Raw genomic sequence first — 265,201 nt, 5'->3', positions numbered from 1 at the left:
CTAAGCTCCACTCAGAAGATGGTATAGCTCAGTGGTCAGCAAACTCACTAGTCAACAGAGCCAAATATCAACAGTACAGCAACTGAAATTTCTTTTGAGAGCTGAAAACCGACTTCTGCTCATGGGTCACGAAGTTTCAATCGCACTGTACTGCGTGCCCGCACATGGTGTTTTGTGAAAGAGCCACACTCAAGGGGCCAAAGAGCCACATGTGGCTCTAGAGCCGCAGTTTGCTGACCACTGGTATAGCTAAAGATACCACATTAAGAGAACAAGATTGAAGTGAAATCATTTACCTGAATCTAGAGCCTTACTTTATTTTAGGCATCAGCATTGAGTTGCTACAATTAAAATTAACCATCTTTTTCCTCCCCTTGCATCCCAATAACACTTCCCAGAGTTGATCATGGTTAATCATGCTGTAACCTCTATCTGGTTTACCCCTTTGTCCACAGGGAAAATTTCTGAGGTGAGACTTTAAGATTTGACTCAATTATTTCCTCTGAAAAACCTTATAGCACCATGCTTAGGACTATATCTTACCTTTTTGTCTTTGCTTGTGTTCCCAGAAAGGAAGAAACGAGGGCTCACTCACATTCATTTATTTGGGGACATAATCCCAAGGAACAAGAGTTGGGGTAGAGGACTAGAAGTAAAACAGGACAAGAAGAAAATCAGGGCAGAGGTACACTACTGATCTGGTTACCTTTGTAGGCAGTGGGGGCTCTTCCCTGCTAGAGAGCTTCTGAGGGGCCAGAATTCAGAATTGTCATATTAATTCTTTTTAAAATGTATTTTTTTTATTGATTTCAGAGAAGAAGGGAGAGGGGAGAGAGAGATAGAAACATCAATAGTGGGAGAAAATCATGGATCAGTTGCTTTCTGCTTGCCCCCCACTGGGGATTGAGCCCACAACCTAGGCATGTGCCTCTGACCGGAATCAAACCTGGGACCCTTCAGTCCATAGTCAGATGCTCTATTCACTGAGCCAACCAAACTAGGACCATACTAATTCTTAGAAACCAGAGTGAGGGCTCTGCCAGTTGCTAAGTATACTCCACTTCAATTGTTCAATTGAAAACCAGGGATATAAACAAAGGTGTGTCTGTAGCTCCATTGAACCACTGTGAGAGGAACTTGAACCCTGGTTTCCCACTCTCCCTGGAGGCTATGATAGTGCTTCTTGGTATTAGTGTCAGATCAGATCCTGTATCCATCAGGTCTTGATGTTTTCCCTTTGTTAACATATAGTATCTCCATAAGCAAATATATGTTTTCCCTTTGTTAACATATAGTATCTCCATAAGCAAATATATATCCTTCTGGTGACCAATTGGGGGAATCTGAAGCATATATACTTGTGCTGGTATTGCTGGGTCTTTACACAGCCTCCTCTTCAATTGCCGGAGTTTGGGTCTGAGAACTCACTTACATCTGTAAACTGGGTGAGAGGTTGTAATTTCCCATTGAGACAGCTATCATCATCCTTCTGTTCCCCAGCTGTTGATTTTTTTTTCTGGTTATACATATAGGTCAAGTAATACTCTAGTGGATGCTCATTTAACTTATCCTGAGGAACACCATGGTTTATTCATCATTATCTCAAAATCCTGTAGGTGAAGACATTCTGGCTGCCCCTCTGGTCTTGTCACCATTAACATAATTACCATCTGACTTCTGATAATTTGGACTCAATCAAATTGGCATTAGGAAGCCCCGTTCCACAGCAGCATCTCTTACTGTCAACAACAGTGAAGAGCTACCACTGAGCTTCTCCAAGATGCGAGAGGCACCCTCATCACTTTATTTCTTTCTGCCTTGGAGATGGATGCGTCTTCTGAAAATCATGGTCAGAGGCTGGGTCCTCAGGGCTCATCCACCAGTGAACGTCTCAGTAAGGCTGATTCAGGCCAGGAGTTATCACTTCCCAACAGCAGTGGGAGTGTCTGACAGGCAAGGCCTTCCATTCCAGAATCCTTTCCTGGGTGTTTCCTGATATCAAAAATCTTATCTTGAGTTTCCCTTGAAAGGCAGTTTGAGACAAGGAGTTGGATGCAGTTGGTTTACTTTGGGAAAATATTCTAGGGGGCAGGAGTAGGAATGGTGAGTGGAAGGAAAGAAAGCCGATCCAAAGGCACATTATCAAGCTGGTCATCACTGTGGGTACCGGGAGCTTGATCCTGCTGACAGTCCTTTGAGAGTTGTGCGAATTGTGCCTCGAAATTGTCAGAATTATCTGACACAAAAGAGGAGACAGTTGATTCTTTGTCTCTTCTCTTCACTGGTAAAAGGTTGCTCCAGTAAGTGTCAACTCCCACACAGTCCCCAGCTTGTGCCTGTGCCAGAACAGCTGGATGGGCTTCGGCAGGCATCCCAGGTGCTGGTGGCAAAGAATCCCTATGCAAAAAGCAAGAGATGCTCTATGCACTTGAGGCAAGGCCATGACAGAGCATGGCTGGCTGTGGCAGCAAAGGCTGGAGCATAAAGAAGTGTGCTATGAGATATGAAGGAGTAAAAGATGTCATACACACATGCCTCTCTTATTGTGCTTATCAGACTATATCACAATATTGTGTGCCTCTCACTAATCCTAGATGCTAAGTACTTTAAAAATAGAGACATGGGACAAGCAGGGAGGCGGAGCTTGAAGATGGCGACCGAACAGTCGGACTTGTTCTGACTCTGGTCCCAGAACAGATAGAAACAGCGTCTGAGTCGCTCAGGGAATGTTGATTGGCAGCTAAGGGGCTTCGGAATTCTCTAGGAAGGTAAGGAAAGGTCCGCTGGACAGGATTTCCGACCAAGAGGCCAGCACTGCCGCGGCTGCGGCGGCTCTCCCAGCGAGCTCTCGCGGAGAGAAGGCAGCGCCATCTTACCAGGAAAGGAGGAGCATCCCTGAGGCCTGGAAAAACACGCAGCGGGGAGGTCCATCGAGCAGCTGAGAAGCCCGAATCGGCACGGGCGCGTGGAATCCGGGGAGTTCTTCGGTCACCCACGGAAAGGTCAGAGTTTGCGGGGACAGCCTAGGGGACCGGGGTCCCGCGGCCCAGGCAGCTACGGTAGCCGGGGAGCTCCAACCCCTCCCTCAGGGTAGCCGGGAGCGCGCACTACCGGCCACCGAGCGGCACCCAAAGAAGGCTGCAGCGACACCTAGTGCTGGGTTTGACGTAATCCTCCCCAGAAGCGGGACTTGTTTAAAACGCCACAGGTCACTGGACAGAGCGTTAAGAATCTCGGCTGTTTCGCCAAGGGCGGAACATCTGGACACCTTGGTGCCTGATCCCCTTCACCCCCTTGCTTCTGAATACTAGGGAAGAACTGCCCAGTTGGACATATCCGGGGAAATTGCAGGGGGAAATTGCCTTCCTGGAAACAAGGGATCTGTACCAGAAGAGATAGTCTGGGAGCCAGCTGGCACCCTGCCAGCTAGAGCCATCGAGAAAGAAGGCCAGAGCAACCAAAAAGACTGGGAGGTCAAACCAGTAACACTGACACCTAAGAGCTGAATTACAAACTGCCCCCCCCCTTTTTTTTTTTCCTTCTCTTTTCTTTTCTTTTATCTTTTAATTAATCAAAAATAAATGGACACAAATAACTAAGATATAGTCTACTTAAAATTAAGGATTACCTTACAAATCTGAGGTGCAGTGGAATGCTGGGAACTGCAAGACTTTTTGGGCCGAGATCAGGAGTGCCAAATACATTAACAGAGGAAGTGAATGACCACTACTGGACATTTTTATGCTAATTTTACTATTATTTTATTTTCATTTTTTACCTCTTTTATTTAATCTTCATTTTTTTATATCTTTTACTTAAGAAACGATTTTTTTTCCTTACTTGATTTTACCTTTTTAATTATTACATTTTTCAATCTCTATCATCACTATTACTACTGCTATTTTGCAATTTTTTTTTTTTTTCCCTCTTCAGTACCATTTTATTTTTTTTCTTTATTTTACCTTGGGAGTAACCTTCATTCTATTTTAATCTCTACTATAGCATCATTCAACCCTATCTCAACTCGACCTTTACACCATCGCTCTCTTGCTAAACTTTACCCTCTTAGTCTACGGTTTATCCTATCCCTTTCCGGCTTTAGTTTTTCCTCTATTCTTTCTGTATACCCCCTGCTAAAACTCTCACTATACTTATAGACCTATGTTCCAACCCCTGATCCAAGTGTATAAATACCAATCTCTGCACTATATTAACTAGTTAAAAAAAAAAAAAAAAGAAAGAAAGAAAAACTGTTCTCCCCTCTATCCTTTTCGCATTGTTTGTGTGAAGGTTGATTATTGTGAATTTTTAGGCTTGTTAGTGAAATTGTTATGCTTATTACTGTGTTGTTATTGTTGCTTTGTATTTTTTTTTAAAAAAATACTCTGTTTTTGTTTGTATCTTTTACTTCTGTATATCATAGCCTTACTTAATAATAGGGGATATTGTAGTTTGTATTAATCTCCAAGTATTGTTACTGGCATTAGCTGGGTTCAGTGGTTGTTCTATGGCAGTTTTCTCCACATATATATAGTTTGTTTCCCATTTCTCTTTTAGTTTGCTTCTTCTCTCTCTTTCTCTCTCTCTCTCCTTTCTTTTTTTCCCTGTTTTCCAACTTTATTTTGTCATTACTTTTTTTCCTCTTTTTCTATCTCTTTATCCCTCTTTTTTTTTTATTTTATTTACTTAATTTTTTTTAATTTTAATTTTTACTTTTTTAAATTTTTCTTTATTTTATTTTTACCTTTCTTCCTTCTCTCCTATCCCCTAAGTTGCCTTTCTCTAGTGGTCACCTTTACTAAAGGTTATTAATATTGTAAGTACATTCCTGTTAAGTGCCTCTTGTGTTGTACCAGGTAGTGTTTGTATTTTGAAATTTTAAATCAACGCAGGAGAAGGAACACCACATAACCAGACATCCTGAGAAGAGAGGCCATGGGGAGACAAAAACATAGTCCGCACATGAAAGAAAAGCAGGCATCACCAGAAAAGGAAGTAAACGAGCCCGAGGTAAGCAGCCTACCAGAGCAAGAATTCAGAATAATGATCATAGGATGGCTAAAAAGAATGGAAGAGAAATTTGACAATAACCAAGAAGAAATGAGGAAGAACCATGAGGAACTGAAGAAGAACCATGAGGAATTGAAGAAGAACCAAGAAGAAATGAAAAATGACATCGCTACCATGAAGAACTCAATAGAAAGCATCAAGAGTAGACTAGAGGAAGCAGAGGACCGCATCAGTGAGCTAGAAGATAAGATGGAAAAAAATACCCAAGTAGAGCAGCTTCTAGAAAAAAAGATTAAAAAGCAGGAGGAGAGCCTACGGGAGCTTTGGGACATTACAAAACAAAATAATATTCGAATAATAGGGGTTCCAGAAGGAAAGGAAACTGAGGTAGACATGGAAAAAGTATTTCAAGAAATAATGACAGAAAACTTTCCTGAAATAGAGAAGAAAAAACCCACACAAATCCAAGATGCTCGCAGAGTCCCAAGCAAAATGAATCCCAGAAGACAGACTCCAAGGCACATTATAATCAAATTGGCAAACAACATCGACAAAGTAAGAATCTTAAAAGCAGCCAGAGACAGAAAGTTACATACAAAGGAACCCCCATCAGACTAGCAACTGATTTCTCAACAGAAACTTACCAGGCCAGAAGGGAATGGGATGAAATATACAAAGTCATGCAAAGGAAGGGTCTGAATCCAAGAATACTGTACCCAGCAAGGCTATCAATCAAAATTGAAGGGGAAATCAGGAGCTTCACAGACAAAAAAAGACTGAAGGAATTTATCTCCACCAAACCAGTAATGCAAGAAATGCTAAAGGGTCTACTGTAAAAATAAAGAAATAGGAAGTGAAGAAGGAACACCGGTATAGAATAAAAATGGCGTCAAATGTGTACCTATCAATAATAACCTTAAATGTAAATGGATTAAATGCTCCAATCAAAAGACATAGGGTAACAGATTGGATAAGAAAACAAGACCCATACATCTGTTGTCTACAAGAAACCCACCTCAGAAAAAAAGATGCACACAGACTGAGGGTGAAGGGATGGAAAAAAGTTTTCCAGGCAAATGGAAATGAAAAAAAAGCTGGGTTAGCAATACTTATATCTGACAAATTAGATCTCAGAGTGAAGGACATAATAAGAGATAATGAAGGCCATTTCATAATACTAAAGGGAACAATCCAACAAGAAGAAATAACCCTGGTAAATATATATGCACCCAATACAGGAGCAACCAAATACATAAAAAAAACTGCTGGAGGACATTAAGAGAGAGATTAATAGCAATACAATCATAGTAGGAGATTTTAATACCCCACTGTCACCCTTCGACAAATCATCTAAACAAAAAAACAGCAAAGAAATATCGATCCTAAGTGACTCACTAGACCAGATGGAATTAATTGACATCTTCAGAACACTCCACCCCAAAGCCACAGAATATACATTCTTCTCAAGTGCACATGGGACATTCTCAAAGATAGACCACATTTTGGGTCATAGGCAAAGTCTCTTCAAATTCAAGAAGATAGAAATCATATCAAGTATCTTCTCAGACCATAATGGCATAAAACTGGAAATTAACTACAATAAAAATAATCCAAAGAAATCAAACACATGGAGACTAAACAGCACGCTATTAAACAAGGACTGGGTTACCAGAGAAATCAAGGAAGAAATTAAAAACATCCTGGAAACAAATGACAATGAAAACACAACAATCCAAAATCTATGGGACACAGCAAAAGCAGTCTTGAGAGGGAAGTTCATATCCTTACAAGCCTATTGCAAAAAACTAGAAAAAGGGGTAACAGATGATCTAACTCTACAACTCAAAGAGTTAGAAAAGGAGCAACAAGAAAAGCCCAGTGCAAGCAGAAGGAAGGAAATAACAAAAATCAGAGCACAGATAAACGACATAGAGACCAAAAAAACAATACATAAGATCAACAAAACCAAGAGCTGGTTCTTTGAAAGAATAAACAAGATAGATGAACCTCTAGCCAGGCTAACTAAGAAACAAAGAGAGAGGACCCAAATAAACAAAATCAGAAATGAAAGAGGTGAAATAACAACAGACCCCAACGAAATACAACGGATTGTTACAAAATACTACGAACAACTCTATTCCAACAAACTGAACAACCTGGAGGAAATGGACATATTCCTAGAAAAATACAAACTTCCAAAACTCGATCAGGAAGAATCTAAAAATCTCAATAGACCAGTGTCTTGGGAAGAAATTGAAACAGTCATCAGAAAGCTTCCAGCAAACAAAAGCCCAGGGCCAGATGGCTTCACAGGAGAGTTTTACCAAACATTCAAGGAAGAACTAAAACCTATCCTCCTCAGACTTTTCCAAAAAATTCAAGAGGAAGGAACACTTCCAAACTCCTTCTATGAAGCCAGCATCACCCTAATACCAAAACCAGATAAAAACAACTCAATGAAAGAGAATTACAGGCCAATATCCCTCATGAACATAGATGCCAAAATCCTCAACAAAATCCTAGCAAATCGGCTCCAGCAGAGCATCACAAAGATCATACACCATGACCAAGTAGGATTTATTCCAGGAATGCAAGGATGGTACAATATCCGCAAATCAATAAACGTGATACATCACATAAACAAATTGAAAGATAAAAATCATATAGTCATATCAATTGATGCAGAAAAAGCATTCGATAAAATCCAACACCCTTTCCTGATAAAAACTCTTAACAAAGTGGGAGTACAAGGATCATACCTCAACATAATAAAAGCTATATATGATAAACCCACAGCCAACATTATACTCAATGGGCAAAAACTAAAACCATTCCCTCTAAGAACAGGAACAAGACAGGGATGCCCACTTTCGCCACTCCTGTTTGACATAGTACTGGAAGTACTAGCCATTGCAATTAGACAAGAGGACGAAATAAAAGGCATCCAAATTGGAAAAGAAGAAGTAAAGTTATCCTTATTTGCAGATGACATGATATTGTACATAAAGAACCCAAAAGACTCCATTAAGAAACTAATTGACTTAATAAATGAATTTGGCAATGTAGCAGGATACAAAATTAATGCCAAGAAATCCATGGCATTTCTATACACCAACAGTGAAACTACAGAAACAGAGACTAAAAAAGCAATTCCATTTACCATCGCACCAAAAAAATTAAGATACCTAGGAATAAATTTAACTAAGGAAGTAAAGGATCTATATGCAGAAAATTACACGACATTGAAAAAGGAGATAGAGGATGATGTAAGGAGATGGAAGAACATACCATGTTCATGGATTGGTAGAATCAACATCATCAAAATGTCCATACTTCCTAAAGCAATCTATAGGTTCAATGCACTCCCCATTAAAATACCAAGGGCATATTTCACTGACCTAGAAAGAACTCTCCAACAGTTCATTTGGAACAATAAAAGACCCCGAATAGCCACAGCAATCCTGAGAAAGAAGGGTAAAGTAGGAGGGATCTCAATACCGGACTTCAAACTGTATTACAAAGCCACTGTTCTCAAAACAGCCTGGTACTGGCACAAGAACAGACATATAGATCAATGGAATAGAATCGAGAACCCAGATATCAACCCAAATCAATATGCTCAATTAATATTTGACAAAGGAGGAAAGAATATACAATGGAGTCAAGACAGTTTCTTCAATAAATGGTGTTGGGAAAATTGGGTAGACACATGCAAAAGAATGAAACTAGATCACCAACTTACACCATACACAAAAATAAACTCAAAATGGATACAGGACTTAAACATCAGACGGGAAACCATAAAAATACTAGAAGCATCCTCAGGCAGCAAAATCTCAGACGTATGCCAAAAGAACTTCTTCACTGATACTGCCCCTAGGGCAATGGAAGCTAAAGAGAAAATAAACAAATGGGACTACATCAAAATAAAAAGCTTTTTTACAGCAAAAGAAACCATCAACAAAACAACAAGAAAGCCCACGGTGTGGGAGAACATATTTGCAAATAACACCACTGATAAAGGTTTAATCTCTAACATCTACAGACAGCTGATACAACTAAATAAAAGGAAGATGAATGATCCAATTAAGAAATGGGCAAGGGACCTAAATAGAATATTTTCAAAAGAAGACAGAAGGAAGGCCAAAAGGCACATGAAAACATGCTCAAAGTCACTAATTATACGAGAGATGCAAATCAAAACAACAATGCGGTACCATCTCACACCTGTCAGAATGGCCAACATCAACAAATCGACAAACGACAAGTGTTGGCGAGGTTGCGGAGAAAAAGGAACCCTCGTGCACTGCTGGTGGGAATGCAGACTGGTGCAACCACTGTGGAGAACAGTGTGGAGTTTCCTCAAAAAACTGAAAATGGAACTCCCATTTGACCCAGTAATCCCACTCCTAGGAATATATCCCAAGAAACTAGAAACACCAATCAGAAAGGATATATGCACCCCTATGTTCATAGCAGCACAATCTACAATAGCCAGAATTTGGAAACAGCCTAGGTGCCCGTCAGCAGATGATTGGATCCAAAAACTATGGTACATCTACACAATGGAATACTATGCTGCCATAAAGAAGAAGGAATTCTCATCATTTGCAGCAACCTGGATGGAATTGGAGAACATCATGCTGAGTGAAATAAGCCAATCAATGAAAGAGAAACACCACATGACCTCACTCATTTGTGGATAATAAAGAGCATTATAAACTGATGAACCAAAAGATAGACATAGAGACAGTAAAGCAACAAGCAGATTGTCAAATTACAGCGGGGAGGGGAGGAGGATCTGGGGGAGATAATAAATCAACCAAAGGACTTGTATACATGCATATAAGTACAACCAATGGACATAAAACTATGGGGAGGGAGGGGATATGGGGGAGGGAGGGAGGGGGGCAAAAAAAATCATTAAAATATGTAAAAAAAAAATTAAAAAAAAAATGTAATCTGGCAATAACATGAAAGAAAAGTCAGGTTAGGGTTTTTCTTTGGGAATCATGAGAAATTTGGAGATGTGCTATCTCCTATGTTGCCACAAAAGAGAATTAATGAATAAATTAAATTTAAATTAAAAAATAAATAAATAAATAAATAAATAAATAAAGTTCAAAAAAAAAAAAAAAAAATAGAGACATGGGGTAAGTTGGCATTGTATGCCTCCTGAAGTGATTCATTGAGAAGAAAGCAATATCACTCCTTTGACATTCCTACCACAAGCCACACCGTGAATCTAATTATGAAGGAACAACTGACAAACCCAAATTGATAGTCTACAAAATTTATAGCCTGTACTCATAAAAAAAAAATGCCAATGCCATGAAAGAACAAAGAAGAACTACAAAATTGTTCCAACCTAAATAAAAACTGAAGTCAATATATGTCCCTGAATTTTGTTTTGCTATAGCAGACATTATGGGGACAAATGGCAACATTTGAATATAATCTGTATATTAGACAACAAGTTTTCATTAATATTACTTTCTTGATTTTAATCATTGTATTATCTTATATAATAAAGAGGTAATATGCAAATTAACCCTCACGCCCTCACAAATATGGCTGCCTATGACCAGGCCGGCAGGAGGGTTAGTGAGGGATGACCAAATGACTCAACAAACAGGCTGCATGGGGTGACCAGGCTGGTAAGGGGGTAGTTGGAGTGATTAGGCTGGCGGGGGGGAGGAGGCAGTGAGAGGTGACTAGGCCAGCAAGGGGGGCAGTTGGGGGTGACCAGATCAGAGGGGGACAGTAAAGGGTGACCAGGCTGGCAGTGGGGGGGGGGGGGAGGGGAGGAGGCGCGGGGAGCCAATAAGGGGTGATCAGGCCAGGACTCATAGGCAGTGAGGGACGATCAAGTAGGCAGGTGAGTGATTAGGAGCCAGTGGTCCAGGATTGTGAGAAGGATGTCTAACTGCTGGGTTTAGGCCCAATACCAGGGGGTCCCAGATTGGAGAGGGTGCAGGCTGGGCTGAGGGGATCCCCCATCCACAAATTTTATACACTGAGCCTTTAGTCTATGCTAATAAAAGCCTATGTGGTCCTCACACCCTCATGCCATACCAATCCATCATCAGGAGGCTGTGTGCACAGCGGGCGTGCCCTGGTGGGTGGGGACTTGATGCTGCACGTGTTGTGCAGAGACAGGTCCCGCAGCTCCTCGCAGTGAGGCCGGGGGCAGGACCCCTGAATCCAGCCTTCTTCTTTGGGGCAATCCATCAAGGAGCCCCGGATGGGTGGGTGGGGCCTACCTCTTTGGGAAGATTGATCTCGGTGGCTTCCACACTGTGAGAGGACACAGGCCAGGCTGGGGACCCTCTCCCCTGCCCAGAGTGCACAAATTTCATGCACCAGGCTTCTAGTGATTATATAAAAGAATGTCCCTGTTTTTTAAAAATACATGCTGAAATATTTAAGGATAACAGAACATCATGTCTGAAAGTCTCAAAGAGGAATGATAAGAAAATGTTAGTGTTTGAGGAACCTGGGGGCAGGATATGTGGAAATTCCTTGTACATTATTGCAACAAATTATGTCAAAATTAAAAAAATAACAATTTTAAACAAAAGAAATGGCCTGTACTCACAAATAAATAAATAAGAAATATATTTATTTATTTATCCATATATGCATATGTATGTATGTTTGTTTGTTTGTTTGTTTCTCAACTTCCTAGCACTGTGGTCAGCAAACTGCAGCTGGCGAACCACATGCAGCTCTTTGGCCCCTTGACTGTGGCTCTTCCACAAAATACCACGGCCTGGTCGAGTCTATTTTGAAGAAGTGGAGTTACAAGAAGTTTAAGTTTAAAAAAATTGGCTCTCAAAAGAAATTTCAATCGTTGTACTGTTGATATTTGGCTCTGTTGACTAATGAATTTGTCGACCACTGTCCTAGCAGAATGCTTGCTATCATATAGTGGATTTTCAGTAAAGTTAAAAAAATCAGGAGAGGAATGCTCTGAAACAAGCCACGAGTGGGTTTCTAGGTGATGTAGCACTTCCTTTTCCTGTGATAATAATTCAGGAAACCCTGCTTGGGACTTGAGCTCTTTCACCCTAAGCTATCATACAATTTCTAAACGAAACTATGCTTTAAAATATACTTTCATCAAATACTTAGGAAGAAGTTTTACTAATTCCCTACAATCTCTCTCGGAGGATAGAAGCAGATGGAATATTCCTAACTCATTCTTTGAGAACAGCATTACCTAAGATCTAAACCAGACAAAGATGTTACAAGAAAAGAAAACTATAGACCAATATCTCTCATGAACATAGATGAAAAAAAATTTTGACAAAATATTAGCAAATTGAACCCAATAATGTGTAAAAGGAATTATATACCATAACCAAGTAGAATTTATCCCAGGTATACAAGCTGGTTCAACATTTGAAATTTAATTAATGTAGTGTGTCACATCAACAGGCTAAAAAAGAAAAATTACATGATCACATTAATAAATGCAGAAAAATACTTGACAAAACCTATTACTCATTCATGATAAAAACTTTCAGTAACCTAAAAGTAAAGGGGCACTTTCTTAACTTGATATATTGTACTTAATGGTGAGAAATTAGAAGCGTTCCCACTAAGATCAGGAACAAGGCAGGCAACATTCTACTTCTTTTTAACATTCTACTGAAATAACTAATACCACAGGATAAGAAAAGGAAATAGAAGGTACACAGCTTGGAAAAGAAGAAATAAAACTGTCTTTGCTTAAAGATGTAGAAAGTCCAAAAGAATGAACCAAAAAACTTCCTGGTTATGGCAAGGTTCCAAAATACAAGATGAGGATTAACCAAAGAAGAAGAAGAAGAAGAAGGAGGAGGAGGAGGAGGAGGAGGAGGAGGAGGAGGAGGAGGAGGAGGAGGAGGAAGAGGAGGAGGAGGAGGAGGGGAGGGGGAGGAGGGGAGGAGGAGGAGAGAAAAAAAAGAAAAGAAAAGAAAAAAAAAAGAAAGAAAAGAAAAAAGAAAAGATGAGAAATCAAGCCGTGGGCTGGAAGAAAATATTTGCAAATGACACACTTGTCAAAGGACTGTTATCTAAAATATACAAAGAATGTTTAAGACTCAACTATGCCCTTGCTGGTTTGGCTCAGTGGAGAGAGTGTTGGTCTGCAGATTGAAGGGTCCTGGATTCGATTCTGGTTAAGAACCCATGCCTGAGTTGTAGGCTCAATCCCTAGGGGGACCGTGCAGGAGGCAGCCCATCAATAATATTCATCATGCCAAAACCGGTTTGGCTCAGTGGACAGAGCATCAGCCTGCGGACTGAAAGGTCCCAGGTTCCATTCCGGTCAAGGGCATGTACCTTGGTTGCAGGCACATCCCCAGATGCAAGAGGCAGCTGATTGATGATTCTCTCTCATCGATGTTTCTAACTCTCTATCCCTCTCTCTCCCTCTCTGTAAAAAATCAATAAAAAAAAAATTAAATAAGTAAATAAATAAATAAATAAATAAAAATAATAATTCTCATCATTGATGTTTCTTTCTTTCCCTTTCCCTTTCCTCTCTGAAATCAATAAAAATATATTTTTTAAAAAGACTCAACTATAAGAAAACAAACAACTTGATTTAAAAATAGGTCAACACAGACAATAAGGGGGTAAAGGCCTGGGGCAGGGAGTGGGTGCAGGCTAGAAGAGATCAATGGGCGATAAAAGAGGACATATGCAGTACTTTCAACAATAAAGATTCTCTTTTAAAGGCCAAAGATCTTAATGGACACGTCACCAAAAAATACATACAGATAGAGATAAGCATACAATGCTTCACATTGTATATCAGGGAAATAAAAACTAAAACAGTGAGACACTGCTACATATCTGTTAGAATGAACACAAACTGGAGCAATATGATACCAAATGTGGTCAAGGATATGGAGCAGCAGGAACTCTCATTCATTCCAAGTGGAATCACAAAATGGTATAGCTATTTTGTAAGACAGTTTATTGGCTTTTACAAAATTAAACATACTCTTATGCTATACACGATCCAGCAATTGCACCCTCTTGGTATTTACTCAGAGGAGTTGAAAACTAATATCCACACAAAAAACACCTGCACATGAATGTGTATAGCAGCTTTGTTCATAATTTCCAAAGCATGGAAGCAACCAAAATGACCTTTGGTAGATGAATGGGTAAATAAATTATAGTACATCAAGAAAATGAAGTATTATTCAGGACTAAAAAAATAAATAAGCTACCAAGCCATGAAAAGTCATGGAAGAATCTTAAATGCGTAATACTAAGTGAAGAGAGCCAATCTGGAAAGGCTACAGACTGTATGATTTCAACTACATGACGTTCTGGAAAAGACAAAACTTTGGAGGCAATAAAAGGATCAGTGGGTGTCAGGGGTTGTGCAGGTGGGGAATAGTAAGGGTGGTGAGGTAAGTATGGCTGAGGGACAAATAGGCAAAGCACGGAGGGTTTTTTTTTTTTTTTTTCGGGCATTGAAAATACACAATATGATACTGTAATGATGGATACATGGGTTAAAAAAAATTAACTTCTATGACTAAAAATCTTTTTAAGAGAAAAGGTTTATTAGTCCATTGCTAGCAACAACAAAAATTTTAAAAAATAAAAATAAAAGGAAGAGAAGGAGGAGGAAGGGGAAAGAAAGATGTAAACCATCTGAAAAAGAACTTACATTAGCTATAGTCAAAGAGGTCGGAGAAAGTTAAGCAGGGCCAACTCTAGGATAGGTGCAGAGTCTGCAAAAAGAAAAGTCTGCTCCTGTTTATTGGCTGTGAGCAGCAGTCAGAAAAGTCCACATGTAAACAAGAAGTGGAGACTCCTGGAGTTCAATGGTGCCTGGCTAAAATAATCTGCAGAAAGTGTAACCTGAAAATTACCCCGAAGTTCCAAAAGACAGAGAAGGCATGTGAGCAGTCTTTGTCAGCTGGTCTGCAGCCAAGAACAGTTCTAACAGTCTGTTCCTTTCTCTCACTTTGCAATGCTGGAATTTAATTTAGAATTTTCTCCTTATCACATATCATTATTTATTTGTAATAAATCATAGACTGTACAACACCAAAAGTCAACCCTAATGTGAACTATGAACTTTGGGTGATAATGATGTGTCAATGTAGGCTCATAAACTGTAACAAATGAACCATTCTAATGGGAGATGCTGATAATGGGGGAGGCTATGCATGTGTGGGGGAAGAGACTAAATGGAAAATCTCTCCCTCAATTTTGCTGTGAACCTAAAACTGCTTTAAAAAAATTGAAGTCTTTAAATATAAAAAATGTATATTGAATTAATGGACAATTGGGCAGCAATTAATAAAAATATAAAGATTAGATTTTTTTAGGCAAGTATAAATGAAATATGAAAGTTAAAATGTAAAAAAAATATATATACTCTGGAATTTATTAAAATGGTTATATGTGGGAAGAGAATAAAAATAGTTCAAGAAAAGAAGGAATTAGCCCAGCTAGTATGGCTCAGTGATTGAGCATCAGCCTATAAACCAGGAAGTCATGGTTCAATTCCCAATCAGGGCACATGCCCAGGTTGCAGGCTCAATCCCCAGCATATGGGCATACAGGAAGCAGCCGATCAATGATTCTCTCCCATCACTGATGTTACTATATCTCTCTCCCTCTCCTTTCCTCTCTGAAATCAATAAAAATATTTTTTAAAAGAAGAAGGAATTAGTTTAAATAAAGGAAATACAAAGAATTCTTTAAATTTTGACTTAATAATACATTTTTATTAAATGAGAAAAGAATAATAGGGATGATGTCTTATTCATGTTTATATTCCCAGCACTTAGGAAGTCGCCCAGCATATGTAGGGGATCCATAGAAAAACCTTAATCTGCTGGTGACCAGAGGGAGAGCCACTTGAGAAGGAGCTCATGCAGAGGAAAGCAGGAAGAGCCAGGGATGAGGCCCCTACCTCAAGAGTCAGCCCTGAACTCAGCGATGCTTGAAAATTGTCACTCCTCAGCTTCCTTTTACCCAAACCTGGACTAAAACAGAATTCACATGCAACCTGCACATGCAACCAAAAACTAAAACTGAAACAACTGGTTTGTCTTCTTCAGGGGTTTCCCTAAATTAGAGAGCCACTTAAATTGAATGTAAACAAAGATAAATAGGCCCTTTGCATAATCTTTGTGGGGCATTCCAATATTCCAATTCATCCTAGTACTAATGGTTTTCTCTTTGCATTTGACTACAGCTCCTGTGTTTTTCGCAGCTGCTCTAGAGATCTGGGCCAATCCCAGCTTTTTAGTTGTACACATGACATTATCATTTCGTTCCTTACCTCCTTACATAACCTCTGAAAAGCTGCTTTCTGTGCTGTTGGCATGGAGTCAACCTATCTATTATTTTTATATGCTTAACTTACAATTTTTGAGGCTATGGTAAAACCATATTGTCTGGCCTTTTAAGGAGGGTGTGAGACTGTCATGCCAAAGAATTAAGAGTGACTGTGCAAATGAAAGTCCACAGCTGCTTTGCAATGTGGGAATGGGGAGGTTCCCTGGGAAATCAAATGGACTTGAGGCAGATAGTAAGAAGCTAGGAAAATTCCTTGGAAGTAGAATGGAGAAACTGAGACAGATAACTGAACAAACTGGCCAAGCAATTTATATCCAAACTAGAGACCTGGTACATGAAATTCAGCCCAGCCTTCACCCTCTCTAATCTGGGATCCCTCTCGCAATCCAGGACTGCTGGCTCCCAACTGCTTGCCTGCCTGCCTTCCTTATTGACCCTTATTGCTTCTGTCTGCCAGACTGATCACCCCCTAACCACTCCCCTGACAGCCTGATTGATGCCTAACTGCTCCCCTGCCATTCTGTTTGCCCCTAACTGCCCTCCCCTGCAGGCCTGGTCACTCCTAATTGCCCTCCCCTGAAGGCCTGGTCCCCCACAACTGCTCTCCTCTGCAGGCCTGGGTCTCCCCCAACGGCATTCCCTTGCAGGCCTAGTCCCTCCCAATTGGCCTCCCCGTCGGCCTGATCACCCACAACTGCCCTCCCTTGCAGGCCTGGTCCCTCCCAAGTACCCTCCCCTGCTAACCATCTTGTGGTGGCCATTTTGTGTCCACATGGGAGCAGCTGACTTTGACCACATGGGGGCAGCCATCTTGTGTGCTGGAGTGATGGTAAATTTGCATATTACTCTTTTGTTAGATAGGATATAGGTCACCTCCCTAGAGAACTAGGAGGTCACGGTTCGATTCCTAGTCAGGGCACATGCCCAGGCTGTGGGCTCGATCCCTAGTGTATGGGCGTGCAAGAGGCAGCCGATCAATGATTCTCTTTCATCATTGATGTTTCTATCTCGCTCTCCCTCTCCCTTCCTCTCTGAAATCAATAAAAATTATATTTTTTAAAATCCAGCCATAAAAAGAATACAGTTTAGAGAAATTGTAATACAAATGGTTAATAAATATATGGTAAGGTGTTAAATCTCATTCATAATTAAAGAAATGTATATAAAAATAACAATGCTATAAACCAGGTTTCACTACCAGATTGGCTTGGGTCAAAAGCACATGTTCTCAGACACATATTACTGGTAAGAGCGCAGCCTGGCACCTCTTTTTTTTTTTTTTTTTTTTAATATATTTTATTGATTTTTTACAGAGAGGAAGGGAGAGAGATAGAGAGCCAGAAACGTCGATGAGAGAGAAACATCGACCAGCTGCCCTCTGCACACCCACTACCAGGGATATGCCCGCAACCAAGGTTCAATGCCTTTGACCGGAATTGAACCTGGGACCTTTCAGTCCACAGGCCGACACTCTACCACTGAGCCAAACCGGTTTCAGCAGCCTGGCACCTCTTGAGACTACATTTCCATACTACCTATCTAAATTTCAAATATATCTACCTTTTGACCCAGCAATCCCATGTCTAGAAATTTGCTTTAAATATACATCACATAAACATGCAAGAATATATATTACAAGGTTATTTATAATAGCAGTGTTTGTAATAGTGAAAAACCTAAAATCATCCTAATTGTATTTCAATAGATAAACAGTTAAGTATATGACAGTACATCAATACTATGAAATATTTATATGACATGGGCAGATTAAGTGGAGAAAGCTAATTATAAGTGTGTGTGTGTGTGTGTGTGTGTGTGTGTGTATAAGCTCATTAATAGGATTTGTGTGTGTTGGGGGGTGGGGGTTGGGGAATTGTACGTTCCTAAAGAAAAATAATGTGACTTCTACAAAGCAGGAATCAAGAGGGAAAAACAGGATTTCTTTTTTTTTTTTCTCAACTATTTTTATTTGTGCAGCATACACTACTTTTGTAATTAAAGGTATTTTTAATTCAGTCACAATTTTGTATAAACAATCCATTAAACATTACAAAACACAATTACACTCTGCTATAAAATTAAACAATAATTAAGCTTACATTCCACTATTATATCGATAGTAGGTGGTGTTTAAAAATGATAATAAATTGAAGTGTGAAAGCAGAGCAAACAAAAATGTATAAAAGTGATACTTAAAGGTTAGTCAGTTTTTATCGGGTATAGTAATAATTAATGTCGTTTTTAAACATCCGTTTAAAATCTTGCTTGGCATTGACTTGTATTGACATAACCTTCAAACACGTGGTATCTACAGAACGTGTGAAGTGCAATTAATAAGTTTTGCTTGAAAAAGTTTGTGTTTGGTTTGGTTTTTGTTGCAAAACTAGGGCTAAGAAGATGGCGGATGAAGAGCATATTCGGCACTGCATGCTTTACAAGTTCCAATTAGGAAGAAAAGCAAGTGAGGCTGCAAAAAACATCTGTAGTGCTCTTGGTCAAGATGCAGTTAGCGCCAGAAAATGCCAGCGTTGGTTTGAGAAATTTCGCGAGGGAAATTTTTTGTTAGATGACAAGAGTGGTCGAGGCCGTGTGTCCAATTTTGATCAAGAAGCTCTTCAAGCTCTTTTGGTGCAAAATCCTCAAATTACCCAACAAGAGCTTGCGACAACTTTAAATTGTTCACAAAAAACAATTTCCAATCAATTGCGTGCACTTGGCAAAGTCCAAAAGTTTGGAAAATGGGTTCCTCATGAGTTGACCGACAACAACCATAATCAGAGTCACAATTTGCAGTTCGCTCCTCTCTCGTCAAAACCGTTTGCCGTTTTTAGAGCAAATTGTTACCGGAGATGAACAATGGGTGCTGTATGTTAATTTGAAAAGGCGGCCTCAATGGTTGGACAAAAATGAGGCTCCGCAGCCCACGCCAAAACCTGACTTGCATGCGAAAAAAGTGATGTTGTGTGTTTGGTGGAATTTTAAAGGAATTCTTCATTATGAACTTTTACCATCTAACCAAACCATTACAAGTGCAGTGTATAGTGCCCAATTGGAAAGGTTAGCCCAAGCTTTAAGAGAAAAAGAACCCGCGCTGATTAATCGGAAGGGCGTAATTCTTCACCACGATAAGATAACGCACGACCGCATACTGCAAGAATCACTGCTGAAAAACTGCGCCAGTTGGAATGGGAAGTTCTCCCTCAACCTGCATATTCTCCTGATATTGCCCCTTCTGATTACCATTTGTTTCGTTCTTTGCAAAACTTTCTTCTTGGAAAAAAATTTAATAATGAAGAATGTCTCAAAAATGCATTGACCAAATTTTTTGCATCAAAATCACAAGAATTTTACGACAGAGGGATTAAAATGCTTCCTGAGCATTGGGCACAAGTAGCAGAAAACAACGGCAACTATATTGTTGATTAAATTTTGTTGTATTGTTTAAATAAATTCAATTTAAAAAAGTATTAGAAAACGACATTAATTATTACTAGACCTAATATTTTGCAGCAGGGTCAGGGTTATGTAATTCTCTCCACTTGCTATCTGTGCCTTTGAAAAAGCCACATTCTTTGAATTATGGGTAGGAGCTCTGTACTATGTATGCCTAGGAAAGCGTCATGTGTGATAGCTGGGGCAGTTCTTCTACTTTATAAGCAAGGAAATAAGGACGGTAGAACTTGCTAGAATTTTTCTATGATTAGAAGGTTGAACTAAGTGCCCCCAGGTATACTCTGGAGAGGGAATATATAACACAAAAAGAAAGTACAGGAAACACTGAGGTACTGATAAAAGTAGACCAACCTTACCCAGACCTTGCTAAGTAAACCTGGGTTTAGCAATTATTTATTAAAGTATTTTAATGTCTGTCATTTTACCAGACTAAAATCTCCTGGGGTGCAAGTAGCAAAATTATTGGCACATAGTAGATACTCATTAAATATAGATTTGAATTAAATAGATGGATCAATGAATGAATGTCCGAAACAGAAGAGAGTTGCACAAACTCCCTAAATGAGAGGGAGGAAAAAACATCCAAGTGACCTGATGAGAGTTAGTAGCAAAAAAAAAGGCAAGGGAGGAAGAGTTAGAATAGGGATCTTGTGCTGTCTCCATAGTGTAGTTAGTACACTTGGAGGCCTTATTATCTTTGGGTAACGTGGGATAATCTAGAAAAAATGTATAACTGAAGTCAGATAGCTTAAAGCTAAAATGAGGTGTGTCCAGATTTCCCCCTAATAAGGGAAATTCTGGTGCTCCTGGAAGAGGAAAACTTTGGAGAGTTCAACTCTGGTAAACTCCCTTAGAATCTGTATAAAATAATTCACACACTTGTCTGCTCGGATTCTATTATTTTATACCAATTATGACCTGTATACCATCTGCTTTTCCAAACCATTGAATCCCACTTCAGCCCCAGAGGCACTTCAGGACTTCCAGACACCATCGCGTGCCCCTAAGAATAGAGTTATTGCTGCTCTACTATTACAAGTACTAACATTCTTATCACCACCAGTACCATGACCACCATACTCACCATCATTAGCTAAGAGTGAAATCACCCACTAGTAAGTTACAACCCTAAAATATGTCAGGGATCCTGACCAATCAAGTTGGTATCTCTTTCCATTTCCCCCTTTGGGTGGGGTAACCAGGTGAATGGTGGGCTAAGAGAGGCAATATATATATATATACAATATGTATAGAGATATAACTACAAGGAATATATACATATATATAATATATATATATGTGTATGTATATATATAATATATATATGTATATATTCCTTGTAGTTATATCTCTATACCTCTATCTCTATCTCTATCTCTATCTCTATCTCTATCTCTATCTCTATTTCTATCTCTAAGTTATTAGAAATATACTAGGGAAACTTACGTTTTAGAGAAGAGCTTTGGGAACCAGATATGTTTTGTTGCTTTAGAAATTCAAATTGGGACTTAAGACCTCCAGGAATTTCTCTCTTGCTCATGCCATCTCTCATATTTACTTACTTTTACTTGGCTTCTTTCTCTCTTATAACAGATGGACTTTTTTCTTTTTCACTGGCAGAAAACGTATCGGCCATCAATCTGGGGCTTACAGAATCCCAGTTATTACTCCTAGAAAAGGATATATTTTCTCAGCTTCATTTTGAATATTTCTAGGAAAACCTCTCAGTGACTTTTCATTACTTATCCCTGGACCAATCAATATGGAGAAGAAGATAGTTTACTGTCTGAGTGGGCCTGCCTACATTGCATGTCCTCCTTTAGGCCATGGAGTAGAGTCCAATGATTGGTAGCTCCATACAAACTATATGAGATGCATAATGCAGATGATCCTCTGCTCCCAAATAAGGAGAAAAGAGGTGCTTCAGATGGTCACAAAAAAGATAGTTCCAGAATAGCTAGCTATAACCGCTTCTTACAGATGGGGAGCTAGCTAATTAAATAACTACATAGATGACAGCTACATGTGTTAGTGATCATTATATGGTCTAAATATTTGTTCTCTTTTTTTTCCAAAAGATTTACTTTTGCTATTCTCTTATGTTCAATTATTCAAATGTATTATAAAATTATTGCCATACACCAAAAAAAGAAAAAGAAAAACCTGTTGATATCTTAATTAAAATTGATGACACTATATTCAATGTCCTATAAAGTTCTTGTAGGCCTGTGGGATCGGGCAGAAACCAGCTCTCTGGCATCCCCCTCCGAGTCCTGGATTGCAAGAGGGCACAGGCCAAGCTGAGGGACCCCACTGGTGCACGATCAGGCTGCGGAGAGACACAGGAGGATGGCCAGCTGAGGAGGGACTGCAAGGGGTGGGAGGTGCTCCAGGGCATGTCCAGCCTGTCTCGCTCAGTCCCAATTGACCGGACCCTAGCAGCAAGCTAACCTACCAGTCAGAACATGTATCTCAATGGTCAGTGCATGTCCTAGTGAGCAGTTGAGCAGCCTTAGCATATCATTAGCATATTATGCTTTGTTTGGCTGAATGGCTGACTGGTCAATCGAACACTATTAGGCTTTTATTATATAGGATAGGTGGGAGATTATTAGCATAATACCTGACTCCAGAACATTATTTGATTTTAAAAATATCCTAACAAAGTAAAGGTAGGGTTGCCAAATACTGCTGCTCAGTCTGTGCACTGCACAACTCCCAGGAGCCCCATTTATGTGGACTACAATGTAAATGAGGCCCCTGGAGTTATGCAATGAAACAGTTCTGGGAGGAAGGAGCCAAAGAAATGAGAGAGTGGCTAAATTTCTCTGAATGAGAACATAAAAAAAAAAATTATTTCAAATACAAGCAAAAGCAAGGAGACAGAACTGAACCTCACATCACCCTGCTTGGTCCCAGAGGATGGCTGATTAGCCAGAGATGGGTAAGATTCCTCAGGGAAGGAACAACCTAAGACAGGCAGAGTCAAAGAGGGCCATCAGGAGAGAACTTGGGGGCCAACTGAGGTGGGGCACAGACCCTCACCCCAAAAACTTTGCAGGGGCCTGCACCCTCACCCCTGCTGAGAGAGTCTCCTGTCCCCATGGCTGCTTAACTTCCCATGCCCAGCTCAAATCGGGACCCGGATAAAAGACAAGAGACTTGGCTGACAGCAGCTGCCCTCTCACTACAAGACTTGTTTGAGTTGTCTTGTACCCATGGTGTGGGGAAGTGGGTTTTTGATATCTAAATCCAGCCTACCATCCAGAACACTCAGGGCCTTCTCAAGAAGCAAATAATCCTTTCCACTAATATTTACATGGTAAAATAAGATTGTTTTAGAGTAATAAATTTGACAGTAAAATAGTAGACAAGTTTTCAGACTAATTTAAATTGGCTAATTGAAATAAGCTAATATTCTAGAAAAATTAATTGCACTGGACAAAAAGCTGTTCTAAAGTGTTAACTAAAATTTTTGTTGGTAATTCATCTCATGATAAAATCTTACAACAGGAAAAGAACTTAAAGCAGTCATATTATAGTGCAAAAAAAAAATTAAAAGCTATCAAGACTACATTATAAATTTTTCAAAAGACTTCTAATATTTAAATCAAAAAAGGGGGAAAGTAGAGGAATATCATGTAAGGAAAAATATCCTATAAGTAAATTATATCTAGAAAATTTTTACTTTAGAAAATTAAGTTTCATTTGTAATGCTAACAGCAAGAAACCCATGAAAAACACACATGGTGTCAAAACAAGCCAGAGGAAAATTATTTGGGCAAAAATGAAAAAGGATCCCAAGTTAAATTTATAGAAAATATTCCTTTATTAACTATTGGTCAAGAATATGTTTGTATATTTTCAGAAAACAACTCCAAGACCATGTGGATTCTGGCAACAGAGAGGAATTGACAGGACTATTCCAACCATAAAGACAGAGGAGAAACAGTCCAGAGATGAAAGATGCTGACAAGCCTTGCCATAATAGCAGTCAGCAGCTGTGTATCACTGCAGGTTGCCCAGGACCAAACCAGAGAGGGTCGGACCTCCATCACCACCATTTGTCCACCATCCAGAACTGAAATATCATTGCTGACATATACACATAAGGAACTGTTCGACATTGAAATTGTATCTCAAAAGAACTGTTGGCCCAGAAAGAAACTCACTACAGACTGGTTCATATGCCTTTCAGCATAACCATTATTGCTTGTCTCATTTTCGATTCCTATAAGTATATTTCCAGTAGGACATGATCTCACTCATCTAGGGGAAATGGTGAACAACATAGACTGATGAACAAGAACAGACCCAGAGATAAGGAGCCATGGGTCAGACTGTTGGACCTCAAAGAGAGGGTGGGGATAAAAGGGAGAGGTCAACCAAGGGACTTGTGTGCATACATGTGAGCCTAACTAGTGGTCAAGGACAATAGGGGGGTAGGGGTATGAGTGGGGAGGGGTGAGGGATTGGAATGGGGGGTTTAGGACAAATATGTGACACCTTAATCAATAAAGAAATTATTTTTTAAAAATAAAATTGGAAAAAAAAAAAACAGCAAAAGTTTATTAAGAAGTCACAGAGGTAGAAAAAGTGAGCCAGCTGGGCTTCATGGGCTCAGGAAACAAATTACAGAAGCAAAAGAAGGATCCTTGGAGCTTTGAGGAGAGAGAGAGAGAGAGAGAGAGAAAGAGAGAGAGAGAGAGAGAGAGAGAGAAAGAGGGAGAGAACAAAGGTACACACCCTGAGAGAAGAAGTGGGGGAAAGGTGCTGGCATGGGCAGTATTCCAGATGACATTTTGGGATGCGGGGGGAGGGGGGGGGCTGGAAGGCAAGTGCATATAAGAGAGAGAAAGATGGAGAGAGAGAGTTGACCAATAAATTTTTTTATTTAGTTCTTGAGAGGGAAGAAAAAACAGGAAAGAGAAGAAAGGGGAAGGGAAGAGGGGTAGAAAGGGGAAGAAAAAAATGAGAAAGGTGGAAGGATAAAAATAGAAGCTCATGTAATGGTAAAGGATGAGTGATGCATGGGTGAAGTGGCCAGCGAGAAAACCTTACCAATAAGGTGAACAAGGGACGTTTTAGAACAGGAAGTTTCTACAAACAATTTCAATGGTTTGAAGTGGTTTATGCAAGCTCCTCAGGGTTCACAAGTCTAAATCTATGATAACAAATGATAAAGCATCAGGGAGATACTATTTCTTGAAAACTAACCCACCCATAGAAAATACTTAGAATTATGTCTCTTTGTATCATAAGCGTTTCTAAGAAGCATTTGAAAAAAACATAGAGTATGTGCTCACTGGTTCTTTAAAAAAAAAAAAAAAGGTCATTTTGTAAAATGCTTAAAAATCACTTTAGTTTTAGAATGTTCCCTTTTATCGCTGACATCTCAGTGTACTGTAACTTAAAATGTTTGTGTGTTGAGTGAGCAGAGCATAATCACTCACAGCAGTGATAATACTTGCTATCAATAAATTAAATGTGCTATCAATCAATATATCATGCACAGATGCACATTAATGGCTCAGAACATTAACTGTACTTTAATAGTAATATAAATAGTTTTAAAATGCAAAAATATGCTAAATAGAATATTCATTATAGGTATAGCTTCTAGCTCTTTGTTCATTTTTAAATGTGATACTCAAAGCAATAAGTCCATGATTTTAAAGATGTATACATGTATTAACTCCACACTTTTTAGAGAACCTCAGGGAGAAGGTAATTTCATATGTATAAATATGAATCAAAATTTAAAGAAAATTTAAACTAGATTATTAGTAAATTTAAACATTTCTGCATATTTTTAAAAACAACAATTTTGTGCACAGTTAAAAATTTCCTAAAACAATAGTTACATGCAAAAAATATTACCGGATTTTTCGGACCATAAGATGCTCTGGACCATAAGATGCACCAGTTTTTAGAGAAGGGAAATGAAGAAAAAAAGATTCTGAAACAAATAGTGTCCTAAAATATTTTATGTGCATTAAAACCCAACATCACAGTCATAAACACATGTAATCAACCCTGTAAAGTAAACAGCAGCATTTAGAACCATTTTAGAGCCGGGCAAGCACACAGAGACCACACAGAGCCGGGCAAGTAAAAAAACCTTTTTTTTTAAAGTATATGTGTAGGCTATATTTGGACCATAGATGCAGGGACTTTCCCCCCCCCCCCCCCCCACTTCTGGGGGGGAAAAAGTGTGTTTTATGGTCTGAAAAATACGGTAGTCACTTAACAATAAGAAACTTGAAGTGCAAAGACTGTAGGTTAAAAAAAACCTTTATACTCTCATTGCTAGCTCAGTGCCTAAAAGATAGCAGGTGCTCAATGTTTGTTAAGGAGTTTCTGGCCTAGTTCTTGGTTTAAAAAATATGCTTTCAATCTACTGAAGCTTAATTGAAGTAAACAAGTTTCCTGATTTCTCCATCAGCAAATTAACTCTATGTGCAATCACAGAATAATCATTTCATGTTATTTTCTTTTACAGGGGGCGGGGGGAGGGCAGGGAATGTCTTGGTTTCCTTTGGTAGTTTGGTTATGTTTTACTAGAGGCCCAGTGCATGAAAATTCATGCACTGGAGTGGGGGGTCACTCAGCCCAGCCTGCCCCCTCTCACAGTCCAGGAGTCCTCAAGGACAGGAGGCGACCCAGCGATCAGGCGAAGGTGACACCCCCATCACACCACTGCTGCTGCCACTGCCTGCAGCACAATCTTTGGCTGGCTCTGGTTACCTGAGCCTCAGGCTGGCCCTGGGCGGTTGGGGGGCTGAGGGAACTGGGACCACCATCTTGTGTCTGTGGGTGCCACTATCTTTGAGGGTGGGGCAGTCAATTAGCATATTCCTTTCTTATTGGCTGTGGGTGCCACCATCTTTGAGGGCAGGCCAGTCAATTAGCATATTCCCTCTTTATTAGATAGGATTACTAGTGCCAGGTTATTTATGCACTCTACCTCTAGTACTCACAAACTTCGCCAAGAAAATATTTTTGTTCTGATTTTACAGGCATGGAATCAGGCTTAGAGAGGTAAGAAACATGCAGACTATTATCTGAGCTGAGGTTTTGTCCAACTCCAGAGCTTGCCTCATTCCACCAGGCTTCTTGTGAGAGAAAATGATGGAGACCCTAAGCCCAGGCTGGTAGTGACAAAAGGGGTCCATGAGACAAAACCATCAGCCTCCCTCTCTGATGGCCTGAAATGAAAACAAGTTAACACTCTGTTATTTCTGAATTTAAATGAATATGTTACATAATTAGTATTGGGCTGCTTTTGTTTATTAAACTGTAAGGAAGGAACAAAAAGAAAAAGAAGTTAAAAAAAAAAAAAAAAGAATAAAGAAGAGTAAAACCCAGCCCTTGTAAGATTAAAACACACCTAACAGCCCTAGCCAGTTTGGCTCAGTGGATAGAGAGTTGACCTGTGGACTGAAGGGTCCCGGATTCGATTCCAATCAAGGGCATACGACCAGGTTTTGAGCTCCATCCCCAGTAGGGGGTGTGCAGGAGGCGGCTGATCCATGATTCTCTCTTATCATTGACGTTTCTATCTCTCTCTCTCCCTCTCTCTTCCTCTCTGAAATCAATAAAAATATATTATAAATAAATAAATACACACACAACAACCTAGAGAATGTCCAGGTGCTGAGTAGGAAGAGGGCAAATTTGAGAGCATTTCAGTGTATTATATTCGGAGATTGGAAAGCAGAGAGATGGGTGGTTTTAGAACGAGCTGAGTGGCTCTGAGCCATCTCTTTTCCCATTTTGCCATCTGGCCCCACCACAGGGATGTGCCTACCTCATTGGCAGGCGGTTGTGTTTGTGGGTCAGGGCATACCTCTCTTGAGCAGGCAAATGCTTAAGCATTTTTATTCCTTTTTTTTTTTTTTTCCAACCTTCATGCTGTTCCTACCTCCTGCCTCCCAACAGCACTACCAGTATTTTTTAAAGTATATTTTATTGATTTTTTATTTTTATTTATTTTTTTACAGAGAGGAAGGGAGAGGGATAGAGAGTTAGAAACATGGATGAGAGAGAAACATCTATCAGTTGCCTCCTGCACATTCCCTAATGGGTATGTGCCTGCAACCAACGAACATGCCCTTGACCGGAATCGAACCCGGGACCCTTGAGTCTGCAGTTCGACGCTCTATCCACTGAGCCAGACTGGTTAGGGCACTATCGGTATTTTTTCAGATGGAGTCCTTGAGTACCTAACTGGAAGCTGGCTACTCTGGGAGGCAGTGAGGAATCCTGCTTAAGAGCAAACGATCCCACATCAGGCTGCCACTCCTGGGTGAGCTTGGACAAGCCACTTCATTCTTCTTTGCCTCAAGTCTCCCCATCTGTAAAATGGGAATCCATTAAAAAATAATAAATATGAAGCACCTATTGTGTGCCAAGAATCATTTGACCCTCTCAGGATAGAGCAATTAACAAAGCAGAGAGTCTATTTTCCAATGGGGCCATCACACATTAACCACATATATACCTTAATGATGGGTTTTAAGTGTAATGAAGAAAAATAAAGACTGGAGTGACAGGGAGTGATGCTTTGGATAGGTAGCCAGAGAAGGCCTCCCCAAAGATGTGTGCTTCAGCAGGGACATAAAGACGCCCACAAACGAGTCAGGCCACAGATGGAAGGGACTCAGAACAGCAGGTACAGAAGCCCTGAGAGGGGCAAACAGTTTGTTCAAGCAAGTGCCCAGTGAGAGCAGCTAAGGCCCAGATCGTCTGGGCTTGTAGGCCTTGGTAAGGACTTTGAATTGATTCTAAGTGTGATTAGACATGTGTGACTTAAACTTCAGTCACAGGAAACAGAAAGGACTCTCATTATTTCACTAGAAAGAAACTTGGGTGCTTATAAACCCCATGAAAAGGTTAGAGGAGCGAGGGCTAAGCTGGTCCTCGGGAAGGAGATCCAGAACACCACCACCTCACCAGCCTCTGTCACAGCCAGGAAGGTGGCAACCAAGAGGCTACAAATGAACCGAGGATTTGGGGAGTAGATGTCATGGCCACGACTCAGGGAACAGGACAACCATCTGTTGTCATCACAACCATCTCTTAACACCTACGTCACCAACCAAAGCATCATACCTGAGACCATGCTTACCTGCTACAATAGTTAGAACAGCCAGAACAGGGCCTTCACCCCACTTCCACCTTCCTAATCTTTTGTTGCCTTAGCTGCAACAGAGTCTAAGAAACACAATTTTTAATTTTCTAGTATCTGCAGGATGAGAAAGCACTTTATAAGACCAGAATGGATGCTGGAGGCCTGTAGGAGGGTAAGGAGGAGGGGAGGGATGGGATATGATTCGTTTGACATTTTAGCAGGATCACTTTCACTGCTATGTATGGAATATACTCTAGTGGGTCCATAACAGCTAAAGGCTACAGCAGTAGTTTTGGTAGAAGATATAGGGAAAGAAAGAAGAGAGAGAGAGAGAAAGAGAGAGAGAGAGAGAGAGAGAGAGAGAGAGAGAGAGAGAGAGAGCGAGAGCGCGCGCCTTAGACTAGGGACCATAAAGGAAGAAATGATGAAATTACATATTTGTCACAAAATCATTCAATATTCCTTTCTGGAACTGTGGGTTTAAGCTCCAATGGAACTTGGTGTGTAGGCTGAACCAAGATTATTCCTTCTGCCTGGACTGGACGGAGGCCTGGATAGCTTTAGAGATAGCTCCTTTTCTAAGGCTCAGCAAAAGAGAATGAGGTCCCATGCCCAGTTTATGACACTAGCCACAGAGTTCCATGAGAGACAATGCACAGAGAAGTATACAAGTGTAAGGACATTTTTTAAACCCACAGATCTTAATAACAGTTAACCTAATTACTAAACACTGGGGACATTATTGTGAGGGATTTTCACATGTAACCTCTATTAATCTTCACAATAAACTCTAAGGAAGGGTTATTATCCTAGTTTAATGGATAAAAAAACTGAGGCATAGAGAGGTTAGATAACATGCCTAAGGCCATATAGTTAGTAAATTGCAAAAACGAAATTCAACTTAGGCTGGTTGATTCAAGACTTCCTAGCATTAAATATATTCTACCCAATTACACTCTTATTTAAGACTTTTTACCAATATTGGGGATAAGTTGTATTGGAGGGCTGGAAAAAAGGTGGGATACAGCAGTGGTTTTTGTAGGGGAGCTTTTAGGCTAACTTGGTTTGAAGTATGCCATTAGCCCTAAGAAATTATTTACAGACTCTTGTGATATTGTTAAGGTAATACTTAGCTGCTGTAACAAACTTCAAAATGTAAAAGTACAATAGAAACTTATTTCACAGGGAACTGCAGTCCAAAACAAATGTTCCTGATGGCAGATTGCTCTCCTCAGTGCCAGTCCATCTGTGGCCCTTTCATCTCCAACACATGACGATTTCCAAGGCTGCTGTGTTCATGTCTGTCCAACCAGAGGAAGGGAAAAGAGCACGGGATGGTCTGATGGACCAGTTCTGGAAGTGGTGTATGTCATTCCACCTCATATTTTATAGGCTAGGACTCAGTCACCCACTGCATCTAACTGTGAGGCAGACTGGGAAATGTTGTCCAGCTAAATGCCCACCTAGCCTGTCTGCCACAGTTGATCTCACTCATGACATGACTCCTTTCAGTTTTTCCCTCAAAAGGAAACTGAAACTTTAGTTTGGGATAACCTTGTTTCTTTCCCATGTAAAATGTACATTTAGGTCAAATAGACTAAACAGCCTCTTCCTCTTAGAACCTCACATCTTGCAGAAAGTTTTAAAGCTCTCATGTTTATAAAGATTCCTTTAATCCTTAATTAATAAAACATTTATAATCTTGTTAAGCTTATCTAATATAGTGATACCTAAAATTTTAATGCACTGATATAAGTAAATATATAAAAATTCCATTCTCACCTATGGCTATTTGCATATTAATGAAGATCAGGCATTCACAAAAATAGTAATGATTATATCTTTAAAAAAACTGATTAAAATAAAATTTTAAAAAACTGACTAGATTGTGCTTAAAATTTTAGGAATATCCCTTTATCTTCTCCAAGTTTCAAACACTCCCTGTTGTAATACACGTTTTAATTTTGTTTTCACTAAAGAATTCTGCCTCCACTTCTAATTTGTGGGTGTTTTCCCAACACCATCAAGCAATTCTCTGATACCAACAGGATGTCCTATAATTTAACTCAATTCTGACACTATCTTGCTGAGATAGTATCCGATCCCTCAGGCTAAGGGCTCAGTCCCATAAGACTGCCCCTGCCTCCACTCTGATGGCAATCACAAGTCCAGGTTGTCACCTGTGCTTCTGACCAACCAGCTATAAGTTAGAGGTTCCAATGACAAGATATAACTCAGAAACAGATAGGTAGAAGAGATACACAGGGCAAGATATGGGGAAAGGGATTGGAACTAAAAATGTACTAAAATGCCAAAACCGGTTTGGCTCAGTGGATAGAGTGTCAGCCTGCGGACTGAAAGGTCCCGGGTTCGATTCTGGTCAAGGGCATGTACCTTGGTTGCGGGCACATCACCAGTAGGGGGTGTGCAGGAGGCAGCTGATCGATGTTTCTAACTATCTCTCTCTCCCTTCCTCTCTGTAAAAAAAAAAAAAAAAAAAAATATATATATATATATATATATATATATATATATATATATATATACACACTTAAAAATAAAATAAAAAATGTACTAAAGGATCTTGAATTCAAATGGGAAATCTTCTATTCTATTAAATCCTCATTGCCATATTTATTGCATACCGGTATAATGAATTGGGTATGGGTTCTCTGCTGATGAAACACATTTGATCAGCAACTGAAAGACTTACAACATCAATCCTTTTTTTTTTCTTTCCAGCATGAATTCTCTGGTGTAATGTAAAATATGAACTAGAATCAAAGGTTTACCTGACTCATTATATTCATAATATTTTACTTTTGTATAATTTCCATAATTAAGACCTAATTTTTTTACTGAAAAATATTTCTATGCTTGTTATGTGAATGTAATTACTGTCCAGTATGAACTCTTTGATATCCAATTTGAACCAATAATAAATGAATATGAAAAGAGGCATTTGGGGGTTATGTTTGCCAGGAATACATATTGTGATGCAATATGTTTCTTGGTTCTTTTGATGCCTTGTTTAATACAGGACTAAGGAGAGGCTTTTGTATCTCTCTCTGGCATTTCAGTCCTTTCCCGGACACAGAGCTTGAAGACCAAAGCACAGGTTTGATGTCAGCCTCCACATGCATCCTGCCAGGCCGGGTGTCCTTGTGCAGGGCACATCCTGTACACTCATCCACCTGGTCTTTGCAAATCTACCAGTATGTGGACGAAGGCCTTTGAGCCTCATCCACTTCTACTACCAGAGCCAATCCAATCATTACTGAACATGCTCATAAGAACTTTGCAAAACTCAACCTCTCCCGAATAATTAAAGATATATCAATATATAATATTATATGTATATAATATGTGTGTAGGTATATATGTATAAGTATATATTGTTTTTGTTTTGTTTTTTAAAATATATTTCTTTATTGATCTCAGAGAGGAAGGGAGTAGGAGAGATAGGAACATCAATGATGAGAGAGAATCATTGATTGACTGTCTCCTGCACACCCCCGACTGGGGATCAAGCCTACAACTCAGTCATGTGCCTTTGGCTGGAATAGAACCTGGGACCTTCAGTCTGCAGGCTGATGCTCTCCACTGAGCCAAGCGGCTAGGGCTAATAGGCTTTGTTGATGCCAATACAGATAGAAATTATCATAAGATACATTGTAAAATAAGCGTGTTCAGCCCACAATTCCTAATGTCCTTGTAACACTCTCGTCTTTCATACTAATGCTTTTTAGATTCTAGGGCAGTGATCAGCAAACCCATTAGTCAACAGAGCCAAATATCAACAGTACAATGATCGAAATTTCTTTAGAGAGCCAAAAACCAACTCTGAACATGGGCCACAAAGTTTCAATCGCACTATACGTGCGCGCCCACGCGTGGTATTTTGTGGAAGAGCCACATTCAAGGGGCCAAAGAGCCACATGTGGCTCACGAGCTGCAGTTTGGGACATTGGGTAGGTTTCATAAAACATGAAATAGATAATAGGGGCAGTTACTACCTTTGAGGTTGAGAGAGAGCCCCCAAACTCCCTCACTCCCAGCCAGAACTGAGATACAGACATTGTAGGGCTGTGACTCACTGAATGGCAGAGAAGTTGCCATGACTCTCAATGGTGACACTTGCTGGAAATCTATGCTGTGTGCTGGTGAAAGCTGATGATGGGAAGACATCTCACTGAGGCACTTCTTTACAAAACTGCCCAAGAGGCTTGCCAAGGAGGGTTACAGGCTACTGGGCACTGCAGAAGCTGCCAGCCCTGTGGGAGCCAGACGCTGGAGAAACTGCAGGAATCTGGTGCCGGAGGAGCCGTGAGCAGAAGTCTTGCGTGCTGCAGGAACCTACCCACGCACACCAGAATCAGAAAGCAAAACTCTTTTCCTCCTGCTATTTCTCCATCACCCTCTATTAAAGCCCAGTGTCAGCTGGGATGAGAAAATTATTTAAAGGGCCCAGATCCATTTTTCAGAGTAGTAAAAAAATTATGCTTTGCAACTATTACAAGAAGCCATGCATCAATTAGCACACATATGTCAAATGAGTGAGAGATATAAATTTTTCTCCATTTGATCATCTCCTCTTAAATAAACAGATGATCAAACATCCAAGAGTCTTATTTCTTTCTCTTTTTGAGTTACTGCTTCTATAATGCTCTGAGAATATTCTTGCCAACATTTGCCCAATATCAGAATAATTTCCATTGATTTTACTGTTCTTTATCCCTTTGGTTTCATATGCCATTACATTTTTATCAGCTCTTTAATAAATTTAAAACTGACAAAGAGCATGGTCTTCATATATTTTCAAATTAAAAATCTATCATTTCTGGCTAGTTTTGCTAAAACATTCCAAAATGACTTTCCAAATACTGCAGTTAAAGTAACATATTCCCAACTCAATTTTTCTCAGTTGGCTTCTAAAAATGCTGATTGCCATGCCAATCCCATCTGATACTAGGGAAAATCTAACAGATCAGAAATTTTCGTGGAAAGAAAACAGTGGTTAAAATACCTCACTTTTGCTCATTTTAGAAAAATATGTATTATGTAAAAACATGTGATCATGTGAAATTATATTGCTACATAGCAGCAGAACCTGGCTATCAGTTCATTCCTTTTTCCATCATACCAAACTCTCTGGTCCACTCTGCACACTTTTCAGAAGCGGACTTTGTATATCATAACAAGCCCATATTGGGAGGCAAAAAAAAAAAGGTGATCTCAGATGTCCACACAGGCGTGCAGCCATGCTCCCCACGGCCCCTCAGCTCACGGCTTTCTTGGTGCCCTGGATCCATTCCGCACCATGTCTTGGCCCCTGCTTTTTGACTAGCCCAGGACTTGAAAATTCTTCAGAATTCAGAAGCAGGCCAGTAATGCAAATGAGAGCAGCAGCTGTTAGGAAGGGGGGGCGGGGGGCTATGAAGAAAAGGAGAGGCATTTCCCATTGAAAGGAAAATTGTTGTCCTACAGAAATACCGACCCACCATAATTGTATCTTCTGGTTTTTTAAGAGAAGGTAAAACTCTGCGTTTTATGTAAAATCTCCCAGATATTAAAAATTGGCAATTAATTAAAAACATATTTAAAATACTGTGGATTGCCAAAACCGTTGTGGCTCAGTGGATAGAGCATCAGTCTGCGGACTGAAGGGTCCCGGGTTGATTCCAGTCAAGGGCACGTACCTTGGTTGCAGGCACATCCCCAGTAGGGGGCGTGCAAGAGGCAGCTGATCAATGATTCTTTCTCATCGATGTTTCTAACTCTCTATCCCTCTTCTCTTCCTCTCTGTTAAAAATAAATAAATAAATACATAAATAAATAAATAAATAAATAAATAAATGAAATATATTTTAAAAATAAAAATAAAAAAATAAAGTAAAACACTGGATCAAATAGTTTTCTTCTGGAGTATATCAGATACCTGACACACCACACCACCAAAATTGGCCATTCTCTACCCTTCAAGTCCCATCTTCTATTCGTATCATCTTGTTTTATTATGATAATAGCACTTAGTACTACCTGACATCTATTTGTTTATTATCTGGCACATGCATTCCATGACAAAATAGCTCCATGAGTAAGGATATTTTGTGTGAGTCGTTCACTGTTATATCCCTAGCACCAAAAGAGCACCTAGCATTTATTACATTCAGTGTGTCTGTTGAATTATGAATGAATGACTTGGAATTTAATGCTTTTGAATTTGCCATCTTTATATCTTTTTCAGTAAGAGTATAGGGTATTCCCTCTGGTCCTAGGAACACTGACAGCACTTCCCCCAAGAAAACCTGACTGGGGAGGAGAAGCAAACATAATTATCTTCATTCCTACCTCAAAAAAGCCATAAGGTTTTTCATGTGAAACATTATAAATCAGGTTTTTAAAATTTACATTTCAAGTCAATTAAATATCATTAAATTTTTAATTATATTTCAATCAAGAATGTTCATGTGTTGATCAGAATTTAAGATTCAGACTAATATCTTCAGCCAAAAATATAAAAGATAACATAGAAAATATAGTGAACATAAAAATCCAAGATTGCTGTAGTCCTGTGAAAGTGGTTTTTCATTTTGTTTGTTTTGTTTTGATGTGTTGATGTCTGTGTTCTCATTATAGGGGATGAAGTTTTAAGAATGGGTTTGATGAAATGGCTTGACGTGTCTCCACATTTGCTCTCTTATATGTATTTATTGATTACTAGACCCATTCTTTTTAGAACACAGCCAGGTTGCTAGGAGAATTTGTTTTGTCTTGTCTTTTTTTTTTTTTTTTTTTTTTTTAATAGAAAACAAAAGGCTCTTTCTGTTGTCATTGGTTGGAATTTTTTTTTTTTTTTTTTAAGTTTTAAGACCAAAGATTTACATTTACTGTGATTATATTGGTCTCTTAAAAACTGAAGCCTAACTTATAGTATTATATTTTATGTGAACAGAACAGATGGATGACAGCTATCATAGGAAGGGACAATCCAAGGGTTGAGCAGTTGCAGCTATTGCTCCAGCACTGGTAGGAAGAGAATTATCCTAGATACACCAGGACTGCTTAATATTTTTTTTAATTTATATTTATTGATTTTTAGGAGAAAGAGAGAAACATCTACTTGTTGTTCCACATACTCATGTATTTATTGGTTAATTCCTATAGTACCCTGAGTGAGAATCGAACCCACAACATTGGTGTATTGAGACTATGCTCTAACCAGCTGATTTACCCAGCCAGGGCCTACGCATACTTCATTTGATATAATAATCAATCATTAAAACTATGCAACTCACTTTCTTCATTCTGATTCCCTACTAAGCAAACAATCCTCTCTGGCTTCCTACACAGGTGTATTTCCCTAAAGCACCTCTGTTTCTCAGCCCAAATTGCCCATCAGAATTACCCAGAGAACTTTTAATAAATAATGATATAGAGCCTCTCCTGAGGCCAACTGAACCATAATCTCTGAGCCCAGCATAGGTATTTTTTAAAAGATTCTAAAACATAGCCAAGGTAGAAAACCACTGGCCTAAGGAGGCAATGTACTGATCAGATTTCCCTGCTCCAAATCCTCTAGCGGAACAAAATCCCGAATCCTTACTGTAGACTGCAATGCCCTTTAGGATCTGAGCTCAGTCTGCCTCTAAGCCTGCCACCACCACACTTTCTATGCTTCTTATACTCCAACCATACTAGCTGGTTTGCATTAAAAAATCATCCAACATTTAATGGCTAAAAACAACCAACATTTATTATTAGACAGTTTCAGTAGGCCTGGAAGCCAAGCACAGCTTGGGTGGTGCCTGTGGGTTCAGATCTCTCAAGGTCAAGGCATTAATCATGATTGTAGCCTCATCTGAAGGCTCGAATGGCAGGATTTGCTTCCAAGCTCACTCACATGGACCTCTATTGGACTGAAGGTCTCACCTCCTCCTGGCTGGCTATTAATGCTGGGCTACATGGACCACTCCATGAGGCAGCTCATGGCAGCTTCTTCAACAGAGCAAGTGTATGTGAGTCCCCAAGGCCATCCCCCACTCACAGATGAGCTAGAAGCACTCATGGGAAGCACCATGTAATTGGACTCACACTGAGATTTATCAAAGTGATGTAGAAAGGATGCAGAGCCAGATCATAAAGGAAAAAAGCACCAGCAGAGTCTGGAGGAATCCATTAGCATGCTTCTTTCTGCTTCCACCCTCCCATAAGGGCTCACACAGACCACACTCTTCTCCCAGCCACAAGATTGCAGCAATGTGTGTGCAATGTTTCTGCCGAGGGAAACCCAGTAACGACTCAGTACCTGAAGATCTTATACAGGGCTGGTCACACAGGCAACCTCTGCCTCATGGTACTAAAATTCCAGACTCCAGAAAGCAGGTTTTCAGCATAAGCATTCTGTTTGCACAGCCTAGGCCAGTGGTAGGCAAACTCATTAGTCAACAGAGCCAAATATCAACTGTACAACGATTGAAATTTCTTTTGAGAGCCAAATTTTTTAAACTTAAACTTCTACTAATGCCACTTCTTCAAAATAGACCCGCCCAGGCCGTGGTATTTTGTGGAAAAGCCACATTCAAAGGGCCAAAGAGCCACATGTGGCTCACGAGCCGCAATTTGCCAACCACTGGCCTAGGCATACTGAGCCCCACTTATCATTTAAGGAGAGTTTTATGTTAGTGCCAGAAACTGTTTTCCAGCCAAGTTCCCAGAGGCCACACACAAGCCAATCTGATAAGCCAGCCCTTCTAAGGATAGCATTCTCAGGACTTCTATGTTAACTCTGCCGCACAGCAAGGAAACAAAAGAGTGGGGGCAAAAGCACCCACGATGGAAACCACCGTCTCCTCGCAACCTCATATTGACAGGGACAGTCCATCGCCTCTGCCACATTCTGTTCCGTAGAAGCTGGTTACTAAGTCTACTGCTTACTCAAGGGGAGGGGACTTCATACGGGTGTGAATACCAGTAGTGGGAGGTCACTGAGAGCCATCTCAGAGGCTGCCCCTCACACAGGCCCGCTTTTCACCCCCAAACACCCCCAGGATTATTTCTATAATACAGTACAGCCTTTACATACAGTGTCACAGTTCCCCTTTGTGGTATTTTCTGCTCCCACTTCACTCCAGTTTTAGTGTAAATTCCTCTCCCGAGGCACACACTCCTGGTTATCTTAATTTAAAATAACACATACTACCCCTTCCTAACAATTTTCATCTTCTTACCCTGCTATGTTTGTCTTTATAACAATTATCGTTATCTGTGATCTTATATTTGTTTGTGGGCATATCTATGCAAATTGCATGAGAGTGGCAATCTTGTCTGCTTCGTTCACTGTTTATACAAAGATGCAGTAACATCCAACACATAAGAAATGCTTGATCAATATGCATCAAAGAGTAAATAAGCAGAAAATCCAGACTAACCCGAAGTTATATTTCTTAGTGGAAATAAATATAGTTATACATGGGTTTGCTTCTTCAGAGTCTACCTCCAAGAGAGTTATCACCTCTGGCTAAGGTGCAAAATCTTGTTCCTAGGCCTCTGGAGCTGAGGATCAATTCTGGACCAAACTACCTCACTGCCAACCTAGAGGTTTGCCTTAGGCCCCAGCCTCACACCTGAGAATGCATCTCTGTCTCATTCATGAAGCTCTCCACAAATATGTACTCAGGATCTATCTGTGTCAGGCACTATACCACAAAACAATCCAACTGTATACAAGGGTAAGAAGAGGAAAAAGAAGAAAAAGGTAAAGGTAAAAACTATAAACAAAAAAAAAGACATCAAATACACATCTACCAACAAGTGAATCTAAAAATCAAGTGAATAAAAAATCTGAAGAGCAGCCGAAACCGGTTTGGCTCAATGGATAGAGCGTCAGCTTGGGGACTGAAGGGACCCAGGTTCGATTCTGGTCAAGGGCATGTACCTTGGTTGCGGGCATATCCCCAGTGGAGGATGTGCAAGAGGCAGCTGATCGATGACTCTCTCTCATCGATGTTTCTAGCTCTCTATCTCTCTCCCTTCCTCTCTGTACAAAATCAATAAAATATATATTTTTTTAAATCTGAAGAACAGAATGGACTGGTGACTATAATAGAATCAGGGACATAGAAAGGAAGTAGACTGACAATTCTCAGGGGGAAGGCAGTCTAAGGGGTGTGGGAAGAGATTGGACAAAAATCTTACACTTATTGCCGAAACCGTTTTGGCTCAGTGGATAGAGCGTTGGCCTGCGGACTGAAAGGTCCCAGGTTCAATTCCGGTCAGGGGCACGTACCTTGGTTGCGGGCATATCCCCAGTGGGAGGTGTGCAAGAGGCAGCTGGTCGATGTTTCTCTCTCATTGACATTTCTAACTCTCTATCCCTCTCAATTCCTCTCTGTGTAAAATCAATAAAATATATATATTTTTAAAAAGAACTTTAAAAAAAATCTTACACTTATGGATGAAGACAGTGGCAGCGGGTAAGGGCATGGGGTGGGGTGGGGAATCAGGTGGAGGGGAGCTATGGAGGGGGAAAAAGAGGAACACCTGTAATGATCTGAACAATAAAGATTTATTATATATAAATTATATATATATATATATATATATATATATATATATATATAAACAATTGAACTGTGAACAAGACACTCTCTGTCTTTAAGAAATATAAGTGGAATTTCTGATATTTATGAAGGTATTGATGGAATTCACTCACTCATTTGTTAATTCATTCCAACATTCAAGAAATAGTTGTTTAAAAAAAATAGTTATTAAGCTCTAGGCTCTACTATGAACTAACACTATGTTCTGGTCACTGAAGATACAGCAGTGAACCAAAGTCCCTGTTATCAGGAAGTTCATATTCTGGTAGGGAGACTGGCCATAAAACAATAAACAACTAATTACATAATGTAATATTGGGTAGTGTTACGGAATAAAATAAAAAAGTTCAGTTATTCTGAGGGAACTTTCATTTATATTAATACAAAAAAGATCCTGCATGAGAAACAGACCTTTCTGGGCTTACAAATAATGAGAGGGGGGAAAGACCATGGACTAGAACAGGATTGGTAAGTCCCAAATACAGCAATGACAGATGGCTAGCCCGAAAGCAAATGCCAACAGCAGCACTGCAGTGCAGGAGCCCTGGACTAGCAGCAACTTAGAGGCAAGGCTGACAAGTTTAGGCTAAATCAAGACCCCAAAAGGAAACTTGTGTGGTGCCAGGTCAGTAACACCCTTGGATCCCACCAAAACATCATAAAATTTTCTCTGAAGAAAATTACCCCCAATGTATGCCCTTATATCACTTACAATAAGTTCATCATACCCCAAATCCACCACCATGAGAGTCAGCAGAATCAGCAAACACATTAAACCCAAGGACTGTATATAGTAAATATCAGATATTAGAATGTAAAAGCCGTTTATAAAATATTGAAAAAATAAAAAAGGCATCACAAAATTGAGCAATACATAAGACTTTAAAATTTATTTGGAAAAAAACACACACACAAGTAACAAGAAACACATAATTTTGTAATAAAAAATAGAATATTGGAGGCTAGTTATGGTTATGGGAAATATTAACCATGCTCTGTTAACCATGATTTCCTTGTGTTGGTGAAAGAAAGGACATTCTGACCTGGCTAGGAGTTGACTCCCGGGACCTGGGAGTCAACCTTGGGACCATTCTCACTTAAGAACTGCCTATCATCATGGAAAGATTAACAATCTTGTTGCCTAAACAATGAAGTCCCACCCCAGCCTCCTACTCACCGGGGTCTCTGATTCCCACTTCCCCATCTAATCCTTATCCTACCCTATATAAGCCTCTGGGCAGATTTTTGTGAACGGCCTACCGCTCTCCTGCACTGCCGGCAGCACTGGAATAAACGCTCGTCTATAATCCAACCCTGTCTCTGATGAGTTGATTCAAGAAGTAACCGGCAGCCCAGACCCATTGGTTGTCTGGTTTCAATTCAATGGGCAAGAGGAGGAAACATAGATCCCACCTCTTAATGGAAAATGTTAAAGAATGTGCCACCATATTTTAAAACTATCCCAAAGAAAAAGGACTCAAGAATAGCTAAGTTGCCAAAACCGGTTTGGCTCAGCGGTAGAGCGTCGGCCTGCGGACTGAAAGGTCCCAGTTCCTGTCAGGGGCATGTACCTTGGTTGCGGGCATATCCCCAGGAGGGGGTGTGCAAGAGGCAGCTGATCGATGATCCTCTTTCATCAGTGTTTCTAACTCTCTATCCCTCTATCTTCCTCTCTGTAAAAAATCAATAAAATATTTTAAATTAAAAAAAAGAATAGCTAAGTTACTCCTAATAAAAAGAATGATAAACTGGGGAAATTTTTACTGTCAGATATGAAGATTATTATAAAATCATTAATTAAAACCATGTGATATTGTTTTATCATCAGATATCAAATTTATTATAAAACAATTAGTTAAAACACTATGATAATCATATAGCTACAGACAATTAATGGAATAAAATGAACTAGAAGCAGACCCACCCACAAGGATGGTATCGTAGTTCAGTGAGACAAGGATGAGATATTCAATGAGTAGTGCTCAGACAATTGGTGATCCGAATGGAAAACATGTTTTTGGATCACACCACACACACAAGTCCACTGCAGATTAAAAACTTCATGGGCAGAACCCATACTCTCGGAGTGTTTAAGACATTTCATAAAAATACTCTGATGGCATCTCAGTCTATTCTGCAGAAGCCCATCATCTCCATCCTCAGGTTTTCATGAGCCATTCTCACATGTTTATTATAAACTCCAACATCTTTTTGTTTTGAGACAGAATGGAGAGGCCAAACATTTTTCCAGTGCTTCATGCCCTGCTTCATCTAAGTGCCTTAAATATATTAACTAATTTAACCCTCACAAACAAGCCAAATGAGATAGTCACTGATTATCCCTATCTGACATACAGAGACATAAAGAAATTAAGGAACTTGCCCAAGGTCACAAGGATAATAATAAGCAACGGACCCAGGATTTTAATCTGAACATTCTGGCTCCAGTTTTAACAAAGGAACTAAAATTTGAACTTGGGCTGTGCTGCTCCACACACCATGTTCTTAACCTCTGTGCCGTGCTGTACTGTGCTGTGAAGACCAGAAATCACAACTCTCTTTGCTGTACTGTTGTGTTTGTGGCCAGGCCAACCCCAACTTTGGGGATGCTGCTGAGTCTCGCAGGGAGGGAGCCCTCTCTGGCACTGACGTGACAAAAGGCTCATTCTAGAAACAGACTGTGCCACCCGGCAACTGCTTCTCACAGACGTCCAGAGCTGGACCAGACCTCATTTCTGTGGTGCATATGGTTTGGCTTAAAGGTTCCAGCACCAAAATCAGAAGACAGACCTTTCTGCTCTGCCTCCTTCCTCTTCCTACCCCAAGCTCCCTGCAGAGGGCAGGGACCCAGTACGCCTCCTGCCTGTGTTCAGTCTCTCCCACTGTCGAAGCAACAGATTTGGGTGCCTGGAAGTCACGATTATGTTCTCTTAGGCACATTTAGTTCAGAGAAATAAACATTGGTTCAGTTTCTGCTGCAAGGCTGGTCCTCTGTTGGGTGTGGCACACAGGCCTTTGTACTTCCTGGATTTTACTGATCCCATAAAAATAATACCATCCTATCAGTATAAGCCCCTTCAGAAGCCTTTGTGTTTTTTTTTTGTTTTGTTTTGTTTTGTTTTACATATATTTTATTGATTTTGTACAGAGAGGAAGGGAGAGAGATAGAGAGCTAGAAACATCGATGAGAGAGAATCATCAATCAGCTGCCTCTTGCACACCCCCTACTGGGGATGTGCCCGCAACCAAGGTACATGCCCTTGATCGGAATCAAACCTGGGACCCTTCAGTCCCCAAGCCAACGCTCTATTCATTGAGCCAAACCGGTTTCGGCTCAGTGACAGCTTCTTAAGACAATCCAAGCCGGGTATAAGAACACCAGTGGGTACAAGCCTGTGGTCTGGCCTTTTTTAAAAAAAAACTAAGGCTTCTGCTGAAACCGGTTTGGCTCAATGGATAGAGAGTCGGCTTGGGGACTGAAGGGTCCCAGGTTTGATTCCGATCAGGGCATGTACCTTGGTTGCGGGCACATCCCCAGTAGGGGGTGTGCAAGAGGCAGCTGATCAATGATTCTCTCTCATTGATGTTTCTAACTCTCTATCTCTCTCCCTTCCTCTCTGTACAAAATCAATAAATTATATATTTTTTTAAATGTAAACTACATTAAAAAAAAAAAAAAAGCTGTCACTGAGAGAGCTGCCTGAAGTTTAGCATAGGAATTGTTTTGTTTTATTTATAAGTGAGATATTTGGACTTTTTAATAAGGTAAATATTCTAAATATGAACTAATCTATACTAATAAAAGCCTATGTGGTTATCATGCCCTCACACCATGACACTCTTACGCTATCATAACCCATCACCAGGGGGCTGCATGTGCAGCGGGCCCGTACAGGTGGGTGGGGCTGCGTGAGCGGTGAGGCAGGGGCGGGTAGGTGGGGATTTGATGCTGCTTCCCCAGTGGGGACTTGACCAGGAAGTGCATCGGGAGAGGGGATGGCAGCTGCCGCTGCCCAAGGTTGGCCGGAGGCTCAGGCAAGCTGCAGATGGTCCCAAGGCTCACACAATGAGGGCCAGCCCGAGGCTCAGGCAGCCTCGTGGCCAGCAGTGGCAGCAGCAAAGGGGTGATGGGGGCATCGCCTTCCCCTGATCGGCCAATAGGGAGCAGGCCTACACCATCAGTAAGACATCCTCTGAGGGCTCCCAGACTGTGAGAGGGGGAAGGGACCCTTTCCCCCCTCCCCCCCAGTGCATGAATTTTCATGCACCAGGCCTCTAATAGTTTCTATAAATTGCTTTACATTTCTTTTTTCTTTTCTTTTTTGTCAGTGAAAGGTCCTCTGCATTATCACAACCAGAAGTGACCTCCTGCTTCTCTAGCTCTGACAGCACATAGGCCCCCTGAAGCCGGTCATGCTATTTTATTGAATAAATACCCATGCACTTCTCTCACCTCCCTGCTGGACAGAATTCAGTGCTAGCATTGTTCCACCTGAGCATAATCTCCGAAAGTGGCTCCCTTACAACAAAACGCTACAGGTAAAATGTGGCTATGACAAAGGATCCCTTCTGTGTCATTCTTGCATCCCCACTTACAACAACACCGTGGCCATAATGGGCCATCCCGGGAAGTAGGTCATCACAGCTTCGGAGCAATTGTGCTGAGAAATTACTTACCATTTGCAGCTGAGTGGCACAGCCTAGGATGTTTAATCACTGAATCTGGGCTACTTTAAAGTTAAGGAAGGAGGGGTTAAGAAAAAAAGCATCCAAAACCTAGGACAGAGCAAAGTATAGGTAGCACATCCTCTCAATGTTGAACATGTTAACCGGGCCCTGCAGGGTGATTTAAGAATCTAAAGGAATTCGCCTGACTCATCAGCTAACATTGATTAAAACCCCAGATCCCATGAAGTTGAGTCTTACCTTGTAGATTTTTTCCCCCCTAATAGAAATGTAAATGATTTCCTGTCTAGTAGAAGGATTATCCCATATTAATGCCTTTATTGCCTCATAAGATATGAACCAGTTTTATATCTAACCTAACAATCTTATTCTAATACTAGAAGCCAGGTGCATGAAATTCGTGCATTAGAGGGGGGCTGTCCCCCAACCTGGCCAGTGCCCTCTCACAGTACAGGAGCCCCGCAATTGATCGCCCCAAAGAGGTAGATCCAGCCCACCCACCTGGGGGTCCTTGGTGGATTGCTCCAAAGAGGCAGGCTGGAGCTGGGGAGCCTGCCTCTGTGCCATGCAGAGCCATGGGACCCCGGCCTCACCATGGGACCTGCCTATGAACTGCACAGGCCTCGCTGTGCAGAGCCATGGGCTCCACCTCTGCGCCGTGCATGCAGCATCAAGCCCCTGCCCACCCGCACGCACACACAGCCCGTCCACCGGCGTGTGCCCGCTGCGCGCGCAGCCTCCTGGTGATTGCACTTTGCAGCATGACTGCTCACGGCGTGAGGGCATGACGACCACGTAGGCTTTTATTAATAGGTTTCTTTTTTTCTGTCTTTAAATGTCCACGAACTCAAATGCTATTTGAATCAGCTTGACCATCTTACTGATTCCTTCATTAATGGTTCCGAGTAAATCTTTCACACATCTATTCTATATATGAGAGACACGTAAAAATTTTTTTGAAAAATTATACTTTGCCCAAGCAAACTACAGAGATGGAAGGCTTTTTTTCTGACAAGAGTACTGGGTCTGATTTGAGGGGACACACTTGGACTCCCATCATTTCCCATCCAAATCCCAGGACTCTGTGTAGCTGCACTTAACCTGAGATGGCAAAGAGATCCTACCCAGCAGGCACCGTGCTGCCTAAGTAGGCCGTGCACCTGGGAGGAAAGTGAGGCTGAGGGGGCAAGAAGCAGTGAAGTAGCAGCAGCCTATAATCCCAGAGGATGGAGAAGGAAGAGGGAGGGACTTACAGGAAAAACGAAACAGAAAGAAAAAAAAAAAAATGGAGAAGAAAGAGAAAGAGGACTAAGTTGAGAAGCAAAATAAGCTTCTCAAAGCCCACAAAAACTAGGGGTGCAAATGACTGGATTTCAAGCTTTTTGCATGGAATTTTGAAAAACTCTTAGAATAGGGACAGTAAAGACTCAATATAAGGAAATATCCAGTTCACTTAAGAGAGCCACCAAAGGCAATAGGCATGAAAGAAGTGGATTCTCAAGTGTCTGTGCAATTCCTGCTTTCTCTGGTGAGGGACTCTTCATTAGTCTCTGCTTACTCACGAGTGAAAAGGGAAAGTGTCTATGAAAGAACCAACACCTCAAAGGAAATGTCCAACTAGCTTTAAAAAAAAAAAAAAAAGCTAAAATATCATACCCACCAATACAAAAGCAAACAAAACCCTACACAGTACTTCAAAGGCATTACTTAATTGCTTTAAGTTAGTAAAAGGGTGGAAATCAAACCTGAGTAAACATTTTTGTATATAGGAAGCAGTTCTAGTTCTATTTGAGAAATATGGATCGTTGATGAAATTCAGAGACCATTATCTCTTCTGCCTGTTAAAGGATTCGGTTTCTCTCTTCTGGTAAAGCCTTCAGTGCCATTCTTTATAATCATGTGGGGAGGACAGAGAAGGGAGGGCAAAACTCCAGAACAGGTGAAATTGCTTTTATTGTTCTTTGTAATCAAGAAGGGAATTGCCGAAACCGGTTTGGCTCAGTGGTAGAGCGTCGGTCTGTGGACTGAAAGGTCCCGGGTTCGATTCCGGTCAAGGGCAGCATGTACCTTGGTTGCAGGCACATCCCCGGTAGCGGCAGGTCAATGTTTCTCTCTCATCGACGTTTCTAGCTCTCTATCTCTCTCCCTTCCTCTCTGTAAAATATCAATAAAATATATTAAAAAAAAAAAGAAGAAGGGAATTGTGTATTCAGCTCCAAGTGCTGAATTTACTAATACAACGTTTTTCTTCTTCACCAGAAATAAGACAAACAATTTAAATCGTTCTTTACTTCCATTCCTTTAAGGATCATAGTTGTTGTCCCGTTAAGCTAAATGAATCACAGAATACCTCCTTGGAAAGAATGTGGGACAGAGTATAAGTGGTTACCGCCCACAGATGCTGGGCCCCAAAAGCTCACAGCTGATTGCATAGTCACTGTTTGCAATTTACTGCTGGCATCTGCTGCCATTCGGCACAATGCTTATGGCTACCCTTGGGAGTGAGAGTTGATGCTCTCTGGATAACTCACTTCTAACATCACCTACACAAGTTGAGCAATTTTTATTTGCCAGCCTGAATTCTACAACTGGTGAAAGGCTTGGATCCATGTTGTTAAACAGTTCGGATTTACTCTCACTTCTGCACCACACGGATTAGTATCAGGAACAAAAGGAAAGGCTGCTGTCAGGAGCCAGAGATCAACAGCCTTGGCTATCGAAATTGAGGACAACAGGTAATCATCTCTGCAGAGGGCTGCCTACCCCAGCACCACCCACCCAGAGGGCTCATTAGCAAGAAACAAAAAGGCTTTTCCAAATCTACTTGCTTCCTGCCTCCTGGCCTTCCTTGGCTCACCCAGCAAACGGCTTATTTTCTCTCCCTGTGCCTGGGCGCTCCCATTCCCCTGGTATAACTTTTGCTTCCTTTTTCCTTCCCACCCAACACAGGAGAGGGAGACCGGCGTTCCCTTTCCTGCCCAACAGAAACTGTCCACACTCACATCCTTCTCTTTTGCCAGCTAGCACTTACACAACACGCACACACCTCCCTAGAGCTAGAATGGCAAAGGGGACATCGCTAGGAGGCAACCAGATTACGAAAAGGGAGATGTTGCTCCTTCCTAAATCTTTTTGCACTAAGACAGTGGTCGGCAAACTCATTAGCCAACAGGGGCAAATATCCACTGTACAACGATTGAAATTTCTTTTGAGAGCCAAATTTTTAAAACTTAAACTTCTTCTAAAGCCACTTCTTCAAAATAGACTCACCCAGGCCGTGGTATTTTGTGGAAGAGCCACACTCAAGGGGCCAAAGAGTCCCATGTGGCTTGCGAGCCGCAGTTTGCTGACCAAGGCACTAAGAAACCCTCCTCTGGATGACTGTTCTGTGCCCACTTAGCAACGGCACGGACATCAGGGCTTCCAGTGAAACTTACTATATCAAGGGTAGAGCTGTGGCCTGAGGCAATGCCGGGAAATGAGCAGTTAACGTAATATGCACCTCTTCCTGGACCAGGTGTTGGAAGGTGTTTGTTCTACTCTGAACCCAAGTGGAATTCAGACACGTCAGGGCTCTGTGGGTGGGCCTACAAGGGTTGGGCTTCAAGCAGCCTACGTGCTCAAGTGAAAGAGCCCCCTGGAGAGATTCACTCCCCAAGAGGAGGGGCAGTTCTGAGTACTACCTACTCCCATTTGCTTTCAGATCCTGTCCCAAAGACCCTCGTTCCACACAGGACATGGGGATGGCTAGTGGAGAAGAACTGTTAAGTAGAAACAAAGTGTCCGTGTGAAAAAATTCAGAGAAAGGCAGCACTGTGCTGGTACGGTTCTAAAGAGTGAGGCACTTTCCATCCGAGACGGGCACAGCCAGGGCTTCCCTGTGTTCGAAGCCTCGGTGAGAAGGGTCGGTGTAGCCCACGAGGCCCGGCCAGTGGGAGTGACAACAGTGTCTCCCAGCCCGGCTCCATCTGGAGAAGGAAGCCAACATGCTCAGAGGAGAGGGCTGGGGTGAGAAGGATGAAAACAAAATGTAGAGTAACAGACCAGCCTTCTTTGGGGAACACGAGGGACATACACACCTGGGTTTGGGAAGGGCCTTTGCAGAACGCTGAGGTCCCGTATCAGCAGGTGGGAAGAAGAGCCGGTGTAGCCAGGGGGACCCTGGGTTCTTTTCCTTACGGAGGTGTAACCGAGACAGCAGACTGACCTTCCTCTTCCAGAGGACAGGAGATCCCTGTTTCACAGGGCCAGCTCCTGAAATGTGGGGGCACCAGGAGTAGCAAAACTAGCGTGTGCTGCTGCTGCTTTGGGGGAGCTGCTGACCCTGAAGACATCATGGAGAACATCGCTGGGGCTACTGATAATAATTACCACTGGAGGGATTAAACTATACTTTTTTTTTTTTTTTTTTTTTTTGCTGTGGAATATGGTTGAAATTTTGCTTTTTATTTATTTTTTAAATTTTTATTTGTATTTTTAAAATATATTTTATTGATTTTTTACAGAGAGGAAGGGAGAGAGATAGAGAGCTAGAAACACCGATGAGAGAGAAACATCGACCAGCTGCCTCTTGCACACTCCCTACCGGGGATGTGCCCGCAACCAATGTACATGTCCCTGACCGAAATCGAACCCGGGACCTTTCAGTCCACAGACCGACACTCTACCACTGAGCCAAACCGGCTTCGGCGAAATTTTGCTTTTTAAATTTGCTCTTTATGTATTTATTCCTTTGAGACTTGGTTCATCCTCAGTGTTCAGTGAGGGAGGGCATCTTCCAATAGCTCCTATCTGGGTCAATTTTCCATGCTTGTCTTTGCAGGACAGTTTGCATATTCTTAACTTTAAACATTACACTATATTGAAATAATTGTGTAAATGCCTGTCTCCTTCAGTGAGGCTATAAGTTCCTCAAGGACAGAGATCATGTCAGGCATTTAAATTATTTGAACTGAACTTTTCTTGTCTTTATCATTGTGAGAAAAAGCTGCCATCACTGCCTCCTCCACCCCCACCCCCACCCCCCAAAAAAAAAATCTCAGTTCAAAATTTTTTGCGAATATCCTATGATGGCTAAGACTGGCAGTTATCATGTAACATCTATTTCACTCATTTTCAAGAATAACAAAAACCTTAGGTGGACAGTAAGTACATTTCTCAGATCCCTTGTGTGATGAAATTTTTGTCCCTGGGATGTGAGCTAACTGTTGGCACTCCCAGTCTGTGTCAGGAAAGGGAAGAAGAGAACTTTCTTTCATCTTGCCACTTGGATCAGGGATTGGTGATGAGGCACCCTTAAAGGCAGAGCCCACCCTCTACATAAGATAGAAAAACAGGTTAAAGGAAGCCTGGGACCAATACCAAAACAGCTCTGGACTATTATGTGAGGCATAAATAAACTTTTCTCTCATTCAAATGATTGAATATATGAGGACAATCACTTTGTTTGGTTTGTGGTAGACATAAAAATATTGGCTCCATGGAACCTGCCAGTGTTCTTTCATTAGTTATCATACCTTGCTCATGTTCTTGGTACAAAGTAGTGGGAAGATGTTTAATATCAAACAATCAATAATCACATTGTTTGTAGTTAGTATGTGTGATTGGCAGGATTCTTTATACAAACTATCCTATCTAATAAAAAAGTAATATGCAAATTGACCATCACTCCAACATATAAGATGGCTGGCCCCATGTGGAAACAAGATGGCCACCAGAAGATGTCCAGTAGGGGAGAGCAGTTGGGAGGGACCCAGGACTTCAGGGGAAGGCAGGTGGGGGGTACCAGGCCTGCAGGGGAGAGCAGTTAGGGGCAAACAGGCTGGCAGGGTGGCAGTTAGGCATCAATCAGGCTGGCAGGGGAGTGGTTAGGGTGTGACCAGGCTGGCAGGCAGAAGCAGTTTGGGGCAATCAGGAAGGCAGGCAAGCAAGCGAGCAATTAGGAGCCAGCAGTCCTGGACTGAGAGGGATGTCCAACTGCCTGGTAGAATCCGGCCTAAATGGATAGTTGGACATCCCTCGAGGGTCCCAGATTGGAGAGGGTGCAGGCTGGGCTGAGGGACACACACCACTGTGCACAAATTTCGTGCACCGGGCCTCTAGTCCTATCTAATAAAATAGTAATATGCAAATTGACTGTCACTCCAAGACACAAGATCACTGCCCCCATGTGGTCAAAGGTGGCTGCCCCAATGTGGACACAAGATAGTCACCACAAGGTGGCCTACAGGGGAGGGCAGTTGTGGGAAGGTAGGGGTTACCAGGCCAGCAGAGAAGGGCAGTTGGAAGAGACCAAACCTGTAGGGGAGGGCAGGTGGGGGGACCAGGCCTGCAGCAGAGGGCAGTTGAGGGGAACCAGGCCTGCAGGGGAGGGCAGTTGAAGGGGACCAGGCCTTCAGGAGAGGGAAGTTGGATTATGAGAGGGATGTCTGATAGCCCATTTAGGGATCAGGCCTAAACAAGAAGTCAGACATCCCTCAAGGGGTCTCAGATTGGAGAGAGTATAGGCTGAGCTGAGGGACACCACCCCCATCCCCGTGCACAAATTTTGTGCACTGGGCCTCTAGTCCTATATAATAAAAGGTTAATATGCAAACTGTCCCCACAGGTGGGAGTTTGACTGACCAGGAGTTAGAAGTGCACTGGCCACCACAAGGCGGTAGATGGCGGGTGTCAGAGATACCGTGTTTCCCCGAAAATAAGACCTAGCGCATGGAAAGATAAGACATCCCCTGAAAATAAGACCTAGCGCAACTTTGGGAGAAAAAATTAATATAAGACACCGTCTTATTTTCGGGGAAACAGGGTAGCACTGGCAGCAGGCAGCAGTGGAGGTGCTGCCAGTCCCAATGGGCCCTGAATGGAGCGGGACCACGATGGGATGGTGGAGCAGGTGAGTGGGTTGTGCCAGGCCAAAACAGATGTGAGCAGGGGCTTCAATCACCCCACAGATCTGCCCTGATCACTGGCCAGGCCTAGAAACCCTACCCATGCACAAATTTTGAGCACTGGGTCTCTAGTCACATTTTTAACATTCTAAGTCCTTTTATTTGTTTATACTTGTGAGATGAGGGAAGAAGCTTTTGTATTAACTTTTGTCATTTCCGCAGCCCACTCAGCCACATAGATATCAGCTCCAAGAGGCTAATGTCAAATTTTCCATTTCCTGTCCTTATAGTGCCCTCATGTGTTAGGGTTCACATACCTCAAACCATTTCAAGATCTTTGACAAAAAATAATAAAAGGTAATCTGCATTTTATTGTTTTGGGAATTTGGATCTAAGGAGGGGAAAGGTGAGATACTCGTGCCATGTCGTCATCGAAGTCCCAGCAAGAGCCCTGTCTTGTTTGGTTTCATTTGGTTTTCTGCTTCATCTTCAGTTCCCAGCCTTATCGCCCTCTCCATCATAAGGACCTATCCTAGTGTATAAGCAATACATGTTCTTGAATATGTCTACATTCTTGTAAGATATGTGGTATTATTTTGTGTCTGTATTTATATTGTACTTTGTAATTCCAAATTATGGGAAAGAATTATATAGAGAGGACCCAGGGAGGGTTCCATTCTCCTGACCTTTAGAGTTTCACTGTTAATAGTGAGCATGTCAAAATGAAGGAAACACCCAGTGTTTCAGGAGTAAAGAGGAGTTTCCAGAGCCCTGTAGGCTTCTGGAAAGATTTCCACCCCTTCTTGCCTCACCACGATCACTCACCACAATCTGCCTATAGACAGATTAATAGAACTAATCCCACATACCTTGTGGGGCAGGCGCAGGGAGCTGTGTGTGTTCTGGCCCATATACCTTGTACCCAGTGGGCTTGGATAGGACTAAGAATCTTCATGTCGCTATGGATGTGGAGAAAAAGAAACCCTTTTTTTTTTTATATATATATATATATATATATATTCCTAAAATACCTCAGCAAAGTAAATACCACCTTCAATGCACCCTTAATGTGCAATGGTTATGAACCAAGGGCTGCAATAGGTTTATTGCTCCAATTTTTTTTATTTTATTTATTTATTTTTTAAATAAATTTTTATCGTTCATATTATTACAAATGTTCCTTCCCCCGCCCCTCCCCACCATTGCTCTCCTCCACCAGGTTCCCACCCCACCCTCTGCCCCTTCCCCACTCCCCATTGTCCTCATCCATAGGTGCACAGTTTATGTTCAGTCTCTTCCCACATCCCCCTCTCCCCTTTTGTCAGTTCACTCCCCTTCCATACCTCTGATTCTATTATATTCAACAGTTAATATTGTTCATCAGATTTTTTTTTAATTCCCTTGGTTTTTAGATTCACTTGTTGATAGTTATGTATTTGTTGTTCATAATTTTTTATCTTTATTTACTTTCTCTTCTGAAAGAACCCCCTTCAGCAATTCATATAATTCTGGTTTGGTGGTGATGAACTCCTTTAGCTTTTTTTTATTAGTGAAGCTCTTTATCTGGCCTTCGATTCTGAGTGATAGCTTTGCTGGGTAGATTATCTTTGGCTGTAGGTTCTTACTATTGACCTTGAATATTTCTTGCCATTCCCTTCTGGCCTGCATGGTTTCTGTTGAGAAGTCAGCTGACAATCGTATAGGTGCTCCTTTATAGGTAACTAACTGCTTTGCTCTTGCTGCTTTTAATATTCTCTGTCTTTTGCTCTTGGAATTTTAATTATGATTTGTCTTGGTGTGGTCCTCTTTGGATTCCTTTTGTTTGGAGTTCTGTGCGCTTCCTGAACTTGTAAGTCTATTTCTTTCACCAGGTGGGGGAAGTTTTCTGTCACTATTTTTTTCAGTATGTTTTCGATATCTTGCTCTCTCTCATCTTCTGGGACCTCCATAATTTTGATGTTGGTTTGCTTGAAGTTGTCCCAGAGGTTTCTTACATTATCTTCAATTTTCTGGATTCTCTTGCCTTCTTGCTTCTGCGGAGGAGTGTCTTCTGGCTCTTTATGTTCCAAATCTTTGACATGATTCTTGTGATCTTCCATTCTGATTTTAGGACTCTGTATAATATTTTTTATTTCAGACAATGTATTCTTTATTTCTTGTTGATCCCTTATCATTTCTTGTTGATTCCTTATTAATTCTAGTTGATCCCTTTTCATATATTCATAAGTCTTATTGACCTTTTCTAGGAAATCATTGAAAACCTTACAAGCGTAGATTTGAACTCTATATCCAGTCGCTTTTTGTCCTCCATTTCTTTCGTTTGTGATCTATTTTGTTGTCTCGGCATTTTTGCAGCTTCCCTGATGGAGCTGGATTTCGGGGTGGAGCCTACAGCCTTGGCTTCCATCAGCCCCGCCCTATGCGGCTCCTGAGTCTCAGTAATCCCCAGGGTAATTCAGTACTCGTTGCAAGCACCTCTAAGAGGAAAGGTGCCCTCGAGTTTCGCCTGCTATCAAACAGTCTAGGCTCTCCCCCAATGAGCCCAGAACTGGGGTTCAGTTCAGTTGGAAGTGGAGTTGGAGGTGGCATTCAGAGCAGTCTGGAGCCCCTGTCTCCTTCCCGCCAGGGCAGTCCCGCGGCACAGCCAACCTTCCCTTCTCCGCGTGCAATGTGCGCGCCTCCGGGACCTCCTTTCGCAGCTCCCCCGGGGTTCCGCCTTACAGCCCAGCTCCTTATGGATGAGCCTGGGTCCCCGGGGTCTGGCCTAGAACTGGGGTTCAGAGCAGTCAGAACTGGGGCCCAACACAGTTGGAGTTTTATCTCCTTCCCGCTAGGGAACGCCAGCCAGGCACTCTGCCTCCCTCCTCTCTGGTTCCGTCCTCTCCGCGCGCGCCACATGTCTCCGTACCCTGGGCTTTTCCAGCTCCTCCGTGCTTCCTTCTGGTTTTCTCCTTGCTTCTCTTTGTAGAATTTCCAGTCAGTCAACTTTCCTGTAGTTCTGGGTAATGTCCATTTTATATTTTAGTTGTATTTTATTGAAATTGTTGTGTGCGGCTGCGGCCAGGTGTTTACCTGTCAGCCATCTTGGAACAACTCCAAGAAACCCTCTTGCACTGCTGGTGGGAATGCAGACTGGCGCAGCCACTGTGGAAAACGGTATGGAGTTTCCTCAAAAAGTTAAAAATGGAACTCCCATTCAACCCAGTAATCTCACTTCTAGGACTAAATCCCAAGAAACCAGAAACACCTATCAGAAAGTATATATGCACCCCTATGTTCATAGCAGCACAATTTACAATAGCTAAGATTTGAATGCAACCGAAGTGCCTGTCAGCTGATGAGTGGATTAAAAAACTGTGGTACATCTACACAATGGAATACTCTGCTGCTATAAAAAAAGAAGGAACTTTAACCATTTGCAACAGCATGGATGGAACTGGATAGCATTATGCTAAGCACAATAAGCCAGTTGGAGAAAGATAAATAGTACATGATCTCACTCATATGTGGATTATAATGAACAACATAAACTGATGAACAAAAATAGATCCAAAGACAAGGTAACATTGAGTAGACTGTCCAATCTCAGAGAGAAGGGGGTTGTTGGGGAGTGGAGGGCAGGGGGTGGTTAGAAACCAACCAAAGGGCCCTAACTGGTTTGGCTCAGTGGATAGAGCATTGGCCTGCGGACTGAAAGGTCCTAGGTTCGATTCCTGTCAAGGACATGTACCTTGGTTGCAGGCATATCCCCAGTGGAGGGTGTGCAAGAGGCAGCTGATCGATGATTCTCTCTCATCAATGTTTCTAGCTCTCTATCCCTCTCTCTTCCCCTCTGTGAAAAAAATCAATAAAATATATTAAGAAAGAAAGAAAGAAAGAAAGAAAGAAAGAAAGAAAGAAAGAAAGAAGAAAGAAAGAAAGAAAGAAAGAAAGAAAGAAAGAAAGAAAGAAAGAAAGAAAGAAAGAAAGAAGTCATCCAAAGGATTTGTAAGCTTACATAACCAATGGGCATAGACACTGGGGCGGTGGGGCTTGTTCTGGGGGTGAGAGTGGTGGGCAGTGGGGGGTGGGGGTAGGGTGGTCAATCAGAGAAAAAGGAGTCATTGTAATACTTTATACAATTAAAAAAAAGAAGAAGAATCTTCATGTCAAGAATTTTGAAGGGGCTGGTATTTTATTCTATTTGAAAGCTAAAAGTTAACTTGACAGTTTTATGGATGTTGGGAGAAAACATGAGATTCCTGGGTTACAGCCAAAGTAACATCATTTTCATTGTACCAGTTTCCCAAAGCCTAACTCCCAAATGGGAATATATTATTTTTTATTATAATGGGGAGTTAACAAACCTGCCCTTTGTTGTTTTTACCTTCCAAACTGGCTTCCCTGAGTGTGCCTGGTGTGCTTGGTGTCCTATATGGTCCAGTAGGTCAGCCTCCCTGGTTACCTGAGGTAGACACTCTTGGTGCTCCCCTTTGTGGACTGCGTGTACAACCTTGCTGTAGTTAAGTATTGATTGTTGCTGATATCCCTGGGAGAAATTGACCTCCAGGCCAATTGAATGTATCAGTTGTGTCTACGCTGGGATACCTTCTATATATAGAATCAGACTTGTAAAATTGCAAAAACCTCTTTGCTCAACTTGGATGGGGCAGAGTCTCAGGGATGAGTTGACAGTCTTGGCTTCCCGTCAGCCCTGCCCTTGTGCGCACGTCTCAGATCTCTGCCTTCCACAGATCCCCTAAGTTTCCGCCTGACCATCCAGATTCCCCCTGCAAGAGCATGGGTGTCCCAGGGGCTCGCCTGGAATTGGGTTGGATCTCGGTATAATATTTTTAATCCCAGTGCAGTCAGGAGCTTCCAACTCCTTCTGTTGTGGAGAGGCTGTGGCAACCTTCCCAGTCAGACCTCTCTGCGCTCATTCATTCATGAGCGGGCACCTCTAGCCCCTGTCCACTCCTCCCCCGAGTCTCTCAGTCTCTGAGTCTCCCGGTGCCTTTCTCTACAGTCCAGAGCCTGGGTCCACAGGATTTCGGCCGTGGCTGGGGTTCAGTGCAGTTGGAAAGGGTTCAGTGCAGTTGGGGGCTTCCTTTCCCCTCCCGCCAGCTAAGCACTTGGCTGCCCTCCCTCTCCATGTACACGTCTCCCTACCTCAGCGCTTTGTGGCTCCAAAACTGATCCGTGAGCCTCTCTCCTTCTTTCTAGTTGTAGATTTTCCCACTCAGCCAGCTTTCCTATAGTTTTAGATTATGTCCATTCTGTCTTTTAGTTGTTGCTTAGGTGCTTACCTAGCAATTTTGGAAGTTCTTTGTGTTTTAAACAATGTGCTTTAAGACTGCACTATTTCTAGATGTACTCCTGTCAATGGATTTGCTTGCTTCATAGACATATGACTTATTCTGCTTGAGCCACAATGCCGTAAACTAGTTCAGTCTAGACCAATTACTCTGAGCCCCAAATTGGACTTTTAATTCTGCCAGATGCTATTTGACAGGAGATTCCCCAAAACTGAAAATCTTGCCAAGCATACATTATGTCTTTGTGTAATTACAGCTTTCTAGTACTCAGTATGGTATTATTAGCTCAAGCTGTAGCTCATGTAGTGTACATAATTACAGCACACTCAGCAGTGAGCGCTGCCCTACAAAGTGGTGGGGGGAGCTCCTGGAGCTATTTTTATCTATTCAATGTTAATATGCAGTTTTAACCAGGACTCCGAATTTTGAGAATATTTGATATTCACACTGCATTTGCAAGTACCTTTGAGATATCTAACATCACCCGGATATTTTAGTTATAATATCTAATGATGATTGAATATTAATTATTATTTGAACAAAACTTCAAAAAAAAAATTTTGGTCTCTTTCTGCTGAGTGCCTGGGAGAATGACAAGGGACAAGATGACACAAAAGTGTCCAAGTCATAAAAAACTGTTCTGCTGGTGGTTCTAGCTCGTTAACTTTTCCCATAATGCCTATAGGTGTCTTCACACATCAGTAAATTACACTTTCTTGTCATCATTCCATTTATATATTTTATGGCTTCAAATAACCTCTCTTTAAGAGGCACAGGAGTTAGCCCTTAAGCCACTGGTAGATGTAGGTGTGTTCTCCGGGGATCAGGGTTGTCCTGGATACCAGGAAGTAAGTCTTGGTGCTGGGCTCTGGGAGTGAGGAAGGCCTCCGTTGCCTTGGCATGTCCTTTGCTGCTATCTTCAGCTTACTGCTCCTCAGTCGCTATTACACAACTCAGCTGGCTACCTGCTTTTGCCTATGTGCTCCTCTAAAACTTACTCGCATTACAAGAAAATTTAAGGGATAACCAAATCACAGAGCACTTAACTGAAGAGCTCAATATCAATAATTAAAGAACTTTAACTTTTAAAAATGAAAATGTACTGAAGACTTTTATATTTCCTTATAGCATTGTCATAAATAACAAGAGTTAATGCTTTTGCACATTATTTCACAGTGGTAAAGCTTTTTGAATCTCAAGCAATCTCAGAGTGCAGTAGATATTCCATTTTAATCCAAAGAAATTCATTTTTAAGGAAGGAACCAGTTTTCAAACTATACATAATTTACATTTTAACAATGTACTTTTAAATATTCTGATGAAAGCGATGGCTGCTTCAATATTAAGAAAAAATGGACAAAAAATAATTTTCATTTATGCAGTTGAAACTTCATATGCTAATAGAGGCAGGAGAAATAATTTTAATTCAATAAAAGTCTTTTGGTATTATGTAAAAAGACACTAGCATAATCAGCTAATAAAGTTATAAGAGGGCTTTTATTTTGTGTGGACATTTTTAAGACTTTGCTTTGACTAATAAAACATATGCACACTTTTTTTAATGCTGACTCATACTGTAATAAGGTTCTACTTAAAACATCTTGGCATTTCCCTAGAACTGGAGACCATTATGAAACTGAATGGTAGGCTACATAAGTAAATGGGCATCTCTTGATAGGTACCAATGAAGTACAGAAATATCCGAGCTGTTTGAGACCTTGGATGCTATTTAGCACAGCAATATTTAGCTAAGGCTCAGAGAATGAACCTGACTTGTAATACTCAGACTAAAATCTGATATCAAGATTTCTGATATCTGTATCTCAAGGTAAAATCTGGTATCATCATCATGCAAGAGGCTGTTAAAAGGAAATTTTTATTTTGAGTAAACAAATCAATTAATAATTTGAAAAAATAAGTATTCCTCATGTTTATACTGACATACATCATAATAACCTAATTATCAAGACCTGCAATCCTGAAATCTTTAATAAGAATACTTGGGTGCAATATATCCACCTGAAATTTATTAGAAATCTCATATAGGAGACACATATGTTAGATGCCATGAATGATTTTAAACGTCAATAAAAGAAATTAAAAAGGGGAGGAGGAAGAAAAGAAAAAGATAATCCTACCCTCCAAAACCTTATTTTTAGCTAGAAAGAAGGTATTTCTATTTAACACTTTAAGACTCCATAACCATTTCTGTATGTCGTCTGCCTCTACCTTTGAGATGAAAAGCATTTTGAAGGCAGAGAGTATATCTTTATTCATGACTTAGCTCCCAGGATGGGTATCTTCTATTAATAGCATTTGCTCAGTAAATAAATGTTTCTTGAATTGAAATTAACTTTGTCACTGTCATGTGCATCCAAACACCAATAATAGGATGTCTATCTTTTATATACCATTTCAGATGCATTAATATACATCAATAAAGCTTTTGCATAAAGAATAAGTAATGCTATATATTTTAAAAAGTAGCTTACACAAGAGATTTTCAAAATACTTGAGGGAAAAGTACATAATGAAAATATTTCTCTTTAAAAACTATATTTTAAATATCAATATGATATTTTTCTTGAAATGAAAAAGACTGGTTTAGAAATACACTCATTGGCACTCTCACTAGTCATTTAACTGTGATCCTGTAGGTAAACTGGCAATCTCAGTTGATGAATGTTTTGATTCTGTGTGCCTTTATTAAGTTACACCCAGTTGAGAGGGTAAAATTTATAAGGTTGTTATGAAGTCTTAAAAATATAATACATGCAAAGTGCATATGTCAAGATTATCAAGGATAACAATAATCTAAGTGCTTTGCATGTACTAGTATTAACTCATTCCATCCTCATAGTAACTCTATGAGGTAAATGATACTATCATCCCCCATTTTACACATGAGAAAACAATGGTACTAAATGTTGAATAGCTTGCCAAAAGTTATACACCTACTAACTGGATTTGAATCCACATGGTCTCGCTCTACAGTCCAAGCTGATAACCACTATGCTATGCTGTACCCAGACATGGTACTATCAATTTGTTTTGTGTATATATATAGATATATCTATATATATCTATATCTATCTATATATCTATATATATCTATATCTATCTCTCTCTCTCTCTCTCTCTCTCTCTCTCTCTCTCTCCATATATATATATATATATATATATATATATATATATAAGATTTCTCACACCAAAAAGGCAGTTCAAGTTCTAGGGTTAAAAAATGGAACTGACTTCGTGAAACTAGGTTTGTTTGAGGCATATAAACTCAAACTAAGCTCACAGTTGTGTACATCACTGAACAGCCCGTAAATGTTCAATATTGAAGATCTCTGACTGTCATCCTAATTTACATTACTTCACACGCCAGTATCAAAGCCAGGAAGAGAGAGAACTTCTCACTTCTTGATTCTTATTCCTTCGTTCTAGCAGGCCTGTTGGATGAGTCAAAATCAAATGACCCTGACCCAGAGCAAAGAACTTGGGCATGCCTACTCCTACTTTGTTCTGCCTTTGAGGGAGACCAGCTATAAATATGTCTTTTTTTAGGGAGAAAGATTTGTGTATTTATTTATGAATGTGGAGGAACTAGAGCCTCTCGAGAAATTTAAAAACATTGAGGATTTGATGCTGTCCTGTAGACTCTCCATTCCAATAATTACAGGCTGTTGTTCCTTCTGATTAAGCCCCTATCGCAGTGGTCGGCAAACTCATCAGTCAACAGAGCGGCAAACTGCTGTAGATGGAATTTAGTCTTGGGGGGAAATTGGAGAAATTGAGTAAAATCAGGGATAGTATAGGCAAGAAGACTGAGGGAGACTAGAGATAGAAAGGTCACCCTGACATAAATATGTCTGCTTTACCTAAATCCCTCTACAAAACAAACAATAATCATTTCTGAGAACCTCACAATTTCATTATTAGGTTTCTCTCCTTTTGTCCTCCTGCCATATCTTGTTTGTTCCCTCAGTCCATCTGAGGGGCAGAATGAGGAAGACTAGAAGAAAGTGTGAAATGTAAATATTTCAAATAACAACAAAAGACTTTTCAGTATTCATCCCTGTCAGTTTGCCTCAGAATCAACTTGTTCTGCTTCTGTTGCTTGTTTCTTTTAATCATTAATATTATGATTGTTTGTTTCTAATCCCTGAGGACTTTTCTTCACGGTTGGTCACTGATGATGCATTTCAAGAAGAAAGCCAGAACCGCCCACTCCCACAGGCGCCTTTGATAAGTGCTAAGTGGGCTTCTCTGTCCCAAAGCAGAATCCAGAATGATGATTCACAAGCTGAGACTTAGGACTTGCTTTGTTCAAAAGAGACAAGCAAAATATTTATTTCTGTCATTTCTCTGAAGAAGTCATCTGAGTCACTCACATGCCTCTCTTGGTATTTAAAACGCTAGCATTTTTAGTAGTCACATGACAGTCAAAGGTGGATAGAGACTAATAGACATGCTAAATGAGATTTGGCCTAGGTCTATGGTTGGCAAACTGCGGCTCGCAAGCCACCATGCGACTCTTTGGCCCCTTGAGCGTGGCTCTTCCACAAAATACCACGGCCTGGTCAAGTCTATTTTGAAGAAGTGGCATTAGAAGAAGTTTAAGTTTAAAAAATTTGGCTCTCAAAAGAAATTTCAATCATTGTACTGTGGATTTTTGGCTCTGTTGACTAATGAGTTTTCTGACCACTGGCCTAGGTAATTGGCCGGAGCACTTATTAAGCCCTTGAGTCCACTACTTGCAAGTCCACTACTTAAAATTAGCAAACATTCTCTCATTTAATCCTTACAAAAACTCTATGAGGCATTAATATCTAGGATCCCTGTTTTATATGAACAAAATGAATGAGGTGAATGAGAAATTTATCCAAGGGTCTGCCCTTCATAAGTGGTAGAACTGGAGTTTAATTTGTCAGGTTCCAGAGCTCAAGTTCTTAATCCTCTGTTTTCAATTGTCAGGGAGCTTTCTCAGTAACCCAGGCAGGGCACTGGCAAAGACTGCTGAAATACTTACTTATAGCTGTGTGTTAGAGACCTCTATCCACCTGTGAAAGATGTACCCCATGCTACTTTGCCTGCTACTCTCTGTGCCTTTAAATTAAGGTGACCAGATGTCCCGCTTCTGGTGGGACAGTCCCGAATCGAACCAGGGACCTTTCAGTCTGCAGGCTGACGCTCTATACACTGAACCAAACTGGTTTCGGCCATAATAGGCTTTTTGATATCAGTTCAGAGATGTATGTAAAAGTCAGACAGATAAAGATCAAAACATCAGCTTCTGAGAGACAAAATTTGGGTCAAGAAAGATTTCAGAGGAAGTGATCCTAAGAAGTAGAGTGAGGATGTGGGAAATAGAGATAGGGAACAGAGAAAAGCCAGTAAAGAGTGTGTTAATAATGGAAGTTTCAGGGAGAGAGATCCCCCCTCCAAAGTGTCTATGAGCTCTTTCTCGTGGAGATCTTCTGAGAAACGGTGTGGAACCCACCTGATTATTGTGCAGCCAGAGAATGGGGAGGCTGGTCTCACCAGCTGAAGATGGGTGTTGACTCCTCTGCCCTCTGCGTCTGGTTCCCAGGGTAAAACTAAGAGCAGCTGAGGGGCCGGAGTAGTCCCCCCTGTGGAGAAACAAAGAGATGTAGGGACTGTCAGCAGGGTGGAAGTAGGGCAGACAGGTGGCTTAGAGGTGGCTGTTAGTATGGACTGGGGTGTGAACAGCTTCTGTCAGACGGAAGTGGAACTGAGGCGTGGAGAGTGAGCTTCCTAATACTTCAACTATGAGTTTGGCGATTTAGCTGCTCTACCACTGGCCTCCTGCACAGGGCAGGCTCTGCTCCATACCCTCACCAATGGAAGGGCGGAGCAGAAGACGCCTTGCCTGAGGCAGGTGCTTCCAAGAGAAAGAGGAAAGGGTTGAGATGGGCCTTCTCCCTGGCCAGGTGTTCACTCCTCCTGAGGAGGAATGAGGGATCCCGGGGAGAGCAGGAGGAAGGGTCAGGGTTGGCAGACACGGTCCATGTGGAAACACAAGGGCAGGAATGTGGAGAGCCCAACGGAAATCAGCATTTAGAAGCTAATACTGAAATTAAAAAACAAACAAAAACAGAAAACAGTTCTATTCACATGTTTGTTCAGAATGTCAAGGTGTGTACCCCCCAAATAGCTAAAAAATTTCTAAAGAAGTTATCTGATGGGGAATGGGAACCAGGACAAGGAGGAATAAAGTTTTTTCCACTGTAAACTTAATCATACTCTGAATATTTAATCTGCATATATGTATTATTTTTATAAAAATTTAAAGAGTAAATTTTAAAAAATATATAGCAGACCCACTGCATTGAGAGGGAAAAGGTTTTTTAAATCTGAATGGCAGAATAATGCTAATTTTTTAAAACTACACACAAACAATTGTTACTTTTATAATCAGGAAAATGCAAATACACAAAAATGTTCTAAAAAATAAATAAAGCAGAGCTGAGTTGGTCTCTGCTTTATATGTTGCTTCTACGTATTAGGTACTTACTAAATATTTGTTATTATTTCAATAATTCTAAGAAGCAACAGTGAAAATAAGTTTAAGAACACAATTCGTTATACTCTGCTAGTTCTAACACCCCTGCTTGATTGAAATCTCAGGGGAAGGAGGACATTGGGATGTAAATAATACTAGTGAGGTGCCAACATGAAATGCAAGAAACTCTGGATTTGGAGTTAAAAAAAACAAAAACAAAACTAGATTGGAGTTCTGGCTCTGCCACCCACTATGTCTGTGATGCCAGTGAAGTTCTCAGCATCGCTGAGTCTGGTTGCCCTCGACAGCAAGGGGACAATAACACCGGCCTCAGAGGATTATTGTGGAGATGAAGTGAAATGTGTGCATGCTCTGTGAACACCTTACATAAATATAGGCCCCTATTTGAACACTCTTCTGTAAGTATTAGATTTTAAAGCCGAAAAGCAAATTATACAAAACCTATTAGAAAGAAAAGTTATAAGGGAACATTTAGTAATTAAAATTTTACTATAGAATATATTTAAGATCTAGTGGAAGAGAAATATAACCATCAGTGGGTGCTGGCTAGTACCTTGGCACGCTGATAACAGTTTTACGTTTTCTACCTTACCATTTTTTTGGTGTGGTTATAAAGTAACACATGCCTACCAATAGATCCTCAAATATATCTTTCGCAAAATACCTTTTAAGGGCTATGAAACATGTCATTAATCAGCTGTGCAGTAATTTAGCATCTTCCTATTGAGATAGAGGGTTCCTAACTTTTCAGTATTATAATGAACTGGGTCCGATATGCCACTACATAAATTGTTGCATCCTAACTCGTAATGGCCTATTCACAAGCTTTGTGAGCCATTGGGCTCTCCACTCATTTTTTTGCCATTGTTACTTAGTGTCTAATATTTTGCCTGCCACACAATATCTACATCTATAAATATGTGCTGTGTGAGTGAGCAAAGAAATGAACTAATGAATACTCGTATTTCACCACAGAACCCTAGAGTATTGCAGGGGAGCCTAACATTATTTTTACTGTTTTTAGTGTTACCATAAGCCAGAGCAATAAGGAAAAGACGCCTGAGAGGAAGGTGTGAGGACATGGCAGGGAGAGAGGGCTGCAACCAGCTCCTCCTCTCCCACACACTGGCAGGCAGGCGCTATTCAGAGCTCTTTGTCTGCCTCGGCGAGGACAAAGCTTTCATCTTAATGGGATCCTCTGCTGGCAGTGCTGTAAGTATTATAGCTGTTTCAAAGCAGAAAGGGAAAAAAAGAGAAAGGAATGGCTGTAGGGGAGGGAAATCACTCTGCTCAATTTCTGCTTAATTATGAGTGAGGACTATACAAAGGGGAATCTATGGACAGAAATGCTGAATGCATCATCGACCAAGTTCTGTGCTTGAGGTTGTCAGCTGACAGCTGGATGTGGCCTGTGCTTCCAGAGGAGTGCATTGCAGCCACTCGAGGTTTTGGAGCCTTGGAGGCAGTGTGCGTATTACAGGAGTGCAACATTACAGTAGCTTCTGGTTTAAAATGGCACAAAATAAACCTTGGGTGATGGAGATATTGCCAATCTTGTTTGATATGGTGGTTACAGGAGTATATACAATTGTCAAAACTCTACAAACTGAATAGTTAAGATCTCTGCGCATTTTGTTGAATGTAAATTACACTTCAATTTAAAAATGTGTTAGTAGCACGGCAGGTGTGGCTCAGTGGTTGAGTGTCGACCCATGAACCAGGAGGCCACCAGTTGGGATTCCCTGTCAGGGCACATGGCCAGGTTGCAGGCTCGATCCCCAGGAGGGCCATGCAGGAGGCAGCCGATGGATGTTTCTATCTTTCTCTTCCTTCTTCTCTCTCTCTGATATCAATAAAGAAAAATATTAAAAAATGTATTTGGTAATAGAGTTTTTTTTTTGTGATTGCAAAAATAACACGCACTCATTCTAGAAAGTTTAGAAAATACAGGTAAGCACAAAGAAAGACAAAAATTACCAGAATTTTACTACCAGAGAAAATTTCCCTTAATATTTGGGTCATTATTTCCATTATTCCACCATTCTAGTTAGGAGACTACCCAAGAAAGCAATGTTTATTATGATATGGACGTATTCAACTAACAATCTGACCACTTATAAAATTAGTCCCCACCCAAATGTCCTCCAGCTTCCATCCCCACCCATCCTGTCAAAGGGCTGTCAGGCAACTGTTCCCTGAATGTTGGATGTAATGGGAGTTGGAAACAAAGTGGACTGTGATTTTTTTTTTTTTCAGCAACAAGAGATCTTTTATAAACTCAGTAAACATGAAGTTGGAAAATGCTGGGTCATGTAAAAGCCACTGAAAAACAAGAGTTAGACATTATGTGCATTTACCAAGAGAAAATAAACAGGGATAATGTTAAGCTCTTCAAAAGAGAATGATATCACAACATAAATTGATGAACAAAAACAGATCCAGAGACAGAGAAGCAATTGATCAGACTGTCAAACCTCAGAGGAAAGGCAGGGGAGGGAAGGAGAAGGGGAAGGGGGGAGAAATCAACCAAAGGACTTGTATACATGCATATAACCAATGGACACAGACACCATGAGGGAGAGGGGGAGGAGGGCAATGTGGGGGATAAGGACACGTAAGTAATACCTTAATCAATAAAGAAAATAAAAATTAAAGAAGAGAATGATCTCATTATCAAAGATTACAAGAAGCCCTTCAGAAAATAACAAAGCCTTCAAATTATTTTTGTTACGAAGTCAAACATATAATGGTGAAGAATGTTACATCATACTGTCACGTAATTTTGTCCAAAAGAAAGAGCTAAAATATCAACATTTTAAAAGTTAATTCTCATTCAAACACTTTAAAAACCATGTTTTTATAGCACAGCTTTTCAAATGTTAGTGTGCATTGGACTCCCCTGGAAATCTTGTTAAAATGCAGATTAAGATTCAATTAGGTTGGAGGAAGGGCTCTAGTTTCTGCTTTTCTAACGAGCTCCCAGGTATGCTGATCTGGTAAGTCTTTGAACCTGACTTTGAATAACAAAACTGTAAAATTGTAATTTAAGTCACTTGTAATGGCCTTTATTCAATACTAATTTTCCTTGAGTATTGAGAAATGTCTCCCTATCTATTGCTATTTTAACTGTTTCAGACATATGTCATAAATGGTTCTCAAATTATAAACAAGTCACTTGGAGGGCTTGTTTACACACAGATTGTTGGACCCCATCCCCAAAGTTTCATTCTTGGTAAATCGGGGGTGGGGTCTAAAAATTTGTTTTTCTAAATTCCCAGGTGATCCTAATCCTGCTGGTTTGGGGACCATACTCTGAATCACTGACTTGAATGATTACAATAACTTCCAGGGAGTTGCTTACAATACCTGTAGTGTTTGCAAAACAAAGAGGAAAATAGAAATTGTACAGATCACATGAACAACACCAAACATTTAACTATCTGAGTGTTCCTGGCATTTACTTAACTCAGTGATCCAACTCATTGCCCAAGGGTTCAACTTTACCTTGTGTGCATAAATCAGTGGGCTCCAACTGTTTTGACTGCATAATTATTTTTATTTATGATTTTCTATCATTTTTATATTATTACTTATATTTCTAGGGAGAGCAATGAGACTATATATGTTGGATTATCAATTGTTTTCTCTCACCACTAATGACAAAGATTTCCTCTAACTTTACAAATAGTGGCTCTGCCATCATTTGTTGATTGTGCTTGTATTATTGGAACAAGCAAATGTATATCCTACCCAATAAAAGAGTAATATGCAAGTTAACCATCAATCTGCTATACCCACAAGCCACAGCCCACCAGCCAATCAGAGCAAGTATGCAAATTAACCTAACCAAGATGGCTACAGCCACAGAGAGCAGGAGGGAGGCTTGAGTTTCTCAGGTAACAGAGGAAGCCAAGCTTTCCGCCTGCTCTTGCTGGCCTAAGCCTCCACTCAAGGCTACAAAGTTTCAATTATAGAAGGTAAACAAATCCAAACAGAAATGGCAGCAGAAGGCTTGGCTCTGCTCCAGGCTACAAAGTTTCAATTGTAGAAGGTAAATAAATTCCAGATACCAGGGCCTCTGCTTCGGTTACTAGGGGAAGTGGCTGGCCTGCAAACTACCACAGACCCTTCACCCAGGCCACCCCACACCCCAAGGGAACCCCCATCCTGATCCAGGACACCCTTCAGGGCAAACCAGCTGGTGCCCACCCATGCACTAGGCCTCTATCCTATCTAATAAAAGAGTAATATGCAGATTGACCATCACTACACACACACAAGATGGCTGCCCCCATGTAGTCAAAGATCCTGCCCCTATGTGGACACAAGATGGCCACCACAAGATGGCCTGCAGAGGAGGGCAGTTGAGAGAGACCAGGCCTGCAAGGCAGGGCAGTTGGAGCCGATCAACCCTGCAGGGGAGGGTAGTTAGGGATGACCAAACTGGCAGAGGAGGGAAGTTGGAAGCAAACAGGCTGGTAGGGGAGCAGTTAGACATCAATCAGTCTGGCATGGGAGTGATTAGGAGATGATCAGACTGGCAGGCAGAAGCAGTTAGGGGCAATCAGGAAGGCAGGCAGGCGAGCATTTCGGAGCCAGCAGTCCTGGATTGTGAGAGGGATGTCCAACTGCCTTTTTAGGATCCTAGTGGAATCAGGCCTAAACAAGCAGTTGGACATCCCTCAAGGGGTCCCAGTTTGGAGAAGGTGCAGGCTGGGCTGAAGGACCCCCCCCACACACACACTCATGCATGAATTTCGTGCACTGGGCCTCTAGCACACATATATTAGTATACAGTGCTCATCTCATGAAATTTCTTTGTATGGGTCATTTAAAAAATGAGAGAATTAATTAGTCAAAAGCAGATAATAGGACTTGTTAATCAACTCCTTGTATTTGTAATCAGCAAAACAATGCAATAGGCAAAAAATGAACAAATAACTGAAAGCTTCATTACAAACTCTTTTCCTCTGAGGAATATCCACTATGTATATGCAAACCTTTACTCACCACTCTTAGTATTATTGTTCTGTAGACAATGTAGTCACCTGACTGCATTCCACCCAGCACACAGGTTTGCTGCTGGCCCAGAATGATATCTTGGAACTGAGTGACAGATGCCCCAGGAGACCCGCAGCACCCCCTTCGTCCTGCCGGGCGGGCTCAGGCTTCTTCACCTCTGCTCCATAGGAAAGTGTGGTCACAAGTTCTAAAGGACCTCACAGTTAGTGAAAACCTTCACCCCTGCCTGCAAAGGAGCATCTCTTTGATTTTGATATTTTGGAACTTTCAGCTGTTACAAAGGACTGAAAACCACTGCTGTCTTTTTGGGGCCACGTTGTGGGGCATGAAAACAAAGAGGTGTGAGGCAGGAGGAAACATCCAAGGAGAGAGGAAGAGGAAAGGGCAGAGAACAACAAAAAAGCAGAGAGAGGAGCTGGGCAACCTCTCCAGGTGCCTCTCTCGGAGTACTCCCATCCCTCACAGACCCACCCCAGAACCAGAACCCACCAGGAATCAAACATCTGCCAGGATGGCATTTGTCCTGGTTCACAGGGTATGTTGGTTTCCAGGTATAAGTGGAAACCAAGTGGCTCCCTTGGCGATCCCATAGAGAAACACTGCCCCATAGAGAAACACACTAAAGCTTTGGGGCAGATGTAACTTTGTTAAAACTTTATACTAAAAGAAACATTTTTTCCCCACCTACCATCTTTTTAAAGTTCATCATTTGTATTTTGAATTTAAATTAGAATATAGTCATATGTATTAATCAAAGATCCTGGTTTCTGTGTGATATGTAAAAATGTCTTCCACTGTAAAAACTATACAATTTTTATTGGGATAGTTTTGAAATAAGAAATTGGGTCATTATTCCATTTTTAATGAGCTGAACAGATGAGCTAATAAACACCTAGACCCTTCCAGGCCTCGGAGATTAGTGGTGATTAGAGATAATTACTTTACTTCCCCCAGGAGTGTCCACAGTCATTGAAAAATATCACGAATGTAACTTAAATATAATCAATTTTCATCACATCCAGTCTTAAAGCAGTATTATACCCAAAATACAAGAGCTAACACTCAATATTATATTGCAAAGTGCCATGAACCAGGCCTAGTCTACAAGTTTTACATGTGTTTATTAATTTAATTCTTATAACAAGCTTATATCATATCCTCATCCTCATTTTACATATAAGGAAGCTGAGACAGGTAAAGATCAAGTAACCTGTCCAGTTACTCAGCCAGTGAATGTGATTTGAAAGCAGGAATTTAATGAAGGTAGCCTGGCTCCACAAGATATGCTCAGGACCACTACTAGATTTATACTGCTCCTAATAGGAGAGAAATACAAATGGAAAACAAAAGGCTTGACAAGAAATTTAAATATATATATATTATATTTCTTTAGAAAAAATGCCAAAGAAGAAATTATGTAACAGGACTAAAACTCCTAAATATCCTCCTGACTCACCTGTTTCCCAAACATCTCTTTTTTAAAATATATATATATATTTGATTTTGAGAGAGAGAGAGAGAGAGAGAAACATCTATGTGAGAGAGAAACATCAGTCAGTTGCTTCCCAGACATGCCCTGACCAGGGATCAGCATCCAACCCATAACCTTTTGGTGTATGGGCTGACACTCCAACCAACTGAGCCATCCGGCCAGAGCCTAGACATCTTTCTTATTCCAACAGCTGTTCCCCAAAAATATTCACCTTAAACACAATTCCTTCCAGAACTATTTTCCTCTGCTTTGTGTTTTCCTCTCACCTGTCCCCACACCTCTTCCATATCTATCCTGTTCTTTCACTTCCAGGACATTCGTTGTTTTTCATTTTAAAATATGGAAAATATATTAAGAAGAAGATAAGCAGTTATCCAGTTCCCATCACCTGGAATTAACTATTGTTAGCACTCTTACATATTTTTCTTCTAATATATTTTTAAAATTATTCTTTTTCCCTTCTTTGCAAAAATTATACATGTTTATTATACAAAATTCAAATGATTCAGAACAGTACAAATATGTAAAATTTTGAAATATCTTAAATTCAAAGATAACTTTTAACATTAGGTAAATATTGATGAAGTAATTTTTTAGTATATCTACAGAAAAAAATAATACATATAAATATGCTTTAATAAAATAAAAATCTTAAGACTAGTTTTATTTAAAACTATTTTAAAACTATTCAACTTATATAATAGAACAGAGTTTAATTGAAGAAAAAGATATTTTTGAAATGAAGAAATTTTGTTGGAGGGAATAGAGATTAGTGTAACCACGTGAAAAACATTAAGAGTTTCCTCATAAAGTTAAAAATGGAACCACCTTATGACCCAGTGGTAATTCCACTTCTGGTAATATATCCAAAGAAATCCAAAATACTAATTTGAAAGAATATATGTACCCCTCTGTTCATGACAGCATTATTTACAATAACCAAGATCTGGAAACAGCCCAAGTGCCCATCAGTAGATGAGTAGATAAAAAAAGCTGTGGTACACTGAGTGGCCAGATTATTATAATCTCTGCACACATAATAATCTGGCCACTCAGTGTTTATCCTATATAATAAAGGCTAATATGCAAATTGTCCCCTAAACCAGGAGTTCCACCAGGAGGCAGGCCAGCTAACTGCCCATGTCCCCTCCCCCTGGCCAGGCTGGCCGGACCCCACCCATGCACAAAATTATGCACCGGGCCTGATTATTATGCATTCAGAGATGATAATAATCTGGCTACTCAGTGTATATTTATGCAGCCATAAAAAAGGAAAGAAATCTTACTTTTTGCAATAGGGTGGATGGATTTGGTGATTATTATGCTAAGTAAAATAAGGCAGTCAGAGAAAGTCAAATACCAAATGATTCCACTTATATGTGGAATCTAATAAACAAAATAGAAATAGATTCATAGAATACAGAAAACAGATGACAGCTGTCAGAGGGTTGGGTGCTGGGTGAAAATGGTAAAGGGATTAAGCAAAAACAAAAATTCATAGACAGGAAAAAATGAAGGAATTATTGAACTTCTAATTAAATTGTTTACCACATGGCAATCATTTTTTTAATTCTCTAAGGCTAAAATAATAATTAATAATAATAATAATAATAATAATAATAATAATAATTTACTTAAGTTAAAGACCAACACTTGGAAATATTTAATGATTTTTCTTTTTTTTTTTAATCCAACTTTTAAGGTGTAAATTGTAAGTAATTCAGTGCATCCATTTCAAGTTGAAAACTGTTGACAAATGGCTCTACCCACATAAGCACTACCCTGTTCAAGAACATTTCCATTGCTCCAAACTGTCCTCTTGTGCCCCTTTGCAGTCAATCCTCTCACCACCCCCACTCCCTGTCTTAGCAATCAATGATTCAGTTTCTATCATTATAGATTAGTATTGTTTGTTCTAGAAATTCACATACTGAAACCATGCAGTATGCATTCTTTCCATCACTCAGCATGATGTTTTAGAGATTCATCCATATCATTGCCATGTATCAGGAATTTGTTTCATTTTATTGCAGAGTAGTACTCCATTGAATGATTGTACCACAATATATCCATTCCTCTCTTGGTGGACACCTGAATTATTTGTAGTTTGGGGACTATTACAAACAATGCTGCTACAAACAAGTCCCTGCTGTGAACATATGCTTTATAAATTGAATTTAAAATTTTGTATTCTCTGATACCAACTTATTTTCTGAATTTCTGAATGGAACATCCATTCACATAGTTCATTCAAATGTGACAAAAGCCTGAAGCAGAAGTCTACACTTTTCTCTATGTTACGTTTCATAATGTAAGCAGCAATATAAACTGAGCCACTTTATTTATTTATTCTTAAATATGTTTTTATTGATTTTTTTTTTTTTTTTTAGAGAGAGAGGAAGGGAAAGGGATATAGGAATAGAAGCATTGATGAGAGAAAAACATCAATTGGCTGTCTCCTGCATGTATCCCACTAGGGATTGAGCCCTGGTATGTGCCCTGAACCGATGACCTCTTGGTTCACGGGTCAATGCTCAACCACGGAGCCGCATTGATCAGGCCAGAGCCACTTTAAAATGAAGCCAGAGCTTCCCTGCTAGAGGAAATGCCTTGCGCCTTTTATGCCTCAAATTTTTGGAATGTTAAAACAGGAAAAAATAACCTTTGGACTGGGCCTAAAGTAACCATGTGCCTTGCAAAAGGACTGTTTGCAAAAATAATAAGAAAGCAGATGTTATGACTACTGGGCAGATGACTATCAGACTGAAAATGAAAAACACTATTTAGAATTAACATCACTGCATTGTGTTTTGTGCATCGATATAAATGCTTCCTTCTAGTGATCGATCTAATTGTTCCCCTTTCGTTTCTCATGATTACCCATTGCCTTTGTCTCCTAATTGGAACATTATTTGGGCTTCTGTCTGAATCAATAATTCCCAAATAGCTATTCTTATTGATCTCAAATAAATGCTTGTTTGCCTCTCAAAAAACATCTGCTTTTCTAAAATGTCCCATATGTTTTTGTAGTGAGCATCTGTTGTTTTTGTATGTCTTCTCAAGAACTTTGTTCCATGAATTCTGCCTTATTCTCCTACATCAGCTCTTTCCTCTCTCTCCAGTGGCTCATTCTATCAACATGTAAATTTTTCCCATTTAAAAAAAAAATCTTCTGCCCTGGCCTGTATGGCTCAATTGGTTGAGCATCATCCAGTGCACTCAGAGGGTGCCCATTCAATTTTTGGTCAGAGCACATGTCAGCTTGCAGTCTTGATCCCCAATAGGAATTTGTTTCATTTTATTGCAGAGTAGTACTCTGGTAGGTGGTATGCAGGAGGCAGCAGCCAATTTTTCTCTCTCTGGTTGATGTTTCTCTCTTTCTATCCCTCTCCTTTCTTCTCTCTCAAATAAATAAAAACATATTTTTAAAAAATCTTCTCTTGATATTATTCTTCTAGCTGTTGCCCTATTTCTCTGCTTTCTTCCATTGCAAAACACATAGAAACAAACTGTGCTGTTGTTATTAGTAGTAGTAGTTTTCAAATTCCTTTCTTCTCAGTTTCTCTTGAACAGACTCCAGTGGGGTTTTCTTCACCTTACACTGCTCCTGACAAGGCCTCTACATGGTTAAATCCAAATGTCAGTCCTTATTTTTACTTTATCTCTCTTCGTTTGACAGTGTTCTCCCCCTCCCCCCTTGAAGCACGTTTTTCTTTTTGCTTCCAGGTTATCTCATTCTTTTAGATTGTCTCCTGTCTCACTGGCCGATTCTTCTCAGCCTCCAGTCTCCTTTGCTGATTCTGTGTCATCATCTGTCATCTAAACATTGAAATACTCATTCTTGGAACTTTTATCTTCTGTATTCTCTCTCCTTCAATGATCTCATCCAGGCTCATAGCTTTGAATACCACTCACATACTAATAACCCTCCAGCCAAGAACTCCCACCTGAATTCCAGACTAATATATTCAACTGTTTATGACATCTCCACTTTGAGTCATAAAAGATGTCTCAAATTTAGTTGTCTAAAATGAAACTCCTATTTTTTCCTGTAAACCAGTTCCTCTCACAGTTTTCTTTATCTCAGTTAATGGCAACTGCATTCTTCCAATTCAATCATGGTGGCACTACCTTCAAAATTTAGCCAGAATCTGACCATTTTTAACCAAGTCTACTGTTATCACTTTGATCTGAACTATGAGCATCTCTATTCTGGATTATTGAACTATCACTCTTTTAAAAAAATGTTTTTATTGATTTTAGAGGGAGAGAGGAATGGAGAGGGGGAGCAAGAGAGATATGATGAGAGAGAAACATCACTTGACTGCTCCTGCATGCCCCCTATGGGGGATCGAGCCTAAAATAACGGGAGTGTACCCTCACTGAGAATTGAACAGGTGATCTCTCAGTACATGAGAGGATGCTCAACCAACTGAGCCACATTGGCCAGAGCTATTCTACTATCTCTTACCTGATATTTTCTTCCTTCATTTTAAAATGTCAACTAGATTAAGTCACTGATTTGCTCAAATTCTTCTCAACTGCTCAAATGGCCTCTCAACTCAGAGTAAAATCCAAGTCAATAGTTTATAAGACATTTTTACACTCTGACCTCATTTCCTACTGTCCTCCAGTTCACTGTGCAAGGTACAAACCCACTTATGCACCGCTGTTTCCTCTCCCTCCTTAACCAGATATCTACAGAGTTCATTCTCTAATCTTCTTCAATTCAAATGTTCTCTTCTCAGCAAGGCCTTTTCTGTTAACCCCAGATAAAATTGTAGCACTCCTCCTCCCCGACAATCTCTATTCTTCTTCCCTGCTACTTTCTTTCACAGCACATATTATATATTTCATTAATGTAGTTATTTATTATCTCTCTCTCTCACTTCAACTAAAATGCAAGGCCCAGTAGAACAAGGATTCTTATCTATTATTTACTGTTATATACCTGAAATCTACTATAAAATAGGTCTACATAGAGTAGGTACTCAGTAAATATTTGTTGGCTGAATGAATAAATGGATAAATCTTCAGTATCTCTAATTCTTGTATTAACACCTTCATTTTCCTTTGGGGAACTATTCTTTCCTTTTTAGACCATGTGGTTTGATTAGCGTTGACTTTATCTGCTCAGTTCCAGACCTAGTATGTACTTGGTATATTCCTACCCCTTTCCCTCATGCAGATCACATAGTTGGTCTAAGGAATAGGCCCATCCACAAGCCTGTCCAATGTCTCTCAAATCCCAGAGTTTTGCTGAAACTGTTGGGAAAAGTTGCTCTCTTTCTAATGTGGTCACTAACCTTGTAGGACATAAGCTCCAAGCTATTGGAAGTTATCTTGCCACTGTGAGAGGTGAACCTGTCTTGAGAACGAAGCCGGTACACGGAACACAAATAATACCAATAGGAAAACACTGATTCCTGATCACTTCATTTAAAAACCTGGATGTAACTGTGCCTGAGTCAATTTGCAATTGGATTCCTAAAAGAATACTAACAAAGTCAGACTCTTCAACTCGAATATGACATTGCCTCTTTTTTTTAATTTTATGTTCTTGTAACTTTTGTATATTTCACTAACCAGTTTTTCCTTATTAGTCAAAGGCAAATCTATAGTATAAGTTCCCTTAATTGCTTCGTCAGTCTTCTGAGTAATAAATTTATCAGACAGGCAAATAAAGAATTTTTCAAATTCTCTGCTTTTACTAAAATGGAACCTTTAATAAACATTGAAAGAGTTGCAATTCTTTCTTTGTAACTTGGCTCTGGACCAGTTTTATAAGTGAAATTAGAAAAGTGGCATCTAGGACATCTGTCTAGTTAGATAGCATATGCATACTCTTGCAATAATATCACTTAATTTTCCCCCTTTTATCCTGAATAAAATTATTTTCATTATCTCTATTCTTGGGTTTCTAGATCTCCTAGTAGGTGATCTTTATACAGTCAGGAAACATTTATTTAATATAAACTCTGTGCCTGGTACTTTTCTAGATGCTAAAAATATCAAGATGAACTTTTTTGTTAGCTAACATTATCTTGTCACATAGTAGGTATTCAGTAAACATGAGTTAGTAAATAAGTGGATACATTGATATGTAAAACTACTTGAATATTCATTGGATCTATTTCCTTTGAACAAAATTTACCTTTCTGTTGACATATTTCAGTCCACTCTAACAAGTCTTGACAGTGATGATAATAACAATGACTTCAATTTATAGAGTACTAACTAGCAATATATTGATATATAATGTTTTATTTGTATTATCATTATTAGAGTCAGTAATTTTTAGATGGGTAGGAACAAAGACTGATTCAAGCTAACTTAAATAAGAGGGACTTGTACATAGCAATAAAAGAATTGTCATATCATTCAAGAATACCCATTCATAGTTGTTATAATAGAAAGTGCAATTTTGGATTCAAGGGATTTCTGAGGACCTAACAGCAGGAATTCATAAACCTTTGGCATTATTATTCTTTATATATATATATATTTTTCTTGTTAATTCTCATTGGAGGATATTTTTCTATTGATTTTTAGAGAAAGTGGAAGGGGGGAGGAGGAGAAACGGAGAGAGAGAGAGAGTGAGAGAGAGAGAGAGAGAGAGAGAGATGTGAGAGAGACACATGGATTGCTTGCTGTCTGTACAGGGCCCTGACCAGGGCCAGGGATCAAGCCTGCAACAGAAATATGTGCCCTTGACCAGAATCAAACCCAAGCTACAGGTCGACACTCTATCCATTGAGCCAAACTAAATAATAATTAATATTATTAATTATCTTGACTGTGTGACATTCCATATGCTGGCTTCTATCTCTCATCCTTTGGCAGTTGGCCACTCCTGGTTCAAGAAGCGCATAGCCAGAGTCACAAAAGCATTAATTGACAATTGGTACTCAGTGTGGAAAAGACTGTTGACAGTGGTGGAGACTGGTGTGAACTTAAGAGAACTTAAATCTTATTTAAAAGGAACTATCAATTGCTGTCATGTGGGAATATAGATCTATTTTTGCCACAGTATCTGACTTTTCACAAGAAGCTAGAGATCCTGAATTAAATTTATTAATTGTTTTGAAGGGTAGTAACTAACTAAGCAACAAGAAAGAAAGAAAGAAAGAAAGAAAGAAAGAAAGAAAGAAGGAAAGAAGAAGGAAGGAAAGGAGAAGGAAGGAAGGAAGGAAGAAGGAAGGAAGGAGGAAGAAGAGAAGGAAAGGAAGGAAGAAGAAGAAAGAAAGAAGGAAGGAGGAAGGAAGGAAGAGAGGAAGGAAGAAGGAAGAAGGAGAAGAAAGGAAGGAAGGAAAGGAAGAGACGAAGGAAGAAAAGAAAAAGAAAGAAGAGAATAAAAGAACGACAGAAAGACAGAAAGAACAAGAAGAAATAAAGAACGAAATCAAGACAAAGAAAATAACAGTCAAGAAAACAAGACGAAAACAAAAGAGAGACGCGAAGAGAATACGAGCTCAAGAAGGACGCGACTACATAGCAAAGAAGAGAGAAGAAAAGAAAAACACTGCATGGGCAAATCTGTGCAGGCCTGTGCAGAAAAGGGTTAACATAGCACACCTACCTGCTTATTCTTAGAAAAGCCTTCTTACAAGGTTGAGCCTTGGCTGGCATCTGGAAACTTGAATTTGAGGAAAGTTCCCACCATTCCTGGAACTGATAAGAGTGACTCACTGGGCCCAAACTCTTTGTACAAACAACAGGATTTATACTGAGCACCTGCTTTCCTCCTGGGAGCCTAGAGCTTTGGTATGTACTTGGAGGAGCCTGCTTACGTAGCCAGATGAAAACCTGGTGCTGAGTCGCTAACAAGAGCTTCTCAATTGGCAGCATGTTACTATGTTGTCACTCCTTACTGCTGGGGCCATTGGGCACATCCTGTGTGCTCCAGGGGACCCGTGGAGCTTGCACCTAGTTTACCCTGGACTTTGCCCCATGTGCTTCTCCTTTTGCTTATTGACTTTGTATTCTTTGCTGTCATAAAGCATAGCCATGAATAAAACTACATGTTGAGTCCTATATTCCTCCTAGTGATCATTGAACCTGGGGTTAGTCTTAGGGACCGCTTCTCTCTCTCTCTCTCTCTCTCTCTCACACACACACACACACCGCCCCGGCACAAGGCCAAACAAAATTTATCTTTGAGCAAATCTATCCCACAGGTATTACTTTTCAACTTTTAATCTAAAAATGGTCATAGGTGGTACAAGCCTCACCCCAAAATGGGTATTGTTGCATGCCTTATTTTATTTAATCCTCACAACAGCCCTACAAAATAAACATTTTTATAATCCCATTCTATACAGGAGGAAATTGAGACTCAAAGAGCTTAAACTTGCACAAAGTCATAACATCTGCAAATAAGCAGAAGGGGCAGGGCTCAAACAGAGCGAAGTCCCACTTGATTTCTATATTATCTATATGAAATTATATTCACCCTCTCCTAATAAAATTTCAGGATTACTTTATTTTCTAGCTCGTATGCATAGCATTTACATCTCTGGAACTAAAATTATTGTTATTATTCCCCCCCACACCTTTTAGATAATTTAAGTAATATCTGCTTTTCTCTTATTCCATTCCAACCTTCCCTTTCTGTCAACCATGAATGAGCCAGCAGGGGAAGAAGGAATGGAAGGTGGAAATTGATAAGAGAAGAATAAACCCAGCAGCTTAGCAAGATTTTGTTGGCCTGGTCAAGAGTTCCCAACAATAGGGTCTGTTGTGGGTAATGCAGGATTAACCTGGGCTGGGGTCCTCATCCAAGAAGGGATGAGATAATTATTACTGCCTCCCAGACTATGGGAGTATTTGTCAGAGGGGTCGTGATAGTTATTCCAGAGGGATCAACAGGGTTTGAAGCAGAAGCTCATCCAGCATCGGAGAGACAGTGACCTAGTCTGGGTATCAGGATAAGAGGGTGAGAAATGGATAGGCAGGTTGTCAAGGCCCTAGCTGGGGTCCAGGACTGAGTTACACTGTCAGGAAAAATTAACAGGAAAACCAGGAAGTTGGGTAGAAGCTCCACAGTAAGACCTTAACTTATATATTTTTTAAAATATATATATATATTTTATTGATTTTTAGAGAGAAAAGGAGAGGGAGAAATAAAAACATCAAGGATGAGAAAGAATCACTGATTGGCTGCCTCCTGCACATCTCATACTGGGAATGGAGCCTGAAACCCAGGCGAGTACCTTGACTGGAAATCAAACTGTGACTTCCTGGTTCATAGGTTGACAGCTCAACCACTGAACCACACCAGCCACGCAAGATCTGAACTTTTAAAGTAAAAAGTTAGGAAGGCAAAATGCAGCTTAGTGGCTGAGCAAGTACTTCAGCGTTCCTCTCTAGTTCAGATCATTAGAACAGCAGGACTAATTCCAGGCTCTTACTAATAGCATTCTGGTCATCTTAGTGACTGTCCAGGACAGTGGTTCTAACCTTTCTAATGCCGAGACACTTTAATACAGTTCCTCATGTTATGGTGACCTCCCCAACCATTAAATTATTTTTGTTGCTACTTCATAACTGTAATTTTGCTACTGCTAATGAAACATAATGTAAGTATCTGTGTTTTCTTGATGGTTTTAGGCCTTACAGCAGCAGTTTTCAACCTGTGGGTCGTGAAGAAAATAATTTTATGGTTGGGAGTCTCCACAACATGAGGAACTATATTAAGGAGTTGTGGCATTAGAAAGGTTGAGAACTACTGTCTAGGAGGTAATGATAAAATTGAGTTTATAAAGCTGAAGGTCTTTATTACCTAGTAGAGGCCCAATGCATGGGATTCGTGCAAGAGTAGGCCTTTACAGCCCTGGCTGTCTCGGCCATCACAGCCCCAGCTTCATCTGGAAGGTCGTCCGGAAAGTCATCCAAATGGTCGTTCCACTATTTGGCCGTTCGGTCGATTTGCATATTATGCTTTTATTATTATAGATGTCTAGGCAGAGCTGAACACTCAAGTCCAGCCCTCTAGGATTCTAATAAGCAGTGTGTTTAAACTACAGAAATAAAAGCCCTCATCTTTTAAGATTGTTTGGGAAGTAACCCTATATAATAAAAGCCCAGCGACCAAATGGCAGAACAACCAGTTGACACTAACCACCAGGAGGCAAATGCTCAACACAGGAGCTTCCCCCTGGTGGTCAGTGCACTGCCACAATTGGAGTGCTGCTTGGCTGACCAGGATGAGCAGCTTCTCCTGCTGTGAACCCTGGGCCAACGGGCAGGAACCCAGGCTGCAATGGTCACCTTTTTTCCCCAGGCCCCTCCTCCTCACTTCCTGCCACCTCCTCTGGATGGCCTGCGGGCCATGCAGTGCCACCGCCAAGCTCACAGAACTGACCCTGAAGTCTGGGAGGCGGGTTCGTGGCCCGGGACTGAGGCCTACACCACCTCCTCTCAGTGCTATTGTCCCTGGCTCGGGCCTGGCCCTAACCCTGTTCCCTGGAGAGGCAAGTGCCCCAGCTCCACAGAAGATGCTGGACTAGGGAGCAGTGCTGCATTTTCCAGAATGGAAAGGGCAGGTCCACAGCCACTCAGCTGACCAGGATGAGCAGTGCTCCCACAGCAAGCCGATCCCTGCAGGTCATGTCCCCCACCGGTGCATGAATCTCATGCACCGGACCTCTAGTAGAAAGTAAAGACCCAGGGAATTAAAATACTTTTATGAATATTAGAGGATCAGCTAATGAAAATGAATTTGGTGATAGCAATAAGAATGGATTTGAAATGGGAAGTAGTTACAAACCTGACTGGTTCCCATTAAAGATACAAAATCCAGTGGCTAGGGCATCGACCTCTGGACTGAAGGGTCCCAGGTTCGATTCTGGTCAAGGGCACATACCCAGGTTGCCAGCTCAATCCCCAGTGTGGATTGTCTGGTGCTTGGCATACAGTGATCAACAAAACAGAAAAGTTTCTTCCCCTTCTAGAGATTATTTTCTAGTGGGAGAGATAATAAACAAGTAAATACATAAAACTGTCAGGTGGTAATAAGCCATATACAAAAATAAAAGCCGTATAAAAAGAGAGAATGAGAGAAGTGCTAGTTTAAGTAGAGTGACTAGTCAAAGGTAATACTTGACAAAAACCTTAAAGGAATGAAGAGAGTAAGCCATGCTACTGTTTGAGAGATAATGGGTTTTGAAGCTCTGAGTCTTGATTGATTCTCAAACAGGCTGTAACTAACTTATTAAAGTCAAGAAGTCACTCTCCCTACAGGACGTCCGTTATTAGGCACTGAGTACACTGGTTCCTGTGCCCTCCATCAGCCCTGCCACAGCAGGCTCTAGTTCTCCCCCATGGTTATGTTCTTGCTCATTTTGACCACAAAGCATCACAGTACTAACTGCCTCAGTGCTTTACACGACTTTCTGGAGAATGCAGCACTGTTTCAGCCAACCTTTGATGGCCATCCTAAGCCTGGCTAGGGTGGGGGAGAGGATGTGCATGTGCATACAGGGACTCTTATTCTCATCCCCATACCTCCATTAGGTGCCCAGAGAAGCCCCATAAATGAATATACAGTCTAAGTCACAGCGTACTTATAAGTAACTTTAAAATATTGTAAATCCCCAAAGTGAATTCCCTTCCTCCCACCTAACACCCCAACACACACACACACACACACACACACACACACACACACACACTCAAAGAGTGATACTCCCAGTTTGTCCAAATGGACATTCTGGCACCAGTATTGACTGGCCTCCTAGGTACAGCTCATTTAGCTCTCACTAGAGAACCTTTCCCATTGAATTTACAGTTCCCATACTGTTGCTAGCTGGATTCCTCAGGAGTCCACTCTAAGACAGAGTTAGTATGCATGAAGTTCATTACGTAGTGTCTTGGGATTAACACCTGTGGACAGAAGGAGAGGAAACGAAAGAGAGAGTAAAAAAGGGAAGGGGAGAGGAGGGGAGGTAAAAAAGAGGGGAGGGAAGGGAAGAAATGGGAGGGGGAGGGAAGGGAAGAGAGAGTAAAGAAGGGGAGGAGGAGAGGAAGGGAGGAAAGGGAGCAAAAGTGGACAGAGAGAGAAGTGAAGTTGTGATTCAGTTCCAATGACAGCCTTGGATAATACCTCAGAGAGCTCTGGAGCTGGAATGACCCTTCAGAGCCCTCCCAGGTTAGGCCAAGATAGCTAGACCTTTATGCTCCCACATTGATAAGTTATTTTGAGGAATCTCAGGCCACACAGAAAGGCTATGTGTACATGTTCTGGCCAAGGTCCCAGCCAATAGCCCACATCGTCCTGTACATTTGTGGATGAGGAAGTCTTAAGATGACTCAACCACAGTTCCACTGAAACCACAAGGGACTGGGTTTAGTGGAGTCCCATCAGCCCTAAGAACCATGAGGGGCAATAAAGACCTTGCATAATACCCTCTAGGTTTATTCATACTCTTGTGCTGTGTTACTGAGTTGGGGTCATTTGTCACACAGCTATAGAAAATTGAAACTGAAGAATTCTTCCAGGGGACTAAGACCGATTTAACGTTTTCTAGTCAGAAACTTTTAATAGTTTTGTCTTTAGATCTAACCGTCATCCCAAAGTTCCTGTCACAATTTCTCTCAAGAGATTTTTATACCTTCACAATAAAATTCTAAAAGCTGCCTTTAACCTCTCTAAGGTGGACAAGCAGGTAATATTCCTGTGGTATGTGAAATGCAGGTTTTGACCCTGAGGACACTAAAATAACAACTTACTTTCTGTTGAAAGCATCTGCACTACTCTACAGAACCAAGTAGCTGTAGTCTATTGTTTTACTTTTACCTACTCACATTTACTAGTTTATTCTGAGACTTTACTATAAGAAGTTAAAAGTTAATTACTTTAAAGAAAAAAAATCAGTGATTGATGGAAGTCATTGAAGAATTTAAACAAAAGAATAACATGTTCTGATTTATTTTTTAATTTATATATTTTTAAACAATGCTATTTCTGTTTTAGTGAAAATAGAAAAAAGAGAGATGAGTTAGGAGGCCATGGGCAGTAATCCCAAGGAAAGATAATAGACAAGAATCAATAAGATTTGATGCTGGATTAGCTATAGAAGGTAAGAAAAAGATCAAAGATGATTTCCATATTTCTGAGATGAGCAGTTGGAAGTAAAGACTGAAATAGACATGGAATTGGAGGAGATGGACAGGTGAAACATTCAAGTTTAGCCATGTTCAAGTGCATGTTCCCAGAAATGAAAATATTGAGAAAGAGTAGTCGGATAATGCCCTCTATAACCCCCAAAAGAGGTGTGTGCTGAAGGGGGGGGGGGGGGGATAAGAATACAATTCAAGTTGTAAATGTACTTCTGCATTTGTTTTTGTTTAATCAGATGTGCTTTCCTTTCCTTCACCATCTTCAAAAATTATCGTTCAACGTTGCAGAAATAATGTGCCTCAATTGTAAGGTTGCTGTGAGATGTCTGCCATCTGGTGGACAGTCATGGAGAGTATTATAAATTTACCTTGTCCAATGAATGGAAATTTTACTGTCAAGATGAATAAAAGAAATCTTTTTAATATCAATGTCTTACTAACAAACATTTACATCTTTATCAACATTTATTATTAGGAAAAATTGATTGCCATGTTTAAAATTAAGTCACATCAAAGTGTGCAGCATTGAAAAAGTTTATACAAGGAATCTTTAGTTTTATAAAGTGATAAAACTAAACATAAATATAATTTCAAAATTTGTATTTTCTGGGAACTACATCAGAGAGGATATAGTCTTTGGGCTCTTTAACAGAAAATAAATTAATATTTATTGTCTTCTCTCCCACCCTAACTCCTCCCTCCCCCCTTCCCCAGCCCCAGGGAACATCCCGTCTGTGCTGGAATTGTCTTACTGTTGTATCGCAAATCAGAGAGCTGGACAAGATGCCTTAATCAGCCAATTAGCTAGGAGTCATCTTTATTGCGCGCAGGTTCAGAGCAGATTACCTCTGTCCAATTCTTAACAAACAGGGAGGGAGTATTTCCTTTTTGTATCCTTCCAGTTCTATACAGACAGCTTGTAACCTTGAGTACATATCATATCTAACAAACACCTGTCATATCTATACAGACAATTTTTAACCTTGAGTATCACATTATATCTATACAGACACCTGTAACCTTGAGAGTATCTATACAGGCAACTGGCATCGATATCAGCATATCAGTTAGATGGCTAGCTTGCAAGGTCAGACAATTAGGTTTATTTTTCTATTCAAGCAAAAAACAAGGTTATTTTACAGTCTAAAAATAACAGAGTTGACCTACAGAATAAGAAACTATCTAAGAATAACAAAATAGTTCAAACAGCAGTTTCAAACAGAAGTTTTTCCAAAGGAGGGACAAATATGCTTCATTATACAGGCTCATGAGAACACATCTCTTCCTAAAGCTATGTTCAGTGATTTTAAGTTGATAGCTTGAAACTGGCCATTATAGAAGTATTTATACTAAAAAAAAATTTATATCAAAGTTAGTTTAGTTTTATTGTTCAGAAAACCAGTTTGCCAGTCCACCATGCACATATCTCTTCTCTCAATTCCACCCATTTTTTTAAAAAATGCATTTCATGAAATAGTTGTTTAAAAAATTATTTTACTTAAATACATATTTTGAAACTTGAGAGACAATGGAATCTTTTAGAAAAGCCCATTTGAGTTCTATGTTTTTCTTTTAGTTGGAGGAGCCCAAGTGAATTTTAAGAAGGTTATTTATTATTAAAATTATTACATAAAAGTAACATACCTCAAATTGTTGTAGTTTTAGTAGAGCTGGCATTTGGATTTCTTGAAATAATGATTGTCAGCTAACAGGTTCAAGGAATGACTATTCAGCTCTAAAATTAAGGGCCCAGAAATCTGGAATTTTATACATACTTCAATGGAGAAATATGTGCTTTGAGATTTTCCTACTCTATTTTTAGAGGGTTGGACTGGAGAAATGTACATTCTTATTACATTTGTCTGATGACTCAGAAACAGTCCCTCTGATATTTTTGAGAGCAGTGTTAGTTACAGTGCCTTTAGTTACATTGTCATAAAGAGGCCTAAACAATAAATGTGAGGAATTCATTTTTTAAAATCCAAATCTCTTGCTAAACGTCCTAGACATAAAGCTTTTGACTCAGAGGCTTTATGCTCAATTCTCTACTGTGCCATATTCTAGAACAGGATTTCCAGATTTTTATGGTTTCCATAAACCCTCAGATCAAAGAAAATGCCAGCACTCTGCTTTCTGAAGCAGGAATGAATTGGCCTGTTTCATGTCAGTTTTGAAACTGGCCATTATAGAAGTATTTATACTAAAAATATAAATATGTCAGGTGAGGTTCAATATGGCAGAGAAATTCCATTAAGGGGAGGAATTCACAGGCCTTACTAGCCTTCAGAGTGATAGTATTCTATCATTGGTGCAAGTGGATTGGGATGGGGACTCAAAGAGAAAGGGGATTTGAGTTGAATCACGTTAGGGGCAGAGGAGACAGTATTATTGAATATTATGGGTGACAACTGGAAACACATTGCTAATGTAATACATTTACAGCTAGGTAGGTTCAACTTTCACTTCCTTGAGGACAGCTATTTTTATATTTCCTACACCTAGCATAATACCTCAGAAGATATTTGTTCATATCCTTACGAAATTATACAGATAACCATGAATGCAGTTATTTATTTCACTTAATGCCTTGTTTTCCCCAGGAAACTACAAGTTCCATAAAGTCAAGAATCATATCTGTCTTATAAATACCATATCTCCAGTATTTGGAATATAGTAGGGCAGTGGTCAGCAAACCAGGGCTCTTTGGCCCCTTGAGTGTTCTAACTCCACTTCTTCAAAATAGACTCACCCAGGCCAAAAACCGACTTCTGCGCATGGGCCACAAAGTTTCAGTAGCACTGAATGTGCGTGCCTGGACGGGTATTTTGTGGAAGAGCCACACTCAAGGGGCCAAAGAGCTTCAGTTGGGAGGGGGTGGGGGGATCAGGCCTGCAGGGAAGGGCAGTTAGGTGAGACTGGGATGGCAGAGGAGGGCAGTTGGGAGGGATCAGGCCAGCAGGGGAGGGCAGTTAGGGGTGACCTGGCTGGCAAAGGAGAGCAGTTAGGGTTTACCAGACCAGCAGAGGAGGGCATTTGGGGGAGACCAGGCCTGCAGTGGAAGGAAGTTAGGGACAATTGGGCCAGCAGCGGAGCAGTCAGGCATCTACCAGGCTGGCAGGGGAGTGGTTAGGGGGTGATCAGGCTGGCAGGCAGAAGTAGTTAGGGGCATTCAGGCAGGCAGGCAATTAAGCATTTGGGAGCCAGCAGTCTTGGATTGTGAGAGAGATGTCCGATTAGAGAGGGTGCAGGCTGGGCTGAGGGACACCCCTATCCCCCATGCATGAATTTCATGCACCGGGCCTCTAGTCTCTCTATATAAAAGTCTAAGCAATCATTCAACCATTTGACTGATCATCTGGTAGCTATGATGCACAATGACTACCAGAGGCAGATGCCTTGACCAGTAGAGGAGGGAGCCTGATTCCTTACAGGATCAGCCATGGGTTAACTTGCTGCTGAGGCACTGTCAGTCCTGAATCTGCTTTACCTGAACTCTGGACCCAGAGATCAGTTTTGGCCTGATCCCTACAGGACAGACCAAGGGACCCCACTGGTACACAAATCTGGTCACCAGGCCTCTAGTTGTAAATAACACTGCAGTAAACATATGGGTGCATACATTCTTTTGAATTAGTGTTTTGTGTTTCCCCAGAAGTAGACTTGCTGGGTCATGAGGCAGTTCCATTTTTATTTTATTTTTTTGAGGAAACTCCATACTGTTTTCTGTTAGTGGCTGCACCAATCTGCAACTCATGAGGCTTCCTTTTTCTCCTCATCAACACTTATCATTTGTAGATTTGTTGATGATAGTGATTCTGACATGTGAGGTGATATCTTATTGTGGTTTTCATTTCCATTTCTCTGACAATTAGTAACTTGAGCATCTTTTCATATGTTTATTGACCATCTGTATGTCTTTTTTTTTTTTTTTTTTTTTTTTTTTTTAAATATATTTTATTGATTTTTTACAGAGAGGAAGGGAGAGAGATAGAGAGCTAGAAACATCGATGAGAGAGAAACATCGACCAGCTGCCTCTTGCACACCCACTACCGGGGATGTGCTCGCAACCAAGGTACATGCCCCTGACCGGAATCGAACCTGGGACCTTTCAGTCCACAGACCGACGCTCTAACACTGAGCCAAACCGGTTTCGGCCGTCTTTTTTTTTTTTTTGAGAAGTGTCTCTGAATAAACATTTTTCTAAAGAAGATATACTAAAGACCTACAAATACATGAAAACTTGCTCAATATCACTAGTCATTAGAGAAATGCTAATCAAAATCACCTTACAGCTATACGAGTGGTCATCATCAAAAAGAGGAGATAGATGCTGGTGAGAATATGGAGAAAAGGGCACCCTTATACACTGCTAATAAGATTATAAACTGATACAACCACTATGGATGAGAAAGCAATCTGAGAGCCAATAACCCTGCCCTTACTTGCTCCACCAGAACCATCCTCTTGGCTTCTGCAATCTTGCTTGCTTCTCGCATGATGCAGCCAACCACCCAGGCTGCCACATGTGTGGAAAGACCCCTGAATACCCAGAAGCTTATCATGTATAAAGGAAGGTGAGAACCTAGGCGTGAGGCCCAGCCTCTGGAGGGGACTGCTGAGCCAGCACCAGTGTGAATAAAACAGTTCTTTCTGAATCTCCCAGTGTGTATGGTTTGTAGCTTCCCGCCAGCCTGATTTCTGCCATGACATTTGGTTCCCTGACCAAGAAGCTGACAGCTGCCCTGGCCCTTTGAGCCACTGTTGTCACAAGCCAGTGAAGGAGGCCACTAATTTCGGTTCCCCCAACAGGAACATGCGCTGCTGGTGATGTCACTGGACTCCACCCTCTCTGGCCAGACAGTAGTCAGCAACCACTGTGCTTGAACAGACTCCAGGGAGGACAGAAAAGTCTGTCAGGACTAGGACATCAGACTGGAGTACAGGCCCGCCTCTAAGATGGAAAGGGCGTGTGATCACCTCCTGAGCAGCTTGATCACCACATAAGATAGGGGACTCCTGGGAGGAGTCGTGAACTCTGTGTGAATCTGTGCGCAATGTGTGTGTGACCATGCTCCACAGCATCAGCTATGGAGCCTGAGTGAGCCCCAACCTGAGGTTCCGTGGTGACCTCATACGGCTTAGGTTGGTGTCAGGTTGTGAGGGACCCTGTCCCTCCCAGTGAGCCTGATCCGGGTCAGGGGCTTATACTGACCTGTCAATGCTAAGAGGCACCTAATTCCCCACAAGGGGTGGTCAGGCGAATGACATGAAAGAGCCCCCCACCCTTTTGTCTCACAACACCATTCACTAGGAGGGTTTTAATTCATCATGTTGGACACCATCGTGGGTGGAGGTTCCTCAAAATCCACTGTTCTGGAATGTATGATTAAAAACTTTAAGAAAGGGTTCTCAGAAAATTATGGGGTAAAATTGACCCCTGGAAAATTGCACACCCTCTGTGAATTAGAATGGCCCACCTTTGGTGTTTGATGTTCCCATGGTCCAGACCATATTTATTTATTTATTTATTTATTTATTTATTTATTATATTTTATTGATTTTTTACAGAGAGGAAAGGAGAGGGATAGAGAGCTAGAAACATAGTTGAGAGAGAAACATCGACCAGCTGCCTCCTGCACATCCCCCATGGGGATGTGCTCTCAACCAATGCACATGCCCTTGACTGGAATCGAACCTGGGACCCTTCGATCCTTTTAGCCAAACACTCTATCCACTTAGCCAAACCAGTTTCGGCCAGACCATATTTAAAGTAGTCACTGGAAGCCCTGGCCACCTGGACCAGTTTCCTTATATAGAACAACGGTTGGAAATAGCTCAGATCAAGTTTGCCTGGGTCCGGTTCTGCATTTCTGGACAGGAACAGTGTAAGATCCTCAGGCACAAAGTGAAAGGAAGACTTCATGAAAAGTACAGCGGCCTCCCATATTATAAGGAGACTCAGAGGAAGCCATTTCACTGCTGCCACCCTATGCCCTAATGCCCCACTACCTGAGGATGGGGAACCTCACCTACCCAGTAGCCTGCCTCCATTGGTCTCACCCCCCCCTGCAGCTAGTCCACTGCCACAACCAGGGTGACCTGAGCCTGTGGGAAGACATCTTAAGTCAGCGGCCCAAGCCCAAGGACCAAGACCCCAACAGCAATGCAGATGCCCCTGCAGGAGACAAGGTGTCCACAGAGAATAGTCTCTGACAAGACCCTACAAGAGGGGGATCAGTCTTCTACTATCAACCATTCTCCACCAATGACCTCCTCAACTGGAAACATCACACACTACCATATTCCAAAAAGTCTTGAGTGATCTCCTAGAATCCATAGTTCAGACTCATCTCACCACCTGGGTTAACTGTAAACAGCTCCTCCTCACCTTGTTCAACACAGAATACTGACAAATTGTCACTAAAGCCAGGAAAGGCTAATATGCAAATTATCCCCTCAACCAGCAGGCAGGCAGGCCAACTACCCATGTCTCCTCCCCCTGGCCAGGCTGGTTGGACCCCACCTATGCACGAATTCATGCACCGGGCCTCTAATACACACACACACACACACACACACACACTGAGTGGCCAGATTACTATGCATTCAGATATCATAATAATCTTGACACTCGTGTATATTAAAAGAAGAAAAAAAAAAGAAGCCTGGGACAAATGACTACCGCCCAGTACAAGGCTTAAGGGCCATTAATGAAGCCATTATCCTGCTGCACAGTCTAACCTAGGGGTGTCGAACTCAATCAGAGAAGGGGCCAAAATCTAAAATCCAGCCTAAATCGCGGGCAGAATGGTTTACTGAACAGTCATAAACTGTCATTGTGATGGAAACACAGCGGAGTGCAGTGATGACAGCGCGGTGCGGGCCACATTGCAAGGCCTGGCGGGACGGATTTGGCCCGCGGGCCTTGTGTTTGACACATGTGGTCTAACCCATACACACTACTAGGAATCATACCTTCCAAGGCAGAATGGTTCACATGCCTAAACTTATAGGACACCTTCTGCCTCCAACTAGTGCCTAATAGCCAGCCTCTATTGGCCTTCGAATGGGAAAACCCCACCATGGGCGCAAAGGAACAATTCACTTGGACTACACTGCCTCAAGGATTCAAAAAATTTACCAACCTTGTTCAGCGAGGCATCTGACTTGACCAGGTTCCTGGGATGAGACTTAGAATGTGTCCTCCTCCAATACATAGACAGCCTCCTACTGGCTAGTCCCACTGGAGCCCAATGCTGGGAGAGAACCAGGACTTTACTCAGGCTGCTGATGGAGGCTGGATACCAGGTGTCAAAGAAAAAGGCACAAATTTGCCAAAAGGAGGTCAAATACGTAGGTTTCAGAATTACCCAAGGCAAACAAATACTTGGGGCTGAAAGAAAACTGGCAGTCTGCTCTATTCCAGTTCCCATTTTCCATCGACAAATTCAAGAGTTTCTGGGAGCTGCTGGATTCTGTCGAATACGGATTCCCGGATTTTCAGAACTGGCACAACCCTTATATGAGGCCCTAAAAGGAGAAGAAAAGGCACCCCTTGTCTGGGGCCCTGACCGAGAAGAGGCATTTACATTTACAACCATCAAGACAAAACTCACGGAGGCACCGGCTTTGGGATTCCCAGACACATCACAGGACTTCAACCTGTTCATACATGAAAACAATGGTATAGCTCTGGAGGTCCTAACCCAGGAATTTAGACCTTGGCAGAGACCGGTGGCCTACCTTTCAAAACAAATTGACCCGGTTGCAGCAGGCTGACCACCCTGCCTGAGGGCCTTAGCGGCCACCACACTACTGATCAATAAAGCAGACAAACTCAGGTTGGAACAAAACCTAAACGTCAAGGTGCCCCACTCCATCATTACCTTAATGGATTTACAAGGGCAGCACTGGGCTAACTCATGCCATATGGCCCAGTACCAAGGGCTCCTATGTGAAAACCCATGAGTAAGACTGGAAGCAGTAAAAACTCTAAGCCCTGCCACCTTCTTGCTGACAGCAGCTGTGGCCCGGGAGCATGACTGCCTGGAGGTGCTTGATGAAGTCTACTCCAGCCGGCCAGACCTGACAGATAACCACTGCATAATCCTAACCTCATTCTGTACACAGGGCAAAAGATATGCTGGGTATGCAATAGTTTTAGATTTTGAAACTTCCTGAGGGACGGTCTGCCCAAAGAGCAGAACTGTGGGCACTAGTAAGGGCATTAAAACTCAGCAAGGATAAGTGGGCCACCATATATAATGACTCACGCTACACTTTTGCCACCCTACATATAAAATGGGGCTATAGATAAGAAAAGAGGACTCCTAACTGCAGGAGGGAAAGGAATGGAAAAACAAAATGAAATCCTAAAACTGTTAGAAGTAATCTGGGAACCAAAAGAAGTAGCAGTCATCCACTGTAAGGAATACCAAAAAGGAAAAGACTCAGTGTCAGAAGGAAACCATCAGGCAGACACTGCAGCTAAACAAGATGGGTGAGAACAGGCAAACCATCCAAAATCATGCTGACCTCAAGAACTACCTACACCCCCAAAATAGACAGCTCAGAAAGAGGAATGGGTACTGCAAGAGAGAGGAAATATGACCAAAGAAGGATGGTGGATACTCCCAGACCACAGAATCTATATGCTGGAGCAACTAGCCAACTGGCTGATCCTCCAGCAATATGAACTCACCCATCTGGGGAAAACCGCTCTAGAAGTCGGTTTTCAGCCTGGGCGAGTCTATTTTGAAGAAGTGGCATTAGAACACTCAGGGGCCAAAGAGCCAAATGTGGCTCATGAGCCTCAGTTTGCCGACCACTGGTCTAGAAAGACATACAGATAATTAAAATAGTGCCCATTTTTCATTTTCCCCTTTCCATTTTATTGCAAAGAGACAATATAAAGCCAATCCAGCTATAACCACAATTTTTTCATATCTGTAAGTTCCAGTTTTTGTAAGTGCTATAAAATTAGTTCTTCTTGATTATAGCCACTTATTGTCTCACACAAGCCTTTCTTTTTTCTGACTTCTTGATTTCTTTGAATGATATCACTATTCTCCCAGGAACCGATGCTTGAAATGCTAATTATTTTTGACAACTATTTCTCCCTCACCACCACATACTGATCTTACTTCCTCATTGTTCTAAAAATGTATCTCCACCCATTTCCATTTCTATGGCCACTGCCCTAGTTCAGGCCTCCAACCTGGTCTTCTTGCCTCGACTTTTTTCTCTACTAAATTCTTTTCATCTATAGTTGCCAAGTAAATATCTACATATATAAAAGCCTAATGTGTAAATTATTCTCACGGGAGTGTGACCAGGAGACCTATCACTCGCTATGATGTGCATTGACCATCAGGGGGCGGCGTGGAACAAAGCAAGGCCCCATCTGGCAGCCGGCAGCTAAGAAAGGGAGGCCCTGTCCGGCTGCTGGAAGGAAGGCCTTGGCTGGCAGCTAGAAGGCCCTGATTGGCCCTGATCACCAGCCAGGCCTAGGGACCCTACCCATGCACAAATTTCATCCACAGGGCCTCTAGTTAAGTAAATAATGTTTTTATGACTGTACCAGCTTCACCCTATTTCCTTTACCTCTGCTCAAATATCTCTGGTAGCTCCCCATTGCTTACCAAATGAAATCCAGACACTCAACACCTTCCAGGAGATGACTCTATACTGCCTTTCTGTTATTGTCTACTATCTGCATCCTCCTGGCATTCCCCGAGAAGTTCCCCCCCCCCCTTTTTTTTTTAACTCTATAGATCTATTATTATTTCTTATACTGTACTCTGAAAAACCTACACTCTTATTTCACTTGTCCAAATCATGTCCTCCTTTAAGGCCAAAAGCCCATTATCTCTAGCAAATTAAATAGTAGATTTGCAGAAAATTCATTTTAAATTCAATGAATTTATATATCTCATTCAATTAACCAATACATGTATGAATAAAATAAAATTCTACCCTGCTTTTAGGTTGATTGCTGGCAACAAGATCAAGAATTAAAATGGCTGGGTAGTTCAGTTTGTTGGATCATATCCTATATACCAAAAGATTTGGGTTCGATGGGTTTGATTCCCAGTTTGGGCACATACCAAGGTTGCAGGTTTGGTCAGGGTGCATACAGGAGGCAACAGAATGATATTTCTCTCACACATGGATGTCTCTCTCTCTCTCTCTGTCTCTCTCTCTCTGTCTCTCTCTGTCTCTCTCCATCTCCCTCTCCCTCTTTCTCCCTCTTTCTCTTTCCCTCTTTCTCCCTCTTCCTCTCTCTCTCTCTCTCTCTCTCTCTCTCTCTCTCTCTCTCTCTCTCTCTCTCTCTGAGTCGATAAAAACATATCCTTGAGGGGAGGGTTAAAAAATTATTAAAATGGCTATGTTTCATTGGTGCCAAAATTGTTCAAATATATCTTGGGAGGAAGTAGCAGAGAATCTGAGAGTAGGGTAAAGTTAGGTTTATACCTGCATCTCCTAGTTTATTGATGTCTGATCCAAACCACAGCTTTATTGGATCAGAGTTCTGATCTCCCCCTCCCCCCTTGCTCCTTCCAGGTAGCCTCTAGAAGACAGACTGGGACAGACTGGGGCCTGGACTTAATGGCAATAGAATCTCCCAGACTAGCTGTAATGTATAGATTTGAGTGCTAAGGTCCTAGGTTTGTTCTTCTGAATCATACCCTTTCTAGTTAATAAAACTATTATTATTTTCACTATAGTTAGATGGTCTAAATTTCACAGTCTATATTATTCACTAGAATGGGAGTAGAAAGTATGGGTTGCAAAGAACAAGTGTGTTTATTCTGCTTTAGAAGAGGAAAGACAGGTGAAATACGAGATAGCTATAGAAAATGGGAAAAGCTGTATGATCTTGGTGGTGGGAAGGAAGCCCAAGAAGAGACTGGATAATGTTTAGAGGGTTTTATGAATGAGATATAATAAAGAGCCCCAAATTTAGTCTCCTGTCTGCAAGTTTCCCTGATACAAGTTGGATTAGACCTTGGCGACTACTTCAATTTGACAATTGAGCTTTTGTATGTCAGTTCAAATAGTTTGTAGTTCCCCTAATTAGTCATGCATAACTAAAGTATAGGAAGAGATGAAGGACAAGGAAAATGGAAAACATAGTTTATGTGAGAGGGAGGGCTTGACATGAAAAAGTGCAGGACTATATTATTGTTTTAGGGGAATTCAGTAGTGAAAAGGAAAAATAGTCTAGATATTTATCTTGATGGTAGGCAATAGTCCTCTCAATCAGACAAAGTTAATAAAGAAGAAGCAAATGCTGGTTTACCAAAGAGGAAAAAAGACACTGACAGCCCTGGCCAGCGTGGCTCAGTGCTTAGGATGTCAGCCCTTATAAGTTTGATTTCCAGTCAAGGTTCTATGCCCAGCCTGGTTAGGGTGTGTGGGCAAGGCAGCCAATTGATATGTCCCTCTAACATCAACTTCTCTCTCTCTCTCTCTCTCTCTCTCTCTCTCTCTCTCTCTCTCTCTCTCTCTCTCTCTCTCTCATATTCTCTCTCCTTCCCTTCCTTCCAATCTCTCAAAAAATCAATGGAAGGAATTTCCTCGGGTGAGAATTTTTTTTTTAAATATATTTTATTGATTTTTCACAGAGAGGAAGGGAGAGAGACAGAGAGCTAGAAACATCGATGAGAGAGAAACATCAACCAGCTGCCTCTTGCACACCCCCTACTGGGGATGTGCCCGCAACCAACGTACATGCCCCTGACCGGAATCGAACCTGGGACCTTCCAGTCCGCAGACCGATGCTCTACCACTGAGCCAAACCGGTTTCGGCATCCTCGGGTGAGAATTAACAACAACAAATACACCGACAAAAACAAGATAGAAATGGAAAGGAGGGATCAATATTTCTTAAGAGAAATAGACCAAACTAGGGCTGAGTTATAGGAAATTTCTAGGTGTCAAAAACGAAGTTCAGATTCTGTGGTGGTCATTAGCCGATTTGCTGTGAGATCCATTATTCCCAGCCCTTTCCTTGTTCTACTCGGAGTCACAAAACATAACCAAGTTAAACAATATTTCTCAGTATACTTTGCCAATTGGCTTCTATTTAGACGCAGCCAATAGAAAATACTGGTGGGAGATTGGAGGGGAGAATGGAAGGAGAAGCATCCTACCACTGAGAAAGAGGCTCAGTGAACCATCACATACGCACTTGGCATGACTTGGAAGGCTGCCAGTTTTGAGTGGGCTCAAAAAGATTGTCCCTGAGTACAATTACTCCTCATCTATGGACCTGTGACAATAAGAAACAAGTTACCTGCCTCTGACATGCCCAACATTTAATGGTGAGACAGATGTAGGATAATAGCTTTAGACATCCCAGATCAGAAAGAAGAATGCAGATAAAAAGGAGTCTCTTGTCCATAGCAGTCTGAAACAGAATTGAGTGAATATTGAAAGTTTCTTAATTAGGCCGAAACCGGTTTGGCTCAGTGGTAGAGCGTCGATCTGCGGACTGAAAGGTCCCGGGTTCGATTCCGGTCAGGGGCATGTACCTTGGTTGCGGGCACATCCCTGGTAGGGGGTATGCAAGAGGCAACTGGTCGATGTTTCTCTCTCATCGACATTTCTAGCTCTCTATCTCTCTCCCTTCCTCTCTGTAAAAAATCAATAACATATATTAAAAAAAAAAAAAGAAAAGAAAGAAAGTTTCTTAATTAGGTTATTTGGCTTGGGAATAATCCTCCAAGGCTCTGGGCTCTGCCCTCTCTGGGTTCTTGTTTCAGCCTCTGAGTCATCCTTCCTTTTCATGGAAGGTGGCATGTGTTTGAAGACGAGTAGGTTTATCAGCCTACTTCCTGCCCATAAAATTTGGGAGTCAACAATCTTCTTTTGTTTTGTATTCTCTCTGTCCTTCCAATTCCAAGTTGGCATTGCCTCTGCTAAAATAAATTTCTTACAAACTTTATGGGGACCTAGCTGGTTTGGCTCATTAGAAAGAGCATCAATCTGCAGATTGAAGGGTTCCAGGTCTGATTCTGATCAAGAGCACATGGCTAGGTTGCAGGCTCAATCACCGATAGAGAATGTGCAGGAGGCAGGTGATCAATGATTCTCTCTCATCATTGATGTTTCTGTCTCTCTCTCTCTCCCTCTCCCTTCCTCTCTGAAATAAATAAAAATATATTTTAAAAAAAGAACTTTGAGTCTTCTTATATTTCAATGGCATTCATTCCATTAGACAAAAAACACACAATTCACAGATTGTTTCAAAATAATTTCATCTCTATCTTTGGCTCCTGGTGAGAGCCTAAAGTTGAGGAACAACACCTTTATATTACTTAGAGGCCCAATAGTTTTAATGATAGTTTCTGAGGCATACCCTTCATCTTTTGAGAGTTTCTGAAGCATACCCTTTGTATGACTAAGCCTCCTGATCTTTTAATCTCTTTGAGGTTTTAACAAAATATTATAGAGTTACTCCCTGAGCATTTCCTCTAAAGTAGGCCCTCCTGACAATGTTCAGAAGTCATCTCCTAGTATTAGTATTTTTTACCACCTGGGGAAGATGAAGATTTTCAAAATCATTAAGTCCTGATCCCTTTGTGTTTAACAGTTCTTCCCTTAAATTGTCTCTCTTTTCTTTCATTTACCTTTAAATCAGTTGTCACCTTCAAAACTTCACTTGTTAATCTCCTTAACTATAGAACAAGTTCATTACTTACAAATTCTGCTTTCAAAATAATTACACTAAGTTTTCTGCAACTACATAACAAGGCTTCCTTTTACTCTAATCTCCACTAACCTGTTTCTCACCTCCTTCTGAGTCCTCAATAGCAGTGTCCTAGTGTCCATGTTTCCATTGATAATCTGGTTATGGTAATTCAGACTTTCTCCGTCATGCTCTTCAACATTCTTCCGGTCTCCACTGACTGCTCAGTTCCAAAACCACAGGCACATTTTTAGATATTTATCATAGCACCCTACTTCCACGTATCAAAATCTATATTGGTTTTCTATTTCTGTGTAGCAAATTCTATAAACTTAGCAGTTTAAAGCCACACACATTTATTATATCTGTTTCTATGGGTAAAAAGTCTGGGCACAGCTTGGTTGCGGTTTCCACTTTTAGGTTTCCCCGGGCTGCATTAAATGTGTCAGCTGGACTGTGTTCCCACCTGGACGCTGGACTGAAGAAGAATGTGCTTCCAAACCCTCTCAGGTTGCTGGCAGAATTAATTTCCTTGCAGTTGTAGGGACAAGAGCTTCAGAGATTTCTGCTGGCTATCTGCCCGAGGCTGTCCTCAACTTCCAGAGGCCATCTGAGCTCCTTGCCATATGTCCTCTCCACAGGCAGTTCACCATATTGCGCTTGCTTCTTCAACGCCAGCAGGAAAGTGAGACAGAACAATTCTGCTAGCAAGATGCAATCTTAGATAATGTAACATGATGATGAGAGTGATGTATCCCATCCCACAGCCATATAATGCAATGTAATTATGGGAGTAAAACCCTGTTATCTTTGCCATATTCTATTGGCTGGAAGCAATTCACAGACTCCAACTACATTCAGGGATAGGAGCTTAAAGGACATTAATACCAAAATGCAGAGATCACTGGGAGTTATCTTAGGGTCTATCTGCCAAATTCAACAATGGGGAATGGAAACTATAGTCAAGTATTTCCCTCTTCTTCACTCAGCCAGACAATTCTAAATGAATTCTAAGCAACTAATCAAAGATCTTGAAAAACAAGGCCTCATTGCCTACAGCAATGCTTAGATTGATAGATAATGTACTCTTGAATAGGCTTTGTTTCCTTCCATATTTTAGTTTCCCAGTTCTCCACTCTTATTCACTAGGATCCCATCTCCAAGTCAACTACCTGCACACAAGTTATTGTATCAGACTGTAATTTCTGGTAGGGGAAATTTAGGTTAAGATAGAAGAAGTGAATAAAACTGTATAAATGGTATGTTACAAAATAAGAGCAATGATATGCAGAAAGTTTTCTCTACAGAATTATACCCCGAATTCAACTCCCCATATAATTTCTCTAGACTACGTTTAATGAAGGGATGCTAAAACTTCATGGAAGAAAGCACACAAAAGGATTCCAAGATACAGTATCTTAACTCTCTCATTCATAAAGCCAGAACTTTAGCTGGATACCAGATTGGAGTAGGCTGGCAAGTGGAGCTCAATTAGTTTTTATTGTAGAGAGAGAACTTTATAAACTACCAACTTGACAGCTCAAAAAAAGCAACCAACATATTCAAATACAAAGGAGAAAATAATCGAAGAACATTGATCACAAAACAGCAGTTCCTTCTGTTATCTCTATCTTCATGCCACCTTCTGTTATCTCTATCTTCATGCCACGTTCACTCTACTCTGGAGAGTAACTATCATTCACTCTATTTTGGCCTAGGTATTCATCAAATCATAAAAATGACATAAGATGACTGTCAGGTCATAGGTTTAGGGCTAGGAGCAGGGATGGAATCACAAAGTAAGGAAAACCATGATACTTGGGAAAAGAGTTAGGAGGAAAACCAAGTCTGGATAGGAGAAAACTAATGGGTGCTTTAAAAAGGGCTTGAATCAGAGTCATCTAACACAGTGAGTTATAATAATCCTCACATAAAACTTCTAAAATGATTGCCTGAAGATTAGGCAATCATTTTAGAAGGCTTTTCATTTCCTTTTCTTAACATTGGGTGGGTGCTCTTTGAAATTCCTCAGACAGGTGACTACCTTTTGGTTGAGTGTATTGTAAGAACAGGCCCGGCACTGAGCTACTGTAATTGCTTGGCATTCAATTTCACAACTTCTTTATGAGGATAGATGCTATTATTATCTTTCCCCTAACTATGAGGAAACTGTTAACCTCAGTTAGTACATTGAGTAACTTGTCTAAGGTCACTCAGCTAGTAAATGATAGAACCCAAGTTCATGTCTGCTGACTCTAAAGTTAAGGGCTATAACCATAGTATCACATTGCTGCCTCAGGCTTCAAGACAAAAAATTTCAAAAACAATGTTTTCAACATTTAAAAAGAATTAAGTTTTTCCATATCTCATGTTAGTCTCTTAAAGTACAATAGTTAGCTTACAAATTATGTTCTTCTCTGGAAAATGCAAACTTATAGTGACAGAAAGCATGTCTGTGGTTACTTGAGGATAGAGAGGGCTGGGAGGGGCAGGAGGAAAGGAAATACAAAATGGCATGCAAAAACTTGAGGGAGTGATACATATTTTCATGATCTTGATTGTAGCGGTAGTTTTACCATTGTATACATATGTCAAAATTTATAAAATTATAAATTTATTCAATATAAATAATTACACTTCATATTACAGATGAGGAAGTAGTTATCAGCAAGTGAAAAAGTGTCTTGTCCAAGATTAGCCAGAGAGATGGTAGCAGAGAGACAGAATAAAATAAATTTTAAAGATTTTTGAACAAGTCATCTCCCAACCCCTTCAATTTAATGAATTATTGCCACATGGGCCAAAACCGGTTTGGCTCAATGGATAGAGCGTCGGCGTGGGGACTGAAAGGTCCCGGGTTCGATTCTGGTCAAGGGCATATACCCTGGTTGCGGGCATATCCCCAGTAGGGGGTGTGCAAAAGGCAGCTGATCGATGACTCTCGGAAATTCTTGAAAAACCTTATATGCGTAGATTTGAACTCTATATCCAGTAGCTTTTTATCCTCCATTTCTTTCATTTGTGACCTATTTCATCGTCTGGGCATTTTCACAGCTTCCTTGATGGGGCGGGGTTTCAGGGTGGAGCCTACAGCCTTGGCTTCTGCCAGCCCCGCCTATGCAGTTCCTGAGTCTCAGTAATCCCCAGGGTCCTTCAGTACTCGTTGCAAGCACCTCTGAGAGAAAGGTGCCCTCAATTTTTGCCTGCTACCAAACAGTCTAGGCTCTCCCGCAATGAGCCTGGTATTGGGGTTCAGTTCAGTTGGAAGTGGAGTTGGAGGTGGTGTTCAGAGCAGTCTGGAGTTTTTGTCTCCTTCCCGCCAGGGCAATCCCTTGGCACAGCCAACCGTCCCTTCTCTGTTCGCAATGTGCGCGCCTCCGGGACCTCCTTTCGCCGCTCCCCCCGGGGTTCCGCCTTACAGCCCAGCTCCCTCTGTGTGAGCCTGGGTTCCCGGGGTCTGGCCTAGAACTTAGGTTCAGAGCAGTAAGAACTGGGGCCCAGCACAGTTGGAGCTTTTATCTCCTTCCTGCTAGGGAACACCAGCCAGGCACTCAGCTGCCCCCTCCTCTTCAGCTCCGTCCTCTCCTTGCATTGCGTGTCTCTGTACCTTGGGCTTTTACAGCTCCTCTGCTCTTCCTTCTGGTTTTCTCCTTGCTTCTCATTGTAGAATTTCCAGTCAGTCAACTTTTCTGTAGTTCTGGGTAATGTCCATTTTATATTTTAGTTGTATTTTATTGAAATTGTTGTGTGCGGCTGCGGCTAGGTGTTTACCTGTGCAGCCATCTTGGATTCTCGATTTTTATTGATGATCGATGACTCTCATCAATGTTTCTAACTATCTCTCTCCCTTCCTCTCTGCACAAAATCAATAAAATATATATTTTTAAAAATTATTCCCACATGGTTTCAAACTGATTTAAAGAGACATAAAACATGACAGAGGATTGTGTTTAAGACAAATTCTGGATTAACTTACATATGTCAATTAAGACTAAAAATCCATTGTGAATCATTTGATAAAAAAGTTCAGTTCATTTTTTAGAAGTTTGTCATCATATGCAATCTACTTTTTAGAAATTCTACAATTGTGTGACCAACAGGGGGCAATTAAATACTTAAGAATCAGCATCTTGTACAAAAGAACAAATGAAAACTGAAGACAGCATTCTCAGTTGCATGGGAGAACTGAATTTTCTAAAATTATAATTAATGCCCAGCCACATATTCTGACAGCATTGAATTTGTGAAGACAATTAGAACACTCTCCTAAGTAGATAGATTATAAAACCACAGTCTAAGGCCTATATGTGACAGATTATTTTGGTTGGGATTTTTTTGTTTTTGTTTCTGTTTTGGACTACAAGGTTCTTTGTAAAAAATTATGCATTTTATAACCAATGAAGTTTTTAAAAAAAAAAAAATTCTTGTATTATCATATATAATAAAGAGCTAATATGCAAATGGTCATCATGCCCTCACACCTTCAGGCCCTCACACCTGAACTGCTCAGACACTCAACACTGGGGAGAGAGAAATGGGGACCAGCCAGGCACAAATGAGCTGGTGAGAGAGGAATGGGGACCAGCACGATGTGGCCCGGGAGAGGGACAAGCTACCCACCCCACAATTCCAGGCACCTGCAGCTGCAGCCTCGGTGAAGCCATTCGCCATGGTCTCCTGTGGCTGTGGCCAGCCTGGGTGAACTGGCCTGGGTCCTGGGTATATGTGGCCGGCCAGAAGGAGGGAAGCCCATGTCCTGGGTGCCTGTGACTGGACAGAGGAGGGAATCCTGGGTCCCCGGTGTGGGTCGAGGCAGAGGTAGATAGGAGCGATCAGGTCAGCAGGGGAGCAGTTAGGGGAGATCAGGCAGGGAGGCAGAGGTGGTTGGGGAGATCAGGCAGGGAGGCAGGCAGGCAAGTGGTTAGGAGCCAGCAGTCCGGGATTGTGGAAGGATGCCAGATTGCCAGTTTAGGCCCAATCCCACAGGGGTCCTGGATTGGAGAGGGTGCAGGCCGGGCTGAGGGATTCCACCCTCCCCCACCGCCCTCCCCCCAAATGAATTTTGTGCGCTGAACCTCTAGTAGAAAATATAGTATACACTGACTTTTTTTTGTAGATTATTCTAGGGTTCTGCTATTTCACTCAACATTCTAAGATCAAAGTAAATAGGGTTTGCACAGGATCTTCCTTATGCTTTACCTAAAATTTAATAAATTTTCTAACTTTCATAGAGATTAATTTTAAGGTTGTTGTATTAGTCATGGTTATCCAGGAAAAAAATAAAAAAACACATATGTATATTTCCCCCCCTTTTTCTTCAACCTCAAAATGAAGCTAATATCAAAAGCTATTGCCCTGACCAGGTGGAGCATTGTCTGTACACCAAAAAGCAGTGGATTCTATTCCCTGTCAGGGCACGTACCGAGGTATTAATAATCGGTTCTATGACTAGCCAGGCATGTATGGGAGGCAATTGATCGATGTTTCTCTCAGCAATGTTTCTTTCTTTGTCTCACACACTCGTCCTCTCTCTAAAGAGCAATAAAAATATGTCCTCAGGTGAGGATTAACAAAACAACAGCAACAACAAGCCTATTAATTCTTTGTACAAGACAGCTCCATCCTAGTTTGGATCTCATTCAGCACTTGCCTGGACTTTAGCCTTTATATCCTGTCCTCATTTAGCCTTCTAAGGAGAAACTACAATTACCTTTTTAAAAAGTAAATTTGGGCCGAAACCGGTTTGACTCAGTGTATAGAGCATTGGTCTGCGGACTGAAAGGTCCCAGGTTCGATTCCTGTCAAAGGCATGTATAATATATTGGTTGCGGGCACATCCCCAGTAGGGGGTGTGCAAGAGGCAGCTGGTCAATGTTTCTCTCTCATCAATGTTTCTAGGTCTCTATCCCTCTCCCTTCCTCTCTGTAAAAAATCAATAAAATATATTTTTAAATAAATAAATAAATAAATAAATAAATAATAAAAATAAAAAAATAAATTTGGTTAGGTCACTTACTTGCTAAAAACAAACCATTGATTTCCTGTTACACTCTCAATAAAATGTAAATCTCTAACCATGCTATGTAGCTTCCTACAGAATCTGGCCTTTATTTACTTCTTCAATTTAATTTTCAACCATGTTTATTTTACTCACCATAGCACATACCTTATTCCTAGCATAATTTGACTCTTAGAAGATTCAATAACTTCAATAACTATTAAAACATTTATGCATAGAGATGATGACTTAAGTTTTAGATAATTTGTGTTAAAATGCCTAACTGGACTTTACAAAAATTAGTGATTAAATATATGATCATGTTGCTCAGGAGAGAAAAAGAGGCTGGAGATGTGTAGAATAAAAAGAAGAACACAAGAACTATTTTTTTTTTTCTAGAAAGATGATATAGAGTTAAGAGAGAAGAGGGCTGGGTATGGGATTTGGGGACAATTACAGATATATAGAGAAAGAAAAACTTGAAAAGGAGACTGAGGAGCAGTCAGAAAGGTAGGTGGAAAACTAAGAATATGGTGACATAAAAACAAAAGAATAGAATGGAGACACACAAAGAAGTTGTCAATTGGTGATGACTGCTAAAATGAAAAGGTTGTGTGGATCTAGTGCTAAGGTACCCCTTATGAGCCATGGGCAAGATGTACAGGCAAAATAATTCATCAGGCAAAGACAGGATTTGCAGAAGTAACCAGCTAGGTAGCTGGTCTGGCAGCCACCCATGCTGAAAGATACAGGCTTGTGTTGATGATTCGGCAGCTATATGTAGGTTCAGTAGAAAATAGTGATTTTTATAAAACAACTTTTTGTTTTATAAATGTAGTACATGAATGGTAGAAATTAAATATAAGCAAAATAGGCAATAAAAGTAATTGTATTCCCTACTCACAGATTACCACTGTTAACAGCTTATTGTATATCTTTAATTTCCTCTATATATGCATATAAATACATGAATGTGTATTTCACTTTTAAAAAATACATTTTTGTTGTTGACAATATTACAGGTATCTCCCACTGAATGTTATTTTAAACCAAAGTGGTATCGTAGTCAATATGCAGTTTTGTAACCTATTTACTTTTTAAAAATGAAAAATCTCTACCTCTCCAAATCAATAAATGTCCATCTTATTTAAAAGCCAAATTCAGGTTTTCCTATTAGTTTTCAAAATAACTTTAGGAATAAAAAATAAAAAATTGTTATTTATGTTTCCTTTGCTGTAGGAATCCTATTTCAGGATAACCAAATAGTTCCAGAAAATAGAGGCAAGCTCTAATTTATCGGGGAAAGTCAGAATACAGAAGAAATGTTGGAATTAGAATGATTTTGCAATTCTCATTGAAATTATTGACTTGTGTAAGGGTTGCCAACAGGTGTTAAAGCATGTAATTTATGTTTCAAGGGAAACTAGACATCTGTAAAGTATCAATGCTACACAAATTACTTATTAGTCACATATTTATAAAGTAGGGATAAAACTAGTATATCATTAATTCCATTAACAGTCTAAACATCAGTAATTGTGCATCAAGTAAATAGCATCAAAGATGCCAAACAAAAATATACTACATTGCCAACCAGTGTGGCTAAGTGGTTGAGTGTCGACCATGAATCAAGAGGTCATTGGTTGGATTCCACCCATGTTGCAGGCTCGATCCCCAGTGGGAGACATGCAGAAGGCAGCAAATCGATTGGTCTTTCTTATCAACACTACGATATCTCTATTCCTCTCCCTCTAAAAAAAAAAAAAAATTATATATATATATATATGTGTGTGTGTGTGTGTGTGTGTGTGTGTATTATATCAACTATAAGTAGTTTAGCCCAAACTGTCTCTTTTAAAAAATATATATTTCTTTATTAATTTTAGAGAAGAAGGGAGAGGGAGAGAGAGATAGAAACATCAATGATGAGAATCATTGATCAGCTGCCTCTTGCACGCCCCCTACTGGGGATCAAGCCCGCAATCCGGGCATGTGCCATTGGCCAGAATCGAACCAGGGACCCTTCAATCCACAGGCTGACACTCTATCCACGGAGCAAAACAGTCTAGGGCTAGCCCAAAATGTTTAACACGAATCCATTAAGTCTTTACTTCTAAAATCTTTCAAAGACATTAGCTTTCAAAAAGTAATTTTTACATTTATAAAATATCATAGATGAGATAATCTGGGTTGCTAAGCAACACTATGAAGACACAAGAATAAGACATAATAAGTCAAGCAAGAGTGAATTGACTTAGATTGTTGAGTCCAAGTATTGTAAGAGGAGGTTTGGTTGGAATTCTTACTTGAATGGAAAACATAACTGAAATTGAGTCTACATTTATCTAGCTCCTAATTGCTAAAGAAGTGGCTTTCATTGTCACATCACATATGAGATCCTGATATTTGAATTGAGGGTTGTACAGGTTCTTAAATAAATCTGCTTTTATGATTCAAGGTTATGTCTATGTCTTCTATAATTCACAGAATTAGGCCAGTTCTGAAAAAGCCTTAGTGTCAATGGAAGATTGGTGGAGTGTATGTATGGTCTGTGTGTAATTTTCTTAAAACTGAGTGGAGTGAAGATACAGTTTGTAATATTGGTAGAATATAACATTCCCCAAAATAGTAATCATAATAGTTTCTATTTCTTGAGTTAATTTTAAAATTTTTAGTTACTCCTCACCTGAGGATATTTTTTCCCATTGATTTTTTAGAGAGAATGAAAAGAAGGGGTGGAAACAGAGAGAAAGACGATGTGAAAGAGATACATAGATTGATTGCCTCCTACACTTGCCCCAACCAGGCTTGGATTGAGCCTACAACTGAGGTAGATGCATTTGACCAGAATTAAACCTTCGACCCTTTAGTATGTAGGCCGACACTCCAACTACTGAGCCAAACTAGCTAGGGCTTGAGTTATTTAATTCTTATAATACTGCAAAATTAACTTTTTAGAAAACTCCACAGATGAGAAAAAGAGCATTGGTGAGGTTACATAGTTAATAAATGATAGGGGTAGAATTATAACTGATATCTGATTTTATAATTGAGCTCCGTTCCTCTATTTTACTACTTTAGTGAGTCAAATTTGTATTAACGAATCTTATAATATTGATTAAAGTGATGTTGATATTTTCTTTGGATATAATAGTTATACTAACTCATAACAGTTTCTGAATTATGACTGCTAAACTTAGTTCCTGTCAAATATTAGCACTAAAGAAATAAAACATTTACTGAACACTTAAAAAAAATATTTTCAGGTAACAGTTAGTACTATTCAAGGCAAAGCCTAAACTTTTACTTGACACTTTTTGTTACTTTTTATGAATTTGACAGTTGTGCATTTGGAATCTGTTCAAATTCTATTTGTAGCTGAATCATGTGAGTGCCAAGGAGAACAGTACATCTGCTTCTTAGACTCTAGAGTAATCTGTATTTGCAGAAAGCTTTATATAAATTTGAACATGTTAATGTGCTCAATCTGATTTATTTACCAGAGATCATGTGATATTAGCCTTTTGCAGGGATTTAGAAGTTGGAACAAATAACAGGTAGCATGAATAGCTTTTGAATTGAATATTTTTACTAAGAAAAAGCAATGACATGATAAGGAGGGAATGATTACTATATTTGGTTAAAGTTAGAAAATGACAAGCAGTTGTAGTAGAGGACATTTCCACAGACCTGACCTACAGGTAGAGAAAAGAAAGTAACATATATTGAAATTCTTTTTTTTCTAAAGCAGATGCCCAGTTATAGTTTAACGTATGTCTCTCTAACATCTGAGACATTTAAAAAAACATAATCACATAGCGTTATCATATCTAAGAAATAACTAGTGATTCCTTAATATCATGCAACATCTAGTCAGTATTAACATTTCCCTGATTGTCTCAGTGATATATTTTTATATACGTGCTTTGTTTGAATCACAATCTAAAAAAGGTCCATGCATTACATTTGGTTGATATGCCTAATGAGTCTATTTTAATCTATAGCAGTGCCCTCTTTTGTTTTCCCTTGCCTTTATTTGTTGAATAAAGGTCATTTTCTTCTAGAATTTTCCCTGGTCTTAGTTTAGATCATTATATTTAGATGGTGGACTAGTTTTGTAATAATTTAAGGAAAGATTGTTAGGATGTAAATGATGTCAGGTTGATCTATTGGTTGACAGAAAAAGGAAGTTAGTGGGAATAATCAACAATGTGGGACGACCAGGGGTAAAGTCTTTGGCCATCTCTGGAAGGAACTGACATTCAAAGATGAAGTCTTAAATATAGGCGTGCCAACTCCAGTTCATTTCCAGGAGGGTGTTAACAGGGATTAGGGTTAAAGAAAACCACTGGATGCGTCAGATGGGGAGTCTGGTCTCAGCTGTGCTTGTCAGAATTCCAGGCAGAAGTAAAGGCTCCCACAGGAATTGACTGAAAACAGCTAGGGGAGAATATCAAGAAGGCCCAGAGCAGAGGGAAGAACCAGACAGGGACGTGCTGAACAGATGTTTTTTCTGTTTGTATGTTTTGTGAGAATTTTTATGAGTTTATTTGAGCCACACTGACTACTTATGCATAGGGAAAAGTAGTCAAATGCCCCAAGAGTATGTTTTGCAGCTTCTTTTGTTCATTTCTAAACAGATGTTTTTGGAACATAAGGGTAGGTTCCCTCTTTTTCCACCTTGTCATCTCTGTTGCATCAGTGCTCTGGAGGGGTAAGACACACTAAATACCTAGATTTGGCAGAAGGCATCTAGGTAGGACCTGTCATCGTTGGGATGGGTGGTGTTAGATGGCTGCTACCTGATAATGCTGTAAGTATGCACAGCACCTTCATTCCCAGCAAATGGCAGGAATGACAGTTCTGAAACCTGTTAGTTTACAGGGTGTGGCCTCTTGCTGGTTTTTGCATTCATTTCAGGAAAGAGGTGGCATAATCTACAGATACTGAATATTTTTTTTATTTTTATTTTTTGTAAACAGGATGGGCTTTCGACTGATTAAAAACTGATAACATTAAATTGAAAGACAATGTCTATTAATTGAAAAACAATGTACAATCTGGCTTACACAAATTGAATTACTTGTGACCTCTCAGAAAGTTTATAGATGTATAAATAGGGGTTGGACAAAGCTGATTGGTAATCTATACTAGTAATATATAATCTTCTTTTGTATGTTTAAAGGTACAGACATAAAAGTCATTTGGACATTCTGCAGTAAAATTATAGATTTGATTTTATCAAGAAGTATGCTTTGAATAATCGCATATGGTTGAAGGAATTAGAGAGTAAAGCTTGGTTTAAAAAAAAAAATTGGCCCTGGCCAGTTGCTTAGCTGGCTGAGCATTGTCCCCGTGCACAGAAAACAGGGATGAGAAGGGGAGGCAACCCATTGATGTTTGTCTCTCACATCGATGTTTCTTTCTCTCTCTCTTCCCCTCTCCCTACAATCAATAAAAACATATATTTTTTAAAAGTAAGGCATTATTTCATTGCATTATAGTTACTACTTCAGAAATTTAAGGATTATTTGTTCTGTGTTCTATGTTTACCGTATTTTTCGGACCATAAGATGCACTTTTTTCCCCCCAGAAGTGGGGGGGAAAAGTCCCTGCGTCTTATGGTCCAAATATAGCCTACACATATACTTTAAAAAAAAAGTTTTTTTACTTGCCTGGCTCTGTGTGGTCTCTGTGTGCTTGCCCGGCTCTAAAATGGTTCTAAATGCTGCTGTTTACTTTACAGGGTAGATTACATGTGTTTATGACTGTGATGTTGGGTTTTAATGCACATAAAATATTTTAGGACACTATTTGTTTCAGAATCTATTTTTCTTCCTTTCCCTTCTCTAAAAACTGGTGCGTCTTATGGTCCGGAGCGTCTTATGGTCCGAAAAATACGGTACATATAATAACTATGATGAACTGATCTTTATACACTCTCATGAAATTGAAACGAAAGACACATTGACAACTGTAGTCTATGTAGCTATCAGAAAGAAACGAGGTGTTTGGTTTTTTTTAAATTTAATTTATTTGGAATTTAGGACACCTTCTGAGCTGAACTCAGGAGTCAATTCTTATCCTGAGCATAAATTTCTATTTCCAGAGATGGTGTTAAAAATCATAGTACCTAATTTTGAATAGGCAAGGTGGGTGGAAGAGTAGGCAGAGCTTTTCAATAAGACTTAATTGTCTTTTACCTGTGACTACATAATTATATAATTCATTATGATAAACTTCCATTTTTAGACTTCTATGGTCGGAATCATTTAATGCTTCATAGTTACATGAAAATTGTAAATAATTCTGCTTTTTATACTCTATATCATGATGTTCTAAATATGCACTAATTTCTTAGTCTGGTTATTAATAAATCATCTTCACTGGTACATTATGCAAATTTGAAATAAAAATGTCATTATGAAGAAATTTAAAATGCTGTACCAGTATAGTTATTTAAAGAGAGAATAGCAGTAAAATATTAATATAATTTTCCCTATATGGATAAGAAAAAAAATAAATGGAAATGTTTAGTGTTTTTGCTTGTAAAGGCATATACCAGATGGAAATAATTATACAAATGGATACAGTATTTGGTCTGATGAGGTTAAGTATAAAGTGAGAATTTTATTGGACTTATTCTGATGTTAGGCAAATGGGAAATTATTATTTTTCTTTTAATATATTATTAAAATAATTTTAACAATTCTTAATGCTTTACATAATCAATTTATATACATATTTCCACTTTCCATGCTCTTCCTTCAGTCTCAACTCAGACCTTCCATTTAGGATCATTTTATTTTTGTCTTTAGGAAGACACTTCTTTAGTGAGACTATATTAGCAGCAATGTTTCCTTTTGCTTGCCTGAAAATGCCTTTATTTTGGCCTAATTTTTAAAATATATATTTTATTGATGTTGTACAGAGAGGAAGGGAGAGAGATAGTTAGAAACATCGATGAGAGAGAAACATCGACCAGCTGCCTCTTGCACACACCCCACTGGGGATATGCCCGCAACCAAGGTACATGCCCTTGACCGGAACCGAATCCGGAACCCTTCAGTCCCCAAGCCAACGCTCTATCCATTGAGCCAAACCGGTTCCAGCATTGGCCTAATTTTTTTTTTATATGTGTTTATTTGTTTTAGAAGAGAGAAAGGGAGGAGAGAGAGAAACATTGATGTGAGAAAGAAACATGGGTTGCTGCTTCTTGCTCTCACTTGGACAGTGAGATGGAGCCTACAACCTGGGCTTGTGCCCTGACCCAGAATCAAATCGGGGACCTTTCAGTGCACAGGACGATGTTCAACCAACTGAACCACACTCATTCTTGAAATATTTTCCCACTGGGTATTGATTTTCTTTTAGCCCAGTGAAGATATTATTCGGTCTCTGGGTTCTATTATTACTGATGAAAGTTCATTGCCAGACGCTTTGAGGATGATCTGTATTTTTTCTTTGCTACTTTTAAGGTTTTATGTTTTGTTTTTGATTTTCTGTATAGTTTCATTATGAGGTATCTAAGTGGGTTTATTATTCTTTAGCTTGCTTGGGATTTGGGGATACTCCAGCCTGCAAGTTGGAGTCTTTCATCAGTCCTCAAGCTTCAATCATTATCTTGTCAAATACTGCCTCTGTCTCACATTCTATTCTTCTGGAGCTATAATTAGATTTGTTTTTGATCTCACAATACCTCCTGTGTCAATTAAAGTCTCTTTTATATTTTCATTTATTTTTATTTTTCTGTTGTGTTTGGGATTTCTTCAGCTCTATTTCCCTGTTCACTAGATTGTACTTCTGCAGTATCAAAGAGACTATTAAACTTGACTGCTGAGTTTTAAATTAAAAAATAAATAAATATATATATATATATATATATATATATATATATATATATATATAATTGAATTTTTTACAGAGAGGAAGGGAGAGGGATAGAGTTAGAAACATCAATGAGAGAGAAACATCAATCAGCTGCCTCCACACACCTCCTACTGGCGATGTGTCTGCAACCAAGGTACATGCCCTTGACGGGAATTGTACCCGGGACCTTTCAGCTCTAGCGACTGAGCCAAACCAGTTTTGGCTGTTTTAAACTTTGAAAATTTATATTTTTTAATTCTTTAAGTTCTATTTTTTCCCAAATATCTTCAGTCATTCTTTATAGTTTACTGTTCTCTGTAATATTTCCAAGCTTGTCTTTTATTTCTGTATTCATATTTTATATAATTACTTTTAGTCTGTGCCTGGTAATTTCAGTATCTGAAGTACTTTTCAATCTGTTTCTGCTGTCTTGTTTATACTGTTTCTCACTAATGATTTCTTATTATTTCTGTGCTTGCTATATTTAAAAATGTGAGCTGCTCGTTTTCCTCAGAATTTTATTTATAATCCTTCTGTAAGGCTTAAGATGAAGACGAGTTCTTCCAGAAATGATAAGCATTTGCTTCTGCCTAGGATCTGAGAGTACAATCAGTTAAAAATTGTCAGCTTAAGATGTTTTAGATTCACCCAGGCCAGTGGTTGACAAACTCATTAGTCAACAGAGCCAAATATCAGCAGTACAAGGATTGAAATTTCTTTTGAGAGCCGAAAACTGACAGGCCACAAAGTTTCAATCACACTATATGTGCATACTCACACATGGCATTTTGTGGAAGAGCCACACTCAAAGGGCCAAAAAGCCACATGTGGCTTGCGAGCCACAGTTTGCCGACCATTGACCCAGGCAATATAAATTTAAGTTCTATCTTTGTGTGGGAGCTGGATTGTGACTCCAAGTTATCAGATATGACTTTGTTTTTTCCCCTGTCCACTAAGTGTCAAGGTTTAAGATAGTTAATTTTCTTTATAGGAAGAAGGGTGTATGCTAGTAAGGGGCAAGTTTATTTCTAGCATATTTTCACTCTGAATGAATAATCTTGGAACCACAGCTTTCCGTGTGTGTGTGTGTGTGTGTGTGTGTGTGTGTGTGTGGTGATGAGTTTTGTCTCTTATAAGGCAACGAAAACCAATGGATTTGGCAAATAACTTTAGGATAAAAGGCTGCCTTTAGGCTCTGCTCTTCTAGGTTCTTCCTTCATTCCGTTTATGACTAACAATTTCTTACTTATTTCCAGTTAAGTAATATATTTAATAAGATTAAAAACAATTTTTCAGGAATTTTGTTTTCAATGTGATTCATTGACTGAGGTACCTGGGCCACAATATTGACAGAATCTGAAGCCTATCTTCTTCTTACTTTGGATATTATCCAAATTTTCCTTGAGGAAAATCATACTAAACAGAAATACTTAAAATCAATATGCAAATATTTTGCAAGCAAATCTTTAGATTTTATAGATTTATAATATATAAATATTAATTGCATGTTTATCATATATTTGGTGGATGACTTTGTAAATTACTATTATTTTATTAAATAGAAGTTTAAATATTATCATTCTATAGTGCATTTAACCTTTGAACCACCGGTCTATTGGCTCAAATTCACTTTAGGTGATTTGTGGGGTTATGCTACCAGTATGTAACAATTTCAAAGTGCTCTGTGATTTAGATCACAAATATTTATGTTTTACTCTTGTGTCATGTTAGTAGCTTCAGGTCAAGCTGCCTCAGGACTGTTCCAGGGTAAAGGACAGTTTTGGATCTACTCCACGTATTTTCTTATTCAGAGATCCTAGCTGGAGCACAGCTTTCTTACGGCAGCCAGCACAAGATTAAGAGATTGACCTGAACCTTGTACACAGATTTAAAGCTGTTAGCATGTGCCACATCCACTCCCAAACCATTGGCTAGAGAGCAAGTCACATCACCGAGAGTAATAATACAATCTACCACAGTCTTCAAAGTTGTGAATACCTTACTTATGTCAGAGGTTGTTCTCAATCTTAAGCTTCAAGAAAAATTCTCATTAGCAACCTTTGGCAATGCAAGCATCTACATGGATGCTTATGAGGCTAAACAAAAAAACAAAAATAACCTCAAGCCAAATCTCTCATTTTAGGTCAGGGTTTTAAATGCATTCTGTGAGGAAGATTATCCTGCCAGTCAGTGCTTAAACTGTTTTTGAAAAAATCCTCCTCATTTGTAGAAATTAATAATTTATTAAACACTAGGAAAAAGAGATGAATTTTTATTGGAGTTAAAATTGGATAGTTATAATTTAAAAGTTTTATTTTAAAATGTTATTCTTAAAATCACTTTAGTAATGGCAAACTGCAAGGTATCTCTTAACATAGTAATGGTTATTATTGGATATTTTTCAGTTTTTGCAGTACAAAATCACACATTATAGTTTCTCTTTTGTTGTGATTACATTGAGAATACTAGATTGATCATTTCCTGGAATGATAGATTAGATCTGAAAGTATCTGAAAAGCATATATTTTTCAACTTTAGTGCAATGATACTCATTATGTTGCAATCAGTTGTGAGATATGTCACATCATTAGCTATTCATGATAAGGAACTATTATAAGTAATAGTTAATATATACAAGATTTGTGAAATATTTACTTAACAATTGTTATCCTATATTCACTTTCACTTACTTGCATTTGATTTCTTTTTCTTGAGTATGGTGAAAGGAGTTGCAGCTAGTTTGATAAGAATTTGTATAATCTAGGGGTGTCGAACTCAATCAGAGAAGGGGCCAAAATCTAAAATCCAGCCTAAATCGCGGGCAGAATGGTTTACTGAACTGTCATTGTGATGGAAACGCAGCGGAGTGCAGTGATGACAGCGCGGTGCGGGCCACATTGCAAGGTCTGGCGGGACGGATTTGGCCCTTGGGCCTTGTGTTTGACACGTGTGGTATAATCCTACCGTGTTTCCCCAAAAATAAGACCTACTTACAGGTTTCCTTCTGAGTGAAATATAAGACATCTCCCGAAAATAAGGCCCTCCCTAGGCTAAACATGAGAGATTTGGTCCACTGATTCTAAAAGAAATGGAGTCACAAGAAATTCACCAGGAAATTCAGGAATTGGATTGTTATGATGATGTTCCAGAAGATGATGACATGATTGTCATTGAATAAATGAGTAAATTCTTGATATTGTAGGATTCACAATTTGTCTGGTTTGTGTTGACAACTACTATACTACCGTACTGTATACAGGTAATAAATTTCCTTTATTTTCATTTAACAATAAATGTGTACCATATTCTTCTTCATGGAAAATTAAGACATCCCCTGAAAATAAGACCTAGCGCATCTTTGGGAGCAAAAATTAATATAAGACACTGTCTTATTTTCAGGGAAACAGAGTAGGTGTACCATGACTATTTGTTTCAAATGAGAACATCATCCATTAGAGAAAAAGGTTGAGTATCATACCTTGAAAAACATGTAGAACAACTCCCTACTTTTATCAGAACTTGAAATGCAGAGAGTAATTTATCTAGTCACACATCTAGTTAGCTAAGACTATAACCTAGTCCTCTTTGTTTTCAGTACAGTACTTGCCATTTCAAAAAATGACCATTTTAATAGCCAGTATAAGAAAGTGGGCCTGCCAAAACCGGTTTGGATAGGGCGTCGGTCTGTGGACTAAGGGATCCCAGGTTCGATTCCGGTCAAGGGCATGTACATTGGTTGCGGGCATATCCCCAATAGGGGGTGTGCAAGAGGCAGCTGGTCGATGATTCTCTCTCATCGATGTTTCTAGCTCTCTATCCCTCTCTCTTCCTCTCTGTAAAAAAAAAAAAAAAAATCAATAAACTATATTAAAAAGAAAGAAAGAAAGAAAGAAAGAAAGAAAGAAAGTGGGGCTAAGACAGAAGAGAATTAGGCAAGGCAATTTGCCCCCCTTTTTTTAATCTTGAGTCTCACTTCCAAAGTAAAGGAAAAGTACCAGAGAACAGAGCCCTGCTGGTTTATTCTGCATATTATCTATTCTTTAGGAAGATTATTTATCAAATCTTTTTTATTGCAACTCACAATAGGAAATACAGTTTAAATCATAATATATGTTACACTCTCACTTTCCCCCATAACTAAGACAATACTTGCTCTTAGTAAACAGGCATTTACAAAGCAATGCTTGCCCTTAGTAGATAGGCATTCTGACTTTAAATTCTATTTCATTAAAAAATAAAATTGATTATTTTAGTCAGTTTGAAAAAAAACTGCTCTGGAAAATAGGAGACAGGTTTCAATTTGTTGACAAACTACAAAGTTATCTGCTTTGCTGAAATAGTATCATTTACAGAATAATACACTTATCTCATATTTATTTGAATCCTAAATACCATTTCTCAGTCTTCAAAACCTATAGAATCTTTTTCTCATTGGAACTCTAGTTCATTACAATATCTCATAGATTCTGAAACTCATTGTTTTTCACATTTTAATATCTCTGAATTCAAGATGTGTCTTTTAAAAATATCAATGGTATGGCATAATTTATCAATAGTTGGTACGTGTTTTTTTTCTTTCTTGGGTAACACAAAATAATGGTGAATCTTAAATTCCACGATTTCGTAGCATTTCTATGCAATATATTACTAATAACTATTATATATGCTTTTTTATTTCAAAGTATTCAGTTGATCAGAAAACTTTTTGATGTGTTAAGAAAATGTAGTGAGATGAAAAAACTGCTTAAGAAAAAACCTTAACAATGGGAGGAAAAATGTTACAAACGGAGTTTAGTTATTACAGAAAGCCTTTTTCATGTGTTTTCTTGTTGGCATTTGATTATGAACTTTCTGCTTTTCTACCTCCCTTATTTCTGTATTTTTTTCCTTTTTTTGCGACTAGCATTTTACTCTTTTCCTGCCATCAATAAGATTGAGGGGGAGATTTCCTCTGAAAAACCGGTTAAAAAGAAGGCCAAAGGTAAGGTACTTAAATAAAGAATTAGGCCTCACGGATGTGGCTCAGTGGTTGAGCTTGGACCTGTGAACCAGGAGGTCACGGTTGGATTCCAGGTTAGGGCACATGCCCTGCTTGTGGGCTCCATCCCCAGTGGGGGCGTGCAGGAGGCAGCCAATCAGTGCTTCTCTGTCATCATGGATGTTTCTTTCCCTCTCCCTGAAACTAATAAAAATATGTTGGTGAAAACGGAACGAATTGCCGAATATCCAAGGGCCACCAGCCTAACACGTTGTAAAACTTAATGGGCTGTACAACTGGCACCAAGGACCCTGAACATGACTAGGAAACAGAAATAAGTCTGCCGGGGCTATTTTCATCCAAGTGTGACTGACACGCGCCATCCGTTTCTTAAAAATAAAATCCTCTTAATGAACAACACAGCAAATGAAGTGCCACAATTAACTTGTTCCTAGAAATAGGAACAAGCAGTTACTGCTTTTCAAGCCAGTCACCAGGAGACCTTTCCCCCCCGCTTTTGTTTGACTAGAACTTGAGCAAGCCGCAGGCCGGGGCGGCGGGGCGGGCTGCAGAGAGCGCGGGGTCCGGGGCCCTGAGCGGGGAGCGCCCACGCGCCGCCCGCTCCGACCCGGCGGGACCCTGTGCGACCGGCCCCGCAGGCCCCGCCTCGGCACGTCCCGGGAGCGGGGCGGGCGGCGGTGGGCTCCCAGCCCGCGGCCGCCCTCGTGTGTGCGGGGGCGTGGGCGGCGATAAGGCTCGGCCGGCAGGACCAGGCGCTGCCAGCCGCCCGGGCGTGACGCCGCCGGCCCCGCGGGGCACACCTCCGGGCGCCGCCCCCGCGCGCCGTCACGTGACGCAAAGGGGCGTGGCCGCGGCCCGCGCGCGGCCTGGGCGGGACATGGACGGGGAGGGCGCTCGGCTGTGAAGATTCTCCGCGGCTCCGGGGACCCAGAGAGGCGGCGACACGGCCGATGACAACATTAGGCCGCGACGCGCTCCGGGCCGGGCGGTAGGGGTAGGGGCAGCCCCGGGCGGCTGCTGCAGCGGTAGCTTTCGCCTCGGCGGCCAACGCCACCGCTTCCCCACAGCCCGAGGCAGGTGGGGGCCCGCCCCGGCCGGAGGACCGCGGGGCCGGAGTTCCCGCTCCCCCGCCCCCCCAGCCCCCCGGAGCGGCGAGCCGGCAGCGCCTCCGCGGCGGTGAGACCCAGCCCTCGGTCTGGGCTGTCTTCCCAGCTTCCGCCGGCGACGGGGGCCGGGAGAAGTTGAGGTCCGCGTGCAGGGCCCCAAAAGAACCGGCCCGCTGGGCCCCGCCAATCCGAGCGCTCCGCACCGGTGAGTGCCGCGCGGGTCCCTGAGTTGGGGGGCGGGGGGGTTCGCACCCCTACGGACCTGCACCGCCCTGGCCTCGCGTTCTGAGCTGGGGCCGCGGGGACTGCGGGCACCCGCCCCGGGGAGTTCCTCGTGGGCGCCTTTGTCCCCTCCGGAGGGGGATTCCAGAGGCCGGCGCGGGTGGCGTGTGTGGGGCCCACGGTGGGAGCGTTTGCATCCTGACCCTGCGGGGAGGGGCGAGCCTGTGGGCCGCTCTGTGCCTGCCTTCTTCCGAAGTTTGGGGGGAGGGGGGGACGGCGGGGTCTCGGCTGGCGCCCGGTGCGGTGAAGGTGAGGCTGGGGCTTTCCGGTGCCAGCCCCGGGGAGGCGGCGGCTGTGCGGAGCCGCAGGCTGCACCGCCCTGGCACAGCCCGATGACACCGCGCCGCTCCTCCAGCCTCAGTTCCTGTGGCCTTCTGGTAAGGCAGGAGGAAGGCGAAACCGCTGCGATGCTGGTAAATGTAAAGTTTGTTTCGAAGCCCATTCCCACGAGTGGAATCCGGGTCTCAGGAGCTAGCTTGTTCACACGGAGTGTGTTTTTTGGTTCATTGAGACACCCACTCCAGACCGGCGGAGGCGAAGCAACTGTAGATGCAGATTTTCCATTCACAAAAGTCATTTAACACTTGGCGAGGTACCTCTGCGCGGGGGAACTTACCCCGTTTCATCTTATCCAAATGCTGTCTGAAATGATAGGTAACGTGGGCTCCTTACTTAAACAGATTACAAAACTTATCAGAAGACATAAGCATATTTGCTTTAAATACATCATTTCATGAATTTTTATTTATTTATTTATTTATTTATTTATTTATTTATTTATTTAATTTTTTGCCTTTCTGATGCTGGAAGACTAAGATGACATCTGTGTAGTATTAGAATGCCCTGTGTATGATAGAATTATTAGGGTTTATTAACTCGCCCAGAAAGTAAGGCTTTTTTAGGAGAGCAAGGATTGTGGTGGAGCATGGGTGGTTTGCTCCCTAGGGTTTGTGCATCCCATCAGGCACCATCTAAACTGATCATCCTCTGAGAGACTGTGGTCAATTTCTGTGCTTGCTAGAACCTGTTTTGGAATGAAATCACTGAGATCATGCTAGTTTTGTAAAACAGGTTGGAGAAGGAAGAGTAAGGGAATGCAGTTTGTCCTCTTGAAAATACAGCTAATATCAAATATCTGTTATTTTTTTATAGCAATTATGCATGGATGACTACGGTATGCTTGTTCAGAGTACTAGGAAAGGGAATAGACGAAACATAAGAACTACCTTTTAGGTCTTTAATTATGGAGGTTAAGTCCTTACGGTCAAATTCCATGTGAACCATTTGAGCTGCAATGCATTGTACACAGGTGCTTAGAAATGCCTGTTTAATTAAAAAATGATCATGGTTTATTTTTCTTTCATTGAATCATATTTATTTAATACTTATTGTATTTGATCTGTAAAAGATGCTGTATTTTTGCAGTTAGAATGTTACTACATTGTAGAGGCAATCAAATGCTTCTTTTAAAAAATACTTACTGATTTTGAAAGAGAAACAGAGATAGATAGTTCCACTTACTTATGCATTCATTGGTTGCTTCTTGAATGTGCCCTGATTGAGGATCAAACCTGCAACCTTGGCATATCAGGATGATACACTAACCAGCTGAGTTATCCAGCCAGGGCTAATCAAATCTTTCTTAGAACACATTTATGGCACTTAGGACTTTGGTAATATCCAGTTTTTTGTCTCATTTTGAATTGAAAAACCCTTAAAATATGATTTGAGAAGAAATATACAATTCTAAAGAAAACGAAAAGATACACCTAAGCCATAAAAAAAATAAGAAATATACAATTAAGGACAGATTGTAGAATTTCTTTAACTAGAGAGCGTTCTTAGTACATTTAAATTTGGTTTATCAATAATCCTCCAAGAACAGGTTACTTTTATTGAAGCATGAAGGTCAAAATAAAGAATTGATACTTGGCGTTCTAATATTATTTTAAAAAATTATTATCCTAATAGCAATACCTGAAGAATTACATTTTAATATTTATATTATTTCTAAAGCTGAACACATTGATAGTAATGATCTCTGAGCATTGGGGGATTCAGAAATGTAAGACATAGGCCCTAGCTTATGATCTACATATGATCTAATATGATCTACAAATAATTTGTAAATACAAGTTGCATAAAAAGCTTCTAAGTACTTTAATAATGAAGGTGGCTGTTTTTAAGGAGATTGATAGAGGTACTTGATTATAGCAATTGCAGTTGTGGCTGAAGTATATATAGTAGTTTCCTTGTAAATGGGACAGAGAAAGAGATATCTGGACTAACGTGAGAAGATTTCATGTCAGTATAGGGGAAACCCCTGAGAGATTTTTAGATTTCTCCTTCCTTCCACCTTGGTCCCCATCCCCTCATATATCTGCTCAAAGGTGTGAAGCTGAGGGTCTCATCTGGAAGCCCTGATAGATGGGATTTTTCCTCCTGAAAAATGTTACCAGGTTTGCAGGCTTTCTTCAGAGACCTTGTAGGGAAGGAATCCTTGCCTGTGTTATTTAACTTCGTTAATGTTGCAAACAGTGTAATATGTCCGTGATAGCAAGGACTTTGTCTATTTTGCTCATCATTGATCCTACAAATGTTTTCGAATGAAAAAATGTAGTTCCAAATACATGACTAGAGAACAAAAAGGAGTATGTGATAATGTATTCCAAAGTAGATACAAAGCTGTGAGATAATAAAGATGATATTGGCTTCCGGAGAGTGGAGCAGGTCTTTTAATCAGGGACTTTCTTGGTGGTGGTGATTCTTGAGTTAGGTCATACTGAAAGCGGTATATCTGAAGATAAGCAAGTTTCCTAAAGGGGTAGATAGCATGAACCAAAGCATTTAACTTGCAATCACAGTAGATTAAACAGTGAGTCATTTTTGGTAACGTGAAGAATTTTTCTTCTCAGAATAGAACTGTCGCCTCTCCAGATAAGATTGTCACACCTTATAAGACTTAAGGTTTTGAGTACTTGAGTTTTGAAAGTGACAGTGAAAGCAAGAGAATTAAATATAGGACCAGAAAATCTGAATTATATTTCTGATTGTATCTTATACAAACAAGTGTCCTTGGGCAAATCACTGGGCCTTAGTTTTCTCATAATTCTTATCCCATATGAATGAAATTACATAATGTATATGAAAATGCCTTACTCAGTATTTAGCACTTAGGGGAAATCAACAAACATTAAATTATTTAAAACTTTTTTTTGTCTTCAGATATTTAAAAAATATTTTGGTGTATTTAAGAAATTTAATATCTACTTGACCAAGTGTTACCGTTGTAACTAGCTTGCTGATATTAATAATAAAGGAACAAAGGGGAGGCCAGACATTATAAGTATGGTTGTCTGGGCTGGAGGCTGCAACTTTACACTACCCAGGGAACCACCATTCCATTCCCTGCAGATCACTGGGGAAAGGGATCAAACAAAGGGGAAGATTGGTGTATGCATAGTGAAGGGGCCACATAGGGAAGATGCTTGGTCTAAACTGGAACTAAGATAATTGGCTAGGGCAGTGGTCGGCAAACCTCTGCTCACAAGCCACATGCGGCTCTTTGACCCCTTGAGTTTTTAGCAAAGGCCAGCTTAGGAGTACCCTAATTAAGTTAATAACAATGTACTTAGCTATATAGTTTAAGTTAAAAAAATTTGGCTCGTAAAAGAAATTTCAGTCGTTGTACTATTGATATTTGGCTGTGTTGACTAATGAGTTTGCCAACCACTGGGCTAGAGGGTTGAAGCCAGTATAAGACTGAAAAAATTTGGGAATACATGATTCCCAGGCAAAGGAATTCTCTCTTGTTTCTCCAATTTTGCTCCTACCTCCTTGCACTCATATTCCCAACATAGCCATGTGGCCCTAGAAGCCACATGGACCATGGCCATGCCAACTCCACAAGCAATGGACTACAGCTGGGAATAGGAGCTTGACTAGTCTGATGTGCAAATATGAAGCAGAAACTCTGGGCAGCAGCTTTAATGGTAGCTCAGCTGAAGACATACCTGGACTGGTGTTGGGATGGAGGGAGATAGAGACCTTGGAAACTAAGAATTCCACAGAAATAAAACCTTTCATGCAAATAAACATCACTCATTTTCCTGTGTTTGTCTCAGAAAATTCATTGTTTCAGGGCAAAATTAGATGCTTGCTTTTCTTTCAATCAAGCATTTGCTACCTGAAATGAGAGGCTTAATTGTGTTACTTCTTAATATTAACACAAAGATTGGTAGATGCCTCATATTTTTAAAGCTTCAAGGTAGGGATATATATGGCTGAAAATCTGAGCCTTTAGGCTTTTCTTCTAAACAATCTGTTTTTAAAGAAATTGCTTTACCTATCATGCCATCTGTCTAGTCATTGTTGTGAATAAATGGGATTTTCCTGCTACTAAGAAGAAAAACTACGAAAAATATTCTCTGTATGTTTCTAGAGATCTGAGTGATTATAAACCATGAAGGATCTCTACCTGCTGTGTTTTATTTTAGAATTCAGTATTTTCTGAGCATGCTAATAGACTTCTGCATCATTTCTTATCTAAGCTCTTTGTTCCAGTAGCTGTTGGTTCTTTTATGAGTTTCAAAATTTCATTATACTTTGTGAAGTCTTTGTAGTGTTTTTACTCTATGGAGTAGTCTGTACTTTGTACTAATATTTGGAGGGGAATTTTATTATTATAGGAAGACTGAAAAGAGTCGGTCTTAAAATGATGAAGAAGCCAGTTACTCATCATCTTCCATATTCACAGAGGACTGAAGAAAAGAGGAAATGGTTTTAGAGTTTGAAGACTCTTCAGAATTAAGAGGAGAAATTTTGATTTAGGGTTGTTAAAAACTTGATAGATTCAAAGGGAGATTATTATAGTTCCCAAAAGTGTCTTAATGGGAGTGGTTGATCGTCATAATAATAGCTAATATGTTTTGACTACTATATGCTATTTTAAAAGTATTTGACATATGTCATCACATTTATTTCTCACAATGATCAGTCCAAAATCAGGCTATTTTCTTGTCCTTTTTAGGCCTCAGGTACTGAGAACTTAAGTAATAGGTAATAGAACCAGAATTTGAATTAGACTGAGTCACTGGGAGGCTCAGTAGTAGGTGGTGGAGCCTATCAAAAGGATTTGAATTTGAAGTTTAATGAGACCTTTGATTTCAGAGCCTCTTCTTTAGCCACTGAATTATGCTGCCTTACATAGATTATTTGCAGTTGTCCCTTACAACAGGTCTTGACTTTGTGATATTTGTGAGTCTGTTTTGACTATGATCTGATGAACATACACTTCGTAGTAAGATGGCATATAACTTCGATTCCTCTCCTACCCCATTTTATGTGTATTTGACTGACATCCTATTTTTTAAGTTTAAAAAGTACAGTAAGTCAAGTAATTCTTTATTATTTATTCAGTTGCCATTTTTTACTAGGAATTTCCAGGCTCTATTGGAAATAATGGTATAAGAACATGATAGATATAGTATTTTAAAGTGACTTGTTCTAATTTTTTAAATTCATACTTTAATTTTTTTTTTTAAAGAATAAGATATGCACAGAATTGGTGTGAGTGATTTTTATGCAGAGTATTTGAAGGCCACAAATATATATAATGGAAATCCTTTTTTCTTTCCATGACCAATCTAAGTTAAGTTTATTTAAGCCATCTCCTGCTGAATTTTCCACCATTAAAGTAACTTGTTTTTTGGTTGCCAAATGCCACGTATTAGCAGAAGTACTTTATCAGATTATATATTGTCTAACAAAGAAGGATAAGGTACCTGAGGAAATTATGAAATATGTGTAGGCATGTTTTGATAGGGTTGGGGAAGTGGTAGAGATGCTGTTATAATGTGGTTATTATTTAACAGGAAAAAGGAGGAAAGTGGAGGTTATGTAATATAGACATGCCATTTATGCAGCTTTGCCAAAAAGCTGCATTTATCACTGCAAGTCTGTCCCCTGCTGATTGACGGGAAAGGGACTGGACAAAGGCAGTTTAGACACATGCCCAGTAATGGTCTGAGTGAGGCGGGAAGGGGCCTCCCTGCTTGTGGGTCAGTCACATCTGGAAGCCAGTCACTGGCCAGAATGGGGGTGGCCACAGCATTTAAATTTCCAAATAAAGAAAGTTCCCTCTCATCTCTCTGGCATGCTGGGTTCCTGGCTTCCCTGTGTCAGGGGCTGTGCTCCCCTTTGCCCACATGGCTCATGGCCATGTTGGACTCCACACATGGACTAATGGACTTTAATTAGCTGGGATGCTAAACTGTACCTGACTACAACATGGAACGGAAGCTCTGGGCCCTGGCTTTACTGCACTACCAGCAGCCCCTATTTCAGGACTGGCTTGGGGGAAATGGGATATTATAATGTGAGGAATGTAACTTTACTCAAATAAAGCCTCTTTCCATATCCCATCTTCCCACAGCGGGGCGTGTGTGTGTGTGTGTGTGTGTGTGTGTGTGTGTGTGTGTGTGAGAGAGAGAGAGAGAGAGAGAGAGAGAGAGAGAAAATGCTTATTTCAGCAGTACCCCGAGAACCTCGGCCTTATTACCATGAGCAGAACAGTCCAGTCTAAGTAACATTATTATTGGGTTAGAATAATGAGGTAGGATGCATTGGATATTAGGGCATAGGTACATTGTTCAAGTGAAGAGGAAGGTGAGGAACTTCGGAAAACTAGCTATGCTTACTGTATAATTTTGCCTATTGTTTTGACTATAACATTTAAGATTAGCAATCCAGAAATGAAGAAAAACAGTGCTGTGTATCATAGGAGGGAGTTTGTACCAGTTTCTAGGTTGTTTTGCAAGTTGTGGATACTTGAGGGAGAGAACCAAGATAGTGGCGTAGGTAAACCACAACCACATCAAAATTACAGCTAAAACATATAACAATCTTCATTCAGAACCACCTGAATGCTAGCTGAATGCAAGTCCTACAACTAGAGAAGTAAAGAAGAAAAATATGTTGAGACTGGTAGTAAGGGCAGAGGGCTGGAACGGGCTGATCTGATACCCACATGTGGCATGTTTTAATGGGGAGGGATATCTCTGAGGCTTTGGTGAGGAGCAAAGGGCTTCAGAGCTGGGAAGAGAAGTGCCCATAACTTCAGGGTGTAAAAACCAGCAGGAATTGTGGCTGAGTTACATGGAGGCTGCTGGAGACTCAGGCAATCCCTCTTAAAGGGCTAACACACAAACTTACTTGGTCCTGCTCTCTCAGAGCTCCAGTGCTGGACAGCAGCATTGGAAGACCCAGGAACACACAGGGAGGAACTGGATTGTATAGCATTTGGGCAGGAACTTGGGGGTGGCTTTCTTCCAGATGGAGGTGCTCTCAGGATAGCCCTCCCACTTCCACCCCCCCAACTTTGAGCTGACTAGTGGGAATAACTGAGTTTCCATCAGCTTACCTCACACTGTTTGTTACACCCTTCTGATTCCTTGAGACCCTGCCCCATTCAACTTGCAGCCCCACCCAAGCTGTTTGCAATGGCTTTTCCATATGAATGGCCTGTCCTGGCTCAGGCTTCAGGCTTTGCTAAAATCTCTTAAACAAGCAGCAGCTGGCATCAGCATGTGCCAAACTTATCAGTAAGAGGCTCAAGACCTGTCACTACCACCAGCCTGCCTTACTTCACAATTGGGCCTCGCCTGGGCACTTCCAAGCACAATACAAATATAATAGTAGCCATTTGTAGATCACTTGATAGCTCTTGCTGGGTAGCCTCAGGCAGTGGCTGAGTTTGCATCTCTTGGGAGGCCCCAGAGCCAGTGCACCTGATGGATAGCTTAAGATCATACCAGATTACAACTCTACACATCCACAAGTGCCACACTCATGGAGCAGACTCAGTGAGCACTACAGCCCCACAGCAGCTCTTTTACTGTAGTTGCAACTGGTCCTCACAGTCAATTGGCCTGGAGGTCAGTTCCAATGATGCCAGCAGTAATCAAGGTTCAGCTACAAGACTGTGCACACAGCCCACATAGTGGTGTACCTAGAGTGCCCAGCTTAGGGGACTGAGAAGCCTGAGCCACTGGGCCCTACAGGACACCTACTACTCAAGGCCACTTTATCAATTCCAGGAGACATAGCTGCTCTACCTAATACATAGAAACAAACACAGGGAAGCAGCCAAAATGTGGAAATAAAGAAAAATGTCACAAATGAAAGAATGGAAGAAATCTCCAGAAAGAGAAATAAATGAAATTGAAGCAAGCAACTATTGGATACGGAGTTCAAAACAATGGTTTATAAGGTTGCTCAAGGATCTTAGTGAGACCTTCAAGGGACTCAAAAGAGAGCTTCAAGAGGCTTAAGTGAGACTTACAAGGATCTTAGAATTTCAAAGACATATAAAAGGACCAGTCAGAAATTAAGCATACACTAACTGAAATAAAGAATAATTCACAGGGATTTAACAGTAGAGTAGAGGATTCTGAGAATCAAATCAGCAATATGAAATATGAGGAAGCAAAAAACACCCAGTATAGAAGAGCAAAAAGAAAAAAGAATCCAAAAATATGAAGATAGGGTAAGGAGCCTCTGGGACAACTTCAAGCATATGAAATATGAGGAAGCTCAGAGAGTCCCAACCAAGAGGCATCCAAAGAGGACTACACCAAGACATGTCATAATTAAAATGCCTAAGGTTAAAACAAAGAGAGAATCTCAAAAACAGCAAGGGAAAAGCAATTAGTTACCTACAAGGGAGTACCCATATGACAGGCAGCTGATTTCTCAGCAGAAAGTTTGCAGATCAGAAGGGAGTGGCAAGAACTACTGTATTTTTCGGACCATAAGACGCACTTTTTTTCCCCCAGAAGTGGGGGGAAAAAGTCCCTGCGTCTTATGGTCCAAATATAGCCTACACATACACTTTAAAAAAAAGTTTTTTTACTTGCCCGGCTCTGTGTGGTCTCTGTGTGCTTGCCCGGCTCTAAAATGGTTCTAAATGCTGCTGTTTACTTTACAGGGTTGATTACATGTGTTTATGACTGTGATGTTGGGTTTTAATGCACATAAAATATTTTAGGACACTATTTGTTTCAGAATCTTTTTTTCTTCATTTCCCTTCTCTAAAAACTGGTGCGTCTTATGGTCCGGAGCGTCTTATGGTCCGAAAAATACGGTATTCAGAGTAATGAATAGCAAGGACCTACAACCAAGATTACCCAGCAAAACTCTCATTTAGAATTAAAGGTCAGATAAAGAGTTTTCAGACAAGAAAAAGTTCAAGGAGCTCATCACCACCAAACTACATAAGTTACATGAAATGTTGAAGGATATTCTTTAAAAAGAGGAGAAAGAGGAAGGAGGAGGGATAAAAAGTATGAACAATAAAATGGCAAGAAGTACATATTTATCAACAATTGAATTAAAACCAAAATAAATGAACAAGGAATCTAAACAGCAAAATAAACTGATGAATAAAATAGAACTATGGAAACATGGAACAGACTGATAAATCTCAGAGGGAAGGGAGGGAATGGGGAGAGATTAACCAAAAATGTTATATGTATATATGAATTATCTATGGACATAGGCAATAAGGTTATGAAGGCCTGGGTGGGTTGGGTACTGGGTGGAGGGAGGCAATGGGGAGAATAAAAGGTAACATTGTAATACTCTTAACAATAAAAGGGAAGTATGGAGAGGCAGAATAGTATAGGCTCGGGGATCCAACTGTTTAAATTCAGAACCTGTGCAGCCATTTACTAGCTCATTGCCCTATACCTAGCCCTATGTTGACATGTGGTGGCTTCAGGGGAAGAAAATGGTGTATTTAATCAGAGTGAGACCCAGCGGTGCATCCTGTGAGTTCTCCATGGTTCTTATGTGGTATGAAAGACGTCTGGAAGTCTTTACATAATCACAGTGAAGTGATTAGAAATTAGTAGGGAGCCAGCAAGTCTGTCATGAGGCTAGGGAGGGACCAAGCGAATGAAGTTGTGGGTAGAGCGGCTATGGCAGATTCAGCTCAAGGTCCAACATAGTTTGTGCTCTTTCTTGTGGAATAGTTCAAACTGGAAAGTGGTGGCTCAGCCAATGAAATAATTTCTCAATCATTTTCTCCTCTATCACCATCCTCCCTCCATTGAGGTGGGGTCATGTGACTGGATTTTGCCATTGGAATGTGAGTGGAAATATGTTGTAACTTCTGGGTTGAGGTGACTGAAAGCAGGTATTCTTCCTCTACTTTCTCTTTTTCCACCCAGAGGCCAGATGTAGAGGCTGAGGCTCTTATGAGTTGATAGAGCCATAAGGTTGAAAGGATCTAGAGTCCCTAAATTAGCATGTGGAAAAAAGCTGTGCACCAAATAGGAGCACCCACACTAGACTTTAATTTTAATGAACATTTTTAATTACATTGTGATTGAAAATTTGGAATTTGTTAGTTAGGCAGCTAATGTTGCCTTAATTATAAACATGAGTTGCATAAAAGAGGTATTTGAGGCTCTAATAGTACTAATACCAACAGGAGCTGAGGTGGGACCAAGTTAGGAGATCTACTGGATACTGTTCCAATATATATATATATGAGCATATGTTATTATGACTCTCTGAGGGCCAATAGCCAAATCTTAACAGGCTGTGAGGAACCAGAGAGCAGTCCATGTGTCTGCATTCAGACCAATCATAAAATCCTAAAGCTTTTCTCTATTCCCACAGGCTGTTGTGACTCAGTGGTTGAGTGTAACCCATGAACCAGGAGACCACAGTTCGATTCCCAGTCAGGGTACATGCCTGGGTTGTGGACTCGATCCCCAGTAAGGTGAATGCAGAAAGCAGCCTATCAATGATTCTCTCCTATCATCCCATCATTAATGTTTCTAATTCTCTTTCCCTTTTTCTCTCTGAAATCAATAAAAATCTCTCTCTCTTTCTCCTTTTCTCCCCCCCCCCCAACACACACACAAAATGAAGAGCAGAGAGAAACTACAAAAATTTTTCTTTAAAAGTCTGAAGAGTTCCCTTAGAGCAGGCTTTCTCAGCTTGAAACTGCTGACATAAGAGTAACAAGCAGATGCCAGGCTGTTGTGGCTCAGTGGTTGAGTGTAACCCATGAACCAGGAGACCACAGTTCTATTCCCAGTCAGGGCATATGCCTGGGTTGTGGACTCGATCCCCAGTAAGGTGAATGCAGAAAGCAGCCTATCAATGATTCTCTCCTATCGTCCCATCATTAATGTTTCTAATTCTCTTTCCCTTTTTCTCTCTGAAATCAATAAAAATCTCTCTTTCTCTTTTTCTCTCTCTTCCCCCCCCCCACACACACACACAATGAAGAGCAGAGAGAAACTACAAAAATTTTTCTTTAAAAGTCTGAAGAGTTCCCTTAGAGCAGGCTTTCTCAGCTTGAAACTGCTGACATAAGAGTAACAAGCAGATGCCAGGCTGTTGTGGCTCAGTGGTTGAGTGTAACCCATGAACCAGGAGACCACAATTCGATTCCCAGTCAGGGCATATGCCTGGGTTGTGGACTCGATCCCCAGTAAGGTGAATGCAGAAAGCAGCCTATCAATGATTCTCTCCTATCGTCCCATCATTAATGTTTCTAATTCTCTTTCCCTTTTTCTCTCTGAAATCAATAAAAATCTCTCTTTCTCTTTTTCTCTCCCTCCCCCCCCCACACACACACAATGAAGAGCAGAGAGAAACTACAAAAATTTTTCTTTAAAAGTCTGAAGAGTTCCCTTAGAGCAGGCTTTCTCAGCTTGAAACTGTTGACATTTTGGGCTACATATTGTTGTGAGTGGCTGGCCTGTGCATTGCAGAATGTACAGCAGCATCCTGGTTCTCATTAGATGCTAGTAGCACCTCTCGGAGTTATAGCCAAAAATGTCCCTGTATATTGCAGATATCCCCTGGGGACAAACTCACCCCTCAGAGAACCATTGCCGTAAAAACCGAGTTAACCTGAAACTTTAAACTGAAAGAAACATCTTACAGTAAAGGATTTTTTTCTCCTCTTAGGAAATGCGTGGAATTCATGGGGGAGGTTTATTTATGAATTTGAAATAAAGAAATCTATGTTGATTTTATGAAACACTAGTTTCTTTTAAATATTGATCCACACTTTTAAATGATCCATTTTGACATAAGTATTTTCCATTTTGTCTTTCGTTTCTATCCCTTCTGAACAGCTATATTTCTTATTCCCTAGATAAGTATATCTCTCTCCTGCTGTTCCACACAAATAACTCCAGCTGTCATGTCCATAGATTCTCTCTAAATGATGAAAACCAGTAAGTAGTTGGAATTAATCAGTGATACATTTTGTGGCTGTAAGACAAATTATGATTTTAATTAAATTCAGAAAATATGTGATTTTTTGGTATTCCCTAAGGTTTTTTGTTTTGTTATATTGATCAGTTTTCTTTCAGGATCATAATTTCAATATAAGAATTATCTCCAGAGTTTTATTTTTGGTAGTCATTCTTAGGTATTAAAAATCATGTTGGTTCTCATAGATCTTTTTGAATTGGCAAGCAGAAATGTCACTATGTCTTGGTTACTTACATGATAACTTAAAGATGATGATTTCTTTCATTGTGGTAATTTACACCTAGAATTCAAAATCCAGAAGCATCTAGACCAGAGTGAAATATTCAGGTATTTTTTTTTCTCTAATGTTCAAGATAGAAAGCCATTCATAATCTGTATTAAAATATATGAAGAAATGGTTTTGGGGGATTAAGAAAATCAATAATAAAATTCTTTAAGATTGTCTTAAATTAACTTGAGATCTTACATTTCAAGCTTTGATCCTTTGTAAAGAACCCTCTGCTTAAGTATAAATATAAATTTTACTTGTAGGAAACTGGGTAACTTTTGGTTTATTGTAACCAGTTACCATACTTAACAAATGAGAAACACATTCATTTTTTTTTCTAGTATCCTGATTTAAAGCCAGGTTCATATTTTCCTTAGAAAAGGATCTTTCAAGAAAACTGAAAATGTATGTTGAATCAGGTAGTAAATTAAAATATCCAATTTTAAAAACAGACAAAATCCAAGGGAGACATTTAATATATAAGACTAGATTATTACTGTATGATTGCCAGTATCATATTTGCTAACACTGTCTTTTGATGGCCTTGATTTATTGCTGTCTCAGAAACCCTCTTTAAGACCTTCTGTCACAGATAGGCTTGTACAACCTAGAATTACGAACACCAACTGATTTAGTAAACAGATGCACTGGCAAAATATGAACCTGCCAGACGTGTTGTCTTTCCTATTAAGTAAGTAACCGTGTGACCTTGGCAGCCACTTGGTCTCTGTGGGTCTTAGTAAAATGGAAAGTTTGGAATAGATAGTCTATTAGGTTCTTTTGAGGATTCCTAAAAGATGTTAGGGGCTAGAATTCCCAAAAGATAATATATAATAGTGTTATAACAGTTCTGAAATAGATGGTATTATTTCCATTTTATGGACCTACTTATTCATGTTGTACAGACTCCATGTTCAAGTAACATGCCCAGTCTAGGAGGCAAGAAAGAAGTTGAACGTTAGCCTATGTCATTTATAGCCATGTTGTTTTTAGTATACCGTACTATACTGTCTCCCAAGCCATGTTGCTATAGTAGATCACCAGATTTTATTCTTAAAACTTGTTCCATTTCTTAGTCTGTAGTTTGAATTAATTCACTTTTGCATTACATGATCTGTTATTCTGCAAAACCAGAAGTTAGGGATCAGGCCTATGAGCTGAATACAAATACAAATGTGACCAGTTTCTAAGTAAACATACTAGGATTTATATGTCTAAGAGTTAGCTTGAATTTATTTTTAGTAATGTCACTGTTATTCAAAAATACTTTTGAATGACAGCTTTGTCATTTCTTTAGTGCCTTCAGCCTCATTCTTTTTTTTTTTTTAATTTTTTGTTGAAAGTTTTACTTATGTCTCCTTTTCCTCCTATTGACTTCTCCCCACCCGCTCCTGCCCTCCAGCACATGCCCCCACCTTCCCAGCCTCATTCTTTTAATCTACATTCTATGGTGGGAAATGGCATCTTTAGAAAATGGATTTGGTATTTGGAAAGAGTGGGAAGTCATTCTGAATGGAATTTCATACATAAAATTAAGGATCAACATGAGAAATGCCATTTTAGTTAAAAAAAAAAAAAAAAGTAACCAAAGGAATAAAACCTATAGATAGCTAAGAAAATGATTAGAAAAGAGGAGTTCTAAAATTGCTTTGTGTGGTGACAACTTGAAATGGTCTCTAAAAATGACTACTCTAAATGAAGATAACCTTGTATTTGTATGTAAACTCTGTTATATTAGTTAAAATTATATCTTAAAGTAGTTATACTTGTTAGTCTGTGTTTGCCACTTAGGCCAGTGCTATGCTAATTTAGCTTGCATTTCAGAGAACAAGAATTGATGAATGAATTATCGATGTCAGGTATTCTTTTCACTTTAAAGGAGATCAGAATCTGTAGAGCATGTGTTTACATAATAATTCTTGGTTATATGCATGATATTTTAATTCTTGGTTATATTCATACTTAATATGTAATTTGTGTTTATGGTTATCCATGTTGAGATTTAATTCCAGGCAGCTACTTCATCTTATTTTCTAGTACGATCTAAAACTATTTCTGTTGCCTCAGTGTACTCTTTGATGAAGATTTACAAGTAAATTAAGTTTTAGGGCGGCAAAAATTATCTTAGGCTGCCTTATACACTTATTACTGAATGGCTTTTGAATATCAGTGCTACACTCTGGTAGTGCAGATAATCTACATATATAATGAGCCAGGGTTGTAACAACCACAGGCTCTACCGAACTCCGGGCTGAACTGCTGACCTCTCAGAGAGAGAGAAAGGCAGGGCTGATCATTAGCGGCTGTGGCTGCTGGTGAGGCCTGGAGAGAGAAGCAGGCTGCGGATCAGACCCTGATTCTCTCTCTGGGCCTCATCAGCAGTCAAGCCTCTCTTGCTCTCCTAGAGGTCAGCAGTTAAGCCTGCTCGCAGGGAGCCAAGCCTCTCTTTCTCTTCCGGCCTCTGGTGGGGACTACTGATCAGCCCCGTCTCTCTGATCAGACCCAGGTATAGGCCTGGACATGCTGACTGGCATAGAAACTGGCCAATCAGAACCAAATCTGGTCAAAACTGGTTTGGCTAGTGGATAGATCGTTGGCCTGTGGACTGAAAGGTCCCAGGTTCGACTCTGGTAAAGGACACGTACCTTGGTTGCGGGAGCACATCCCCAGTGGGGGGCGTGCAGGAGGCAATTGATCAGTATTTCTCTTTCATCGATATTTCTAACTCTTTATCCCTCTCTCTTCCTCTCTATAAAAAATCAATAAAATATATTTTAAAAAAAGAACCAAATCTGGGTGAGCTGTGAGGAGCCAATGGCTGCCTAAGAGGTGGAGCTTTTGTAGTGTCATAAAAATCGACCAATCAGAACCTAATCTGGGTGAACTATGAAGGCAGAACCTAAGGTGGGGGTTTTAAGGGCAACTGCTGTTTGTGTAAGGTGTAAGAAAGTGGTTCAATTTTTTAATGACAGGCTTGGCAGTATAGTGCATATGGTTGGCTATAAGTCTAGATATAGGGATTACACGTTTTTGTCTGCTAAAAGCATCTCCTCCTGATGAAAAAGCCCCCCCCCCCCGACCATTTAAGCAATACTATATAATCTATACTACTAAAAGGGTAATGTGTTAATTAGACTGGGTTGACCTGGCAGAGGAAGTTAGGGGGATAAGGCCAGCAGGGGATGGCAGTTGTGGGCGAGATCAGGCTTGCAGGGGAGGGCAGTGGTAGGCGAGATCAGGCTGACGGGGGAGGCCAGTTAGGGGCAATCAGGCAGGCAGAGGCAGTTAGGGGCGATCAGGCCGGCAGGGAAGAGCAGTTAGGGACAAGATCAGGCTGGCATGGGAAGGCAGTTAGGAGCAATCAGGCAGGCAGGCAGGCAGAGAGGTTAGGGGTGATTGAGCTAGCAGGGGGCAAGGTAGGGGCGATCAGGCCAGCAAGCAGAGGGTTTAGGGGTAATCAGGCAGGCAGGCAGGCAGGTGAGCCATTCGTCCCCGATTGTGAGCAGACATCCCCTGAGTGGTTCCCAGATTGGAGAGGGTGCAGGCTGGGCTAAAGAAACTTCCCCCCTCCCCCATGCACAAATTTTGTGCACTGGGCCTCTAGCAAGCAATGCTATACCTCTAGATATCTTGTTGCATAGAGGGGCTTGTGATGGGAAGATTTTATTTTATATTTTTAAGGTATTATTTTTCTTAAGTTAAACTTCCAGATGATACAGTCTGAGAAGCTACCTAATTTGTAAGTATTAATGAATGATAAAAATAAATCTCTTGTCCGCCCACACCGCTTTTTTTAAATCCTCACCTAAGAATATGTTTTTAATTTTTATTACAACATGTTTTTCTTTTAAATATCTTTGTGATATTTAGAGAGATGTGAAGAGAGACAGGGAGGGAGGGAGGGAGGGAGGGAGGGAGGGAGGGAGGGAGGGAGAGAGAGAGAGAGAGAGAGAGAGAGAGAGAGAGAGAGAGAGAGAGAGAGAGAGAGAGAGACAGAGAGAAACATTGATTGGTTGCTTTTTGTAGGCACCCTGGCCAGGGGAACAAACCGTCTACCTTTTGGTGTGTGGATGATCAAGCCACCCAGCCAGGGCTAGTCTTTTTTAAAAAATTAATTATTTAAAATATTTTAAGTTTATCTTCTCTCTTGAAAGTATTACAGATGGCCCTTTTTCCCTCCATTGGCTCCCCTCTCCCCTACTCCTGCTCCCTCCCCAGGCCTTCACTATACTATTGTCTGTCCATAGGTTATGCATATTGGCTGTCCATAGGTTATGAATATAAATTCTTTGGTTAAAATCTTTCCCCCACCCCCCTCTGAAATACATCAGTCTGTTACTTGCTTCATTGTCTCTGGATCTATTTTGTTTGTCATTTATTTTGTTTAATACAGTGGTCGGCAAACTCATTAGTCAACAGAGCCAAATATCAACAGTACAACTATTGGAATTTCTTTGAGAGCCAAATTTTTTAAACTTAAACTATATACGTAGGTACATTGTTATTAACTTAATTAGGGTACTCCTAAGCTGGCCTTTGCTAAAAACTCAAGGGGCCAAGGAGCCACATATGGCTGACCACTGGTTTAATAGATTCCACATATAAATGAGATCATGTGGTGCTTTTCTTTCTCTGACTGGCTTATTTCACCCTGCAAAATATTCTCCATGTCCCTCCGTGCTGTCTGGAAGGATAAGAGATCCTTCCTTTGTATAGTTACACAGTATTCCATTGTGTAAAAACAGTGAGGAGTTTCCTCAAAAAATAAAAAGTGGAACTTCCATTTGACCCAGTGATCCCACTTCTAGGAATATATCCTAAGAAGCCTAAAACACCATTCAGAAAAAATATATGCACCCCTGTGTTCTTAGCAGCGTTATTTACTTCTTTTTTTTTTTTTTTTTTGTAAATATATTTTATTGATTTTTTACAGAGAGGAAGAGTGAGGGATAGAGAGTTAGAAACATCGATGAGAGAAACATCGACCAGCTGCCTTCTACACACCCCCTACTGGGGATGTGCCCGCAATCAAGGTACATGGCCTTGACCGGAATCGAATCTGGGACCCTTGAGTCCGCAGGCCGACGCTCTATCCACTGAGCCAAACTGGCTTCGGCAGCAGCGTTATTTACAATAATTGATTTGAAAACAATCCAAGTGCCCATCAGTAGATGAATGGATAGTTTCTTTTTAATAATACCTTTTCTTTTGAGGTTTCAAAATAATGTTACAAGACAAATTTTTAACTCAATAGATAATTTGAATGCAAGTTACTAAGCAAGGGGCTGAAAATTCAGTGGGAGCTAGATAAACATGTGACTTCTTTGAGAAGTCATGTGGGAAAGGTGAGGAACAGAGAGTAAACTCTTAATTGTGTATGTGGGAAGAGTGAGGAACAGAGAGTAAACTGTTAATTGCACAATTCATTGTATAATCTCCATTGTGGAAAGTGCTAAGAAGAAGAAAAATGGGGTGACATAAGAATTTGCTCACCTAGTGAGGGAGAGGAGGCACGGATAAATACTTGAGCAGAGTAAAAACAATATTTCAGGCAGCACATATTGTTTAAATATCTTGGAACAGCAAACAACTTGGCTTTTGCTAGACACTGAAAGAATTCACTGTGGCTGGAGTATAAAAAAAGAGAATAATAGCATATGATGCAGTAGGCAGACTAGGTCATGCAAAGCTTGATAAACCATGTTAAAGATTTTGTTTTTTTTGCCTTAAGATTCCTTGGAATCTGTTAGAATATTTTAAAGGATCAAGAAATGATCAGGTTTAGAATGATCACTTTAGTTGCTGTGTAGAGAAAGGTTTGGAGGTGACTGGAAAAGATGGTGGGAGATCCATTAGGTGTGTTGAGATTAAGGTCCTATGGCTTTTCCAATGGAGAATTCTGTAGGCCAATGGTTCTCAAAGGGTGTGCCACCTGGAAACTTACTAATAATGCAAATTCTTAGACCTTGGAAATAAAAAAACTTTGGGGGTGGGGCTTAGAAATCTAATTTTGAATAAGTCCTCCAGATGATTCTGATGTATCCTAAAGTTTTTGAACCTCTACTTCAGGTCTTTAGATATATGGTTTTTGAATGCAGGAGAAAGTTTGTAGGCTGGTGGTATAGGTAGGCAGCAGTAACTGCATGAAGGTGGTAGTTCAAAGTAAGAGGAAGAGAAAAGACTAAGAAAGTGAAACCCTGAGATAATTTAGTCCTTGACAGAGTGAGGGGAGTTTGTGAAAGAATAAGAAAGGAATTAGACTACCAGGTTCCAGAGAGTCTTTGAATAAGGGTGTGGCAAAGTAAGTGTTAAATTTAATAGTGATGACCTTTGTGTGAGTATTTGGAGTAAAAGGAGTGAATGAAGTATAATTTCTAATTTAGGACATTCCTTGCCATTTGAACAGATATTTCATATTTAAAAACTATGAGAAATTAAAATAACCTGAGGGCAGCTAACTAGCATAAGATCCTATTAAGAACTATATAATAAAATCTCATTGTTTGGACATACTGATTCTGAAATTAGTCATTTACATAGAGGAGTGAGCTCAAGTTTAGCAATGTCTTTAACCAACTTGCAAGGAACACCATCCTATCTAATAAAAGAGAAATGCAAATTAACCATTACTTTGCTACACTCACCAGCCATGCCTACCAGCCACGACCACCAGCCAATCAGGAATGAGTAAGCAAATTAACCCAACCAAGATGTCTATGGCCACTCAGAGATCAGGAGAGGGAGGCTTGGGTTTTCCCAACGATGGAGGAAGCCAAGCTTTCTGCACACCTGGCCGGCCCAGACCTCCACTTAAGGCTACAAAGTTTCAATTATAGAAGATAAATAAATCCCAACAGAAATGGCTGCCGCCATGGAGCAAGCAAAAGGCTTGGCTCCACTCCAGGCTACAAAGTTTCGATTGTAGAAGATAAATAAATCTCAGACCAGGGCCTCCTCTTGGTCGCCAGGGGGTGTGGCCATCCTACAAATTACCACAGGCTCCTCACCTAGGCCGCCCCATGGCCCAAGGGAACTCCATTCTGATTCTGGACAACTTTCAGGGCAAACCAACTGGCCCCCTCCCATGCACCAGGCCTCTATCCTATCTAATAAAAGAGTAATATGCAAAGTTACTATCACTCCAACACACAGGATGGCTGCCCCCATGTGGTCAAAGATCCTGCCCCCATGTGGACACTACAAGATGGCCAGCAGGGGCGTGGGCAGTTGGGAGGGACCAGGCCTGAAAGGGAGGGTAGTTGGGGGCAACCAAGTCTGTAGGGGAGGGCAGTTAGGGGTGACCAGGCTGGCAGAGGAGGGAAGTTGGGGGCAAACAGGCAGGCAGGGGAACAGTTAGACATCAATCAGGCTGGCAAGAGAGTGGTTAGTGGGTGATCAGGCTGGCAGGCAGAAGTGGTTAGGGACAATCAGGCAGGCAGGTTAGTTAAAAGCCAGCAGTCCCGGATTGTGACAGGGATCTTCGATTGCTGGTTTAGGCCTGATCCCTGCATTATTTGGCCTAAAATGGCATTTGGACATCCCCCAAGGGGTTCCGGATTGGAGAGGGTGCAGGCTGGGCTGAGGGACACCCCACCTACCCGCAGTGCAGGAATTTTGTGCACCTGGTCTCTAGTTGTTAAATAAATTAAGTTTATTTATAGAAATAAAATCTTTAAATTATATTTAAAGGGACTTCTTTCACTGTCATCTCTTTAGCCATTTGAAGTTGATGTGAAAGACTTACATTCCTCATTTTAAAAATAATAAATAATCTTGCCAGGACCGGTTTGGCTCAGTGGATAGAGCATTGGCCTGCGAACTGAAAGGTCGTGGGTTTGATTTCGGTCAAGGGCATGTACCTTGGTTGCAGGCACATCCCCAGTGAGGGGTGTGCAAGAGGCAGCTGGTCGATGTTTCTCTCTCATCGACGTTTCTAACTCTCTGTCCCTCTCAATTCCTCTCTGTGTAAAATCAATAAAATATATTTTAAAAAAAAAAGTAATCTTTAGCAGTATCAGCCTTCCAAAATCTCTTTTAACAACAACAACAAAATAAAAAACAGTAGTGGATCTTAACTAGTATTTTATTATTAATCTCATTAAAACACTTTTTTTCTTAACTTATAGTTCTTAAACTACCCTGTTTCCCTGATAATAAGACAGTGTCTTATATTAATTTTTGCTCCCAAAGATGCACTAGGTCTTATTTTCAGGGGATGTCTTATTTTTCCATGAAGAAGAATACGGTACACATTTATTGTTAAATGAAAATAAAAGAAATTTATTACCTGTATACGGTACGGTAGTACGGTAGTTGTCAACACAAACCAGACAAACTGAATCCTACAGTATCAAGAATTTACTCATTTATTCAATGACAATCATGTCATCATCTTCTGGACCACCATCATAACAATCCAATTCCTGAATTTCCTGGTGAATTTCTTGTGACTCCATTTCTTTCAGAATCAGTGGACCAAATCTCTCATGTTTAGCCTAGGGAGGGCCTTATTTTTGGGGGGATGCCTTATATTTCACTCAGAAGGAAACCTGTAAGTAGGTCTTATTTTCGGAGGATGTCTTATTTTCGGGGAAACACAGTAGATACCTCCTTTTTATGTCTATATACAAGGGTGGGGAAAAGTAGGTTTACTGTTGTGAGTACATGACACACAGAGTTTATTCTCATTAATTTATTATTGTATTTATTCATATTACAACTATAAACCTACTTTTGCCCACCCCTGTATATATAGGAAAGGCTTTGAAAACTGTTTTATAGTATAAAATACTGTCTTCATGAAGAAAATTTTAAGTGAAAAATTATTTATTCTGATGATGTAACACATCAATAATTTTTTATGTTTCATAAATATTTCAGTTATTACTTTGATATGGAACATATGGGCCCAAGAAAGCAATAGTAGATAAGGTCATTCTTTAGTCTCCACATGTTCTACTATGAGCCAAGAGTATTGCTCTGATGTTACATGAAGCAGATAAAACCTTGTTTGTTAGCTGTCACTACATTACATCCTTTCTTACTAAAGGACTTGAATTAATTTAATTTGTAGCTTTGTTGTCTTCACCATAGCTACATTGCTGCTACATTGTTTAAAGGTCAGTATTATTGCCCTCTAACATTTTGTCTCCCATTGTGCATCTCATTCTCCTTATACATTTCTCTCATTCTGGAAACTAAGTTAGCTAATGTTATACTGGCTATCTTATTTATCTCTTCCTAGAGAAAATGTTGAAATGACACTTTTCTGTTCCGTATATAAACTATAGAGAGGAATTACTCTGCCAAATATGTAGAATCTTAATTTAAGGCTTAAGTTAGTTTGAATGCCATAGGAATGCTAATTCTGCATTATTTAAAAAAAAAACAAAACATTTAAATGTATACATGTAAAAACACTTTAGAATTATAAATGTTTAAGAATCCTGATCTTACATTAAGTATCATGCCATGAAATAATTCTTGTAGCTGAATAGTTCTCTTGAGATTATTTTATATCTTGATTTCCAAAATAATCACTTAGAGAGGATTCAGATTCTGGAAAATGTAAAGGGTTTCATAATTTTAGGAATGCAGTGACAGCTGCACAGCAAGTCCATATGTTGCTTAGCTATAATTATATTTTAATAATAATTTTTTTTTTTTTTGAGAAAGAGCTATGGCTAACCTCCAAGAGACTGAAGCAGATGAATGTAAGCATTTATGTTTTTTCAACAGAAAGACTGAACTTTTCCCCCACTTTAAACGTGAAGGTATTTATCTTGTGCTATAGCATCAACTGGATGAAGTAACTATAATGTAAAATTTAAATGAATATTTGCATTAGATGGGAAGATTGCCTTGGTGGTGTTTTTTACTTTTATTTTTATTATTATGCTCCCTTTTATAAACTTGCTGCCACAGGCATGCTAATTTTGACATCTCCTACACGACTTCCTTCTATCCGTTTCTGTTCTGCACATTCCCTTTACCTGCAGTACTGTCTGTCTTTTCAACCATTTTCTTTTAAAATTGGCATCTAAAATTATTTTCTTTAGGTTATTTTATGATTTACTCCATGTATCTGTTACTTATTTTTTTGCTTTTATTTTAATATTTAACATTGGTAGGTATAGATTCAACTAATCTGAGTTGTGTTTCTGTGATGTATCAGGTATAGTGTTAACTATCTCATTTAATTTTTACAGCTATCCTGTGAGTTGTTAGTCCCATTTTACAGATGGGATTAAATACATTTCTAGTTTTAACTGTGCTAGAATTTGAACTATTTTCATTATTTCAAAAACGTTTTTACTGTGTTATTCTGCCTTTGACTATTTCTGTTGTCTTTTTTGCTCTTACCACTTACCCTACGAACATTATTTAAAAAAAACCCCACAAAACACCAAACTACTTTAGTCAGATATAATTTGCATAAAGTAAATTGTACCCATTTAAATTACATAATTTGATGCATTTTGGCAAATGTATACACCTATGTGAATGTGGCCACCACAATAAAAATACAGAACATTTCCATCAGTTCCAAAATCCCTTGTGCATTTTTCCACTTAGTGTTTCTCCTTCCATACATTTTCAACTCTTTCCCAGATGACAGCTGATCTGGATTCTGCCCACTACATATTGTTTTTGTCTGTTTTGAATTTCATATAAATGGAATTTTAGAATATGTACTCTTGTCTGACAATTAAAAGGAAAAATTTAAAATTAAAACCTGGCAAGGCTACTTTAATATTGAAAAAACAAATTATTCTTTTGAGAATTTTCTTGTTCTATAGTGGGGTAATGTCAATATTTTATACTCTTAATTGCTTCTCTTCCTTATTACCTTATTGTGACTAAGATAAACAGCTACTAATGGGCTCTCATCAGTGATTTAATTTCTTTAAAATGTCTAATTAAATAGCAAGTTTAACACTGAAAGATTTTACATTCTGAATACGTAATTCAACCTACCAGAGACCTACCTGTTGGCCTGCCTAGTAGATTTTTTTTACTAATTGTCCCAGATATACCAGCTGTGAAACAGGATTTAAAGATGGGAACCTCTTCATGTCTTACCGGAGTATGTTCCAGGATGTCGGGGATGCTGTTGACTTGGTTCATTTCAAGGGTTCCCTTAAAGAAAAGACAGTTGAATATCTTGATAAGTATGTAGTCAAAGATGGAAAATTGCCTTTGCTTTTGAGTCAGATGAAGGAAGTAGGGAAAGTATTTCTTGCCACCAACAGTGACTATAAATATACAGATAAAATTATGACTTACCTGTTTGATTTCCCACATGGCCCCAAGCCTGGGAGCTCCCATCGACCATGGCTCCCATTTGACCTAATCTTGGTGGATGCATGGAAACCACTCTTTTTTGGAGAAGGCACAGTACTTTGTCAGGTGGATACCAAAACTGGCAAGCTAAAAATTGGTACCTACACAGGGCCCTTACAGCATGGTATTGTCTACTCAGGAGGTTCATCTGATATAATCTGTGATCTGTTGGGAGCCAAGGGCAAGGACATTTTGTATATTGAAGATCATATTTTTGGGGACATTTTGAAATCAAAGGAGCGACAAGGGTGACGAACTTTCTTGGTGATTCCTGAACTTGCACAGGAGCTTCATGTCTGGACTGATAAGAGTTCACTTTTTGAAGAGCTTCAGAGCTTGGATATTTTCTTGGCTGAACTCTACTAGCACCTTGACAGCAGCAGCAATGAGTGCTCAGACATTGGCTCCATCCAGAGATGTATAAAGAAAGTATCTCATGACATGGACATGTGCTATGGAATGATGGGAAGCCTGTTTCAAAGTGGCTCCCGGAAAACCCTCTTTGCCAGTCAGGTGATGTGTTATGCTGACCTCTACGCCGCATCTTTCATCAACCTGTTGTATTACCCGTTCAGCTACCTCTTCAGAGCTTCCCACTTCTTGATGCCTCATGAATCTATGGTGGAACACACCCATGTAGATATCAGTGAGATGGAGTCCCTGCTCGCCACTCGGAACCGTACTTAAGTGGATTTCAAAGATACTGACTACAAGCGGCACCAGTTGACACGGTCGATTAGTGAGATTAAACCCCCCAACCTATTCCCATCACTGCCATGATGAAGATGATGATGAAGAGGAGGAAGAGGAAGAATAAGAATGAAAACCAAAACGCTGAACACCCATTAAACCAGTTCTGGCAGGACTCACAGGAGCAGACCATGTCCCTGCTTGGGTCCTAGCGGGAGTGGGGGGGGGGGGCATTCCATTAAAGATATATCTGAAAAGTTTCTGAAGCCCTTAAGACAATTCTAATCATAGGAAGATACTGGTTTTAGTTTTGTGTGTCTACACTCTTTACAGAAGGTTTAAAATTGTAATGGAGTCTGAATTAGGAAAAAGGAAGGGTAAAATCTGGGCTGAATTGCATGAAGATGGCTCCGTTGTGGCTTGTGACCCTGTTTCCTTGTCTTGTTTCATCATCAGTCTGTTAAGTGTCTCAGGTGGAAGGAGGAAGATGATGGAAGAGGTGATCCAAAAATGCTGTTATGTTACAAATTGTGCTCTTACTCCAAAATCCATCTTTTTCAGTGCATTACATAGTATTGTATGTCAGTGGAGAAATATATTGTTTCCAGGATCAAATGTAGTCTTCTGTTTAGGTCACAGTTCCTTGTGTTCTCTGCTTGCTGTAGGGCTGATTTGAAATGGACTACAGCAGTTTCATTTTGAGGCAAAAGTTTCATCTGTTTCTATAGTTCTATGATTGATAAGCTTTTTTGTTTTTTTCTTTTCAAAAAACAATCTTCTCATCTGTGACAGATCTAAAGAAAGAATTTAGTTGAAAGAGGACAAAGGAATAGGCCCCCCAAAAGGAAAAGGAGGAACTTTCTTATATTACAGCATAACTGAGTAATTCATTGGTATGGGCTATATTGTGTAGCTTGTGCTACTGAATTCCAGCACTCTCTATCCTCTCAAGTTGAGTGCTGAGTTACATTGTCAAGCAGTAGAAGATAGAACGTGGGATCTGAAAGCCAAAATTTTACAAAAGCTGAGGGCACAATCAGTGTGAATGAATTCACTTCAGAATCCCAAAAATCACTTCTTGTCTTGAACAAGATGGATCATTACTGTATACACTAGGGAAAAAGGGATATTATCCCAGAACAATGGTGTAGACTCCTAACTTTATGCTTCATTCTTGTGTCATTGGTCAACATGGAAGGGTCAGTTAGTTCTAGAACTCAATAAAGTATAATATTTCTTAAAAAAAAAAAAAAGGCAAGTTTAAATTTAAATACAGAGTTGGGTGAAATAGGACTAATCTCATATATGGGTACTTTTTTCTTTTCCATTCTTTCATCTGCTCACACCTCCTTCCCCATTATCTCATTATCACTAATGCAATGTACAGTGCTATTGGAAAGAAGAGAGGCTTCCCGCCTTAGGGCTTATGCATATTCTCTAGTTGGGATCTGTTTCTTTCCATTCTTTCTTTAGCTAGCTACCACTCATTCTCTAGGTCTCAACTTAAAACATCACTTCATATGAGAAGCTTCCCATGACCTCATGGACTTTATATGAGGTTGTAGACCATGTGTATTTTGTGCACTTTGATTCTCTAGGAGATAGTGGGATGCTTGGCACATATCAGGCCCTTATTAATTGGTATACTAATAAACTGTCATCATGAATGTTTGGATCTAAATGGCAGAGTCAGATGGATAAACAAATTAAGAAATACAATGTACTCAGTTTAATACTAGAAGCAGTTTGAATTCACAGAGAAGGAAACAATTCTGCACAAGAGGAGAACTGGAGTCTATTTGCTCTTCTTTTCCTTTTTAGAACTAGTACGATATTAGTATCTATTTTTCAAGTTCATTCATTTAAAAACATTCGGAATATCTGTTCATGCCAAAATGTTCATAACAAAGCTTTCCAAAACAGTTAAATTATCAATATTTTGTTTCTTGTAGCCTTTTGTTTAAAGTTGTTTTCTCTGAGATGTTTTACAGGATGGTGTGTGGGAGGTAAGTGAGAGGGAAAACTGATTCTTGTTTCTGGTAGTTTTTATTAAACTAATATGCTCTTGTATATCATTTTTCTTTTTAGGTTCTTGAAGCCAGTTTTGAAATTTACCATTGTCATCTATCTGGGCAACTATAACTTGCCTTTGTTGTATATACAATTATAGAGGTATTAATTATCATTCTTAAAACAATTAGTTTAAGTGTCAGGTGGTAGAAGAATGTAAATGAATACATTAAAAATAGATAATATTTATGTTTAATGTTTTTCATAGATAGTTGATAATGTACTATTAATTTACCTTTATAATTAAAATTTCATCTATATTATGTAATTAGTATAAAATATTTTCAAGACCTCACCTAAAAATTTAAAATTATAGTGACCTCCAGAAACATCTAGAGAGCATGAAAATGATTATTTTATTAGTCTTTAAGCTTTATTTTTTTTTCTGTTTCCTTCTTTTCTCTTGACACCTTATTCTTTCATTTCTGTAATAGAATTCAATATGAAGATCCATATTATCTTTTACTTAAAATTATTTATTTTTTTATTCTCTAGAGTTTTACATATGTCTTCTTTTCCCCGATTGACACCCCTGCCCCCAGCCATTCCCACCCTGAGCAAGCCCCCCCAACCCAGTGTCTGTGTCCATTGCTTATGCTAATGTGCATGCACACAAGTCCTTTGGTTGTTCTCCAACCTCCCCCCCTTCCCAGCCATTTGTCTCTGGATCTATTCTTGTTCATCAAAATATGTTGATCGTTATATCCCATATACGAGTGACATCACGTGATATCTGTCTTTCTCTGACTGGCTTATTCCATCCATGCTGTTGCAAAGGGTAAAAGTTCATTTTTTATAGCAGCATAGTATTCCATTTTATAGATGTACCACAGTTTAATCCATTCATCTGCTGATGGGCACTTAAGTAGTTTCCAAATCTTAACTATTGTAAATTGTGCTGCTATGAACATAAGGGTGCATATATCCTTTCTGATTGGTGTTTCTGGTTTCTTGGGATATAGTCCTAGAAGTGGGATTATTGGGTCAAATGTGAGTTCAATTTTTAACTTTTTGAGGAAACACCATACTGTCTTCCACAGTGGCTGCACCGACCGGTCTGCATTCCCATCAGCAGTGCAGGTTTCTTTTTTTCCATATCCTTGCCAGCACACATGGTTTGTTGATGATAGCCATTCTAACAGGTGTGAGATGGTACCTCATTGTTGTTTTGATTTGCATCTCTTGGATGATTAGTGACTTTGAGCATGTTTTCATATGTCTTTCAGCCTTCTGTATGTCCTCTTTTGAAAAGTGTCTATTTAGGTTCTTTGCCCATTTTTTGATTGGATTATCTTTCTTTTGTTAAGTTTTATTAGTTCTCTGTAAATTTTGGAGATTAAGCTCTTATCTGAAATATCATTGGCAAATATGTTCTCCCATGCAGTGGGCTTTCTTGTTGTTTTGTTGATGGTTTCTTTTGCTGTGCAGAAACTTTTTATTTTGATGTAGTCTCATTTCTATGGCTCATGAGCCGCAGTTTGCCAAGCACGGACCTAGGAGGCCAGGGTTCCATTCCCAGTCAGGGGACATACCAGGGGCGTGCAGGAGCCATCTAGTGAATGGTTCTCTCTCATCACTGATGTTTTTATCTCTCCCTCTCTGCTCCTCTCTCTGAAATCAACAAAAATATATTAAAAAAATATTTTCCCCAGCATTTATATGTCAATATAGCCTTTTATACTTGCAGAAAAAAAAGTAGTGTTTTTACAACTTCAAGAAATGACTAGAAATCTACTGATTTGTTGAGTTATGTTAGATAGCTGTTTTAAGGAAGAATTATTAGAGAGGTTATTAGAGACTTCTGAATACCTAGGAGATCTGCTTGGAGTTTTTGTTAGTTTAAACGTTCAATAAAAAAGACCTGTGATGAAGATACTTTTTCTAAGACTTTCAAAATAAAAATAAGTATAAAAGTAATACAAGTTCATTATAAAAATTAAAAAATGCACACAAAGAATATTTTACATTTCCACCTCATGTGTCATGGTCTTCTTTACAGTTTAGTATGTCTAGAGCTATCTCATTTTTTAAAAAATATTGTATGATATTTCTATTTATGTCTGTAATCTAGTTTAAGCAAGCTCCTGCTGATGGACATTGTTTCCAGTTTTTCCATCATATTTATTACTTTCTTGGATGTGTTGATTTATATATCTTTGTGCATTTGTGAAAGTATATATATATGGAATAATCCCTAGCTTTGAAATTGTTGGATGAAAGCATTTGTATTTTAAATTGTCCCTAAAAAAAACAAAAAAAAAAAACCCACAAAAAAACACTTTAGGATTTATATTCTTATCACAAAAATGTATGAGAATACCTGTTTTCCTACATGCTCACCAATGTTGGATATTAGCACACTCTTTAGTTTTTGCTAATGTAATATCAAAATAACTAATATCTAATATTTCATTAATTTAAAGCAGATTTAAATATCTTTTTAATAAAGTTTTCAACAATCTCATGTCTTGAACCCTGTTCTTGCTATTTGTCCTCACTTGGAATATTTTCTTCTAACGTTTTTCTCTGAAACTTTACCATTTTCCAAGATACTTTAAAATCTGTGGATTTTCCCCCCCATTTTTGAATTTCTCAGTAACCTCATCCTAAAATGATTTCTCTCTTCTAACATACTTAATGCTTCATTTTCCACTTGTCACAATTTTATTACTCCTAATACATATTATTTTCTTTTTCTAGAATTTCCAGATTCACAGGATGAATAAACATTAGTGGAAAGAGAAGCATAAACCTATCTTCTTTCACTATGGAAGCAAGTTTGACAGATGGAGAACTTGATCGAATTTTGGTGAGTGGTTCAAATATAATAAGGTACTATCATCTACAGCTATGAAGTGTTTTATTTAAGTCATGATTTTATTTTAAAAATGTATTACAAACAAACTTTAAAAAAATAATACTTAAACTCCTTGTTGATGTGAAAGTTACAGATAGTCTATTATAAATCCTATTGGAGCACAACCTAATCAGTTTTCTGATTTTTTTTTTGCCCCATCTCCTCCCTTTATCCACTTTCTAGTGGTATAGTGTAAGATATACTGATATAATAGTTTATGTTTATGTTTTCCTCAAAACTTTCTGCCTTATAAGAGAATTATATTAAGTTGAGGAAATTAAGTGCCTCCAAATCTCACATCATGTGAATTTATGAGCAGGTGGAGTAAAACAGTTAATTAAGAACATTTGCCACATATATTCTTTCTATAAAAGTCTGAAGATTTAATAAACATTACAGCCTTGTGATTGTGATTAAATTGTATTCTGAAATTAAATAAGTAAGAATAGTGGTTAAGTATACCTTAACAAAAAATAAAAAATAAAATCCACCAGCAGGATATATTAAATGATGATTTGTCATTGTACAAAAAAATGTCCCATGATAATTTCATTTTCAATTCTCCTATAGCATTTTGAGAGATCCCATTAGATATTGATTTGTACGCTCTTTATTAGAAATGTTTCTGTTACGTAAAGTAAGGATGGTAACTGCATAAACTGTCAGTTTGGAAGCTGATTTGTTAGGTGGGAGATCCTTGACAAATTTGTATTGTTGGAATAATGTGAAGGTCAGATTGTCTATCTTTCACATTGCTATGGAGTTGAGAGTCACTAGTATATTGAGAGGTTTGTAAATTTTAACTTGGTGAATGTCCTTTGTTCAGACTCAAATGTAGGAACAGTCTAATGATTGACAGCAAAATGCAATTTTGCTTAACTGTATTAATTTGGTCCCAACCTTTCTTGAATTTCTGCTTCGAATTTGTTTTACTTTCTTAAGTGGTCAAAAATAGTTAAACTTTAAAATGATGACTTGTTAATAGTAAATAAAATGAACATGGAAAAAGCTTGATTTGTGAAGGTTATTGTCATGATGCTTATAAATGGAAAACTGATGGTAAGTTATTTTATTTCACTATAATTTCAGAAACAAAGTTAAAATTAAGAGTCCTGTCTTAAAACATGGTGTATACTTTTCTATAAGTAACATCTTATTTAAAGCTAATGGTCTTTCAAAGTCATTTTAGTTGAAGTATTTTAAATCTCTCAGTGATAATAAAAATGCTAGTAATAGCAACAATAGCTATTTTCTAAGTCTGTACTTTGTGAGACTATCCTCATAACAGCCATTAAAGGTAAATATTTGTTTATCCTTACTTTTGTAGGTGGGCAAATAGATCATGGAAATTTATTATTTTCCCTAAGAACTCACAGCTTAAGTGGTAGACCTATCTGTCTCTGAATACTTTGCCACGAAGGTATTCACTGTAGATATGTCTTTCTGAATAAAATTGCTTTAAATTTATTGTTACCTGTTAAAATATGTATCTAAGTAGGTAGCATTAAATTCTAAAGCTGAATACATGCACTGTATTAATGAAGTTTTAACCATTTTTATGGTAAATTCTGTTGCTTTTGAGAGGTTGGAGCAAGTTATTTTAAAAGCAATGAGAACAATTTTCTATATTTGTTCATTAAATTTCTTCAGGGAAATATTATAGCTTATTTTAGAGAGAAAACCAGTACTTTCTATATGAACTATTGATATATTCTGTACTTGAAAATAATCTTGAGATCCACTTTTGAGTTACTCATTAATGAAATGTCACCTTTGACTGTCATGGCCTAAGCCTAAGCTAGTTACTGTTTAGACTTAGGGGAAGTGAGCTAAAAACATGGGCCCTGTAGACATTTAGCTGTGAGTTAAAATCTCAGCTCCGTTGCTTAGTTATATAACCTGGGTAATTAATTAAATTCTCTGGATTTCTAGTTTCTCATTTATTAAATAAAGATAATAGTAATATCTACCTTTGAGTTGTTTTGAGTTTTAATTGAGATAATATAAAGTGCCTATTACAAATCCATATACATTGTAAATATTCAATAAAATCTATTGTTATTGTTATTGTTAATATAATAAGCATTTAATTTTAAGCCTCTCTCTAAAATGATAAATAATTAGAAGGCAGGAGAGGCAATAAATACATTGAAAAAAGCCCAAAGCTATTCAGTAATTCTGGCTTTACACTATCTCTGATTCCCAGTTTTTCTACCTAAAATATTGAGGCAAATATTCTATTTCAGTAAAAAAATATATCAGCAGGAATACGATAGGGGCCGTATGATCTAGTGAAACCAGAAAGTTCTTTGAAAATATAAAGCAGTGTGTTAGGATGAGGTGGCAGTGTTTTAAAAGTCTGATTGCATGCATTGGTTTTTAAAAATACTATTAGTAAACTTTTTTTTGCAATATATTCTTTGTGCCAAGTACTGTGACAGGGGAAGTTAATGCGGACAGATGCACAATGTAATCTTTTTGAATTATGTTTATTTTTGGGAAGACTAGGTAGAGGGACAGATAGAAAAGGCAGTAATAGCATTTACTAAGTGTTAAGTGAGGGGCATAAACAAGGCTTACGTCACAAGTTGTGAAAATTGGGCGGTTGCTATACACTGGGGTAGGTAGAGAAGCTTTCATGTGAGAACATAAACTTTGAATAGTACAGGTAATAGGGAATACAGGTAATAGAGAGAATAGCAGGAGGCAAGGCTAAGTGGAGAATTAATTGTTCAAGGTTTATTCAGAGGGAAATAAGTAGAAAAATTAACTAAGGTATATTGAAAGGGAATGGTGTTTACAGAAATAATAATCAGTGTAGCTGATACCAGGGATTTTGAACTTGGTTCTGTAGGCAATGTTACGTTATAGAATATTTCTATGTAATTGGATAAGATGAATCTGGAAGCAGTATACAAAATGATTTGGAGGAGAGCTAAATATATGAGTTACGATACCATTATAGTAGTTTTAGTGTGAAGTTGTAAAACCTTGATCTCAGTATGACTTTAGTGCCCATTCATTTAAGTTTCTTCTTCCATATGAGATTAATCTATTTTTTAAAATGTTTTACTGATTTTATTTATTTGTTTGTTTGTTTGTTTTTTAGAGGGGGGGGAAGAGGGATAGAGAGATAGAAACATCTCTGAAAGAAACATCTATCGGCTGCCTCCTGCATAACCTCCAATGGGGATCAAGCCCACAACCTATGCATGTGTCTTGACCTGGAATCGAACCATTGACCTCGGTTCATGGGTCAATGCTCAACCATTGAGCCATGCCAGACAATATTTCTAGTTTTTAAAAATGTATTCATTATTCTAGTTGCCTATAGTTCTATTTTTGAGGTAGTGTTGTTAGTCTTAGGTGGTAAATACTGAAAAATATGGATTGAATCTCTTTATTTGTGGTACTAAATATACTTCAGAACACAGTGTACATTTAATATGTCTTAAAACATTTTGCAAAAGTCCAGAATTTATATCACTTTAGAAATAAACCACTAAGAAATACCTACTTCAAGTATAGGAGTCAACTTTCTATTAATAAATTGAGGTAGACTAAAATATCCTTTTAGATAAAAAAAAATTGAATATGTTTCTTAAGGAAAGTCATTAAATCTTTGAATATTTTCTATATTATTTCTCTGACCAGAAGTAACTGCTTTATAAACTATAGTAGCGTCAAAATCTTTTATTGTATTAAAATTATTATATAAATGTTTTTAAAAATATGTGTATTTTTATTGATTTCAGAGAGGAAGGGAAAGGCAGAGAGAGATAGAAACATCAATGATAAGAGATAATCATTGATTGGCTGCCTCCATGCCTCCCACTAGGGGTTAAGCCCGCAACCCCAGCATGTGTCGTGATGGGGAATTGAACCATAACCTCCTGGCTCAACCACTGAGCCACTCCAGCTGGGCCTCCTGTTCGTTTTTAATTTTTCTTTTCAATATATTGAAGAAATAAAGTAGTCTGTCCTGGATTTTCCACAATCTGGATTTTTCTCATGGTAATTGTTTAATGTATTCTTCAGTCACTTATCTTTCTTGCAAATTGGTCAGTCGGATTAGATGCTTGCTCAGATTCAGGTTCACTTTTTTTTTTTTAAATAATACTTTATTGACAGTGTGTGTATTATCAGGAGACATAATTAGTTTGTCTCTCTTGTAATAATAACAGCCTTTGATGATCATTGCCTAGATCTGTTTATTATTATTATAATCTGTTCATTATAATAAATGAATATTATAATTGGCTTAGAAAAAAATGGGAGCTGGAGAGAATGACCGACTAGCCTCTACTTTAAAGCAAGCAAACCCACCAGCTTACATTTTGTTAGGTATTTTGTCTTTCCGTCATTTTACATTTAGCCTTCTACTGAAGGGAGACATTTAATAAAATGATAAAACAATTTGATAGGGTTGATTTTTGCTATATTAACATCTGAAAGTTACAAGTTAGTAGTCTTTAAATATTTGTAATGTTTAAACTAACCAAGTGGGAAAATATTGCTCAGTATTTCCTATTATATGAGTACCTAATTCTATCTTATATCTTCATTTTTTGGACTTGTTAGAGGTGATCTTGTTCTTCTTAGAGGCTTGAGTAATGTAAAAAAATTTGCTGGCATATGATGGAACTCTGGAACTCCTTCAGACCCTTTCATAGAATCTGTGAGGCCAAAATTATTTTTGTAGCAATATGATGGTATTTGATGTTAATTGCCTTTTTTCTCATCCTCTCATAAGTATAAAGTGCACTTTTTCAGAGCTGTATGAGATGTGATGATGCCATTTCTCTGCTGAATAATGGATGTATACTTGTGTGTTCTTGTTTTTAGATTTTGCTAGTTTAATTTTTTTCTAGGCAGTATTTTTTTCTTTATATAATAAACTTAATTTTTTAGAATAGTTTTAGTAAATTCTCACTTGACATCATTGATAAGATCTGTGACTTTAAGCAAGATGATTTATAACAACTACTTTTACCATAGGCTAATTGATACAAATGAGAGTTAAGTTCCTATAGCATCTCATCAACATTATACAGTGTTGAAGGAACCACATTAATTCAAGACCTGCTGTACAAAAAAATTGTGAACATAGTACAGAGTTGCTGTATTCCTTTTCCACAGTTTTTCCTTTTATCACCCTAGTAGCCTATATTTGATATAATTAATGACTCCATATTGAATTTTTTTATTGATTTTTTTTTTTTTTTTTTTTTTTTTTTTTTTTACAGAGAGGAAGGGAGAGGGATGAAGAGCTAGAAACATCAATGAAAGAGAAACACTGATCAGCTGCCTCCTGCACACACCCCACTGGGGATGTGCCTGAAACCGAGGTACATGCCCTTGATCTGAATCGAACCTGGGACCTTTCAGTCTGCAGACCGATGCTCTATCCATTGAGCCACATTGGCCAGGCCTTATTGAAATATTAACTGAAGTCCATACTGGACTCAGATTGCCCTAGCTGTTGCCTACTATTCTTTTTCTGTTCTAGGATCACATCTAGGGTAGCACATTATATTTAATCGGCTTGCTTCCTTAGGGCCCACTTGGCTATGATAGTTTCTCGGGATCTACTTGTTTTTGATGACCTTGATGGTGTTGAGAAGTACTGATCAGATATTTTGTACAAAGTTCCTCAATTGGAATTTGTTCGATATTTTTCTCATGATTAGCCTGTGTTTATGGTTTTGGGGAGGATATCACAAAGGTAAATACCATTTTATCACATTATCAAGAATATATACTATCAACATGACTTACTACCTTTGATATTGACCTTGATAGTGAATAATGAATAGATGAGTTAGTGAATTTCTCATATAGCAAATATAAATAGGTATAATCCATATAAATAACATCGCTTTGGAGTCCTCAGTAATTTTTAGGATTATCAAGGAATCTGGAAACCCAAACATTTTAGAATTGCTTAAATCTTCAGTCACCAACACTTAGAAGAATAATTGTTAAGAAAAGACAGACCTAGAAGGTGATGGGGATGGTATGAGGGATCGGTGACCAAGATTAAATTTTGCCTGTTTAGTAATTGAACTCAGCATTAAGACATGATCTATACCTTCAAAGGAATTATTTTGTTGTTGCTATTATTTTCTTTCTTTATGTTGACATTTAACAGATATCTGTTGAATGCTGACTTACTTTGTTTTTACTAGGTTTTAATATTTTATCTGATTCATATAATTTGCAAATATTTTTTCTCTTTCTTTTAAATCCCTACACATGCATACACAAAACCTGAGTCTTTGCTTTTGTGTATGCATGTCTAAGGGTGAGAGTTGGGATAGTCTATAGCTTTTCATATTTTTCAAGAAATGTACTCATTTTATGTAGGTTTCAAACTTAATTAAGATTTAATATATTTTATTTAAAAAACCCATTATGTCCTCTTTGGGGGTCTTCTATTTTGTGAATGTGGCATTTTTGCTTCTTACATCTCTCAAGTTTTTTTTTATATTTTTCATCTCTTTCCCCCTTGCACTTTCTTGTTGAATTCTTTTATTATTATTCCAGCTCACTAATTTATTATCGTGTCTTTTTGTTGTTGTTGAAACTTGCTGAATACTTTATTTTACTATGCTATTTTATAGCTGGTATTGCTAGCTGTTTTCTTTATGATTGCTTGGTTCTGCTTTATTTTTACAATATTTCTCCCATGTCTTTATTATGATTATTTTAAACTTAGTTCACTAATTTTTGTTTCTTCTCCCAAGATTTTCCAGTTTGTTTTCTTTCACAGCACTTGGGCTCCATAGGACATTAATTATTTTTGTTTGTGAGCTTATACTTTCTTGGAAATAATATTCTCCTGGGAATATTAACTGCCTTGTCTTATACTGTCCCAGATACAGAGACTCTTTTGTTCAACCTAGGGAATACATGTGTTAGGGTAGAGAATTTCTTGTTAAAATCATTGCTTCGTTATTCCTCATTTGCCCCTTCCACTCTTATGTTCTGTTTCTTATAAAACTTTTTGTATTTGTGCTGTGGGTCACAATTCTTTTCCAAAGGTTGCCTCCTTATTTATATTCAATTCATTTGGGGAAAGGGCGGTGGAAGGTAGTGGTCAATTTCTTCATTGGCACTTATGTGCATATTGCAACTGTACATGTGCACAGTTTAAAAACAAGTGTCTTTATAATTGTGTTTAATGCCTCTGGTTGGTTTAAAATCTTTTTCTGCCCTGGTGGTAAAGACAGGAAGGACAATGATCTGTCCATTATTACAAAGAGAAAATGGGCACAGAATGATGGCTCTCAATCTTACTTCCTACCTTCACCTCCCTTACCTTTCCTCCATCTGTGGTACTATACTCTCTCCTACTCGAAGGTTGCTCCCCATCCATTCATCACTAGGCATGGCTTTAGGGAGGGTGTTAGTTACTTATAAGTAACTCGGTTCCCATTTGCAAAAGAAATCGATTACTACTTTCTTTTTGGCTTTGTGTTCGCAGCATGAAGAATGGCTAAGGTGGTGGCTGAAAATGGACGAAGGATTCAAAAGAACAGTAGCTATATTGGGCAGTTCATTAATATAAGATCTTTGCCCACTGTGACATGCCTACAATTTAAAGGTCAAAAGTAGAACCATTAAGGTAGCTATCTCTCAAGTAAATAGATTATGCCATTTACCCAGTAGATTTCTTTTTTTGCTAAATTAGACTCGAAGAGGAAAATTGACTTTTTAAAGATTTATTATTTCTTTCAATATCCATAAATAATGCAATATTTAGTTTTTTTAAATATATGTATTAAAGATTTTTCATAAGCATTATTGCTGTTACTCCTTCATTTTAAGACATGCAGGTGCATCTTGTAAGCAGGATATAATTAAAGTCAAGACACCTACAGCTCTACCTTAAACTCTTAATTATAATTACGTGCATTAAGAATCTTAAAAAAAATTTCTTCCTACTTAAAAATAAAATAACATGGGAGTCCCATAAACCTCAGAAAGAGTTTTATGCAAAGCATTAGGGTTTTATCACGTTGGAGATACATGAAGATAAATTTGATTTAAAGTTAGAGAAAATCTTTACCTACCAACTGTGATGGGAGAGCAAGGAAGAATTTTTATCCAGACTCAAGATCACTTTAGTAGGTTTTCATTAACTTATGAGGATTTCAGAAGTACCCTATTTTAAATTTAAATATAATTTAATATAAATTTAAAGTGAAAACAGCAGCAATGGAGCAAGAGTGAGTTTGGGGGAGAGAATGAATTTTTTAGTGTGTGTATATGTATATGGATTTATATTAATGTAAGTACATGTACATACACGAATATAATGTATACATTAATATAATGTATACATATGCACACATACACATAGAATTTAATTTTGGTCAAACATTTATTGAGTTTAGCCAACTAACCTACCTTCAGTGAGTATACAGGTATGTTGCTAGTTTTTTTTACTATATTGTGTTCAGAGCAGGTTTTTAAGTCTTACAGGGAATGTTTACTGCTTTAGGGGAATTAGTAGAAAGTAAAACTAGAGGAAATGAGTAACAGCTAACATTTATTAACCCTTTGCACTCCGCTGTCCCCTCTCAGGGGACATTGGAATTCTAGCATATCATTCGGATGTCCCCTCTAAGGGGAGATTGCAGTTTGTTAGTGATTGCGGGGAATTGAGTTTCCGCCGCAAAGTAGCGTCGAGTAGCTGGTAGCCAATGTCCAGAATGGTTCGGAGTGCAAAGGGTTAAATTTCTATTATGGCCCCACCAGTTTGGTTCAGGAACCAACCAGGAGGTTGCTGGTTCGATTGCTGGTCAAGTCACATGACCTGGTTGCAGGCTCCATCCTCAGTATGGGCCATGCAGGAGGCAGCCAATTGATGATGTTCCTTTGTCATGGTTGTTTTTGGGCTACTGCATTTGTGTGGAGAGAAAACAATTTTTTGCACACTTATTATGAGCTGACCTCGGCTTGATGTCTCCCATACTTAAACAGACATGTTTTATACTTAGCCTTTTTTATATATTCCTTTAAAGTTTTTATATACATTGCCTAATGTATACTTTGAAAAGTATGTAGTACATGATTTATTTTATTTAACTCAAAGCTTTGTTCTCCTGTAACTAATTTTGACTTTTTTATCTGGGGTGAATATTTGGGCATTTAGGCACTATGTAGTTGCTGACACATGAAGAGCCGTTGCTAACTGCATTTTTATGTGGTAGATACTATGAATTATGAAGGTTGATGTTTCCATAATATTATTCGCAATCTTGTCTGTGTCTTGCTACTGAACACCATGATATACTAATCCGTCTTATGTTAGAAATAGAATAGACTGAAGAAATAGAAAACTCTAGAAGGAAAGTATTTGTTATATAGTCCTTATGTCTTTTCAATTATAGTTGACATTCAATATTATATTAGTTTTAGGTGTACAGCATCATGCTTAGACATTTATATAACTTATAAAGTGATCTCCTGATAAGTCTAGTACTCCACCTGACATCATACATAATAGTTATTAAAATATTAGAGGCCCAGTGCACGAAATTTGTGCATGGGGAAGGGGGATCCCTCAGCCCAGCCTGCACCCTCTCTAATCTGGCACTACTCCGGGGATGAGCTATACATGAGCTATCTCATAGAACTAGTTTCATACCTAACCCAGCATGATTGTTATGTGATAACATGGTTTCTGTTGGGCTGTTAATTCATAACATTTTTAGTAACCGTGGATGATTAGGTCAGATATAGAGGAGAATATTAGTAAGGTCAAAGGCCAAGATTATGGGTTTATTTATTTTTTTAGTAGACAATCACCCCCCCACCCCCGATTTCATAACCACAAACTTTACCAGCAGTCTCACCAGATGCATGACATTAGTTAAAATTGACATATTGATTGATTTTGAAATTCCCTTGTATAAGGAGGTTGATATAATCATAGCAAGAGACCACCAGTACTGAAAGAAGTATAATTTCTGTTCCATTACAAAAAACCAATGGTGAATCTGTAACAACATTATTTATAGAAAAAAGAATTATTTAAGAGAAAGGATGAGGGAATTCCTAACATTGGAATTTGGGCATATGATGATAGCTGAGACTGATAGTTGAAGAAAATATGAATATGCTTTAAGCACAACTAAGGATATTTTTAGCAATGAGCACTTTTTTATGTTGAAGTTTTAGTATAACAATTTAAAGACAGATCTCATGAAGAAATAAGAAAATTAAATTTAAGATATTTGCTTGTTTACCCAGGGAATCTTGTAGAGAGATTTCATGATTGTAGTCCATATTAGTTCTTTGTATATCTATATGAAGTGTGCAGAATGTTAAGTTTTGTAAAGTACAAAGATGAACAAGACTTGGTTTTTGCTGTAGAGAATTTAATTCATTTAGTAAACAGGACATATTGACAGGAACTCAGAATTCTTTGCTAGATATTAGGATTATAATAATGATTACATCCTTTTCATTTATGCATTTATTCATTATTTGTTGAGTGTCTACCATGTGTCAGGTTCTGTTCTAGTTTTAAGCAGTACAATAGTGAACAAAAGTTCCTACTCCAGTGAAGCTAATATTCTAGTGGAGGAAGAAAAAAATGCATAATTATATACTATGTTATGTGATGATTGTTGTGATGAAAGACAAAGCAGGGAAGAAAGAGAGTTCTGGAATAGGGGATGGATGTCGTTGTTTTCTCGGAATATCGTGGAAGTCTTCTGATGAGGAGACTTTTTAACAGAGTCCTAAATGTAGTTTTCAAGGCAGAGAAAAGAGCCAAGTGTGGAACTCACAGGTCTGTTTGGCAGACTGCTGATTGGGCTGTAAGTGTTGAGGTTTGAGGGAAAGGTGAGTGAGGGGTCCTTCCACCTCCTTAGTCAGGAAGATGGAGGTGCAGTGGGGAGTGTCCTTAGAAACATGTGGAGCTCTTCCCTGCAGTTCTGCCTGATAGAAGGATGCAGTGACAATCAGGTGGAATACCCCTTTTTATGCCTGGCTGGGATATAGTATCCCTTTGTTGTGCTTGACATGAGAAGTTAGGAAAGTCCTTAACCAAGGATGTGATATTTTACCTGGGGTAAGAAGAATAGTGTACTGGGAAGGTGATTGGGATGGCCTTAAGGGGTTGGAGCTCAGTTGAGGATAGGTGGGAAAGGAATTTGGGGAATTGTCAGGGAATAGAGCCCATTTAAAAATCAAATCAATGGACTCAAGTCAGGGAAAGCATACTGAATGAGGACAGGAGAGATTCCAGAATGCAGCCTGGGACTATCTTAAGCGAGCAGAAAGGGAAGGGAGCCAAGCAGAGAGAGGGAAAAAGAGAAAACTAAAAAAGGGAAGGGAGTTTTGGGAAAAGGAATGGCCAGTAGTGGCAAATGCTAGATAGAGAGTGGTCAATTACGTTGAACTGGGGAAAGGTAAAGTTGTGCTAGACCTGAGCTGGCCAATAGGGCAGCTATTTATGGCTAATTTACATTCAAAGTTATTAAATTAAATATTTAATCCCTCAATCTCACCTACATTTCTATAAAAGCTATATGTAGCTATATCTATTAATTAACAAAGATATACCAGTAGAATATTTTCATCATTGCAGGAAGTTCTATTTGATAGAACTGTACTAGACCATTATAATACTAGGGAAAAGTTAAATAACAGTTTAATTTTTTTATGATAACAATAGAGAAAATACTATAAGATAACTATGAATTGTAAAAACAAACAAGCTGATATTTGAAGGCCAGAGTTGAGGAAAGATGACTTTAGCTTGAAATTTGGTAGCAGAATTGGCTATTTGAGTTGAGCCATCAGGGTCAAAGAACTTTCGAGCTATCGAGCAGGAAAGCAAAAAGAAAGTAGGTACAAAATTGCAGATCACTCTAAGCAATCAATTTTCCTAGATATAATTTATATAAGTGGAGCTGTGGCGTTGCAAGGCTATTTCATATGATATCAAAACATTCTGTGGAGTGAATAATTGTAGAAAACTTAAATATTGGTGTTTGGAGCTTATTTTCTAAGTAATGGACGCTATCAATGTTTTTAAGTTAAGAAACAACATGGCTAAAGTGATAGTTGGTAAATTAACCATTTCCTTCTCCATCCTTTCTTAGTCTTTGTCATTTGTTTTACTACTAAGTAATTTTGCCTTAGGTCTACATATTGCTTTAAAAAAAATCTATAAAGCAGCTCGAGCCAGATTGGTTCAATGGATAGAGTGTCAGCCCATGGACTAAAGGGTCTTGGGTTTGATTCTGGTCAAGGGCATGAACCTTGGTTGCAGGCTCTATTCCTAGCCCCAGTTGGGGCATGTGCAGGAGGCAACCAATCAGTGTGTCTCTCACATTGATGTTTCTCTTTCTCTGTCTCTATCCTTCTCTTCCACTGGCTCTAAAATATCAATGGGAAAATATCCTCAGGTGAGGATTAACAAAAAAATTTATAAAGCAAAGTCTGGAAAGTTGTAAGTTTTAATAATTATGTATTTAAAGAGGAAAAAATTCACTTCACTGAAGTTAAATTACTTGCTAATGATAAGGCTAACTTCAAGAATGAGTAATTTTGGTAGACTGGAGATAACTTGTCAAATAAATTACTATACAATACATATAGTCTTCAATATATGGTGATTGTCTTGACAGTAGGAAACATGTCTTTATCATGTTTGTGAATTCTAGTACCTAGCATAGTAAATGAATGAGGTGAGATTGAATTCGGGAATATATATTGAAATGGACATAGATGCAAAATTGGATAAATGAGATAAATGGATCTGGCCCTACATGGTTTTAATGGGAATGTGAGAAAGATATTGTCTAGATTAAAATCATCAGAACTTAATGACTTGTTCACATGTATGGGAAATAGTTTCAGATGACTAAAAGCATTTAGAAAGATGGTACCATTGAAAAATAAGGCAGCCGAAACTGGTTTGGTTCAGTGGATAGAGCGTCAGCTTGCGGACTGAGAGGTCCCAGATTCGATTCCGGTCAAGGACAAGTACCTTGGTTGCCGGCACATCCTCAGTAGGGGGTGTGCAAGAGGCAGCTGATAGATGATTCTCTCTCATCAATGTTTCTAGCTCTCTATCCCTCTCTCTTCCTCTCTGTAAAAAACAACAACACAAAAACCACAATAAAACATATAAAAAAAGAAAAGAAAAATTAGGCAAATTGACATGGAATCTTGTTTCTTAGGAAAACTACTGAGTGCTCTTTGTTTTATAATGTTTTATAAAACAAACTTAAAGCTCTTTCTTTGTTAATAAAATTCTATAACAAAAACTTAATTTACAATAATGTCTGAACATACAGATAGCAATACTTTGTAATGAAGGTCTGAAAAAAACAGAACATTCCAGAGAAAACTTCACAGGTTAGAAGATTGACTAATTTCCTGAAGCCTCAGGATTTTTTTTTTTTAAGGATTTATTTTCCAGCGAAAGCTTAATATTGCACTCTTTTTTTTTTTTTTTTTTTTTTTTGGCTACTTCTTAAAAGATTAAGGCACCTCTTAGTTCATTTATTCAACTGTGGGTGCTGTCTAGATTCAGATTCTGTTGTATGAGATTAAATCACTCCTGAGAAAATTTGTTTCTTTTTTAGATCTTGCCATATTCAGAAGTTGCTGAAGGTGAAGAGACAGTGAGTAATACATATGGTGCTACGTTTAAAATGTTAACATTTTAATATTTTTTTTAGGATTTAAATTGGATTCTTAAAATATATTTTTATTGTATTTAATCAGATTATTTTGTCATTCTAAGGAGTAGCTAATGTAGCCTAAAAATATTAGTTTAAAAATTGTTTTTATTTTTTTCAAAATGTAAATAGGCTTAATCATTTTTACTATAAAAATAATACATAGTACTGTGGCATATTTAAACAATGTGAACTATAATAAATAAAATTCTACCTTATAAAGCTAACCACTGTTAGTATTTTGGTGACAGCTTTCCTGTGTGTTCATATTTGTATATCTTACATATGAAATTTCATATAATTGGAGTCATATCATATACACTTTTTTATAAAGTATTTTTAAAAGCCAATATATAATGTATGTTTTTCAGTCAGTGAAAAAAAAACTTTAATGGCTACATAGTATTTTATTGTATGACTATATTTTTTATTTATATTTTGCTTTAAATAGATTATTTGTTTTAGATTACTATAAATGATATTGTGATACACATATATGAACACATATTTTGACCATTTTAAATGATACTTTAGTATACATTCCTAAAAGTGGGATCAAATGTGTGATTAGGGTATTTTTTAAATAAATACCTGGCCAGTCAGATCATATTTTCTATTTAGCAGTAATAAGCTCTGATTTCCAGAAAAAATATTTCTTAAAATCTCTCCTGTAAAACTCAGGAGTAAATGTGCATGTGTATGTTTTGCAGGAAATGGCAGGAATGTGAGAAATTCAGTTATATATTGAAAGAACAAACAGATGTCAGCTGCATTATATATCCCTCACTGAAGTTTCTTACTTTAAGGGCCAAAAATAACACTAAGTAGAGCACTCTTGAAATGTTTTATATAATTCTCCTTCTGAGTTTTGGCTTCTGAGAGCCAGTTGCAGTAGGATTGCTTCTAGGAATACAGCCTGATTAGCTTTATTGGGGAAGAGATTCCACCTGCTTGAATCTTTATTTTCAAGCTGTACTCATATCAGTGCTTGATAAGCTTGTGCTTTCACTTAAGATCAAAAGATGACTTAAATCAAATCAATATATATGTTTAGGAGGTGCTGTGCTAAAGGCAATAGAATCAAGTTGCTGTATAGATCTCAGGGGATTATTTTGTTTAACAGGGTAGCCATCTGACCTGGAGAGCTCTGTACTGAGGTTTCCTAGGACACAGGGTGTGATTGATTATGAGTTTCTACCTATTCCTTTACTTTTCTTAAAGATTGCAAATTTTATGTTGATTATTCATAGCAAATACTTAAAAGTGCATTAAAGTAAAATCATATTTTTCATAATGTTCTTTTTCTGAGATTTGTAGACTAAATTCAGTATTGACTTTCATGCTTTTAATTAAAGTATGTTGGTAATACACTAGCATGTCAGTATAATTTTACTATTTTCAGCCCATACCTTCTGCCAAAATAGAGTATTTATTTATTTATATGTTAAAAAATTATCGAGGTGACTGTGGACATTGTCTAAGGCAGTGTTTCCCAAACTTCTCTCACATTCAGCCCCTCATTTCATCCAGAATAAAATCAAAAGTTGACTAGGTCCTATAAAGTCCCATACAGTCGGGCACCTATTTACTTCTTTGACTTCATTTCCTAATCCTCTCCTGTTTGTAGTGTATTTCAGCCTCTTTGGCCTTTTTACTAGTCCTCAAACACTCCAGACTTGCTTCCTTATCAATATTCTACTCTATGCTTGCTCCCCCCTCTGCCTGGAATACTCTTCCTTTCTATGGCCTAAGGTAAGTTACCTCATTTTACTCAGTAAACTCTGTAGTGGGGAAGTCTTCTTAGGACACTCTATTTAAAATTTTAACTCCCTCTTCCCTAACATTTTATGTCTGAATTTTCTTACAAATTTTTACTTGAACATTCATCTCCCCCATTAGAACATAACTGCCACAAAGATAGGATTTTTGTCTGTTTTGCTCACTAGTATATTTCTTTCTTTTTCTTTTTTTAAAATATATATTTATTGTTCAGATTATTACAGTTCCCCCCATAGCTCTCCTCTACCCAGTTCCCACCCCATACCATTCCCTTACTCCTGCCACCACCACACTGTCCTCATCCATAGGTATATAATTTTTGTCCACATCTTCCATACCCTTTTCCCCCTGAGGATTGTCAGTCCACTCCCTTTCTATGCCCCTGATTCTATTATATTTACCAGTTATTCTGTTCATCAGATTTTTTATTCACTTGATTTTTAGATTCACTTATTGATTGACATGTATTTGTTTTTCATAATTTTTATCTTTACCTTTTTCTTCTTCTTCCTCTTCATAAATGAAATGCTGAAAGGTATTCCTTTCAGCATTTCATATAATACTGGTTTGGTGATGATGGACTCCTTTAGCTTCTTGTTATCTGTGAAGCTCTTTATCTGACCTTCAGTACTGAATGAGAACTTTGCTGGGTAGAGTAATCTTGGTTGTAGGTTCTTGCTATTCATCACTGAATATTTCTTGCCACTCTCTTCTGGCTTGCATAGTTTCTGTTGAGAAATCAGCTGACAATTGTATGGGTACTCCCTTGTAGGTAACTAACTGGTTTTCTCTTGCTACTTTTAATATTCTCTCTTTGTCTTTTGCTCTTGGCATTTTAATTATGATGTGTCTTGGTGTGGTCCTCTTTGGATTCCTTTTTTTTGGGTTCTGTTCACTTCCGAGACTTGTAAGTCTATTTCTTTCACCAGATGGGGGAAGTTTTTGTCATTATTTCTTCAAATAGGTTTTCAATATCTTGCTCTCTCTCTTCTTCTGGCACCCCCATAATTTGGATGTTGGTACGCTTGAAGTTGTCCTGGCTCCTTACACTATCTTCACATTTTTGGATTCTTTTCACTTATCCAGTTGAGTGTTTTTTGCTTCTTTGTATTTCAAATCTTTGACTTGATTCTTGTGATTCTCTAGTCTGCAGTTGGATCTCTGTATATTATTGTTTATTTCAGTCGGTGTATGCTTAATTTCTAGTTGTTCCTTTTTCATATCCTTGGGGTCTCACTAAATTTATTGGCCTTTTCTAGAGAATTCTTAAAAACCTTTTAACCGTGGTTTTAAACTCTATATCCTTCATTTCTTTCATTTGCGATCTGTTTCTTTGTCTCCGCATTTTGGCTGCTTCCCTGTGTTGATAAAGTGGCTTTGTATGCTAGGTGTCCTATAAGGCTCAGTGGCTCAGCCTTCCCAGATGCCTGAGGTGGACACTCTTGGTGCATCCCTTTGTGGGCTGTGTGCACAGTCTTGTGTAGTTAAGCTTTGATTGTTGTTGGTATCATTAGGAAGAATTGACCTCCAAGCCAATTGGCTGTGAGGATCAGCTGTGTCTAAGATGGGAGAACTTTTGTGCTGGAGACACCCTTATGAGGCAAGATTTGCTTCAGTGGGGCTTTGGTGCTCAGTGAATCTGTCGCCTGAGTGTGTCCCTTAATGATCTGAGGAGTTGTAATCTGGATGGTCCCACTCTGACCACTGGGTACACTGGCTCTTGGATCTCCAAAGAGTTGCTAATTTAGCCTCTGTTGAGGCCACCCAGCAGGAGCTACAGAGAGATCTGCAGATTCCTCTTCTTTGTTTGGGGTTTGGAGGTGCCCAGATGAGGCCCAGCTGTGAGGCAATGCAAGCTGCTCTGGGGCCCTGGGCCTTCTTGCGGATGTTCTGGTCTCTCTAACTCAGTTGTAGTTTGTTAGGTAATTTTAGATTTTAAAGAACCAGGCCATTCATATGCAAAAGCCTCTATGCACAGCTTGCGTGAGATAGTTTCTCAGGGCGGAGCAAACAGCAATGGCTGACAGTTGGCCCTGCCCTAAAGGCCCCCAGGTCTCAATGTCCCTTGGTAATCACTGCAAGCACCTCTGAGAGAAAGCTGCCCTCGAGTCCTGCCCGATGCCAGACAGTCCAATTTCTTCCCGTATGAGTCTGGGTCCCCAGAATCTCACCTGGAACTGGAGTTCAGAGCAATCGGGAGCTTGTGTCTCCCACCTGATTGAAAATGACAGTGGCGTACTCTGTTGCCAGGCTTTCCCCAAGCGCGCAACTGTACCTCTGCACTTCTGCAGCTCCTCTGAGTTTCAGTGAGCTTTTCTCTTTCCTTTTAGTTGGTAGAATTTCCACTCAGTCAGCCTTCCTGTGGTTCTGGGTGATGTCCGTTTTGTCTTTTAGTTGTAGTTTTGAAGTGATTGTGCAAGGCAGCAATTTTAGGTGTTTACCTATGCCGCCATCTTGGTTTCTCTCTCACTAGTATATTTCTTGATGTCTAAACTAATACCTGTCTATATAGTAGCTATTTAGTAAATATTTATATGCTTGCATGCATCTGTGATAGTATTAGATTATGCTTATTTTAGTTATTCATTTTCTTAATCTTAAAATAATATTAGATTAAGTCAGTAGAATCAGGTTTATATGACACAAAGATGCTTTAGGATATGAAGTTGAAAGCCAGCATAATTTGAAACTAATATTCAGAAATTGCTGTGTGTATTAGGGATTATTTTATGGGAGTACACAGGCAAGGGGTACAGCTGTACAAAAGTTGAGAAATTGCTATTAATCAACAGAATTTGAGAATGTAACAGAACTGTACAATAAAAGTAAATTTAATCTTTTATCCAACATAGAAGACAAATTCAGAAACCTTCAAATGTGACCAGCCTTGTGAAATTAAACACTCCCAACCATATATAAGTGTTTAAAAAACATTGCTTTTCATTAGGAATCTCTGGTAAAACTTGGGAAACTAGTAATTATTCATATTAGTACTGGAACATTTTTTAGAAAATGTCTGAAACATTTGTAGTTTTCCAGAGCTGTCTCTCTCAATTTCTTAACTTCTTGCCGTTTCCAATGTTATATTTATTGGTATTAACATAACATCCTAAAAGTAAGTGGTATAAAATGAAAAGCATTTATTATCTTACAATTTCTGTAGGTCAGGAATCTGAGAACAGCTTTGCTAGTGGTCTCTGGCTCAAAATCTTGTTTAGTTGCATTCAAGCCACTGAGAAAGGGGCCTGCTGCAGTTTTTTTTAGAGAGGAAGAGAGAGATAGAAACATCACTGATGACAGAATCATTGATCGGCTGTCTCCTGCTTGCCCCACACTGGAGATCAAGCCCGCAACCTGGGCGTGTGCCCTTGACCAGGAATCTAATCGTGAACTCCTAGTCATAGGTCAGCAATCAACCACTGAGCCAGGCTGGGTGGGCCTGCTGCAGTCTAAAGCCTTGACTGGGTGAGTGGGAAGGGCAGGTGGGAAAGGTCAAGATGGAAAATTCACTTCAAAGCTCACTTAGTAATTGTTGACAGACCTCAGTTTCTCTGAGTTCTAGGCCTCTACAAGACTGGGCAACTGGCTTTCCCCAGTGACCTATCTAAAAGAATTAAGAGACTCCAAACAAGATGGAAGTGATAATCTTTTTACAGTCTAATCTTAGAAATGACATTCTTTCCCTTCTGCCATATTCTGTTCATTAGAAGTGATTTCTAGCAAGGAGATTATACACCAAGAAGTGGGGATCACTGTGCCAGTTTAGAAATTGCCTACCACAAATATTTTAATTCTTAACACATGCTTGATAGTTCTTCTCAAATGGTAATAAGGACTTTATCATAATTAGTTCGTTGTCACTAAAGTTGTAGGGTTGTTTTGTTGTTGTTGTTGTTGTTGTTTTCCCCTTATCCTGTGAAACTGAAATCAGTTTATTAAAAAATGCACTTAAATGGGCAACTACAGAAAAATCAATAGAGTATATGCCTCCGTTTATTTATTTTTTAAGCAGATGCCTTTAAAAGGCATTGGAAAATAATTTCAAACATTGTGAAATAACCATCACTTTAGGGAACCAACAGGGCCAAGATTTTTTCCTAGGAGACAACAGAAGCCCAAAACAAACAGCCACTATTAATTGTCATAGCCAATTAAGACTCGCTCATTCCCCTTAAATAAGGCCAAGCAGTATTGTAATTAGTGGGAATTTTTGTTTTTGTTGTTATTTTAGTTTTATTATGTTATCATACTTGGTATTTGAAATGGAGAGCTAAGGACTTTGTTCCCACTAAGGGAGACCAAAACACTTGTCTGTAGGTGATAGTGTAATGTATGTTTAAATAGTAACTGAAGGTCAGCAATCTTTTTTTCTGTTTCTTTTAGTTGATTTCAAGTTATTCTTTTAAGAATTGGGTCTTATAACTTCCTGAAGTCTAGTAACTCTAGGTGGTATAATTGATATTTAGTAATCCCTAAGGAAATTTTGTCGGACTTAATAAAATTTATTCTAATTAATATTTCTCTTTGTATTTTTGCCATTTGAGAAAATAATGGTATTACTTTGAGTAAATCTTTGTAAAAGGTCTTTGCACAATGCTTGGAATATAATTTTCCTTTCTTTTTATAGAAAAAAATAAACTGTATTACCATATAGTATTAAGTGCTTTCATGGCATGCAGAACTAATACTTAATAGTGCATGGGTGCTATATAATTTTAAACTATTTAAATTTAAGAATGAATAAATTTTGGCTGTACCTTACATTTCTAAATAATTTTTACTACTCCTAACCCATATCTTAAATTCTAATTGAAAATAGTTTTTTACTTGAGTAATTTTCAAAACAAAATTCTTGTGTGATTCATTTTTCTCTTTCTTCCTTCATTTTCCAGAATAAAACAAATATTGGATAATGCCTAAGCCAAGATCTTTTTATGTATGGAAAAGGAAATTCCTTCTGAATTGTGATTATTAGGATTGTGCATGTGCTTTCTACTTATAAACTAATGCTATTTTCCTTGTCCTTTTGTTTCACTGCTGCTTCAATCCTGATGCATTGTGCTTCTTCCTTGTTTGGATTGTATTTGTTCGCTGCTCAATTACCGTGCATTAAAAGCTTCTTGGTGATAGCAAAGATGTCCTTGGCCCACCAAGTAAGTAGCTAAAGTTCAAATGGCATTTTTGGAGACATGATAATATTTTTATGTGTACTTATAAAAGGCATGTGGTATTTTGTTTTGATTATTTAAGTATTCTACTTCTCTTTCAAGATATTGAAATATAAAGTAAAGAATATAGTCATTTAGTGCTCATCTGTTATCAGTGTTCATCTGAGATTGATAGTATTTATATATTTACATCTGGATTATCTAAGGATGGTTTATTTACTTAATTATCTAGTTCACATGTGTCAAACACAAGGCCCACGGGCCAAATCCGTTCCGCCAGGCCTTGCAATGTGGCCCGAACCGCGCTGTCATCACTGCACTCTGCTGCGTTTCCATCACAATGACAGTTTATGACTGTTCAGTAAACCATTCGGCCCGCGATTTAGGCTGGATTTTAGATTTTGGCCCCTTCTCTGATTGAGTTTGACACCCCTAATCTAGTTAATAATTTAGGACTTTTCCTCCATAGTATTTCTTTCTGTAATCATCACAAAACATAGGCTGGACATGGTCTAAAAATTCACTGTCATATGACAATGAGAAATACTGTTTTTATTTTGTCAGAATTTTTACATAATAGATAATTTGGTTATGAAATGTGTTATTTATACCTTGGTATTTCATAAGTGAAACATGTTTCATCTTAGGAATTTAGAAGGTGTTCTCCTCCCCCCCCCCCCCCCCCCCCGTTTTTTTGTGTTTGTTTTTTTTAAACTAGACACTGCTAGCATTGGGGGATACATGATGAATAAAACCTATGCTCTGCTCATAAGGATCATTAGTCTAGCAAGGAAGTTAGACCCATCTACAATAATAAAAGCATAATTTGCTAATTAGACCTGAGGTCCTTACTGATGAAGCCATGGTGATGAGAGCCGAGGCAGAGGAGGTGGCCGCCATGGCGGCAGGGGCTGAGCCCCTTGCACGAATTTCGTGCGTCTATATATATAAAAGTCTAAGCAACCATTACGATCAGATGACCGGCCAGTAGCTATGATGCACACTGACCACCAAGGGTAGATGCTCAACATAGGAGTTGCCCCCTGGTGGTTAGTGCACTGCCACAGTCAACCTCCCATGGCCAGCCAACCTCCCGCGTTCCTCTCCTGGTTGGCTGGCCCCAATCCCCAGCCAGGCCAAGGTGGACACCCCCACCACCAATGCAGAAATTCATGCACCGGGCCTCTAGTGAATACATAATTTCAAAGCATTGTGACAGGGGAAACCTTTGTATTAAAAGTCACAGAATTATTGCCCTGGCCTGAAGGCTCAATTGGTTGGAGCATTGTCCTGTGTACCAAACAGGTTATGGGTTTGATTCTAGGTTAGGGCACATACATAGGTTTCAGGTTCTATCCCTGGTCAGATGTGTACAGGAGGCAACTGATTGATGTTTCTCTCTTTCTCTTTTAAAAAAATTAAGCCGAAACCGGTTTGGCTCAATGGATAGAGCATCAGCTTGGGGACTGAAAGGTCCCGGGTTCGATTCCAGTCAAGGGCATGTACCTTGGTTTCGGGCATATCCCCAGTAGGGGGTGTGCAAGAGGCAGCTGATTGATGACTCTCTCTCATCGATGTTTCTAACTCTCTATTTCTCTCCCTCCTCTCTGTACAAAATCAATAAAATATATTTTTAAAATTAATTAATTAATTAATTAATAAAACATATCCTCCAGTGAGGATTAAAAAAAAAAATCATAGAATTACTGAGGTGAAAGAAACTTCAGATGTCATCTAAAAAGATGAAAAGCCTAAAGCTAAGAACTGAAATGTTTAAGAAATCAGAATTGGTTACTTGCCCAGTGTATCTTTACTGGTTTTCAATAATTAAAATATCACTGCATTGTGAATCGGACAAAGAGTTTTAACTTTGTTGAAGAGCAATGTGGAAATTATATTGATTTAAGAAGTTTTAGTATTTTTTTCTGAAATAGATATTTGATTGTTGAAAGTTTGCTCACTTCTTTGGGGTTCATTTTGTTGTTGTTCCATTGGCAAAAGGAATAGACTGAGCAAAATAATGGCAAGATTTCTTCTAGTTGTAAAATTATTTGGTCTAAAATAATTGCTATTTGTTTCTAATGTTTTTTTTTTCTAAAAGGAGAGATGATTTAAGGTCATATGCTAAAATTCCTTTTTTAGCAGCAACAACTCATACTATTTAAAATATATTGTATGGTATTCCATGGTGCAAATGCACCACGATTTTTTTATCCACTCATCTACTGATGGGCATAGATTATTAGAATAGTAGAAATTTTGAAACTAAACTATAACAAATACAAAAACATTTTTATGTCTTCTTATTCAGCTTTACTTGTGATACATGGCACATATTTTCTTTTGTGTATGTGTGTGTGCTTTGTTGTTGTTAACAGTATTACAGATGTCTCCCATTCTCCCCTTTTGCCCTTCTCCACCCAATCCCGCCCCACCCCAGGCCTTCCCCATACTATTGGCTCTGTCTATAACTTAAGCATATGTGTATATATGTTCTTTGGTTAATGTCTTGCTGTCCCCTGAGATCTGTTATTCATAACTCGGACCTATTTTGTTCATCAGTTTATTTTGTTCATTATATTCCACATGCAAGTGAGACAATTTTTTTTTTCTCTAACTGGCTTATTTTGCTTAGCATAATACTTTCCAGGTCCCTCCATGCGGTCTTAAAGGGTAAAAGCTCCTTTTTTACAGCTGTATGGTATTCCATGGTGCAAATGCACCACGGTTTTTTTATCCACTTATCTACTGATGGGCATTTGGGCACTTAACTGTTGTAAAAAACGCTGCTATGAACATAGGGGTGCGTACGTTCTTTCTGATCGGTGTATTAGGATTCTTTAGGGATATAAAACTAGAAGTGGGGTTACTGGGTAAAACAGCAGATCCATTTTGAATTTTCTGAGGAAATTCCATACTGTTTCCTACAATGGCTGCACCAGTCTGCATTCCCACCAGCTGTCTACCATAGGGTTCTCTTTCCTCCACATCCGCACCATCACTTGCTATTCATTGGTTTATTGATAGCAGCCATTCTGGCATGTGGGAGGAGATACCTCATTGTAGTTTTAATTTGCATCTCTTTGATGATGAGCGACTTCGAGCATTTTTTCATGTTAATTGGTCATCTCATCAGTATGTTCTCTTTGGAGAAGTGTCTGTTCAGGTCCTTTGCTGATTTTTTAAATTGGATTGTTTGTCTTCCTGGTGTTGAGTTGTATGAGCTCTTTGTGCATTTTGGAAATTAATCCCTTATCTGATGTATTATTGACACATGTTTTACCAAAGTATGTTCCCTTTTCATTTTGTTAATGGTTTCTTTTGCTGTGCAGAAGCTTTTTATTTTTATGTAGTCTCATTTGTTTATTTTTTTCTTTGTTTCCCTTGCCTTAGGCAATGTATCGGGAAAATATTGCTAGGTAAGATGTCTGAGATTTTACTGCCTATGTTTTCTTCTAGGATTTTTATGGTTTCCCATCGTACATTTAAGTCTTTTATCTCTTTTGAGTTTATTTTTTTATATGGTGTAAGTTGGTGATCTAGTTTCATTTTTTTGCATTTACCTGTCCAACTTTGCCAACATCATTTATTGAAGAAACTATCTTTACCTGGCAGATATTTTCAATGGATTTTTCAGTTACTCTAATTACCTTATACATTCAGATGTTGGCTCAGGGGTACTGATTGACATAGCTGAACTTTATAAATAGAATTTAACTTTTAATATCAATTGAAATATTTCTATTTTGGGAACTGGGTTTTATAAGTGGAGGTCTTTAATTTACTTGGAATATAAGACATTTATTGTATATTTTGAGCATGTAGAAATAAAAATATACAGCACATGTTAGGGATGAGTTTATATTGTACTCTGTCAACTGTAAAAAGGGGACTGTATAATTTCATGGAAATCATATTTTTTAAGTGAAAAAGTAATTTCATATAATACTTTATTAGAATTTGTACTATTGAATGAAAAAGCTATGATTTTATATCTACCAACATATTTAATTTCTTTTTTTTTTTAACATATTTAATTTCTTTAAGTATTTGGGAAAAGGTATACCATCTGTAAGGGGAGATTTAGAATTTACGTAGAGATCATTTATGGCTTTAAAATAATTACTTAACTTCAGCTTATTTTAGCTTTCACTTAGGTTAAGGGTAAACACCAGACTTTGAAGCTTATATAATTCTTCAGATTTTATATTGATGAGTTGAATTCAGAAAATAAAGAATGGTAGTTACAGAGATATATTTTCCTTACAAGTTGCCCTTGCTTTGTTAATTATGTTACTGCTAATTATTCCATTGTGATTTATTTATATTGTAGTTAAGATAGTAAAACTATGAATAACAAAGTAGATTACTTCACTTCCACTACAAAATACAACCATAAGAGGGCACTGTAATGCTATCATTAGTAGCTGAGGTAATTGTAATGTTAGACACTACACTGAAATCATGCAGTCATTCATTTGTCAAATATTTATTCAGTCATTTAGCATGGATTTATTTGTCTCTTTTATGCCAAGGGATACAAATAAAAACAAAGTCACTACCCTTTTTGAGCTTATACTTAACTAGTTTACAATTGTGTAAATGATGTAGGGTATCAAGATGACTTTTATATTGTGAAAAAAAATCTTTTTGTTTGTGTGTTAGTGTTTGTGAATGGGGTAAGAGAAAAAATAGAAAAATTGGCTTTTTTTCCCCCCTAAAGAAGTATACTCTGTACATCACCATTTCTACAACCTTCCCAATTCAAGGTTATCCTATCCAATAAAAGAGTAATATGTAGATTGATCATCACTCCAACACACAAAATGGCTGCCCCATGTGGTCAAAGATCCTGCCCCATGTGGACATAAGATAGCCACCACAAGATGGCCACCAGGGGAGGGCAGTTGAGAGGGACCAGACTTGTAATGGAAGGCAGTTGTGAGCGATCAGGCAAGCAGGGTAGGGCAGTTGGGAGGTACCAGGCCTGCAAGAGAATGCAGTTGGGGGCAATCAAGCCTGCAGGGGAGGGCAGTTAAGGGTGACCAGGCTGGCAGAGGAGGGAAGTTGGAGGTGACTGGGCCTGCAGGGGAGGGCAGTTGGGTGAGACCAGGCCCGGAGGGGAGAGCAGTTGGGGAGGCCAGGCCTGTGGGGGAGGGCAGTTAGGGGTGACCAGGCCTGCAGGGGAAGGCAGTTAGGATTGATCAGGCCTGAAGGGGAGGGCAGTTAGGGGTGAACAGGCTGGCAGGGTAGCAGTTAGGTATCAATCAGGCTGGCAGGGGAGTGAGTAAGGGTGATCAGGCTGGCAGGCAGAAGTTGTTAGGGGCAATCAGGAAGGCAGGCAGGCAAGCAGTTGGGAGCCAGCAGTTCTGGATTGTGAGTGGGATGTCCGACTTCCCGTTTAGTCCCTATCCTGTTGGGCCTAAACGGGAAGTCGGACATCCCTTGAGGGATCCCAGATTGGAGAGGGTATAGTCTGGGCTGAGGAACACTCCCCTACCCGCTCTGCACAAGTTTCGTGCACTGGGCCTCTATTCAAAATCATAAACAGTAACACCTCAATCAGTAAGAAGTTAGAAAGGGATGAATGGAATTAAAGATTTACTTCTTAGACTGTTGTTTTTTTATAAGGTAAAGTTATTCAAGACATAGATACCTATATCTTACTGGTAGAACACTAAAGCATACTTTAATTCTATTAGTTGTTCTTCTCATAATGTATTTTAATGTACTGCCTGATACTGCAAAAAATGTAGCATATGTAAATTATAAAGCATTATATAGTCAAGACACTGAATGTACCATTTAAGAACATGAATCTTAAAAATATTTCATGTCCATCTGTGTGCTTCTTTTTTCTTTCCCTGTGCCACCCCCCAGAGGTGATGACTATTTTTATATTTTATCATTCTTTACTTTTTAAAAATATACTTTTATGTTATTTTTAATTATGTATGTATCACTAAGGTTTACTTGGTTTTTAATTTTATGAGAATGGTAGCATATCATCTTTTAGGACTTGTTTTTCAACATTTTATTTCCAAGATTCAGCCATGCTATTGGATATAGCTAAAAGCACTCATTTTTTAGTGTTAATATCGATACTATTTCATTATATGCATATACCACAATATATAAATCCATTTTATCTTCAATTGATGAATATTTAAGTTGTTTTGATTTTTGCTACTATGAACAATGTTTTTGTCAACATTCTTTTTTTTTTTTTTAATATATTTTACTGATTTTTTTTACAGAGAGGAAGGGAGCGGGATAGAGAGCAAGAAATATCGATGAGAGAGAAACGTTGATCAGCTGCCTCCTGCACACCCCCCACTAGGGATGTGCCCGCAACCAAGGTACATGCCCTTGACTGGAACTGAACCCGGGACCTCCCAGACTACAAGCCGATGCTCTATCCACTGAGCCAAACCGGTTTCGGCTGCTGTCAACATTTTGTATTTTGGATATTATAGCCACTTATCAGATATCTGATTTGCAAATATTTTCTTACATTTAGTTATCTTCTCATTTTGTTGATGATTCCTTTGTTGTGCAGAAGCTTTTTAGTTTGATGTAGTCCCATTTATTTATTTTGGTATTATCAGATCCAAAAATCATCACCAAGTAAAAGAGCTTATTGTGTATGTTTTCTTCTAGGAGTGTTATGGTTTCAGTCTTCCATTCAAGTCTTTAATTAATTTTGAGTTAATATTTCTATGTGGTGTCAGCAGTCTAGTTTCATTCATTTGTATGTGACTACACTTTTCCCAGGACCACTTATTGAAGAAGCTGTCCTTTTCATTGTATATTCTTGGCTCCTTCACCATAAATTAGTTTCCCATATAGGTTTGGGTTTATTTTTGAGCTCTCTATCCTGTTTCACTGTTCATATGACTTTTTTTTTTTTTATATAGCTAATTCCATATTGTTTAGATTACTATAGCTTTGTACTATAGTTTGAAATCTGGGAACTTAATGTCTTCAGTTTTGTTCTTTCTCAAGATTGCTTTGGCTCCGCATAGTCTTCTGTGGTTCCATACAAATTTTAGGATTATTTGTTCTATTTATGAGAAAAATGCCATTAGAATTTTCATAGGGATTGCATTGAATCTATAGATTGCTTTGGATAGTATGGACATTTTAACAGTACTAATTCTTCTATTCCATTAGCGTGGAATATCTTTAAATATATTTGTATCTTCAACCTCTTTCATCAGTGTCTTAACAGTTTTCAGTGTGCAGTAGTTCCTCCTTATCTACTGAGGATAAATCCCAAGATTCCCGATGGATGACTGAATCCGAAGATCATGCCAAACCCATATGTATTATGCTTTTTTCTATACATTCATACAGACCACCTATAATAAAGTATAACTTATAAATTAGGCACAGTAAGACATTAACAACAATATCTAATAATAAAGTAAAACACATAACAGTATATTGTAATGAAAGTTATGTGAACGTGGTCCCTTAAAATATCTTATTATATTGTACAGACAATATGAATATGCTGGAAACAGGCATGATTCACATCTCAGATGGGATGGAGTAGGATGGCACGTGATTTCATCATGCTACTCAGAATGACACACAATTGTTTATTTCTGGAATTCTCCAGTTAATATTTTCAGACTGCAGTTGACTGCGGGTAACAAACCATGGAAAGCAAAACTATGGCTAAGGGGCGACTACTGTACAGGTCTTTCACCTCCTTGGTTAAATTTATTTGTTGGTATTTTTTCCTTTTTGATGCATATGCCCCATTTTTATATTACAATGTTGATCTTTTTCAAATTTATTTATGAGTAGTTGTTTTTTTGTGTGGTGCTTTTTTTTAGGAAAACTTTCTGGATACTAATTATATGTGTTATAGATATCTTTTGTTAATTATATGTGTTGCAGATATCTTCTACTGTTTTGTGTTTTCAATTTCTGTTTTCTTTTGATTAAATTAAGACTGACTTGGTTTTTTTGTTTAGTATGGTAGAAATTATCAGTTCTTTCTTTTATGGTTAATGCTTTGTGTTTTTTTGTTTTTTTAAGGAATCATTTGTTAGCCCATGTTTATAAATATACTCTTATATTTTCTTATAAAAGTTTTCAAGTTTTGCTTTTTACATGTATGTCTTTAATTTTCATAAAATTATTCTTTGTAGTTTGAGGGTAGGGACCTATTTTTCCAATTTGGATAATCAATTTTCCTAGTATCAGTAATTGAATAGTCTTTTTTTTTTTTTTTTGCCTTTATTGTATATCTAGGCTCTACAGCCATGGTTTTTTTTCTGCGAGCTCTCTGTTAGGTTCTTTAGGTCAATGTGTGTTTCTGCATCAGCAACATACATTTTTAAATTTCAATAATAATTTTTAGAGTTAAATGGATCTTGGATTTAGTAATTGAAGGAGACACCATATACTTTTTCATAATGAAGTTTCATAAAACTATAAAAGTCGTTAATTGATTCATTCAAGGAAATTTTGTTGAACATCTTCTGTATGCCAGGACCATATCAGGACTTGGGAATTAAGGGAAAATAAGACAGACAAAATTTCTTTGTCTTATGGAAATTATAGATTAATGAAAGCATGTAATAAAAATCATGTAAAGTGTTAGAGTATAACTGGTGAAACGGGCACTAGTGGGGAAAAATAAAATAATTGATACACTATATTAAAATGGGAACTTATTTATCGAAAAGCACCGTAAAGGGCTTTTCTGAAGAGATGATGTTTGAACACAAATCATGAGAGGGGTTAATAGTGAGACGTTGGGGGTAGGAGTATTTTGGATAGAAGGAACAGGAAGTATAAAGACCCAGAGATTGGGGCAAGATGATGTGTTTTGAAGAATACCAAGAAGATCATTATGATTGGGAGCCAAGGAGTAAAGAGGAGAATGGTAGATAATTAGGTTGGGAAGATAATGGGGGGCAGATACTGTTGACTCTTTAGGCCATGGAATTTATTATAGGTATAATGAAGAGCCATTGAGAAGACTTCTGCATGATGCAAATTTGATTTATGTTTTACAAAGATTGCTTGGGCTTCCATGTAGAGAAGGAACTCTACACAAGAAGGAATAAGTCCTAAGTCTGGAAAGTAGGTAGAAATCTGATGCTGTGATCCAGTAGAAAGGTAACAGTGTCTTGGAACAGGATGGTAGTTGTGTATAAGTGGGGAGAAATACAAGGACTCCAGATAAATTCTGAAGGTAGAATATAAAGCTCTCAGAGATAAATGGGATGTGAAGTGTGAAAGAGAAACATTGAACAATAAATCTAAGGTTTTGGGCCAGAGAACAAGGTGGAAGGGAATAGTGGTTCCACAAACTGAATGCGGAGAGAGGCAGGTTTGGAAGATAAGCAGAATTAAGAATTATGTTCTCGCCGGGATCAGTTTGGCTCAGTGGATAGAGCGTCGGACTGCGGCCTGAAAGGTCCCGGGTTCAATTCCGGTCAAGGGCATGTACCTTGGTTGTGGGCACATCCCCAGAAGGGAGTGTACAAGAGGCAGCTGATCGATGATTCTCTCTCATCGATGTTTCTAACTCTATCCCTCTCTCTTCCTCTCTGTGAAAAATCAATAAAATATTAAAAAAAAAAAAAGAATTATGTTCTGGATAAATTTAAGTTGCCTATTAAAGGATAGAGGCAGCCAAAACCGGTTTGGCTTAATGGATAGTGTGTTGGCCTGCTAACTGAAAGGTCCTGGGTTCGATTCCGGTCAAGGGCATGTACCTTGGGTTGCGGGCACATCCTCAGTAGGGGGTGTGCAAAAGGCAGCTGATCGGTGTTTCTCATCGATGTTTCCAACTCTATCCCTCACTCTTCCTCTCTGTAAAAAATCAATAAAATATATTTAATAAACAAACAAACAGCTGATCGGTGTTTCTCATCGATGTTTCCAACTCTATCCCTCACTCTTCCTCTCTGTAAAAAATCAATAAAATATATTTAATAAACAAACAAACAAACAAACAAACATAAATAAATAAATAAATGATCGAGGCAATTAGCCCAGCTGGCGTGGCTCAGTGGTTAAGCATCGGCCTATGAACCAGGAGGTCACTAATTTGATTCCCAGTCAGGGCATCTGCTCAGGGTGATCCCCAGTGTGGGGTGTGCAGGAGGCAGCCAATCAGTGATTCTCAGTCATTGTTTGTCATTGTTGATATTTCTATGTTTCTCTCTCCCTCTCCCTTCTCTGAAATAATAATTTTTTTTTAAAAAAACTAAAAGAATAGAGGCAATTATAAGGCAGGCAATTGAATATGTGAGTTTGTGTTCAGGAGAAGATATATAAATTTTGGAGCCATCAACGAGTAGATCCTTTTTTTAATGAATTTGATGCAGAAATAATTTTTTAGGTCTTGGATGATAAGTGGAAGCATTTTTGAAATTCAAGGAGCTAAAATATAATTTTGAAAATTTAGCAGAGTAGAAAACATGATAAATTTGATTAAACGATATGATTGAAATGTGAACATGAAGTTCTGGTTAAGTTAAAAATTAAATTTAGAGTGAGGACAGAATAATTCCCTCTCAAAATAAAACTAAAGCCTTTGTAGACTGAAAGCACAAAAATATAAAAGCATGTGGAAATCCTAGGACACTGGTGTTACTCACAGTTATTTGCCCTATTCTTTCATTGAGTATTTTTCTTCTTCCTGTTCTCTCTGGAACTGGGCATTGCTTTCCTCTATTCGTAGCTTGGCCAAGTGGGAAAATAGCAGCCTGAAACACTATTTAAACTGATTACTGGGGCAGCAAGCTTTTAAGAACCAGACGTTGGAACCAAATCCTGAGTTAGAATCTTACCTCTTAGTCTTAGATAAGGCAATCTCTGAACCTCAAGTTTCATTTCTAAAACAGAAATTATACCTGCTATCTATGAAAATTAGAATAGAAATTCTAGTGGATGTACAATATTTTGTATTTTTTCTGATCACTAATGAGGTTGAGTATCTTTTCATGTTATTGACCATTTGTATTTCTTTTGTGAAATGGCTTTTGCTTATAAAGAGTTAATATTAATAGCACAGTACATCTTGCAATACTTTTTCTTATCATTTGAATATGTTTTCAGTTTTATAATCTCCATAATTTGTATACTTTTACTCATACATACCTATCAATTTTGGGGGAATTGAAAGCAAATTAAAAGAAAAACAATTATGCAAATTTCTTAAAGTATTGAGTTGGTAAAATTAATATAAACATTGAGGCAAGTTCAGTCTTTTGCCATTATGTAAATCTAGTACTGAAGTTCTAATACTTTTTCCCTTTTTTCCTTGAGCTGTTATAGCAAACAGTGAAGAATCTCAACTTCTGACACCAGGAAAGATGAGTCAGCGCCAAGGGAAAGAAGCTTATCCCACTCCAACCAAAGACTTGTGTCAGCCATCTCTCAGTCCTGCAAGCCTTCATAGTCAGGGTAAGAGTTGTGGTTTTAACGTGTTTTGTGTTGTTATTTTTTAAGGGAAGAATGACATTTTGGGTCTATCATAACTTGTATCTTTTGAACCCTTTAGATTTATAGGGTTTTGGTTTGTTTGTTTGTTTGTTTGTTTTGGTCATACATACTACTCTTGAAATGAATACTTTTTTCCTTTTGAGTCCTTTATTATCTCTTATATTTTCTAGCATACTTTGTTAGCTATACCATTCTTCAAATTATTGATTCTCAAACTTCTTGGTCTCAAGACTTCTTTACACTGGTAAATTATTGAAGACGGCAAAGAGCTTTTGTTTATGTGGGCTAACCTATTGATATTTACTATGTTGTAAACTAAAAACTAAGAATTTTTAAAATTGTTTATTATTCATTTAATATTACAATAATAAACCCATTAAATGTGAGTATGAGTAACACATTTTTATGAAGATAACTATGTGAGAAGAGTGGTATTCTTTTCCTGCAGGTTCCTCAACCTTGGCACTATTAACTTCTAGTGCTGGGCGATCTGTTGTCTTGTGCGTTGTAGGATGTTTCACAGCATCACTAGCCTCTTCCCACTAGATGGCAGTAGCACTTTTCCCACTTATAATCAGAAATCTCTTGACATAGCCAAATGTCCCTTGAGGGACAAAAATCATCTTTGGTTGAGAATTACTGTTTTATAGTTTCTGAAAATTTCTCTTCATTTCTAGCTTTAAAAAAGACATGTGAATTTTTATATCTGCTTCTGTAGTCATTGTTGTGATGATTTAATTAAAATACTATATGAAGACAATCTGGCCTCACATATATGTGTATTGACAGTAATAACTTTTATACATAATTATAGATATTCTTCTTTGATACTGCACCAAAACTAACAAGTGGTAGTTTCTTAAATGTTTGTTGCAATGTGGAATCTGAAACCATATCAATAAGCTTTTCATACTCTGTTGAATTAAAATCCACTGATCTATCTTGAATTTTGAATGGCTCTTTACTCATTCATGATTTTGAAACATTATACATTAGTCATTTGGAATATATTTGCTCATTGAAATATGCAGATCTACCAAGTGTTGACACATTTTAAAATATAGTGTATAAATAAGTGCTTTATACATATTTCTCCTTTTTACATGGAATATTAAAACCACCTGTACTCAGGGTTTATGATTTTTACTGCTTCATCAAGGACATTTGTAAATGAAACTGGCCAATTTTGCAAGTTCTTGGCAATGAAGAAAGCAGTAACTACTACTACAGTTTGGTGCCTCTTTCTTGATCTGTGCTGAAGTGCTGGCAGTTTTACTCAACCTACTGTTGTACATTAATTAAGTAGAAATGTCAATGCAATGAAAAAATATTATGAAATAGTTTTAACCTTCTATACCCTCTAAAAGAGCCTCGGGGACTCCCAGGAATCATAGATTTCACTTCCTAAATCTTAATAAGTTTTATGTATTGGATTCTACTCCTTTGCTAAAGTTTATTTAGTCAAATGCTTTGAACTCTTCTGTGGTTAATACTGATAGTTGTGGTGAAAAGACTACTGCTTTTAAAACCAAGAACTTAAATTTGGTGTTAGAAAGCTAATATATGTATTCAAGCTATCAAGTATTTTAAAAAGTTAAATTTGGAGTTTTATACTGTATATAACTTGTCAGATTTTGGTATTATTACTTTATGAAATAGGGTTTAGTTCTTTTTAAATGAGTATTAAGTTACATAATCATTTTTCTACTTTATTTCTGTAGAAAATGTTTTTCTAGTCAAGTGTTAGATGGAACATACTATTATTCATTGCTTAGTTGTTGGATATATTTTTGGAAAGTTTGAATTTTTGTTACCCAAATGTCTTTTTGAAGCATGAAAGTGAATATATGGTACACTGGTATAAAAAAGTTTCATTAAGAAATGATACACTTTACCTGGTTTTTCTATTCTGTGCATCAGAATTTTGACTCTCTTAAATATGGTTTATCTGATTCATGTATCTGTGCACTAGAACGTTTAGAGGACTTCTTTAACTTGAAACTTAATGAAGCAACAGAAGGGTTACTAATAATTTCCCTCATTTGCATCTATCAAAAACATTTTCAGGCAAACAGGGAATTTGAGAGATTAGTACAATGAACACTAATATACCCATCATGTAAATTTAAGCAATTATTAACTTTTTGTTGTGTTTATTTCATTTATTTATAAGTGAGGCTGGACTATTTTGAGTAAATTATAGACCTTATGATGTTGTGCCTCAGAATATTTAATGCATGTCTAAAAATTAGAACATTTTTATATTACCATAAAACCTTTTTACATATACAAAATTTACAATAATTTAATATAACCTAACACCTAATCTATATTCAAATGCCTCAGGTTGTCCCCAAATGTTTCTACTGTAGGCTTAAAACCAGGATCCCAGTAAGTTCATACATTATATTTGGTTGTCATGTCATTGCATGGCCTCTGCCTAGTACACGAAATTCATGCACTTGGGAGGGGCGGGGAGCTCAGCCTGGCCTGCACCCTCTTGCAGTCCGGGAGCCCTTGGGGGATGTCGGACTGACAGCTTAGCCCTGCTCCCTGTGGGAATGCACTGACCACCAGGGGGTAGCTCCTATATTGAGTGTCTGCCCTCTGGTGGTCAGTGTGCATCATAGCGACTGGTCATTGTGCCGTTTGGTCGATTTGCATATTAGTCTCTTATTGTATAGGATATCTCCTTAATCCTGAAGAGCCCCTTGTTCACTTTTATGATATATTGTGCCTTTGACATCTTAAAGAAACTGGAATACTGTCTCTATAGAGTGTTTGACCTTATGGATTTATTTGTCTCCTTGATGTATTGTTTTCACTTAAAGATGTAAGCACCTTTTGATGATCACTGAATCAGTTATAACATTCGGAATTGAAAAAATTGTGATTTTTCTAATTCTGTCATTCTTTTTATATTTGTTACGGAATTTTTTTCTGTGAAGAGAGATCTTAATCATCTTAGGGTTGCTTGATAAGCATTGTTCTGATTCTCAACATTTTCTGTGATTTCTTTTTCTGTGCTTTGATCTCTCCCTTCATTTTTATTTTTAATATCACCATCTTAGATAAGGTTCTTATCATTTCATACCTAGGTCCATAATCTCCTTACTTCAATTAGGACCTTGCCCTCCTGTATACTAGGCTTATCTTCCTTAACAAAATAACCAAACAAAATTATTGTACAAATATGTGTTAAGATGAGATTATGATGTAATTGAGGTTCTTCTAGATCCATGGTCAGCAAACTGCGGCTCGCGAGCCACATGCAGCTCTTTGGCCCCTTGAGTGTGGCTCTTCCACAAAATACCATGGCCTGGGTGAGTCTATTTTGAAGAAGTAGCATTAGAAGAAGTTTAAGTTTTAAAAATTTGGCTCTCAAAAGAAATTTCAAGCGTTGTACTGTTGATATTTGGCTCTATTGACTAATGAGTTTGCCGACCACTGTTCTAGATATATATGGCCAGAAAATACATCAATTCTGTGCAGTAAGCCTCTAAGGGAAATTATATGAAAGAGAAATAAAAGTTGTAAATGTAAATACCATTTTTTATTATTCATGCTTGTAACTGAAAACTTCATTAGATTTCTACATTTATGTCATTCTCATTTTAGGAAGTCAACAGTTGACTGTTGACTAGAGCAATAACTCCTAAGTCTGAGAGTCATCTGGGAACTTTGCTTAGATACAGATTCTACTGCAACATTTTAAAATCTCTAGAGTAAAGCTGTGTAATTATTAAGCTCTCCAAGTGCATTTGCTGTAGTAACATTTGGACCAACAAGTGGAAACCAGCAGTTGAGAGCATAAATTGCAGACTCCATAATCTGGTAGTCAGTGCTCTTAGTATATTCAATTTAACTCTACCCTTCCACTTTCATTTTGTGTTCCCCTCTTCATGAACCCAGATAGATGTTTTTCTTCTCTATTCCCCAGTGAGACTGTGCTTTTATTTTATTTATTCTGGACCTCCACTGTGGAATATCCTCACCCTTCCCTTTGCTTATCTATAATATGTCTCAAATCCCAGGGTGCTGACAGTAAAAAAATAAAAATAAATAAAAGGCCTCCAAATAAGAATCAGATCTTCTGGAAATTCTTTGTTGGACCTCAGAAAGATTTAAGACAAGTACTCTTATTAGACATTTTCAGCTAAAGAGCTTCAAAGAGTCTTAAAGGCATACCTTTTTAGAATGTCTCAGCTAGTCAAAAAACCTTCTAAGGCTCTTAAGTCTGATGTCCCACAGCACCATGACACTCAGCTCAAAATAGAAAATGGCCTATCTCAAAGAAATTTGTCCAATGGCATCTGTCTAATGGAATTAATTTTAATAAAATTCATAGATAACTCACAGAGTTTTTATAAGAATGGTTCTGATGAAAGCACCACAGGATAGACAGAAAAAAATAGACATAGTTTAATTAAAAAGAGCCTTTGTGTGTTGGGATAGCCCAATCTTATATGGCAAGTATCAGGCCAATAAAGATACATTGTTATAAATATGGGCTATTTCTTATGAATATAGTGATTCTCAGGATGGAGCTAGAACCTCAGAGGCAGAATCAAGATTCACAGAGGACTATTTTTCAGGGAGCAGAACTGTGTTTCAATCAAGTTGCTGATGATATTTGTCAAGCAGATTTCACAATTGCTATAGAACTGTTATGGGCCTTCTGTATAATTCTACATCCCATACATCTTTGAATTCAATTGCCAAAACCAAAGACAGCATTGCAATTGTCTATTGAACCTGATTTCAAGCTAACAAGATCCTGGACTTACAGCCAGTGCTGCAATAAGATGACATTTTAGTCGGGGTACAGGAGTGAGGGAGGGCCGTGAGTGTATTTTGCACGTGGAAGGAAGTGAATTGGGTAAACTGATATGTTTCATTTTCAAAGATAACTGCAGCATTACCTTTTCTCACATGCTTTTTTCCTATATGTCCTTGCAACTTGCCCACCAAGAAATGGAGTCTATTCCTACTCCACCTTTACCCCTATTGAATTTAGGCTGGCCATGTGCACATTTTATGTGTTGGTTCCTGCCCTTGTAAAGCTTACGGTCTGGTAGTTTTCTGTGCTGATAGCTGTTCTCCAACATGAACCTCACATATAGTATTGTTTCTGTGATTGTCAAAAGAGAGTCATAAAAGAGAGTGAATGACCATACAGCAGGAAAATAATAACATTTGTTTTAATGATAATTGTTGGACTCATACTAATAGCTACCATCTATTAAACACTTATTGAGTTTGGCTATCATGCCAGAAGTTTTATATGCAAAATTCTATTTTAACCCTTTTTTTTTTAATTGACTATTTATTTATTTATTTTCTATTTAACTCTTGAAACAAACCCATAAGATATCATTACTATGTCTGCTTTATAAGTTAAAAAACTGAGGATTAGAGTTGTTAAAAATTTGGTCAAATTCACAGAACTAGTAAATGACAGATGCGGGTTCAAACTCAGGATTGCCAAAGCCCATAGTCTTAAATACTTCACTATACTGGAGTGAATTACAGTGTCAGCTGTTTGTGTTTTGTGTTAATACACATCATGTTTTTTTTTATTTATTTAATATTTTTATTTCAGAGAGGAAGGAAGAGGAGAGAGAGATAGAAACATCAGTGATGAGAGGGGATAATTAATTGGCTGCCAACTGCATGCCCCCCACTGGAGATCGAGCCCACAGTCCAGCCATGTGCCCTTGACTGGAATTGAACCTGGGACCCTTCAATCCAGAGGCTGATGCTCTATCCACTGAGCCAAACCAGACAGGGCCCCACAATGGTTTTAGAAATTTATGTCTGCCAGTGCTTTAGAATGGCACAGATCTTATTATTCCTCTTTTCTGGCGGTCTCTTTCAAGCTTATTATTTCATACCAATTTATAATAGGTCATTAAAAAGTTTCCTTTTTTTTTTTTACATTTTTAAATTAAATTATTATCTGTATACATATTTTAACATTGCCCCCCCTCCTCCCATACATACCCGCCCTCCCCACAGTTTTGTGTCCATTAGTTGTACTTATATGCATGTATACAAGTCCTTCGGTTGATCTATTATTTCCCCCAGATCTCCCTCCCCTCCCCGCTGTAATTTGACAGTCTGCTTGTTGCTTTACTGTCTCTATATCTATCTTTTGGTTCATCAGATTATAATATTCTTTATTATCCATAAATGAGTGAGGTCATGTGGTGTTTCTCTTTCATTGACAAAAACAGTTTCTTTTTTGCAGTGTGGTTTTCTTCCATCATTTTAGGGTTATCTTTTCTTTCTTTTTTTCTTTTTAGGAACTCAGGAGACTCTGACTCTCCTCACTAAAGCCCACACACATCATGATATTCTTTTATGTGTTATACATTTAAATTATGATGGTGAATCAGATTATTCCAAAAATTATGTTGTTGCCAGACTCTTTCCCTTATTCAAATACGAAGTACCAATTTACTTCAAAATAATTTTAAGTTTGATTACAATCTCTTCAGTAGGATGGTTGTTTTATGGTGAGTTGTTTGAGCTTAACGTATTTCAGTTGTTTTTCAAGGAAGAAAGACATAGCTTAATTAGGTTTGTTGTCTCTGTTCCCCTCTACTTTTGAATAAGGACAATGGCCTGGGTGCCTAGAGACTAAATTATAGCTCATCCCTCTGGATCACGTTTGAGATTGTTATCAAAGCTTCATGAGTAATACAATTTACCTTGTAGTTACCCTTTCATTTTTGGTCATAAAAAGCTAAATATTCTACATGTTGTTGTCTTTTAAATTTTAATTGTAGTACTTTCTGAGAGAATATGAAATGTTGCTTTGCCAAAACTTAAATTAATCCACTTCAAATTTTTAAGTATTTAAAATTTTAAAGACTAGGAAACTAAAAGTTTTACCTACCTAATCAGTTTTATAAAATTAGCTTTAGCTACTTAATTAGTTTTATAAAATTAATTCAATGCTTGGTTCATCTAAGCTTGAATTATAATGTCTATATTTAGTACTGTGTTTCTCTTATCTTTTAGTAACTTCTCTTAAACCTGAGAAGTTCCTTCCCCTTGAATGTTTTGGCAGCTTTAACATGACATAATAGAAAACTTCAAAGTAAAGGAGAGTTTCTTTGACCGAGGGCTTACTAGTCTAAAAATGTACCAGATTTCCCAGGGTGACAGTTCCCGGCATTGTTGTTATAATCTCAGGTGACTACCTTCCTTAAAGTGGTTCATAGACAAAAGGAGACGTAGAAGTCAGTTTCTTCCATGAATCGAAGCAGTTCTTCCTTCCTTGGTAAGGCATTTCTAAGGATCGGTATATGTGTATGGAACACATAACAAATGTGTTCTTGAATATGTGTGTTATATTTCATGAAAATTGTTTTACCAGAAAGAGAACTTGAATTTAATCTTCCCCCACCCCTACTATTTTTAATTTTTCTTTCCTGAATGATGTGCTTTGGTTTATAGCCATAGATTGTTTTCTTTAGAATTATATAAATTAGAGTTTATGTTAATTTTCTTCGGAGTTTTTTCAACCCTCACAATATGTTAGATTTCTGAAGTTATTTCTTAAGACACGGTTGTTTTCTGTTTCAGAATTCCTTAAATTTGGGTAGTTGCTTCATAGAGCTATGAAAGTACCTATTAAATAATAAAAGAGAGTATATATTTGGCAAATTAAGAAAATTAGAATAAAATATTTTTCCAAGTTTCTCTTCTGAAATATTGTAGTGTCTATGTTCTTCAGTTTTTTCCAGTGCTCCTATCGGGGAAATTGAAATACTTTGAAAGCATTTATTGAAAAGTGAGAAAGAATAATTGAGTTTTGTTTTAAGCATCTTTATAAAGATGAGAGGAATCTGTCTTATACTTGCCAGGCCTTATTAATTACCAGTACTTTTTTAACAAAGTAATAAGATGAACATTAAGAATACTACAGGATCCCATAAATGTCTATATATATATATATATATACACACACATATATATATGTATATATATATGTATATATATATATATAATTTTGTGTTCATTCTACTTAAGACAACATTAAAGGATTATCAAATCTTATATCTACTATTTTCTTAGCTCTTTTCTATTGTGATTTCCTCCCCATTTGTTTCCGAGGTCTAAGAGGTTGATAACACCTTAGCAAGAGTGGTAAAATAATTTTACCTATACAGTTAACTGCTACAGTTTTCCTTTTTCTTATTTGAAGTGTGTAGAGACAAATTTTCTGCATTTTTTATAAATATGTATCAATATAATGTCAATTTAATTTACCAAGTAACATTTGCATATTTTCTGAGAGGAAAAAAACAGTACTCACACCTGGGAGTACTTTGGTTGTTTCTATTTTCTTTGGTTGTTGTAACTTTGAACATATATATATTTTACTTAAGGATGAAACAGTGCAAATTTAGAAAACTCGTCTCTTTCTAGGTGAAGGAAGGATGTTTGTGTCAGGTGAACAAATATCCTCTTGGGGATACTTTTCTAAGTTTCTCTTTTGAAATGTTGTAGTATCTATGTTCCTCAGTTTTTCCAATGCTCCTGTAAGGGGAAACTGAAATACTTTGAAAGCATTTATTGAAAAGGGAGAAAGAATAATTTAGCTTTGTTTTAAGCATCTTTACACAGATGCAAGGAGTCTGTCTCATCTTTAATTTTCCAAAAGTCTCCTTTATAGGGATGACCCTAATTTAGCCACCTCTTTTTTTTTTTTTTTTTAGTTATATACTAGAAAACAAGAAACCAAATTGATATTCTCAGTTCATGCCTTCAAGAGTTAAATTTGTAATTAGAAAATTTAGGGGAAAGAACTAGGATAACATAAGGAAACATGAAAACATGTAACTGAACTTTCAGTTAAAAAATAACACACCTTCCTAGTAAGAACATTAAATGTTAGATACACTGTTTTGGAATTTGATTTTTAAAGTGTGGCTGAATTGTCAGTAGTGTAACAGAATAATGGAGGGGTGGAGAGAATTATTAGAGTAGGAATCCACATGAGCTCTGGAGCCAGTATTTGCCCTAACTAGCTCTTGCTAATATCTGAAGGTCTAAAGCTTGGGTTTTAACAAGAGATCTGAAGAAAGGCTCATTTATGATGGAAATTTGAATTGGAGATCACTTCATATGAATTAAGAGTCCTGAGGGGCAGTATTCTTAGTTTAAAAACAAAAATTGGATAACATCGCCACAGAGGAAGCTGGTGGTGTATTTGCCTGTCTTGGTCTTGTCTCTAAGCAAAATGGAGGAGAGAGGGATTCTTCCTTGAGACATACTAATACAGATTTGGGGCCAGAATTCATACTATTTCTGTGGCAAAAACAAAAACAACTCCCAGTTTAAAATGATCTTGGGTTATATTAGTACTAGAGGCCTGGTGTATGAAGTTCATGCACAGGGTGGGGGTATCCCTCAGCCCATTCTGCACCCTCTCCAATCTGGGACCCCTCGAGGGATGTTCAACTGTCCGTTTAGACCTGATCCCGGGATCTAAACAGGCAGTTGGACATCCCTCTCACAATCCAGGACTGATGGTTCCCAACTGCTTGCCTGCCTGCTTTCCTGATTTCCCCTAACCGCTTCTGCCTGCCAGCCTGATCATCCCCTAACCCAGTGTTTTTCAACCTTTTTTGGGCAAAGGCACACTTGTTTCATGAAAAAAATCACGAGGCACACCACCGTTAGAAAATGTTAAAAAATTTAACTCTGTGCCTATATTGACTATATATAAAGTAATTCTCTTGAATAGGAATCAAATAAACACAAAGAAAGTATTTTATAATTACTTTATTATGAAATATTAAGTAAACAAAATAGTGAAAAATTATAAAATTCTTGTCTTGTCTGCACCTACGGCACACCAGGCAACATCTCGCGGCACACTAGTGTGCTGCGGAACAGCGGTTGAAAAACGCTGCCCTAACCACTGCCCTGCCAGCCTGATTGATGTCTAAGTGCTGCCTTGTCAGCCTGTTGGCCCCCAACTCCTCTCCTCTGCTGGCCATCTTGTAGTGGCCATCTTGTGTCCACATAGGGGTAGGATCTTTGACTACATGAGGGCAGCCATTGGTGTGTTGGAGTGATGGTCAATCTGCATATTACTCTTTTATTAGATAGGATAGAGGCCTGGTGCATGGGGGCCAGCTCTTTTGCCCTGAAGGGTGTCCCGGATCAGGGTGGGGGTTCCCTTGGGGCATGGGGCCGCCTGGGCGAGGGGCCTGTGGTGGTTTGCTGGTCAGCCATGCACCCTGGCGACCCAAGGAGAAGCCCTGGTATCTGGAATTTATTTACCTTCTTTAATTGAAATTTTGTAGCCTGGAGCAGAGCCAAGCCTCCTGCTTACTCTGTGGCCGCCGCCATTTCTGTTTGGATTTGTTTACCTTCTATAATTGAAACTTTGTAGCCTGGAATGTAGGCCCAGGCCAGCTAAGGAAGGTGGAAAGTTTGGCTTCCTTCGTTGTGGGGGGCAACCCTAGCCTGTTCTCTCCAGCTCCGTGGTTGCTGCCATTTTTCTTGGGATCTATCTTCTATAATTGAAACTTTGTGTCCTTGAGTGGAGGCCTAGGCTGGCCAGGGTGTGTGGGAAGCTTGGCTTCCTCTACTGCCAGGGAAACCCAAGCATCTCAACTGCTCTCTGTGACTGCAGCCATCTTGGTTGGGGTTAATTTGGATACTCACTCTGATTGGCTGGTGGGAATGGCCGGTGGGTATGGCTTGTGGGTGTAGCAGAGTGATGGTTAATTTGCATATTACTCTTTTATTATGTAGGATTTTTAGGTGTTCAGTTGAGTTGACAGAGATCCTCTTTAGAGAAAGAGTATTTTAAACACAGGCCTCAAAGAATTATATATCTATATTTATAAAAAGCTAGGGGCTGTAAAAGCCATAACAACCCATCACTATGATGCCCACTGTGGCCAGCAAACTGGCCCAATCAAGTGGTGGGGCCACTGGCCAACCTTGCAGCCCCTCTCCCCTGCCAGCCTGCCCCTGATTGGACTCTCCCACCCTGATTAAGAGTGGAGCTGGCCAGCCTAACACCCCTTTCCTTCCCCCCCCCCCCCCCCCCAGGCAGCCCACCTCACCACGGTAGGCCTGCAACCCCTCTCCCCAGCCAGCCGCCCCAATAGAGGGTGGGACCAGCCAGCCAACCTCCAGCAGCCCCTTCTCCCAGCCAGCACTGCCCCTATGGCCCCCCATAACTCCTCCCCTTGGCTAGCCCAGCACCTGGTTGCCCCTTCACCCCAATAGAGGGTGGGGCCAGCTGGCCAACCTCCTGTAGCCTTTCTCCCTACCCAATTCCAGATTGGCCTCCTGTACTACAATGGGCAGGGTAAGCTGGCCAAGTACCCATGGCCCCTCCCTCTGGCTCCTGGCCCCTGATCAGCCTCCCACCCCATTCAAGGGCGGGGCCAGCTGGCACACAGCCCCTCCCCATGGCCAGCCCTACCCCCAATTAGCCCCCACCATTCCAATCGGTCTACAGTCCCTTCCCCCAGCCTCCTATACCCCGATCGCCCCCACACTTACCATTTAGGGGTGGGGCTGGCCAGCCAACCTCCTCTTGTCCCTCCTCCAGCTGCTGACCCTCCCATTAACTTAGAAAATAACAAACAAACAAAACAAAGAAAAAGAGAGGGAGGATCCAAGATGGCTGCTCGGTTAGACACCTAACCGCAGCAGCACACAACAATTAAAATGGAATACAACTAAAATGTAGAGTGGACATCGCCCAGAGCTACAGGTAGTCGACTGACTGAAAATTCTACAACAAGAAGGAAAGAGAAAACCAGAAGGAAAATCAGAGGAGCTGAAAAAAAGCCTAAGGTACGGAGACATGCTGCGCGTCTGCACTCACATGCACGCGGAGAGGTAGCAGCTGGAGAGGAGAGGGCTGGGTGCTGCCTGGCGTTCCCTAGCAGGAAGGAAATAAGACCCCCAGCCTGGGCTAAACCCCCGAACCAGCAGCGCTGACCCCCAGTTATGAGCCAGACCCTGGGGACCCAGGCTCCAGCGGGGGAGACGGGGCTGTGAGGCGGACTCCCAAGCCAGCAGCGAAAAGCAGGGCCCCCGGAGTCGCGCGCACATTGTGCGCAGAGGACTGAATGTTGACTCTGATGCTGGATTACCCTAGCGGGAAGAAACAAAGCCTCCTGCGGCGCTGAGCCTCAGTCCGGACTGCTCTGAACCCCAGTCCTGGACCAGATCCTGGGGACCCAGGCTCGGGCAGGGGGACACGGGGCTGTGAGGCGGAATCCCAGGGGAGTGGCGAAAGGCGGAGCCCCCAGAGTCGCGCGCACTGCGCTCAGAGGACAGTCTGTTGACTCTGATCCTAGACTCCCCTAGCGGGAAAGAGAAAAAAAAAAAAAAGCTCCAGACTGGAGGAATGCGACAGGGAGCAGGAGCCCCTGCCGGACACCAGCCAGCCGGGCGCCGGTAGGGAGCCGGGCGACGGGGCCCCCGGGGGGGGAGGGGGGGATGCCTCTGAGCCATCGACCTCTGAGCGCGGGCAACGGAGCCAAGGCCAGGGGCTGCTTCCTGGGCGGCGCCGACCCCGGCAACAGGCTGGAGCAGCGCAGGAGCCCGCGGAGAACAAAGGGGTGCCACAGGCCAACCTGCTGAGCTCCCAGGACAAGGAGGAAGAAACCAAAGTTCTCAATGTGAAGAAATCAAGTGTGAGCAAAAGATAGTAAAATTACTTAAGAAAGAATACAAAGAAGATCTTGAAAAATCAAAGACTAAGTCAGAACTCAACTCACCAGCCAACATTGCAACATAAATGCGTTTAAAAAAAAAAAAAGGACAGAAGGTTGGAACAGCGGCGGCCAGGCCTAGAGTTCCCAGCCACAAAGCAGTGGCAACCGGGCCCGGAGCAGCAACGGCCAGGCCCCAGAGCAGCAGCAGCCAGAACCAGAGCAACAACAGCCAGCACTGGAGCAGCCAGACCTGGGGCAGTGGCAGCTAGGCCTGAGGCGGAGGCAGCCAAGCCCAGGGTGGCCAGTCCAGGAACACCCAGACCCGGAGTGGCCGGGCCCGGAGAAGCCGGGCCCAAAGCAGCCGGGTTGGGAGCAGCCAGGCCCGGAACAGCAGTACCCAAGCCCGGAGCATCCAGGCTGGGAGCGGCCAGACTCGGAGCAGCCGGGCCCTTGGCAGCCGGGCCCAGAGCAGCCGGGTCTGGTGCCGCCAGGCCCGGAGCAGCAGCTGCCAGGCTGGGAGCGGCCAGGCCCGGAGCAGCAGCGGCCAGGCTGGGAGCGGCCAGGCCCGGAGCAGCGGCTGCCAGGCTGGGAGTGGCCAGGCCCGGAGCAGCGGCTGCCAGGCTGGGAGCGGGCAGGCCCAGAGCAGCCGGGTCGGGTGTGGCCAGGCCCGAAGCAGCGGCTGCCAGGCTGGGAACGGCCAGGCCCAGAGCAGCGGCTGCCAGGCTGGGAGCGGCCAGGCCCAGAGCAGCCGGGTCAGGTGCAGCCAGGCCTGGAGCAGCAGCAGCCAGGTCCAGAGCAACTAGGTCAGGAGCGGCGGTGACCAGACCTGGAGCAGCTGGTTGTGGAACGAACCAGAGCAACAGAGCCCAGGCCCGGAGCAGCCAGGCCCGGAACAGCTCACTCCTCGCCTGCCCCTGCCCCACGGCTGCCTCTCAGACATGGTTGGAAACTTTTGTGGGAACTTGAGGGTCTGCTGAATCAAGTGATGAAGTTTTAGATCTGGATGTGTTGAGTTAGTATAGGGCTGGGGTGTTGATCTGTGAGTGCCTTGGGTGGGGCCTGGATGAGGCTGGTTGACCTATTTGGAAATGTCTTTTGTGTGAAATGTATCATTGGGCATGTGGTGGTATTATTGATATGAGAAAATGCTAAGTAACTGATTTACTATCTGAAAAGGGATTTACTATCGGGGAAAGGGAGGGAGGAAGAGACTGAACATAAACTGCACCTATGGATGAGGACAATGGGGGATGGGGAGGGGGCGCAGGGTGGGGTGGGAACCTGGTGGAGGGGGGAAGAAATGAGGAACCTTTGTAACAATATGAACAATAAAGATTGATTTAAAAAAAAAAAGAAAAAGAAAGAAAGGAAAGGGAAGGGAAGGGAAGGGAAGGGAAGGGAAGGGAAGGAGGAAGGGAAGGAGGAAGGGAAGGAGGAAGGGAAGGAGGAAGGGAAGGAGGAAGGGAAGGAGGAAGGGAAGGAGGAAGGAAGGAGGAAGGAAGGAGGAAGGAAATAACAAAGATGAAAGAATAGGCATAGTAGTTGAGAGTATCAGGAAAAACAAAGATGGTTCTTAGAAAAGCCTCAAAAGAATTATCAAACTTTTGGCAAGATTAAAGGAAAAAGAAGAAATAGACATTATTAGGAATAAAAAGTAGACAAGAAAAATTCAAGCAGATGTTTAAAAGGTAATATAAATAACTTAAAGCCAATACATTTGAAAGATTTTAACATTTCTGAAATTGGTTTGAATCTTTAATTGATAGTGTTTTAAAATCTCTGTTGGTCGTTATTGAACACTTTATAACATCTGTGAAGCTGGGATATGTGTTATGCATGTTAAAATTGTCATTAATCTCCTTGTCTCCACTCATATTTTATGTCATTTCTGAAAGTCGGGAACATAGTTATTTAACCGAAAATGTACAGTCTTATAAACCTAAGTATCTCATTAAACATTTATCAGGTGTACCTGTTAATGTAGATTTTTTTTTTCAATAGATGGAGTTACACATATGTTGATATATATGCGATTTGATATGTATGCTATTTTATTGTATTGACAGCAAGCTTCAAAACTTTATATGTCGAATTTGCTGAATGTGTTAACATCATAGATATTTTTACGCTTAAAAATTTTGTGTTTTGTGCCCAATAAAGCATTTGCGAGAAGTTTTAATTCATTACTTTATTTTAAAGAAAAGTGCTGCTGAAAGTTTTCGTATACTTCGGGAAGCTTATGGTGAACATGTTCCATCTCAAGATACTTGTGAACGCTGGTTTAAACTCTTTAAAAGTGATGATTTCAATGTGAAAATCAAAAAGCATCCAGGTCAACAGAAAAGGTTTGAAGACAAACAATTACAAATATTATTGGATGAAGATGCGTATTAAACTTAAAAACAACTTGCAGAAAGGTTAGACGTTGTTCAGCAAACAATTTCCGATTGTTTATCACATGTGTCAAACACAAGGCCCGTGGGCCAAATCCGTCCCTCCAGGCCTTGCAATGTGGCCTGCACCGCGCTGTCATCACTGCACCGCGCTGTCATCACTGCACTCTGCTGCGTTTCCATCACAGTGACAGTTTATGACTGTTCAGTAAACCATTCGGCCTGCGATTTAGGCTGGATTTTAGATTTTGGCCCCTTCTCTGATTGAGTTCGACACCCCTAGTTTAGATGCATTGGAAAAGATTTTAAAGGAAGGGAAATGGGTGCCACATCACCTGAACGAAAGACAAAATGGAAAACCAAAAAGTCATCAATAAAATCTTGCTTCAACTGCACGAAATAAAGTCTTTTTTTGCATGGAATTGTGACTAGCGATGAAAAGTGGATTTATTTTGAGGATCCCAAATGCACAAAATCATGGGTTGATCCAGGTCAATCATCAACATCGACTGCAAGGCCAAATTGCTTCAGAAAGAAGACAATGCTCTGCGTTTGGTGGGATCAGGAAGGTGTGGTGTATTATGAGCTTCTAAAACCAGGTGAAACCTTTAATACTGATCTCTACAGATAACAAATAATCAATTTGAACCATGCTTTGATTGTGAAACCACCAGAATGTGCAGAAGACACAGCAAAGTAATTTTGCTTCATAATAACGCACCATCACACACTTCAAAACCACTTAAAGACACGTTAAAAGATCTTGCCTGGAAAGTATTAATTCACCCACTGTATTCACCAGACCTTGCTCCTTCAGATTACCACTTGTTCCGATTGATGGCACACACTTTCCGAGCAGCACTTAAAACATACAAAGAAGTGGAAAATTGGGTCTCTGAATGATTTTTCTCAAAACAAGAAAAGTTCTATTGGGACAGCATCCACAAATTACCTCAAAGGTGGGGAAATGTGTAGCTAGCAATGGACATTACTTTGAGTAAATCACTTTTGATGTTTCTCTTGAAATTATCATGTTCTCTTTGATTACAAAATCTGCATTATTAACCTGTACATCTAGTAATTATAAAGAACTTGTCATCCAAAGGAAAGTACTATATCATACTTATTGTAGTGAATATCCTATATAACAAATAGCTAATATGCTAATTAGGCCTAACAGCAGAATAACCATCCAGACTGACGACATTTCGTTCAAAGCCAGGGCTGCGAGGGCCAGCTGAGGCTGCAAGGGGCTGCGAAGACTGATCCCCTTACTCCACTTTCATGCATTGGGCCTCTAGTGTATCTGTAAATAAGAATGCTATTCAGTCTAAGATTACCTTAAGTTATCCTTTTAATTTTACATATGAATTTGCATTGCTTTTATGTGGAGAACATATTTAATGTTGAGACTGAGGAAATGTAGGATAATAAATTTGCTTTGTATAATTTCACACCATATAATCAGTATGATTTTAACTAATTAACAGCTAAGAAATTTCTTTGCCATATTGATGAGTGGAAATTGATGGAGACCTTTATTGTTGAGCTTTATTCAAAGCAGATGTCATTATCTCCCATTTCAATTCATATGGCCTTTTAAAGGGTATTAACAGACTTGTTTGCCAAGCCTGAGCTGCTACAATGTGAGAACTGTATTATTCTTTCTTTTTTTTTTTTTAGAACTGTATTCTTATTTGGATTGTTTGCACTGTAAGGGAACTTACTGCTAAATTGGCATAGTTATATCTTCAGATATTTAGTTCATTTTACAGGTTAGTGGTTCTCTTCATATTGGACATAGTTCTAAGTCTTTTTCTTTTCTTTCTTTCTTTCTTTCTTTCTTTTTTTTTTTTTAAGAATGTACTTCAATGTATTGAAAGTATCCTCGGCTTAATTTGCCATCACTATTTGGTAGAATATATATTCTACTATTAGGTCTAGTAATAATTAATGTCGTTTTCTAATACTTTTTTAAATCGAATTTATTTAAACAATACAACAAAATTTAATCAACAATATAGTTGCCGTTGTTTTCTACTACTTGTGCCCAATGCTCAGGAAGCATTTTAATCCCTCTGTTGTAAAATTCTTGTGATTTTGATGCAAAAAATTCGGTCAATGCATTTTTGAGGCATTCTTCATTATTAAATTTTTTTCCAAGAAGAAAGTTTTGCAAAGAACAAAACAAATGGTAATCGGAAGGGGCAATATCAGGAGAATATGCAGGTTGAGGGAGAACTTCCCATTCCAACTGGCGCAGTTTTTCAGCAGTGATTCTTGCAGTATGTGGTCGTGCGTTATCGTGGTGAAGAATTACGCCCTTCCGATTAATCAGCGTGGGTTCTTTTTCTCCTAAAGCTTGGGCTAACCTTTCCAATTGGGCACTATACACTGCACTTGTAATGGTTTGGTTAGATGGTAAAAGTTCATAATGAAGAATTCCTTTAAAATTCCACCAAACACACAACATCACTTTTTCGCATGCAAGTCAGGTTTTGGCGTGGGCTGTGGAGCCTCATTTTTGTCCAACCATTGAGGCCGCCTTTTCAAATTAACATACAGCACCCATTTTTCATCAACGGTAACAATTTGCTCTAAAAACGGCAAACGGTTTTGACGAGAGAGGAGCGAACTGCAAATTGTGACTCTTTGATTACGGTTGTTGTCGGTCAACTCATGAGGAACCCATTTTCCAAACTTTTGGACTTTGCCAAGTGCATGCAATTGATTGGAAATTGTTTTTTGTGAACAATTTAAAGTTGTCGCAAGCTCTTGTTGGGTAATTTGAGGATTTTGCACCAAAAGAGCTTGAAGAGCTTCTTGATCAAAATTGGACACACGGCCTCGACCACTCTTGTCATCTAACGAAAAATTTCCCTCGCGAAATTTCTCAAACCAATGCTGGCATTTTCTGGCGCTAACTGCATCTTGACCAAGAGCACTACAGATGTTTTTTGCAGCCTCACTTGCTTTTCTTCCTAATTGGAACTCGTAAAGCATGCAGTGCCGAATATGCTCTTCATCCGCCATCTTCTTAGCCCTAGTTTTGCAACAAAAACCAAACCAAACACAGACTTTTTCAAGCAAAACTTGTTAATTGCACTTCACACGTTCTGTAGAAACCACGTGTTTAAAGGTTATGTCAATACAAGTCAACGCCAAGCAAGATTTTAAACGAATGTTAAAAAACGACATTAATTATTACTAGACCCGATACATACAGCTTTTCCCTTATGGGGTCCTGTGAGGGAAGTAAGGCCTGTAGAAAATAACAAGTGAATATTTTCTCAATCTTCCCAAGGATATGGTGTGTGATTAGAGCCATTATAGATACATGGAAGAAAAAGTTAATTCTTTTTGAACAGTGGATATACAGTGCATTAGGCCTAGTTCTATTGTAGCCTCAGGTGAGAAGAGCTACTTTAGTAAATTCTTTAAAAACATGCATGGAAAGTAAATTTTTGAGATCTTCCGTGGTCAAAAGTATCTTTATTTTACTGTAATATATAATTGATAGTTTGGTGGGAAATGGAATACTAATTTAGAAGTCATTTTACTTCCAGTTTTGAAGGCATGCTTTTATTTTTGTCCTGATTCCAGTAGTATTGATGATGTTGATAACTTACTTGATTCCTTATCTAGAGGAACTTGGTTCTGTGAATTATGTGCAAAATGGTCCTTTGGTATAAATATTGTACAGTTAGTTTTTACTGCTATTGCTTTGTTTTTTGGTATAAATACAGTTAGTTTTTACTGCTATTGCTTTGTTTTTTGTCTTTCTTGAATCTGCAAGACAGTGACTATTTGTTTATGTCATACTTTCCAGTGTCAAATTTATGTTGTTGATGTATCCTGTCTTGGACACATACTTATATAGCCATACCTATTTGTTATTTTTTCTTGTGTTTTTTGTTTTTTATTTAAAAAAAAAAAAATATTTCTTGCCCAGCCAGCATGGCTCAGTGGTTGAGCGTCGACCTATGAACCAGGAGTCACGGTTTTGTTCTCAGGTTGTAGCTCGCTCCCCAATAGGTAGCGTGTAGGAGTCAGCTGATAAATGATTATCATTGATGTTTCTCTTTCTTTCTCTCTCTCTCTCTCTCTCTCTCTCTCTCTCTCTCAATATCTCTAACTCTTCTGAAATCAATAAAATATATATATATATTTTAAATTCATTTTTTGTAATTTTAGTTCAGATTTAAGAGGGAACACATTAGGTCATTGTCTATATTCTGGAACATTTCTAGATTTTACATGCTATTCAATTTGATCCTTATAATAGTCCCATAATATAGGTAATGTTATTAGCATTTTACAAATGAGAAAACACAGACCTAGAGAAATTAAGTTACTAGCTCAAATATATCCAGTTAGGCTAGAACTAGGATTTGAACCTAGGAAGTTTAATTTCAAATCCTGCTTAACCATTATACTATAATGCCTTTTGTGCTTTTTTTCCTTTATGCCTTGAGAGACAAGCACCAATTTATGAATTAATTATAATTATTTCTCTATTATCTATAATTCATGCTAATTTATATTTCATGAAATGGAGATAAGCAGAAACAAAACCCTGTTGTGGTTGTGGGTATCAAATATACAGTTATTTTTATCACTAATTGATTTTGAAATGTCTTTGCTTAAGGAAGAATATGTTATATACAGGAAATCAAGTTTGTTTTTAAGTGTCCTTTCTAGTAAAGAGAAAGTCATGGGTTTTATAGAATGCTATTGTATATGAGTGGAGTACCAGCCTTGAAATTTATGCATAATGAAGAAGGAAACTGAGATCTTATCATAAGGTATCTGTAAAAATGAACCACAATGTCATTTGTAGCTGAATTAGTTGTTGTCCAGCTAAGTGGGTGCATTTCCAGATTGAAAGTAAGAACTATAGCTGGAAAAATCATTCTAGGATATAGAAAGAAAATAACTGACTCGAGTTTTTTTGTTTTTTTTGTAACTTCAATTAAGGTAGAATAAGGTAAAAGGATTGTAATATAACTAGGAAAGAATTTTTTGGAATTTTAAAGTTAACTATAGAGAGGATATAGTATAACATTTTGGCTATAGGTACTTTCCTATTAGATTTAATACTGTGGGATCATACCAGTCACTTAGTTTTAAAGAATGAGATTTCTTTCTTTATTGTAAAAACAAAGGTAGTTTTTTAATAGGAGTATTTTAAGTAGAAAATACTCTTGGTAGATTTTATATTTTGAAAAGTTTAAATGTAATGAAGAACTATAGCAGCTTATTTGTTTCAAAGGAACATGTTTTGGAGTATTACAGTCCTTTTAATCTTCTCTGTTGATTGATTTGGATTAACATAGTCTTAATGACTCATATATCTCTGCTAGAGGTAAAACTTAAATATTTATCCTTTGCTTTAGCTGTTGGAATCCATTAAAATTGCACTTGAAAGAATGAATATCTTTCCTTATGAATTCTTAATCATGGCTGAGGCAAGCAGTAGATTAGATATAAATCTAGAGGCTTCAGGAAGGATAAACAGTATTATGTTTATATCCATTTTGGAAGTAAGCAAAAAAATACAAAGGAAATAATCATAAGAGGTGGGTACTGTGGCAGATCATACAAAAACATAATGGATATGGAGAAAAGTATTGCATTTTTGAGAAACAAAGAGAAACTGATTTTATTACTTCATCCTGAATCTTTTAAGTATTGATCTTGGTTTGTTTTCCTAAAGCAGTAATTCATTGCAGGTCATTACCGGAAGCTAAAGCATTAGTGGAATAAAGAATTGCCTTTCTTATTTATCAAGTCATTTAAAAAACGCAGCAGCATGGTTTAATGCCTTTTCTGTCAGCCTCTGTTCTCGGTCTGTTTATTACTGATTTGACGAGCTCTGGTCCTCCTTTGCTGTTGACCGTGTGTGTCCTTTGTTTGTGCTGTGGCTTTTGCTATATTTGGGTGTGAGAGGAAAGCCTGTCATTGCCATACTCATATAATTAGCCTTCTGGGTGAGCATATACATAGACTTTCTAAGCCATGAAAGAGGAAAGCTCACAACAGCGCAGATTTTCTTCCTGTACTGTTTCTCCTATTTTATTTCCTCCACGAAGTGATGGCCGAAAGCTTGTCCGGAATGCTTCATTTGGAGGATACAATGAACTTTCATTGCCAGGTTTGTTTTTTAGTCTTAATTCTTAATTTCTTACACAGTTTTCATTAAAATAAAATAGATATTTTAATATCTTAAACCTGCTTTGGTTTAAGGAAAACAACTCTATGTGAAAGATTAGGTTTTAGTAGCTGCTGCTATAGCGCTTGGCTTTTCCATGTTTTCTCTTACAGTTTCTTAAGCTCAAACTTGAGAACTAATGATTCAGTATAGTACAAATCTTCAGTGCTTATGGCATGAGTTTTTGTTTTAATTATAGAAGTAAATAGTATGACCCTTTGATAAAATTAAAACCTTTTCTGGATTTAAGATGAATGTAAAATTCTATAAGTGAACAAATTATTCTGAGATTTCTATAAATGAAACCCAAATATTTAGTATTGATATTTGTTTGGCTGTTTTCAGGAGAAGAGTAAATAACCTAAAATTGATGTTTAGTTTAACTTTTAATAGCTCATGCCCTGACTAAAGTGAAGTTTTCTGCCTGAGAATAATTTTTGAAATCCCTTACTTGTTGTTAGATGTGTTTGTGTATGTTGTTTTTGCTAAGAAAAACAAATTGTTAGTGTATAATTATTAAATGAAATTTAGTGTTTAACAGCTATGATTTAAACACTAAATCATTTGACAGTGAGAGGTAAATATAAGTTGATCTTTTATTGTTTGAAAAAGATTTATTTTAGCAAATATTTGGATATTTTAAAATATAAACATTTTTTCCCAAAATTTTAAACTGCTACATATTATATCTACTCTTTAAAGTTCCATTTTTTCTTTTAAAAATGCTCTTAATATTCGTGAAAAAGAAATATTGACTGAAACTGGTACTTTAACAATCTATATGCTTTTCTGACCCTTTATATTTTGTTATTCTATTTTCACACTAATTTTTATTCTTTACTTTTTGTGAATATTCATGTTGATAGGTGGTATGGTATATTAATTTCTTTGTGATAATTAAACACTATAGAAGGTATTACCAGAGCAATTAAATAAATTAATTTTAAATTCACTGATTTCATTTTCTTTTTTAAGTGTTTCTGAAAAGAATTAGAAACCGTAGTCCTAAACTGTTGCCTAAGTAGTGTAAGCTTTAAATAGTATTCATAATCCATATTTAGTCTTATTAGTGTAGCATGGTACATCATGCTTCTTTCTTACATTTTCAAAGGGTTATAAATATTAGTATTTATCTTTGTTTAAAGTGGCTTTTAAAATATAATATACTGAATTTTTTAAATGTTGCTAAATGCTCTATTTACTTTTACAATGTGACTTCCATTTCTATATTTGTTTCTGCCTCCTTTTTTTAAGCTAGCAAGCTTGCTGGAACACCTTTGTTGACCTTGCCTCAAGTCTGCTCAATACTAAAGAATCATGTGACCCTATTAAAAGAATAGAAAACATCACTTTTTAAAATTTGGTTTTTATTTAATTAGGTAATTAAAGGCAGAATTGTCAGTTTTCTTGTCAAAGAATACATTGAACATTATTCTGGATTAATCTGAATGGAAAATGAATGATTGGCTTGGTTTTCTAATTCTTGAAACAGAAAATATATTCATAAGGATATTTCCATATTCCACTTACTACAACCAACAGCTATATTATAACCAGCCATGATGAAAAACTCTTTAAAATATGTTTTATCAGCTAAGAAGTAGAATGGAATTAAGTACTTCCACGAAGCAAGCAGCTTTTTATGTATTTTTTTAAGTTAAAACTAAAAAAGAAAAGTCTTCTTGGTCATTTTATTGTAATGAAAAGAAAAATTTGGGGTGCATTTTTTTTATCTGACATTTAAAGGTAACTTTATCTTACTACTTTGATTACAACTTTTTTCATTTTAATTTTCCTTAGGAAAATATTTTTAAAATTTTGTTGACATTTCTATTTTCAGAAGTACATTTTTTATGGCCTTTTTCTTTATAATGAGCTATAATTTAGAAATGGTACACTGCCCCTATACTCAGAGTGATACTATAGTACAATTCTTTTAAAAGTTTATATAGATGATCTCTTGTTTTTTAATATGTTTTTATTGATTTGAGGGAGAGGGGAATTTAGAAGGAAGAAATATTAATGAGAGAGAAACATCAATTGGCTGCCTCCTGCATGCCCCCCATTAAGGATTGAGCCAGCAACCTGGGCATGTGACCTATTGGTTTATGGGTTGATACTCAACCACTGAGCTACATCAGCCTGGCTAGATAATCTTTTAAAATGTGATTTGTTTATTGGTTTTGACAGATAACGTACAACCTAGGTTTATCAATGTTCTTTTCCAACATTTGAAACTTTCTATAAGACATAGTTGCATGGTTTAAAAAAAAAAGGTTTATTCAGATTTATAACTTCTACTTTTGTTTCAATTTACTGTTCAGTTTTTAAAATAATATGTGAATGTAGACACAGTAAAGTGGTATTTTTCTTCATCTAATAAATGGATTTGTCTAGATTCAGATGAATATAAAACTTCACTAGAGAAATGGAAGTCAATTTTTGTAAGAATAAAAGAAGACATTTTTTATTTACAATATATATTTTTAGAAAATCTTTATGCTCATATATATGTATGTATGTATGTATACACACATATATTTAGAAGTTCTTTGAAGTGTTTTAATATTGGTTTATTAGCATTGAGACTTACCTATTACAAATATTTATTACTCTGAAATATTTTACAACTGTTAAGCTGAATTATATAACTTCAGTTTGTTTTACACTAAAAATTCTAATTATGATAAGTTTTCATTTAAAATTCCATGTTAGATTTATGAGACAAGTATTTTTCCCCAAAGGTTGGAGTTGTGTGGTCATTCTCTTTATCAGGGGTGGAAGTGGGAAGAGGGTAACTGGTAGAGGGGGTGATTCTTTCTTTAACAGAAAAAAATTCTATAAAAATCTCTGAATTAGGAAAAATGGAATAGGTTTGTTTTTAGCTGATATAAATCAAATATGGAATAAATGGTATTGTTGCTATGCTAGAAATTACTTTTAAGTCCTGAGCTATGAATAATTGTATTCTATCCTATATAATAAAAGGCTAATATGCAAATTGACCAATGGCAGAATGACCAGTCTCTATGATGTGCATTGACCACTAGGGGCAAATGCTCAATGCAGAAGCTGACCCCTGGTTGTCAGTGCACTCCCACAGGGGGAGCACTGCTCAGCCAGAAGCTGGGCTCATGGCTGGTGGGCTCATCTCTAAGGATGTCCAACTGACAGCTTAGGCCCATGGGCTTAAGCCATCAGTCAGACATCCCCAAGGGCTCCTGGATTGTGAGAGGGCACAGGCTGGGCTGCTGAGGGTCCATCTCCCCCCATCTCCACACCCACCCCCCACCGAGTATATGAATTTTGTGCACCGGGCCTCTAGTGTGTGTGTGTGTGTGTGTGTTTAAGAATAGGTTTTTATTGAACTCAGAACAAATAACTTTAGGGATGAATTAATATTGCTTGCCCTCAAAAAGAGAAAGAACATTAAAATCAGTACTGCTCTTTCATGCCTGCCACAGAAATCTCAAAATTAACATTTCTCTAATTACACCCATATAACATTAATTTAACTACTTTTGGCATAATATTACATGATTGCAGAGATGTGTGCATGTTTATCTCAGTACACTCATGTATTTTAGATTCATCCTTTTACAATGTGTATAGCAATAGTGACAGTGATAATAAGGGTCAGTATTAATTGAACGTATACTATGGTGTAGAATACTATGCTAATTGCTTTCCATGCAATTTCATTTATTTCTCACTGCTGGAAGCCGTCATAGTTGCAAGAGTTTCATCAAAAGGTTGATGGAACTTGGGGACTCAATAAGTGCTGAGTCACATATGCTATTGCCTGTTGGGAATGGCTAAAGTCATTCCCCCAAACCTGAAAAGGATGATTGTTTGCTTCCAGACAGCTAAGGGCATCTTAATCTACATGTTATTGCCTCCTACTGGCCAAACACCTGAAGAGCCGTAGGCTATTCCCCAATCTGACAATGCTTCTGTATGGAAGCCCTACCCTTTGAAGTGTATATCTCCTTGCCTTAGGACAATTTGGGTTAATAAAAAGCAAGGGGTCCTAAGACAAGGAGAACTTGGTTTCTTCAGCCAGGCTCCTCTGATCCCCAATGCCTTTCAAAATTATCTTTCATCTCTGGACTCTTACTTCAGTTATAGACATCCTTTCTCCAGATTGCTGAACCCTTCTTAATGCCAGAACAAGAACCCTGGCATCTTACAATAAGTACATTATTAGATTTAAGTCTATTCCTCAGTCCAGATTTATTGCCCTGGTCATTTTTTATCACTAATTCTGAATTGTTTTTTAGTTTGGTAGGAAGTATGAAAAATATGTTAGATTGGTTTATCAGGATTCTTTATAAGGAAACAGTTCACTCGCAGAACAAAAGCTCCATGAAGCCTGAATTCAAAAGTGGTATATAGCTTGGTATTGGTGGATTCAGGGAAGGATTTCATTACCTCTGGAAGCCTTAATTTATTCTAGAGAATTATTATAGTAGAAATCTTTAAACTTAAAATAGTTTAAAACTGTATGTTCAATCTAGGCTTAATTACATAAAACATAATGTATATTTGAAATTAAATGACTTATTTACATTTGCTTTTAGTGCCTATATGTGCCCAAAGTAGTGATACTGATATAATCTCAATGTTTTTAAAGGTTTTGAAAGAGGAAGGGAAGAAAATTCTCAAAATAGAGATGACTCTTCACTTTCTATGTCAAAGAGCAAGGTAAGCGTATTGTTGTCCCCAAATATATGATTATAACATTTTTCTAACATTTAAGATGAGGAAACTAACACAGTAATCCTATCAGATCTTGTGAGATGTTCTTATGTTGGTATATCTAAATCATGTATGATATGGTGAAAAAAGGAAAGTTTCACTGGGTCTGTTGTTTACTTGCAAATACAGCATTTTGGTAACCAGTATCCTCTCTGGAGTTATTGTTTCTGGTATGGCTGCTACAGCAATACTTCTCAAACTGAAATCTGACAGTTCTATTTGGAGAAAGTCAGGATTTATGTTTGTGTGTGTGTGTTTTTTAATTCTTTAAGTATTTGGGGTTCATTCGAATGACAATCAAAATGTGTACATTTTACGCAAGGCCAAAGATCTCTTATAGTAATAGCCTGCAATTGGAAGACATTTTCTTAAAATAAGACATATTTTCCTGAGTTAGTTTTTCTCAAACTAGAATACCTGTACATATTATTAGGTCTGCTGAGATATATTCCTTTTTTAAAGTACATGTTTGAGAAATAGATTGAGAAGACTGTAGATTGCCTTAGTTTTCCTATGGGTTTGTAATTTACTAGATTTCTATAATATGTCAAGGGATTTGATTTTTTTAAATATATATATATATATATATATATATATATATATATATTTTATTGATTTTTTTTTACAGAGAGGAAGAGAGAGGGATAGAGAGTTAGAAACATTAATGAGAGGGAATCATCGATCAGCTGCCTCTTGCACACACTGGGGATGTGCCCGCAATCAAGGTACATGCCTTAACCAGAATCAAACACGGGACCTTTCTATCCAGTGAGCCAAACCGGTTTTGGCAAGGGGTTTGACTTTTGACTATTACTTCTGGTTAGGTTTAATTGCAGGAGGAACTTGTATTTGTGGAATCAAACTTTGAAGATATGAAGTAAGAAAACCTATAAAGCTCTACTAAACCCCAAATACTTAAACAATTAAAATAAAATGAACCAAATTTTTTCTTAAGCTAGTAAATTCTCTGCTATTCTCAACAAATGGCTTTGCTTTTAAAAACTCTACATTTTTTGTTCCTGTTCTTAGGAGTGGTTGAGAACATTACACATGTTTTAATGTATAATTTTACACAAATTTTATTCACACTTAACTTTTCAAATATTCATTACATAAATGTCCATCTATCATATATGTAAAAGTACTTAGGATGGAAGTTTAATAGTACTTTATATGTAGGTAACATATACATGAGAAATGCCTCGATTATTTTATATAAAAAATATACTTTAAGAAAATTAAAAAGAAACTTATCTTGGGTCTGCCATGGCTAGAAATACAATGCAATTTATAGGATTTTAAAAACCTATTTTCAAACCTTAATGCCAGAATTGGTTTGAAGCCTAAACACTTAAACGCCACACCTACACAGCCCCCTATATGTAGTCTAAAAATAGGGGGTGTAGGGTGGGGAGCAGGGAACCTAGAAAGAAAGTTTACATACCTTAGTGAAACAGTATACTTTGAAACTGCTCTTTAAGTACAGCAGCACCTAGTTATACATTACTCTTTAAATTTAAAGTAATTAAAATTAAATAAAATTAGCAATTCCGTTTCTCAGTTATATCAGCCACATCTCAAATGCTTTATAGCCACATTTGACTAGTGTTTACCATATTGGACAACTGAGATATGGAACGTTTCACATTTCTGTCATTTAGAAAGCTCTACTGGACAGCATTGCTTAAAGCTAGTTTGAATCTTGACTCCCATGGTTAAGATAATGGTCAGTGCCCTGGCTGGTTTGGCTTAGTGATTAGAGCTTCTGCCCAAGCACAGAAGGGTCTCGATTTCAATTCTCAGACAAGGCCAATTGCCTGGGTTGCAGGCTGGATCCCTGCCCCAGTATGGGGTGTATGCAGGAGGCAACCAATGGGTGTGTCTCTCTCACCCCCTCCTACTCTCCCTCCCTTCTACTCTCTCTAAAAACCAATGAGTGGCGGCCAGGGAGAGCAATGGGGGAATAAGGACACATATGTAATACCTTAATGAATAAAGAAGAAAAAAAAAACAATAGGAAAAATATCCTTGAGTGAGAATTAACAAAACCAAACAAAACAGGTAGTGCCCAATAAGGTTTTAAAAGAAGGAAAACTTAGAAACTATTAGAAAAGTAAATAAATAAAAATAAATTTTATTTATATATATATATATATATATATATATATATATATATATATATATATATATGGAGGTGTATTTAAAAGGTAACCTATTCATTTTAAAAACTTAGTGATATATTTATTTATTTATTTATTTATTTTTAATTTTTTTTTTTAATAAGTTTTTATTGTTCATATTATTACAAATGTTCCTCCCCCCCCCCCACCATTGCTCTCCTCCACCAGGTTCCCACCCCGCCCTCTGCCCTTTCCACTCTCCCCATTGTCCTCATCCATAGGTGCACAGTTTATGTTCAGTCTCTTCCCACGCCCCCCTCTCCCCTTTACCCCAAGAATCGTCAGTTCACTCCCCTTCCATACCTCTGATTCTATTATATTCAACAGTTAATATTGTTCATCAGATTTTTTTAATTTCCTTGGTTTTTAGATTCACTTGTTGATAGTTATGTATTTGTTGTTCATAATTTTTATCTTTGTTTACTTTCTCTTCTGAAAGAACCCCCTTCAGCAATTCATATAATTCTGGTTTGGTGGTGATGAACTCCTTTAGCTTTTTTTTATTAGTGAAGCTCTTTATCTGGCCTTCGATTCTGAGTGATAGCTTTGCTGGGTAGATTATTTTTGGCTGTAGGTTCTTGCTATTCATCACCTTGAATATTTCTTGCCATTCCCTTCTGGCCTGCATGGTTTCTGTTGAGAAGTCAGCTGACAATCGTATAGGTGCTCCTTTGTAGGTTACTACCTTCTTTGCTCTTGCTTCTTTTAATATTCTCTCTTTGTCTTTTGCTCTTGGAATTTTAATAATGATGTGTCTCGGTGTGGTCCTCTTTGGATTCCTTTTGTTTGGAGTTCTGTGCGCTTCCTGGACTTGTAAGTCTAATTCTTTCACCAGGTAGGGGAAGTTTTCTGTCACTATTTCTTTCAGTATGTTTTTGATATCTTGCTCTCTCTCATCTTCTGGGACCCCCATAATTCTGATGTTGGTTCGCTTGAAGTTGTCCCAGAGGTTTCTTACATTATCTTCAATTTTCTGGATTCTCTTGCCTTCTAGCTTCTGTGGAGGAGTGTCTTCTGGCTCTTTATGTTCCAAATCTTTGACTTGATTCTTGCGATCTTCCCTTCTGTTTTTAGGACTCAGTAAAATATTTTTTATTTCAGACAATGTATTCTTTATTTCTTGTTGATCCCTTATCATTTCTTGTTGCCTCCTTATTAATTCTAGTTGATCTCTTTTCATATCCTCATAGGCCTTATCCATCTTTTCTAGGAAATTCTTGAAAAACCTTATAAGCGTAGATCTGAACTCTATATCCAGACGCTTTTTGTCCTCCATTTCTTTCGTTTGTGATCTATTTTGTTGTCGCATTTCGCAGTTACAGATGGGACGGGGTTTCAGGGTGGAGCCTGCAGCTTTGGCTTCTGTCAGCCCCGTCCTATGCGGGTCCTTCAGCGCTCGCTGTTGCCGGCGCCTCTGAGAGAAAGGTGCCCTCGATTTTCGCCTGCTGCCAAACAGTCTATGCTCTCCCCCAATGAGCCCGGTATTGGGGCTCAGTTCAGTTGGAAGTGGAGTTGGAGGTGGCGTTCAGAGCAGTCTGGAGCCCCAGTCTCCTTCCCGTCAGGGCAATCCCGCGGCACAGCCGACCATCCCCTCTCTGCGCGCCGTGTGCGCGCCTCCGGGACCTCCTTTCTCCTCTCCCCGGGGTTCCGCCTTACAGCCCGGCTCCCCATGGCTGAGCCCGAGTCCCCGGGGTCTGGCCCAGAACCGGGGTTCAGAGCAGTTGGGGGCCCAGCACAGTCGGAGCTTTTCTCTCCTTTCCGCTCGGGAACGCCCGCCAGGCACTCGGCCTCCCTCCTCTCTGGCTCCGTCCTCTCCGTGCGCCGCGTCTCCGTACCTTGGGCTTTTCCAGCTCCTCCGCGCCTCCTTCTGGTTTTCTCTTTGCTTCTCGCTGTAGAATTTCCAGTCAATCAACCTTCCTGTAGTTCTGGGCAATGTCCGTTTTATATTTTAGTTGTATTTCATTGAAATTGTTGCGTGCGGCTGCGGCTAGGTGTTCACCTGGGCGCAGCCATCTTGGATCCTCTCTAAAAACTTAGTGATATATTTAAAAAGAATGCAGACCTCTTGGTCACTATATTCTTTTTTTTTTTTTTTTTTTTTTTTTTTTTTTTTTCAGTACTAGCTATAGGAGATACTACTGTCTCATGGGAGAGGATTAAATGAGGTAGTACACATAAAGTATTTAGCATAGTACTGTTTTTGTTTCTTTATTATGTTTTATCCCCTACTATGGATTAGTTTTTAAATCTAAATACTATACTACATGGAAAATCAGTATTTGAAAATCAACATTTGCCAAAATCACAGCAGTAAATGGGAAGAATGTGCAAGCTTCGCTTGAACATTAATATTTTTATACCATATGTTTAGAATAAATGAAGGTTTTAATTTTTTGTTGTTGTTCATTTCTGTGTGATTTTAGTCTGAATCTAAACTTTATAATGGCTCGGAGAAGGACAGTACAGCTTCAAGCAAGCTCACAAAAAAAGAATCTCTCAAGGTTAGTTTCCATAGTCATTTCATAACTAACATTATGCTTTGCATGTGCTTTTGAAAGTAGGCTAATAAGATAAAGAAGTAAATGAGTCTTCTTGAAAGAAGGAAAAAAAACCCAGAGAGGCACACATTAAAAATGTCAATATTTGTATGACATTCTGGAGTCAACTGAAAAGGCTGCATAATGATTATCCCAGAGCTCTTTCAGGCCTCATTTGGCCACTGCAGGGGTAGATGACTAGGTGTCTCTGCAGAGCCGTCCTCAGTCAGGCACATCACTATGCTCTTTGAAATTCAAGTTTACTAACTGGTGAGCCATGCATGGGCTGAATTTGGCCACTGGGTAAATATACAGAAGTCCTCATTTAACATTGTCAGTTGATTTTTAGAACTGAGGTGAAATGATGACAAAACCAATTTTACCATGGGCTAATTGTTATAAACAAGTTATATCATTATTTGTCCTCATTATTTGAGGACCCGCTGTATTTGAATTTTTAAAACCTACACAGTGTTTTAAAAATTCAACAATTACAAGTTGAATTTTTCAGCTTCTCTTAAGAAATGTGCAGCATGGGGCCTGCCTTCCAGATCACCACAGATCCTGGAGCCTAAGGAACACATCCTTTTCCAGTTGACTCTGATCCCTGTAGTCTCATACCTTTTTACGTCCCCATAATTGATCTTGTGTTTATTTGTACTTATAATTTCATATTAAATCTACTCTTAATTCATATGTGCATTATAATAAAGACCAGAAGTCTACAATTTTTTGGCTGTAGAATTATTAATATTTTGTTATTTGTATGCAGTCTCTGTACCATTAAGTGAAACTAGGAAGATTTTGTGTTATAGTTAAAAAGCATACGCATATCACTGATAGGTTACTATTATTCTTCTCCCATCCATGTAATAATAACAAAGCAATAATAAGGCTAAGATTAATTCACCGCTACTTTCCCAAATTATCTCAGAACTGGCGTAGTTATTTATTTATTTTTATTATTTTATGTTATTATTAAATTATTATCTGTGTACATATTCCCCCTGGCTTAGTTATTTATATTTTACATATTAATAACAGCAAAATTGCCAGTTGCAAGTTGTTGCAGCATTGTTCATAATGTGAAAAAAAATTCTAACAGAGATTTCCGTGACTATGAGAATATATTAAGAAAAAATTTAGAAGCAATATGGCATGGTGGTTAAGTCTTTTAGAGCCAGTCTGCCTCTGTTTGGATCCTGCCTCTGTGACTTACTAACTGTGTGATCCTGGGCAAGTTACTCTCTGTGCCTCAGATTTATCTTTTGTAGAATAGGGGTACTAATAATCCTACTTCCCAGGGTTATTGTAAAGATTAAATGAAGTAAAACATGCAAAGTGCTTAGAACTGTGACTGGCACACAGAATATACCCAGTAAATGTTAGCTCTTAATATTTATACTAGGAATTATATGTAGCAGAGAAAAAATTAACTGGAGCTTTAGCCGGTTTGGCTAGAGGTCAGCCCATGGACTGAAGGATCTCCGGTTTGATTTCGGTCAAGGGCACATACTTTTGTTGCAGGCTCAATCCCTAGCCCTGGTCAGGGCCTGTGTGGGAGGCAGCCAGTTATATGTCTCCTTCACATCAGTGTTCCTCTATGTCTCTTCCCGTCCCTTGCACTCTAAAAATCAATGGAAAAACATCCTTGGGTGAGAATTTAACTGAATGAATGAGTGAGTGAGTGAGTGAATGAATGAATGAATGAATGGAGAGAGACATGGAAATGCTCCAAAAAATAATGAATGGGAGAAAAAAATTTTAATGTGTTTAAAATCTCAAAACACAAAAGTTGTATATTCTTATAGGTTCTATACATAGAGAAGGGCTAAAAGGATAGTGTTTTCAAAACAGTTAACAGTAATTCTATGGGTTAAAATAGCATATGGTATACGAAAGATGCCTTTTTAGCTTTATTTGTGTTTTAAATTTTTACCAGGAGATTGTATTTATGTATTATTGTGAAATTTTAAGAAAGTAGAATTCTTTAAAAAGATACAGAGAACTGAACTAGTGATCAGAAGAAGTTAGATTCTAACCATACTTCTCTAAAAATTCTACCAATTCTTCAAAAAAAAAAATAGTTCTTTTATCCTAAGATGCTAGAATTCTAAAAGAGGGTTAGAGTTTTATACTTTACATTCTATAGAACTAAAAATTTTGAAAATGTCCATTTCTAATAATTTTTTAACTTTGCTATTGTTTCTGTAAAATAGGTGCAAAAGAAAAATTACCGAGAAGAAAAGAAAAGAGCCACAAAGGAATTACTCAGTTCAATCACAGATCCTTCTGTTATTGTCATGGCTGATTGGTTGAAGGTCAGTTTGTATTGAATCTTGAATTCTCATTGCTGGATGTTTATCTACTGGAATAAGAAAGCCCAGAGTACACTAAAGCCATTCTGCAAGACATAAATAACTACTAAGATGATTGTTTTTCACTGATAAACTATTAATTATATCCCAGAGGTTCTCTGTTCCAATATTGATGGGAAGAAGGAACCTTAAATGTTGTTCTCTCTTGACAATAACATCAAATATGTATAGCAGTTTGTTTAAAAAGGCTTTTTGATTTGTATGATATTATGTAGTCTAATCAGTATGCTGTAAAAAAATATTTTGGCCTAAGCACTTTGGCTCAGTGACAAGAGCCTCGGCCCACAGATTTAAGAGTCCTAGATTGATTCCCAATCAAAGGCAGGTACCTCTGTTGCAGGTTCGATCCTTTGCCCAGTCTGAGTTGGGGCATGTGCAGGAGGCAACCAATCAATGGGTCGCTCTCACATTGATGTTTTTCTCTCTCCCCCTCCTATGTCCTTTTCACTCTTTCTAAAAATCAATAGGAAAATACCTTTGAGGATTTAAAAAAAATTATTTTCAGATTATCAGTTAGTATTATTACAGACTTGGTATATGCATTGAGAAGATATGATACAAAGTTAATAAAAAAAATTATCATTTGAAAAGGATTAGTTTTCCGAGAAATGTATATATACTGCTGTTTCCATGACTTACTTTTTGGCCTCTGGTTATTCCCACTTATTTTTATTTCCTTTTTTATCATATCAGTCACTCTCTCGTGTTCTTATCAGGAGGATATTTGATAATAATCTTTCAGACTAAGGCTAACTTTGAGAATGATCTTATAAAACCCTGACTCAAGAAATTTTAGTACCTGTCATTGACCTAAAAATTACCCCATTCCTGAAAGCTTTGCACTTTCCCAAAGAGTTGGTACAATCACCAAACCTAAAACCTTTATGAGATCTGTCATTAAAGTTCTTTTACTAACTTATGAGTCTAGTGCTGGTTTCCCTGAGAGGTCAAGTAATATTAGGGTCTTCTTCAATGTTGTGCTGAAAATACTTCTAATTTTGGCTTTTCTTAAAAGACTTCAAACTCTAGATCTCACTTGGGTTTTTCAGAGCTAAACTTACTCTTGTCTTTTTGACATTGGATTTTCCCAACCAATTCCTAAAACTCCCTAATGCTTCCCCTGGCTGACTTTCTAAATCCTACCTGCATTCTGATAATTTACCATCCATGTTTTACTATCACATCTCCAAGATCTAGAATCTTATCTCAGAATAACTTTTACCTTTCCATCTCTTTTACATATATGCATACTTTTTCTTAAAGATTTTCTCTTTTCTTCATGTCTAATTCCAAACTCACCCTTTCTAAATTTTGCTTGTCTAGAGTTACTGTGGTATGCCTAGTTGAGGGAACAGATGTTTTACAGTAAATAAAACTGAGGATAATTCCTAGTTTTTAATCTCAATATTATATTAGCATCCTTTTTAGTACTGTGAATTCAGTGACTTATATAGAAATACTTTTAATGGGTTACAGAAATAGAATAGGAAAAGCTAGCTATAGACTACTTTTTTTACATAGCATTAAACCCTAGGATGTGGAACATTTTACAAGACTAGAGAGAGTTATGTGACTTGTGCTTCAAAATTTACCCAAGAAGTTTATATGGCACACTTTATGTAATTACTAACAATGGAATAATTTAGAGAAGGTGATTTTAGGGATAGAGGATGTTATTCCCTTTTTATACCACTCACCAAATTTAGGGAATTCCTGGTATGTGTTTGCAGTGTTTGCAGCACTTTATGTAGCTAAGGGGGTAAGATCTTAAAAGGTAGGATAATCTTATACTCAGAAATAAAATTACAGCTATTACAGATGCTAATCTATTAGGAACACATTCTATATAATAAAGATGTAATATGCAAGTGGTTGTTATGCCTTGACAAGTCAGTACCTACCAGGTAAGAACCAATCATGGATCAGCAGGAGGATGGGGCAGCGAGCTACTAGCGGGTGGCAGAGAGCTACAGGAGAGGGCAGGGCAGCAAGCTATGGAGCCAGGGATGTGGAGAGGAGGCAGGGAGAGCTACAGGAGGGTGGGGCAGTGGGCGGAGAGCTACAGGAGGGGTGGGGCACTAAACTGCTGGCTCCTGTGCAAGACTAGTATTATAGTATTTTAATAGTCCCTGACCTAACCTAAAAGGTTAGGAAAACCATTCTACTTAGTGCAATATTTTGAAACTGGTGACCCAGTCTCCCACTAGAATTTAAGATCCTCGGAAACAGGAGTCATGCTATATATATATATATATATATATATATATATATATATATATATATATTTATTTATTTATAAATATATTTTTTTGATTTTTTACAGAGAGGAAGGGGGAGAAGAGAGAGAGAGAGAGAGAGCCAGGAACATCGACCAGCTGCCTCCTGCACACCCCCTACCGGGGATGTGCCTGCAACCAATGTATACATTCCCTTGACTGGAATCGAACCCGGGACCTTTCAGTCCGCAGACCAATGCTCTACCACTGAGCCAAACCGGTTTCAGCTATTTATATATTTATTATTAGTGCTTATCATTTAGTAGGTTTAAAGAAATATCTATTGACTTTAACATGTACATTTTCTAGAAATTTTAAATTAAAACATCCTATTTGCCATTATTCAGTTTACATTTTGTAGAGCAGAAAGAGAAAAACAAAGCCTTATTTCTTATACTTATTTTCTGTAGATACGTGGTACTCTAAAGAGCTGGACCAAGTTGTGGTGCGTTTTGAAACCTGGGGTGCTGCTGATCTATAAAACCCAAAAAAATGGTCAATGGGTAGGAACAGTCCTTCTGAATGCCTGTGAAATCATCGAGCGTCCATCAAAAAAGGATGGCTTTTGTTTCAAACTTTTTCATCCTTTGGAGCAATCTATTTGGGCAGTGAAGGTAAGTACTTATTATATAGGTAAAAAGCAGAGATGGTAATCTGTGAGTAGAACTGAGACAGATCATTTAATCTAATGGTTGCTATTCTCTGCCAGCACTTATAAATTTATTTCTGTTTTTAAGAGTATTATTCCTCTGTCCCTACCCACAATGAAATGTACACCAAATATTCTTATTTACCTTTAAGATCTAACTTAAACATTTCTCCAGAAAAAAAACTTTTAATTTATATTGTGTATTATCTCTTTGCCATGGGGATTCAGTTTGTACTGTTTTTATTAAAATGGCAATTAATAATTTTGCTTTGTAATGTATCATATTTACTGTGTTTTTCTGTTTGTCAAAATTGTAAGGTATCATAGAACAGAAGCTGCCATTTATTTTTGTAAGTTTTTTCTATAGTAATGTAAATATGTGGTAAGTATAAGCAGTCACAGTCTTTCTTACTCTTGAGAGGCAATGTTCTTTGAAATGGAGCTCTAATGCTTTATAATTAAAGAACATTACTGTGGTCACTCCTATGTTATAATATCAGAAACTTAATCAGGAAGATAGAAAAGCCTTATTTTGATTACCAAGAAATTCTACAAACAGTAGTTGTGCAGTACATGTTAACAGAATAAATGTGTCTGAACCTAGTCTTAAGTTTTTACAAAGCCACCATTGTTTTAGTTTGAAAGACCAGTTACACTTGAATAAAGAGTTTAGAACTCCTTTAAGGAAAACCACCTAATTGAGATTAGCACTAAGAAAATCTTCAGCTTTTAAATATTTTTGTTGCTTAATTGGGCAATATACATATACATAGGGGGGGAAAATGAACTTTTTACCTTTATTTCGGTAGCCTAGTTCTGGAATTAGTCCCCACAGGGGAAAGAATTTAATCCATATAGCCTGTGGTATTTATATATCATATGATACTCAAATGAAAAAGTATTTTTTATATAGTATTTTATATATAGCATTTTCAAAATCTTTTATATATAGCATTTTTTCTTTACTATTACTTTTAGGAATCATAAGAATTATAATGAGTTTTAAGTCATTAAAAATATTTTTAGCCCTGGCCAGGTAGCTCAGTTGGTTAGAGCATTGTCCCAATACACCAAGGTTGTGTGAGTTCATTCTCTGGTCAGGACACATAAGAAGCAACCATTGAATGCATAAATGTTCTGGATTGTGAGAGGGATATCCGACTGCCTATTTAGATCTGAACCCGGATCAGGTCTAAACGGGCAGTCAGACATCTTTCAAAGGGTCCCAGATTGGATAGGGTGCAGACTGGGCTGAGGGACAACCCCCCCTCATGCACAAATTTCTTGCACCAGGCCTCTAGTAAATTATAAAGCTATTTGAAAATACCCAAGGGATTTTAGAAGATTTGTTAAAATCATATTGATTTTTCTATTTTTAAATTTTGACTCTGCGTCTTTACTTTGTAATGATTATACTTTTTTTTTTAAATATATATTTTACTGATTTTTAACAGAGAAAGGGAGAGAGATAGAGAGCTAGAAACGTCAATGAGAGCTGCCTCTTGCACACCCCCTACTGGGGATGTGCCCGCTGCCAAGGTACATGACCTTGACTGGAATCAAACCTGGGACCTTTTAGTCTGCAGACCGATGCTCTACCACTGAGCCAAACCGGCTTCGGCTGATTATACTTTTTAAAGTTCATTTAATTCCTTGATCCGAGAACTTGAAAATTATGCTTTTCTATAAAAATTATACTATAAATTGAATCCTCAGATTTTTCTTTTCAAATAAGAAGTATGTCTCCTAAGATTAACCTTGATGATAATAATTACTGTAGAGCTCTTGGTGGTATATACTTCTAAAACAACCCTAGCCAACAACAATAAAATTTCTTTAAAATTAACTTTTATAGTTGCTATTTAGGAATATATTATTGCTTATAAATAGAGCTTTATTTTTCCCTAGACCTAGTAAAAATTCTTTTCTTTTTTTTTCTTCTTTTTTTTTTGCTTATAAATTATAGCTATATTTCCAGCTGTTTTTTTCTTTCCAGCTATTTCTTTATAGGTTCTAAAAATTAAGTATTTTTTTCTAGTAGTACATGTGAGATGGAAATTCTCTGTTAAATTAAAATTTTGTCTCATTTGGTGAATTTTAGATTTTCCTTTAAGTGTGAACAATGTACAGAAATAATGTTTAACTAATGATAACTTTAAGTTGTTAAATTTTTTGATAAGGAGGTATATTTGTTGGAAAAGGAAAACTTTCCTTAATACTTAACATTTGCTTTCTCAAGAAGATTGAAATTAAATCTGGTTTGCTTTTAAATTATAATCCATGGCTAATTTAGATTGTTATCAATAATAATCCTATCTAATAAAAGAGTGATATGCAAATTGACCATCATTTCAACACACAAGATGGCTGCCCCCATGTGGACACAAGATGGCCAGCTGGGGAGGGCATTTGGGAGGGACCAGGTCTGCAAGGGAGGGCAGTGTGGGCAATCAGGCCAACAGGGGATGGCAGTTGGGAGGGACCAGGCCTACAAGGGAGGGAAGTTGGGGGCGACCGGGCCTGAAGGGAAAGGCAGTTGGGAGTAATGCAGCTTGCAGGGGAGAGCAGTTGGGGGGATCAGGCCTTCAGGGAAGGCAGTTAGGGGTGATCAGGCTGGCAGGGAGGGCAAGGGAGTAAGGGTGATCAGGCTGGCAGGCAGCAGAGGTTAAGGGCAATCAGGAAGGCAAGCAGGCGAGGCAGTTGGGAGCCAGCAGTCCTAAATTGTGAGAGGGATGTCCAACTGCCCATTTAGCCCCGATCCCATTAGGATCCCATTAAGATCGGGGCTAAACGGGCAGTCGGTTATCCCTCAAGGGATCCCATATTGTAGAGGGTTCAGGCTGGTCTTAGAGACATTCTCCAGTGCACAAATTTTGTGCACCGGGCCTCTAGTAGATAATATAAGGTCAAGATGTTATAATATTATATGCCATTTATTTTGCTTATTTTTATTTTATTTGTTTATTTTAAGGGTCCAAAAGGTGAAGCAGTTGGATCCATAACTCAGCCCTTACCTAGCAGTTACTTGATCATCCGAGCTACTTCAGAGTCAGATGGTAAATATAGGTTTTTTGTTTTGTTTTGTTTTTTATGATGGATTGGATTTTGGTCTCATTTTAAAAGGTTTATTTATATTCCACTGTGTGTTTCCTTTTGGGAAAATCTGTCTTTAGTATGGCATTTGCAACAGAAGTATTGTAAATTGTTTAGAGCATCAAATATATCATTAATTTGGTAGAAAACAGAGGAATCCGACAGGAAGGAGGCATTGGATAATTAAATGATGAATTAACAGCCTTGAGTTTCTTTATCCTTCACTGACATGTTTACATCTTCTTGATTTGATTAGTGTTCTCTGTGGTAACTCATTAAAATTTTATCATTTTAAAGGTACATTTAATACTATTTTTTTACCACTAAGTATTAACATTTTTAAGACACTGTTACAATTTTTTTTTTTAATATAAACATTTAATTGCAAACTGTTGTTCTGCACTTACTAACATGATACATAATTCCTGAAGCAAATACAGGGAGAGCAAAACTTATTTATTTGAAATCAAGGTAACTTTACTAATTGATACTGGATTTCTGTTGCACTTTTATATTTTATAGTTTAGAGTAGCTTAGCCTAAGGAATCTTGTAACCCTCCAGAGTTTATTTTTACCAAATGATTATTTTTAAAATTATCATAGGCACAAGTATTTTTTATGAAAGTGTTTTATTTGGCTGATATTTCCAGCAGGTGCTGAAACAAATATATGTGGATTTTTAAGTGAAAGTAACATTTTTTTCTGCTAATTATAGTTCTAAATTTTAATTTAAAAAATAAAGTTAATAATGTTTCTACTAACTGATATGGCAGTTAATGGCAGTATTGTCACGCATTTCCCTGACCTAAAATTTTTTATACATATGAGTAAAATGGGTGTTAAACCTGGGAATAGACCCACTACCAACAAAACATTTTTTAGTTTGTTTATAATACAAACATAACCTCTTCAGTATATTTTATGTACCTTTTTGGTACCTTCAAATTATACTATATATTAATGTTCTAAAATTTAAAAATTAAAACATATGTATTTTCACTAGGTATACTTACCAATGTGTGCTATATTCTATTCATTAATAGTTTCTAGATACGTAGGATGTAAAAATCACTTGGTAAACTGAAAAATCACATTTAGAAATCCTTGTAAGACTTTGTGTTCAAAGTAACTTTTCCAGTGCATGTTTCTCAGAGAAATAATATTATGTCTAAAGGCTAACAGTGTTACATTAAGATGGATGCTAGCTTGTGTGGTTTCTTGAATTATACCACTTATGAATCTGTGTTCTTCTAGGAAGGTGCTGGATGGATGCTTTGGAGTTGGCTTTGAAATGTTCTAGTCTTCTTAAACGTACAATGATCAGGGAAGGGAAGGAACATGATCTAAGCATTTCATCAGAGAACACACATGTGACTTTGTATGGCTTATTACGTGCTAACAATCTTCACAGTGGTGACAACTTCCAGTAAGTCGATATTGCCCCTAATTTGGTAATTACTAAGGAGACCATGTAATTCACTAGATTAATTGGTAGGTTTAGAATTTTTGTAGTGTTTGTAGAATTGAAACTTGGCTGTCTTCTTCTGGTTATATGGTCTAAGGCCTGGTTTAAGATTTGTTTAGTTACTATGATGAGGTATAGAAAGTTATTTCTGTGATCCTAACCAATGTGAATTACTTGTTATTTCCCAAATGCAATCATGCTGTCTACCTTGTCTTTGTGCATGGTGTTCCCTTCATTAAGAATGATTTCTAGTCCACCTTGCTCTTTTCTCCCATCAAAAGACTATGTATTCTTCAAGACTGACCTCAAATATGATATCATATGTGAAAGTCTACCTTGCTCTTTTCTCCTGTCATAAGACTATGTAATTCTTTAATACCGATTCAAATGTTATATGCAATAACTTTCATGCCTCCTAACCATGAAATATCTGGCCTTCTATTGCTGTTCTGTAATGGTTTTTCTTTTTCTTTTTTTTTCTTTTCTTTCTTTTTTTTTTTTTTTGTAATGGTACATAATTCTTTCTGGTATTTGTGGAATTCTCCTATGATATTGTGCTTTGAGTTGGAACTGTGTCTTATTTTGGTTTTTATCACCTGAAGCATTTACAATAGTTAATTTAAAAAAAATTTCTTCAGAGAAACACAATACTTTCCTTGAGGTTCAAAGGTTTGTTTAGGTTCAGATTTCTTTTGTTGTTTTGTAGGAAAAACATTAGATTTCCCCCTTTCCTCCCTTGCATCAATGCTCAATTTTCTGCTCTAAAGCCACTTATTACTATGGCCATTGGATTACTCTCCTGAAAGTTGTTAAGACTGCTATTCTCCATGTAACCTGAACTGAACTTTTTTTTTTTCCATTTGCTTGACTCTTTTTCTTCACTCTCTTTGAAAATTTCCATTACCTGACCTTTTACATCCTTTCTTTGCAGAATTATAATCTGGAGTTTTATTTTAATCCTCAGAACAAAAGCCTGAATGGGAAAAGATTGGGGGTGGGAGCACAATTTATATAGGAATGACTGTTTGTTGGGGCCTCTTCCTGAAATTTTTTTATTAAAGTTCTTCAGCTATAAAACATTCATTGTTTTTGTTGAATACCAGGTAATCTTTAAATGCTCTTATTTGGGGATCTTAACAATTCATTTGCTTCACATATTTATTCATTAAAAATTTAAAGCCTGTTTTCTGTGTAAGATACTATACACTTTTCTAAATAATTTTGGATAGGGAGATTCATCTCCCTATCCAAATTTGAATCCAGTGTAACAGTTTATTAGCTATGTGATCCTGAGAGATGTTTTGTTCTTATTTGACTCCTATAAATTCCAGGTAGCAATAAATATTAGAAAGAAAAGAATAACATAAGCAACCAAAGGAGACGTGCTTTAGGGTAACACAGGATCAAGAGAATTTATAGGATGAAGACATAACATTCTAACAGGGAGAGTATCAAGGTAACAGATTTTTGCAAAAGTAGAATCAACATATCAACATGTTCATTTTGGCTGGATGACAGAAAATGAGCTGTGAGCTATGATGCAGAGATGAGGAGTGAGAATCTGCTTGGATGTAAGGAATAGGAAGTTGGTGAAGTTAAAGATTACCAAGTTTTATGCCTGAGTGGTAGGGAAGATGATGGTAAAATAAAACAAAAGACCACTTGGGGGAGATAATAATTTATTAAATATTATACATGTTGACGATGCAGCAGTCCCTAGACATAGATGATGTCAGCCAAGCATTTAAAAACATGGGTCTAAAGTGTATTCCTGCATGCATGGGTTTGGATATCAAATAGAAATTTGATAGCTTGCCAAAGGAGAGAGAATAGAGAGAGTAAAAAAGGGCCAAGGAAGATGAAAATATTTAAGGGTAAAAGGAATAAGAGGGATCAGAGAGCTTAAAAAGTAGAGCTACAATTACATGGAACCCACTCATTAAGACTATTTTAAGGAAAATAATTTCATCTAAGTTCAGTAATGCAGAGAAGTCAAAGGAGGTAAAAATTAGACAAGGCCATTGGGTTTGTTAACTAAGCCATCATTAGTGACTTTTAAGGGAACAGAGTCACTTGATTTAAGTGAGTAAAGACCAGATTGTAAGGAGAGCAATTTTAGAGTACTTTTAAAAAATATATGATCATAAAGTGAAAGAAAGAAAGGAATATGCATGTAAAAGTGAATTCCTGTTAGAAATTATCTGGTTAAAATACAAACAAATGAAGATTTTGGAAAAATTGAGACTAACATAGGAATTAAATAGGACTTCTCTGCTCTGTTATTACCTCAGCATTGCTAAAATGTCAATGGCATCGTGTATTTGTTTTTAAAGTACTTAAGTGCTCATCCCTATAAGATTTTTATGCTAAATGAAACCCACAGATACTTTCCTAAATAAGAAGTTATTTTTTAAAAAATTATTCTGGAATTAAGGTTTTTTTTTAATTCTTTTTTTGTATAGATTATTGACCCTAATCACTTTAGGGTTAGGATAAACAGGATTGGTTATAGGAGCATATCAGTTTTAGGTTACAGGTTTATTTCCTTAAGCTAATATTTTCTTTTTCTTTTTTTTTTCTTTTTAAAATATATTTTATTGATTTTGTACAGAGAGGAATGGAGAGAGAGAGAGAGTTAGAAACATCTATGAGAGAGAGTCATCGATCAGCTGCCTCTTGCACACCCCCCACGGGGGATATGCCCACAACCAAGGTACATGCCCTTGACCAGAACCGAACCCGGGACCCTTCAGTCCCCAAGCCGACGCTCTATCCATTGAGCCAAACCTGTCTTGGCAAGCTAATATTTTCATTTCCAATTTTCCTTGAACTTTTTTCTCGATTATTTTATCAGTTAAGTATTAAGTAGCTATAATTATTACCTTTCACATTTCTTGTCTTATACTTATTTTGAGTGACTTTGGCAACCTTTACAGGTGGAAAGTTATAACTTCATTTGAGTTCACTTGATAATTTATCTGATGATCTTAACTTGAAGTTTTCCTTCAGACCAGAAGTGACAATGAGGTTGACTCAAGTGATGGTGACTACAAAACTAAGAAAAAAAGTCAGCAACTTCTAAAATTGTTGCTTTTGGCCCTAACCGGTTTGGCTTAGTGGATAGAGCGTTGGCCTGCGGACTCAAGGGTCCCAGGTTCGATTCCAGTCAAGGGCATGTACCTTGGTTACTGGCACATTCCCGGTGGGGGGTGTGCAAGAGGCAGCTGATTGATGTTTCTCTCTCCGATGTTTCTGACTCTCTAACCCTCTTCTTTCCTCTCTGTAAATAATCAATAAAATATATTTAAAAATAAAATAAAATAGCCGAAACTGGTTTGGCTCAGTGGTAGAGCGTCGGTCTGCAGACTGAAAGGTCCCAGGTTCGATTCCGGTCTAGGACTTGTACATTGGTTGTGGGCACATCGCCAGTAGCGGGTGTGCAAGAGGCAGTTGGTCGATGTTTCTCTCTCATCAACATTTCTAGTTCTCTATCTCTCTCCCTTCCTCCTCTCTGTAAAATATCAATAAAATATATTTTAAAAAAATTAAAAAATAAAATTGTTGCTTTTGGACAATTTTAGTTCTTGGACAAATTTTGATTTTGGACAATTTTAGCCTTAAGTGGTAGAGAGATAAAGAGTTCAGTGTCATCTTTAACATTTCCCTAGATTTTTCCTTAACTTCTCTGTGCCATTTACAAAACTATATAAAACATTAAGAATGGCGCCCGACACATAATAAATTCTCAGTAAATATTACATATCATTCTTATTTATAAATTAAATATTCTTAACCTCTTTTATTCTTCCTTCTAATAATTCTTTTCCTTAAGGTTAAATGATAGTGAAATTGAACGACAGCATTTTAAGGACCAAGATATGTATTCTGATAAATCCGATAAAGAAAATGATCAAGAGCATGATGAGTCTGACAATGAGGTGATGGGGAAAAGTGAAGACAGTGACACAGATACATCAGAAAGGCAAGATGACTCATACATCGAACCTGAGCCTGTCGAGCCTCTAAAGGAGACCACCTACACTGAACAGAGCCATGAGGAACTCGGAGAGGTAAAAGTCTGTGGTTTTCAGAGACTTGGGTTTTCTAATTCTAATGAAATTAAATACATTATTTGTTTGACCTTTTGCTTATTTTCCCAAAAGAATATTTCTATACCTACTTTATTTTAAAAGTTGTATACATATGAAATGTGTCAGGACTTATAAACAAGTAAAAACATAATACTTACACAAATATGAATATATCCTATTAAATTTAAAGTTTACATTTTCTTCAAGTTTGCTTTTGAAATAGGATGCTGCTAGATGTTATTGTCAGGTACAAGTAAAATGGAGGAAACTTGAGTTTATAACTTTGTTGTTTATTGCAAGTGCATAGAGGTAAATATATTAGGTCTAGTAATAATTAATGTCGTTTTCTAATACTTTAAATCGAATTTATTTAAACAATACAACAAAATTTAATCAACAATATAGTTGCCGTTGTTTTCTACTACTTGTGCCCAATGCTCAGGAAGCATTTTAATCCCTCTGTTGTAAAATTCTTGTGATTTTGATGCAAAAAATTCGGTCAATGCATTTTTGAGGCATTCTTCATTATTAAATTTTTTTCCAAGAAGAAAGTTTTGCAAAGAACGAAACAAATGGTAATCGGAAGGGGCAATATCAGGAGAATATGCAGGTTGAGGGAGAACTTCCCATTCCAACTGGCGCAGTTTTTCAGCAGTGATTCTTGCAGTATGCGGTCGTGCGTTATCATGATGAAGAATTACGCCCTTCCGATTAATCAGCGCGGGTTCTTTTTCTCTTAAAGCTTGGGCTAACCTTTCCAATTGGGCACTATACACTGCACTTGTAATGGTTTGGTTATGGTAAAAGTTCATAATGAAGAATTCCTTTAAAATTCCACCAAACACACAACATCACTTTTTTCGCATGCAAGTCAGGTTTTGGCGTGGGCTGTGGAGCCTCATTTTTGTCCAACCATTGAGGCCGCCTTTTCAAATTAACATACAGCACCCATTTTTCATCTCCAGTAACAATTTGCTCTAAAACGGCAAATGGTTTTGACGAGAGAGGAGTGAACTGCAAATTGTGACTCTTTGATTACGGTTGTTGTCGGTCAACTCATGAGGAACCCATTTTCCAAACTTTTGGACTTTGCCAAGTGCACGCAATTGATTGGAAACTGTTTTTTGTGAACAATTTAAAGTTGTCGCAAGCTCTTGTTGGGTAATTTGAGGATTTTGCACCAAAAGAGCTTGAAGAGCTTCTTGATCAAAATTGGACACACGGCCTCGACCACTCTTGTCATCTAACGAAAAATTTCCCTCGCGAAATTTCTCAAACCAACGCTGGCATTTTCTGGCGCTAACTGCATCTTGACCAAGAGCACTACAGATGTTTTTTGCAGCCTCACTTGCTTTTCTTCCTAATTGGAACTCGTAAAGCATGCAGTGCTGAATATGCTCTTCATCCGCCATCTTCTTAGCCCTAGTTTTGCACCAAAAACCAAACCAAGCACAAACTTTTTCAAGCAAAACTTGTTAATTGCACTTCACACGTTCTGTAGATACCACGTGTTTGAAGGTTATGTCAATACAAGTCAGTGCCAAGCAAGATTTTAAACGAATGTTTAAAAACGACCTTAATTATTACTAGACCCGATATTACAATGGAGTATACTATTTTTGTAATAGAGTCTTTGTATATATCATTCACTTTGATATCTTTTGCAAATACCTTTTTACCTAAACTTTATAGCTATAGACTTTATTATTTAGTGGGTTGTTTTCGCATTTTAAGAATGTTTGGAATGGTCAGATAGAGAGTTCTGGTTTTCAACATGTCTTTTCTACACATCTGTGTGTCTGAAATAAATATAATATTTCAATATTTTTTGTTAATTGCTGAAGGCAGGTGAGGCTTCTCAAACAGAAACTGTGTCTGAAGAAAACAAAAGCCTTATCTGGACACTGCTGAAACAAGTCCGTCCTGGTATGGACCTATCCAGGGTGGTTCTGCCTACATTTATTTTGGAACCTCGTTCTTTCCTGGATAAACTTTCAGATTATTACTATCATGCAGATTTTCTGTCAGAGTAAGTAAATTTTTATTTCTTAGAGATTTCCCAGATTGCTGTTCAGTGGTCATGCTTTACTAAAATCGGACTCTAATGAGATAATCACTCTCTTTTTCACCACTTCTGTAGCTGACCTTAAGAAGTGAGAAACATATTTAATACTTTGGTGTGCTGTTTTCAGTTGAGTTAAGAGATCACGAGCTTTAGGACAAGGATTTTACCCTCATCCAACAGCACTGCTATCACAAGGCTCCCTGACCTTTTGCTGACCTAACACAGGGAGAGGTGGTTGGCATTCTTTGTTCTCTCCACTTCAGCCCTGTTCAGGTCCCACCCTGTGGCTTGTGCTTTTGTTTATACTTATCCTCTCTGCACCTCTTTGCATGCCTTTAAAACATGTGCAGCTTTCCAGATCCACAATGCCCCACCAGTTGTTGGCTCTTGGCATAAATCACCACTTTTGTCTTTGCTTTTTTTCCCCGGCCAGCCGATTCTGAAGAAGTCAGGCATAAAGGAGGTATAGAAGGAATTGTCCACCTCTGTCCCAATATTTGTTTGGAGAACCAGTAAAAGACAGCAACTTTGTATGTTTCCAAGTTTTACCTGCACTCCAGTTCCAGCTACAGTGGTGTTGCAAGGCACTGTGTTTCCAAGTTCTGGCCCTGTGGCTTGATTTTTAGATCCTGCATAATATCTGTATTCAGTTTACTTGTTGTATTATTAGTCTATTAGTTGTATTAATAAACATTGCCAAAATCATAAGCTGAATCAAAAGATCATTGGTAAATTGTGGGAGATTTTTGCAAATTTGATCATACAGAAAGTTTTTTTCTCCCTAAAATAAAAAGTGCTCTTACAAAGTGATTGGAAATTATCAACAGCCTAATAGTAAAGGAGTGGAGGAAATGACTAGTTTAAAATGACTATTCCTTAACCATACATACTTCACACAAAATAAGAAAAATGCAGATTCAAACTATAATATACTATTCTTATCACATTGACCAAAAGTCTAAAACCTTTAATGCCCCAGTTCTGCCTTGTATCTTATTATATTTCTTTCTTTTATCTATCTAGACATTCATTTCTCTTAGAGTATGAGGAAGGTTCCTGTGAATTACAATAAGATCTTGAGAGATGCCCATTTTTCTCAAATTGGAAAGTTGCACTTTTTGGCAACACACTATTTTATTGCCAAGGCTGTGTGCAGCATTCTCTCCTGCACTGCTGCAGAGCGAGGTAAACTAGCACAGTGCCTTTGAAGAGGACCTGGCAGTACTTACCAAAGTTAGAGATACATTCAATCCTTTGACCCAGGAATCCTGCTTCTGGGAATAATTCCCACAGATATAGCTCCGCACATGCAAAATGACATGTATATTCAAGGTTGTTTCAGCAGGGTCTGTAATAGTATAAGATTCATTAACTCAAGTGTCCAGCCATAGCTGACATTTAAGTAATGTCTTGTGCTTCTACATATAAGAAAGAACCATATAAACTGATAAGGAGGGACCTTCGGCATTATATGTGTGTGTGAAAAAAGCAAGGTACAGAAGAATGAGTGTAGTTTGGTACTTTTTATTTTTTAAAGAAAAAGACTACAGCTCTAATCGGTATGGCTCAGTAGATAGAGCATCCTGGGTTTGATTCCACTCAAGGGCACATGCCCAGGTTGTGGGCTTGATCCCCAGTAGGGGGTGTGTGTGCAGGAGGCAGCCATCAATGATTCTCTCTCATCATTGATGTTTCTATCTCTCCCTCCCTCTCCCTTCATTTCTGAAACCAATAAAAATACATTTTAAAAAAAAAAGAGACTAGATGGCTTCTTTATGCTTAAAAAAAACCTTTATTTTTTAAATACTAGTAGGAAAAGCAGGGGAAGATGGGACAATAGCAAGACATGTATACTTTTTTTTAATGTATACGTGTTTTTTTTACATTGCTTTGAGTTTTGAACTCTGTGTCCTAAGTGTATGTAAAGTATAAAATAAAATATTGTAGAAAGAGAGATTAAGTCAAGATAAAAAGAGAGCAGTCGGAGAATTGTTAACTCCCAAAAAGTGCAACCATTCAACTTGGCATAGTTGTCAGTAAGCATAGATCTAGCCTCTTTAATTTTATACCTCATCTTAAAAAATCAGCACAGTGAAACTTCAGACATGCTTAACGAGTATTTAAAAAAAAAGTTAAATTATAAAATAAATAACAGATGAACTAACTTTACAGTAGAATTCACTTCTGACTTACACAATAAATGTTTTGCAATGTTTTTGCATCAGCAAAAGGGAGTAGCTAAGTGGGGACTTCTAAAAAATTTTTCTTTAAATGAAAAGTCTTTTTTTTTTTTTTTAATATATTTTATTGATTTTTTTACACAGAGGAAGGGAGAAGGATAGAGAGCTAGAAACATCAATGAGAGAGAAACATTGACCAGCTGCCTCTTGCACACCCCCGACTGGGGATGTGCCCACAACCAATGCACATGTCCTTGACCCGAATCAAACCTGGGACCCCTCAGTCCGCAGACCAATGCTCTATCCACTGAGCCAAACTGGTTTCGGCTGAAAATTCTTTTTTGATTACCTGTTATATTGGTAGAGTTCATTCACTCTGCAAAATCAGCTGATAGCACATAGGGAAGGTTGAAGGCTAAAAAGGGATTAAAACCTTTTTATTAGTTTAAATTATTTTAAATCTTCCATCTTTGTGACTTGAAACTTCAGTGTTTTGTACAAGGGATTAAAAAGGCATATAATAATTAGGGAGGCTGCAGGAGAGGCTGACATCAGACTCCCTTCATGTACTACAGCCCCACCAGTTACCATTGATCTCCTCTAATTAACGTCAACAAATGAAAATAGACTAAATTCCCAAGTGGACATGGTCCTTCTCTGAACATAGGGGACTGGAGACCTCATATGAAGTTGTTAATGAGGTTGTTTGGCCATTGCCCCATTATTGCAAATGCTAGGTATCAAACAGTGCACAAATCTCAAAATATGTGTTTAACTTTTTTAATTACAATTACAGAACCTCTAGCGACATTAAAGGCTCTGCAGAACCCCAGTTGAGAAATCTTGCAGAGTTTTCAAAACAAATTGAGCAAAGACCTGGGTAGCATGTTAAAGAATAGGAAAAATGGGAAGAAAAGTAACCAGGTTATAAAAACTGATTCTTACAAACTAATGTACATGGTTTTTTACATCTATTTTAAATATGAATTATGCTTTTCAATCATATCATATTCAATTGTTAACTATGAGAGAGGATTTGTGATATAGTCTCTAAAATTTTTGTGTTTACCATTTTGATATTTAGGGCTGCTCTTGAAGAAAATCCTTATTTCCGTTTGAAGAAAGTAGTGAAATGGTATTTGTCAGGATTCTATAAAAAGCCAAAGGTAATGTTTATATTTTACCTTTTTCAGCCTTATATGAGTTATTTATTTTTTATCTGTAGATTACTTATTAATAATTATATTGCAAGGCTTTGAATTAGCAAAATTGCAAAATACTTATCGTGAGTGAAGTTGTTTAACTTTATTTCATGTCCCTACTGTGAAATTTTATAAGGATGGCTCCTACATAATACAGCTAAACCCGTTTTGACTGGTTTGAACTATTTTGAGTCTTCTGTATTTATAATTTAAATTTGGATTTTTTTTTCCCCCAGGGCCTGAAGAAACCTTATAATCCTATACTTGGTGAGACTTTTCGTTGTCTGTGGATTCACCCCAGAACAAACAGCAAAACTTTTTATATTGCTGAACAGGTATTAGAAATGTGTCTTAAGCTAGCTGGTTTGTTCAGGGGATAGAGCATTGGCCTGCGGACTGAAAGGTCCTGGGTTCTATTCTGTCCAAGAGCACATACCTCAGTTGCAGGCTCCTCCGGGCCCAGGCCCAGGTCATAGCATATGCAGGAGGCAGCCAATTGATGTGTTTCTCTCACATTGATATTTTTCTCCGTCTTTCCCCACTCTCTTAAAAAAAAAAAAAAAAAAAAAAAAAGTCAATGGAAAAATATCCTCAGGTGAGGATTAAAAAATAAAAAGAAATATGTCTTAAGAAACAAAACTGATTCTGAAGTTATAGAAAAATATTAACTCAGTAAATTCACTGTTGATTAACCATTGTTAATGAAAATTTGGTAAGCATTTTACATTTTAGTACTGAGTACTACTAAGTACCATACTCAAAATTATTACTATTTCAGCCATAGAATCCTGTGACAAAAATAACTTTTTTCCTGCCCTCTATCCTTTTACCAGAATTCTTCCCTATTTCCCCAGTTCCTAAATCAAATTTATACCAATTGTGTGGCATTTAAGGTCCTCCATATCTTTTTAAATTTACCTCAAATTATATGCCTTTCTGAGTTCTTTCAAACTAGTCAAACTTGTACATACAGAATTAGGTTATCTGATATTACACATTTTTTTTTTTTGCCTTAGTATTTTTAAATTTAATTCTTCTATCCCAATATTTCTTCTCTGCTGTATTTCATTTAAATAAACCCTCACCTGCTCATCTTTCTTGGCCCAAATGACTATAGCTCCCAGTGATTTCTCTCCTTAGACTCCTGTATTATATTTTGTGATTATCCATTAAGCTTTCAACACTTTTTATAAAATATTTATTTCCCAAATTGAACTGTTGGCTCCTTAAATGTATACCCTCCTCATAATACATCTTTTTTTATTATACACATAGTAGACAGTCAGAATACTTCTTAGTTTTAATCTTTCATTAATTTAAATTTATGTGCACCCATATTCATAATTGTTAATATACATGGCAACAAACCGTTCTAACAAACCTGACAAATGTGATACTATCTTTCCATAACGGATCCTTATTATAATAATTCTCACCTATATTGTAAGGAGGATGAGGAGACCATGTGTCATTTGAAAAACCTTCCTCTTCCCTAGAAATTTTAATATATCCCTCAGATTGAAACCACATATCTGTATTAACTTTTTAAATTAATGATTAGAACACCTTATATTTTAGTTCACTATAATTCTTCTCTAAATTGAGAAGCTTGGGAAGAATTTAATTGACTTTAGCTTTGTCTCATTTCACTTTGTCTATATCATAAAGTTTCTACTTTCAAGTTCAACACATAACTTTTGACAATAGGACTTAGTTCCTCACTATATGGGCCCTCTCCATTGGTTTGTTCACAATATGCAAGCTGGCTTTTTAGAGCTGATTATTTGAGAGACATACACAATAAAATGGTGCTGCATTATAACATAATTTCAGAAGTGACATGCTATCACTTCCACATAAACCAATTTTGGTACAATGTAAGAGGAACCCACCTAATGATTTGCATATTGGGAGGTGAGATTCCTTGGGAGACATCTTAGAGGTTGATTACTATAATCATCAATATTTAGTTTTACTACTTACCAAATCTTTCTTCTTTATTAATAGAGTGTGTTTTTAAAACTTGACTTTTTGATAATTAGTCAAATAGTACAATAATATTCTTGTATTTTTTTTTCTGTGTTCAATAGGTGTCTCATCACCCACCAATATCTGCTTTTTATGTTAGTAACCGAAAGGATGGATTTTGCATTAGTGGTAGTATCCTGGCTAAGTCCAAGTTCTATGGTGAGTTTACTTTTGTCTCAGGCATCATTTTCTGGGAGGTAGTATTTTTTAGTGAGCTTTTATTTACATGATGTCTCAAGATGTTTTCAGTAAGGAATTTTTTATGTCATTTTAAGTGTCATTTTTACTTAAATAATGAATTTTATAGTGTTTTTCTTGTCCAATCATAAATTGATATCTGCTTCATTTTATATATATTCTAGACTAGAGGCTCGGTGCATGAAATTGTGCACTGGGAGAGTGTCCCTCAGCTCAGCCTGCACCCTCTCCAATCTGGGACCCCTCAGTGGGACATCCTTCTCACAGTCCGGGACTGCTGGCACCCAACTGCTTGCCTGCCTGCCAGCCTGATCACCCCCTAACCATTCTCTTGCCAACCTGATCAACACTTCACTGCTCCCCTGCCCACCCAATTGCCCCCAACTGCCTCCCCTGCCGGTCTAATCTCACCACCAACTGCCCTTCCCTGCAGGCCTGGTCCCCTCAAACTGCCCTTCCCTGCTGGCCTGATCACCCACAACTACCCTTCTCTACTGGCCATCTTGTAGTGGCCATCTTTGACCAAATAGGGGCAGCCATTTGTGCAAGGGCATAAGGGTCAATTTGCATATTACCTATTTATTATATAGTATATATACTACATATGTATAAATTTATCCCAAACACCACTTATTAAAAAACTGAATAATGATTGCCCACTATGGTAGCCCTTTTAGTGCCTAATGTATTTCTTTTGCCTTTAACCCTTACTAAGGTTTTTGTTCCATCTTAATGTACCCAAGGGTTTCATTTTTTATTTTGGTCCTTGACTAGAGAGAGAAAGAATCCAAGTATAATTAGAATACTTGGTTAAGCATCAGTTAGTAACAACGTTTAACCTTGGACCCAAAAACATACCAAAAAAGCTTTTGTTAAGTACAAGGGGGAAAAGAAACATATAGGATTGTTGTACTTCAATAAAACTGGTGATGGGTGAAAAGAAAAATGCAAATGGGATAAAAGCCAGAAGAAAATATCCTGCAAGCCTCCTACTGGAATTGAGCCCAAAACTCCTGAGCCACACTGGCCGGGCTCTATAGCATTTTTATATCAAAAGAACTTAAAGCTTGGACTTAAGTAATGCGACTTACAGAAGAAATAATGTTTTTATTAAAAATTGAACAAATTAACCTATACAATGAAAAGTGTTTTTTTTGCATGTTATACATGTTTAAGATTTTTCTTAAAAGTCTCATATAAATTAACAAAGCACTTTTAAAAGTACTCATAAGAATGAAAATATAATTCATATATGAAATAACAAATATGTGGTTGAGAGACATTTTTATTTTTAAGACATTCCATTGTGGATGTCTGGTAGGTCTTAAATATATTTCATTTGTTTTGAATTGGTTGAGTTAGTTTTGTGAAATTTAATAAACATTATTTATTTCAGGAAACTCATTGTCTGCAATATTAGATGGAGAAGCACGATTAACTTTCTTAAATAGAGGTGAAGATTATGTAATGACAATGCCATATGCTCATTGTAAAGGTAAATATTTTCCAGATTTGAGTAAGATATTCCTAAAACCTTTTTAAATTAATGTATGTGCTATAATTTGTTATGTTTTCAGATTGATGAAGTCAGTCTTTTGTTTTAAAGAGTCCTTGTTTTATGGATACATAAGATTATTGCAGTTATATTGAATATTTCTGTGGTGAATTAATCTACAGTGGACTTTTCGAACACATGTTTTAGAAGAGGCTGATTACAATAATAGAATTTCATTTGCCTTAATTGCAGGTTTTTAAATTGATGAAAATACCCATTATTTCAGAAGCCTCAAAAGTGATTTTCATCATCTTGCACTACCACCCTTTTTTAAATTTTAATAATTTTTTTTTCAGTGTACCAAGTCTTTTAACATTTTTTCTCATCCTCATTTGGCAATTTCTTAAAAGTTGGTGTATTATAACTCCCCCCCCCCCCATTTTTTAGGGTACAGATATAGATATTAAAATAACTACTGTTTACAACAGTCCAGGCACCTAACTATTCTGTGCACTTTATATTTATAAACTGAGTCATTCCAGCAGCCCTTATACTGGTAAAGTAGGTAATATCCCTATTTTAAGGGCAATGAAAATGAGACACAAAGAGCCTTGCCTGATACTATATTATCGATAGACTGGATATGGCAGAGTCTCTGCACTGTGCACCACTGTGCTATAGGACTTCGGCCTAAACACTCAATTGGTCATTATATATACTCTCCTTTCCAACTCTTTTTTTTTTTTTTAATTGATTTCAGAGAGGAAAGGAGAGAAGGAGAGAGAGACATCAGTGATGAGAATCGTTGATTGGTTGCCTCCTGCATGCCCCCTACTGGGGATTGAGCCCACAACCTGAGCATGTGTCCTGACTGGGAATCAAACTGGATCTCCTTGTTCATAGGTCAGTGTTCGACCACTGAACCACACTGGCTAGGCCCAACCCATTTCTTAAAAATAACTTATTTTCATGATCAGTTCCTGTATTTTAGGAACTGATCATGAAAACATATAACTTATTTCATGTGACCTCATTTCACAGAGGAGAAAATTGGAATGATTAAGAATCTTATCCAAGGCCAAACAAGCTAGTTAGTGAGAACTGGGAATATACTCTATGCTTGTTGATTCCCATCTACTGTACCATGAATCTAGTACTAAGTACAAGAATGGCCAACCTGTGGCCAATAGCTAGATAATTCTTAAAGTTTTAATGTGTGGTTCTTGAAATAGACATGAAGTGAATTATGAAATCAATTGATAAATATATTTTTAAATTTTATATCATTTGAAATAAATAAAATATTTCATGTAAAAGTACCCAATACTATATCCAGCTAGCAGCAGGGGGAATTTTTCCCCCAAATCACTAGTCTTGTTTTACAAAATTAGAGTTCCATAACCAAGTAAGAATAAGAAGCCTTGCATAGTTTGCCTCTTCCTGGAAATGATCTTTGTTTTACAAAATTAGAGTTTCATAGCCAAATAAGAATGAGAAGCCTTGCATAGCTTGTTCCAAGAACAAATAACAACTCAAAATTTCAATACTCTGCCCATGTCCATGAATGACTTCAACAGTGCTTTGGAGGTTACTAAAGTATTTTAGTGTGTTTGTGAATATGCAGATGTAGAATCTACAATACATATGTAGAATCTGTAGATAATGTGGATCAACTATTATCTATTCAAATCTTATAGAACTAACTTTATATGTATATTATAAATTGTTACTGAGTGAGATGGAGTACCCTTGCATTTTAAAGCACTACTTGTTATTAGTCAGTGTCTTTCTCTTCAACCTTCTATTAAAATTGCTATTGTTGTTTTCTTTAGGAATTCTTTATGGCACAATGACACTGGAGCTTGGTGGAACAGTCAATATTACATGTCAGAAAACTGGATACAGTGCAGTACTTGAATTTAAACTAAAGGTTAGTAGAGAATTTTTACCTAATAAAAAAGGAGCTGTAATATAAATACTAAAAAAAGAACACAGTTTAGTTTGTAATTTAAAGACTAAATATAATAACACAGCATTCATGAAAGGGCAGGCTTGGAAGATCCATGTCACTACAGACCCATCAATTTTTATTTTTTTATTTTAATAAAGTGATTTGCATTATATAAGATGAAATCTAAGAAATAAATGGATAGAAATTTTTCAGTAAGTGAAAGTATTGCTTCACAAAATACCAAAAAAAGTATGTATCCGCTTGAGCTATAGCTGTGTACACTAAGAGTTCGTTATTATTTCTACCTAACAATTTACTCTAAAATTCACAAGCTTAAAAACAACCACTTTTTGATCCTTAGGGGTTTTGTGGGTTGGGAATTTGGATAGAATATATGGGAAGTGTCTTATCTCTGCCACATAATGTCTGGGGCTTGAGTTTAGAAAGACTTGCAGACTACAAGTGACCACAGTTATGGCCTAGAACCATCTGAAGGCTTATCAGTTAGTTACATGTCTGATGCCTGGTTGAGATGACTGAAAGACTAGGACTGCTAATTTGAACACCTGTATATGCGGCCTTTCCATGTAGCCTGGCCTTCTCAAAGCCAGTTGGCTGCTTCAAGACAAATCAGACTAACCACTTGGCAGCTCAGGATTTCCAGTGCAAGTGTTCTTGTGAGCAAGGTGAAAGGTGCATCGTCGTCCTTGCCTCAAAGGCCAAATTTCATCACTTCCACCACCCTCTAATAATTGAAGAGTGATAAACCTACCCAATTTCAAGGGAAGGGGATGTAGACTCTATTCTCACTGGATGATGGCAGGGCATCATTGAGGAAGAAATTGTGGGCTGGAGAGGGATGATAGCTATGCTTTAGATAATCTTTGGAAAATCCTGTCTACCTTAGAGTGAAAGGGAATTTTAAGGCCTTTCATAGTGTCAATGGTTAGTGTAAGATAGTACATTATGTTCAGATAAAAATATTTTTATGAACAGTTAATACTTATTAACAGTTCCTATGTTGATATCCAGCTAACCAGCAACTTTTCACTAATAAAAAGGATCTTTTTTAAGTGTTATTTGATGTAATGTCCTTCATTTGTTGTTTTTTTTCATCTTAATCTTTTTGTTTGTATGGTGATAATGATATTTGAAAATCATGACCAAAGAGCTCTTAAGTAACTTATGATATCTTTTAACAATTAGACTGGATCACCAAAATTTTGTCACAGAGGAGGAACATCAATAATGCAACATAGTAACTCAAAGGGTAGTTCCTCTTAATTTTATTTTTTTAAGGTATTTTTGCTTGGGTATTATTTTACTGTTTTATTTTGAAGGAGGGGGCGTTATTTCTTTTAATAGATGAGTTAAGTCCTTTAGGTTTACTGAGTTATTTTTGCTTCATCTATTGCAACATTGATAGAATATAGTCCTGAGTTAGGAGAGAGCACAGGACTTGTCAGTTATACAGTATGATCTTCCTCAGTAAGTTTATTTGAACTTCATTTAGTCTCATTTTTTTAAGCTATTTCTTTCCATGTCAACAACTTCAAATTTCTTTTTATAGAACATTTCTGACCAAAATTTGAGTTAGTATTTCACCATTTGTGCCTTCAACAGCACTGTAATTATGCAGTTACTTTTCCTATTATTTTTGTCACACTGTATCTAAATGTAAGTTAATAGCAAAATATTTATTTAACATTTTCTTTTTTAAAAGCCATTTCTAGGTAATAGCGACTGTGTTAACCAAATATCAGGGAAACTTAAACTGGGAAAAGAAGTCTTAGCTACATTGGAAGGCCATTGGGTAAGTATTTTTATATTTTAGCTTAACAAAAGCATTTTTATGGAAAAGAAAACAATTACATTTTATAAACTCACTGATTCCATTGCTAAAGTCATCACTATTCAACAAAAGCTTCACCCTAACAAATATTTTGGTGTTGCTCTGTTACCAACAATATCTAGTTGTATTTTATCTTTCCAAAAGTTTAAATCAGTAAAATTAGCTAACACTTATATATGTCACTTACTATGCACTGCATTGTTTATCAATGTTCCTCATATTAACTCATTTAATGTTTAATATACTAGTTCTTTGTGGTGGTTACTATTACTATCCCTATTTTACAGAGGAGACTGAGGTACAGAGAGTTTAAATAATGTGCTGCCCTAGCCTATTTGGCTCAGTGGATAGAGCGTTGACCTGTGAACTGAAGAGTCCCAGGTTTGATTCCAGTCAAGGGCATATGCCCAGATACCTCATTCGATACCTAGTAGGGTGTGTGTGTGAAGCAGCCAAACAATGATTCTCTCTCATCATTGATGTTTCTATCTCTCTCCCTCTCCCTCTCTGAAATCAATTTTATATATACTGTTTATGCGTGCGTATGTGTGTAATAATTTCCTGAAAGTAAGTGGTGGAGTGAGAATTCTAGCCTAAGCACTGTGGCTCCAGGACTGTACTTTTATTACAGCACTATACTGCCTCTCACCTAGAAGGATGGGGCATTTCCCATTAGAGTTATATTTCCTTTTCAGGAACATGGCAAGGCTATGGTCATATATGAGGGCAATGGGTTTTATTTACTTCACTATTGACCTAAATTCACATCTATGTATTTTGTTAAGAGAAGCTCAATTGAATAAAAAGGATCGTACCATGCCATTGCCTAGGTGCACTCTCACTGTGAACATTGAGTATTTTATGCACTATAATAAGCAGGAAATGATAAGAAATGTAAGAAATTGAAATTAGATCTACAAACGCAACCACAGAGTTCTCTATAATTTTAAAATTTTACTGCTATCTGCACAGCTGGTGGTGCACAGTGATTGAGTGTCGACCTATGATCCAAGAGGTCACAATTCAATTGCTGGTCAGGACACATGTCTAGATTGCGAGCTTGATCCTGAGGGGGGGGTTTGCAGGAGGCAGCCAGTCTCTCTCAGCATTGATGTTTCTATCTCTATCCCTTCCTCTCTGAAATCAATAAAAAAATATATTTTTAAAATGTTACTTCTATCTGAATATCATTTGGGAAAATGATAAGTTTTTCAAAAAATGAAATATTTCAAATTATGCTGAAATTTTTAATGCTTAGAAGGGCTGTTTCAGGTTTTTCTACATATGTTGGGTATGTATATAGTCATCTCCTTGTAGCTGTAGCAAATACTATAATTCACTGTGGCAATTTGGCATGGTCGGTAAGGCTGCATACTTTGTTTGAAATTTGCTTATTAAGCAAAACTTATGAAATTTCATGAACTTCCTGTGTTTTCAGTCAGATTTTTAAATTCTAGTATTATATATTTAACTTCAGTATTTTTTCTAAAAATGAGGAAAGATTTGGGGTTTTTAGAAAAATGGTAGTTAAATTTTTTTTAAATGTGTTTAACTGTGGATTTAATTATCAGTACATATTATTATATTACTATATTGTATAATCTCCTTTTTAAATAAAGATAATTCTTCATATTACTGTTTCATTTCTTTAAATACAGGATAGTGAAGTTTTTATTAATGACAAGAAGACTGATAATTCAGAGGTTTTCTGGAATCCAACACCAGACATTAAGCAATGGAGATTAATAAGGCACACTGTAAAATTTGAAGAGCAGGAAGACTTTGAATCAGAGAAGTAAGTATACCATTTTCCAGCTAGTTTCATGATGATAAAGAGTATATCTATTTTTTTAATTTAATAAATCTTTATTCATATTATTACAATTATTACTCTTTTTTCTTCCATAGCTCCCCTCCACCAGGTTCCTACCCCACCTTCTGCCCTTACCTATCCTCCACTGTCCTCATTCATAGGTATACACTTTTTGTCCAGTCTCTTCTCACACACCCCTTTTCCCCCAAGAATTGTCAGTCCACTCCCTTTCTATGCCCCTGATTCTATTATATTCACCAGTTAATACTATTCATCAAATTTTTTATTCCCTTGGTTTTTAGATTCACTTGTTGATAGTTACGTATTTGTTATTCATAATTTTTATCTTTACCTTTTCCTTCTTCCTCATCTTAAAGAATACCTTTCAGTATTTCATATAATTCTGGTTTGGTGATGATGAGCTCCTTTAGCTTTTTCTTACCTGTGAAGCTCTTAACCTGCCCTTCAATTCTGAATGATAGCTTTGCTGGGTAGAGTAATCTTGGTTGTAGGTTCTTGCTATTCATCACTTTGAATATTTCTTGCCATTCCCATCTGGCCTGCATAGTTTCTGTTGAGAAATCAGCTGACAATCATATGGGTGCTCCCTTGTAGGTAACTAGCTGTTTTTCTCTTGCTGGTTTTAATACTTTCCCTTTGTCTTTTGCTCTTGGAATTTTAACCTGTTAATCGAGCGGGACCTATAAATATGTCAAACGTAAACAATATCAGGAACAGGTAGGACGTATGAATACGTCCTTGAAATATATATTGCGCCCCGAGAGGGATGGTATATATTTTTTGTAATTTTTTTTTTTTTAATTGATTTTTTACAAAGAGGAAGGAAAGGGGAGGGAGAGTTAGAACTATCGATGAGATGAGAGAGAAACATCGATCAGCTGCCTCTTGCACACCCCCTACTGGGGATGTGCCCGCAACCAAGGTACATGCCCTTGACCGGAATCAAACCCGGGACCTTTAGGTCCGAAGGCCGACGCTCTATCCACTGAGCCAAACCAGTTTCGGCTATTTTTTGTAATCTTTATCATTGTTTGTAAAATTTATAATTTTTTAATTCGACGTGTCCATTTTTTTTTTGTCAGTATTCTTTTCTATTTTTTTTTTTGTAATTTTGTATTTTCCTTTGTGCTTTATATATATAAATAGACGAAAATATATATATATATTTCATTTATTTTCATTAAGTATAAATAAAAAAAATAATATGAAATTACATCCTCTGGGCGTGATGTACTGACACATCCTAGTGAAAGAGTACGTGCCCGTTAGAGGTTGCGTCATTAAAAAGGGAATTCCCCTGTTAACAGGTTAATGATGATGTGTCTTGGTGTGGTCCTCTTTGGAGATTCCTTTTGTTTGGGGTTCTGTATACTTCCTGGACTTGTAAGTCTATTTCTTTCACAAGGTAGGGGAAGTTTTTGGTCATTATTTCTTCAAGTAGGTTTTCAGTATTTTGCTCTCTCTCTTCTTCTGGGACTCCCATAATTCTGATATTGGTATGTTTGAAGTTGTCCCAGAGGCTTCTTACACTATTTTCAACTTTATGGATTCTTTCTGCTTTTTGCTTTTCTGGGGGAGTGTTTTTTGCTTCTTTGTATTTCAAATCTTTGACTTGATTCTTGTGATCCTCTAGTCTGCTTTTAGGTCTCTGTATAATATTTTTTTTATTTCAGTCAGTGTATGCTTAATTTCTAGTTGATCCTTTTTTATATCCTCGAAGATCTCGTTAAATTTATCAGCCTTTTCTAGGAAATTTTTGAAGAACCTTATAACTATAGTTTTGAATTCCATATCCAGTCTTTTACTTTCCTCCATTTCCTTCAATTGTGGCCTGCCTCTTTGTCTCCGCATTTTAGCTGCTTCCCTGAGTTGATGGATTGTGTACTAGGTGTCCTAGCAGGGCCTAGTAGCTCAAGCTCCCCAGTTACCTGTGGTGGACATTCTTGGTGCACGCCTTTTTGGGCTGTATGTGCAGTCTTGTTGTAGTTAAGCCTTGATTGTTGTTGGTATCACTGGGGGAAATTGATCTCTAAGCTATTTGGCTGTGAGGATCAGCAGGGTCTCCGTTGGGAGGGTTTCTGTGCTCTGCTTGAATGGGGCAGAGTCTCAGGATGGTGCAGACAAGCTTTGGTTTCCCATCAGCCCTGTCCTACGAGGGCCCTGTTCTCCATGTCTTGCAGCAATGGTTGCATGCAACTCTGAGAGAAGGCTGCTCTCGAATTTCTCCCACTGCCAGACAGTCCAGTTTCTCCCCAAATGAGTCTGGCACTGAAAGTCTCACCCGGAGCTGGATTTCAGTGCAGTGGGAAGGTTTTTGTTTTCCTCCAAAACGAGAAAGCTAACCGTGCATTAGCTGCCTGCCCTCTCCGCACATTGCGAGTAAGCCAGCCGTGTATCTAGCCGTCTGCCCTTACCGCACTCATGGGTCTCCACAGCTCCTGAGTCTCAGTGTCCTTTTCTCTTTCCTTCTAGTTGTAGAATTTCCACTCAGCTAGCTTCCCGGTGGTTCTAGACGATGTCCACTTTGTCTTTCAGTTACAGTTTTAAAATTGTTGTGGTAGGCAGCAGTATAGTTGTTTACCTTATGCTGCCATCTTGATTTCCGTGATTTGTCATTTCTTGAGAAAAATGCCTTCCTGGCTCTTACTTCTCCAGGAACCTGACTTTTATTCCTCAGGGATGACTACACAGCCACAGACTTGAACACTGTTAGTGAGGGACCAGAAAGGTTTCTGTGGGGATCATTTCCCTAATTTCCTCTACTAAATTTGAAGAGTATATTTTTAATCCCTCAAAAGAGTAGTCATTTTTCTCTGCCTTCAATTACATTTTAATTTAGCAAAATAGTTTAACATTTGTGGGATGTGGCAGGATTCTATTTTAGTTTATGTGAATGTCAAATAAAAGAATTCTAGGTTTTTTTGCATACAATTATGGCGCTAATTAATGATTCTTTGACAGCTGTTTTCTAACGTCGGTAGGGCATACATAACTCTAGGTGAAGGATATGGCACAAAATCTACTTTTGTTTCATTTTTTAAAATATACGTGAATAATGCCATTGCATGTGCAAACTTGCATTAGTTGGGTGGTAATTAAGGCCATAGTTTCTGCTCTTAAAGTCATGAAATTCTTTTTTTTTTTTTTTAATATATTTTATTGATTTTTTACAGAGAAGAAGGGAGAGAGATAGAGAGCTAGAAACGTCGATGAGAGAGAAACATCGACCAGCTGCCTCTTGCACACCCCCTACCGGGGATGTGCCCGCAACCAATGTACATGCCCTTGACCAGAATCGAACCTGGGACCTTTCAGTCCGCAGACCGACGCTCTACCACTGAGCCAAACCAGTTTCGGCAAAGTCATGAAATTCTTGATAGCTAGATCTGAAATACTTTTAAACCAAATATATTGGGTACATATTATCCAGTTTTATTCTTACTATATTTGTGGGTTTTTTTTATATATTTTATTTAATTCACAAAGGAAGGGAGAGATAGAAACATCAATGATGAGAGATAATCATTGATCAGCTACCTCCTGCATGCCCTGCACTAGGGATCAAGCCCACAACCCAGACATGTGCCCTGATTGGGAATTGAACCGTGAACTCCTTCTTCATAGGTTGATGCTCAACCACTGAGCCACTCCATCTGGGCCTTACTACAGTATATTTCTTTGTGTTAGAAGGGCATGTTTGTCTAAAAGACACTATACTGAGTACTTGATACACATTATGCAGTTTAGTAAACTCACATGCGTTATCATACTCTCTAAATGTTTCAAATGTTTGTATACTTTCCTTCTACACTTAAAATTGAGGTTGTCAAAGATGGAATAATATATATGCACAAGTCCTAAAATTCTATTTTAGTTATAGCTACATGATGCTCTTCATTTAGAGTGAAGTTTTGCCAAGATATACAGTAATTTTTGAGGCAAGAACATAATTTAACATATTTTAAAGATGAAGAAAACCAGTCTGAGGTAGTGTAAGTAACTTCAAGTTCGCATCCAAGAAGTGATCTGTGATTCAACCCAAGGCTAATTCCAAAGCCTTTGTTCGTTCAGTCCCAACATTTTATCTTCCCAGATTAGTAAAATATAGATACTATATTTTTATTTTTTCTGATATAAAACTAAACTTTATTAGGGGAAAGGATTTTATCTCAGTAGTTTTTTCTGGTAAACCAGTGGTTCTCAACACTGGCTGCACATTAAAATCGCCTAGGAAACATTAAAAAAAATAATAATAATAGTTGATCCTAACCAGTTTGGCCCAGTGGATAGACTGAAGAGTCCCAGATTCGATTCTAGTCAAAGGCACATGCCTGGTTGTGGGCTCAATCCCCAGTTGGGGGATAGGGGATGCCAGAGGCAGCCGATCAGTGATTCTCATCATTAATGTTTCTGTCTCTCCTTCTTCCTTTCTCTCTGAAATCAGTAAAAATTTATTTTTTAAAAATAAAAATACTTGGGTCCATTTCCAGATTCCTCTCATCTTGGGTCAGTACCAGTCATTGCCATCTGTTTAAGAGTCCAGTCCTAGCTGGTTTGGCTCAGTGGAGAGAGCTTTGGCTTGCAGAATGAAAGATCCTGTGTTCAATTCCGGCCGAGGGCACGTGCCTGGATTGTGGGCTCTATCCCCAGTGGGGCTCGTGCAGGAAGCAGCTGACCAATGACTATCTGTCATCATTGATGTTTCTCTCTCCCCCTTCCTCTCTGAAATCAATCCTATCTAATAAAAGTGTAATATGCAAATTGACCATCACTCCAACACACAATATGGCTGCCCCCATGTGGACACAAGGTGGCCACCAAGGGAGGGCAGTTGGGAGGGACCAGGCCTGCAAGGGAGGACAGTTGGGGGTGATCAAGCCTGCAGGGGAGGGCAGTTAGGGGTGACCAGGCTGGCAGAGGAGGGAAGTTGGTGGCGACTGGGCCTGCAATGAAGGGCAGTTGTGGGGAGGGACCCAGCCTGCAGAGGAGAGCAGTTGGGGGGACCAGGCCTTAAGGGGAGGGCAGTTAGAGGTGAATAGGCCTGCAATAGAGGGAAGTTAGGAGTGACCAGGTCTGCAGGGGAAGGCAGTTAGGGGTAACCAGGCTGGCAGGGAAGTAGTTAGAGTGATCAGGCTGGCAGGCAGAAGTAGTTAGGAGCAATCAAGAAGGCAGGCAGGTAGGCAAGCATTTAGGAGCCAGCAGTCCTGGATTGTGAGAGGTATGTCTGACTACCCGTTGGACATTCCTCAAGGGGTCCCGGATTGGAGAGGGTGCAAACTGGGCTGAGGAACACACACACACACATTTCATGCACTGGGCTTCTAGTTAAAATATATTTTTTAAAAAGAGTCCATGTTAATAAATTTCTCTTGCCCAGAAAAAAAAATTGGTCTCTGCTGCTGCTCTACTCAAGGACCACTTTTTATATCTGCACTCATTTCTAAGCATCTCAGTATAAGCTTTGTCAAAGACAAAAAGACACATGGGTATCATTTTTTTTTTTCAAGGGGATTTAAACCTGTTCAATATAGATTTGATTTTCTGTTGCTTTTTATACTATTTTTATACATGTATTAGACTTTGGCAGCGAGTAACTCGAGCCATAAATGCAAAAGATCAAACAGAAGCTACTCAAGAGAAGTGTGTTTTAGAGGAAGCTCAAAGACAATCTGCCAGAGATCGGAAAACAAAAAATGAAGAGTGGTCTTGCAAGTTATTTGAACTTGAGCCACTTACAGGAGAATGGCATTACAAGTTTGCAGAGTAAGTAATTATCAGCATAATGTGTTGCCTTTATTTCTGCAATGTTTATTGTTAGTTTTTGGTTAAGCCATATATATGTATATATATGTAAATTAATGAGATTTAAACTTATTCCATCTTACCTAATAAAAGAGAAACATGCATATTAACCATTACTTTGTTACATCCACAGCCAATCAGAGTGAGTATCCAAATTAACCAAACAAAGATGTAGGCTAATTTACATATGCAGGTGTGGAGTAGTCAGGAGGGGTGTGATGCCTGCTATGAGGGAAGCTGGGCAGAGGGAACTACTGGAGCCGTGCTCCACACAGAAGCGAGCTGGGAGAGAAACCATGGGAAGAAGGGCCTATTTTTGCACAATAATCATGCAATGGGCCTCTACTTATTATAAATTTGAATCCATGATAATTGTTAGTCTATTAAATAAGCTGAAGATCAGAAAATTAGAAATGACATATTTTAATTTACTGCTAGGTTTATAATTACTAAAGAAAATCTAATCTAAACTTTGAAAATGTTGTCAAGTGTTTTGTTTAGTCATTAAACAAATGGTGTTTTTATTGCTTATGTAGTACTCGACCATGGGACCCACTTAATGATATGATACAGTTCGAAAAAGATGGTGTTATCCAGACCAAAGTGAAACATCGCACTCCAATGGTATGTAACAAAAAAAGTATCTAGATCTGCTAGGCATAAAAAATGTTTTAAATCCTTACTAGGATCTTTGACCACCATCATTTAAAATTTAGTTTTAGAATTTAAGATTTTTGGTTGGCAAAATGGCAGAGTAGGCAGTTCCAAGCTCTTATCACCATAAATAAAAGTAAGCAGAAACTGTGAGAACAATTTCTCAGAACTCTGAAAAGAGTCAGAGGTTTGTAGTAATTAAACCTGGAGTTTGACCAGGGGGTGGGCCGGCCATGGGAAGGGAGGGAGGCCCCAGCCAGCATCCACTAGGGAGCCTACCAGTGCGTGCATTTCACGCACCGGGCCTCTAGTATGATAAATAAAGGTTTTCAATAAAGATAAACAAATGGGAAAATGTTATTGTAGTTTTAACTTATAACCCTACTTTTTTATTTTCTATAGTATTTAAAAGATAATGAATGAATAATAATTACAAATATGTTATTCATTGGGCATACAGAGTGTAAAGATATAATTTGTGATACCATAAAGGGATGGAAAATGAGCTATATAGGAGCATAGTTTTTGTGTTTTGTTGAAATTCAGTTAGTACCAATTTAAGCTAAATTGTTATAAATTTAGATGTAAATGTCATTTCTACAGTGACCATAAAGAAAACATCTAAAACATTTAGGAAAGGAAATACGAAGGGAATCAGAACAAATCACTACAAACAAAATCACCTAAACACAAAAGAAGGTGGTAATGGAAAAAATGTGAAACAAAAAAAGGTATAAGACATACAGAAAACAGTAAAATGGCCAGTCTTTATTAATCAGTTTCATTAAATATAAATGGATTAAATTATTCAGTCAAAAAGCAGACTTTAAGAATGGATTAAGATAAATATCCAACTACATATAAAAAAACAATCCCATTTACTGCTGTACCAAAAAAATTAAGATGCCTAGGAATAAACTTAACTAAGGAGAAAAAAGACCTGTACTCAGAAAACTACAGGACATTGAAAAAAAAGATAGAGGAAGACAAACAAATGGAAGAATATACCATGTTCATGGATTGGTAGAATCAACATCATTAAAATGTCCATACTACCCAAAGCAATTTATAGATTCTATGCAATTCCCATTAAAATGCCAATGGCATATTTCACAGACCTAGAGCAAATTCTCCAAAAATTCTTCTGGAATGAAAAAAGATCCCAAATAGCCAAAGCAATCCTGAGAATGAAGAACAAAGTTGGAGGGATCGCAATACCAGATATCAAGCTATATTAAAAAGCCACTGTTTTCAAATCTGCCTGGTACTGGCACAGGAACAAACATAGAGACCAATGGGATAGAACAGAGAACCCAGAAATCAACTTAGGCCACTATGCTCAATTAATATTTGAAGGAGGAGGCAAGAACATACAATGGAGTCAAGACAGTCTTCACTAAAAGATGCTGAGAATATTGGTCAGATACATGCAAAAAAATGAAACTATACCATACACAAAAACAAACTCAAAATGATTAAAGGATTAAACATAAGACAGGAAACCATAAAAATCTTAGAAGACTCCATAGGCAGCAAAATATGAAATACTAGTAGCCAGTTGCAGGAAGATTCCTGCAATAGGGCTTCCTGCTGCACTCTCCCCTGACCTGTTTGCTTCTCTTCTCTCTCTCCACCCCACTTGCTTCTCTTCCTTTTCCCCTGCCCTGTTTGCTTGCTACTCTGCAGCTTCGCTCCCTTCTGCAGAGCTTGGCTTCTTTCTACATTGTCTTGGTATGCAAATTAACTGTCATCTTGGTTGGGTTGATTTGCATAGTCACCTTGATTGGTTGGTGAGCGTGGTTTGGGCGTGGCAAAGGTGCAGTCAATTTGCATGTTACTCTTTTATTGGGTAGGATAATATGTTGTAGCAATATCTTTACCTATACAGCTCCTAACAAATTGGAGACTAAACAAAAGGGACTATATCAAAATAAAAGGCTCTGCACAGCAAAAGAAACGATCAAAAAACAACAAGAAAGCCCACTGCATGGGAAAACATGTTTGCCAATGTTATCTCAGAAAAGGGTTTACTCTCCAAAATTTACAGGGAACTCATATAATCTTAACAAATAGAAGATAAATAGTCCAATCAAAAAATGGGCAAAGGACTTAGACACTTTTCGAAAGAGGACATACAGAAGGCCAAGAGACATGAAAACATGTTCAAAGTCACTAATCATCCAAGAGATGCAAATCAAAACAATAATTTACTATCTCACACCTGTCAGAATGGCAATCATCAGCAAATCAACAAACGACAAGTGCTGACGAGGATGTGGAGAAAAAGGAACCTACTTGCACTGCTGGTGAAAATGCAGACTGGTGCAGCCACTGTGGAAAACAGTATGGAGATTCCTCAAAAAATTAAAAATGGAACTCCCATTCGACCCACTAATCCCACTTTTGGGACTATATCCCAAGAAGTCAGAAAGGACATATATACCCCTCTGTTCATAGCAGCACAATTTATAATAGCTAAAATTTGGAAACAGCCTAAATGCCCATCAGCAGATGAGTAGATTAAAAAACTGGTACATCTACACAGTGGAATACTGTGCCGCTAAAATAGTAGGAACTTTTACCATTTGCAACAGCATAGATGAACCTGGAGAGCATTATGCTAAGCACAATAAGCCAGTTGGAGAAAGATAAATATCACATTATTTTACTTATATGTGGGATATAATGAACAGCATTTACTGATAAACGAAAATAGATCCAGAGACAAAGAAACACTGAACAGACTGTCCAACCTCAGAGAGAAGGCTTGACCCATTCAAATCAACTAGGCCTACCAGACATATGTAGAATAATTTACGGCCCAGTGTTTCCCAAACTTTTGACATATGTTTACCCTTCTATAATTTGCGTATCGCTGAGTACCCCTCATACTCATGAGAACTTAGAATTAGGCACAGCTAAGCACGGTGCAGTGCATATCCTCACCAAACTCGGGTGCAAAGCGTATCCCCACCAAACTCTTTCCATACCCTTGGGGGTACGTGTACCACACTTTGGGAAACACTGGTTTATGCAATAACAGCAGAATATACATTCTTGTCAAATGCACTTGAAACATTCTCCAGGACAGACCATAAGTTAAGGCATATAACATCTCAGTAAATTTTCATACAAAGTTTGGTTTTGTTTTTTTGCCACAATGAATGAAGCTAGAAATCAGTAACAGAAGGAAAACTGGGAAATTTACAATATGTGGAATTTAACACATCTTAACCATTGACAAATGAGAAATCACAAGTGAAATTTAAAAGCACTTAAATGAATGAAAATATAAACACAACATCCCAAAATGTGTTAGATAAAACAAAGGCAGTGCTAAAGAAAATATATAGCTGGGAATACCTACATTAAAAAAGATCTCAATAACTTAATGTAATAATGGAAAACTAGGAAAAGAAGAGAAAGATAAAACCAAAGCTAGCAGAAGGAATTAATAGAACCGAGAAAAAACGAGAATAGAACAAGAGAATCAGTGAAGTTAAAAGTTGTTTTTTTGAAAAGGTCAACAAAATTGACAAACCTTTAGCTAGACCAGTGGTCGGCAAACCAGCTCTCGAGCTACATGTGGCTCTTTGGCCCCTTGAGTGTGGCTCTTCCACAAAATACTATATGTGGGCTCGCATGTACAGTGTGATTGAAACTTCATGGCTCATGCGCAGAAGTCAGTTTTTGGCTTTTAAAAGAAATTTCAATTGTTGTATTGTTGATATTTGGCTCTGTTAACTAATGAGTTTGCCAACCACTGAACTAGACTAAGAAACAAAAGAACAAAGACGCAAATAACTAAAATCAGAAATGAAAATGGGGCCATTACTATTGACCTTACAAAATAAAAAGAATTACAAGAGAATATGAGTAATTTTATACCAACAAATTGAGTAACCAAAATGAAATTGACAAATTTCTAAAACCATATAAATTACATAAACTGACTAAAAAGCCGAAATTGGTTTGGCTCAGTGGATAGAGCATCAGCCTGCGGACTGAAAGGTCCTGGGTTCGATTCTGGTCAAGGGCATGTATCTTGGTTGCAGGCATATCCCCAGTAGGGGGTGTTCAAGAAGCAGCTGATCAATGACTCTCTCATCGATGTTTCTAACTCTATATCTCTCTCTCCCTTCCTCTCAGTAAAAAAATCAATAAAATATATTTAATAAATAAATAAATAAACAAACAAACTGGCTGAAAAAAGAATTAGAAATTTTCAGTGGACCTGTAACATGTTAAGAAATTGAGTTAGTAATAAAAAACCTGCGTACAAAGAAAAGTCAAGGACCAGAAGCTTCATTGGTGAATTCTACAAACATTAAAAGAAAAACTAACACCAATCCTTCTCAAACTTACAAAATAACAGAAGAGGTGGGAAACTTTTGATTATTCCATCAATACCCTAATACCAAAGCCAAATAGAGATACTATAAAAAAATAAAATTATCACAAAATGTATATGCAAAATTCTCTACAAAATATTGTCAAGCTAAATCCAACAGCATATTTAAAAGATTATATACCTTGACTAAGTGGGATTTATCCAAGGAATGTGAAGATGGTTTAACATAAGAAAATTAATCATCAATAGGATGGCAAATAGCACATGAAATGATGCTCAACATTATTAGTCACTGCAGGCCCAATGCACAAAATTCTTGCAAGGGGGTTGGCCCTCACAGCCCCAGCTTTATCTGGAAGGTCATCTGGCTGTCCAGACTAATTAGTGTATTATGCTTTTATTAATATAGATAAAGGAATGCAATAAGGTGAGGTACTATACCTCACTAAAGTGATAATAATTTTTTAAAATGAAAAATAGGTATTGGTGAGGATATGGAGAAATTGGAACTCATATATATTTTTGGCAGGAATATAAAATAGTTTCACCTTGTGACAAAACAATTTGAGGTTCTTCAAAAAGCTAAAAATATAATTGCCATAGGACCCAGCAAACCACTACAAAAAATTTGAAAACAGGAACTCAGATACTTGTACATCTACGTACATTGCAGCACCATTCATAGTTGCCAAAAGATAGAAGCAATTCAAGTATGCATCAACAGATGGATTAAAGAAAATGTGGTATATGTTTATTATCTATACTAATAATAGCCGAGGTGACGTCATGCCTCACAAGATGGCTGCGTGCACAGCAAAGGCAGGGCCCAGCGGCCAGTCCACACAATGAGGCCTGGGGGTCCCACAGCTCTGCGCAGTGCAGAGGAGGCCGGTCCTGGCATCTCCGCTGTCTTGAACAGAGGAAGCGGGTCCTGGTGGAAGAGGCAGGTCACAGTAGGGGAGGGCGGTTATAGGCGATCAGGCCGGCAGAGGAGAGAAGTTGTGGGCAATCAGGCTCTGGCAGGAGAGGGCAGTTATGGGTGATAAGGCCCCAGCAGGGGAGGGCAGCTGTGGACCATCAGGCTGGCAGGGGAGGGAGTTAGGGACAACCAGGCCATCAGGGGTGAGCAGTTAGGGGCAACCAGACCAGCAGGGGAGGGCAGTTAGTCTTGACTAGGCAGGCAGAGTGATTAGGGAGATCAGGCAGGCAGGCAGGTGGGCAGTTAGGAGCCAGCAATCCTGGATTGTGAGAGGGATGTCCGACTGCCGATTTAGGCCCGATCCTACAGGTATATCTATATTAATAAAAGGCAATATGCTAATTAGAGCATACATCTTCCAGACGTCATTCCAGACAAAACCTCAGTGGTAGGGGCTGAGGCAGAGGTGGTTAGGGGCGACCAGGCTGGCAGAGAAAGGCTGTTAGGGGTGACCAGGCTGGCAGGGGACGGCAGTTAGGGGCGACCAGGCCAGCAGGAGATAGTTGTTAAGGGTGACCAGGCAGGCAAGCAGAGTGGTTAACGGCAGGCAGGCAGGCAGGTGAACAGTTAGGAACCAGCTGTCCCAGATTGTGAGAGGGGTGTCCTACTGCCAGTTTAGACCTGATTCCTGCAGGATCAAGCCTAATCCAGCAGACAGACATCCCGTGAAGGGTCACAGAATGGAGAGGGTGCAGGCCGGGCTAGGGAACCCCCTCTCCCATGCATGAATTTCATGCATCTGGTCTCTAGTATACATAGGCTAAACTTGCTTAATTATAACTGCTTTATGATATAGCTAAACTTTTTCCAGCCCAATGAAGCACCCCAACTTCTCTTTCAGGTAATTGTTAGCAACATAGCAGTAAATATCAACACGAAGCAGACTATTATTGTAGGTCATGCAGGGAGAACAAAGGGTAAAATATTTAACTGCAGCAGTGTTTGACTATATTCTGCTCAGTGAGAAAACCTGAAGTCATTTTCAAGGTTCACCATTTCTTCTCTTCAGTCAGGTCAAGTTTCTAAGCTTTCTAAATCTCCATTTTTCAGCTAATGAAAAGAAAATAGGATTTCAACGAGTCTTCTACCTACCTACTCCAGGACTTCTGTGAGGATCAAATGAGATGAGGCATGGGAAAATGCTTGACAGACATTTGGTTAAAGTGTAAAATGTTTCCACCTGTCTGTAAAGCAAATCGTGTTCCTGGGCTGAAGAAACTCCAAGGAGGCTAGTTGCTAGGGAGAGGAAGCCAGACTTTGCTATGTGACATCATTACCCGGCTGCCACAGCTACCGTTTCCAAACTGGGCTGGGCTCTGGCTCCATTTTGCACCATGGGGTCTTGTCAGCATTGACTGCAATTTGGTGGGGTGTCTCTCCCATCTGGTGGTGGTGCCTGTGTCCCACTTGAGGGAAGCCAAGTATTGCTTTGTGGGCACCAGGTCAGTGGAGCCATTTATTGATAAATGGCCTCTTTCTTAGGAGAGGAAGCCAGGTGTTGATATGTACGTCATTACCTGGCACCCACAGCCACCATTTCCATTCTGGGCTAGGCTATGGGCCACATTTGTGCCATGGGATCTCAGCAGCATCAGCTGCAATTTGGTGGGCTGTTGCTCCAGGGTGGTGGCAGGACCTGTGTTCCACTTGGGGGAAGCCCAGTGTTGCTTTGTGGGCACCAGGTCCGCATTGCCATTTCTCTGTAAATGGCCAGTGTGCATCACAGCAGCTTCTGCATTGAGCATCTGCCCCCTGTGGTCAGTGCACGTCATAGCAATGTTCAGGAGTACACTTAGCATATTAGCATTATTATATATATATATATAAACTAGAGGCCTGGTGCAAGAAATTCTTGCAAGTGTAGGCTTTTCTTCCTCCAGCTGCTGGCACTAGTTTCCTTCCTGCACCGGGGACCCAGGCTTCCCTCTGGCCACCGACAGGCATGCGGGACCTGGGCTTCTCTCCAGTCCCAGCTTCGTCCAGAAAGTTGTCTGGAAAAATGTCCAGTCTAACTAGCATATTACGTTTTTATTATTGTAGATAGCTTATCACCAGTCATCATCAAGCAAGCTCCAATTTAAACATACTTTAAGAATGTGGATTTGGAATCTAAATGTTATAAAATTTTAAGTCTCTATAACTTGAAGTAGGAGGACACAGTGTAGGTTGAATACACATTATTTATTTTCTATAATAAAATTATAGAAATTTATCTTTTATTTTTAACACATGAATAGCATTTTGAAAAGTTATTTCAAGGAATAGGCTATTGGGGATTGTTTCTATTTAGAGTAGTAAATAGATAAGAAAAGAGTTAAAAGGCATATGACCACTGATTTTGGTTTTGTAAGCATGTAAATTACCTTGCTCTTCTGATTTTAGTTTCTTCTCTTGAAAGCTTTTAAATACAATAAAGTCTAAAGTTTATTTTTCTAAGGGAAATTGAGCTCTAGTTGATGGTTTGATATGCTTTTGTGCATGCACTCAGATGTTTCTAGTAAATTTAGATCATGTTCTGCAAAATTATATCATTTGTTATAAGATGTTACCTACATTAATCAAATACTATTAAAAGTAAATAATTTTATTGGAAACACATCATCATTCAGTGGAAATGTTTATAATTTTGGAAACAAGATAAGTATGATTAAAAAGAACACTTATTTAACATTCAACTAGAACACATGTGTCAAACACAAGGCCCGCAGGCCAAATCCGTCCCGCCAGGCCTTGCAATGTGGCCCGCACCGCGCTGTCATCACTGCACTCCGCTGCGTTTCCATCACAATGACAGTTTATGACTGTTCAGTAAACCATTCTGCCCGCGATTTAGGCTGGATTTTAGATTTTGGCCCCTTCTCTGATTGAGTTCGACACCCCTAAACTAGAAGTACTAATTGGTACAGTTAGATAAGTGGTGGATTTATATTTATGTTTGTGTTTGTATTAAAATGTCTCTTGAAGGTTGTACAAATAGCAGTGACTATCTATTTGTGGGGCAGGAGAGGAAACAATGTATAGGGATCAAGAGTGGGAGAGGAACTCTTAATTGTATATCTTTTATGTGTCTTTTTTTTATTTGTGCCAAATTAATATTTCCTATTAAAATTAAATAAAATAGCCCTGGCCAGATAGCTCAGTTAGTTGGAGCATTGTCTCTACACCGAAAAGTTGAGGGTTCATACAGGGAGCAGGCAACCAATTGATGTCTCTCTCTCCCTCTCTCTCTCTCTCTCTTTCTCTCTCTCTTTCTCTCTCTCTCTCTCCCTCCCTCCCTCCCTCCCTCCCTCCCCCCTTCTCTCCCTCTCTCCCTCTCTCCCTCTCTTCCTCTCTTTCTTCCTCCTCCCTTCCTCTCTAAAATCAAAAAACATATCCTTTCATGAGGATTTAAAAAGTAAATAAAGTAATTTAATTATATAAGCATATTATATCTTATTTGTTAAGTTTAAATTAGACTATATCACCTTTGTTTTATGTCTATGTATTGTGCCATTGAACAGATAGTTTCAACAGTTGTACATTGGTCTTTAAAATTCAATGCAAATTCACAAAATAGCATGTTTTTGTTTTTAGGTTAGTGTCCCAAAAATGAAACATAAGCCAACCAGACAACAGAAGAAAGTAGCAAAAGGCTATTCATCTCCAGAACCTGATATCCAGGACTCATCTGGAAGTGAGGGTAAAAATATTTATTGCAGATTATTCACTATAGGAATCTGGTTTTTTTTAAAGGATATCATCTATATTCGATAGATGAAAATTTTTAAAATATTAATTTAAGAAAATGTAAAAGTTTTGGTGGGGGCAGGAATGGTGTGCCAAAAAATATTTTTTAAGCCCTATTTTAGATTACAGATAAATTTTAAGACTAGGCCACATGTAAAGGCATGGGGTATGGAAAAAAGGGGGAAGCATGAAAGTCAAGAACCACACTGTAGTGTTGCTCTTATGCCTGATTAAGCTTCTGAAAAATTGTTGATGGCCTCCTAGATTTAATTCAGGAAGCATTTTTGAGCTTTGAACTTAGTTCCATGCTTTAAAAAGCTTTTCATTCTCTGAATAAATTGTTGTAATCATAGAAGTAAAAATATAGCTATACTAAAATTATGGGCTAAATTAACTAGTGTGTGCCTTGTTCAAATCAGATGTGTAAACTGTGTGGAACTACACAGAGATATAATCAAGAAAGGATTAAAGTAATGTCTGAAACACTATGAGAATAGTTTTTTTTAAAGGCATACTCTTTAAGCTCACACTGCACTGGGGAGCTCATTTTTATAGAGCAACACTTGAGGTGAATAAATGATAAATGCCAGGAAAGTAGTAGAAGAAAAATAGTTAAGAGTTGAAAGGTAGCTGAATTCAGTTTGGGGAAATGTTCTTAGAGGAACTCTGATGAATTTATAATGAATTAAATCTAAGCTTGAGAAATGCAGTCAGGGAACAAGCTACTGGAGTAAGCAGGAATAGACTGAATAAAGGTTTAAAAGCAGGAGTTGCATGGTACCCATGTGCAGCTAGAGGGAGTGTTTGATAAACTGTTTTTCCCATTTTAGAGAAAAGGAAACTAAGATACAGATTAATCTGCCCAAGGACATATATCATCCCATAAGACATCATATATCTTATATAAGCAGATATTTTAGCTCCTTAATTTACTCTCTTCTCTTATCCCTCCACTATATTACCTATAATGTATCACCTGTCATTTATTGAGTACTTAACGTTTGCCAAACTGGATATTAAACACACCTTACTACTATGAAATTTGGGTGTTAATTATACCTGTTTTACAAATAAGAAAGCTAGAAAGAGGTTAAGATCTGAACAGAAATGGAAAGGAATAGATACATTAGGGGAATTAGGAAAAAAACAAAAAACAAAAAAAACAAACACAAAACACCAGTATAGTTTGCTGGTTGATAATAAGTGTATTGAAGTATCAAAACCAATTGAAAAAGTTTGAAGTTTGGGTGACTAGGGGAATAAAGATAACATTAATAACCAATATAAAATTGAAAAGGGGACTCAAAAAGCTGACTTCCTCAAATGTGGGCAAATGGGTAAGAGACAGAAGAGCATAATACCTTCCTAAGTTAATATATGTATTTATTAAGCTATTTTTTGTCTATTTTAATTAGTTAAAAAATAAAACTGATACTATCCAAAACTTAACTATTTTGTGGTTACTTTAAATATATCTGTAGTGTTCTAGTTTTGGAATGATATGATTTAAAACTTCAAAAGTGCAGAGTATTTGTATTATTAATGTTAATTAAACCATAAAATGGTGCCTGGGAAAATTTTTATTACATGAGAATCATTAAGCTAAAATATAGATTGCTAAAATCATTAAGCGAAAATATAGTGATTAAATATGTTCACTATTTTCACCATGTTTATTCTAAATATCCTTTTAGCTCAACTAGTAAAACCAAGTACAAGAAGAAAGAAAGGGATAGACTTGGGAGACATTCAAAGTTCCATTGAATCCATAAAACAAGCACAGGAAGAAATTAAAAGGTAATTTATTCTAATTATTCTTTTGAGTCCAGAGAAGTAATTAAGAATTCTGTTACAATATAAATTTCTTCCGTCATAAGGTTATTTTGGAATACCACTAATGTTTAAAACGTAAGTATTAAGGTACTACGTGATCTTAGAAGTGGAAGCCCATTATATATTTATAAATTAACAATTACACTGTATAACACAATTATACATTAATGTGAAATTACTAGTTCAGCTACTGTTGAGTATAGATATTGGGAGGGGGGGGATGAAATGCTTACAAAGTGGCTTATAATAAATTTGAGTTTATAAAAAAAGAATCCTGTTACATAGGAAATCATATGCCAACTTTACATTTTTAATATTATTACTAAACTAAACTAGAGCCTAGGCTTCTGTCACCTGATTACTGAAATGCATGAAAATCTTTCAGCACTAAAATATTGGGGGAAATGTTGAGGTTGCTTTTTTCTCATCTTTGAGGGTGAAATTGGAATCTCTTGATCTTATTGCTGTAGCATAATAAGAATGCAGCTGACCTGGATGTAGAAGTGGGAGGTTTCTGAGAGAGGCCATTAACAAAGGCTTCTGCAGTCTCCTTTGGCTAATATTTAATTGCAGTGCACCAGTTGAAATATGAAAGAGCCACTACCCTGAAACCTTCATGTGCCCCACTGGCAGTCCCAGATCTTTTCCCACACACACACCTCCCCAGATCCAGCAACTAAAAGTCATTAACACCTCACCTATACAGGTTCCTTGGAGGGAAAAGGACGCTTACACTGCTCCTTGCTAAAGCTTGCATGAGCTCAGATCGATTCTGTCCCGTTGCTGTATCAGATGTTAAATTTTTTTAATACTAGCCAACCTGCTTTTGTATATTCAGTCTTTAGCACTAGATGTTCTGGAAGATTTTTTCAAAGATATTTCCTCTTTTCATCATGATCTTATAACTCATATTTAGTTGCTATTTTCATCCATAGCCTCATCTCCTGCCATTCCCCTACACCAAGCATGTCAAACTCAAAGACTAACATGGGTCAAATAAATAAGGTTTAAGTTTATATGGGTCGCAGAAAAACAAAAGCTTCAATTTTTATCGAAGTGTATGTTTATTTTGATAGAGACACGCTGAATATAAGGGCTGAAACAAATGAGTAATTGTTAGCATAAAATAATAGAACATTTTAATAAAAATTAATATTTTTTTCTTGAGCATTAACTTACCAAACACCAAATAACTGCACAAATTAATAAGCGTAACACAAATAAACCTATTTTTCTTGTCCTCCAAAAGCGAAATATTTCCTGTTGCGCACACCAAACATGTCAGTCCAAGACTAATGACGTGGCCATTAGCTGCTAAAATATTCGCTGCTAGTATTAGTGGAGAGAAATGGTGCGCCTGCGGGTAAGGCGCGTAAGGGAAATGAATGCAACACAATTATAGTGATCAGTCATTAGTGAACGTTGTAGTTGATTTTTAATAATTAGAACAGGATATTGTAAAAATTAAGTTACTAAATTTTTATTAAAACGTTTCTTACATACCATTATATTGTCTGGGCCGCAAAAACATTCCTTGTGGGCAGTGAGTTTGACATGCTTGCCCTACACCTATTCCATGCTTAAGTCCTATGAAACTCCTCACATCTTCAGAATATACTCTTCTCTAGCATCTTTGTATCTTTGCCCACACTGAACCCACTTCTTAGATGGCCCTTCCTCCCACCCTGCCCATCAAAAAAATCCCTGTTTATCCTTCAGAATATAACTTTTTGTAAGATGGCTCATCATTACCTTCCCCTGTAGAGTTCTTAAGCCCTCCACTCAGCTTGTTTAGCCTCTGTACATATTCCTTTTGAGCACTTACTACACTACAGGTATTTTTATATGTGTCTGTTCACCCTTACTGGTCCATGAGCTCCAGAGCAGGGAGCCTGTCTTCTGCATCTTGGCATCACTGATCCTAACATAACGTGCTCACATTTTCTAATTTAATTATGTTTATAAATTGAGTCTACTTGTTTGTTTTGCCTCCTTTTCTTTCTCTGTAATAGTAAGACACTTTGATAGAAGAAGTCAGAAAAAGAAAAGGTCTTCACTAATCAGCTCTTCTTAGCCAGAAGCAGTTAGGGTGACATGAGGCTATTTTTAAACTCACTTCATAACTAAATTAACATTTTATTTTTATTTGCATATGAAATGTCCATAGAGTATTCTCTAAGTTATGAACGTCATGGAATCTGTTACATTATATTTTCCTGGGTAATTTAGGATTTTTCTTCAATTCCACCTCTGTCTTCCGAAAGTAAAGATAAAGAACTTTAGTGAGCCAACTAAGCAAAATTTTTGTATTAAAGCCACTATAATAACAGAGAAGGTGATATATTTCTACATCATCAAACTAATAATTATGTTTGATACACAGCATTAAGTATATATTTGGTATAATGTGGAATATAGATTTAGACAAGACTTATTAATAACTCCACATAGCATAATTAGCTCCTTGTTCAGGCAGCAGTGATTGAGATAGATACTTTTGTTACAGTAATTAAGTGCTCTGTGGGCATATATGAAATTATGAGTTCTGTGCTAAAATTTTTCACAAATAATTTAAAAATTTACTGTTGCTTATTTTTGTAGAAATATTACGGCTCTTCGAAATCATTTAGTTTCAAGCGCACCTACCACGGATTATTTTTTGCAACAAAAAGACTACTTCATCATTTTCCTCCTGATTTTTCTTCAAGTTGTAATAAACTTCATGTTTAAATAGCTCTTTACAGTGAATCAGTGAACTGGAATGATCAGATTCGGCCTGGGATCAATGTTCAAATTGGTTTGATTTTATTAATACATCACTATATTTCAAAACAAAACCTTAGAGATAAATGCAGAGGTGTTGATCTTTCATATCTTTATCCTTAACCTGAAACAATAGCTATTCTGTTTGGTTATTAAAGTGAGCTATGTGTTACGTGCCAGAACATTTCTAGCTTTTGTGAGAATGTGTCTACATGTGAGTATAATAAATCCACATGTATACACAACTGTGTCTTATGTATACCTGATAGTAAGTAGTCTTTGTATTCTATAATATGTTCTGAGATATAGCACTAATGGTCATAACAAAAATTTTATCAATATTATAAATAAATGTGTAGTAACTATTTTCTTCATAACAGGCACAAACTTTTATCAATAAGGAATTACAAAATAGAAAATGATGAAATAATATACATATTATAATAATAGTTCAATACACTCTAGTGTTTAAAAAAATCATTTCCCAAAAAAAATAAGTAAATAAATTATTTTCCAAGCACCCAGCTCAATTGTCTTCTTAGGTAAAGCAAGAAAAAGAGTGGTCAAAATTGATATATTGAGAGATATGACGTGGCAACTTGCTTTTTTTTTTTTTTTTTAAGTTTACACAAGATTTTATTTTTTTTGGCCCTTGAATTTAATATTTATAGATAAAGGTACAAATGTGTACAGGTGTATATCAATATAAAAATGCTATACAGCTACTTGGATCTGTTGATTGTATCTTTCTTATATCTGTATAATACTACCTTAAACACTTGCTGATAAAAGTGTGGACAAAATTGGTTGCCGTCCTTTTTTCTTATTTTTGTTTTTTTAAGTCAATCTGATAATATAGGCCAAATTCTAGAGATGTTTATATGGCAGCAAATTTCAGCCTTTTTCATCTTATGGCACCCATAAACCAATTATTAAAATACTGCAGCACACAAAAAATATATATATTTTGCTGATGTGACAAAAAGATAAAAATTTGATTCATTTACATTGAACAGCTGTTGTTTTGGCTATTTTCATTTTTTATTTGAAGGAAAAAGAGGTCAGTGCCCCTGACTAAATAGTCAGATATTGCATGTTTTAAAAATTGTTGCAGAAAAAAAAATCTGTGGCACACCAGTGTGCCTGCCACAGCACACAGGTTGAAAATTGTAATTATAAGGTATATAAAATGCTGATAATTCATGTGTTGTTTTTTTTTTCATTATGAAGAACTTACTTTAGCTTTCATTTACTCTGGTGTGCTCAGTGAATAAATAGGAGAAATTACAACAACATTTTACTTCAAAAGCCAAATAAAAGAAAAATGCTTTGTGTGGTGGCATTTATGTGCACAGTAAAATTGGTTTCTTTAAAGTGTGCAATAAGTTGAGCATCTAAGAAGAGCATTAAGTTCTGAAGTTTAATTTTTTATTCTTCTTGGTTCTTAGTAACTTCATTCTGCTACAAAACCATAATTCTTTAGGATTTCTTTTGTTCAAGCTCAGAAAAATTTTTCCTACTTTTTAGATCCATATTTTTATGTTTTTTACATAAATGTAGTCCTCAAAAGCAATTTTTACAAATATAAGTTAAGCTTAGGAACATGTTCTAAGACATATCTTAGAAACCTAAAAATATCAATTTTGAAAATAAAGGCAGAATAATTGCTCTGGCTACATTTGCCTTTGACTAAGAAGAGACTGGTAGACACTAGTAAAGTTACAATCAGCTGTTTAATGCCTGATAAATATAAAATCAAAGAATGATTGCTAAATTATGAAAATTGAAAATGATAAAGAACCTGCTTCCTCTTCTCTCCCAACCATTATAGCTATCTTAAATATTCTAAGGTTTTATGAAGAGCCATTTCCTGTGTATTTTTGGAAAAACAATGTATGTGCATGTGAAACATTGTTTAAATTGATTAAAACATAAATAAGATGTATCTATACCTAGTATAAGTATAGGTATAATGTGACTACACTAGAACAAGTGTAGGGTTTTGTTTGTATTTCATTCTTGTCAATACAATTTTTGTACTCTGTTACCAATGTTATGCTCAACTGCCTATTCACTGATATATATTTTGTAAATATTGTACAATTTGATCTTTTTTATGGTTTAAATTAGTATTAATTTATATTACATATAACTTAATTGGCTGATCACAAAGTCATTTCATCATTAAACCCTGAAAATTTAAAATTTTTGTTGATAACCCCCTTTTGGGGTTTTAGTCTTACCCGCTTGTGGGTTATTTACACTTGGTCTAAATAGTGTTTACTTGTATAGGTATCTTCTAAGACTGGAAATGTAGTTATTTTCTTTACTTTTTTTTATTTTCCTTTAGGACAGATGTTATGGGTTCTGATTACCCAACGAGTTAAAAACTATTTCATGAGAAAGCAGGGTTACTTATGACTGTTCCTTATACACTAAAAGCATATATCTAATCCAAAGGTCTTCTTATGCTTTTAGTTGTATGAGTTTCTTTCTGCAAACTGAACATAAAACTCAGGAATTGGTGGCTTAGTTTTAGATCAATGCTTATACCAGGTTTAGTATGTGAATCTTTTAAAACACAAAATTAACTTTGTAGTTAGCCATATATGTTATTGACTTTGAATGTTCTCTACCTGGAATTACTCTTCCTTCACATATGGATTCATAAAAATTGTGATTTACAGTTCTCAGTTGTCTGAGAACTTTATAATGATTTCTAGAATTTAAGATCTTATGTCCTGTTTATTTTCATTTGATCAAAAACTGTATTTTTTCACAATTTTTGAAAATTTAGGTAATAATTGCCATGTGCATTTCTATTTTGGTTGTTAAATGTATTATGCTTTCAGTTATTCACCATTTAATGAGGGGTAACTGGCCCAGGAAAAGACAATAAACAGGGCATGTGAAATAAGTTTCAGCAATAGATATTTACTGTATTTCATGTCAGTACTTTTTGTATCATTTATAAAGTGTAAACTTTGTCACCATTCCATTGAAAAAGTTGGCCTTGTAAAATACAACTCTCATTTAGTAGTATCACGCTTTTGTGCCTTTAAGAAAATACTTTTACTCATTTTGTGTTACAGCACTATATAATATGATTCAAAATGTTTATAGGCTTAAGTGTCATAAAGGGTCATTTCTCTTTGTCATCTTATTTCCTTTTATATAGCTAAGTATATTTCAATGGTAACGCTGTACTTTTATAAGAGTTTGTTTATTTACCTATTTAAAATATATTCTTCACTCTCAGACATCATTGAAGTAGACTTGTGAGATTATTCTGAGTATTGTAAGCAGTGCCTTTCTGATGGAATTCACACTGTTTTGGGTGTCAACTTGTGCCATAAATACACAAAATTCTGTGAAAGGCAGTTTTAACTTTTTGAAAACTATCTTAGTCAAATATTTAAGAAAATAAATGTATAAAATTACGTTTTTCCAGTGTTTAGCATTTCTAGTGAGCAGTGAATATATTTTGGGGGTTTGTTTGACATAAGTTGATAATGACATTACTGTTGAGCCAAATATGATGCTATAAATTATTTTGAATTATGCTAAATGTACAGAACTAAAATATTAAAATTAGCATTTATACCAAATTTTCCAATTTGAACCGATGGTGGGAGATGACCCCACAAAAATCACTAAGCTTACATTTCAACTTCTGATTACATGGAAAAGGAGATTCTTTAAAAATATATAACCTGCCACTATTATATAATTGGGTTTCATTTTGTTTACCTATTGTGTGAATTTAGAATATTTAATTTACTTTTTGTTACTCTTAATATAGTTTGTTTTGTTACAGTTTTTATTTGAAAATGGACTATTAAAAGTGTATAGGACCAGTATCTCCTTAATATGATTCACATAATTAGAGCCACAAGAACCCCGTGACAAAATGAATGTGAATATACTTTCTAGAAAATTTTATCTTTCTGTATTTATCATGTAAAATTATTTTGGTATTATAATATTGAAATTTATTTAAAGAAAAATGCCACAAAACATTTGAACTGATGAGCCACAGAATGTCAGTTGAAAATTTTTTCACTTTTTAGCATGCTAAATATTCACCTAAGTTAAATATTTTGATTGATGGCCACTTATAAATTCATACTACCACTGGTCAGTTTGTATAATAGAATAAAAGTATGTTATCTGCAGTGTAAGTAGAGCACACTGTCAAATTCTTTTCCTTGAGGTGCATTGAAAATGTACAGATAGTCATAGGCTACTGTTTTGTAATGTATTACATTTCTAATCTATTATTCCTAACCTATTATGTGTGCAGAGAAAGAATTGAATTTTTCTAATGATCTGTAAAATCATGCTAACTTCTACAAGTAGGCATTCTAAATAAAATTTTAAAAAAGCAAATTGTGATCATATGACTTTGAATATAACACATTAAACTACTTAGTCCTAATTTTTTAATTAAAAAAAAATTGATGGGTGTAGTTGTGAAGGATGGTGTAGGGTTGGAAGGGATTTAACAGAATCCCTAATGCTTGCTTTACTTGATACTTTATATTCATTTCTCTTTGAATACTCATAATAACTTAAAGGTGTAAGTGGAAGTTAACCCAATTTTAATAGAGGAAGAATCTGAGGCTCAGAGAAGTTAAATGATTCCAAAAGCTTCATATTGTAAGGGTGATAACAAGCACAAGTTTGGATCCAAGTCTAACTGGAGCATCCATTCCTTTTTCACCACTTTTAAATGTTTGGAATAATCCTCTGCTCCAATCTTTATTGAGTAATGTAACTCCTTTGTGATGGGTAGAACCAGAAAAACAAACACACACCTCACTGTTAAGCATACACACAAATCCCACATGAAATTCAAGTTTTTCCTCTCAAATCACTTATATGTCTATAATGACATCAGATAAGTTCCAAGAAATAACTCTTCCCTTGGTTTTCCTCATCCTCTTGCCCTCCCTTTCTTGCTCTCTTCTCAGGGTCCAGTGGCTTCTGGCTAATAGTCTGTTGTTTTATTCTTATTAATTGGGTGTAGAGAGGGAAGGGCTTTTAGAACATGGGAATAAGGAGCAAGGAAAACAGCCCCTCACTGTTCAACCTCAATGAAAAAATCTACAAGATACTTTTCTTACTAATACTGGCCACACTCTGGGATGTCCAGTGTTATGCTATTATCCTAGTCGATTCTTCTGCGCCTTACAGAATACCCATTTCTTGTAGAAAGAGGAGGCCCATACAGGTGACATGTCACAGGAATTTGGTGGGTGAGCTATTAGACTGCTGAGTGCTTAGAATGTGCTGAGCTCTTTGAAAACACTGTCATCCTCCTCAAAACCTTGAGATCTTTCATTTACATACCTATTATCTTCATTTGTTTAAATCTGGAGAGATTTTGGAGGCAGACATACAATAGTTACTTGCTGGCAGATAAATGGCAAAGCAAATCCCAGATCTAAATCTTAAGCCCATGCTCTTGACCACTTCATCCGAGTGTTTTAATATGTAAACCAGAATGTTCCTTCTGCCTTACACTATGTCTTTCTTTCCTGCCGTTGGGTTGAACCCGGTAGATGTTAGAGCACTGTGTTTCTTAAAGCATACTATTGACGACTAACCACTGTGGCCACGTGTGCACGTCACCTCCGCCAAAGTCGAAGAAAATTATGGCGGCTGGCACTCCGCAGTGATGCCTGGGCCCAGGAGATGCGGCCAAGCGCCCCGTGAAAAGCAGAAAGCCTGCAGCGTGTGACCCTACCCAGGCTCCCGCCATCTATGCTGCACCCCCCAGTGGCTTTCGTGAATGCACAGTAGCAGCTGATGGGCGAGGATTCAAGGCAGAGGTTTTGCTGCGAAACGATGAGCAGCTTTGAACTAGCGGGGTTGGCCCCGCCGCGTCCGTTCCCTCCTTCCCGGGGGCTCCGCGACCGCCGCGTCCGTTCCCTCCTTCCCGGGGGCTCCGCGACCGCGCCAACGGCGGGAGGCGGCGGTGAACCCCCTGGAGGGGGCTCCTTCACCCGGCGACCGGGGGAGGGTCCGCGGTCCCGGGCAGGAGCCACCGGAAGTCACGGCTTCCGGTCTCCGCGGCCTTCCGGGCCGCCGCGCAGCCTGTCCGATGAGTGGGCGGAAGAGCAGTCTCCTCGCCCAACCAGGAAGCCGAGCTGCCCCGGTTTCCGGCGTCCTCCCCGCCCTTTCCGCTTCCTGTTGTGCCCCGCTCCGCCCCCTCCGGGCTGCGCTGGGCTTCTGCCAACAGTCGGACCACGACCCGCGGGGCCATGGCTGCGGAAGGGGCTGTGAAGGCGGCGCTGCAGGTCGCGCAGGCGCTGGAAACCATCGTGAGCGGCTGCGTGGGACCCGAGGGCCGGCAGGTCCTGTGCACGAAGCCCACCGGCGAGGTGCTGCTCAGCAGGGACGGAGGCCGCCTCCTGGCGGCGCTTCACCTAGAGCATCCCCTGGCCAGGTACCCGCGTCCCACAGGCCAGCACTGAGCGTCCTCTGACCATCACCCAGGCCACCTCCCCGACGCAGTGCCCTGAGGCTGTGCTGTGGGGGAAATGGCTCTGGGTGAGACCACTGTGTGCTCAGGGCGAGAACCCTGCCCAGCGAACACTATGCTGGACACCAGCTCCTAATAAAAATTTTTGATTTTTTACAGAGAGGAAGGGAGAGGGATAGAGAGCTAGAAACAACAACGAGAGAGAAACATGGATCAGGTGCCTCCTGCACATCGCCTACTGGGGATGTGCCCACAACCAATGTACATGCCCTTGACCGGAATTGAACCTGGGACTTTTCAGACCCCAGGCTGACTTGCTCTATCCACTGAGCCAAACTGGTTAGGGCCAAATCTTACCAACTCAACATTTATCACTCCTCCCCACCACAGCCAACCCTAGAACCTAGGACTAGGACTAGAACCAGTAACGTGGAAAAGGAAAAACTAAAACTAAGGACATATTAAAGGGACAGCATTCTCATTTCATGCTTACAGCCATGAAAACATGGTTTCAACTTGATCTAGATGTAGGAAGGCAGCCCACTGGAAATCTGAGTTGCGTTATTTCTTTTCTTGTACAGGGTGATGGTGGCATGTGTTTCCAGTCATCTAAGAAAAACAGGAGACGGTGCTAAGACATTTATTATCTTTCTTTGCCATTTGCTCAGAGGACTTGAAGCAGTCACAGACAAAGAAAAAGATTCCTTGATTTCCAAAAATATTCAGACTCATGGAAGGTATTGGAAAACGTGTTGTCGGTGGAAATTTATTTCCCAGGCTCTTCTAACATTTCAGACACAAATATTAGACTACGTTGTGGACCGGTATTTGAGTAGACACTTTTTGTCCGTCTTTTCTTCACCCACTAAAGAGAGAACTCTGTGCAGGAG

At 38.4% G+C, this 265,201-nt stretch overlaps 2 protein-coding genes and 1 pseudogene across 14 annotated transcripts in view; all 3 read left to right on the top strand.

The window, feature by feature from the left end:
* The first annotated feature begins 115,967 nt into the window (after positions 1–115,967).
* Positions 115,968–262,213, top strand: OSBPL8 (oxysterol binding protein like 8). Of its 13 annotated transcripts, none has more exons than XM_036455426.2 (25): positions 115,968–116,437; positions 145,886–145,994; positions 159,656–159,694; positions 166,647–166,683; positions 178,006–178,134; positions 204,118–204,188; positions 208,846–208,923; positions 211,179–211,280; positions 214,024–214,227; positions 217,234–217,318; positions 218,610–218,781; positions 222,653–222,890; positions 224,756–224,940; positions 228,241–228,322; positions 228,595–228,693; positions 230,449–230,545; positions 231,981–232,079; positions 233,912–234,009; positions 235,754–235,843; positions 237,541–237,677; positions 243,294–243,479; positions 244,055–244,142; positions 253,076–253,181; positions 254,923–255,025; positions 257,663–262,213. In XM_036455426.2, the coding sequence occupies exons 2-25, from the start codon at positions 145,953–145,955 to the stop codon at positions 257,793–257,795; spliced, it is 2,700 nt and encodes an 899-aa protein (XP_036311319.1). In that variant the 5' UTR covers positions 115,968–116,437; positions 145,886–145,952; the 3' UTR covers positions 257,796–262,213. The 13 variants fall into 13 exon arrangements, with proteins under 13 accessions (XP_036311319.1, XP_036311318.1, XP_036311322.1 ...); XM_036455425.2 differs by having other exon boundaries at positions 178,000–178,134; XM_036455424.2 differs by having other exon boundaries at positions 115,969–116,437; positions 177,997–178,134.
* LOC118728675 lies at positions 139,994–141,875 on the top strand (annotated as a pseudogene).
* Positions 262,214–264,007: 1,794 nt separating the features above from the next.
* The window catches only part of BBS10 (Bardet-Biedl syndrome 10), a 2,887-nt gene continuing 1,693 nt past the window's right edge, over positions 264,008–265,201 (top strand). The window contains exons 1-2 of the mRNA XM_036456594.2: positions 264,008–264,275; positions 264,893–265,201. The exon at positions 264,893–265,201 is cut by the window's right edge and continues 1,693 nt beyond it. Coding sequence (XP_036312487.1) covers positions 264,091–264,275; positions 264,893–265,201 — 494 coding nt within the window. The 5' untranslated portion in view covers positions 264,008–264,090. The remainder of the gene's footprint in view (positions 264,276–264,892) is intronic.

Source organism: Pipistrellus kuhlii, unplaced genomic scaffold (genome assembly GCF_014108245.1).
Source record: "Pipistrellus kuhlii isolate mPipKuh1 unplaced genomic scaffold, mPipKuh1.p scaffold_m20_p_3, whole genome shotgun sequence".
NCBI classification, from domain to species: domain Eukaryota; kingdom Metazoa; phylum Chordata; class Mammalia; order Chiroptera; family Vespertilionidae; genus Pipistrellus; species Pipistrellus kuhlii.
This window is presented reverse-complemented; position numbering and strand designations above follow the sequence as displayed.

Coding starts and splice junctions, on each gene's coding strand:
- OSBPL8 (XM_036455424.2), top strand. CDS start 145,953: ATGGAAGCAAGTTTGACAGATGGAGAACTTGATCGAATTTTG. Junction 145,995..159,655: donor GAGAACTTGATCGAATTTTG/GTGAGTGGTTCA, acceptor TTTCTTTTTTAG/ATCTTGCCATATTCAGAAGT. Junction 208,924..211,178: donor CAAAAAAAGAATCTCTCAAG/GTTAGTTTCCAT, acceptor TCTGTAAAATAG/GTGCAAAAGAAAAATTACCG.